At 40.7% G+C, this 231724-nt stretch overlaps 4 protein-coding genes and 1 long non-coding RNA gene across 15 annotated transcripts; 3 read left to right on the forward strand and 2 right to left on the reverse strand.

The window, feature by feature from the left end:
• The first annotated feature begins 2852 nt into the window (after positions 1–2852).
• On the forward strand, positions 2853–20085 carry LITAF (lipopolysaccharide induced TNF factor). Of its 2 annotated transcripts, XM_054212594.1 has the most exons (5): positions 2853–3009; positions 12603–12685; positions 16451–16633; positions 17039–17195; positions 17489–20085. In XM_054212594.1, the coding sequence occupies exons 3-5, from the start codon at positions 16456–16458 to the stop codon at positions 17595–17597; spliced, it is 444 nt and encodes a 147-aa protein (XP_054068569.1). In that variant the 5' UTR covers positions 2853–3009; positions 12603–12685; positions 16451–16455; the 3' UTR covers positions 17598–20085. The 2 variants fall into 2 exon arrangements, with proteins under 2 accessions (XP_054068569.1, XP_054068572.1); XM_054212597.1 differs by lacking the exon at positions 12603–12685 and having other exon boundaries at positions 2858–3009.
• Positions 20086–26821: 6736 nt separating this feature from the next.
• Positions 26822–131079, forward strand: LOC128913816 (uncharacterized). 10 transcript variants are annotated; one of them, XM_054212054.1, is made up of 73 exons: positions 26822–28155; positions 31294–31344; positions 32908–33068; positions 34603–34673; positions 36684–36849; positions 37821–37958; positions 38781–38970; positions 40031–40158; positions 46757–46860; positions 49390–49555; positions 51019–51201; positions 54233–54385; positions 55468–55612; positions 58552–58710; positions 59415–59533; positions 60623–60904; positions 61934–62089; positions 62537–62721; positions 63513–63695; positions 65100–65191; positions 65385–65554; positions 66794–66953; positions 68033–68112; positions 69321–69501; positions 70614–70769; positions 72691–72824; positions 73826–73984; positions 75037–75217; positions 76732–76943; positions 78680–78868; positions 79766–79905; positions 81295–81457; positions 81569–81655; positions 82179–82313; positions 82702–82821; positions 83602–83819; positions 85569–85762; positions 86453–86755; positions 87545–87774; positions 89579–89740; positions 90531–90608; positions 91916–92272; positions 92860–93216; positions 94266–94616; positions 96474–96605; positions 97540–97689; positions 98165–98281; positions 99978–100151; positions 100875–101082; positions 102309–102475; positions 103831–103943; positions 105060–105150; positions 105772–105909; positions 106647–106809; positions 108580–108701; positions 110120–110260; positions 111255–111368; positions 111765–111893; positions 112372–112533; positions 113612–113776; positions 114890–115055; positions 116342–116526; positions 117129–117221; positions 117502–117706; positions 118653–118840; positions 119538–119635; positions 120046–120230; positions 121302–121504; positions 122011–122200; positions 122882–122991; positions 125643–125762; positions 126178–126317; positions 129241–131078. In XM_054212054.1, the coding sequence occupies exons 1-73, from the start codon at positions 28095–28097 to the stop codon at positions 129254–129256; spliced, it is 11595 nt and encodes a 3864-aa protein (XP_054068029.1). In that variant the 5' UTR covers positions 26822–28094; the 3' UTR covers positions 129257–131078. The 10 variants fall into 10 exon arrangements, 8 of the variants coding, with proteins under 8 accessions (XP_054068029.1, XP_054068028.1, XP_054068030.1 ...); XM_054212053.1 differs by lacking the exon at positions 26822–28155 and having other exon boundaries at positions 28172–31344; XM_054212055.1 differs by lacking the exons at positions 26822–28155; positions 111765–111893 and having other exon boundaries at positions 28172–31344.
• LOC128913820 (uncharacterized) lies at positions 110122–115357 on the reverse strand. Its single transcript, XR_008468075.1, has 3 exons — positions 115064–115357; positions 114793–114961; positions 110122–111302 (listed from the first exon to the last, which is right to left on the reverse strand). It is a non-coding gene; the product is annotated as an uncharacterized LOC128913820 (long non-coding RNA).
• Positions 131080–137106: 6027 nt separating the features above from the next.
• RMI2 (RecQ mediated genome instability 2) lies at positions 137107–139898 on the reverse strand. The gene is made up of 2 exons (XM_054212067.1): positions 139449–139898; positions 137107–138374 (listed from the first exon to the last, which is right to left on the reverse strand). The coding sequence occupies exons 1-2, from the start codon at positions 139717–139719 to the stop codon at positions 138226–138228; spliced, it is 420 nt and encodes a 139-aa protein (XP_054068042.1). The 5' UTR covers positions 139720–139898; the 3' UTR covers positions 137107–138225.
• A 28231-nt stretch (positions 139899–168129) lies between these two features.
• Positions 168130–171330, forward strand: SOCS1 (suppressor of cytokine signaling 1). The gene is made up of 2 exons (XM_054212066.1): positions 168130–168377; positions 170353–171330. The coding sequence occupies exon 2, from the start codon at positions 170428–170430 to the stop codon at positions 171049–171051; it is 624 nt and encodes a 207-aa protein (XP_054068041.1). The 5' UTR covers positions 168130–168377; positions 170353–170427; the 3' UTR covers positions 171052–171330.
• Positions 171331–231724: the final 60394 nt, after the last annotated feature.

The following is a 231724-nucleotide window of genomic DNA, read 5'->3' on the forward strand; positions in this document are numbered from 1 at the left end:
GTAGCAGGGAATTATGCAGACATGATAATTTTGGAATTTTGGTTGGTTTGGTTTTGTTCATTACTTTAAACAGAAATCTTCCAAAATATTTGGAATTATTACTTCTCGATGGCACTGCTGTTTGTGGGTTTTTTTGCTTTTTTCTTTTTTTCTCAAACCCGTCAAGCTTACCTGTTTCTCTTTTAAAATATTTATATTGTGGAAGCAAAACTACCAGGCTTAAATTTTAGCTGTTACTGTAGGTCAGGAAATTGACTGGCAATTGCAATACCAGAATGACTGGCTGTATTTTGCTTGTACTAACTGTTCAAATTCTGTTGGAGTTCTTGTTCTGTTTGCTTTGCAACTTGAATCACCCATTGCAACAGTGGGGGGAAAAAACCCAAACATTCTTTCAGAGTATTTGACTTAATGTATCTACCTTGCTTTCTCTGCCTATCTATGCATATACATTGATTACTGGTCTGAAACTGCATTCTAGCACAACTCTCCTTAAGTATCTAGTGTTATTGATCAAAATAACATTATTGATCAATTGTAAGTGATCAAAACTCATAGAAATTCTTTTCTAGCCTCGGCAAACCAATATATGCAAAATGACCGGGGGGGGGGGGGGGGGGGGAAATGTATGTGTGCAAATCTTACTATCTCCAGGCAGGAGAAAAATAAGTTGACATTAAGGTTTACTTATTGAGGGCATATTACGGAAGTAAAATATGGCTAATAGGCTTTTAAATGTACATCAGCTTCTAAACTTCATTTTGTTTCTTTGGTGGAAACGTAACTGTGGTAAAAGCAAAAGCTAGTAAATCTAGCATGCGTTCGTTTTTGGGGCTAAACTGACATCTGCTGGTGTTGCATAATACAATACATGCAATTAGTGTGATGACAAAATACGCACAATATTCTGTGTATGTTTCCATTTGGGTGACGCTGTTAGCAGACCTGTCGATGACTCAGTAGGGTGGAGACAAGCGTAACAGCCAAACAGAGCTGGTGGGGCTGCCTGGCACATCATGCCACCGGACAGGGCATGGAGCACACTGCATTTGGAATCACTTCAACCTTCTGAAATTGCCATCTGGCCTTTTTTTCTTCTATTACAATTTAAAAAAAAAAAATATAATCTTCAGAACAAAAATATTCTAATAGGTACACAGCTCATGGCGGGGGGGTGTAGATAATAAAGATTTATCTTAATTTCTAGCATGCAGTGGGCTGGTGCTGCCCATGTGCCCACCCGTCACTTGGTCTATGGCAGGAAGAGAACTCCTGTGGTCACTCTAGGGACGCTGTGCGGGGTTTGCCCAGCCCAGGTGGGCCGGTGGGCTGCAGCTCGCGGGTGCTGCGGTGACCTGGGCACACACAGAATGGCTAAAGCTGATGCTGCCAGTGCCAGCCAGCAAAGGAATGGAAAGAGAGGAACTGGGGAATGGTGAGACAGGTGGGAAGGAGGAGGGGTAGTGAGAGGAACTATGCTCATGCACTGGTAAATGGATGCTGAGTGCCTGCTGTATTTGGACATTTGGTGGAAACAGTAGGAGGGCAAAAGCGAACAACGTTATTGGGGTACCCAAGAAGGAGTAAAAGCTGTAGCGCAAGCTAGCCTCTGAGTAGAAGTAACCAAAAAACACAGGAGAGCATGGCACTTGGAGTAAGAAGGCTTTCAGCTGAAGGTCATGCCTTATTTCACTCTGGGAGATGTGTTCAGTCGTGGCTTTTCTCTCTTGTGGTTTATAAGCTGCTCATAGCCATCTGGGGAAGGGGATTTAGTTACAAAGAGAACAATTATTCCAATTTTAGTTAAGCCAGGACACCAAAGCCAAAATTACTCATATTCTGCTACTGAGAAAAAGATCATAATACATAATATGATCTATTGATAATGATGAAAATGTATTCACCTCCAAGTCTAGTTCTGCTCTCAGGTACAAAAGATTTTTTTTTGTAGGAAGGACTGAATGATGATGAATCAACCCACCCACCCCAATCAGGGGACTGAGAGTATTCATGCTGCCAGAGCCCTCTATTCCAACACCTGATGCAAACCCTGAGAAGCTGTACCTGTGGGTGATTCAGTAGATGACTGTGACTGTAGAGCTCTGTGTTGGGCTTATTGTCACCAGGACTAAGAGCCCCTTTTGTCCTGTGAAACCTGAATCCTGGTTCTGGAATGGGTTTGAATTGAAGCTTTATACATGTTACTTAGGGCGAGATCCAAGAAAGGATTTAAACACAAAAATAGGCCTTTAACGGATTTTACATGCTTTCAGCCAAAAGGCCTAACACACAATCCCTGCTGAGCCCTCAGGGGTTATTGACTCCCTTCAATCTAAAGTAGATTAAAGCACTTAAATACTAGGTCTTGCTAACTGGTTTGCCTAAACTACAGTGGGTGAAGTCCCTGTTGAATCCCTGTCAGGGATCTGGCCAGTAATTCGTTTTTTGTTCTTATCTTTGAGCAGTTGCATTGGATAGAGGAAGGAGTGACATACTCTGTATTTTCCAAAGACTGAATGCAATTTAATTGCCTGTAAAGGCACTAGTTAAAATCGCTGTATCTGTTGAAGGTTTCTTTGATCATTTTACGTCTCCTCATATGCGGTGTTGTCTGAAGTAACTGATGTTGGTAACATCAGGGGTATTATGGAATTGAGGGTGTTTTCCTCTTGCGCTTCCTGGAGCGTGGCTACGCTGATTACGGGGAAGTTGCAGGTCGCTTGTTTTGTCAGTCTATGAGTAAGCCTCTTGGCCAGAGCCGCGCAGCCCCCGGCAGCCCTGGCCGCCCGTGGCGTGGGCGGGGGGCTGGCGGCGCCGCCGCGCGCCAGGCACTTCGCACTTCCACGGACTTTCTTTTCCCTCCCCCTTCCCTTTTCCTGCCCCCGGCTCGGCCGCGCCGCTCCCGGGGGAAGGGGCGGAGGAAGGCGAGGGTGGGGACGGGACAAGCCCTGCGGGACGGTGGCCGCACTCGAGCGGAGAGGAGGGCCGCCGGGCACCCGCTGCGGAGCGGTAAGGGCCGCGGGGCCGCGCCGGGCTCTGTTGCGCCGCCCGGAGCCTGGGCTGCGGACGGACGGACCCGCGGCCGGCGGGGCGGGGGGTTTGCTCCACTGCCGGGGCCGCTTGCGGGGGGACCGAGCTCTGCCCTGCCCGGCTCCTGGCGAGGCCGGTGAGCCCCCTCCCGCGGCGCCCAGGCAGGGCCGGACCCCCGCGGGTCGGTTCCGCCGCGCAGGAGCCCCCGGGGCGCTGGGGGAAGCTGGGGCTTGACGGGACGGCCGGGAGCGGCCGTGGGAGGCGGCCCTTGCCCGCGGGGGTGCGGGCGAGGCCGGAGCCGGAGCCGTGAGAGAAGCGAAACCCAACTGTTGGAGGGACGACCGGGCTCGGGCGGAGCGTCCCTTCCCTCGGGGAACGGGCTGGAGACGGCGCAGCGGCCGTTCGTTGCCCGGGCCCGGGGAGGACGTTTGCTGGCCTGGCCAGCACCGAGTGGAAGCCACTCACAGGATTCTTCCGAGGTCGTTGGTTACTTGGTAAAAGTAGCATACGAAACGTCTGTAATCTCTGCTGCTGGGGAGAACACGCTGCGTAGTAGCACCACTTCTGTTTTGCCGGTATAAAGTTCAGATTGACCTGAATGGCATTTGTTATCTGACTAAAATAATAATATATCTAAGTCTTTTTTTGTAATTATTACTGAATTTTATTCTCTCACGAGCACCTGGGAAATTTATTCAACTTTAAAATACTATTTCTCAGCAGGTTGGTAAACTAGGAGGTTGGTAAACTGCTGTCTGGAGTTCAGACAACCAAGATAGTGGCCCAAGCAAGTGCTGTGTTACGGCTTGCTGCGGTGCACTGCAAAAATCCCAAGTGCTCTGAGAAACCAGTATATCCTGCCTGATTGTTTAAAAAAAAGATTAGCCTTCAACCTGTTGCTGCTGATCAGCAGCTGTCTTAAACTGCTATGCAGGGAGCCCCTGTAATTACCTGTGGTGTTGGCGAGCAACTTGGGATTTCTAGTGAAGGGGACTGAGTAGGAATTGTTTAATTTAAGGCATTAAATCATGTCAAAATTTAGCAAGAGATAAAGAGTAAGGAAAGGGCAACAACATATTTCCTTGGCTAAGCTGGGTTAGGAAAGCTGTATTTGTAAGCAATTCTTTTCCGTTTGGGTTTTTTTTTTCCAACACCAAGCAGAGAGGTGGGTTTTTACCCTTTCTCTTGTCCCCTGGCTGAGCTTCAAGTAGTGCCCAGGATTGAGACACACATGTTTGCACTGGCTGTATGAAGTAATAGTTCAAATGTCTCATCAAAGTTGACATTTAAAGCAGAAGGGACATCATCAAAATTCAGTTGAAGAACTGAAGTTGTGGTTACCTCCACAAAACTCAGTATTTTGAAGAGATTGTTTTGTAGTCCTGATGTCATCTTGTTCTTTATTAGGAATTTCTGTTTTGATAGATCAATTAAAGGGACTGATACTTGGTTTTAATTTTATACCATTCACCGTAGTACTTGGTAAATGTTACCCGTGCTTCAGATTTGAAACTTTAACTTTGAAAAAAGAAAAGGAAGGCACAGGAGAGGTGTTGCCATACCAGGGATGTTGCCAAGTGCAGCAAAGACCTGAGACGTGTTTGCATCTGTCTTCAAGAAAGGGAGGAAAAGGAAAAAAAAAAGGTGAAAAGGCAAAAAAAGCATAGCAGTCATTTTTAAATTGAACCAGCTGTCCAAAACTAGTCAGTGGTAAGAAGTGAAAAATGCAACATCATTTAAAAATAAGTATTGAATGTTAAATATCAAGACTATAAACGTTCATGCTGGAAATTATGATCATGACCATTTTGAAATCTATGAAGGGGTGTTGACGTCTTAGAACTCCCTCCTCAGTAAAGCAGAGGTGAGGATGGTCTTTGGCTGCAGAGTGTCTGTGCAGCTGAAGTAGCTGTGAGTCGTGGTTTAACCCCAGCTGGCAACTAAGCACCACACAGCTGCTCACTCACCACCAACTGACTGATGCCCAGCCGGCCCGCGAGCAGCAGCCCCCCACCAACCTTCCCCCAGCGTTTATTGCGGAGCATGATGTCATACAGCATGGAATATCTCTTCAGCCAGTTGGGGTCAGCTGTCCCGGCTGTGTCTCCTCCCAACTTTTTGTGCACCCTCAGGCAAAACCAGCACGCTGTGACTGGGGGCAGTTGATCAGCATTCAGCTCTGTAGTTTAATCACGAGGGGAAACTTATTTTTCTAAAGAAATGAGTTCAGTGGTTTTTAAAAGTATAGCTGTGGAATATTTAATACTACAAATACCGTCACAAAAACTTACAGAGTTTAGTCATCTTTGACTGCTGTCTTCTTCCTTCTTCAGTCTGCCAAAGCTGTGGTGTGAATATGAGAAGGGTGTGAAAGAGCAATGCCTGTTCTCAGAATTATTGTTCTGTGTACACACTGTGCCTGTAGCCACGTCTGTCCTTCAGTACCAGCTCTGTGTTTGTCCGGGCTACGTGGCTACTGGAAAACCCACACTGGACTGAGTACACAATTCCCTTTCTAATAAACCTTTCCGCATTTCTGCTTAGTCTACTGGGAAGACCGTGTGACTACTGAAATGTATAAATGTTAGAAGTGTTTACTGATGTATTACCATGCCTCCAGTATAGCAGATTAGTCCTGTGTAACCTGGAAGAGTGAACAAAGTTGTGACAAGTTCTGTGTAGAAATGTGTATAGACTTCACTGAAATCCTAATGAAATCTGTGTCATGTAAGGAAGGCAATCAGCAGTATTCCAGAGACTTTTCTGCACTCCAGGAAAGCAGAGAGGTTTGTGTCATTTTTGAGAAGCTTGTGTGCTGGGTCTTATATGTACTTTGTGTGGATGGAGTGACGCCAGCCCTAATCGGATACTTAAGTGTGAAATTCTTTTCCTTTTTGTGTTGTCTTTTGTGCCTTCGAAGTTCTCTGTAGGCATCTTTCAGGTGTTGAAAGGGCTTTTTGACCTGAGAGACATGGTCAGAAAAAGTGTGAAGAAACTTTAAAGAATGACCATGGAAACATGTATGTGAATTGGCCTGGTTGGAGAAGAGCGGTAAGGGATTACAAATGAACTTGTTTATGTTGTTTAGAAATAAGGCTTTCTTTGAGGTTTGCAGTCTGGAGATATGTGTCCACAGAGTATCCTTGTAGTTGAAGGTTTAAGGGAGAGATTTTTGGATGGTAAGTGAAGAAAAGGCTGAGTAAGTAGCTTACCAGAGCAGGAACCAACAACAGTTTTAGATTTCTTTTTTTCTTTTTTGTATGTGGACAGGTGTGTAGGTGGTATATACGATAAGGAATTTAAGTGCCGGCTGCTGACTCATCAGGGGAGTTGGCCCACATGGCTACAGAGGCACCGAGGGTGACTGGCTCCATAACTGAACTCTGCACTTAACGCAGCTGGTGTGTGGTAGTAGTTGATTATTCCAAGGTACAGTGTGGAAAGGAGAAGATGGGTGATCCTGGAGGGCAGCAGTGTTGACATGGACAGTACAGACATGAGTGGTGAAGAGACAACATGGACATTGTAAGACCAGCAAAGGTTTACCAGGCAGGAGACAGTTGTTCAGAACTCTGGTTGAGAAGTTACATTAGTAGAAGTGTATGAGATAAACATTAGGATATATAACTGTTTAAAGGATGATGTAGCCACAAGAGAAGATGGTTATGAGTTAAGGCTAAAACTTACTACAAAGTTTGGAACCGTGATAGACTGGAGTTTTTAGAGCATCTCACAAAAAAAGCAAGAAAATCAAGCCCGTCTTAAAATGGTTTGAAATTCCTGTTTTCTCAAATAGGTGTATTTACATTATGTCTTATGAAGTAAGGAAAAAAGTCAGGTCTACTAATAAAGCCCAGCTTCCTTTTGACATCAAGATGCTGATCCAGAATCTGCATTCCATTAGGTGTACAATGGTACTTGGGGCAGAATGAGTATTTAATAGCCATATGGTTCCTATTGTTGCTGCCAGTCTCTGTACTTGGAATGAACTAGTACTTCTCTGACCTGATCCAAGCAATGGAGACAGCCCGGCAATTAAGGCAGTTTTCTGGAGAATTATCCTCGTTGAAGTCGTTAAAGCAAATTGATTTGTTTTGTTTACATAATGACTGGTATCTGTTGCATCAGTTTTGTCATAACTTAGTATTTAGTCTTTAGTGTATGGATAAAATGGAACTGGACCTTTGTAATCTTTTTCTAGTACACTAAGCTAACTTCTGTTTTCTGGGTTATTATAGGGTAATTTAGGTTGGACAAGGGATCTCTGGAGGTCATTTAGATCAGCGGCCTGCTTAGGGACCTACTTAGGTGAGGTTGTCGAAGGCCCTTTGACTTCATATTCTGTTACAGCTTTCTATTTCAAAGTGTGTTTCCTACTTCCGTTCTTGTTACGGAATTATTTACAGCCAGCTACAGTCCCAGTGGGGAAATTCTGCATTATTATCTGGCTAGTTTACCATACCTTTTGTTTGCTTCTAGTAAAAACTGTCCAGTCATACCTTCTGTTTCCTTTCAGTTGAGCCATTCTTTGGCCTTGTGTGTGTTGCCTACAGATTTTGCTGGTATTCCCAGTGGGTGTTTTCCTGACTTAAAAGATCAGGTATCACATTGTCTATAACCAGCAAGTTTCTGCTGTGTTTAACAGCAGAACCCAACAACAACCCAAGTCAGTCAAACCTGTTTTTTTTTCTTTTTAATTATTTTCTTAGTGCCTGAGACTTTTCCCCCACATGTTTCTCTCCCCACCCAGTGCAGGGTGTGCTGTACTCTGCGCTTTGGGGCCTACCTAGTTTAATGTCTTTGGGTAATGTCTTTCCAATTGAGGTGCGTAGCGTTTTGGAATAAGCTTGGGCAGTGGGGATATGTAAAGGATGTTATATCCAGGAGAAGGAGATTTGGTTGGGAATAGAGCAGCAGGAGTTGAGAGTGTGGCAGGAGTTTCTGAGACAAGCTGCAAGCTTTCGGGGTTGGATGGCAGTGACAGGGAAACAGTAGCTTGGCTCTCATGCTTCTGGCTACCACGTGCATCTTCTGGTTTTGTTCTGTGTGGTGTCTACTCCCTTGCTTAGCTGAAGCCCCTCACATGCCACGCTGTTTTTGCAGCCTTCCTCTGGCCCCATTTCTCCTGGCAACTCCTCTGCTGTGCTCCCAACAGCTGGTGCCCGCCATTGTGTCTTCATCCTGGGTAGAAGCTAGTGTGTCCCTGCTTGGGATCTGCTGTTTTGCCTGCAAGCGTGAATGATCAAATTTAAATCTGCCTTGTTTCTTTTCATCCAACATACACGCCATTCAATAAAAGTCCCCTCCAAATGAAAACTGTTAAGAAATCTAAGAAAATAATCACTTATTACACTTGTATAAGAAGTATGCTTTCTTGATGATATTGCCACCTTGTTCATCACTTGGATAGTCTGATGCAGACTTATTTTATTTTCTTGTCTTTGCCTTGTCTTGCATGGCATCTTTGCTAGTGTGTTGTAAAAATTCTCTAGAAAGCAATTTGAGGTAATATATTCAGATAAATTCCCATTCAGCAACATTTCCTTACAGTGGGAGATAAAAATAAACTATGTACTTCTTTTCTAAGTCATCGTAATAAATATGTGAAACAGAAGTGTCCCTCCTCTTGATGAGAGCGTGTATGTATTGATTCCGAGTTTTGGAATGATGCATTATGAAAGTGAAAACAGATGGTCTGAAATGTTGGGTCTGGTTTCACGACCTGCTTACGTTCTGTTGCATTAGTGTTGTTGCCATCTCCCCTTATAACTCCAGCGTTTATGCTATTGTGTGGCTGGTGAGACTAAGGAGCTGATGTGGCTGAAAACTTGCTACATAGTGGTAGGCAGCTGAAGTGGCAAATTGGATCTTTTTTTTTGGTAGAAACAGTCTTCGATTGATTTAGGACGCTTGCTGTTGCAATGCTTTAAGGCTATAAATTTCTTCTGATAAAAGCAGGAAAGTTGTAAATCGGTACCACACAATTGAAGTGTTCTTAGTTTAAACTTTCATGTACCTAACAATGCTTATCTTTTATAAAAATGTCTTATGATAGACATACACTCTGATAGAGACTAAAAATTGTATTTTCTTTATAGTAAAGTTTGTTTTGGAAGGACTTCAAGCAAACACAGACATAATTATTTAGTTTCAAGGGAGCCTATTTAAAAGCAAGCAGGGTATTTTTGGTCTGTACCTGAATAGCCAAGGAGGATTTCAGATAAAGAAAATTGTTCTGTAAGGTAGCATGTGTATTTGCTCTTCCATTCTTAGAAGAGCCGTACTTGCTATTGCATCAAAAGCAGGTGCCAGGCTCAGGTTTGGTTGGACAGGGGGAGAGGGATGACTCTACAGTTTCCTCCATCTTCTCCAGCCTCCCAGGAGCAACACTTCTGTGCCTAAGTTTCTCCTCGCGTGGTGTGTTAGTGTGGGAACTGCGCAGACCTCTTTTTATCCCCTCCTGGTAAGGGGCAGAGAGATTATCTACCCACAGTTACCCTTGAGGTGCTGTTGCTGTTACCTGTGTGCTGCTGCAGAGTCCATTTCTACTAGACTCCTGTGCAGACCAGGAAACCAACGGGGATTAAAAGAATTGTTGCTTAATGATTCATCTAATTGTTAGGTAGGGCATGAATGACTTGACTTACCTTTCTGCTGTTGACTTGTTCTCCTCCTCTTTTTTTTTCTGTTTGTCTTTCGGCTAAAGGTATTTTTCTGCATTCTTAGAATGCACATTTGCATCCTGTCTTCAGAAGAAGGATGCAGTTTTAAACTACGTAATGCTCATATACCAATCTGGGCAATATCAAAAATTCTCATAAGTTGGGAGATGCATCCTATGATCAGAAGATGGTAATAAATATGTGTTCTATTTTGGGTGTGGAGAGGACAATTTGCAGTTACGGTGATTTATCACTAGCTGAAGAAGCATGAAAGGCGTGTGAGCCAGACTCTGACCCTGACTGGTCTGCATCACGAATGGAGTGTGAGGAGAGAAGGGGAAGATGACTGCAACCCTGTAGCTTTGTTTGTCTCTGAATTTGGGAGTATGACACAGATAATGGTGCCCTAATGTTCTGAGAGTGAATCTGCCCCTTGGCAGGAAGGGACCCTTGAACACATTTCCCTTTCTAGAACAGGCAATGGCATAAGTTAATGTATGAATGTGTATTATCTGGCAGATGTAGCAGGTATAGGATATCACAGGGCAACCTGTTAAGTAAGATCTGTGTAGCTTCTGGACTGTGATAAACGTACACTCTTTCTTATTCTCCCTGTAATGCCGGTATGCATCTTGATGAAGAAGGTCAGAGTAAGAGTCTTCCTCATCTACACTAGGTTTTACAGTTTGATATTTCAGTTAGCCTTCTGAAGAAACTGCCCAGCATTTTACAAACCCTTGTTGTTGGAGAGTGTACTGAGGAATGCTGTGCAGCTGTTTTAAAAACCATGTAGGTCATAGTCTATAGTTTAATTAATTACATAGATGTTATTGGACAGTTGTTTTGTCTGATGAGATATAACCCTGCTGAATCCTTCTGCGGTGTGTTGCTCCTCTGAGCATACTGCTACTTTCAAGTCAAAGTTTTACCTTGGATGATTTCAGTCAGATACAAACCCTGAAGCCCGTGACAGAAGGCTGTAAGAATCTTGGCTTTATAATGAACGCTTGGTTAATAAGTTCTTCAGAGAAGTTACCTTAGAATTTCTAAATCAATTCACTTTCTCCAAGAGCAAGATAAAAAGAAGGTTAGCCAGGTGGTATGCTTTTTCTAAGGTATAGCCTGCAAATTCTTTTGCCGTGTTTAAATTGGCAGTTCTGGGTAGGGAGCAAATGCAGACCCTGCTTCTGGTTTCAGATTGCTGCATGGAGTTCGAGTTTAGGAATTAAAAAGGGGGGGAGTGTTTGAATTAGCTGAAATACAATTTTATAAAGTGCGAAACCCTGCAAAAACTGCTGCACAGCACTGATTTTTACTAAGTATTCAACAGTTTCAAAAGGCTTTCATTCCCCCAAATTTGTGTGGCTTTAGTGCAATTCTAAAAGTGACATAGAACTGTGCTGCACCCTTCATTGGAGAGAAGGGTATGATGCAGTAGCTGGTGATACAGTAGCCTTGAACAGCACAAAACGCTGGGGTGGAAGGCCCCTCGGGCCTTACTGATACTGAGTTAAAAAGAACATATGGTTCCCTCCTTACTGGAATGATGTAGGTAAGTTTGAAATGCTTTGTAAGCAGATGGGTTAGACATCTGCTAGGTTTAGTTGGATAAAAGGAAGTCTTGAGACATTGCTTCCTTGAGTAGAATAGATAGGGAGAGATGCTAGAATAAGCTAGTTCTGTGAGAACAGGAGTTGCAAACTAAGCCAAAAGACAAACTGAGTATGTGCGAAGATCGAGTTCAACCAGCGGACACCGTGAGGAAGACTATCGACAACCACCAGAGGACCCTGGAAGACCACCAATGGACATGGGTGCGCATGCGTCAAGGACGTTTGCGTGTATTAGTGAGTTCTAGGTGATAATATGAATATGTTAATCATTTCTGGGAAAGGTCATGAATATATATATTCTGATTGCTTATAACCTTTGTAGTTGAACAACTCAGCGCGCACACTGGGCGGAGTGATCCCCTGTGTGCCCAGCACTGCAATAAAGAATGCCTGCTTTCTAACATTCCAAAATTGAGTCTTAGAGAGTCCTTAATTGCCAGCTTACGGTATCAGGTATCCATGCAACATTCTCTTGGTAGTGTTTGTTACTTGTCTTCCTGGTCTCTCCAGTGAGCATAAGTAACTAATCTGGTTTCGTTTGAATAGAGTGGTTTGGGAATGCTTTGGCTTTTACCAGCCTTTTCCCTGCCTTTATGCCAACTTTCTTCTGTACGTAGAGCAATAGACCTCTGCAGAAAGGAATGAACTGGAAGGGTGCTTTGTTCCATGCTAATGGTGTTGCAGTGTGTGCTTGTGAAGCAAATTATTTGGGCTGAGAAGAGTGCTTGCAGCTCTAAGTACTTATTATTCTTTCTTTTGAGCAAATGAACAAAACAGAAAAATCTGGAGGAGGGAGCTGGTGCTTTTGCTGCTTTATTAGTTCTTCTCTGGAGTCTGACTCATCTGCCCAAAGTCAGAGTGCAGCTGGGCACAGTGAAGTCAATGTCCACCTTACCATTCTGCACCTGGAATAGAAGAGGGTTTTTTTATGAAGAGTAGAAGAATGATGTGGGATGGGTAGCTGAAGCCATTGGTCCTTGTCTGACCACATGCATTTCTAAAGACTCAAAGCAAAAAAGTAGTGAGAGTCTGGGAACAGAAGCTAGAATTTCTCAGTTCTTCTCTGCGCTTAGTGGCTTTTGGATCTGAAACTTCCAGATGTAAATGGAAACTTCTTGTGTATCAGTATAAAAGGCCTGGTATTGCCTTTAATGTGCTTGTTGGTCTTTCAGTGTTTGCATATTCTGGTTTGAGATAGCTTTAATGTTGCCTAATGGTTTGCATGTACGCTACCGAGACACCTTTTTGTGTATTTGACTTCCCTGTTACCCATCTTATCCTTTGTCTTTTCTTGCAGTCAGGTACCCATCACCGAGCAGTCTTCCCTTTTGAATTATTTGGGAGCAGTATTTGAGAGTCTGCTTTAAGAAGATAAAACCTGTGAGTTCATTTTCTGCTTCTGCCATCAGCTTGCTATTGTGTCTTTTTATCTCTCAGTTAGGAAATCGCTGCTATTTCCTAAGTAGCTGGGTACAGTTCAAGGTGTTAGAAATTCAAGCCTTCCCTATCCTATGTGGAGGCTTAAGATTCTGTATCACTTTTTATATGACCTGGGGTTGGTTTATAATATTAATTATGTGTTGTCTTTGTAATCAGGTATTATACATTAGTTGCTCTTCCCAAGCGTGTCTGTATCAGTGGTATTTTATATAAGAATGTGTCTGTAAAACATATGAGTAAAGTTATAAGCTGCTCTGTACCTATTTGCAGGGAGCAAAGTGCAAATGGAAACTATGGAAAGTCTATTAGTGCCCTAAGTAATTTCATAGGGAAGTATGACACACAGTTTAATTACTAACCCAGGCTGTCAGTGTTGCCTAAGCTAAAATAAAGTGCTGAAAATCCTTTCTAGAACGTCCCCCTCACCTTCATTTCCATTACTATTTAATTCTTGAATTAATGCTTGTCGCCATATCAATTCACTGCAGTTACTACCTTATTTGAAGCTTGAATAAGTTTGGTACTCAGAAACTCTTTATAATAATGATTGGTTTGTTAGTTGGTTTTCAGTTAGTTCTAGATCCAGTCTTGGAATGATCTCTAGGGGCAGGGGGTTGTTTGCAAGCAGTTTGTTCAGGATTGGACCTTACTTTCTTCAGAAGGTGTAGCATCTCCCCTCTGAAATAGCCTGCATAAAAGTAGGTGTTTAAAAGGCGTTCCATTTATTTTCAAAAGCGAGTGTTGAAATAATGGAAAATTAAGTTGGAAGGGATGTGAAGAAGTTCTCTAATCCACTTAGTGCTGAATGATGCATAATTTCTGACGTGTAACTATTCTTAAAACTTTCAGGAGGGAAGGCTCCACAACTCTCTTGATAATTTATCTAGTGCTTGAATAGTCTTATTAATAGGCATAGTGAAAAGCTTATTATTTTAAAGCTTTTCTTATAGTTTTCCTTAAAGTTTACACTCAGAGGAGTTTGTTTAGTTCTTTGTTGCTATGTGTTTGTCTTCATTATTCTTTCTAGTCTTTTGAAACTAAGGAAGGTCGATTTCTTTGGCTTTTTCTCAGAAGTCCTCTTTTCTAGCCTTTGATTATTCTTGGTGCTTTTCTTTGGAATCTGTTCACCCATTTGTTTCTTAGATACTGTACTCCCATGGGGGCTTTCCCAGAGCAGCAGAACTTTTTCAGCTGTCATACAGATACTGGCTTTGCTTACACATCTCTGCATGATGTGTGCCGTTTTCATGGCACTGTCAGCTTATATTCACCTTCTGGACTGGTAGATCTGCTGGATCCCTCTCTGCAGTCTAGCTGCTGAACTGATTGCATTCTTCATTTAGAAGAACTGGTACATTCATTGGGGGATAGGTGGAAAGACATGCATTTTAAACAATACAAAAAGCCAGATTTTAGGAGACCAAAGGAAAAAGGGGGTTTATTAGGCAGTTCTTTCATAGCTCACTAATAGTAGGACTCTACATGTTAATTTAGAAGTCTGTGATGCTTTGACTTCAGGGTGGCTGCTACACAAATGTGTTGAAATGGTGACGAGAAGATCCTTTTTCAGTGGAAAAGTTTTGTATCTGTGCACAGAATAGCTACGTTCTTTCCTGGGATGAATCTTGTTGATGCATTTGGTCATTAAACGGGTGCTTTTAAGCACTACAATATACTGAAAACATCAAATGAATTCTGGATTTTATCTGCACACATAAACAGAATAGAATGAGGTAATCTGGGAGAAGGTGGTTGTAGATGCATAGTTTCACAATAGTTATCTCTACTTTGGAATAGTAAATTCTCTGATAAAGTAATCATTCCAGCTTAAAAGGATTATTCAGGCCACTGTGGGGGTGCACTAGGTCATTGCACAAGAGTTGTAGGTTGGTTCTCCCCTGACTGTTGTTCCTCCACTGTCTGCTGTGTCTATGCATGATTTCAGTGTGAAAGAAATTCTGATCTTCCATTTACTCAGGAACTAAAGTTCCTCAAAGGCAATTTAACAATTTTAAGGATTAGTCATGTTTTTCAGGTTTTATGCTGAGATTCTTCCCCCGGCCCTTGTCTTCTGGGCCAGCAAGTCTTCACGGGCAATGTTACTCTCTTTGATTCTTCACTGTTCTTTTCCTTGTCTTTCTGTGTAGTGACTGCATATTGGGCAGCCAAGTTACAGCATACTTCCTGGATTGTAAAAATCCACAGTGTAGCTTGTGAGGAAAGGATTGTCTGCTGGTTGGCCTTGAGAGTTTAACCAGGCCTGAACTTTGATCTTTACTGTTCAGCTTTGAATCAGCTTGTGTCTGTACTTAACCACTCATCTCTCTGGAGGAGGTGACATTTTGGTATAAGGTAGAAAAGGAAGTTGGGCTGTGAACCTTGCAAATACCTTTCTGAAGTACGTGACTACCGAGTTAGCTAAGTTGTGTATGTTTAGGTCCTGTTACTACTGTGCAATGCAGTGGTGTCCCAAGATGTGATATGAACAATGAGGGGAATGGTTGAGCTTAGAATGCCTGGTGTCTCACACCACAAGCCACTACATATATCCAGCAAGCTGCTGTTTTCAAAGCAATAAGCTTTGAAAGTAATGCTATATTGTTGTGAGTAGTTTTACTTAGCATACTTTTTTTTCTCCTTTTTTGCCTCCTCATCCGTGCAATTTGTCTTACTCCTTTTATTCATACTAGTCCTATGGTTAATTATACATTCTATATTACGGTAAGAATATAGAATTAATGTTCCAAATACAGGTTGCCCTTCCCAAATAGTACTGAGTGAAAAGACTTGCATGTATACAGAGCGATCGAATGTGCAACAACAGAGAACGGAGTGTGGTTCTCGGAGAGCTGTCTGATGGTCCTTAGGAGGAAGAGAAAAAAGGAGATGCTTAATCAGCATTGATGCTGTGAGAGATGGTTCAACAAAGGAATTAGTGGGCAGCGTATCGGAAGTGCGTAGACAGGGAGAAAGAGAGGAAGTCTGCATTGAAATCACAATAATTTCTTTCCACTTTGGGAAGAGGTAATGGTTAGCATTCTTACACTCTGTTATGAAATAACAATTGGTGGAGGAAAGTCGTATTAACAAACTCATTAAAACTTTAGTAAGCAGCAAAAATGGCAACCTTAGAAATACTTGAGAGTCGTAAAAGCGTTGAGTTGAGTTGGATGTACTTAATTGTTTGTTTGCTTTTTTTCAATATAAACTTTTTTTTTTTTCAAATCACAGCAGAGATAAATAGTCGTCTTCTTAATATTTGAGCTTCATCACAAATCAGGCTCATGTTAGTAACTACCATGTGGCCTATCGTACTGTTTGATTTTGTTTTCAGGGGAATGAGAAGGATCTGAAATACTGTTCTTGGAGAACTGGGAGAAACTGCCAGATGGCTTAGTATACTAATAAAGATGCCTCATGTCCCTGTTGTAGGACTTTTTAATTTATAAAGGAAGAATTGGTAGTGGGGAAAAGTGTAAAAACTATCCTGTGAAAAGGAAGAGGGAGGGAAGCAAAACCAATGAAATCAAGATTAACATTTAATACTATCAGAAACAAATAACAGTCAATAAATTTTATGCTGGTAAAAGGTGCATTTTAATCTAGTTATCTTCTTGATTTCAGTCTGAATAGAGCCTAATTAGTTGTCACTTGCCCTCGATAAATAATGTCTTTTGTTATAATTTTCTCTCTATTATGTTTTAGATACAATGTCTACTCCGAGTGGTGTCCCTGTCCCATCTGCACCACCTTCTTATGAGGAAACAATAGGAATCAACGTGAGCTATCCTCATGCCTATCCTGTCCCAGAACATGGCCAGAAACCAGATGGGAAGGGAATGAACCCTCCCCCATACATGGGACAGCCTGCACCAGTGAATAACCCTGGTAAGCCTCAAAAACTCTGCTCTACCTCATGTTAAGGAGGTATCAAGTGGCTGTGTGTAGTGGGTGCTGTGCAGAAGATGAAAGATCGTGGTTCACAGGTGTTCCCCACCTTCCAGAAAATATTTTGAAGGGAATAAGGTGAATAGATTCTTGTGAATTGTTCAGTGTGAACTGATATCAATAACATCATTTGGCTTTCTGCGGTTTTTAATGCAGCCTTATTCTTAAGACGGTGTGTTTCTGCATTAGGAAATGCCAAGGTGATTTCTCTTTATCATTGTGCATTTCATTGCTCTGAGCCTCAAATATTTCAGAGTAATAGCTGGTTCTAGCTCAGAGCAAGTTGATTAACTATCCTTTTTTCCTTATTTACCCATTGAGTAAACAGCATATTTCTCTGCTCAGTTACAGTTCAGACAGTGTATGTGCAGCAACCAGTAGTATTTTATGACCGCCCGGTTCAGATGTGCTGCCCCTCCTGTAACCAGATGATAACGACACGTCTCTCGTATGACTCGGGAGCTTTGACTTGGCTGTCATGTGGTGGCCTCTGCCTGCTTGGGTAGGTTGATTTCAATTTGCACTTTATTTTTCTCTTCTTACATGATCTTTTATAGCTCTAAGCAATAACAAAGGTCTCAGCTTTGTTGCTTTCTCATTCTGTCTGGGACCTGACCCTTTATGGTTTGAATAGCCTGCATCTGCATTTAAGTCCTATAGGACCTTAAAGCAGCTCTAGAAGTTCTTCTTATAGCTTCATGGCACCAGCTTTACTGATGGCCTTTGCAGGAAATATATTTTTACCTTCTTGTGTATGTAACACAGATTGATTGTTTTTTTTTCTTTGCATTGCAGGTGTATAGCTGGCTGCTGCTTAATTCCCTTCTGCATCGATGCCCTGAAAGATGTGGATCACACCTGTCCGAAATGTGGTGCTCTTATTGGTTCTTACAAACGTTTGTAGGCAATGTTTAAACACTGATGATTAAATGATGAAGTTGGTTAGCACCTCTACAAGCCCTTTCTGAAGCTTCAAGGAGTCTTATGGTTGTTTCTATGCATTCTGTCACTGGAAACCAATCGAAAGTAATGTTTATTGCTAGATTGTTTGAATAAGAATTTGCTTGAGAGGATTCTGACTTAGGTCTGTAAAAAGCATATGTAATCTTTATGGGCCGCTCAGTCCAGCACCAGTTGTTAGCAACTGATCTTTTTCCCTTTCTGCTTTATGCAAAACAGGTTGGTGATGTTCTTCAGTTAATCTTGTCTCAATGATGTTGCACACTGGTGTGCTTGCTTACAGTCTGGGCACAAACCAGGAGGAGAACGTCTATGGAGACCTATATAGTCTCATGCTTGGTGGTGATGCTTTTGCAGCAGCACTGTTTACAAACTGGCAGGGAGCTGCTTGCCTCTGAGACAGGTGCCCTTCTTTGACAAAAGAATTGATTTGTTGGCATCTTTCAATAGCACTAAAATTCACTTTAAAACTCTCTTAGTTGAAAGAGAACCAAACCTAAAGGCTGTTTCCTTCATGGAGGCTGCTTTACCAAATGGACAACTCAGGTTATTGTGCATCAATGGTGATTCAGTCTAGTACCTGAATTTCCTTGCCAGTTTCCAGTCTAGTCCTAGACTGCAGTAAAGATGTTCATACAGGATTTTTTTAATAGATATTTGTTCAGTGGTTTTTGGTGGGTTGGGTTTTGTTTGGGTTTTTTTTTTTTACTGCTGATTTATAAGTCTGTGAAGTGTTCTCTTCTCTCCACCCCAGTGGAAATGCCCATAGAGCCTTGGTTATAGCATTGGAAAACTTCCTTGTACCTTTATGTAAATCAGCTGATAGATCATAAATATCTGTTGGCAGGTTTATCCAATCTTAAGGCTTGAATTCCACCTGCAAAACACAGATACAGGACCTGGGCTTTTAATCGTTGATCTGTTTGTTAATTACTGTTTCTTCATTAAGAAGGTAACATGTTTGTTAAGGAGTTTCTCTCATGATTATTTCGACTTTTGCTCTGATTTTTCTAAATGATTTTTCTAAATGAAAGAGAAGTTCTGTTTTCAGAAACTTAAGCTGGATGTGCTTATTTAAGATGATGATCACAAAAAATTAGAGAATGAGGCTCTGAAGGTTGAAGTATTTCACCACGTCATAAGGAGCAGGCTTAGTCCAAATAACATCTCGATGCATTTGAATGATACCTGTCTAGAAAAGGCAGACAGGTGTTTGAACAAGGCTATGATGCTAACACTGTATTAATCTCTGTAAAAGTAAAAAGCTAAAATAAATACAAATAAAAAATACTGCATTTACTGTTCTTGCTGAATGTGCCTTCTATAAATATTTGGTATAAGTTAACTTTTGAAAAGTCTTTCAGCACTTCAAATTTGAAATGCAGGAGTTTTGTGGACCACAAATACAACCTCTAAGCCTGATGTTAGTTAGTTTTTGCAAACTGCTGCTGCTTGTGGGTCTGTCTGCAAGTGGTTTAAGAGCATTATGCATTTGGAAAAGGTTTCTGATCATTTCTCCCTGTACCATAAGAATTTACATCAATAGCTACTAACTGGCAAGAGAATGATGGAGATAAAAAGTTGGTAATTTTGTAGCTTTCTGCTGTGATGATACTAGCTTGCGTTTTTTGTCTGCTGCTGCAGCACTGTAATGCTTTCCATGTTCTTTAAGGGCCTGGGTGGTGCTCCATTGAATTTTCTGTCTAATGACACAGGCAGTGGTTCTAACTTAATACGAGTCACATGTGCTACTGTCAAGGAGTATTTCCCCCCCCAGCACTGGATTTCACTGAAAACTTACTACTTGTCAGTTTATCGTCAGAGCAAGACAGGAAGAAGCAGTGAAGTGTGCACTGTTCCCAAACTTGATGTTTGCTTGCGTGGTGGGGAGGGTTTTTAGTACTTTTGGTACCCATGTCAGTCTGGTGTGGATAATCCTGCCATATATTCATTTGGTGAATCTTCAAATTGTTATTCCCTTAGCTCTCCTTTTCCCTACAAAATAATGGTTGGAAAATCTGAGGTTGTGGCACCAGAATGCAGAAGAACACTGACCGAAAAAACAATTATGTGGGGTTTTCTTTGTTTTGTTTTATGGGCACAGTCCATTGCATGTCTTTAAATTCCTCGTATGGATTGAGAATAGGAGACATAATGTTGGCAGCTATTCCATCTAATTAAGCATTCTGCAAAAGTTTCTGCTGCTCTTTCTGTACTTAAATTTCCTTAAATACAAAGCCTGTGTTTGTTCTCCTGTTGTTCTCTTGGCACATACAGAATGCGCCAAAGTAACTTGCTTTGTTAAACTTATTTTAGCCAGACAAATGCAGGATATAACTTGCTTTGTTTGAAAGTGCTTTGTGTTTGATTACATCGAAGTTACTGTTTGTTTTTAAAACTGATAATATTTAAAATAAAAACTTTGTCTTTCATATCTAGTGCTTGTAATTGGAAAACTGTAGCATTTGGAATGTTTCCAAACACATGGATGGCTGAAATGTTAAAATTAAGTCAAGAAATATAAATAGAGGGTGAGATTTTTTTCAGAATCTCATTTGGGCCAAGTCTCTGATAAATGGCATTCTCTGGCCTGCAAACCAACTGTTTACATACAGAGCCACATTTGAAAATGTGTTGTTTTCTTGCAACTTGGTCCCTTTAAATACTTTTTCAGTTAAAATTCCTTTGGGTAAAACTTTCACTTGCAGTACAACTAAACACACACACATAGATATGGCCACACTTCTATGTACCAGTGACCAGTAGGGAGAAAATAGATATCAAATATCATCACGTTCAGTTGGAAAGAATCCCTGTTAATCATGCGAGAATACCCTGCTTTTTTAATGTCTGATGCACTTTTTTCTGTCTTTTTTTTTTTTTCCCCTCCTCTTTTTCTGAGGCACAGAAAATACAGGAAGGCAAGATTAATACCTCAAATAATTTTGTTCTAATGCATTGATTTTTTTTTTTAAGCAACTTTTTGGTTAATTTGTTAATAAGCAAGTTGAGTCATAACAAATAGTATTTCCTCTTTTGATAGATACAGAAGTGGCATGCTGACTTCATGTGCTCATGTTGTTTCCACAAATAACTAAGGAAGGAGTGTGGGCCATCTGAAATCTTCCAGCCTCGCACGACAGTTTTAATGAAGGAGGGGGTAGGGGAAGGCTTCACCCAACTTTCCAGGATGACAGTGCTTTCTGTTACGCTTTGACAGTGTTATTTCCATTAGACTTCTGTTTTTAATTGACAGAAGTTGCACAATGTTCAAACTTAGTTAATTCTGATGAGGCTTGAGCCAGAAGGAAATAAAATTTGTTTTGTCATGCAAAGAGGATCCAAAATAAAAGCTGTTAAAACAAGTAAGAAGCAGCTGGTAGCCTTCAAGAGGGAGTTGTTAAGCAAGAGCAGAGGGGTTTCAGAAAGCTGCTATTTATTGTGGTGTTTTTAAAAGCACTTCTGGCAGTCTAACCACAAGTTCTTTTTTGAAGAAATGAGTTGTGATTTGTGTACTCAAACCCAGCTAATTTTTCTTCATAACGGAGCAGCAAAAGGTGAGTAATGGAGTATACACTGTCATACTGGGAATAAAAACTGAGAAGTGGAAGTACTGTGACAAAGGTGTGAAATGTTTATAGTTCAAGTCAATTTTATTTTAGAGCAAATTAACCATTGTGTTCCTGTTTTCTCTATAAGATCCTGCAACGTGATACAAATTCATTATCTTTAGGATGGCTTTTCATGTATTTTTGAGGTGAATAGCTTTGTGTATGATATGCTGTATGTGAATCCAGTATAGAAATAAATTATCAGATGAGTGTCTTACTACTTTTTCAAACGAGGACACAAAAAGGTGCATGGTGAAACCTGCTGATTTCAAAGAAAGTGCTTATTACCACTTATAATTGATGTTTTGTTAGGAATATTTTTTTGTTGTTGTTTAAGAATCTGAAAATCTAGTGTCTGTTTGAACAGGTGGCTGTGTGGTTTGGAGATGCTAAAAGTAGTCATGCTCAAGTCTAGAATAAACCAAGTAGGAGGCTTCTTGAAAGTCCTTTTGTGGCTGGATGTTTTGCTTCATGCAACATCCTGGTCTTTGTAACCAAAAAAAAAAAAGGCAAAAAAAAAAAAAAAAAAAAAAATCCCCAAACCACTTCAGTGAGCTCCAGAGGATTGTTGCGTTATTGCTAGAAAGGGCTGGAGTGCAAGTCTTACGAGGAGCAGCTGAGGGAGGTGGGGTTGTTCAGCCTGGAGAAAAGGAGGCTGAGGGGAGACCGATACCATAAGCCGGCAGTTAAGGACTCTCTGAGACTCTATTTTGGAGTGTTAGAAAGCAGGCATTCTTTATTGCAGCACTGGGTGCACAGGGGATCAGTTCCCCAGTGTGCGCGCTGAGTTGTTCAACTACAAAGGTTATAAGCAATCAGAATATACATATTCATATTATCATCTAGAACTCACTAATACATGCAGATGTCCTTGACGCATGCATGTCCATGTCCATTGGTGGTCTTCCAAGGTCCTCTGGTGGTCGTCAATAGTCTTCCTCATGGTGTCTGCTGGTTGAACTCGATCTTCGCACATACTCAGTTTGTCTTTTGGCTTAGTTTGCAACTCCTGTTCTCACAGAACTAGCTTATTCTAGCATCTCTCCCTATCTATTCTACTCAAGGAAGCAATGTCTCAAGACTTCCTTTTATCCAACTAAACCTAGCAGATGTCTAACCCATCCACTTTTACTGTATCAAGACGTTATCGTTCTCTACAACCACCTGAAAGGAGGTTGTGACTTGGGAGAAGAGAAAGAAGAACCTGAAGAAAGGAGGTTGTAGTGAAGTGGGGGTTTGTCTCTTCTCCCAAGTAACAGGCCATAGGACAAGAGGAAGTGGCTTCAAGTTGCGCCAGGGGAGGTTTAGATTGTATATTAGGAAAAATTTCTCCACTGGAAGGGTTATTAAGCACTGGAACAGGCTGCCTAGTGACATGGTGGAATCACCATTCCTGGAGCTACTTAAAAGATGGGTAGATGTGGCACTGAGGGACATGGTTTAGCAATGGAGTTGGCAGAGCTAGGGGGGTGGTTGGACTTGATGATCTTGAATGTCATATCCAAGCTCGGCAATTCTGTGATTAACGAGGTGTATGGCAGACACTGCTCCAGGATCTAAAGCTATGGGGCATTTGCACCTGACAACAGGGACTACACAGAAGCACTGCGGGGGGGGACGACAGACAAGCCCTGAGCAGTTTCCCCCTCCTGCCCCACGAAGCCTCTGAAGCCCTTTCTCCTCTCACGCTCCCCCGAGTCGCCTTGGTGGGAGGGGGATGGCAGCGCCTGCCCGGGCCGCTCTGTCTCTTGACAGCTCGTTGTACGAAAGTTCCCTGGTGGGCGAGATCCCCTTTTTTGGCGCTTTTCGGCGGCCGGTTCCGCGCGGCCGCAGCACCCCCCGCCCGTCCCAGCTGCTGTCCTGGGCGACGGCGGGGGCGCGCCGGGCCGGGCCGGGCCGGGCCGGGCCGGGCCGGGCCGGGCCGGGCCGCCTCGCCTCGCCTCGCCCCGCCCCGCCTCGCCTCAGCGCCGGGCGGCGTTCCCGCCTCCTTAGCACGGCGGGTCTCTCGGCTTCCCCGGCGCCAGGTGAGGGCCGCCATCGGGGCCGGCCCGCCGGGAGGCTGTGTGGAGTGGAGCCACCGCCGCGCACGCTGCCACAGCCCGGCTCAAGGCGGTTCGCCCCTTCGTCGCTTCGTTCCTCTTAGCAAGCGGCCTGAAAAATGTACGTGTCTCAAAGTGCTTCTCCGTTTTTGGGCCTTTCCCCCCCGCCTCCAGGGAAATAACGTATCCGGAACCCTTTCCCCGAAGCCTTGCCCTGGGGAACGATCCCTTCTGTGAGGGCCTCCCCTGGCCGCGGGCCTGCTCCGGCGGCGGTGGGTGCAGCGGGCTCGTTTTGGGGTGCAGAACTGGGAAAATCTGCCAAGACACCGAGCAGTTGTAAGAGCAGGTCTGGGGGCTGCAGCAGCCCCTGCTGCCATCTCGGGGGCGGCGGGCGCGCAGGTGTTGGCGTTTGGAGGCACCATTTTGGCCCATGGCCCAGGGAACCTTCCTCCTGCCGTTGGCTATTGAGGTTAAACGTGACTTTTAGAGTAATATTAATTTAAAAAAACTTGTGAGGCCTTTATAGAACGTACTTTATCGGTTTGTTAAAGCTTAGGTTTTCTTGGCAATACTAGTGTAGAGTTTTCAGGTGCCCATGAATATCCTTATTCTGTTGTGTGCTAGGTGGTATTTTTGGTTAAATTCATTTTGCAAACTTGAGTACAATGTCCATTAGAATGGGTGAATGCTTTTCTCAGACTTGCTGCCAGTGTCAGTCTCCTGTGTGTCATTAAACCAGTGTCTTTGCAGCATACGTGCCTGATTTTCTTCAATATTTTAATGCTATCTAGGGCAGCACCACAGTGGAAAGTTCTCTTTCGGAGGTTCTTTGTCTGCCTGTTTTGGGGGTGGTGGTTTGATTTTTTAGAAAAATCTAATTTTGGAAGAGGTAAGGGAAAAAATGCTTAAAAGATGTTGAGCTTATTTTTCAGTCTTGAACCGCATCCTGCCTTTACTAGCTCACTAAAATGAGTGAAGTTAGTCAAGTGCACAGGACACTAATGTTGATGCTGTGTTTTGTCTTAAAGATTTGGCTTCGTCATGCGTTTAGGAGTCTACTGCAAATCAGACATTTAATTCCTAGCATAGAAGTTTGAATGCAAAGTGCCCAAAATCTGTGATATACTGAAGAAAGCTATTTGAAATGTTTTTGACAAAAAAGCCAGGGAGTTTTGTTTGTGAATGTCTTTGTTCTTTGGTGTATGAAATTGTCAAGATTGAAGCAGGCTCAGATTTATAAATTCTTGAGTGTGCTTATACAGCTGTGGTAAGATTTTTTTTTTCATTTTTATTGATATAGTTTCTTCCCTAAGAAATGGGAAGCTGCAAAGTTAAAACTTGAAATTAAAATGCAAATTTGATTATTTTGGAAAGTGTGATTTACAGCTGTAACTGAAAAAGCAGAGCAAGACAATTTGAACAAAATAGAAATTTAGGTGTAGTTACCAGGTAACATTGAATTCTATTTTCTTTCTTCAAGCCAAAGCCCAAATCCTTGAGCTTCTCTGTTCCAGCAGTCCTTTCCATATATAACATACCTCAGGATCACAGCCTGAATCTGAGTTTGAACATGAGCCTGACCTATGAGTCTCTTAATATATTGACATGTAACTCATTCTGTAATTAATGTTTTTACATAGAAATTCACTGTATCTGTTATTTTACATGGATCTTCTATGTCAATATTCAGTCTGTGGCTCACAGTGTTATTACTGGCTGTTGATCCTCAGTTTGGTATGAGCAAGGGAGAGACTCAGCTACGCTCTGGTCATGGTGATGTCTGAAGCTGGACCTGTCCGGTTCTCAGACACTGGGATCACTGGTGACTTCTGATGGAAAGTTTTGAATAGCTGCTGCTCTGTTCTTACAGACATTTGAATTTCTCTTAACTCTGCTCAAGCATGTATTTTGCATCTGCGTTTATGTGATCCTTTACAGTTAACAAGATTGCTTGTGCTTAAAATTAAGTGTACATATAATAGCATTAATGTCCAATGTTGATAAATGAAAACTGTTGCTCCCTTTTGAATCTTTTCAGAAAGTTTGTTTCCTAGTGCTTGAAGAGAGCCTTCCCATGACATGCCAGCTGTTTCTGCATGAAAACATTGTTACTCTAGAAATTGTGATTGAAATGTTAATGTCTGTTGCTAAATATTTGTCTTAAAGCTATAAAACATGTCTCTTACTAAACACTGTCACCTTCTCAAAAAGCTCATCAGAGAGTCTAGTTTTCTGAGTGTGATGCCTGTTTTGTAACCTCTTAGAAAGATGCTCTCTCGCCACTTGGTAAGACATACATGCAGTGTTCTTGGTATGCACAAGTGCAGCAGTTCTGAGGCATCCCCAAATCTAGTGTGCTGCAGTCTTGTGAACAGATCTGACGTTTTTTGTCCATCTGGTTATACCCTGCTTTGTTTCAGGGACTTTGGGCACAGACTGTCTCTCAGCATAGTTCATAGAACCTTTCCAGGTCACCCTCTTTCTTAAAGCTCCTTCCTTGTGGGAAATGAGCTGCATGAATTATTCTGGGTGAAAATTAAAAATGTAACTGAAAGAGGATTATTTTTTTTTTAATGAGAAACCCACCCACAGAGCTCTAAGGAAAATATAGCTATTTAGAGACAGAAAGGTTTCTTAAGGAGCTTCTGGTGTTTGAGTAGGGGATGAAATGACTGATAAAACAGCCTTGTTTCAAGAAAGCATTTAGATTTGAGCACGTGCTTAATTTTTGGTGTGGGTTTATGCTTAAAATTAAGCACCTGTTTATGTACTCTGCTGGCTCCGGACACTGGTTCCATACATGAGGTTAACATAAACTAAGTGGAAAACTTCCTATAAATTCATTAGTATGTGGGTAGGGCTACAAATGCTCAGCACACAAACACTGCTTGTAACTAGTTGCTATTTGGTTACGTTCTTAGGAGAGCCACAATAAGGCAGAAATTCCCTCTAATTCCAATTTTGATATTTCCACTGAATACAGTGTAAGTTTTATGTCTTTATGTTATTTTGCAATAGCTATGTGAAATATGTTGAAAAATCTTACTATATAAACAGCTAAAAGTCAGACTACTATGGAGAACAGGCAATAGGAGTGATTCAAGAAAAGAAATGTCACAATATAGCAATTTTCCAGTAAATTCATCATGTTTTTATATTCATGCCCAGCTATTAACTTACCTGCTTCTATTGATACTGCTGATAGTAGATCAAGAGCTGAATGACTGCAGGGTAATGTATGGAGAACATGCTATGCCCAGGTGTGCTGTAATCTTAAAATGAATCATTAAAATGAATTCAAGACTGAGTAACTCAGCAGAGCAAAAATGGGAAACCCAGCAAGTCACAAGATTTCCATAATGAAATCTCTGAAGCAGTTTCAAAATTAGAATATTCTGAAAAACCACAGTGGAGATGGAAGAAGGCTTTCTGTTACCACTTTGGCTTGATCATAGGAAATCTGAGCTGCTGTATGAAATCCATAAGATGATTTTTTTTTTTTTTTTTTTAAAAATTCTGTTTCAGACCTCAGCTGCCCCGAGTTTGGCATTTGGTAGATCTGGGATTTTGATAGAGGGGCCCAGCATTTGTCATGGAGTATTTTATTAAGTCTTTAGACTTGACTTGTTCTCTCTCATTTTCTGTGGTCATTGATCCATGCAAAGCACAAGTGAGAAGTTGCTTTCCGTTTAGGTAAAATTGATAAGCATTTTGAACTGAGCAAATGTTACCTGATGGAGAAAGTAAGTTCAGGCAAGAGGCTGTGACAACACAAGCTTGGTGGGGGACAGTGGTACTGGTGGCTGGGATTGTTATCTATGATTTCTGTTTGTGAATCTGGTTTGAAGTAAACAGTAGCTTGGGGTAAACCAGAGAGGCTTATGCAGCGGGAGAAAATAAATCTTTGTCTGTCCACAGCAGGTTCCTTCAGAAGGTGTGCAAGCATAGCTGAGTTTTGACAGTGCCTCCGTGGTGTAAGTGATCATCGATCCTATTACATGTGGAGAGTAAACGTGGCCACAGGCTGCCAGGGAAGGCGTGTGATGAGAGCCCCCATTCTAGAAAAATGAGTCAGCAGAACAGGAGGTAGATGGTGACTCTCTCTCAAGCAGGAGTGGAAGGTCTTTATCACAAGTTTAGTGAACCCTGGAAGACCCACGTCTGATGTGTTGTAAAAACCTGATTGCCACCAGAAGGACGGTAGTTTAGTGGTTTTGTGTATTGTTTACACACGATTTCACCCATCTTCGGTTTGGGACTTTGGTTGAGGGGATGATCTGCCTCACATGAGTTTGCTTGCTCCCAATGGAAACACCTTCCCTTCAGCACCAAAGCTTTTGCTTTTGTTTTCATTCTGTGCACTTTTTGATTGAATAGTCATCAGAGAATGATTGCTAGGGTGATTTTTAAATTTATTTCTTTATTTTAAACTTACTGCGAGGATTGTTCTGAGCATTTGCTATGTTGTAATGCTGTATACTTAATATCTTTTCCTTGCAGTTTTGTGGAATTTCTAATAGGTTAGCTTCTCTCTCTGTTTTTTGCAAAAAGGCTGAAATGCTGTTAGAGACTGGATAAATATTTGTGTCTATCTCTCCCCTTACCACACACACACACCCGCCCCTCTGCAGGCTGCCCTGCCAGAGCCCCTCCTCTGGCTGGACGAAGGGAGTTGAAAGAGTGAGCTCCTGCTTTGTGAAGGAAATTTTCTTTTGCTGGCTTGCTCAGAGGTGCCTTTGAGAGGAGAACTGATGTGGTTTTGTTAACTTCTGGGCCGAGGAGGTGATTTCGATGGCCATGGGGCTGCACGCCATCATTTTACTCTGTGCTGTTGTGGCAGGAGCTTCAGAGAGTAAGTAGAACATACTTTTTCCTCTGCTAAGATTGATCTCTCAATGCAAAGTACTTCTGTTAAGGAGTGATCTCACTAGCAAAACTTCTGAGATGCTGTAAATTATTATAGCTTGTAGGTTTGCAGTAGCAGCTTTGTCTTGATTTTCAATACCATGTAGCGATTTGCTTTACTGAGCTCTCTGGGTGGTACTGGCCAGGTGGGAGGGCTCCCACCTATAAAGGAGTGCAGTTAAATAGCGCATCTTCCTTCAGCATTACTGGGGAAAGCAACAGAAACATTGAGATTGTGCCAGTCAATTCATTGTCTCACCTGAAAATAGCATGTTGGTACTGTCTCCTAAAATTGTGCTCACTGTGGTATTTGGCAGATGAAGGATCATGAATAGATCGTGAAATGTCAGTGATGTGGTCCTTTGTTACTCTTGTCAACTGGAAAGAAATAGGTGCATGCTGCTTCTAGAACCAAAATAAATTATGGAAGAAAATTTTAAATTTAAAAAGAACAAAGCAAAGAGCAGAAACTCTAAATTTAGGCACCTTAACAAAGTTAACAAAGTGCCTAATTGTCCAGGGTGCTCAGCCTACCGCACTGTCTGTGATAAACACGTTTAAAAATTCTGAGCACAGCATTTGGGTATCCACATGGGAGCTGAGAGTGCTCTTAAATCTGGTCCTGGAGAGGTGTACTCAGCATCTGAAAAATCTGATGCTACATAACAGATGAAGTTTGTCTTACCGTATTTATTTTAAAGTTCTTGAATAAGTTGTACTGATTTTTTCATTAAAAGCTATTAAATTAACACTACCTTTTTCCACTGTTCGAAAGAAAAGGGTGAGCTTGATAGCCCTTTTCTTACCTGATGCACTAGATCCTTAAGGATGATTTTTTTTCCCACAAAGAAACTGATAAGTGTATTTCTTTCTCTCCATGTGCAGTGTGTTTGGAATGTTAAAATTAATGCATATGTTTTAAGTATAGATAGGCATGTTTATAAAAATTAATAGTCGAGTGATAATTTTCAAGTTACGTAACCTGGTCTCTCTATGCTAGAAAGTACTCTAGTTTTGCAGATAGCCATAGCACTAGACCAAGTCTGCTTGAAAACAGCATGTTATTCATACTTTTTAAAGGTAAAATCTGAAGTTCCATACAGAGAATTAATTCTGCAAAATAAAAAGGAGCATTTGTTGGAAGGAAAATATAAATGTGGGGGTAAGATCTTTTAAAGAAAAATGTAATTCTACTCTCCAGAAAATTAAATTTTAACTTGGGAATAAAAATGTATATAAGCTTGAGTGAGTCCTGAAGAAACAAACACTTTCTTATTTTTGTTCCAAAGCTGTGAATTCCCTTCTTTCTTCCTACCAATAATTTTCACATTTTAAAAAAAGGCATAAAGAGAAGGGAAAATATGGTTCCAATAAATAATATTAATGGGGGTTTCTAAATGTTGTAGTTTGACAAGAGCATTTCCTTCAGGCATATAGCATATATAAAACATCCATAAGTACAGAATCAGAATAAAGAGTCTTTTAACTTCTGTCTCCAGTGGGAAACAAAGCTGAGCAACACAGAGATGTTAGTTAACGCTTAACAGGGAGGTTCTTTAGCATATAGCGTAGCATAGAGGTTGGGGACGATTATACTTAGTACTGAACTTCATAAGGGAGTTATTTTTAAGAAATATTTATCAATAATGGCAAGTTAGGGCTGAGTGCTTTTAGTACTAATTAAATCACGTAATACGTGATTTATTAATAAAGTAGGATTTTCTTTCACTGTGGTGCATACAAGTGCCTTATATTGAAGTGCAGCAGGATCACATATTTGATTTTGGGTGTTCCTCATCTATCACTGCAGTGTGTATGAGCAGCTGGGATCTGACTGATTTTGCCATTAGCAAGTTCCCATCAGTACCTAGGACTTGTTGAGTTGAGTGCTGGGGAGTGTTAGCAGTACAGAATGTGTTCATCATGGGGCTTCTCTCTCAAAACTCCTGTAAATTAAGCTCAAGTTTATCACAGAAGTTCTCAAGAAATTGGGGCCAGTAGGCCAGTCTTCAACATAGTACCTGTGTATTTACCAGAGGTGAAAGAAATCTGCAGTGTTTCATGTGCTGAAGCATGACTTCTATCAGTCTAGCCCTTTGAGCACCCAGTCATCATGCTTGTAGAGACAATCACAGTGATGCACAGGAAATAGATAAACTAAAATTTTCACTGTTGCTTAACTTCTCTATGAGACAGATTTTTTCTTCCAGTTCATCATGGACTTTTATGTTGTCTAGCAGTGCTTGCAATAACTGATGAATGTAATTCTGCCAGGCTTATTTAAGGTCATTCAGCATCAGAGCATTAGTGTGAGTCTTACTAGTTTACTGTGCAGATGTGCATGCACAGAGTGAAGAGAAGGAATGGAGGCTCTGTATGTAGCAGCCCAAGTGTTTTCCCTGTTCGTGCTGATGTGAATCTGAAGCAATTCCATCTGTGTGGTTTAAGTGTGTTCTGCATCCCCTTGAATTCACTGCCCTCACAGTCAAAGTCTGAATGAAAGTCATATTGGAGGACAGGCTCTCCAGTATTAAAGGATGTCTTAAGCAATTGCCACCTTTGAGTTGTGATGTTTAAGTGTTCCTTAGTGTGCTGGTGCTGGAAAAGTTTTGCTTGGGCAGTAAAGCTTGCTCTTGTTCTGCTTTAAATGATACTTAGGATTTCTTGAATGGCCACGTGCAATAAAAATCTTAGCTAAGTGGAAATTTTCCCTACTTGCAGTAAAGTTAAAAGCCTACGAATGTAAAAACGTGTGGTGTATAAAATGTGTATTTCTTTCTTGGATTAAGAACCTCTTTTTTAATTTGCTTGGCAATCCATGGTATTGTTGCATTTCCATACCTACCGCAATAAATACACTCAGGTATGTCATTCCTTTATGTATGTGCTTGTGTGGTACAGATGTGGAGAAAGGAGCAAGAGCAGTCTTGTTCCTTCATACCTGGTAGCAAAACTCTCACGTATTTTTTTTTTTTTTGAGGGCCATGTTTTGGTTTTAGTTATTTCATGGTAATTGAAAAGCAGGTCTGTCCTGAGCTGCACACAAATTTTCAGTGCTTTTCTATTATCTTACTTGTCATTGCAGGATCCTTGGAGAGTTTAAGTTACGCAGTTTCCTGTTTTGCGGAGTGTGTAGGTGAGTAAAACAAGACTGTATTCAGGCCTTGTATGTGATAAGGAAGGAGGGATTTGAAAAATTCCTTCTCTTCATCAAGGATGTTGTGTTCTCAGAAGAATGATACTTGTCTGGGTGATCAGCGTTCGTGGAAATAGCAGAGAAGTTCCCCTAAGCTTCACCAGACCCAGACCTGCCTGAAGTTTGCATTCTGTGAACTCAGAAAACTCATAGACATTAGAGCTAAGCGAACTACTAAACCCATGCAGGGCAAGACCCAGCCATATATGAGCGTCTTTTTTTTCCAGTACCCACTGTTAACTCCTTTAATACTGAAACAGGCCTTAAGAAAGACTTCTTCAGTAAGCAGGCACAAAGCTTACATTCTGTAAAGGAGAAATGGATGGGAAGACAGGATATTGAATTGACCTGGAAAGGTTTGGTTGGCTTGAAGTGTAGTTTGTAACTTACGCTTCCAATTTACATTGCCAGCAGGTACTTGAATGTGCAAAAGTGCTTTTCAGCGTAAGAGCAAGGGGAGCTCATGGACGCAAGGAGATCTTTCGCTGGTCTCTTGGCTACCTACTCAGACAGTGCAGCTTAGAGACCCTTCATTTGTTCAACATTGCTTCATTTCTGTGTGCCTTTGTCAGTGAAAGTGCTCGAGTGTTGTAGTGCCACTGTGAGGTAGAGAAAAAGAAGCTCTGTATTATGGGAGCTACAGAGGTCATTTTTTCCAGGTGGTATCATCTTCATCTGAGGGAAGGGAGAGTGTTTTCTTTGAATTTTCCCTCTTCTGCACTTCAGTGGTCCCAGTTGAGGTTGTACCATGTCGTCTTATCTTTTAGGGACACCGTATTTGTTACATCGTTCTCATCCTTTATAGTTAATTCTCATGACCTGGCCTAGAAGAGAATCTCCTTTGATTAGAGGAATACAGAGACCATGTAGCACATGATTGTATCTGACATTATATTCAGTAGAAGACAGTGCTACCCACGGACACTTGCCAGGTCGTAACAACGTCTTCATACAAATACAAATAATCATTGTCTTCCCATGCATTCTTTTCCTTAGCCTGGATCTTTTCAGGCAGGCTTTCAGAACCACAGTTCTTTACTTAAAAACCATGTCATTTAGTTTGTCTGCATGTGTGTAGCTCACAGCATGGGCATGAAAAGCACTGAATGCATCAGCAGGTCTTTTTCATCTTGCTGTTGCAAAAGTCCTGCTTTGCTGCTCTCTGAAAGGTGTCCAAAGACTATCACGCCATAAATGCATTGACTTCCTTTTCTGCTCTTGGAAATCAGATTCCTGCCTCGGTGGAAATTGTGAGGCCATCTGCATAGGAGAAAGCAGAATTCTTTTCACCATCCATACTGGAGCTGTCACTAGCATGCAGGGTGCTTTCAGAAACCCAGTTCTTCCAATTGCAAGTCCAAATGGGAAAGGAACGTTCTGAATGAATATCTGTCCCTTTGTTTAGCTGATTTCAGTGGCCAAAAGATTAAAAAGTAGGGAAAAAAATAGGGGTAGGGGTAAGCCTAATAGACTAAAAAAGCATTTTTTTGGTTTTTTTCCTAGGACACAGTGCATCGTACTTCCCCAAAAGAGCTAGGTACAGCTATAAGTATTCAGCCGTCACCAACACATTTCTGCAGGGAGGCATTTACAAAAGCAGTGGCATCTCTCTGGAGAGCACAGTGATCATTGAGGTATTGGGGAATTGCCAGATGGTTTTGAAAGTGAGTATTGTCATAATCGTCTGAGTGATTGGGATGAGCTGATGTGGAACTGTATCTTTCTTTAGGATTACTGCTACGTTTAAAACATTTGTTTTTCTTGTAATTAAAAGCCAGTTCAATTCTGAACCTTATAATTAGAGTTGCAGAATTGCTTTGATGTGACACGGCTTCAAATTAGGTATTCGCCCATTTTAACCGGCAGATTAAACAAATCATTGTTTTCTGTCCTAAGTGACATTACAGTTTCACAGTTTTTTCACATGAAGTGTGGAACTGGAGATTAAGCTAGTCCCTTTGAAAGGAATTTGGTTTATTTTTAAGCACTTTCATATCTGCAGCAGTAATTTAAAAATGGCAAGCATTTTAAAGAAAACTTGAGAAACTTGTATGATGTGCTGGATTGGTGCCATTCCTAGCCCAGTGTAAAATTCAGTCTTGTAACACTCCGTTGATCTCGACAGGAGATCTCTCTCTCAGTGACAAGAGCAACAGACTAGTTTCAAATTACAGACCTTTTCCTGGGATGAGCCCTGCGGTAGGCCAGTTTGAGAACTACAGTGCTTTAGCAGGGGGAGCATGAAAAATAAACTTCTCTCATCTGCGTTGTTTTTTCTTCAGGTTAACAGAGGGGATAATTCATGGGTTCTACGGGGGGTTGACATGTGTGTACTATATACACATATACATGAGGCCAACAAAGAATAGGATAGTTATCCCTGTCCTAACATGGCCATATGGATAAAATTAACTGGTCAGTGGTCCTGTGATTTTACATGAAAGATGAGAATTTGGGTACTGTCTTCTGCCTTGCAACATCAGTGGCTGGATTCCCCAACTTCTAGCTCTTTATCTTAATTTATGGCCTCCTAAAATAGGCAAAACAATGTGTAGTTGAATGCTTGTCTTTGTAAAAAAGTAGAAGATACTAAGAAAAAAAAAAAATCACTAACAGTTGCAGTCTATGCTGTACTTAAAATGGGACAGAGTGCCACTGTTTTTCATTTACCATTTGAGAACAGTGCTTCCTTACCACAGCCAGCCAAATTGCAAGTACTTTAGGAAATTTCATAATGAACTTAAGTATGCATTTTCTCCTCTGAATTCAGTAGAAGCAAGCTATAAAATGGCTACTGAATACTGAGAGCTTTACCTGGTATAGTCTCAAGAGTCAACTGAGACGGGTAGTCATTTTGCTTCTCAACTGGGTGTAGAAAGGACTTATGTTTATCCAGGCTCCTACTTTACCCCAGACTAGATGATTGCTTCTACTAGGGATATAGTAGATTGCTTCTACTAGGGATATAATAGTGCTGTATAAAATTATTTTAATAGTGAGTGAAACTTCTTTGTAGAAGAAATTTCTGTAAACCATCTCAGATGTGCAACCTGAAGATATGGCTATTCTGGTTGTGTTGCTTGCAGTGATGAGCCTTTTTTCATTGTCTGTGACATTCTATGTAGATATCCTTATGTGACAAAGTCCACAAGTTCCTGTTGACAGTGATATTTGTTGCTCTATAATCTTTGCTCCTAGGTGCAAGATGTACAGATTAAGAAAAATCTTGCATCCACAGAGGAGCCTCTGAAGGAAATGGACAGTCTAAGGTAGAAAAACTAATTTGGTCTAGTTCTTGGGTTTTTTTTGAAGCTATATGGCTTAGCAGCTGTTGACTGGACATTGTTCACTCTGTTTCATACTGTGTTTAGTATTAGTTGGGTTTGTTGGTGTGGGTTTTTTTTTTTTTTTTTTTTGAAAAAGCAAGGATCACAATAAGAGGACCATCAGCAAATTGAGAGGCATTTGGTCCAAAAAGGTTTTTTTTGAACCTAATTTTAATTCCTTTGTATATAAAAACATTTGGAGAGTAGACAATTAAACTTATTCTGGGTACAAATAACCAGGCCTCTAGCTGGCTAGCTCACTAGTTCTCTAAATTGCAGTTGTTACTTGTACAGACTCTTGAGTTTTGAAGTACATTTCAGAAGTTCTTGGTTTGGAGGATTCTCACCATGAAAAACATTGTGGGTTTTTTTTATTCCAGGATATTTAAACTGCATTTATTCGTCTAATGTCATTTTCTTCCTTTTATGTTTTTGTTTTTAGTAGGTCATTCATAACGTATGTCAGTGTGTTTCCCTCTGACTTGCAAAGGTATAGACTCTAGTGAAGATGCCTATACAAAAAGGTCTCTTCAAACTGTGGAGGCCTGGTATTTTCCCAGAGAGCTGATGCTTCTTGTGTTGTCAAAAAAACTCCGTTCTGTTGTCTGGTTAAGCTCAGCGTTGTAATCTATCTCTTTGTCCTGCCACTTGGATTCTCAGCCTTTAAATGGCACTGAGAACTGAGGTAATTGACTCAATTCAAAGGGTCAAAAAGAGCAAGTTTGGAGTAAATGCATCAATTTTTATATTCATCAGGAAGAGCTTTGTGTTCCACAGTACGGGTAGTGGTATGGGAGTTCAAACCAGAGTACAGGCACATCATCTTCTGTGAAGTTATTTGTAGGATTTTCGTAGGGGTAAAAGCAGTTGTGTCTTGTTCTTTGCAGAGAAGCCAAAAAAATAGAAGTAGTAAAGAAAGCATTCAGTGAAGCTTGGCTATTGAAAATAATTATTCAGACGAGTGAACCTTATTAGCATTTGCCTCAGCCTATTGTGAATATACAGTGGTCTAGCTTGTCCTCTGAACATGCATGTAATTTCCACAGATAGCAGCAAAAGCATCTGCAGTTGCCTAGCAGTTCAGAAAACCTTATCCCATGTGCACAGTCTCTTCTCCTGGAAAGACTTTATCCAGGTGTTGATGCATTAAAAGTTTTTCTCTTACGTTGTCTTTGTGACCCAGTTGATTAGACAAACAGTTAGTTCCAGAGTTAATGTGCAGATGAACTATGTATTGCCTTGTACGGGAGCTGACCATTGGACTACTGTAGAATTCTTCTTTTGGATGGCTCTTTTTTTCCCCATTTAGAGGGAAAATATATGATTCAAGTGCATTATATTTGGAGTGAAAATCAATGTTAAAAAGTAATCTGTTGGCAAAGTAGAAAACACTGTACTCTCAATCTTGGATAGCAAAAGAAATCAGGGAGTGGACTGACAACAGAGATGGGGGGATAACTTTGGGATAGCGCCCAAGTACGTACACCTAGTGGAGCAGGAAGATATAGGTTGATTGGAAAGCAGTTTTTCTTGTGTGTATCACAGCTGAAGAGGAATGATAAAGAGTACATGCAGTTACTTTGCAATTGAGATACTTACAAATGATAAAGGCACCCTGAATTGTAAAATGGAATTTCTGTTGTATATTAAACAAGAATCATTGCCACTAAGTAGAATTACTTGTAAAGAATGTACCAGGAGTTGGCTTTATTAAGCATTACAGTTATGTTGAAGATGCTGTGATTATCTTGATAGGGTTTTTGTTTTGTTTTAAGGGCTCTTAGCGTCAGGGTGAATTCATGAAGAATAGAGGCATGCTATAAAGAGTGGAGATACAGAATAAGACAGATCCATTGTGGAGGAACAGCTCTGTTCAAAAAATCTCAGTCTAATGTCAAAAACTGACTTGCAGCCACCATTTGAAAAAAGAAACTATAAACTATTTTATTGCAGGGAAGTACTAGAACAGCATCCTCTTCATTTTTCTTTCCATGATGGGAAAGTTCTGAAGCTCTGTCCTGTGAGGAATGAACAGACCTGGGCACTGAACATAAAGCGAGGCATTCTCAGTGTCCTGCAGACGTCGCAAGCATCCACTGCTAGTGCAGTCGTTGAAGAGGTGAGATGGTTGGTAGAGTAATGCTCTAGGGTGGCTGGTAGCCCTTGTACACATTGAGTCTATTTGTAAATAACTAAAGGCTTTTGCCACTTGTGGCTGGTGAGCGGCTGGTGGTGGTCATCTGATTGCTTTTTGTAGTGAATGTTATGTAATTATCTAAAATTTGCATTCTTGTTTAGGGTTGGAATCCACTGCTTGATTACCTGAGGTAAAGCTGTGTATGGCAGAGTTCTCTGAGCAGTTGTAACATCAGGACTTGTGCTTTACCAGTTTTCTGGGAAAAAATTCAATATTCGTTAATCATGATTATTCATCATGACTTGTTTCATTAATTTCAGGAGGCTTTAGGAACAGGCTTCTCAGAACTCTTTGCAATTTTTTTTTTAGTACTTGAGCTCGAGTTCTGCAGTGTTACACTGCAATAATATTCCAGAGTACCCCACTGTTGCCTGTGTGTTTGCATGAGTGCAGGTGAGATACCTCAATGGCTGCACGTCTTCTGTTGTGAAGAGCAGTCTCTAGACTGACCTTCAGCATGATGTGCACTACCCTCACTCTCGTGCTATTTCTACATATCAGTGCTTAAATAGATGTTCTGCAATAAGGCTTGGGACACCCGTATGTAATTACATTTCTTCTGAGTAGAAATGCTCTCTGAATGAATGCTTCCCTGCAAACCCACAAAATCTTAAATGAAAAAGCGTACGTCTGTAAATGATCTGATTCAGAATAACACCATGAAGTTAAACAAATCAACAAACCCTGGCTATTAATAAAGTTTGACCAAGGTCTTTAAAATGATTTGCCTTTCCGTGGCTTTTGTGGTGAAACCAGTGTCCTGCAAGGGAGATTTTAGGTCTCTGTTGCATTGTTATTACAACAAAGCAATTATTAAAATTAATTGTAGTAGCCCATAATACTGGCTTGTATATGTCTGTATGTGTGATTCAACACTGTACGTTTGTTACTAGGTGGATGTTCTGGGAATATGCCCAACCAGGTATCAGCGAAAAGGTCCTATTCTTATGAAGACAAGGGACTTAAACCTCTGCTCTCATCGGTATTCTGGCTTTACCTCTGTGCAGTCTGTTGTTCTTCCTCATGTGCCAGTAAGTGTTGGGAAATAACGCTGATTCTTCCACAGGACCTTTAATTTCTTTGAAGAGTCAAAATGTAAACATTTTTGAATAGTCATTTATGCTCAATTATATTTGTGTCTGCCCAAACTTGAATCCTTAGCAAAGAAATGATGAATATTGTTGTCCCTGTAATGCCTGTTATTCACAGAATTTGTTTTTAATGCAAATTTGCGTTGTAGTTGATGAACTTTGTATAAATGCAGGAGGTTGTTAGGCGCCTGGATTAAACTCTGTCATTAAAATATGTTATAGTGGTAAGCTGAAAGTAGAGAATGAAAGAGAGGAATAGAGATATGTGGATAAGAAAAATACATTATGCAAAGAAAGCTGTTATTTGCAGAAAATTTTGGAAAGATGGAAGCTTTTCTAAAAACCAGACGCACAGCTTTCTACTGTTCATGGCAAATACAGTCAATTTTTGTATCTTGTGCCATTTTTATTAGGTGCATATTACTTGTTTCTTGTATTGTACTAGGTAGTCGTAATTTACTGGCCTTTTGCTTTTCTCAACTCTGCTGACCAAAAATGTCTGCTTAACACTGATGTTTTGTGAACTGAAACGAATTGAGACCATTTGGCACTGAAAGTTAGCAGTTGCATTTCATTGATGGAAAAATTAGACTGGAAATAAAGAGCATATTAACCTCCACAGGCTGACCTCTGTCAAAGGTCTAGACAAGAGACTTCACACTGTATCACAGAACTGGAATTCTGTGTGAAGTTGGGAGAGAAAGGATTTGGCAGGCTGACATAGGTCATCAAGACTTTACCTGAAGTATCTGTTCTTCTCAGTCTGAGCAGCGGATCCTGTCCTCCAAACTGGAATGTGTTCAGAGCATTAAGGATGGAGTCCTGTCAGAGGCCAAATGTACTGAGTCCAACCTCGTTACACTGTTCTCTCAGAAGGGCAATGGGGCAAAGACACAGACACAGTCTTCGCTGAAACTCTTCCAAGTGGAAACAGAGACACTGGACAACAAAGGTAGCATGGATGTTTCTGCTAAAATAAATTTACTTTATTTCCTAGAAGAATCTTGGGACTGTGTCTTGCCTGTGAAAACTCTTTGCACCTGATATTTCCTTTAATATATTAAACTATGTGAAAGTGGATGTTTTTACAGGCAGGGCTACTGAGAGCTGTCACTTCTTTGGGACTTTAGGACCTGCTATAAGAAAGCTGGGTGGGTCTCCAAAAGTGATTTCCGTAATGGCCAAGTCCTTTTTACCTCCTTTATATACCTAGCCCCCTTGTACGCAGAGCATCAGCCTTCTGGTGTCTATGGACAATTCCTAGTGTGTGTACAAATGGAGCCTAAATAATTGCAAATCCTAATGGAACTAAGGACGTGCCATGTCAGAGAACGGTTTAAATTTTTGCTGCATCTTTGCTCTGTGGACTGTTCCTTAGGAGAATGATTTTACTGAAGTCAATGGGAGGCTTGCCTGAGGAAAGATTTTAAAGTTGACCTCTAAATGTTGAGAAACACTTTGTATTATTTTTTTTTTGTCTGCTTCTAAATAATGTTGTTTTTTTTAAAAGAAAAATCCAAATTTCCAGGACACTTTTTGTTTATAGTTATGCTGACATATGATGACAAGATTCTTCCTCAAGAACAGGTTAAGAGCTGAGACATTTATTTTTCTTGACACCTAGATGTTCTGTTGAGTTTTTGGGACGTTGAAGTGTGGGGCTGAATGAATGATTAGATGAAATTTGAAAGGGTGATGAATGTAAAGTAGCAGGGCCATTGTAAGAGGCATATTGATGGAAAGCATGACTTTTTTTATGCGTGTCGTCTTTGTTTTGTTTCTCTGACTCTTTATTTCAGGTCACACTAGTCTTTAGGCCTTTATTCTGTTGTGTTCTTAAATTCAACTTGACTGCAGGCATTCATATTCATCCCTTGGCTTTACTGAGTCTGGAGAGATTCTTACATGCAGAAATAAAGGGTCGGAGAGAAACTTTCCCCTAGCATTTTGGGTTAATCATAGCAAATGGCCAGCAACCACCAGATATCTGATTTTTCCTTATGTCTCTCCAGTGGACTCCGAGGATCTGTATGTGACCAGCATGCTCTATGAAAAGGAAAAAACTGAGAGGGAAGTAACTGGAGGGGAAGTGACTGAACTGGTGTGGAAGCTTTGCTTGGCACATAGTGCAAGTTTTGAGGTAAGCTTTTACAAAGAACCTCCATTTCCTTGTAAAGCCCTTTGTGGTCTGAGAGTTCTCCTACACAGATAAGAGGTGACTAGAAGGGCAGCAATTTTGAAATACTGAAGTCTTACATTGCTTTGGGAATTTTAGAATTATAGAATTATAGAAAGATAAAATGTTTTGAAGTGTCATTTTCCTATATAAGCAATAAATCAAACTGAAAAGAAGAGTCAAAATGTCATACGGCCCCTGAATATTTGGCAAGAGCAATTTTGAACTGTATTCTAAATGAACCTGAAAGAAAATGTTCCTAATGTTCTTTTGCCATGGAAAAATAAACAAAAAAAAGTGTCTGGTTTGGGTTATCGCTGATAGTTTTGATGCCTAATTCTAAAAACTCTTATCTACATCTTTAGTATGGGATACTACTCCTGGTAGTGCTGTTGTTTCCATGTTTGTTGGAGTTCCGCAGTCCTTCTCCTGTTCCCTCATCCCCTCAAAATAGTTTGCACAGGAAACCCTTGCCTCTGGATCTTAGCTAATTAGTTCCACATGCTTTTGATGAATTCTAGTAAAAACCATCATGTTTTCTGGGGATGCTGCTTGGGTCCAGAGGGGATCTCTTCTCACCTAAACCATTTTAATTGGTGGATGCTGCTAACATAGGCTGGAATATTCTGGTCATGTGGAACATGCAGTGGCTTAATTTTTTTCTATGATGACCATCATTGTAGGTGAGGGTCTGCCTGTCTTTGTAGCACACTCAAGTCTTGTAATTTTTGTTGTTACGGGCAGCAGCTGGATCAGTTAGCATTTGTCACTGTCTTTGAAATTAAGATCCCTATCTTCTGTGAAATTCAGAGATTATGAAGAACACCTGCTATATGCAATACAGAAGGATCAACAGATGATGGTGCATAATCATTGCTGACCTGAGATGAATTTAGGGCGGTGACCTAAAAGAGAGGGCACTTCATATCCCGTTATCCTTCAGATGCAGTGGTTCTTGCTAGTAATTAAGTTCCTATATGGGACAATGGGGAAAAAAATGTAAATTTGGAAATAGAATAACACACTTCTGTGTTCTAAGTCAGTCATGTCAGGATTTACTAGAAAACAAGTATGGGCTAATGGGGAAAGCACTAAACTGGACCTTGGTGCCTCCATCAATTTGCCACTGATGAGGTTAGTCAGATCATTCCTGATACAGTCCCTGTCCTCTGATGTTCTTGTCTTGTTAGATTGTTCATGCTTTGGAACAAGGCAATGGGGCTGTGATCCCTCCGGTAAATGCATGGAGGTACAAGTGATGTTAACAAAAAACTTCAGACCTAGCTTAGGAGAAGGCACTTGCCCTTCCTTTGTCCAGGTTAAGTCCCATGTCAAAGAACAAAAGGTCTGACTGTCTGTTCACTGGGGGGGAAACAGATACTGGGGGAGTACTTTATGGGGACTGGAGAAGTGCACAGCTGGATTACAGCTCTGCAGGGCCAGTGGTACCTCTTTAGAAATTAATATGCTATGTATATTCATGTTTCTCTTAGCTTTAGGTGTGATTAATGAGCACAAGTAGATGTTTGTGTAATGTGGTGTGAGACTTGAGGCAAAGGCACCGGGTGGAGAAGGATCACAGTCACAACTGAAGTGGGCAACTTCAGTCCACTAATATAAATCACAACCCTGGCAGTTACTCCCATCCTATTAAATGGTGATCATAGTCTGAACTGGTATCACAGCCTGCCAAAGACCTCAGCACAGGGCTGAGGAGAAAGCAGCAGGTGGTCTTTCTGAGTGGTGGTATATAGGATAGGTTTCTTTCTCAAAGTTAAAAGCAAGTCTGCTGTCTTTTTTAGCTGCACATTAGGGAGATTGGGGCTATAGAGAGCTAACAGAGCCATAAACATAATGGTTGTTGCTAATGTAAAATAAGAGCAGCCTCTTTGGTTATGATAACGCTTATTTCTATGTGGCTGTCATTGTAACAGCAGTATGCAATGGCATTTAGGAACAGACTAGAGAGCTACATACTGTTTGCAAAATGTTGAAAAAAGAAATTACTGCAGTGGACCTGAGAAACTTTCTCTAAATCCTACCTTCTTTTGAACATCCATAATTCAGTGTCTTTGAAAGAATGGTCGACGGTTTTTCCCAGTAACAGTGGGATGTCAGTTCAGTCTCTAAAGAGGCCCACTGGCTTCATGTGTGGGAAATTTGTTTTGTAAATTACTGAGATTAGCACAAGCGGCTGCTGTCCGCGCCACTGCCTAAAAAAGAGGTGAATTATTCATCATATGTCTATCCCAGCACAGGGTTCGATTGGTTGTCAGCCATTTTCACCGTTTCAGGGTGTTCCTTCTGTGTGACAAGACATTTCAAAGGGGATCTTTATTATCCCTCATTCCAACTGATAAAATGTCCTTTGGGCCAGGAAAGAAGTTATGGGAATGCCCACAGCGTTGCTTGGGAGACAGCCCCACTGTTACGCATGTATAGCTTGTTTGTCCCCTTATTGTTTGACTCTGAATGAGGTGAGATTATGCTTTTCTTTCAGGACACAAAACCAAGAATAAATGGAAGGGAAAATCCCCAGCTCCAGGAAAACAGTGGAGGGATGAGAAAGTGGGGGTGGAGACTGTGTCATTTCCAAGGAAGCAAAGTTGTTGTTTAATTTTTTAATGCTATTATGAGACAATATTGAATTTCAATGTGGATGTAGATCAGCTAATGGACCATTAAGTGAACAAGCTGCATACTGACAAAGAATGGGCAAAGGGATGGGGAAGAGGGAGCCTCGCTTGAGAGAGCCTTGAAGGAAGCCTGTCACACAGCTTCTGCTGGGGGCTGCATTTACATTTGGCTGTCTGGATTTTGATGCTGGATTGGTAGCTCTGGTGAATGTGTCTGTGTATGTATGTGTGCAGTGTGGGCAAGAGTTATGTCAGATTCACTCTGCCCAACTCCTGCACCCCAATCTGACCCAAAAGAGTTTACCTTTAGGGCATGGTCTCACCATTTTTTTTTTTTTCTCATAAGGCATTCTGATTGCTAGTTACTACCTAGTCGAGTGTTTGGATTTGTATTTTTCTAACTTGTGGGTGTAGGGAGTATAACAATATTTCCCACATAAGGAAGATGTTCTGATTATCAAGATGAGTGAAGACACTGTAGTTACATGGATGATTTTGTTTTTTGAAATTCAACTGTTCTTTTTCTGTATGACTATAAAAATAACAACTTTACTAGGAACAGAAGTCTTTGCTTTGAATTGGAAGGCCTTAGAAGATAGCATTGGGAATGGCCTGTTAGGTAACTTTAACCTGGTCCGTGACTAGGCACAATTACATCCTTCCTGAAATTGAGGTTGAAATAAGGTTCACTGTCAAGGTAGGAAACCAAATAAGAAAGAACTGATGAGGATCAGAAGGAAATTAAGTTATGCCATGGCAGGGAGAGAATAACCGCAGCTGTTCAACCAGTAGACTTTAGGGAGAAGAATATGTCACCTCCATCTGATTTCACGCTTGGCTTTCAATTTGAGGAAATCACTTGTTCTTTAACATAGGTATAGTTGAAAAAAGAAATCAGACAGCTGAAAACCGGAGGTTCCATACAGAAGAGACAGCTGCGTAATTCCAAAGACATATACTAAATTTACTGGAGAGGACTTTCATTGAGAACCTAAATTAGTAGGCAGCAACAAAAGTGTTCATTGAACACATTTTCAAAGCAACCTCCCCTGTGATGACATGGCTTATACTTGGCAGCAAATAAGGTGTCGAGCTTTCAAAGGGTGCTTGTATATATCATAAATAGAAACACTTTTATTGGGAAGCATTTTACTACTTTATCTTCCAATCTAAACTATACCATGTTTACACTTGCAGAGGATTTTTTTTTTTTTTAAATAGAGCTACAGTGTGTCTGCAGATGGAAGGAAAAGCAAACTTCTATGTAAAATAAAAGCCAGGCTTCCTTATGTTTCATTTAGGACTGGGAATGGGAGCCAAAGTTGCATGTAGTTTGTTATTACGATACAACAAATAGAGGCATTTACAGTGAGGTTATTGTTTATTTGACAGCTCAATTTCAATGCAACCTACTGTAAAAAATAAAAACAGCCCACCTGACCAGACAGTTCCTTCTAAAGCTTTATTATTAGGAAGTAAAAATAGCCGTTTCTCTGTGAAATTTTGCACTGAGTTATTAGACAGGAGCTTGTCTAGTCAGCAGGTGTGAAGTAGAATGAAGTCATTCTACAGTCTAAAATTATATCACCTGGAAATATATCAGTCTGGAAACTTTACCTTGAACTGTGCTGTGGCCTCCAGCTGATGAACCACCTGAGCTCATCAGACGTTGCACAGACAGCTCCTTGTGATAGTATCTGTGAGGCTCCCCAGCTCACCTAATCTGCTGCCCATAGTGTATTTGCTTGTGTAAAAATGTGGATAAGGCCTGCGTTTTACAAATCCTTTTGAAGAACTTCATTAAATACAGTTCTCTGAATATTTTATAGGCCATGAAATGTAATCTGTTTCACTAGCTCCATAGTCTTCAGTGGTATGGTATGGAACAGAATACATGTAGATCTAACTGAATTTTAGCTATGGAATTATAAATGTTATTGGAATTAATACCTAGATAGGGCTTCGTGTATGAGAATAAATTTCAATTTGATGAAATTAATATACCATGGCTAAAAAGAAAAGAAGCTACAAAAGAACAAAACCATAAATAATGTTTGTATTGGATCTAACAAATTATTCCCTCAGCCTATCAAACAACATGGTAAGAAATTACTCCATCTTCTTACTGAAAGCTTCTTTTACTGGAAATGTCTTGGCAATCTTGAATTAAAATCAAATGCTGGCACTGAGTTATTCCAATATTTCATTGCTTTTGGAAGCAGCTCCTGGAAGGAAGGTTAGGATGTCAAAGCAGGTCTCTCCCCAGACCTTTGGAAATGTTGTTTAGTGGAATTAGACTTTGTTTGTATGATTTCTACACAAAGAAAAATGTTTTCTTTGGAACCAGAGCAGTTGTCCTACGTCTAAGTCTTTCACCTCTGAAGTGAATAACAAATTGAAGTGAATCTGTATGACGTGGACCATGATTAAAACTTGTACATTATAGAGTTAGGTTAAAGTGAACATACAAACTACTGAATTTAACATTCTGTTAATTTTTCAAGTAATGAGACCTATCTCCCTTCTTGAACTTTGGAACAGGTCTCAGAGGAAGACATCTACAGGCTATTTATCCTTTAAAATATCATTTTCCAAAAAGCTTCTACTGAGGCCAAAATAACAATGTGATGAATAGTGTATGTGCAAATGAAAACAATATGAAAAAAGGTGAAAAGATCCTCCTCTCTTAGCAGAGAATAGCCTCGGTAGGTAATACAGGGCCTGGATTGAGTAAGGATGTCACTGGAAGCTTTGTACTCCATAAAAATAGAAAGGCTTCTGTCATCTTGGTAATGTGTTTAGCTCAATTCAATATTCGATTAATTTGACTTCCAGGATCACTTTTTAGAAAATAAAAATTAGTGCTGGTAATATAATACACATCCAAAAGTACCTCAAGACAGTAGTTCCTGAAAAATACTTGTTTCAGCTGATTAGAAACTGATACTGCCACGTAAGTTAAGTGAGGGGTGGGAGTGGTGTTTTTTTAAATGTAGTCTGCTACAGGTAGCTACTTCACTTAACAGAAAAGCATGGGTCTGCTCTGAATTGCTCTTAATTTCTTTCAGCCATGCACATGCAAATAAATTATTAAACAGAACTATTCAGCTTCAACTGTTCAACTAGACTGAAATACTTACGTTTTTTTAATGAAGTAACCCTAAAGTAGGTTTTCCAGTTTTGCCAACAAGAGCAAGGAGCAGCTTGTGAATGAAGTGCTAGAATTTATTTACACTGAAAAGTGTGTGTGATAATGTGCTGCAGGTAAAATAGCTACTGTATGTTGTAGCAATTCAGCTCAGCCAGGGAGAAGAGCTCTTCTGCTACTACACATTCCACTAAGCCCATGCTTCCTGCAGAGGTAAGAGCAGTTATGCTTGGGCTTTTCCCCAGTAAAATGCAATATTTTCACACAGCTCCAGAGGTACTCAAGCAAAACCTTTACGCATTGTCCAAACCTCAGTTAAATGATCTTTATCATAAACTTAAGACTAATATGAAGTTAGCTTGACTATTGTTGCATTTTGTGTTAAGGCTTTCCTGGCAGTTCTGGTCATAAATCAAGGTCTTGCTGTACAAACTCCGAGAGGATTATGGCCTTCTCTTCTGGATTGTAACCACAGTGCTGCATTTTGGTTGATTATTCATTTGTATGCTAGTGGTGTGCATAGTGGTCACTGAGCACAGTTGCTCGAGGAAGTGACTGACATCCCAAGTGAAACCCCTTCTCCTTACATGTTTGCAGCCTGAAGAGAAAAGCAAGGGAGGGAAGGAAGATAGGGGCACAGGGAAGAGAGGTTTTACTCTCAGGTTACATTTTAAATCTGTGGCAATGCTGGTATAACCCAAAGTCTCTTGTTGTGCTCTGTTATGTAAAACTGGTTTCTGCACAGCTGTAGTATTACATTTGTTATGCTCTCTTACAGACTGCAGACCTTTTCATGACTCTCGTGTTTGAGCTTCGACAACTTTCTCTTGAGGCCTTAAAAGCAGTATGGCAAAGATCTTCATTTAAATGCAGAGACAACTGGTAAGGTGCCTTTAGTAATTGCATTTAAAAAAAAAACGAAGGAAATCACAGAATCACAGAAACTTCAGAGTTGGAAGGGACCTCTAGAGATCATCTAGTCCAACTCCCCTGCTAAAGCAGGACTGCCTAGAGCACATTACTCAGGACTGCATCCAGGCGGGTCTTGAAAATCTCCAGAGAAGGGGACTCCACAACCTCCCTGGGCAGCCTGTTCCAGTGCTCTGTCACCCTCACTGTAAAGAAGTTTTTCCCGTGTATTTGAACGGAATTTCCTATGTTCTAACTTGTGCCCGTTGCCCCTCGTCCTGTCACTGGGAACCAATGAAAAGAGTCTGGCACCACCCTCCTTCAACCCACCCTTTAGATACTTGTATGCCATAATAAGGTCTCCCCTCAGCCTTCTCTTCTCCAGGCTAAAGAGTCCCAGCTCTCTCAGCCTTTCCTCGTAAGGGAGATGCTCCAGTCCCTCAATCATCTTAGTTGCCCTACGCTGGACTCGCTCCAGTAGTTCCCTGTCCCTCTTGAACTGGGGAGCCCAAAACTGGACACAGTACTCCAGTTGTGGCCTCACCAGTGCAGAGTAGTAAATGTAAAAAACATTTACAAATGTTTTGTAAATATTTAAAATAGATTAATGTTTTAAATTCATGCCCAAATGTTGGATTCAAATTTGGAGCACTTTAAAGGAAGAACGTGTATTGCAGATCTTATTTATGTGGCAGAAGGATGATATTCTCTTCTCACTGAATGAACTTTGTATACAAAAGAGACTTTCCTGTCCCATGCCTATTCCCACACACAGACTTCCTGTTTCAGGAACAATGTGAACAGGAAACTTGAGTCAAGGCTTAGGTGGAAATCAGTGCTGCTGGTTTTAAGCATCTACTGCCATTTGTTATGAAAAAGCTTGCCTGGATCTCTGTCTTCAGTGGCCTTAGTACTCTTCGGGGAGAGGAAACAAATGTTAGGCTGGGAGTGTGCATGTGGTGGAGCCACAACTTTCAATAGCAGCCTGATCTCAGGATGGTTTATACCCGTCATTGAACTGCAGCTTTAAAGATCAAGGCCCCCGCTCATTTGCAGTCAGGAATAGAATCATAGAATCATTCAAGTTGGAAAAGACCCTTGGGATCATCGAGTCCAACCATCAACCCCACTCTACAAAGTTCTCCCCTACACCATATCCCCAACACCACATCTAAATGACTCTTAATCACATTCAGGGATGGTGACTCAACCACCTCCTTGGGCAGCCTATTCCAGTGTCTGACCACTCTTTCTGTGAAATTTTTTTTCCTAATGGCCAGCCTAAACCTACCCTGTTGCAGCTTGAAGCCATTCCCTCTTGTTCTATTGCTAATTACCTGTGAGAAGAGACCAGCACCGACCTCTCTACAATGTCCTTTCAAGTAGTTGTAGAGAGTGATGAGGTCTCCCCTCAGCCTCCTCTTCCTCAAACTAAACAGTCCCAGCTCCTTCAATCGCTCCTCATAAGACTTATTCTCCAGGCCCTTCACCAGCTCCGTTGCCCTCCTCTGCACCTCAATATCTCTCTCGTATTGAGGTGCTCAAAACTGGATGCAATACTCAAGGTGTGGCCTCACCAGTGCTGAGTAAAGGGGGACAATCACCTCCCTCCTTCTGCTGGTCACACTATTTCTAATACAAGCCAGGATGGCATTGGCTTTCTTGGCCACCTGGGCACACTGCTGGCTCATGTTCAGCTGCTTGTCCATTAGAACCCCCAGGTCCTTTTCTGCCAGGCAGCTCTCCAGCCACGCTTCCCCAAGCCTGTAGCGATGCATGAGGTTGTTGTGGCCCAAGTGCAGGACCTGGCACTTGGCCTTGTTGAAGCACATTCCATTAGCATTGGCCCACCGATCCAATCTATCCAAGTCTCTCTATAGAGCCTCCCTATCCTCATGCAGATCAACACTCCCGCTTAGCTTGGTGTCATCTTCAAACTTGCTGATGATACACTCTATGTCCTTATCAAGGTCATCAATAAAGATGTTAAACAGAAATGGTCCCAACACTAAGCCCTGAGGAACACCAGGAATAGTTCTAGTCCAATGGTTTGAGACTTTCAGAAATACTAATCCAGTATTATTAAAATCAATACAATTTTTTTTTCCCTCTGAAATCAATATTCTGAAAAGTGAAAACAAAGAAACAAGGTTTTTACTTGATTTCAGTACAAAATGTCATCAGCCTGTTTGAAATCAATCTAATGCCAGGTTTTATGTTTGTAACAATATCTTAAACTTTCCTTCATGCAAAAGGGACAAATTTTGTTTTGGCTTAGGTTTATTCTCAGATTTTGACAAACAGTCAAGTGAATATTCTTAAATATTAGAAAATAATCTAAACTACTCTGCCTCTTTCTCTATTAACTTTAGACTAATTTTACTCAGGACAAGGTTATTAACTTTAGGAGCTAAAAAGAATCCCATGCAGACTATTCTCTTACTCTGATTGCAAGTCTTTTTACCCAGTTTAGTTTAATTGTACTTTTTTCTTGTGTTATAGGCAGCCGCTAATAGATGCTCTCCCATCTTGTGCTACAGAGGCGTGTGTCATCCTAATGAAAGAAATTATAGCTTCTGGAGAAGTCGAGGAAGACAAAGTGGAATATTTCTTCTGGTCATTTTCATTCATTCCTAAACCCACCTCAGGCATGATTGAATCTCTTGCTGTGAGTGGATGTTGTTTTTTCTTTTTTAATTATCATCAATCTATCTGACTCATAATTTTTATATTTTTATTAGTCTTTTTCACAGATTTGTACAAAACCACCTCTGTCCAGGTGATTTTGGTGGTGAAACTACTGGCTATTTTAATATTGATTCCAAAAGAGGATGCAGTCCTGTTTGGTCACAGGAGCTTGATTTGCATGTGTGGGCTAGAGACTTTTTTTTTTTTTTTTTTTTTTTTTTAAAAATGAAAAAAAAGTGTGAACTACCTTGTGGACTCCAGAGTCTGGTTTGTGCTAATTAGTTTTGGGGTTCGTGGTCAGGTCAGTGTGAGGAGAATGATGCCGTTGCCATTGCACCCTGCTTTGGATAGAGAGCTTTATTCTGCAGTTTGGTCCGTTACAAGCTTTGTATTTAGCACCTGGAGACTTTTCAGTCCTTTGTATATGCACTGCTATTGCAGCTTTTGACATTTTTCCTTCACTAAGTTAATTGTATACAGAGTAATACAGGCTCCATTTTGCAGTCATTTTCCTTTAAAGATCTGTTGTCCTACCGGGTTTGTACACTGTAATCTATCGTGGTCTTAGAGTCTGAAGTTGGACTTGCTGTGGTTTCTTTCGGGAAGCTGCAGTGTTCTGGTTAGTAAAATCATAGATAGTCTTGTAGCTTAACTAACTCATTATTTTTTTAATTAAGTAAAATGTTATGCCTGCTTGACTTGTGTGCTAATGAACCATTGATCAGCCATGGAGAATCTTGCGGAGTGTATCACAACTTGCTGTTACAAATCATACAGGTGCTGACCACCGTATGAAAAACAGCTCTCAGTGTTAGCAGGCTTTCCCCAACATTTGCATGAAATAATTCGTCTTGAGTTCATTTGGGCTTCACAAACATTGGTTGAAGTGGTGGGATTTTCAACAGTAACAGGCTTGCTTCAGAGGATACGGAAATTTGGAATTTGCAGGTTTATGGGACAGAAAAAACTCATTTTCATTCTAAAAATGGGTAAACTGCCCATGACTTACTGAACTGTCAGTGCTTTTTGCTAAGTACTGAGGTGGGACTGTGTTTTTTGCTAAGTATTGGGGGGAAACTGTGTACTGGTAAGGGTTTTACTATTTTAAGGGTCCTGGAAAATTGTTTAGATTTGTTTTCACACTCCTTCCTAGGCATGCAGGGCATGATTTCTCTGGAAAAGAACTGAGTTCTATATCATGTTGACACTAATTTAGCCTGTATGCTTACATATGAAGGCGGAAAAATTTTCCACTATATCTCTGCAAGATTGTCCTTTCTTGTTTATTTATTTAAATCCTTTAAGGGCTGTTTGAAAATAAGCATTGTTGAGATTTAATTTTAATATGTAAATATTTTGATACATTTATTTTCTATGGTGTGTTACATTAATTGTGAGAATGAGTTTTCTGAAACGCCCTGTTCTTTTTGTGCTTGTTTACAGCCTTTGCTGAAGTCACCGGGAGCAAGCCAGAGCTGCTTCTTAGGAGTAACTGCTCTCTTGCATAGGTTTTGTTCATCCTATAACTCCTGTGATGGTGTACCTGCTGTGCAGAGTGTGATGTGGACTCTTGGGAAATTTTTGGGAAGAAACTGTACTGTGCAAGATTCAGAACGACTCAGCGAGGTATCCGTCATACGGAAGCATGTGATATAATGCTTCACTTTTCTATTCCCTTTATGATCTAGAACTTGTTCGATTAAAATGGCATTCGGTGGATTTCCAGAAAGCCATGAATACAAGCTTTGTAAATGAATATTCTTTGGTAGGATGGGCAGATAAAACTTTGTAATCCAACAAGTACAACCTATCATCATGGGTTTTCTTGGCTATTTAAATAAGGAAAAGCCTTGGGTCTTTTGATGAAGCAAACTTCACTCTGTTCATCAGTGTGAAGAACACCCATCACTCCCCTGTAAAATGGTACATTGATGAAAGTTTCCTCTTCCTTTGTTGACTCAAATCCATGTACAGTTAGTGTTACTTGTGTTATTGCTGGCTAATAAGTTCTGCTGAGTCCCAGCATTACTGGCTGTAAGTCAGTCACGGTATTGGAGGGCTAACAGGAGAGGAAAATCGTTCTTAGTTGCTTTATGGGATCTTGAGTTAGGGGTAATCCTGTCACAGTTCTGGGGCTTTTTATCTTTAACTGACACTTGCTGCTGAAGAAATATCTTTATATCTTCTGTTTGATGATCTACCTAAACAATTGGTTCTTCTTTATCATGCTTAGAAAATGGAGATACTGGTGACAGTGTATCAGATAGCTGTAAGAGCCCAAGAGCTAAGTTTGTCTCAGGTATTTGTGTCTGTTTAATTTTCCAGTGTGCAAGATAAAGACATGGGATTTGCATTTTTCTTCATATAGTGTGAGCAATCCATTCACTTTTAATTATTAACCCATTTGTTGAAGGAATAACTTAAAACCCCAAGATTTTATGTATTGGGACCCTTGAACAAAATTTTGATAAAAAAACCCCAAAGAGATTCCATTGCTAAACTTCTTTGTCTTCCTGTTAGCCATAGAATCGTACTTTCTGTGTGTATTTTCAGTTTCTTACTATGTGCTGTGTGAAATTACCTAGTTCATTTTGGTAGAATTGGGACTTTACATGGTTTGGGGATACGTTACTCTCATTAGAAAAAAAATGGAAAAAATGATATATCTTTTGAAGTGTGGGCTCTCCGCTGGAAAGAGGCAACACTGCACTGATGGGTGGTCTCACTGGTCTCTACTGAGCTCTTAGAAAGAAGTACTTAAAAAAATCAAAACAGCCATTTAAATTGTCAATGATGGATGTGGAGTGGGATTTTGAAGAGAAGCTTTGATTTCAATGTTGCTAATCGACTGTCAGTGGGATTATTGTAGTCATCTGAGCATCTTCCTCTTGCCCCGCTTGCTGCCAGCTGGGCAAGGAGAGTGCCATACGGGTAGTTCCAAGCTAGGGTTGTGCTGCTAGACTGGATGCCAGTTTGCCAGCAGCTGACCAAATGAAGCAAATGTCTATTTGGTTTATATTGCAATCTTTCTCTGTGGGGAAGGGCACTAATTTCTCAGCTCTTCTGTGGTGGTTTAACCCTGGTAGGCAGTTAACCATCGTCCAGCTACTCACTTACTCCCCCTGCTGGGATGGGGGGACAGAATTGGAAGGGCAAAACTGAGAAAACTCATTGGTAGAGATAAAGACAATTTAGTAAGTGAAGGGAAAAATATCCAACCTCAAACCCCACAACAAACCTCAAAAAGTGATGCAAAAGCAGTCGCTCACCACCAGTAGACTGATGCCCAGCCTGTTCCTGAGCAGTGGATACCTTGGAACCACCCCCACTCCCTCCACACAGTTTTCTTTCTGAGAACGATGCCATACGGTTTAAATACTTCTTCAGTAAATTCAGATCAGCAGTCCTGGCTGTGTCCCCTCTCAGCCTCTTACCCACACCCAGCCTACTCGCTGGGCAGGTAGAGTAAGGAACAGAGAAAGCCTTGATGCTGTGCAAGTACCGCTCAGCAATAACTGAAACTTTGTTGTGTTACCTACAGTGTTTTGGTCACAGATCTAAAACACAGCACCATACAGGTTGCTATGAAGAAAATTAACTCCATCCCAACCAAAATCAGTACACCCACCCAACTGCATGTTTTCATAAAAACTTTTCTTTTTAAAACCTTTCTGTCTTTCAATAAATCTGATTTAAATTAGCCAAGAGATTAGTAAATCAGAAAATGGAATTGATGAAGACGGGCACGGTGAGAAAGACTGCCCAAGTCTCATTAACTTCTTGAAAATTGTTCTGTAGCTTAACACTGAAACACAGTTGTCTGATGAATGTGGAGCAGCCTCTTGAAGCTCAGCAGCAGGTGTAGGAGAGGTATCTTTGACTATGATAACTTTACTAAAGACGCAGAGCAGAATAGGTGAGACGTTCCACCTGATGTCTCAAATCAACAGTGAACGGGAGTCTTCGACCTACAGTTGTGGAAGGTTTTTGAACATTTTAACTGTGCTGGCTTCATTATAGTTGTTTCCAGGGGACTGTTGGTAAAAGGAAGATCAGGCACCATATTGCATTGAAGTCCCTGGTCTCTAAACTTTAATACAGAGCTTGTCATTAAAAATTCATTGATTCCCAGCAGTAATATGCTTTCTGGGTTCTGAAGTTGCACAGGTTTCCTGTATGTTTAGTGAAGTAAACTGGTAACATTATTGCATCTGTTGATAAATTATTATTTTCAATTTGTTGCTGTGTCCAGAACTCCACGTTGTATCACTAAAAGGTCAAAATGTCTATGATAAAAAGGGAAAAAAATATCAAAGTACTTGAAAAACCTTTACTGCATATCAAATCCATGACTTCTGCTTTTCCATTGCAATGCAGGCCTTTTTTTAAAATGCTTTTCTATTCCACCAGTTCTAAGCCAGATTTTACTTACAAGTGCTACATGGCATTAGAACAGCTGTCCATATTCATGTGAGTCTTGTTCTCACACTAAAGCCAGAGTATAGATGGTATAATAGGGGCTGCAGTAACCCTCCCAAATGATCAGCAATTATTTTAAACAGAGAATTTTGCACAGAAAGTGTTAATGCAATAAGATTTCATGTACAGCTGACAATATGTGGAGAACTTTTTATTCTACCTTACTTTGTATTTACAGGTGCAACTGGTGTTAAAAGCCATTGGAAATGCAGGACTGGCAGCAGCTTCGCTAGCTCCTGTTTTGAGCTTGTGTGCTTCCCTGAAAAGTAATCCAATTGAAATTCGTCTAGCTGCTATCCAGGCCTTCAGGCGCATTCCCTGTTCTGTCAGGGTAAGTGATTTATTGCCAGCAGGTGACTGATGTCTTCCTGGCACTATCCCAGAGTTTTGACTTTCTGGAATAGTTATGAAACATGCAAGTAAATAAGGAACAAGTGTAAACGTGTCTTCCAGCAGAGCTCCTCTGCTGTTGGAGAGGTTGGTAGGACAACCCTGATAAACAGACCTATAATATGTTTTGCTATAGTTGAGGTAACACATCCAGTGACTGAGGTAATGTTTATGACTTCTTAAAAAGTTACTTCAGTTGGGTGGCTTATGTTTCTGTGGGTTTTGGTAGCCCTGCTCCAGAAGAAGAAGGTCCACATGGAACTTGCACTTGGAGAAGCATTTTCTATGGCTTTTTAAAATCTAATTGCAGCATGGATTGGCATAATCTTCTTGTCCTGTAGTTATGAAGCTCAGTGTTGCTCCTTAGACCTGTTGAAAGTATGAAATCTATATGTTGTCGTACACCCCATCATTGTCTAGCAAATGAATGGCTAAACTGACACCCTGTGGGTGCACTGAAGGTGTTGAATGCTAATAGAAATGTTACTAGAATCAGTCACCAATGTCTTGATTCTTGGGAGTTCACCAAACAACTCGTATTTGTGGATACCTGGGAAGTATTGAACAGAATAAATTTGTTACAGGCCTACCCTTTGATTGAGACCAGAAGTAGTGATCTTAATAGCCTGTTAAGAAAAATGTAACCACTGTTGTCTGTGTATTAGCTGTGGCACATGTGTGGAATATAATAGAACTACTCTCCCTTGTGGTGGAAATAAAACCGTCATTAACTGTTGCGCTAGCAAGTGAGGCTCTGTGTTGCAGACAGTCTTGTATAAATTAGTCAGTAGAGGATTCAGGTCATAGCGACAGTTTGTTCTGGAAAGTTGTGTATAAGGTAGTGTAGAGAATATGTACATACATTTGTGTATGTTTTGCATGAAATGACTTTGTCGAGTATAAAGCAATAGCTATCTCTTTCAGAAAGAAAAACCTACTTGTACCTGAAAATGCATACATGAGGTGTTTTAGGAGAATAAATCGTAATTGTCTTTTGGTTATCTTTTTATCTTTTTCTTTTAGAATGCTGTATTAGTTCAGCTCTATCAAGCAAGCAGCGAAGATGTGGAAATAAGGATTGCTGCTTATTATATAGCAATGAAATGTCCGAATGAAGAGTTATTTAAACAAGTACAAAAGACTTTGCTGAAAGAAACATCCAGTCAAGGTTAGCCAAGGAACTGCTGAAGTCTTACTCCTTCCTAAATGATACTTCAGTGTAACATTTAGTTTACGGGTGTAATGGTACCAATCTGTATCAATTTTTATTTAATCTTAAAACTTCATAGGTTGTTTTTAAAAGATTGTTTGTATGATTGTTACATTTTGTGTTGGAATTGTGATACTGTTATTTTAGCAATAGTCAGTAAGGAGTGACTCTTCATAGAACGAGTTCCCTCTACTGGCAGCATTTCATTAGTTGTCTGCTCTTGAGAAAGAGCTGTGTGGAACTGTTTTAATGTTTAGTGCATTAGAAATACAAATGGATAACTGCGAATTACATTTTGTTAAGTCGAGAAAGAAGCAAGTGGCAGAAAAAAATACTGCAAGCTGCAGGTATAAAATTATTTACTATTTCTTAATTACCTTTTTAATGCTCCTAAATTCCACGTTTACTATACATTTACTTGATGTAATACAGTTATTTATTATAAGGACTCGCTACCATGGTCTTTCTTTGGTACTGTCCTCTTTTGCAGCTATTTTACATCAGTTTTGATATGGTTTTAATGTTGATCACAGTATTTTAAAGATAGCATTAGACAGAAACTAAACAGATCTGAAGACTGCAAAGAAAGGCCTGTTGATTTTCATTTAGATAATTGTAGGATACTTAGGAATTTTAAGGCTTCCTGCAGTTAGTATCAAAGCTTAGTGGGAGGTGCTTCATCACTGCGCCAGAGGTGATTCTGCAGGTCAACTGAAAGTCCTCTAAGGATCACAGTTCTCAATCTGTGGATCTAATGGCAAACAAATGACATCAAGAAACTGTTTATAACACAGGGAAAAGCAAAATGTGGGAACTGGGACATGTTGTGTTAGGAATGTTGTGAGAAGGACTTTGTGAGGGGTATTAGTCATATATCCAACTGTATAATAGCTGGCCAGCAGTGTAGCAGTCATTTGGGGAAAAGGTTAGCCTAAGTATAATTTCTTAATTATTTATAGTTTGTTTAAATTTTGCTTTCTGCTTCTGTGGTTCCATGATGAATTGTTACCTGAGCTATATTACTGACATGAGAGACTGAGTTGAGAACTGATGCTGAGTAGAAAATCTATACTGTGTTTAAAAATACTCGGTTTATTTAAGTAGCTTATCTGAAGGAGAAGCTATTTGGGCTAGTATGAACTGAAACCGTGCATTATATAAGAGAACACAGAATCCTGTCAGCTCTTTATTACCAAAGTACACAAATGTTTAAGTTGATCTCATATTTTGGGTGAAGGGATTTTTTTCTAAACGGTTTCACCACATTCAACAAAGAATACCTCTAGACAAATCCTTTGCTTTTAAATCTGTCAAGAAGGAGCAAACATGAAAGGGATATCTATAAGATTGTTTGCAGGCAGATGAAAGCAGACTCTGCACTCTGATGTATCTGGATCCTAGCCAGCTCTGAACTTCAAGCTGTGTATCCATTTTATCAGGATGTTATGTCCAGACCAGTATATCCTGCAGTGATTATGAGTTCAGGCTCAGCATTGTTTTCACCTATTGATGTGGCTTGTGGTTTGGAGGGGACTTGTTCCCCTCTTTTTAGAGTTCAGACAGAGAGAACTTGCATCAGTCTACATAACACTGTCAAGGTAGGTGTAACCTCAGTGACTCTCCTCCCTGTGGCTCTATGTGGAAAAAATAAACTGTCTGATTTATGAAGCACTCTACGAGTCCATCCAAAATGTTTTATGTTTTAAACAATTTAATGTACGACTCATTAATTTTGTTAATTTCCATCCTTTGTCTTTGGTTGATGTAACACCTAAATAATTCATGTAATAAGACTATTGAGTAACAAGTGCTTTTGAAGGTATAGAGCACATACTAGTTTTTAGTTGCTGCATTCAGAAAAAGCAATATGAAAAAAAGGATTTGTGTTGTGAAAAGTGCAGGGAACTGCAGAATATTCAGTGTCTGTGCACTGAACTACCAGCGAAGCCTGATATCTTTTATTGTCAGGAGGAAAAAAAGCCTCCATTTAAGAATCAGACTCCAGAACGCATGGACTACATTTGCCCCCCATAACGCATACATGGCCAAACCATGAATCAGCACAGTGTCATGCAGAAATACTAATTCTGAATCACAACTGTTTAGTTGTAAGATTCTTTCTATTGGAATGATCTGTTTGCTGTATGTAAAGAAACTATTGCCAGTTTTCTCTTACAAGTCCACGAGTGTTGCCAGTATTCGTGTAGGGTATCTGATTAATAGACCTCCCTATATTTGAAATTGCTTAATGCTTGCCTTTTAAAAGGCTTTGTTTATTTCTGTTTATAGTTTTTAACTTGTTTTAAGATTTTAGTGTGTTCGCTGTCTATCCCAGACTTTTTTTTTTTTTTTTGAATGTTTCAGTACACTGGGTCAGTGATTTTTCAAGAACAAAATGAATGATGCTGACAAATAAAAACATCTTTTAAATAATTCTGGCGCATCTGTTCTTTGAAGAAGGAACAGAAACAGTCCAATATTATTTGAGCTGCACAACCTGCCTCTAACGTCTGTATTAGAGTTGTACCTTGGGTTTTTTTTCATCATTCCTTTGAATTTAGTATAGAAGATCCTTTGCAAACAGCAAATAAGTAGGTTAACCTTACCTCCTTGCCTGCGTAGGTTAGCTGAGAGGCGTAAATGAAACTAGGGAGTGAATGGCCCCTCACATGCCATATTGTAAAGAATAAGACAGTATTTAAATAAGTTGACCATTGTAAAGGTAGGTGCATCAGAGCAATTTGAATGGTACTGAAAATGAATCAATTCTTTTGTGGTCAGGGGAATGGTTTAGGATTAATTCTGGTATAAATAAATAAAAAGATGCCCTGCTTCAGTTTTTAAAACTGTTTTAATTTTTCTCTAATTTCCAAATGCTTTTCTTTGTTTAATTTAAGTGGGCTCCTTTGTTTGGAGTCACCTCTCTCAGCTCCTGGAGACGGATGATCCATTGAAGGAGCATCTTCGAGATTCTATTCCTGATGAAATCCTTAGCAGAGATTTTGACCGGGAGACATGGAAATACTCTTCATATTCCGATGTCACATTCCATTCAGGTATGTGGAGTTTTAAGGGTTTGTAGCATATGGATTATTAAAATACCACATGGCTTTTCTGGTCTTTTATATCTTGCTCCACAGAATTTTAATTTTTATGGCTTAATGCAAATGTAGGCTTGATTATGCTCTGACCTTAATTGGTGTATGTCAAATGTAATTCCAGCAAGCCAGATACGACGCAACTTTACTTTTGTGGGAGAGGAGAATAAGAACCGATGAAGTTTTAGATTATTTTTGTGAAAAGCAACTTTTGATTTCTTCCTTAGTGAGCTTCCTTTGTAGCAACAGGGGATTGGGATGTATTTTTTTCTTCTGATTCATGTACTTTCCGTGGTATAAGAAAAGATTCAGACTCATTCCTTCCTGTTTTACTATCTGTTCATCATTTGTTTTTAGCAAAAATGCTAGATAATATTTTTCAGAGTAACATTTTGATTTTCTGTCTGTCTCTTCCAGTGCAATTGTGTATGATATGTATTGTAAATGCTCTTCTTTTAGTACTGGTCGCATACTAGGCTTTCAGTAATGTCCATTAAAGTCTTTGCTATACTAAAAAGTTAAATAATTTCACCTGTTGACTTAGTGTTTTATTCACCATCTTTTTAATGTGCAAAGTTGCAGTTTCCCAAAGAACAAGACTTGCAAAGTATATGCGAATAGCTGATCTCCCAATGACAGACAACTGGTATTTTATATTGCAGGTGGTGCAGGTGGAAATATGGAAGCATCAGTGGTCTTTTCTCCTGCATCCTTTCTGCCACGATCAGTCATGACAAATTTGACTGTTCACGTTATGGGGCAGGCTATAAATCTACTGGAGGCAAGTTTATGGGCTGCTTTTGTTTTTTAATCCCTCTTCTCAAGGGACACTTGGTATATCGAAGTAAAAAGAACTGTGTTCTATTTTCCCATTACAGTTCCTTTAGCAAGGTATGCTTTTCACTGCTACAGCAAAGTTGCCTCAGACTGATGACTCCTTTGTGTAATAGACTTAGTTGTAATAAAAGAACTTCAACTCTGATAGTAGCATACACTAGGCAAGTGAGTTATATTCAGCACTTGCTGTTGATTCAAATGAAAGATAAAAGTCTGTGCTTTCTGAGATACTGTTCTTGCTCCTGTTCAGGACAGTAAGATTCCCTCGGTTGATTTACAGTGGAAAATGGATTGGCTTGGGTACACTGTTCCTTTAATACAGGAGATAGAGTCACATATACCTAACTGAAGTCACTGTTTTAGTCCCATTGAGCATCCAATGCTTGGGACATTTAAATGGCTTGCCTGCAGCCTCATCATCTTTAGTTGTGCCTCTACTGTGCCTCCAGGAGAAAGCAATGTTTGGCATATGGACCCTTTACTGCAGGTAAAAATGTGTATGTGAAAGAAAGAATTTAATGTAGCCTTCACATCTCAAATTTAAGCTTGCAAGGGAACAAGATATTTTTTCAGTGTCATATCTTCTGGATTTATAAGTGTTAGTAATAGTATTTTAGTCAAACTTCCAAACAGAATCTTATTTCAGGAGCATTGAAAGGGTGCGTTATTGTTTTCCAACCAAAATACTGTTTGTAACATGCTAAGATAGCAGTAGCTTAAACTGTCCCATTATGTTGTAAATAAACCGGTACCTGAATAAAAAAGGATTTTTTATTTTGGACTGAGCTTCACACAATCAACAAACTAAAGAGTTTTTACTGGAAAGAGTTAATACTAAACTAACTGGTATTGGATGCTGCATGAGGTAGGATACTAAATTTTGTAGACCATTGTGATCTTGTATGGAAAATCTTTCTTGTAGAAAAACATAAAGGTTGCATCTGAATGTATATTTTTAATTTCTGTCTATAGAACTGAATATACCTTATGTATCTCATCGTCAGGCTTTTCAGTGACGTATGCTTTCCCCTAGGTTGGTGTACGATTAGAGAATGCTGAAGCTCTTGTGCAGAAGATTTTTGGGCAGAAGCCTGCTACTTTCAGTGACTATTTTTTTGCAAACAATAATGAAAGAAAAAATAAGTCAGAAAACCCAGTGGAAACAACAGGAAAAGTCAAGCAGAGGAAGCTGACTTTGAAGCGATACAGCCCTGCTGATCATCTTGTGACCAAGTCTGGCAAGCCAAAGTTGAGAAAAGCTAAGCAGAATTGTCCTGGTAGAAAGTACAGTAAGATGAGTGAGTTAGTCAAAAAGGTAACTGACTCTGCAGATCTTGGAAAAATTAATGATATTCCATGGTTAAACTTAAGGCCCCATCTAGCATTGGACAACTGCTCTGTGTTGCTGTGACTCCTTTGCATAAAGCTTATGTAGCTTGTTCCACTCACTTGCAGAGAACTTAACAGCTGCATAAAATACAAAGCAACAAAAAGCCAGATATTCAGTTTTTCAGGTTCTTTTATTGTCTCAAAACAATGACTCTCAGCCAGGGGAGTATGTTGCTTGTGTTTTGGGCTTCCTCTCAGCATTTTGAGCTCTGATCTTCTTTATGCTGATGTCCTTTTGTCTTTTGACTTCTGCAGCACTATACACAGCTGCTTGATGTTAAGTTCCTGAGTCATGCTGATTGCGATCTGACTTCCCAGACTGATGTCAGATGTTACATTGACCCTTTGTGAATTTACTCATGTTTGGAGAGAGTTATGTTCTATGTATATAACAGGAAGGCTTTGGGAATTGACTTCAACTGTTAATGTATTATCTGGAAAACTTGGGCCCATGATTTATTTAGTTTGTCTTAGACCGTCTGTCTCCTTGGGACTCATCTTCTTAGAGTTTCTTCTTACGGTGTAAGCTTATGTTCATGTTGTGTTGCTGTTGTATTGATTCATAAAGAGGGAAAATGTAAATTTTTTACTTCTTAGCAGTTTACTTGACAGTCATGGCATCCATAATGTTGTATTAATTGAGATTGTATTTTTTCAAAGCTTCATCTGTTTGTGGGTATGTATTGCTACGCTTCTTTTGCCCAGTCATCTTAGGACTAGACATTGCCTGTGTTCATAGTGAAAGTCAGCTTGTGTGGCATGGAGCTGAAATTTAGCTGGAAAGAACAGGTACTAATCTAAGGTCTTAAGTGGTCTTGAAATAATTTATAAAAGGGAGCCTAATGTCTATTTACTAATAACGTAGCCTTCACTGACAAGTTGTTTATTATGAGTTTGAAAGGAAATGAATACAAACATCATTCTCTTCCTGATTTATGTCTTTATTGCATGTCAGTTCACTGAGAGAACAGTGAGAAAGGAGCTGCTGAAATGTGAGCTAAGCATGAAAATCTTTGGAAATGAACTTAGCTTCTTGGATTGTGAAGATTTAAGAAAACAAATGAAACATTATTCTTTAAATCTGGCTGAGTTGGCTGTCAAGCTTCTGAAGGTAAAAGGAACCTTTTTTTCTATTTGAATGCAAATGCCTTGAGAAACTACTTTCTGACAGATATGTGAAAGATACAAAATATTACTTATTATTTCTCTAAATTGAACTCTAAAATAGACACCAGTATATATTGTGGGTAAACAGCGTTCAGTACATTAGGCAAGGATTTTTATGTTGTCTGATGGTTCTTATCTCTTGCTTTTCTCATTCAAATCCATCCATGCTTAAAGGAAAAATAATTATTTCTTGCACTGGGATATGACTAGTGTCTAACTCATGCCCTGGCCAGATGTAGGCTTTCGGCTTCTTTTGCCTTATTTACCAAATCACCTCAGTTAAAAACACCTTCACAGCAGAGAAATATAGAGGATAGTTATATCTTGAATGCGGACTTTATTATGCAAAATAAAATTCTGTTATTTGTTTGTTTGTGTTTTTTCATCATAGGGGCAAGAGGTCCAGTTTAATAAAAGGCTGAGTTTGGCCACTGAAGAATTGCAGTTTCCAGCAATTTCAGGCTTTCCTATTCAGCTGGCAGTCAATGCTTCAGCAGCAATCAACATAAAAATCAAAGGGAATGCGGACTTCAAACAACAGTCAAATTTTTTTCTAAATGGATATATCAAGCCAAGGTAATAACTGCTGCAAATCTGTCACTTTCCCATGTTCCTGATGTCAAGTAGCAATTCCTGATGTGAATGTCTGTTGTAATCAATTAGGAGATTCCTGAAGAACTCAAGCAGTCATCAGCCTTATATTGCTGAATGGCCGCTATGCTAGAAGGACAGCAGTCGTTTCCTATCCTGCCTGTCTGATTTTGAACTCTATTGCTGTGCTTTTCCAGTACTTTTTTAAGCTGACCATTCCTCCCTATCTGTAAATCAAATTCCAAAATGCTTGCATGCACATGATCTTTTGAATGCTTTACCTGTTACAGGGATTGCATTTTTGATTTTTCTTAGGATCAGACATGCAGTTACAGGTTACGGATCTACAAGCCAATGGATAATTTAACCCTGTGTTTCCTTACTTGGCTATTGTAGCTTTTTATACATGAATACATTCACTAAACTTCACTAAGTGCTGTATAAACAGAGATAAACTTACACCATGATACTCAAACCTAATCACTTTCCCTTTCCTGATATTTCATGCTGAAGTCTGAGTTCAAATCCGTTACATAGGAGATCTAGTAAAACTATACTTTAATTCATGTTAGAAAGTGTATGTCTGTGTACATATAATTTTTTCAGTGATTTCCTGAAACAAAATAGTTGTCATGATTTTAATGTTAGAATATACCACGTTACAGTATCAAAGGCTATATATTTATTGAAGAGGATGAGCAGCCTATGGTTTAAATTAAGGGCTCTAAAAAGAAAGCGCTTTTCATAAAAAAATACATATCTGAATCTTTCAACAGTGCATTTGTCCAGCTTTCTGCCCAAATGGGAACTGTGGGAACTCTGGGACAAGCTGGCCTAAGCTGGTTAGCAGGAATGAGGACGTCTACTAGTCTTGATGGGGGAATCCAGGTAAAAAAAGGGCAAGAGGTCAAAGTTTTTTTGAACACTCCAGAAGAATCTATGGAGATAATTAATTTCAGGTAAGATTAAGCAAGGAGATCTTCCTAAAATAGTAACTGTGATAACTTTCGTGCATCAGAACTTAACTGGCAGGCTCATTAATAAAGCAGAAATATATTTTGTCAAAAACCAAACTGTTTCAGTCTGACTCATAGTCCAAATCTGCTATTCAGAAGAACAGAAAGGGGAAATTATTCTGTGCATTTTACGTTGTTTTACCATAAGAACATACATTCAAATCAAAGCTTTATGATAAAAGAATGATAAAATTCCTGTAAATGATTTTTTGTACTCTCCTGTTTTTTCCTACTGAACATCAGTGCTGTTTCTGGAACTTTAGTGTCAAAAGAATCTAGTTCAGGGTATGAAAGCAGTGGAGGAAAAGCTTAGCAGTACTTCTACAGATGGTATTTAGCAAAACACTGGAGTAATTTGGAATATAGTACTAATGAAGTGCGCTCATACCCTTCTGGTGAGTTTTTAGTTAGGTTCTTTAATGTTAGGTAAAGGTAACATTGTAAAATACCACCTCAACAACTGTCAGATGTAAAGCAAATTAATTACCTGTGTTAATGCAAGCTAGGCTTTTTAGCTTTTTCTTTTTTCTGCTGGCTTTCTCTTTTCGTTGGACTTTTAGATTTGTTAGAAGTCCAAGTAGAAGGCATATACTGTAAATGGCATGTCAACTACATGCCTCTTAGAAATGACAACACGTGAATGAACTACTTACAGTATGTGGATTGTTGTTCCTTTGTTTCTCTTGATTTGTGACACTGCGGTACTGTAGGATATGCAGCTCAGAAAAGAGCTGGAAGGCTCTGGACTTTGCATTTAAACCATCCATTCCCTTAGGACTCTGGGAAACTCACTGATGTAATTCTGTTTCTACCAGCTAGGATGGATGACAGACCAGAGTGAAAGTCAAAATAATGACAAACCTGTATTGTGTATTATTTGAACAAAAGACTGACTGTAGAGTCTATTAGATATTGCATTAACTCTCTTGCTCCTATCAAGTGCAGAGACCATGATTCTTGTACAAGCAGTTTAGTGAAGTTCTGAAGTTCTGGAAGAACTTCAAGACTGGAATGAAACTGATGTCCATGCATAGCCTAAGGGTGGGGGGAAATGTCTAGAAGCCAGAAAGTGAGTGGGGTTGCAATAAGCTGACCTCAGAATTGCTCAGAATAGAGAAATCTAGTACTGACTGTGAAGAACTGCAGAAGAATCTCAAGATAGTGACATATTAAGCATGTAAAATGTGGTTAAAAATCAGTGCTAATTAGTAGAAGTGTAGACTGATCTTAGCAGAACTTCATCTTTCTTGTTTTTCCCATCTGGGAGAAGATACAACTGAGAATTCTGTATTGCTGTAACTTCAGCATAATTGTTTTTAAGTGACTCTCTGAAATTCTTTGTTGTAGCTCTAAACTCTACTTCACAGTGGTGGATGAGACAGAAGATGTAGATGTTTTCCAAGACCACACAGAAACCAGATCTTGCACTAGGAAGGAAGGTGAGTTTGTCTGTGCATCTATTGTGTTTGTCTTTGAAAGCTTGATCATTCTGAAATATCCCTAACAGATTGTTTTATTCAGTAGAATTTCTTTTTTACATATTAGTTCTAAAAGGTCTTCAGTGCAACGTTCATTTGCATGTTTTAATTGTTTGTTGTTCTAACTGGATGTTCAACTGTTGTCTTTCCCCAGTGTCTGAGGTTATTGGCTGGCAGCTGTGTTCTGAAATGTCGTATCCTGACCCAGCCGGTGGTTTGGTTTTCCCCCTTACTGGACCTTTGAGAGTGGCTGTCACGTTAACTAAGCAAGATAGAGGCCTGCAGCAGTACATTGTGGAAGCTGCATGTAACTATATTCCTCAGGTACCATTATGGCATGCTTTTCTTTGGCTTTAGTTTTAGTTTATTATGCTGATGAAAGAATAGTATATCTCAGTACTATATATTCAACTTAACTGGCTTTCAAAGGTCTACATTATTATTATTATTTCCGTTCCCATTATAGTGGGAAAATATGTTGAAAACAAATACGAATTACTGATGCGGATAGTAGGTACATACTATTTCCATATACAAGACAGAGCACACAAATCATTTGGTTAGACGGTTCTTTGGTTAGATAAGACTGATAGATCTGGAAGTAGAGACCAGGATTTTTGACTTGGTGCCCAGTACTAAACAACCTGACCTTACTTCAATGACTTTTTTCTCTTTGTGATAAAAAAAAACTCAAAACCCAAATCGTTAATTTACATTAACCACCTTGTTTAAAAGCAGAAGTTAGGCTCCAGTGAATCCACTCCAGAACACTGTCAGTTGTTTTAATATGTTTGTTTGGGCAAGCCCGTGAAAGGAATGATTTTCAGCTTCTGCAGGGGACAGTAAGAATTTATGACATTTTCTAAAATGATAGTATAGGTGTTTAACACGAGCAGTGGCTGACGTCTTCTATCACAGCCCAAGTATTCTTTTTACTGTGAGACAATTTGGGCTTTGGCTGTATTCATACAGTGCTTAGTATCTCTAAGACACTAAGGTAAGAACAATTAGCAGAGTAACTTTCTGTTCTTTATTTTGTTTTTCTGACTTTCTCTAATAAAAGCAGGAAAGGGAACAGGCGTTTTCCTCTGCCCCAGAATCTGGCATCTGTAGGCAGGGCAAGGCTGAAACTGTCAACTAAGGCACCCACTGTAGGTTCATGGTGCTGTGCATCCCACTGCTGACACTGCCACAGTGTAAGGGCTTAAGGCAGCCCTGTCAAATTCTAGTCACTTAAGCCTGAGCTTCAGAGCTTAAATTTATAACTGGAAGTGTGGTCTGATTTTCTGTAAGTTCTGGCAGGATTCAGCATAATTTCAAGAGAAGGTCAGTATGCTGTGAAATTCAAGGTGTTCAGAGAGCATTTCCCAAGACAAGAACTGGACAGGGAACAGAAAATACAGCCTGGGGAAAAAAGAAATTTCTTGCTGAAAATCTTGAAAAGCAGACACGTGAAAAATTATTGTGGCGGTGAAGGTGCCTATGATCATGCAACACAGTGGGATAGATTGTTTTGTAAATGCTGCACCGATTGCAAATGTGGTTATCCTTTGTTTCTTTCAGGAGAACTCATGGATCCCAAGTGAAGCTGTCCTTCACTTCTTTATTGGGACTCCGAAGTCAGATTTGAAAAGGGATATTGGTGTTGACCTAAATTTGAGTGTCCCACAGAAGAAATTCAGAATCCAATTTATACAACCTAAGAAAAAAATCGAGATTGATGGTAAGTTTTTCGACTAAGAACCAGATCATCAGTTAATGTCAGTTAGGAGAACTTTATTAGAATTAACAGAGAAATAGCAATATAGTTCAGTCAATAATCTAATGCTAAAACCACATTATTATGTGATAGCCATTCACTTACTGCTTTAGGTAACACCCGTTCCCAGTGGGTTTTGCAGCCTGGTTAAGACTATTTTGCACAGTCAGAAGTTCAGTACCCGATTCACAAACTCACGTTAAAGAGGAAAGCTGTTTCCAGTACAGATGAAGCTAAGGCTAAGGAACACAGTGGATTATTCTGAAATCTTTTATATATGCTGAACTGGCTTTACTATTCCTGAGTTTTAGTTTGATGTATTCTGTTAGTTATGACATGAAATTACTTGTTGCCAAATCAATGAAGTACTGACTATGATATTGCTGTGCATTATAATAAAAAGTAACATTTCAATCACAGTGTAACATAGAAAACAAAATCAACAAACACATTGATGAAATATAAACTGATAAATATATGGTCTATAATAATATAGACAATATATTTCATCTTCATGCCACGCATGACAAGGGATATTTTGTTTTGTATGGTAGAATACATCAAAGCCACATATTTAGAACTTGTCCCTCCATATTTTTATTTGTTTGTTTTTAATTCTGGTTATTTTCAAATGGATTGCATGGAAGATATACCTACACTGTGCAAAGCTTTCCATGCACAGTGCTCTGAGCTCATGAAACATCTCTACAGCACAACACAGCTTACAAGTTTTAGCACAGGCCTAAAAGAAGCGTATAAATCACTTCCAGAACTAAGCTAGTTTGTTGGAGACAGCTTCGTTGCCTCTTCTCAATTAGTATTCTCAGAATGTCCTTTCAAAATGAGATGTATATTCTGAGGACGCTTTGGTGCCTTTGCACATTCTGTTCCTACCTTTTTTCCTTTACTTTAATATTTATTATGTTTTAATTCTGTAAATATATTGTTCACAAAAATAGCAACTATCTTTTTGGGTACAGTTTTATGAAGCATCACTGAACAGTATACATCCAGAAAAGTAAAAAGTTTTATTTTTCTCCAAGGAAGAATTGAGTTTTCTAAAAATTCACGAATTGGACACCTGGAACTCGTAGTAGATGACAGAGATGTGTATTACATTAAGGTATGTTTTCAGGTCATGAGCTCTCATACTAGGATGCATACTTAAATAAAAACAGAAAAGAAAGGCAATGAAAAACACGCATATTGAAAAATAGTTTTGTGAGCAATCCGTTAGAGAAATTACCTGTTCTCTTTATTACATATTTTTGAGGTAGATCAGTGCTAAATCACTGTGTTTTAAAAGGTTTTAAGGCATGGCTTCCGCTAATCTAAAGCAATTTTTTCACATTTAGATGTGCTCAAAACTTTTGAGTTGCTCCCAGTGTTAAGTCAGTAGAGAAGATCCATGGACTCCTGTGGACTTTGGCTCATTATGTGCATATATAGTAATGGGTTTTCAGACCTGTATTCTGACCATGCGTAAAGACTCTGAGTAAGCCCAGGCTAATTTCTTCACTCCTGTGGACTCTATAAAGAGTCACTAAGATACTGTTCTTTATGTCACAAAAATTGTTGGTTTTTTACAGGACTGGGGAATAAGTAAGAGAATTCCAATGTTTGAACTCTGAAATGAAAAAGCAAAAAAAAATGCGGGGAGCAGTTTATCACTGAAACTCTACCGACATTTTTATTTATATTCCAGGATTTGGACAATTTTTTCATTACGCAGTTGATACCCATAGCAGATTGTCATGTCTTACGTGGGCCTCCAAAGCCAGTCAGTTTCAAACACTCTGCATTTTCCTACAGTGAGCACATTATTTTACAGATAATTTTTTTTTTCTGGAGTAATATTTCAGCAAAGACTTTTTGGATGTTTCCCACTAACCCAAATGCTAATTAGCGTTGCAGATTTTTGCGTTTGCATCTAGTCCAACGTGAATCTAGTTACCTCTGTGAGACTGCCAATATTTTCAGTAACACCATATTATTTTTTTGGCCCAGTATTGTAACATCCTTAGTGATTTCAGTCACTACTGAAGCCAGCAGGAAGTGAAGGAAATAGCATCTCACACCACTGTGATTTTTGTATAACTGGAAAAAACAAATCCATCTTTCCTTTCTATTATTTACTAACAGCAACTTTTATGGTTTGAGGGGTGGAAGGGCATTTGTTGGGTGTATAGAAAAAAATCTCTTTTCTTCCTCCTCTCATCTGACTTTTAAAATGCCCAAGTCTATACTATTCCTCTCTCAAAACTTAATCAGTTTTTACTGTTGAGTGGCCTGGGTTTGGGTTTTGGTGTTTTATTTGTTTGTTTATTCTAGGGAATGACAGATTTGCAGATGCTAAGTGGAGAGCAGAGGTACATGATCCAACTGGAGGTAAAGCTGATAAAGCAAAGCAGTCCTATCATTCTGTCAGGAAACATCACTAAACAACTTGGCAAGAAGATAGCTTGTTCAGTATCCCTGAATAATTTGTTGAAGGATGCTGCATTTCTTTCAGGTTAGAGGACAATAAGTATTTGCCATATAAATGTAAGTTCTGGAGCCCTTATCTATTAGGGTTGCCTGGTTTTGGATACATATTTCTGAAGTTCCTTTCAAATCAGTAAGACTGCTTTTTAAAATTATTATTCTTGATAAATTAGTACTAATATGTATTTCACAATAATAGGAATTATAAAATAAATTGTTTTCTAAGTCCGTTTTTTATTACTGTTTAATTACTGGTGCAGAAAGTAAGATGTAAGGGATCGTTTAACAAAAAAATGCCAAAACAATAACAGCTCTTAGAATATTTTCTGGTTTTCACTTTTCCTTGTACAAAACAGTGCAGAGAGACATATATGTAGCTAAATGTCTCTTAAGACCTGTTGTAAAGATCTTGAAATACTTCTTTTTCTCAAAAATACACTAACAGGAAAATAGAAAGTATCAGAAAGAGGGCTTTACGAGTTGTATGACATCAATTCGTTAAAAGGTAAATTAATACAGCGGAATAAACCAGTAATTTAAGTCTAAGGCTCTCGTTTTTTCCTTAATGTTTCTTACTGTAGTCTACCTGTGGCAAAGACATTGAAATGTCATAGGATTATGCAATGTTTTCAAATAAAACTAACTTTTAAGGAATGCAGAATGCCAATTTGGTGAAATCTCCATCCTTTCAGATGGATTGCCAGTGACTGCATCTAAATACAGTTCTGGTCTGATTTCAAACTCTTATTCCCTAAGAACTGGGCTGCACCAGTTCTTCTGTTGCAAAGCCACAACCATGCTGTGACTTAGTATGGAAGTAAATGTTCACATGTTATGTTCATGAAAAGATCAGTCTGTTAGAATTTATTTCTTTTTAGAAGCAGCTTAGGCTGGATTCATTTCTCTAAACTGTAAGCAGTATCTGAGAAATGTGGTCTACACACTGTAGATGTAGTCAGAGAAAGAGACTCAACATCCTGCTCTGTCTTTGCTTACTATACAAAGAGTACATCACGGGGTTCCTCAGTTACACAGGATGAAAATGAATGCATTCGTGTTTTTCCCACTGTAATATTCCTCTTAGTAGTTAAAGTAACATCATGTTCTACCACTGCATAATCACTTCTACTCTTTTTGTAGCATTTCTGGAGAAAAAGGTTGATGATAAGCTGAGACAATACTTATTGGAAGGGGAGACTTACCTTCCAGGTGTTCTTGGAGTTCACGTCGTGGGTCTTGTCCAGCAAAGTGAGGGCTTGTGGTCTCATGGTTTGAAGATAAAATATGGACTCCTAGGTACAGTGAAAAAGAGGGAAAGTAAAAACATTCTGTTTGTCTCATTTTTCTGCAAAGTACTTGCCTGTATGATTAGGACACTCTCTTAACAAGAAAGATTTCGGTTAAATTTTAAACTGTGATTTGAGACTGAGGATGAGTTTATCTTTTCAGTTTGATAAACTTTACTCTTTGAGTTTGCATTTAAAAACAGTTCATTTTTTTAATGTGCTTTTCACAAGCATGTTCAACATTTGATTAAAAATCCCTTTTTCAATGGGAATTGCTCCAAATTGGTTTGTGTTCTCAGGTGCTTATACAAAATGAATGGTTGCATACATACACTTAAAAATATGAGGGACTGTTTCCAGGAAATGGTTATCTGTGTTCTCCTGGCTGAAATGTATGAACTGTGCGTTAATTTTATTAGACAAAGCAGGTGAACATCAGACAATTATATCAAGGTATTGAATACTTGTAGTAGCTAATCATGAAATGCATTCAGGGTGGTTGTATATGTAAAGTATGTTGCACCTTCAGAGGCAGTACGTAGCAATATGAATAGTAAAGTTTTCTTAAACCTACACAGGTATGACCCCAAAATTTTGCTAAAAATGGTGTGCTGATCAGAGTATTTTATATACACAAACATACCTGAAACACGTATTAGATGATGTCTAGCTATAGCTATGTAATTATGAAGTTATATACTTAGAGCTTAAGTCGTATTTTGATATAAACCCAGTTTGGCAACTGTTCCACCTGAAGTGGTCAGCAAGTGATTACTTGTAGAAGTACTAGTTTAAAAAAATTTATAGAGAAAGAAAAGGAAGAAAGTAATCCTACTTATTATAATTATCAGATTAATTATTTTAAGCTTTTTCTCAGTGACCACAAGGGCTAGAAGTTCATTACTGTTTTTTGTTTAAGATGAAATGTCATGTCATGATGTTGGGAGCTGAGTGGTAACAGAAAAACATCAAATATTGCGAGACCCCAAGAAAACTGCAAAGGTTCATCATGATTAGTTTGTAGTGCTTTTACCTCACCCAGATAAAATTCCATTTAAGTAATAAACTTAGTGCCTGCTTTCAAAGAAAAAGTGAGTGAAAGAATGTGGAAATACGGAAAACAACTAAGGAGAGCCTTTGTTTTTCTTAAACAAAGTTTTCCTAAATCATTGGATCATTTCCATTCCATTCTTAATGTTTCCAATCATCTGAACATAAAAGCATCTTAAATTTTAATAAAGTAAACAAAGGCCCAAACTCTTACATGCAAAGCCTATAACATGACTGTTCCTAGGATTTTCATTTGTAGTACAGCTTGTGGGAAAAAAAAAAAAAATTTGCAATGCCTAATACATTTTTTCTGAAGTTTTACAGATTGTTTTGCATATACAGCATGTCTGTAGTCAGCAGTGCTGTTACATTGCACATACGTGTTGCAGGAACGTAAATTCAGGTGTTAGAAAGAGTGTTTTCACAAGACTGTAATCTGTAAAATGTGTCTAGATCTTGAGCAGATAGTGAAGATAATTCTTGAGCTGAACTTCATGCTAATGCAATTATACCAGTATTGGTTGCTACCAGTCTTCACAAACTTTGGTCATTACCTTTAGCCTGTAGAACATACTGCCAGATGTTTTACCTGAATTAAATATCTACTTGTCTTTTAATTTTTACCGTGGTAGTGTTTTCATTTTCATAGATTTAGATCACTTCTCTAGCAAATACAAACTCACTGTGCATTAAATGTGTGCTTTACTTTGGATTCATAGCATAAATCAACAAATATATATCTTTAAAAATAGACAAATCTCACTTTAATGTTTTTGAAAAACAGAAACCTTGAAGCCAGCACTAGATTTATACTATTAACATTTTGAAAGTTTACTTCTGATTAATGTGAATAGGTTAACTCTGTGATTTAACTTGAACAGGAGAGGCAAAAAATCTTCATCATGAATGCAGTACGCAGCAAAAGATTAAAGTGGAGACAGGTGCACATGGTGTGTACAAACTTGATATTGGGCATGAATTTCACTGTATGCAGACTCCGACCTATAATCACAAGGTAGAGATACTGACCAAAGCACTTGTGTACTGAGTACCCTTATGTCAATCCCATTCTCAGGGGCTTAAACAGAGCAATGCCCAGGATGTCATTTTTGGATCAGTCTTTTTCTTCTCAGCTTGTTTCTCTTTGCTTTCTGTGTAGACAAAGCTATCTAGTCAAATTGCTAATTTGTGCAGTCCATTACAGCTGTAAGTGATGGAACTGTCCGGTGATGTAATTTTTAATGTATTAATTCACAGAACTTCTGCAGAATGTTTGTTGTGAATATTTTTGTTATATATAAAACAATAGTATTAATAAGTTTATGATTTAGCTTGTTCTATCTTTCTTGTAAGTAAAAGTCAGGATCTCTCTTTGCTTATTCATCAGAAGTTGTATGTCTGGAAAATGAAGCATTTTACAGTGTTTTGTATTAATTTTCTCGTTCAGACTTGTATGCTTTCTTAGAAATTTCAGTGTGGGTGACCCTTTCATGCAGAAAAGCAAATCTGTTTAAAATTTCTTCCTTTACAGACTGCATGAAGACAAAAGTTAATTTAAAGGCAAATCACCATTAATACTGGGTGTTTGCTGCAGAACAGAGAGCTGGCTGAAAAATAAGCTGCTGAATTAAAGGGAAATTTTGTATCCTTTCGGATTTGATTTGGTCCAAGTTGGACTGAAGCCAAGAAGTGTTAGGATTTCCCATGAAGCAAGATCTTGGCAGGCTTTGCAGCTGCACAGTGAATCCATATGGGGCAGTCCATCAGGAGTACCTGAGTCCAGTTACCTTAGCTTTTGAGAAAAGCAATTTGACTAGCAACGCAAAAACTAAAAGTTTTGGGCTTTGTACACTGAATTTATATCTTCTAATGAAACGTGATTTTGCTTTGGCAAATTTGCAACTCTTTCTGCTTTAGTCTTCGTTGCTTCTTGGGAATATTTCTGCGGGCAGTTAACAGCAGTGAATAAAAGAGAAAGCATGGTTTACAGGAAAAAAGTACTTTTCTGTTCTTTAGGTTCACCTGAAACATGAAGCGAGTACATCTTGGCTTTCCTCCCAGATGGAAGTGAACTATGGGAAACACTGGGATGAAATAAACAACAAGAAGAAACTGCTGATCAGCCAAGCATTTAAGAATAGTTCCAGTTCATCTCTAGTCAACTATTTCATGGAGGTAATCGTGGTTGTTGAAGAGTAAGACCTTCCATTCAAACTAAGAAAAAATTTGGGATGAATTTATTTATTAAGACTTTTTTTTTCCTAACTGTGTTAGGTATTAGTAAGTCAGATATCCAGACCTAATAAGTTTGAGTTTGGTAGGGTCTTTACCCAGGCACATAGAGATCACTGACATTTAAAATGAACAAGAGAAAGAAAATAGATGGATTTTTTCAAATACTAAAAAAGTTTGAGTGTAAAGTGGTCTGAATTTTTTGCAGCAATTGTGCATATAAAACGATCAGAGAGATTTATGAAGGTTGTTTTGCTCACACAATGTGGAAGGACATAACTGAGAATATTTCAGCATTTAGGTGGAAGTTGGTATGGAATGCAGTAGCTGAACTAAGATCAGACCTGTTCTTTTTGTTTGTTTGTTGTTCTACCCTGGATCAATAAAAAGTTTTCCCATGTAGTAAAGTATAATTAAAAGCCTCAGAGGGGCTTTATGCCTTCGTTTGCAGCGCATTTTATGGGATACGAAAAGAAAGAAAATAATTATTTATATTGGCATACCCTGCTATCCTTTGTTTTATTTGTAAAAAGTTCTTATAGAAGCTACAGAAACTATTCCTATAAATTCTTGTGTTATTTCCTGGAAGTTGCAGGTCTTATCTGTTATTGTCTTAGAACAGGTAATAGTTTTCTGAAGTGAGTTGTAATTATTCTAATTCCAGTGGAAGTACCTCTAAGCATAGAATATCTGTGATCCCAGCATAGACTGACGTAGAATTGTGGGTTGTTGTTTTTTTTTTTTCCAACAAAGTAAATGGTCTAAAAATTAGTGGAAATTTTCAGTTTGAATCTTCAGTAGATTTAACAAATGCATATTAAAGAAACCCCAATCCGTAATTGGTCAGCAAGCATGAAAAGCTATAAAGTGAATGGCACATGTGCAGAGGAGAGGCACTAGCTGTGACCTTCCTGCTATTGTGTGTGTGTGTAAGCTTAGACAGCCCTGGAGATGGGATCCTGTTTTTATTTAAATTTGCTTCACTTGTTTTCCAGTTTACCATGCAAGTCCTGGAAAAACAGGTGAATTATAGAACCCAGCTGCAGCACTCGCACAACTCTCAGGTTTATTTGCAGAGCAGCACCAACTTTGAGGTGCAGTATAATGACCACGTGCCATTTGTGGCTGGGCTGCAGTGGAAAGACGCATCCAGAAATGGCCTGAAGAAGTGGGAAGGTGAAGTACCACAAACCATTTCCAGTCTGTGATTAGAAAAACAGGCATTGAAACTTGCTACTGGGATTTCGTGAGATAGTTTTGCGTGGGTGTAACAGAATCATAGAAATACAGGTTGGAAGAGACAGGCCCTGGAGGTTATCTAGACCAGTCCCCTGCTTAAATCCGGACTGTTCCTTACAGTAGATCACATCTGCTGTGGCTTTGTCTAGCTGAGTTTTCAAAACCTCCAACTTTCCACAGCCTAGCTGGCTAGCCTCTTCCAGCAATTCCTTAGTCTCTCAAAGTGCGATTTGTTGCCATTGTCCCATGTATTGTCTGCCTCTTTTGAAGGGGTTGTATTCCTCATCTTTGCCATTTCAAGTTAGCGGTAGGCAGCTATTAGATTCCCCTGTTCCTTTGCCAGACTAAACAAGCCCGGCTCCTTCTCTTCTTGTCACAGGTCTTGTCTAGGCCCTTTATCATCATAGCAGCCCTCTGCTGTAGCCTTTCTGGTTTCTCACCATCCACTTTGATCTGAGTGCTCCAAAACCAGATCCAGTGTTGCAGACATAACCTCTCCTGTGCTGTGCAGAGGGGGATAACTTTGTCTGATGGCCATGCTCTTAATGTAGACCTGTAATGTCCTGATAAGTTTTGACTGAGATAACTGACCAAGTGAATAATGTTTTAAAAAAATTCTTTACTCTAGGAAGTGATCAAGTTTGTTTTAAGAACATTAGAAAATGGGACACTTGAGCAGAATTTTAATGGTGTATTTTAAGCTATAAATTAAACACTTGTGTATATGTATGGATATTTTTTAGAAATCACATTTATCTTAGAGATGAAAAATCCTAAGGTTAGATTAATTCTGAAGTTTTAAAAATTTGGAGATTACTTTGCGACTGTCTGTCATAAAATAATTGTGAGTCACCGGGACTGTATCACAATGGGTGAATGGTATAATTTGATAAATAACCAGCAAAATTTCAACAGTCTGCTAGTGAAATTTCAGCAGCTCGTCAGATATAAATGTTCTGAGCTGTCTGTGAACTAGTTTTCAAAATAACCTACAAATCTGGTTCAAAATGTATGTATTGCAGAGTTGAATTTCTGTGTTGGCACATGTCAGAATAGCTTGTTTAGGGCCATTATTGTAATTATGTGAATAATGGTTACAGACTTACAGTTGAGGTAAAGATTTCACATTTTGTTGCAGATCACACAGCAGAACCCTTTCCTGGTGCCATTTAGGTACTGGACTTCATAAATTTCCATTTATTAGCAAACCTCCCTATGTGTTACGCTATGCCGTATGTTATACTAGTGAAGGGTATTCATTTCATTATGTAACATCCAGAGATTTTGGCAATTGGAAGAGAACAGGTTGATAGTAGCATTTGATAGTAGCATTGAGTAGCATTTTAGACTTGTTCCAAAATCCCAGCATCTTACCAGCTTTGTTGCAGAGTTAGAATCCAGGTAGCTTGAAATCTCACTTTTCTGCCGGTTTTAATGTATGTTCCTTCCAGGTGGATTAAAAGTAGACACTCCATGGCTATATCTGTACGCAGCTCACAAACTACATCAGCCTCAGCATTCTGTGTATTTATTGACTATGGAGCTGACAACTGGAAAAGCTCTCTCTGTTAAGAATCTTGTTCTGGAACTATTTTATAAAGATCAAGACGATGAAAAGGAAGGGAAAGTTAACATCTACACACCGGCTACCACATACCTGCAGGTTAGTAACATGACGCTTCCTATAGTTTACGGCTTTGATGATAGAGCTTTGTGATAGATACCCAACAGAACTGTTACCATACTGAAATAACACTTGTTCAGCACTCTATGTGAAGTAGCTTGTTTGAGAAAATCATGCAATGTGCGCCAGGTTATAAGAGAGGATCTTGAGATGCCTATGTTCATCTGTTTTCTGTGCTTGAATGATGAGCTGTTCTTCCTCTGGGCCAGCCAAATCACCACAGCCAGGGTCTCTTCGTTAGCTTTGAAAAAATGTTAGGGGTACCACCTCTGCTCTTCTTTGGAACGTGAGTCCATCACTCCATGCCCAAAACCCAAATACGTGATGGCAGGGTTCTGTCTGGGAGTGTACAAATAATAATTACTATTTTAAAGTTCTCTCTCTGTCTCTGCCATGAGCTAACAGTTTCAGGAAGTAGGAAAATTGGATCATCATGTAAAAAAAGTTTTAAACTTGTTCCTTAGTGATATGAAACAGCTGAGAGTGTCTTTCATTTAAAAAGTAGGAACAACAATAGACAACTTCTACATTAAGAGCCCAATGATTACAGCATTCACCTAAATTTGAGGCATTAGATTTAAAGGCATACTCTGCCTGAGAAGAATATAACCCACCTTTTCCTGGAGAGTGTCCTGCTCGTGTAGCTCATGGCACTGGCTGCCTTTTCAAATGGCAGCATTTGTAAAAATTCTCCATGGGTATTTGGAGCTCCATTAATACTAGAGTTCTGACTTTGCAGAACAAATTTGCTACTGAGGTGTTTTTGCTGCTACTCATAGAGTAGCATGTACTGTATCACTACAAAAGGAAGAAGTATCTCTCCAGGTAACTCTGCAATATTAACAGATTCAGTAGGAGAAAAGGTAAACTTTTTGCAGGCTAGAGTATTGGATAGTTGAGTGGTTTGGAACAATCATGAGAAATGAAAGGTTATTTCTTTTGTTGTGACTTAGAGTACGGCTCCAGCCTCTCACAAACCTGTGAGAAAACCTTCCATAGCAGGTTCTCAATGTGACAGTCTGCTGTCTTTTCTGCTGGAATTCTTTCACTTTCTGTATATTAAACAACCACTGGCTGGAATCAGTGTGCCCTGAGCCTATGGATTCTAAGCTTCCTCCTAATTTATTTTAGACTGTACTGCAATCCAGGTTTAAACCTGCAATACAGGTTTAAAACTGATTTCATTACAGTTGCTGTGCGTTAAGCAATATGATAAACCTCTGTCACTATGCAAAGTGTAGATTTGTCTTGGAGAAGCTTACCTTCTTATCTGCCTCTGTACAAATGAGATGAGAGCCTGGAATTTTTGCCTTTTTCTTTAGAATCACTGCAATTGTCTAAATCTTTAACTTAGGTTTATGTTTAAGGTGTTCCTTTATTCCGAATTGCAGCTTTCCCTTGTTGTATCACTGCTGGTTCTGGCACAGTGTAGGGGATTGTGAGAAACAGTCTTGAATGAAAAGAAAATGTTTGTCAACTATTTTCAACCATTGAGCTTTTTCTCTCTCCCTTGCTTAGCAGGGATAAAATAAACTTTGAGATCTTTATGCGAATTCAGAATATTTTGATAATGGAAAAGCTGTCACATTATTTCTAATAGTTCTTGTAATGATTGTCTCCAAGAAAATGTGTTCTTTTCACTTCTGTGCTCTACCGCTGGCACAATAGCATTCTGTCTGTGATAACTCAGCCAGACTAATGTCTTTGTTTTTCAGGCATCCACATTTAATCATCTTGGGAGGAATGTTCTGCATAGCTATAGTGAAATGAAATCTCTGTGGAATCCGCTTGTGAAGAATGAGATTCATTTGGAGAATAATGAACGAGCCAAATATCTCTGCTTTAAGATAAAGAGTACAAATCAGGAATTTAACGTCACAGCCAGCTATCAGAATCTGCCAATGGTAAGAAAAAAATAAAATACAATTTCTTTGACTCTGCATTGTGTTTTTCAGGTCTGCCGCCTTCCTGAGGGTTGCTAGTGTTGAAACTTAAACACTTCTACTGCTGCTTCTATTTCTGTCTATTTTGACAACCTGCAACATAAAAATAGGTTCTAAAAGAAAACAAAAACTTGTGTGGTGTCGTTTGAGTGCTCGCCTAGTTGGGAGGCCAACTACAGACAGAAAGTCAGGGAGGAGAGGACACAGAAGAGACTACATGGCTAGAAGGAGAGCTGTAGATGTGATTACTTACATTTTGATGCAGTTGTATGGCAGATGTGGAAGACTACTGCCTTGGAGAATCAAAATATCTTGCCTGCTAGTGAGCATATAGTAACAGTCTGGGTTTATATGCTGTTTTAGCCTCTACATCCCTTCCAACCTTAAAACCATTTTTGCTTTGCTTGATGTCTGTAGCACAGGAAGTGTAATCAGTGGTTTGTTGTCCAGAGAGACTCTTTGATCAGTTACTTTGGTCAGCTCCTTGCAGGACTTCTTAAAACAAAGTGTTTTTTTAGTCGTAGCATTCCTTGCTTTGAAAATCCAATCAATGTTTGTATGTAACTGTACTGGTACCAGAGATAAAGCTTGCTCATATTGCAAACAGGTTACACTCAAGTGATACATTTTAGGGCATTTGTCTTCTGCTGAAATCAGTTTTGTACTAATGTCACTTTTAATCTTATGTAAATGGAGATCAGGATTTAAACTGAAGCAGAAAGGGGTTGATCTGTGAAATGACAGCCTCGCTGCAGCCTGTTGAATTATGCGATTTCTATATTGACGTTCCTGAATTACGAATGCAGTAAATCTGATGCAATTGTCCTTTCCTTTTCTGGTCTCATGATCTGAGTACAGCCTAAAAAGACAAACTTTTCTGTGAGCAGTGTATGGAAAGATTGTAAAAGTCTGCCTGTCACGCTGCAGTTTGAAGGTCAGATAGAAGAGCTGAAGAAGGAGAAGATGCTCTATCAAAAACGTGGAACCCTTCATTTCAGGTTCAGTAGTCTTATTATTTCTCTCTCTGAAGAATGTTTTGGCCTAAATTTAGTGTGTATCTTGATGCTCTTGGGAAATGCTCTGGGGTTTAAAAAGTGGAAGCGCCACATGCACAAACCCTGTGCTTCCTCCCATCTAGCTCTCTGAACTTGCTTGAGCACACCGACTTCATGGGCTGGTTATTTGCACCTGTTAGCTTTTGCCCTCTTTGTTGAAATGACAGTGAGCAAAGTTGTCAAAGGCAACAGGCCGTATGTGCTGTGGCATTGTGTTTGTTGGCAACTCTGTTGGGCGTATAGCCTCCTTTCATGAAAACAGCAGGATTTATGGTGTGTCCAAACTTTGAAGTGGTGAGAAAGTTCCAAAATCCAGATCTGATCCTCTGTGCCATCCAGGTGCCTTTTTTCCTAGTCCTTCGGAATAATATATCCATTCTAAAGCCAAAGATATCTCTTTTAAAACACATAACAAATGGTCTTGTTTATATTTTGGAATATGTTTCCATTTCCTGATGAGAATGAGCGTGCTGCTTCTAGATATTGGCTGTCTCTGAAATTTCTCTCTTCATTACCCATTATCAAAACACAGCTTGAAGGCCTTGGTAAAAATGTATGTTCAGACTTTGAGACATCTGGATCATCTCTGAGGACATCTCAGCTTTCTTAAGACACAGTAGAGTCAACAGGAGTGCACAGGCTCCCTTAGGAGCCACTGTGCATCTTGAAGATAGCTAAAAAAACTGAAAGATGCCTTTTCAGTAATGGAAAAAAGACGTAAATGAAGAACAAAGAGCTGTACCAGAGAGCCTAATATGTATAAAGACAGTCCAATGCCTGTTTATAAAAGTTAATGCATTTTTCCAAGCTAAGTAAATGTGCAGAAATATTTAATAAAGTGCATAAAACATTACCCTGAGTAGTAAACTACTCTGAGAACTATGTAGTGGGTGAACATCTGTTGCACAGGATTCTTGGCATTCAGATATTGTTTCTACAGAGAGCATAAAATGTGGTTGATAGATGAGATTTTCAAAGCTGCCATAATCTTTTGGACATTGTCCCTATTTGAAATTAAATCTTGGCCATGCAGGTATATAAAGTATATGTACTGGTTATGCACGTCTCCTGTGCTCTTCTGAGCCTTTCCTGAATTCAGGATGGAAACTCTGTACCAGAATTTCTGGTAAATGTGTGTAGTTTGTATGAAGTTGTAATTATGCTCTAGGAATTTCTTAGAGGTCCTGGTCCTATGTGTTTTGCTTCTGAATGTGACACTCTGATGGCATCTGCAACTGAAAATTGTGGAGTTCAAGTTGAAGTCTGCATGATTTCTTTTTGTAGTTGTCTATTAGATCTTTTACACTTTGCTTATTCCTTGTTTTGTTCCAGGCATCCTTTTAAAGTGCCCAATCTGCAGAGCTTCCTTCTGCAGGAGACGTTTATTGTTGACAAAAAGCAAAAGCACTATTTATTGGAAACAAAAGCTTTGATAAATGGGGTGGAGGAAACAGTTCAAACTCTTACACTTGGTTACCAACCTGAAAACCCCTATGTGAGTTATACAAGAATATACTTTATTCTGGCATACCAAAAAAGCCAGCAAATAAGTGATTTACTAGTATGTATCTTGTGTTCCTTGCATTTCCTCTCAAACTTTTTTTAGATTTGTGCTGGCTTGACTCATCCTTATAACCACAGTTTGTTCCCCAAAGATGTTGAAATATGCATTTTAACTCAAAGTCACCAAAACGTGAGTAAATTTCCTATTAAATTCAGTTAGAAGGAGAGATTCATTACCTGATTATTTCCACTTTATTGTCTTTTCAGACCTAACTTGCTATAGGTCTTTAGTTCCTCACCATGTAAATGCTGCAACCAAAAAGTTCAGAAGGCAATGATGTGCTTGGTGTGTCCCTAATACAATGTTTTGTGTAATAATATCTAATAATATGTTTTATGGTAATATAGGATAATAATACATAATATATGATAATAATACATAATATATTATTTTAAAAAATTATTATGCATGAATATTAACAAGTACTGGGAGGAATAGATTCAGGGTTCTTATCCTTATCTAGGTGTATCTATTCATCTTTCTTACCAAATGCAGTTGTTTTCTTCCTGCTTTGTTCATTTTTCATTCTGAGCCACAGTGTAATAGCTTGCAACTCTTTCATTTTTCATAATATGTAGGGATGACTTTTCTTGTCTTTCATAATATACAGGGTTAATACTCAGTGCAATTCTCTTACATTCTTAACACATAGGTGAAGCATGGGCTTGAGGCTACTTTGAAGGTCAATAAGGAAGATGTTCTCAGCTTTCTAGGGAGGTATCAGGACAAATCCAGTGAGGCAAATTTTAGACATCTTTTGCAAATGGATGTGACACATTCATTCCAGGTATCGATGGTTTTAATTTGTGGTGTTTTATTTTTTCATGTCTTGGTGGCTGTTTTACTGCATTGTCTTAAAATTATAGTTGTTTTATGCTTATAAACTTCCTAGTTCAATAAAGTTCTGGCCCTGACAAAGACCTTAGGTATCTCAGCAGATCAAATCATAATTTGTGTCAATAATCTCATGTAAGAAACAGACTGTCCTCTTGTTTTCACTTTTTTTAACTGAATTTGGCTTCATTTTCAGTGTCTTTGGGTAAAATTGGTAGAATTTTCTACACACATTTGCTTATACATATCCTCCACTTCATGCTGAAAGTTCAGACATCAAATCACCTGAGGCAATTAATGGGAATGCAGTGATTATGTTTACATTTTACCTTGTCAAATAGCTTGAGTTTCCACAAGCAATGGGACTAAGCGGGGAGCTGTTTTCCAGGCAGACTAAGCTGGAACACTTTGACTACAGTGTGAGTGTAGAAGTCGTCATCAACAAGAATGTATCTTCACAGGTCAGTTCCCTGATTATTGCAGTCTCGTTGCTTGAACTTCTGGCTTTTGCCATTCATACACTAAGACCTGTGTTGAGTCTTTTGCTTGTGTCATGCATTAGGAATACATGTCAACCGGGGAGCTGTTTAACCTTGTGCTATAAATTGCTTTGCAACTACTTTCAAGCATGGGAACGTACAAAGTTGGTCAACTCGTATGGAATTTGATGAGGGTAGTGAAGAGGGGTGAATAGTTAGGGAAACAGTTAACTTTTTATGGTTAGAGTTTGTTCTGGCTAGATGGCTATGTGCAGTTGGAATAGGTGGCTTGTGTTTTGGCTGAAATTCAGAAAACTCTGAAAATATAGTTAAATTGTCCTTAAAATTCAACGTAGTTCATAATATTTTGTTGAAAGCTCTAGCCTGGTGACAGGCTTATATGCAAAATAAGGTGTCATCTGCAGCTTTTGTTATCAGTTCAATAGGTTCTGTCTCTAGGATTAACTTTATCCTGTGTGGTGGTTGAGATAAAGACAGGGAGATCACTTACCCATTACCTTCACAGAAGAAATGGACTCAACTTGGGCAAAATTAATTTAATTTATTGCCAAATAAAAATGGAATTAGATGGTGGTGAGAAACAATGATGAAAAATGAAAACACCTTTTCTGCTCCGCTTCCCCTCCCCTTTTCCCCAGGCCCAACTTGTTATCTGCAGTCTTATTCCTCGAATTGATGTTTCAGTATTATGTATTATGATTTGAGATCCTTAATGTCCTGTTCTTCTTTTTCTATGTGTAGGCCCAGGCGGCCCTAAAAAGTTATGGTGAGAGTAATTCCAATGGCTCTCTTTACCTTCGTTCCAATGGAAGGGACATGCTGATGCTGGAGGTTGATATGAACAATGAAAACAGGAAGAATGCCAGAGCTGTCGAATTGAGGGCTTTTCTCCATCAGACAATTCTGACAAACCCAGAATCAATACAGTTCCAGCTCATGGCCGAAATATTTCCGTCAAGGTAGAGGAATCAGAATCTTGGTTAATGGAAGAGCTGAACAGTGTTCTGTGATACATATTTAAATGTAACTACTTTCATATAGCTACAGCAGGAGCCACTGAGCAAATGCCATTTCATGCATTATCCCTGTTACTGATATACTTTTGCTCTTTGTTTAATAGTTTGGTATAATAGGTTATGTTAACGTGTTCTAGTTGCTTTCCTAGGACTTTGTATACAGATAACTTGAATGAATGGATGGTACTGTTCTATTGGTTTTAGATCAGCAGTTGGTTTTTTCCCCCCTGTTGTTTGTCCTCTCAGAAGTAAGGGACTAATATTTACAAACTATGACAGTGGAAGAGGGCACTTCCCAATGTTTATTAGAAAGTTTTATTAAGTATTGTGGAAAGCTCTGAGGTGGCAAGGGTGCGAAATACAAATTTGGCCCTCCCAAGTTTCAGCTGTCTTTCATCTGACTTTTCAAATTTCACAGATACAAAGTGTGCAGTGAAGAAGTTGATGTTTTTGTAGAGGTCCCAGTGCTTAGCAGTTTAGGAGTTGGATGGGATAAGGAGAATGAGGAGACAGAATTAAAGAAATCAGAAGTTATTACAATTTAGTTGAAGCTCATTAGATTTACTAATAAAAGAAAAAATAAGAGAAAAGAATCAAGAAAGACACTTCATGTGTTTCTGCAGCTTACTTGCAGTTCTGGGCTTCCAATAGTAAATTAATTTGTTTAAATACCAGGCTAGGCTGTAACAGAGCAATTTATTGCAGCTCACTTCACAAGAAGTAAAATAGAACATTTAAAATTTCTGGAATGACAATTTAGCTGGGATTTATTTTACAAGGAGAGAAGGGAGAAAAATAAAAGATTGAGTATTTGAGGGAATTGCTAAAAAGATGCAGTCTGTACAGACTTGAGTTGCTGACTGATGAAATGAATCTTATTTTCCTGAATTACGTAGTTCATTTCTTCCCATCTAGTGGATTTTCCCTGGGGTTTTACTCATTATCAGTCTTTCAGGAGTGTTCCAATTTCTAGGAGGGATGTCTAACAATATGAAAATATGATTGCCTCACTTCTAGGTATTTTATGTAGTATACTTGAGTCTAGAAAGTGAGATGTTTCAATGGATAGTTTGTTGAAGGCAGTGTGAAAATTGTGTCTCGGTCTTATACTCAAAACACTGAAAATTGAGTTTCTTGTTGCTCCGGCAGTTTTCTCTAAAAAGCTGTGCTGTGTTCCTCCAACACTGTTCAACTTAGGGCCAGGATACAAAGAAATAATTGTTGGTTCATTTACCAAATTCAAATGGTGGTGGCATTTGAAATTATTGTTTAAACTGAATTCTCAATGCTGCTTTTAAATCAACACCGAAGAGAGATTTCATATTGCGATAGAGATGAGTTTATTCCAACTCTATCCAACTCTGTCCAACTCTATCTTTTTCTTTTATTTAGGGATTATACCAAAAACATCCGAGAAATTTGAAGACAAATCAGTCTATCGGTCTGTGAGGCTTTACTGAGTAGTTTTATAAACATCTGGTGAATAGCATGTACTTACTGCAAGGCATCTTATTCACTGATTCGCAACACTGGAACAAGTGCCCAGAAAGTCTGTGGAGTCTCCATACTTGGAGTCTCCATACTGCATACTCAAAACCTGACCACACACGCTCCTGGGCGGGTTGTCTTGACAATCATGAATTAAGCTTAATAATAAGATCTTACTAGCAATTTTTATCTCTGTCTGTTTAGACTTTTGATATCTTCTGAAATGAAACTTAATGAAGACAGGCTTCATGTGCATTTCATGGAAGCCAGGGAGCAGAAAGTTGGTTTGGTTTTGTCCCTAAATGGAAGAGTCCGACACACATTTGCTGGATTAAAGGCCATACCTCATCTGCTTTCTCTGAATGGATTACTGAAGTGCAAAAACAACATTCATGATGGTACTTCTTTACTTTGTGTTTTGCTCCTAAGTCTGCAGCTATCTAAGGAAGCTTCTTAATGTGTTCCTTACTGAACTGCATAAAATGCAGAAGAGATTATTTAGCATGCAAAGTGAACCATTGGTCAGTGGGTTGAAACTACTTTTTAGTGAACTAACATACTTTGATAATTTTCATATTTTCATTGACTGAAGGAAATAGTGGGTGGCATCTTTCCTATGCAGGTCTTCTTAATTGTCGGGGTGTGTGGTGGGGGGCTGTTTTGAGGCCCTTAATCTTCTGAATGTCTCCATGGTTGGAGTAGGTCACTGCAGAGCTCGGAGGGATTGTTCAGCCTGGAGTTACACAAGTAATAGGTCATAGTCCTTCTGTAGTTTCCTTCAGAAGGCAGTGCAGTGTAGCCCATGGCCTAAAGGCACAAGCTTGGTTAATAAAAAAAACCAACTGCCAGAAATACTATTATGTAATTTGTTTTAAACACAGATACTTCTACTAGTGGAGAAACTCTCTCTCTCAACAATAATCTGATTTATTCTGTAGATTAGGCTAAATTATTTATTATAATAAATGGAAATTATTTTCCTATCTCCTAGTATTAAATTAATGGTTAATTTATATGTTGCTTATAAAATTCTGATTATTTCTGTCCCAAGGGACTGTCTCTACAGTAATCGTTTCTGCCTGTTACAGGTAACATCAATGTGATGGTCAACAAAACACTGTATGGACTCCGTCTCAGGAACAGAAATGTGTTTGGGAATAGCACCGTACACAATGTCACTTTTGCTGTGTTTCAGAATGGCAGTCAGGCAATCCCAATGGAGGCAAAACTGAAAGGACACCTGGAGCTGAGTAAAGAGATGAAAAGGGGGCTAGCTAGCTTCCAGGTGGATGAGGAGGCCCTTTCTGTAGATTTTTCCAATATCATGAGTCCTGGGCACAGCAGAGTCAGTGGGACTTTCACACATAATATCAGCTTTTTAAAAAGTGCAGGTATGAAGAAAACTCCGACTTGATGGTGTGGTATAACAAGGTGTCAAGGTGAATCTACCTAAATGAGTGCAGACCATTGGAAATAGATGAGTTGCACTTGCTCACACCAGAACAGAATGTGATCCAATCTTAGAACATTCTTTTTAATATTGTTGAGAAAATACAATAAAATGGATACAAAACTATTTAAAAACTCTTTGAATTACTTCAGAGTAAATTATTTCTTTCTTGTACATCTGTATTCCTGCATGCTGATCAGTTCCTCTAAGCATAGTTTTGTGCCTGTTTTGATTTGGGACAGAATTGAAACATTGAAAGTCATTGAATAAATCACACTGTAGACTAAAATGTGCCAAGTATTTCCTAAGCAAAACCAAGAGTTTTCATGAAATGAAGTTACCAATAATTTTGAATGGGTAAATTGCCTTTGTTGCTTTGGACTGAAGAAACTTTGTTTTTAAACTTTCTAACAGCTGACCACTGGAGTTGGATAAAATACCCATTGATAGATATCCTTTATTCAGAAGAGAAAACGTCCTTGACTTCCAAAGTGCATGCCACATTTTAATTTAACAATTGTTTTTAAATATGACTTTCTTTTGGTAGGTAATGTCCTTTCTTACTATAAGTATCAGTAAGTGCAGCTAACTGGATGATCACACTTTAAAAAAAAGATCTGTCTTACAAAAAATATAGAAGGCTTGTCTTAATGTGTAATACATCTTTTCTATATTTTACAATGACAACCCAGAAGTATTGCATTGATTTTGTTTCTTTCCCTGTCAATAGGATTGCCCTTGGATGGCATTCTTACAGCCATGTGTGACCATGGCACAAGAAATCACACCATCACTATAGCCCTACAGAGTGGCAGTGAAAGGATTACCGCTGTGTTTGGAGGTCACAGACTGTCTGCTGAGACTCCTAAATCCCAGCTATCTGTGAGTTTAAAGCACAACATCTCAAAGATAAAGAAACAAGGCATCCCTTTTATTGTGGAAGCTGCTGGCTATTACGAGGTAAGAAGAGTTCTGCCTGTGATTATTTAATTTCTGGCAGAACCATTTCTAATAACTGTAGGTTATTCCTGTGCACTTTATTCCAAAAGCATCTGCATTTCTGATATGTACTAAATTACTATGTGACAGAAAGGTGTTTTCTGGCTTCTTGTCATACTGAGTAGCTGTCACCTGAAGTCTTGGAGCTGAATCTAGACTAAATGCGATGCTACATTCAGTTCTCATTTGAGTGAAGTGCTTTGCTGTGTAGGAACAGGAGTCTTGTCCAGTTTTATTTCCCGCTATAAATGGGAAGTGGACAGGCAGGCCTACTGTATGTAGCCATCAGGTAATTGTCAGTGAGCCTAGGTACTGTGTTGCATCTGATACTGGATCTAACTAGTTCTGAGGTCATCCTTTGCATGTATGCTAAAGTGCGGAAGACTGTTCAGCATGGCTTTCCATTTGAAAATCTCTACCCACAGAAGCATCATGGATCATGTTTCCTGGTACAGTGTTGCTTGGCCCCTCTTCTCTCTATCTGCATTTCTGTTATAGATCTGTGAACAACGTATAGCTCTTTTGCATCTCAAATTATCCTTCCATAAAAGAAGGTTCAAATATTTTCCTTGTTCTAACATATGCTGGAAGGCTCAAGTCATAGAATCATAGAATCGCTGAGGTTGGAAGGGACCTTTAAGATCATCGAGTCCAACCTTTAACCTACCCTGACAAAAGCCACTTCTAAACCATGTCCCTAAGTGCCCCATCTACCCTTTTTTTAAACACCTTCAGGGATGGTGAATCCACCACCTCCCTGGGCAGCCTATTCCAATGTTTAATAACCCTTTCAGTGAAAAAATGTTTCCTAATATCCAGTCTAAACCTCCCCTGATGTAACTTGAACCCGTTTCCTCTCGTCCTATCACTTGTCACCAGGGAGAAGAGGTCAGCCCCCATCTCTCTACAACCTCCTTTCAGGTAGTTGGAGAGGGTGATAAGGTCTCCCCGCAGCCTCCTCTTCTCCAAGCTAAACAACCCCAGCTCCCTCAGTCGTTCTTCACAAGGTTTGTCCTCCAGACCCCTCACCAGCTTTGTAGCCCTTCTCTGGACACGCTCCAACACCTCAATGTCCCTCTTGTAGCGAGGGGCCCAAAACTGAACGCAGTACTCGAGGTGGGGCCTCACCAGTGCCGAGTACAGGGGGATGATCACTCCCCTAGTCCGGCTCACCACACTGTTCCTGATACAGGCTAGGATGCTGTTGGCCTTCTTGGCCACCTGGGCACACTGCTGGCTCATATTCAGCCGGCCGTCAACCAACACCCCCAGGTCCTTTTCTGCCGGGCTGCTTTCAAGCCACTCTGCCCCAATCCTGTAGCGCTGCATGGGGTTGTTAAGTCGCTAATATACTAACATTTGTGGTGTGTTCAGCCACTGTGGTACATCGAGACACAGAGCTGTGCAGAAGAACAACTCTATACAGCTCCCCTTACCCTGCTTACCAGTAGTTTCTAGTTACAGTAGTTTCACTTTTATCATGTATGCCTTAGGACTTGGATCCTCCAGTGTACTGAATGCTCTTAATGTGTTTTGGAGCCCGAAGGAATTATTGGTACACAGCATTCAGAAGGTCTAGCATAACAGGAAAATCTCTATTAGAAATGAAGCCACTTTGGTGAATTTGCACTTTTATTTTACCTGTGCTGCTGCCCTGACACAGGCTGTGACATTTGCGCATAGTGAAACAGACTGTGCCTTTGACAGTTGTTGCTGGGATATTGTTATTTGTTTCTTTCCATGATTTGGTTTCTTTTGTGCGTAGAATTTCACCAAAAAGACTGCTGCAGGGATAATAACGACAGTGGAGATGGAACAGCTGAAAATTGAAATAGAGAAGAAAACCACTGGCAGTGCTATCGAAATTTCTCTTTCACTTCACCATGATGTGGGAGGACTGATCGACATTATTCCATGTGTACTTGAGGTTAGCAGAAGTTCTGCTATTTGCTGTAGCTTTCTGCTGCGCATTCTCAACTGTTGAGATTTACCGCTTGAGAGCAAGCTAGCATGTCAGAAGGGAGAGAGATTTTTGTCAAACAAGGCTAGTACAGAAAGCCTAAAAATGGTTTGCTTAGCAATAAAAAGCAGGTTTTCAAGATGTGATGGGTAACAAAACATTTATGTCATGAAGCTGGAGTGGGTGCTTGCTCAGGCACAATAACATGCAGTCCCAGCTTTTCCATCTTGCTAAAGCAGGGGTTGCAGGTGGGTGGCGTGGCTGTTTGTGGGTGCAGTGGTACTGACGGCAGAGCGAATAATAAAGGCAGTAGTTTTCATACAGCTGACAGCACTCCCCAAGGACTTCACTTTCTGCAACGGGGGACACAGTTTGAAACGCTGATTGTCTACTTGTAACAGTGGTATTTTCCGTGCCACACATAAGAAACACCACTATCTCCTGTCAAAATCAAAAGCCAGAGTATCAAAAATAGTTCCCTCTGGCAAGTAACAGTTTCCTGCTGTTTAAAGATACTCTTCTATCTTCATCTATGCTGATAATATTTTGGTATGATAATGCAAGATTAGAGACATGATTTAGTGTTAGATCTACTAAACTTTATCTTTTTGAAACTCACCTCTAATCTTTAATCTTAAAGCTATGTTTTAGTATCTTCATGCTTTTTATCCTGAAGGTAGCCTTTTAGCTTGGTGCTTTGTATTTTAGTCCCCTCTGCTTTTGCTCATGCTCTGTGCTTTGTTGATAATGCCAACAGGTTGCTTGCAGTGGAGAAACTGCTCACAAACAACTTTCTGGCCTTTGCAATGGAGCAATTGCATTTCATCATTTTGAGGTACTGGCTTAATTTATAAACTATACTGTCAACAACGTACTGTCTTAACTACCACTAAGGGAATCTAAGTACTGAAAGGTGTCAGAGATGTAGAAAGGGATTTGGGTTAGCTGGAAGATTTGCACACAGTTTCAGATATATTTTCACTCCCTTGATATTTTCACGGATTCAAACAGATAGATTACTTCTCCATCAGAAACTGTACAAGTCTGTGGCGAAGGTTGTACTCAGTTTGACCATCATGCAGTGGATTGTTTATTCTGAATCATAATTGTCAACAAACTTGCATTCAAGTGATACAGATTTACATTTTTCGTGCACAGCTGTGCACCAAGCGCAGCTAAGTGCAGATGAGTGTACCGAGTGCAGATAAGGGATGTTTATGGGCCCAACAGGTGCAATTTTAAAGGCGATATTTCTGTGTCCTACAGCAGACAATCAAGTCGTGCATCTTTAGAGCTCAGTGCAAGAGCCTGCACTGAGCAGAAAAACAATATCAGGAGATAGGAAGGGTGCACCAGGCAAAAGGCAAGAGTCACATTAATGTTTCTAACTGAAGTCTCCAAACTGTATCTTCTGCCAATTAGAACTGAACTCAGTATTAATGGTCTTGTCTTGTAATTGAGCAGCCAACTTGATGTGAACTGGACAAGGGAGCATAGGAGGCACAAGCTGAGAATTTCAGTTTACTACTTCTTACTCTATTTTCTGCTCCTTCTAGCTAACCATTTGTTTGTCACAGTCCCTGTGGCTCTTGAACTGTTGGAGAAAGATACACCTTGTAATCTGACGTATTCTTAAGAACGTGTTAAAAACATCTCCTGTGAGTGACATTACTGAAGATTACGTTTGTCTCTAGAAAGACAGTAAACACAGTGACTCTGATCCCATGTGTTTTCTAATAACAAAGAAGACATGCATTTCAGTTCTCCCCTCATGTAAGATGGGTAGAAAATGCATAACACTTATCACTCCTGCTGAGGTCTGGGGGACTTCAACACAGTCTCACAGTTCTAGAGCTCTATTTACTTACAGTAAAAGCAGAATTGATGATAGTAAAAGCAATAGCAGTTGATTTTTCTGGTATTAGTAATTGCTTTAACTTAACAGAATTGTGGAGTTGGGTTTTTTTCTGTTATTTTTATTAAAATAAAGATTTGTAGGCATTTATAAATATGTAGGATGAATACAAAAAGGTGTCACGGTAGTAGGGAAATAGTTCTCTTTTAGTACGTGAGCATTTAAAAACAGTATGTGGCCTGACAGGAAAACAAACTTGACAACAGTTTTTTCCTGTAATTTTTCAGACTCCAGCAAGAGTTTCACTGAATGGGTCAATGTTTACCAGCAACTTGACTGTCATCTTCTTTGGACGTGTTTCTTTTCATGACATGTTTGCCTACCTGCAACTCCATGCCACCACTAACATCCAGCCTCATTTAGAAGTTGATTTCCAGCATTCTTTGCCTTTCCTTCAGTCTCTGGGAATTGCCAGGGAGAACCAAGTGAAGGTGTCAGCCGTGAGAAGTGACAAGTATAAGGGTGTGCTTAGTATTGTCCTTGGGCCCTGCAGTTTAAAAGCTGATGGAGAAGTGAGCCTGGCAAGCAATGAAACAGATACAGAATGGGTACTTACTTTTAGGAACAAGTGCATCAGTTTAGAGGTAAGCCTAGATTGTTTTCTGTATGGCATTATAGTTTGTGTATTTCGGATCATTATGACTCACAGAGAACTATCTCCTGACACGGTTATTTATGGAAAGGACAGTTTTGGTTGTTAAAGTTCTTCTGGCAGAGCAATGAGTCAGAGCACTTGCAGAGGGAATGTATTTGAAGATGAGAATGTGGACTAACACAATAGTGGTTGTTACTGCCATTGCCGTAAAATAGTTGTTTAATAATAGCTTTTTAATTAAAATAAACTTTTGTCCTAGAATCTAATGAAAAGCATGTCCTTTCTGTTTGAAATTTTGGAGGTTTTCTTTGGGGTTATGAACTTTTTCTTCACAGTACTTACAAAAAGGTTGTTGTAGGATTTTTTTTTTCCCCGTACCATTTATTTTTCATTTCTTTTTCTTGTGTTTCACAGATAAATATCTGATTTCTCTGTGAAACAAGCTGTCTTGTATGGTCCTTCACAAAAGCATATTGGTTCAGAAAGCAGAAATGCTTTCTCATTAATTAGAAACAAATTAGGAACACAGTTGCATTACCTTGTGTGCTTTAAATAGTATAATCTTTTCTGTTGCAGAGGATGGGATTGCCTCATGCTGTAGCCTTTGGGGGCTCATTTCAACAGAACATCTGCAATGTTGGCTTGTTAATGAACCTCCAGTGTGATGGCAGAACAGTTGATGTGCAGATAGACACTTCCTGCGAACACGAATATACACTCCAAGGGATGCTCAGGCATTCAGTTCACTGGCTGAGTCAGCTTGGGCTGCCTTTTGAAAACTCTGTCCTGTTATCTGCAGCCACAGACTCCACAACTGAGGGTGTTTTGTTGCTGCAGGCTGGAAAATGCAAACTTAAGGCTAGAGGAGATCTCTGTATTCAGAATAAAGCTGAATGGACACTGGAAACAGAAGCAGAATGTCAGCTTCTGCAGGTAGCTCTTGGAGGCTTTTAAAGAGAGATTTGGGATCAAATGCGGGCCATATAGGGTTTTAACTTAAAATAACAATGTTTAGGTGTTGGAAAGGCACTCTAAAGACACACCTGTCTCACAGCATTAGGCAAAGAAAGTGTCTAATGTATCCTGTTCATAGATGTTCTCTGTAGACTGAGATTAGTTCAGTCTTTGCAGCTCATTGCCTTCGCAGACTGAGACTGCCCTCTAAGGCTGAACAGCAGTTTTAGTTTGAACTGTTTGTTGAAAAATACATTTTCTGGTCTGTCTTTTTTATCAAAGTAGAAGTTGTGAAATTTCCTTGGTGTTTCCATCTAGTCTCACTGACTGCATTAGAAAGAATGACTATTGCGAATTTAGGGGTTATTTCCAGATGTTCATAGGCATTTATGTTTTGCTTGCAACTCCTCTGTTTTAACTTCTTCAACTGCAGTAGCAATATAAAACAAAAATGACAGGAAAGTGTGTGTCATCCATAGTGAAAAGGGAATGAAAACCACTTAAAATACTAAAAATAGCAGAATTGTCAGTGTTTTTTACATCTACTTTGACAGAATGAGAGGAAACATTTCATTTGTGATATTGCACACGACAAGCTTGAAGCTTTAGTATTAAAAAAAATAATCCTCATAACATGCAAGAATGTCTGTTAGGCCTGTTATTTTTTGGGGTTTGTTTGAAAATTGAGATTGATCTGGTCTGAGTAAAGCAGAGGATGTTCAGTAAACTTTGCCATGCTGAAGAAATAGGCATTTTGTATTTTTGTAAATGTAAAACATCATAGAGATACAGAAGTTGTAAGTTCTGCAAGGCAGTCCTAAAATCTTCCCTCAAAACTTATTCAGGCAAAATTGTTATCTTACTGTTGGGAGGGAGAAATATGGCAATGCAGAGATTGTAGGTTTTGTCTCTGATACTGTGACATACAATCTCCTTTCTCGTATGTTAAAGGGAAAAGAAGTAAGACTCAATACTTGTCTTAAAGTATCTGTATAATCCAAAGGATTTTTTTTTTTTAATCTTGATAGGATCTCAGTATTCCAACTCAGTTACGGCTCACAGGGTCTATTCAGAAAGACAAGTGCCAAGTGGAACTTCTCTGTGTCCTTGAAACAGAAGGCAAGACTGCACATCTTGAAGTGAGAGCAGAGTGCAAGCCAAAGATTACACTGGAAATTCAATTCAGGCATGACCTCCCTCAACTGAAGGAAATTCCAAGGGAAAATAAGCTGTCCATCACGGCACGAAAGCAGTTAAAATACCATATCGGAATAGGAATGCAATTGGGTGCTTGTGAGCTTCAAATGAATGGGGACTTTGAGCCTGAAAAGAAGCTTCGGTGGAAAATGTTTATAGAAAACAAATGCCAAACAATTCAGGTATTGGAAGGAATTCTTTTGCTTTACTTTTGAATTTATACATCTAAACCAGCATCTTTGAACCTACTAAAATAAAAAGAATATAGTCTAACGATTTCAATGGTAGCAGAGAAACAAGAAAAACATTAATCAGTACCTACATTTAATGGACTTGCTTGTGCTACCTCTGATGTATTTTTTTTAAAAGCATGGTTGAGAAACCTGCTTTTAATCTTCAGAAATAATGACTATTTAACGTTGTCTTTGGCTTTATCAGCAATTACAGTTTCTCAGCAGTTTGACAACCAGACTCTGAAATAGTTTAAAAATATATAAAGTAAATAGATAATCTTCAGGTCAGAAAATTTTCACTGAGTTTTACAGAAAACTGAAATTGCTAGCAAACTGGTATGTAATGTATGAGGACTGTTGTGGAGAACGCAGTGAAAAAGACAGTGTTAAACAGTAGTTGTGATTTCCTGTAAGAACTCAGTTGAGAAATATTTTGGCAAATTTAGTTGAAAAACAAACAGTGACATTTGAACAAGCTGCTTCAGACTGCCCTGGTGAGATATTTCTCTGCTAGTTATTGCAAATGCTGGGCCATGTAATTGTCCCCGAGCTTGAACCTTACCATTTACATTGCCTGATCGAACACCACCAAATCACACTTCCTGTTTCATTAATGAGATTTAACTTCTGGGTTTGGTGGGAATCTCACTATAGACTCTGAGCCTGACCAGCAACTAGTGGGATAAGAAAAAAGCAGTTTGTTGAAAAGATTTAGCCAGTAGAAAAATACAGTGAAAACTGGCGTTCTGTGGAAGATCACTCCATCTCAAACGAATGCGCCATCATTTGTGGTATGGTCTCATTTCTGTAGAAAGCACAGGAAGTGAAGCCCTGGCTCTGGGACAGGTGACCCGGTTGGCATCAGAGATGTCCTGGGAGTCTCCGTCTCCGAAGGAGTCCACAGTGTTGTTGCCTGGGCGGAGCTGTGTGAGCTGGGGCAGCAAGGCGGCTTTCAGAGCTTCCCAAGTAAAGAAAGGCAGTGTGCCGTGACCTCTCTCAGCTAGTTAGTATGACACGCTGAGCTCCTTTTACCTTTTGATGGAGGAGTGAAAAATGGCACTTTTCCCCTCAATTCTTGCCCAGTAGTTTACTTTCTGAGGCTAGACTGTTGTAAGTACGTGAAGGGGGAGAAATTCTGCAGCAGGATTTCCTGAAGTAGCAGCTCTAAATTTAGCTGGACTGTGCACTGACTTTTCTTACTGAAAATTTGTATTGCTATTGGAAATTCTGATATCGCGGTACTGATATCTCACAGATCCCACCAGTCAGTGCTATATAAGCAGGAATGGAAAAGAGAGGAGAAGTGTATGGAGAGTTTGAGAGAGATGTTATCACAGAATCATCTGTGGATTCAGTATCCAAGTCAGAGTAAATCTGAATATACAAAGATGAGATTGACCTGCCCTCTTCCAAAAACAGAGCTGCTGTAATAAACCTATGTATACTGTCTGATTTCACTGGATTTATGGATGCTTTGGGCCACTGGAGCAATGCCAAGCATAGAAAATTAATTGACTTTTTCACTTCTTCAGGAAGAGCTGCGACGTTGTCCTGTGTTCTGTTTATGCTGGCTCACTTATCAAAAATATGTCAGACATATTCAAAATAAAAGAGACAAAATGTATAAAAGGTAATAAAAAGCTGTCAAGATTCTGGAAACATCCTATGGATGTGCTGCCTGATATACAGCTAGCTGCTATTAGAGCTACTTAGGAATAAAAAGTTTCAGGTGTATAGTATATCTGTGGGTAAGGGTAAAAGTGGTGAATTTTTAAATTTTGTATTAATTTTTTTTTGCTTGTACAGGATCTTGGAGCACCAGTAAAAATTGACAGTTCAGGCTATGTTTTGATGGATAAAATGAACCTAGATTCACAGATGTTGATCACTGTTGATGAAAATAAATTACAAGGACTCCTTATTCTAAAAGTCACTGATGTAAGTGTGCCGCAGACTGTTAGACTGCAAGTACAAAGAGTGACATACTCTAAACTATTTTACTGGGAACAAACAGTCAAGCTTTAGTAATAAATGCCAGAATAAACATAAAATCTTCGAAAATCTGGCACCTGTAATGTGCAGTGAAACAGATGTTATAGTATAATGGCATATAGCTGTGGCGCTTCCTGAATCACTTCCTTGTTATGCTCTTTGTGTCTATATATATGTATTTTTTATATTGTACTATTTGATGTTCCTTATATTATGTGGCAAATATGATAAGACATGCAAACCCACAAATGCTGATCTCACTCCAGATATACAACAGGTACTCCAATGTAACATTCTTCATTCATCATGAAAGTATACTGCAATGCATGAGAAGAAGAAAGATTGCAATTTATAGAGTCATCACTGTGATTTACGTTGCAAATAATAGGCAGTGATTAACTGAGACACTGCTGTTAGTTTCTTCAGTAAGACAACAGCACAAGAAAGGCTGTGAATCTCTTGCTTTCCTGTTGACAATTACAAGTTTGACTTCTCTTGTCACGTCATCAGTGCAGGAGAGTAGAGTATGCACAGGGAGAAGTATCTTCCTCCTTGTGATCATTCACTTTCTTGCCATAACTGGGAATTTCTGCGTATTTCTGTGGTGTAGAGAAACAGATAGCTAGTGGGAGTTCTTTGCCACCAAACATTTACAACTTTTTCCTCTCTTAGCTGAAAGATCTGATAGGATTTTTTTTATCCTATCTGTTTGGCTTTATTATTTTTCCCAGTGTAACTTCCCTAAGTTCAATGCAAGTAGGTTTCATTAGTATTAAATATAGGACAGTGAGATTTGTTAAACATCTGTTTTGGGCTTTGTATCGCAGTAGGCTTTGGGTTCTAGACATCCTTTACTATATATGCTGTCAAATATTAACAGGAAAGACAAGAATTGGATGTGGTGCTAACCCATAACATTCAAGGAGCTGCTGACATTGGCATTCCTATGAGGATATTAGTTGATGTGATATCAGAAAAAAGCAGTGACTTCTATAAAAGACTTATTCACTTCTGTGTGAACAGCAAGCAAGTAAGTGTCTCCTCCATATTAGTAAGATGTGAAATAGAGGTTAAAGTGAATTAATTGATTTGGTAAATACTGTTTCTCCATTTGAAGTAGCTGTGCAAGAGGCCCGTACAGGAATACTCTGCAGGGGCTGGCTTGGTTTTAAAGACCTTAATTAAATGAAGATTTTATCTTTCAGCCACTCCTTCTGTGCAATCGCTTCTAGCAACAAATTTGACATCAGCAATGAACCGTGACTCCCATTCGCAAACTGCATCAAACCTTTCTTATCAATCAAGTGTCTTCCCTTGGTGCAGCATATTCCCTATTACAGTACAAATTTGTGACAATTAGACAATTCTTCACCATAAATTTTTCATAGTTTTCATAATTTTACTCTAAGGTGTAATTAGTACAGTAATTACAACTAATCAGAGTAGTCTCAATAACAGAAATGTGCCACAGTTAACTTTTGTGATATTTTTTTTGGACTGAACAGATTACAGAAGAACTGAGCTTTGTCCAGAAGTTGTATGTTGTGTCTCTCAACTACAAACTTACTCATAACATAGAGGCACTGAAGACTTTACAAATCAAAGACAGGATTGAGTTGCAAGTAAGTGATCAGTCAATGTCAGGGGAGACAAGAATCCACCCTGGAATTGTGCTATAGAAGTCAGATGGCAAAGAGCAGAGGGTGTAGATGTGACTTTGTGCATTTGCTATTTAGGTAATTTTTTTGTGTATCTGTCAGTGAGGGTAGAATTTTACTCATTCAGTTGTTAACTTTGGCATCTTTATCATGTTTTCTATTCTGTTATGCCGTCTTGCCTAAGATCATAGCACAGATCTCAAAGTTGCTTCATAATACTGCTTCACTTAAAAGTCAAGATTTATACAGGAGAAAAAGCTTATTGCTACAAAATACAGCCCAAGTGGAGCAAACCACTACCATAAAAAACCTACCTAACGTCTCGGGTACAAGTGGGAAAGATTGCTCTCAACTTTTTAAAATACAATCTAACCTCCAATTAAATATCCTTCTGAATTAAGATGTCTGTGTTGTCACACCATCTCAGCTTTCGTTCTCATTTATAATTATTTCTAGACCCAGTGCTCTTCTTTACCTATACTCTACTTAAGTTCGGCCTTCCTTACCAGGAGAGCAGCAGTGTCTTCTGTCCTTCAGTATATAATTAGATGTATAGTGGAGTATTCATCATGGAAGTGTGTTGCAGGACATGTGAACTGTATACTTTTGTGCAAGCTGAATGGTCTGTGACATTTGAAGTCTGTACCTGTGCATACAAGGACTATCTTGGAAAGAGCTGGGATAAGATGAGGCAGAGAAGTGTGGTGGTGGTAAAATGAAATGTCACTCTGTAACAGACAGATAAAAAATCAGTCACTTTCTTGCCATGCAGATTGTATTCCTGAGTTCTGTAACCCATCGGAAGTGAAAGGAAGTTGGGGAAGGTGCTGTCTGTCTAGGTGGAGCTGGAGATGGAAAAGAACATTGCCTATGCTCCTGATGGAATAAGATTTTCCTGAATTTTGGGTGTTGTCCCAAAATACATAGGTCATACTGCCTGCTTTTGTTGTAAAGACATTTATATTTTGTTTTTCTCCCTCCTCCCTCTACTTCCTGCTCTCTTTCTCTCTGCCTTTTGTTTTCCTTAAAGTTCCGGGTGGAGGGGAGTCCAGATGCACGCTTTGTTCTTGAGGGGAGTCCAGAACCTCAGTTTGTTCTCAGGGATTGGGAGAGTAGCTTGCTGGACCAGAACTTTTCATAGGAATAAGAGGTTGGAGGTTGGCTCCCAATGTGTGAACAGCCCAAGCCACAGCTGAGCTTGCAGCATGCACTGCACGAGGGCAATGCACTTTAGCTCATATGCCTAGTCTGTCTGATAGATCTGCAGTGTACCTTGTATAGTCTAGACAGAGGTGAGTACTGGCACCATTTCACGGTTTACATTCCAAATGGTATTTTCCTCCCAGACGCTGATTACCTGGCATGTTTTTTTTTTCCAATCTGAGATACACAAGTCTACAGCACAACACTTATACTTTATCAATCATGTAGCTGCTTGAATATGGTTAAGGCATGGCCATACTGGAGAATATGTGTTAAACTGTTGAATTTATAAATAAAAGGGAGATCTGTAACTATGTTGTGTTATGAAATTATAGGAGATTAATTTTTTGGACACACTTTGAGATGATACTGCCTGAACAGAAGAAAGAATCCTGACTAACAGGAGCTTTGCCTTTTACAAAGCTCCTTTTTCACAATTTACCTTTGCTGCATACAGGCTATCTTGAACCTGGAAGTGATCAAGAGCTTTAGTATGAAAGTGCATTATGGTGCCCACCTAACAGTTGTCGAAGGACAAATCCAGCAGTTTGAAACAAGTACCAATGTAACTGGGAATTTCCATCATACTTGGCCATGGCTGATACAAGCCAGAGTCCCATCATCTCTACAGGTAGTTGTTTTGTTTTGTTTTTTTTTCTTCATTAAAATTATTGTCCTTTATTATAATGTAATAGCCCATGGCTTGAATGAAAGCTACTGTTTTGTAAGGTACAGGATGGAAGCTGAGATTTTCTGATATTTAAAAACTACGGATGGCTAAAACCTGAAATACTGAAATAGAAAATTTCTTTTTGACTGCTTTCTGGACAAGATTATTCCATTCTTACCAGTGTTGGTACAGTGTGTATTGTTGATATTGTAACTCTACAGAATAGTTTCAGCACATTGCATCAGGAATTGGAATATTGCTCCTATGTTCTTTAGTGGGAATTTTATACTTGAAGTAATTTTTTAAGTGCTGTTTTCAGGGAAGTATTGGAGTACCTACTGTCTGGTAAATATCAGCAGTATGCATGGATCAAGGATCCTTCATATAAAGGGAGTCATGTTTTTGTAGGATAAAAGAGAATCTAATGAGTATTTAACATAAATCAGTGATGCTGGTGTAGTTTGAAATTCATTCAATTGAATGGACTTTATACTGGAAAGTCATAGATGGTTAATGAAAGGCTAAGATTTTTTTGGTTTATAAATAGATTTTTGACATAAGTACAGACTAGAGAGAACTTTCTTTCATTTGTCTTCTGTTTCAAAATTAAATAGTACCTGTTTTAAAATTAAATAGTATTTAAACGTTTTTTCAAGAACTTATATCTACATGTCATTTTTTTAGATAGATATGGTTTTTCAAGGGAGAAACACTACTCAAGAAAGATATATGCACATTGCAGCTGGAGAAACATCAATCACATACATAATAAACTCCTATTATGTTGCTCAGCAAGTGGATGTCTTTTGCCAAAGTGTACATAGTAGTGAGGCACTACAGGCAGCTGGCTACCCTAAGGCAATCAACTTGATTCTCAGTTTACAGAAATCAGGTAGGTACCTGCCGTTCCTTGCAGGCTTTTGTTATACTATAGCTCTTTGAGGGTGTTTCAACTATTCCTTCAACAGCTACAAACTGACTTAAGATTTACTGGTAGTACTTAAAAAGGGGCTTTTTGCTGTATGTAAGTAAAATTGCCATTCTTAAACTGCATCTGTTATTAGTTACATTACATTTGTTTTTCTAATTCCAGGAAAGATCTCATGTGGTACAACACCTGGTAAAACAGATGATCCCCAAGATACTTAGCTGCATAAAATAAGATTCCAATATCACACAAAACCCCCTTGTTACAGAGCACAAAAAAACGTGAATTCTAGTGTAAAGTGGGCTTTGAAAATAATGCTAAATGGCTTTTGTTTTTTGAACTGTGGAGGGGAGACAGACCCATCCTGAATACTCCAGTCTATCCTCAAAACTTGCCCTGACAGAAATTCTATCTGCATATCCCTCAACTGCTGATTTACATGGTGATCAAGTACCTTCAATACCCACATGGGTGTATATTCGTGTTGAAAAAAACCAGCTGTGAGAGCACCAGAGAGTAGGAATTATTGAGGTTAGCAGGCACTGAATCCATACTGATGTTAGTGGCACCATCTCCTCTCACCGACTCTGAAAAAATCAACAGGACAACAAGTGGCTTTCAGGACAGCTGCCAGAGTGTGACTGCATATATGTCTGTGATTTTGTCTTCTCCATAAAGAGTTTTGGGGTTTCACATCTCTCATCACATTTTTATCTCTTCGCAGTCTGTATTTTCTCTCTTAAATATGACAAGCTGGTAGGAAAGTGGGGGAAAGGTCTTCAAGTTGTGTTGTTGAGCAGTGTTAGTCTGGAATTGAAGTAACTGGAACTGAAGGAGCCACTAGAGGTCAAAACAGCTCAGAGCTCTTCTCTAGAAGAAGTGGCCACTACTTGCCGAGTACTACAGCTGGCTGTAGAAAGCTAGTCAGCTCTAGCTGCAAAAACACATTGCTGTTGGGAACTGACTTGTCACTTAACACTTGTACCATGGGTACACAAGCTGTGTTAACTCACGACTTCATATGTTAAAGGACATCCAAAAAACTCTGCAGTCAAACCACAGGCCATTCTGACTTTGTCATGATGAATGTCTTAACCCAAAAGTTGTCTGGATTCATTTTATGCATGCAGTACTGAAATTCCTTGAAAATGAGCCCTTCAAAATGTCACTTTTTTGTTCTTGCTATTTAGAAAGCAAAGCCAAGACTATCTGTGAAATCCAGTATGACGACAAAGATATAACTGTGACTATGGATGTTGACACAGACTTTCAACTCTATGGTACGTTTGAATTCATGGCAGAGGTGAAGCATTCGATATCACTTCTCCATCATCTGGGACTTCCCTTCTTTCTTAAGGTAATAAGCCATATATCTTTTGTTGTGCTTTGATTAGAGCTGTCATCGGCATTACACTACCATGAATCCAGAGCGCTTCCAGTGGCCTCAGTGAAATTAGTCAAGGTTTATACAAGTGCAGATGAGAGGTGACACAGCCCAGTTTATGTGAATTCTAGTTTAACTTAAGTACACAGCTAATGGTCTGTTTCCAAGGAAACTCAGCATGTACCTGAAATCCCCAATTTCAGGATTAATCATTTCAGGAAGGCACTCATTTACTGGCAGTTCCTCGCTGATATGGCTTACTGAAGTAGAAAGTACTTTTGGTAGAAAACAGCTGGCCTTCATGCCTAGAGGATTCCTTGGCTTGGTTAAACCATTTGTAGCATAGATACCTAAAATGTTTCAGTGTTGAATAAACAGAAATAGACTTGTATTCCAAACTACTTGATAGGATCAACAAAGGCTATGCCTGTTCATCCCTTGGGAGAAAGAAGTATTAGTTGAAATGTCTCCTTCTCTTTTGGAGGGTAGTACACAGAACAGCACATCCAAGTCATCTGTCACCTTCTCTTCAAATAACAGGATATGTAGCTAGGATACAAGATTAAAGGTAGACTTTTCTGAAAATAAACATTAGCTCAATATTAAACCTGTACATTAAATGTCAGTGTTTCAAGTTTCAAGCATTTTATTAAAAGGTATTAGATACGTCCCCTGCTTCTCCCCCCTTTATCTTTGGTGAAATGTCTTTTATCCTCTAAATATTTAAGTGAAAAAAAGAAAAACAGATGCTAATTCTTTAGGTGCTTTATTCATGTAAGGTAGGAGTGTAATCATGGGTCTTCAGAAATTACTGTTCCCACAGACTTTGGCAAACACAACATGTGTTGATATTTAAGTGTGACAGTGCTCATCTTCCCCAGAGGGATTCTTTAGCAATTTCAGGAAAAGCTGTAGAGGAGCCAGCAGCTGTGGGAGGAAGAAAATACCCTGCAGTAAAAGATATGTGGAGCTCCATCCGTTTCATCAAAAAAAAGAAGTAAAAGCACTTTACAGTATATGAAAAAGAAGAGTGGAGGATACATAAACAAGAACATAAACAAGAACCAGTGGCTCTAGACTTAAACCAGATAAGGGTGCATTGAAAGTAAGGCTAACACTTGTCAGTAATGCAAATTAGTAGGAAGGACAAGGAAGACATCTCTTGATGCTTTTGGTTTAGGTCCAGAAAGCATCTAGAAGGCCTGTCTGAAAGATGAACTTCAGTCAAGATGATGGTTTTTAGTCAGTCAAGAGATTGTACTCAGTTTAGGTGAAATGCTGGGTAGAAGCTATGGTGTATGATTAGTTTATTTTTTTTCTCCCCACAGATAACAATTCAAGAAGTTATGACTGAAAACGAAATTGAAGGGGCTCTGAGGCTGATCTGTGAACAAAACACCAACTTCTCCTTTACCATCAGTAGGAAAAAAGACCAGCAAGGGTAAAAGAGTCATTCTGAGCACTGTAAAAATGTTTTAGGCCACTGTGATTCCATGGAAAAAGTTATTGTTATAGTCACCAAAGCACTGGTGAAATGGATAATAAATCTTTGATAAAGTGAATAATAACACCAAACAGTCTGTATACCTCAGGAAGTTTATCAAGGGCTGCAGAGAGATCATCCCTTGGGAGAAAGAAGTGTTAGTTGAAATGTCTCATTCTGCTCCTCACAGCTTGGGGCACGCTTGTCTTTTTGCCTGCCCCCACAGCATCGAAGTAGCAGACAGTGAAATAATCCAGAAAACTCTAGGTCTGAGCCAGACAAGTATTTACTAATATACCTTAACCTGATATAACTGTTTAATTCTTACTAAACAGTTTTGGCACACTCGAACCTTGTAAAATTCCAGACACTCACTCAGTTTTCTAAGTTGGTATCAGTATGGCTGTATCTGCTGTGCTAATTTCCCAATTTTTTATTTTTTTTGTCTTCTAAAATTTTTCGAAGTCTTTAAAGATAAATGAAGAATGAATAGAATAATTCTTCAATTCAAAAGTGTCTGATAATCAGCATCTAAACAGAAATATTTGGTATAGCGTATAAAGAAAACTGTAGGCTTTTGAGGGTGTTTAACAGGTATAGTATTTTGAGTCTTGGGGTATTTCAAATATTTCTTAAGTTCTAGCAAAAGACCTTTGCACTGAAATTCTTCTAAGTTCTGTTAAACTCTCTAATAATTGTGAATTTTAAGTCTGGAAGCCATGACAATGCTTGCAAAGTCAGATTCCAAAATACCTATATCATTTTTAAAAAGCTAATGCATTTACTATAGCTAGTAAATTACTAGCCAAAGTAATTTCTGACACCGTGGGCTGTGTTCTGTCCCTGGGATGCATTTTTCACTGAGGTCAGAGATGGAATTGCTGTTTGGTCTCCTTTGCCTTTGTATGAATGCATCAAAAAACATGAGCTGGGTAAGTGTTCAGTGGAAGGTACTGTCATTTGTAACTCTAAAAGCCGTGGCAGACTTCAGTGATTACTCAGATGAACTTGTGCTGTCAGTGAGAGTGGACTTTCTGAAACATCGTTGAACAAAAGTACATTTCTTCCCTTTAGTGAGGAGTTGAATATAAAAGCACTCCAGATTCATCCCTTCCGGATGAAGTCTTTACAGTACATCCCCAGTGCAGCAGAACTGTCTTCTAAGGTAACTACCTGCAAGTTAACTGCCATGTACATCACTACAAATTAGACTTGTGTAATACTTTAGGAGTCAAGCTGCATTATTTCTAGTACTAGTATCTCTGACGTTTTTGCTGTTGTTGAGGATGTTCATGTTTTCAAAGATGCTAAAAATCTCACCCTACTGGAAAGGATTTATTCCATTTGACTCTGCTTCCTTGCATCTGCATTAATTATGACTTCTGGTAGACTCCTCTCAGGAACATTTTTAATTATTCTGGCTACTAAGAAGAGAGAGACTGGGCAAAAAGCAGTTCTGCATATTGGCTGTTTGCAGTGCAGAAATACACAATGACAAGGATAGGTGAGGAAGATGAATGGGGTTATTTGTCAGTCAATGCAGCACAGTTACTCCTCACACAAGAATTAATTTCTTATGCATGTTATTCAGTTTACACTATTTTGTAGCTTGCTTTCTAGAATGTGAACATAAGAGAAAATGACAAATCCGATCTCTCTTAGGTCCAGAGGACCATAATATAACATACTGTGCAAAGAATGCAAGAAAAATTTTTAAGTTTCTTTTCTTTCTCTCTCTCACTGTTTCTTTCTTCCTTTTTTTTTAATTCAATGGGAACTTGAAAAGGTAAATTATGACATGAGTGAAGCAAAAGGCAATCTCTACCTCAGGATGGAAAAAGAGGATTTCAATGTTACAACTAAGCTAACTTTCACTGGAACCAGCTACACTAGTGTCATTGAAATAATACAGACAATGTCCCAGGTTGGTATCAACAGCGCAGACGTCAAAAGGCACACTGTCACTGCCCTGTTTTCTGTGTCTGGCATTCAGGATGCTGGCTGCCAAACAGTGAAGGTCAGACGCAGCTCCAGCTGCTGTGGGATGTTTTGCCCTTGATTTCTCCAGTAGCATGAGCAAACATTTGACTGTAGATTAGTTGCGTGTCCAATGGTTTAAAATGTTATTTGATTTTATATTTGTTTCTTCCTATAAACAGAGCACTTACATAGGATATAGAGATAATAAAAAAATAATATATTACAGACTGACCAATTGCCAATTTTTATTATGAAGGTACCACACATATTTCATTTTCTAAATAAGGAAGAAAAGATGTCAAATAGATATTATTGTTTGTGATGTCTGCTGGATTTATTCTGTAATAGTGGGGCTCTTGATGTTGTAAGAATTATTCAGTGAGATAAGAGAGAGAAATTCAAAATATATAATAAGCAGAGAGCATTGTAAAGGGGATACTCGTTGTTTATGTATGTTCCATTATGTAAGGAGATGACTCACTGTAGAAAGGAAGTCAGGTAGAAATGGACAACTGCTTATATGAAACCATTTTTTTTTAAGGCATCCTTTTACTAGACCTTTTATGAACACATTTCTAAAGCTAAATTTCATTGGAATTTACAGTGTCAAAATCATACACTTATGTTTTTAACTTTTCAGAGAACTTGGGATTTTATATGTTTCCCCTCTTTTATTTTTAGTTAAAAATTCTTCCAAGGCAGCTTGCATTTATGATGGTTTACCAAAAAGACAAGAGAACACATCTGCTGAGGCACATCGCTCTGTGGGATGGTAAAGAGATAAAGGTAACAGCCACTTACACTGGACTCTTCCCAAAGTTGCCTGGAGGTCACGACATTCAGGGTAGGTTTCTCAAGTCTTTTGCCAGTGTTGATAGCAGACTATAAAATAAACTAAACCACATAAATCTGATTTAAAAATGCGTAATAAAATGGTTTCAATCCAGGCCTTCTAAGATCTTATTTACTTTAAATTCATGGTAAGTCTGGCTGTTGGAAACATCCACTTCAGAACACTACATATGGAATGTAAAGCTTAAATAAACTTCAGTAGTGCCAGGGGGGAAAAGTTTGGCTGAGTGAAAAGTCATCAACAAATTAAAATGTCTATTGTTATTTTACAACAAATTTCAGAAGTGTTCTGGATTAAATGAAACATTTGGGTTTATTTGTATATTTGCTTTTGAATGTTTTAAATATTTAATGAAAAGCAAAGGAAACGTAGTTTTGGACTAGATACCATTCGTAAACAGAGAAGAGTTAAAGTATTGCAGCCACTTTCATTCCAGCCAGGGTGTTGGAATATGTTGCTGGGAGGTGGCTGACTGGGGTTCACATCTGCATTTGGTTTCATGCAGAGAAGTGATTTGAATGAGAAATCCCAATCTACGGCGCTTTCCCTCTCTTCTTCCTCATGGTTCCATTTAAAATAAAATAGTTCCATAGTTCTGTGCCAGTGAATGTTTTATTTTTTTCACAGACACAGACAACTTTTGTAGGAGAGAGGGGAGAATACGTGTAATATTTGCATGGAATACACTCTGCAGTGTAGATCAGGGTCTTGGTTCTGGATTCAGGTGGAAAGTACTCTCTGCAGGAGGAGTCAAGGTGCTGAGGAAGAGCTTTATAGGATCTGTATCTTACTGCGCTGTGAGGTTGCCACACGTGTGAGGTGCACACCTGGATTTGCTAGCCAGAAATGCTCCCAGCTCCACAAATGCACATGTAGCTTGAGGAACATTCAGCTCAAATACCCAGTAATCCAGTGCTGAGGGTCGCTCACTATAAAGTGGGTGCCTAAATGCAAATCCTTCCCAGGTGAGAGAAGGAAAGGGTTTTGAGGCAACCCACATCTCAGATTTGTCCTTCAGTCACTGTACTAGAGGTATAGAGAGACACATCCCACAGATAACATTTTTTCTGAATGTTGCCTAAGTATCACCTTGAATTTGGAGTGTAAAACCATTTCATTTTAAGTTCATTTTTGTTTATTTTTCTGTTTTCTTCTTCCTTTGTATGTTTATCTCCCTCCTGGAAATAATTTTATTTTTTGTTATTTTATGGTCACCCATTTCTGAGGGTTTTTTTCAGAAACTGTATTAAATTCTGTTACTCTACTGCACCAGGTACTGCAGGAGAGCACTGGTCATGCTGGCCATTACCTCGAGGTGCTAAACCCTTATGTTGAGGCTAAGTTATCTGAAAACAGAGAAAATCATTGCACTTCCTTGTTTGAGAGCTGTAAGCTGCTCCTCTTCAAGTGTAAGGTCATCTGAGCTTCGTAAAGATTGCTTTCCTGGCTGTTCTTGGTGGAGGTTGCTTTATGTGTAGGTATCAATCTTTTGATTATTGAAGGTTATTACTGGTTTGCTGGTAAATAAAGGACTCCTGTTTTCCCTTAATTTCTTCATGTTCAGCAGGAATCAGCACACTAAAGTCTATGTGACTGTTGGGTAGGTGTGCGTGTGTGTATGAACAAAGGCCGTGATTTCTCTGGGAACCAATTGTTACCCTGCTCCCTGTGGGAGAACATGTCCTGTGCCATTTCCTTTATAAGAAAATGAACACTCCTGACTTGTGGTGGGGAAAACTTACTTGCTTTTTTCCCTTGTAGTGGAACTTTTCCATCCTCTATCCATCCCTTTCCCATGGCATGCCAAGGTCAACTTATATGTGAAGCATTCGTTACGCAGTCACCGGGATGATCTTACTGTTATTTGGAATGAGAAGGACCAGGTACAGCAGCCCAGAGCCAATAAATGTCAGGAGAATTACAAGAATATGAAGTGGTTTGTTTGTGGGTTTTGGTTTTTTTTTTTAAATAAGAAGGCATTAAGCAAGCCAGGGAATACAACTGGGAGGCAAACTATCCTCCTTTTGGCTGTGTCTATGAAAGATGAGCCACCAATGTTCTTGTTGGAAGCATTTTCAGGCCGTACTATATATTTTGTTTGCAGTAACCCCACAGCTTGCTGCATAACCAAAGGCAGTGAAATGCACATGGTTCAAAGGAGTGAGAAAGGCCATTCCCAGCACTCTCAAAGGCTCTAGGACAGCTTTGGAGAGTAGATGAAAAGAATAGCACAAATGTCATGTTTAGAGCAGCTTAGGGGGAAAGAAAGAAAAATCTAAGACAAATGAGTAAGTGTGAGCATTAGTGTGAGGTTGAAAAGGATGAAGAACTTCCCTGCTGCATGGATATATGCTGTGTTTTCCCACATAGAAGTGTGACACATACCTGTGCTTAGCATTTTCAGCATTACTGATGCAATTGAAGCTCTCTTATATTTCATTCTTTCATTCTTCTCTTTATTAGTGAGAATGACAACTTTGGCACAGTTTAAATCAGTTTTTATTTTCGTAAAGTAAGTCAGCATTATCTTTTAGAAATATAAATAGTAAAAAAGACAGAAATAGGAGAACTTTAGTTAAGTTGATTTCCAAATGTGGTTAAATGGGGAAGCATACTGACTTGTAACCAACTATGCTATCTTTATACGTGCATCTGAAATGCGGCATCTTGGCTGACTATTACATTATTTTTCTTAATAAAGAAAAGACAAAAGACAACATGTAAAATATGTTACCATACAGAAACATAAATGTGCCTTCAAAAAGAATTAGGATTTCACAGTGTCTTTAAGAAGCACTAAAATTCCAAAAATTACTTTAGAAGTTGCATAGAATGTATTTCTGTACTACTACTTAAAATACCACAACTATTTAAATACCACCACTATTTAAATTGCCACAAAAATACTTGGCTCCCAGCAACATTAGAGAATTTAGTTCCTGATTCTGCAAATGTTTTTTCTTGTGCTTCAACTTTGCAAGCTGTGTCTAAGCACTCTGCAGCAGTGGAGCTCACAGTGCCTGAAGATGAGACGAAACTTAAGCCTCATCGATCTTAAGCATGGTTCAGTAAAATACAGAGAATAGTTTTACTTTCAGCTGTGCCATGTAGGAAATTCAAGTAGCCAAAATATCCTCATTTGAACATTAATTTGCCTCACTACTTCAAATAGGACTATACTACGCGCAGAATTCATCTGAGGAAAAGGTACAGGGAAATCTCACTGGGTATACGTTTGAGGTCAGTATGTGAGAGGTGTTTTATTTCACAAACTCCTTTTATATCTGTTGATATGGAACAGGTATCAGTGTCATCTTCTCTGAAGTTTGGAAGAGACCGTACGAACTACAGAGCCACCATTGCCCACCCATTTAATTACACTCTGAAGCAACTGGAGGTCCATTCCCTGTCAGAAAGAAGAGGCAGAAAGTACAACCAGCAGGTGAGATCACGAGAAAGGGCTGCAAAATACAAAGCTGTAATTCTTTATTTACTGATTAGCGTATCTTTCATCTCAAAGAATTGCAGACCAGATACCATTCTCAAAGATGTAAAGAGCACCAAGTGCTGTTATCTCCTTGTGGCCAAACCACCAGAGTTGGTTCCTTTTCCTAGGCATAACTGTTGCTAGCTGACAGTATTTGTCTTGCAATTTTAGAATTGACCCATTTCAATGGGTCAATGGTAGTAAGAAGCCAGAAGTGCACAGGAGGTAGCCAAGGGATGAAGACCCTCCTATTCCACACCAAAAAAAAAGCTAGAAATCCTTTGATACCCATGTAGAACAAACCCAAATTTTTGGACTGTATAGGAAATTGCAACACAAGTGTGAAAATATGCAAGGCTAGAAAAGCTTTGAAATACAATTTTGACGTGCACTTGCAAAGCATATATGGGGAAAATGAGGAAGAACTCCAGAAATCATCCTTCGAGATCAAAGACTACAGGATATTTTGTCTGAAAATGCACTGCATGGACTAGGACACTCCAGTTGCTGCGCAAACTGTGCAGTGTTCTGTTTGTTCATCTGGAGTCTTTTTGGTACTCACAGTGGTGCCACAGAGTGCTCTCGGGTTGTTTTCACTAAGCAGTCAATATGTCTCAAGCGTTGTATTCAGAGGAATAAATACTCTTGTAGTGTCATTTTTCCACTGGTGTCATTACTTGCTGTGCATGATAGACCCAGTGCAGCTTCCAGAGAAGACAATAGGAAGACTCCTGTTGCCACAGTTGTAAAAGTGCAGTTTGTCTAAGGCCCTGAGCCTCCAGGCCACGTGGATTTCAATGGATTTTTAACATTGTTCTGTCGCAGTTTTAATTGTGGGGTTTTTTTTCTCTGCTGGGTGGAGAGCATTCTGCTAGATCACCCTGCACGGCTCTTCTGCTAGTTCTTGCAGTCTTGCTTCGCTGGACAAATCCTTCTGTTCTGGTTTCAGCTGCAGCTCAGAGGGAATGGTGGGCAGCCTGCTGACATCCAACTGGCCCTGGAGGATAAATCAAAGATGAACATCACTGCCTGGCATGGCTGTATGACACTCTCTTCAGGTCAGGTATGAGTCTTTGAGTTTAAGAAGGGCTGGGTGTAGCTAGATTTCTGGGTTTGAGTCTCACAGAAAGAATTTTTTCTGCACTTGTTACCATAAGAAAACCTTTTACTTGAAGTCAACTGTTTCATGTTGCAGAGGAAGAAAAATAAACCCTCTGAAGAATTGTGTTTCATGTTGTCAGATGTGTTTGTATTTGGGATGCAACTTTCCCTCAGGACAGAATCGTCATCCCTTAGGTTTCTTGGTAGAGATTGAAGCAGTCTTTTTACGGGTACAGACCATTCAGGTATTCTCACAGGGGTGTACTTTTGCCCAGAAAGCATACTCCTCTAGTATATACTGAACACATTTTTTAGAAAATTACTAGTATGTATGTCATAATTTTTTTCCCTCTTCCAGCTTCAGAGAGTATTAAGTATGGAACACCTGCATGCATGTGGGTCTCTAGAGCAAAGATCAGCATTGTTTAATGAATATCTAGATCTAAACTGGGATGACAAAAAATTCAAACACAATTTAACGTATGAGGTAAGAGAAGGCAGTTGTATCTGTTAACTCACCTTTTTTTTAGGGAAGTTGTAATAGACGGGAATTTACTTAGGTTTTATATGTAATTTTGAGTGGATTTTAAAAAAGCTTCTGTAGAGGACCACTTTCTGTGAAATACCATTATTTCATTTTACTTTTCACATATTTCTCTACAGAGGAAGAAAGCTAAATGTAGCAGAATTAAGAAAAAGTGAGCTCTTACAAATTAGAGGCCTCATTTGTGCCCTAGTTTTGCAAAACTGTTGAGTTAATTCTGCAGGATGGGGACTGGTAACTGTGCGGACAAGCCAAAACATTGTCAAATGGAAATGTTACATTTTGGAAACGTTACATTAAAACCTTGAAGCTACTAGAATAAAAAAAGTCAGCACAGGGACAGGATGGGAGGAATGGACACAGAGTAGTGTCTAAGATTGTAGTGTCATTATTTTAACTTCGTTTTCTTTGTTCATTGCAGAGAAATCAGTTCTTGTATCCTGATAAATTTCAGTTGGAAGCTGTTCTGGAAAATATTTTCCTGACCTCATGCACCAAACAGAAGATCCTGGGTAAAATAGAAACAAACTACTCATCTTGCCTGGACTATTATATGAGCTTTGAGCTCTGTGACCTTCCAAATGTAAGTCTCACACAAACATATTGAACCTACATCACTTTACATGTAATCACTGCTTCGAAGACTCAGTTTTGCTCAGCTGCAACTTTTCATGAGAATTGCCATACTTTTGTAACTTAACAAACCATAAATAGTGTCTTTTGATGGGCTGAGGCAGAAATATTGTGTTTGCCACTGTAGCGTACACTGTAGGTCCTGTTACAGTTGTAAGTGTTCCCACTTCCACTCTGTGTGCTTTCTTTCCTATTCCTCTCTCAAAGGTCTCTTTTTTTCATGTTTCTGGAGCGTATCAAAACAGGCTCATAAGTGATCAAAAAGGAAACTAGAGAGAAATAAAAGTGCCTTCCTCCCCCTGTAGGTAAAAGTTTACTGGTTTTTATGGCTGCTTTGCTGGTAGTGATGGATGTTTGGACCTTATATTTGTCATTTATTTTTATATTACACACATAAACCGAAGACCCATCCATGATCTTCCTTAGGTGCACATTAAACCCCAGAGTTGCCTATATTCACAACAAACACAAAACTTCAAACTTGTAATAAATGTGATCTCTTTCCAGTTCCCAGTGGCTAAAACGCATCTCAGTTGGTTTACTTGTTTATTGTCAGAGCAATGGGAAAGAGCAGACGAATTTTGATGCCCGTGAAAACTTTCTTCAAGACCAAGATGTGTTAGAGCCTGTTAATAATGCAAAAAATGTTTATCCATGTCACTTCAAACTCTCTATTCTTTTGGATCCTTTTCTCAAAGACATCAAAATACCTAGCTAGAGTAGTTGAGAAGTATAAGAACAAAAAAAGGGGACTTGTTTCAATAAAATAGTTATATTCCAGCTGTTCATCTTGTCTTAGGCTCTTATCACTGAACATGCCGTGTTACACCACAGAAACTGAAGATGTAATAAAATAAGACAGTGCTGTGAGAAGGAGGATGTGCTGGTTTCTGAAACTACAAGTTTTGTTCATCACTTCATTGTGTAATTTCATGAGAATGCTAACATTGTACAACCTCTTAATACTCTCTGCAGAGCCCATTTCTTTGGAAGAATTAAGCTTTAACACCTTTTTTGTTCATATATAGGTAATTGTTTTCTCTGGAAAACACCAGCTCAACAAAGATGACATTGTTTTGCAATCAGAGGGCAGATTCCACCTTGGTGATCATGAGGGAAATGAGGGGATGATTGGAGTATTCTTAAAAAATCAGAGTACAGCTGATGTGAAGAACTATTCTTTGGAAATTGAAGTGAGTTTTTATTTTATTTTAGTGGCACTGGGGTTTGGGTTTTGGTTTTTAAAGGCCTACTGCCATCTGTCTTCCAAACTGATCAGGTGCAGCCGGTGGCATTAAAACAGCAGGCAAGTACAGGCAACGTAAAATACCCCTGTTTTTTTTAGTTCTGTTTTTAAACAGAAACAGTTCATGCAATGTACATGCAGTATGATCAAGACAGAAAGGCAGGCACCACTAGTTATCTGCAGAGCTCAGGGACAAATATACTAAGTGTATATCAGCTGGAGTATGTAAAGGTTTTAAGAGGCTGTGTGTTGTTATAGCTCACCTTCTTCAGCATGACTGGTCTCTTTGGTGAGGCATGGTTTTTTGCACCACAGGGAAAAAAATAAAGAGGGAACAAAATGTGAGACTCATACAAAGCATCATTTGCCAGAAAAAAGAACTGGCCTCAAGGAAAGTACAGAACAACCAATACGATGCTCATCCTGAGGCAAATATTTTCCTTTTTCTCTCCCCCTCTATTTTGCATTTGCTTTTTATTTTCTGTGAAATTAATAAAGTGGAGAAGCTGATTTTGGTAACAGAGTGAAGCAGAAAAGTAATGTGGTCAGCACCATCCAAATTCTTCACTAGAAGGGATATGAGTAGTCAGTCATAATTAACTGAGACAATGGGCCACCCTTTAACAAAATAATGATGATTTAATACCTAACAGGCTAAGACAAATAAATACTAAATTATTTTTCCCTCTCTCTTTGGAAAGAAGGGAGATGAAAGAAGTATCAGCTGCTCTAATTTGGTTTTCTCTGTTCTTTGTTTTCGAATAAATGGCACAAATTAGCAGCTTCACAGGGAATTGACTGTTACTGTGTTTACTTTCATTGCTACCATTGAAATTTTGTCCAAGAGCCTTGTGTTATCCAGTCATTCAGCTCGAGCCGATCATCCTAGTGCTTGTGCCTCTCTTAAGAGTGTAACTCCTGTGCAGTGCACAAGCCTAGGGAAACACTTCCCTCACCACTTACCCTTCTGTGGGAAGCACTCGTATTTCAGCATCATCTCTGAACATTCCTTAATTCTGTGTGGTGGCTTTGAATAAATGTTTTTCCTTTATGGCTGCAGTTAAGAGCCTTTGAAGATATTTGGCTAGGCCTGACAGGAACTGCTGCTTCCTCATCCGTTCAGAGCCAAATCCTGGTGGAGGGGATTATTGATCAGAAAGAGAAAGTAAAAGTTGCTGCTTCTAAAGGAAAGGAGTGTTTTCAGTGCTACGTGGGGTATTTGAAAGGTACGTACCTTCATGGACAATGCTCTTAGTCATTTGATTTGATTTTAGGTAGTCAAGCAAGGAGCAGGTAGTTGGACGTGATGATCCTTATGGGTCCCTTCTGACTTGAGGTATTCTATGATTCTGTGCTTCACAGCTGTCGTTGGTCTGAAGAGGCAGGAAGAAAGGCTGTGTCTCTCTAGTGCCAAGCTAGCTCAGTTCCATGGCAATTCAAGCTATGGTCTTTCAGATGGTGAAAAGCTGAAGCTTAAAACTTGTTATACAAAGGCTAGTTTGGGAGACATTTGTATGATTACTAGCCAGGGGAGGATTGTAATAGATGGTGATCAAGATAGGATTCATTTCATCTGGATTTAGCCACCTTAAAGTTGTACACCTTGTTTAAGATAATCATTACATTCCAATTCCAATGAAGAGAAAGGGACCTCCAGAGGCTGACTCTATCCCATGCTGGAACAGATGTATGAAATCACCCTCTGCAGCAGTCAGTTCTGGCTGACAACCGAGAGCACACTGGGCTGCTGGTTCAGACCGTGCCTAACTTTTAGAAGACTAAACTTAGACGGAATGAGACCCGCTGCAAGTGCTTTCTGTTGTGACTTATCCACCTTTCAGCTACATCGGATTTGTGTCCAAACCAGGTGGATTTGGTGGTATGACAGTTGTCTCGGACTCCTGTTGCTGATGGTACCAGTCCTAGTTTCAGTTATGGATTTGCTATTCTACTCTTCTGCAGTGGTTCATGGCCTCACTCGTAACCACTGTGATGTACTTGAGATTAAGACCATTATTTTGTGAATTACTGAAGTCAGAAGTTTGTAGAAATTATTTAATTAAACTCTCTTAACCCAGATTCTGTGTGCACTTTGGCAACCATATCTGCTTATGTCATCAGTACTAGGGCAGAAACAACTTACGTGTGTGATGGGTGGATGAGTGACCGACATATTTATGGTCTAAACAATTTTGAAACATCAGCAACAAGGGACAGTTTAAGACTAAAGTAGAAAAAAGCCTGTAAATCACTGTGACTGTGAGAATTATTTAGATGTATATTAGTCCAGTGCTTTCTTTGCAGTAGCAAATCTGTAGCTGTAAATCATTCACAAGCCACACAGAAGACAAAAATCAAACAGTGACACTGATCTAATTTTCTCCTGTTTATCTTGTTTTTTTCCACAAACACCTAACATGCTCAAACACCTAAGTAATTAAAAAGCTGACTTTGAAACAATGTCTGTCAGCGTTGTTCCTGTAAACAAATCTCGCTCTTTTCATTCTTTAAGGTGATTTGGAAGAAGGAATGGAAGTCAGTGCTTGTACTGATGGGCAACAGGCGGCTACCGTTAATGCCTATCTCAACATTAATGGTGAACGGCAAGAAAACGTGGGACGAATGACTCTAGCAGCTGTTAATGGAAGCTTGAGTTTTCTGGCTCATGGATGTGGGGATCCAGTTCTTAAGGCTGAGGTGAGACCCTTCAGCCACAGTTAACTGCAGCGTGATTTTTCCAGACTATTGCTCAATCTTGTCATTTTGATGACAAGCTGGAGCATCTTCCAGGTAGGCTTCAGGTGTGAATTTTGGTGAGTAGCCAGGCAAAAAAATGCAGTTTTTAAACTTATAATGACTTTATTTTTCACTTGGGTGTGAAAAGATACCATGGTGAGAATTAAAAAGTTCAGCCATACCTAGAAAGCATAGAAAATACAGGACCCTCCCCTAAAGGGTGTATCCTCTGAGGAGGGTAAGTAAATAAAGTGAGAGCCGCAGTAATGTGCCAGTGCTGCTCAGCATGTTGGTTACAAAAGTCAGATTAGAATTCCTAATGTGCTGTTACTTCTAATAGGGTTTCACGTACTTTCTGCTTGGAGGAGGCTTTTTGTTTTTTTCATCCTTAGACTCTTCTATTCCCATTTCTAACCATTGAATAGTGCAAAAGTTATTTCCCCTGAGAAATGGGAGGCCACTGTGGATCATTACTGGCATTTAAACTACTACAAACGTTGAGTGATGTGGACCCAGCACAAGCATTCTAAATCATAAATTCAAGGTTTTTCATCTTCCTACAGAACAAACTTAATGAAATCAGGAGCCTTCTGAAAGCCAAACTGATGGAGAAGTTGAAGGAGTTTGACGCATATATGTCGAGATTGAGGAGATCAGTAAGTATCTGTACATCATCTGTGACAGCACCATGAAATGTTCATGCGGTGTTAATTAAAAATCATACTGCATGCAGTTGTTTTGTTTTGCTTAAACATTTAAATGGTTAATCCTGTGCTAACCTGCAATTCATACCTAGACAAAAAGCCTGTTTCACGGTAAAGATCCTATAGCTCTGCACCAACACTGAGGAGCTCAGAATTGCCTTGGAGTGGAGTCAAAGCTTTGCTGTGATCACTATGTATTTTGATGTTTCTTCTTTTTTGGGAACCACTGTAGGTGCAGCAAGTCGATTTTCTGTCTGAAGCAGCCGTCTGGCCTTCAATAGCCTTGCAAAAGGTAGCAGGATTCCTCCACAGTGTGCATAGAGCTGTCACCCAGGTGTGGAAGCAAAGTGGAATCAGGCAGATACTGAGAAGCAAGCTCCCGCTTTACCTGGATAAAATTCAAGACATCGTCCAGCAAATGCAGAATGAATTGCAAAGTAAGCAAAACCGTGCAAAGCAAGGAGAATAAGGACAATGTCAGTGCAGGGCAAAACAAACTTGAGTATAAACATGCTGAACAGCACAAAAGCTTCTAGCTTGATCTAGCAAAAAGTGCTGACCTTGACTCTTCGTTTACAGAGTGGGAGCCTTGATGCAATAAGCTCTAAGTAACCTCAGTGTGACCACCTTCCTAATGAAATCATCGAAGAAGCATTCTCTTGGACGCAGGAGCCCGGGTTCAATCGGATGAGAACAGAGCCCTAATTCCTAAGCTGAAGCATTTCTGCTAACAGTTCCCTGGCAAGCATTTCCTCCCAAAGGGCTGTTCATATCCATCCTTGAGTTTTGAATGCTTGTACTAATCGGATGTTACTTCATCTGTGTTTTCCAAGTCTATCCAATAGCCTCAAATTCACTGTTCAGCTGGACTATGGCCCATATCAAAGCCATTGTGAAATGCGGTCAGCTGTAATTAGCTGAGAGAACCTTCAGTTCTCACAAGATTAAAACCTCACTTTGGGCTAATTACCTCTAGACTCTTTGCACTCAAAAGTGGGGTTTAGTTGATATACTGTGTTTCAATTAGTTGAGACCAAACTGTCCTGTTATTCCTTGAGCAGGTGCAGGCTGAGCTGTACGGCTCTGCTGGTGGCATATATTGCAAAGCATTCCTTACATTTATTTTGGAAAGCAGCAATGTATTTATAAGGCGTACGAGTGGATCAGGGTTATCGCTCAATGCCTCTTTCAGTTTTTCATAACACTGTGTCCACACGCAGAGCTGTGAAATGTGCCTAACTGCCATGAAAACAAAGCTGCCTTTTCCTGTTTTCTGTGTCCCTCCTCTTATGCTGGAAGCTGTGGGGAAACAAACAAACAAACTAACAGCCACTTTCTGACATACTTAGCTAAGGTTTGTTTCATGTAATGTGTTTGCTTCAGAGCCATTAGCAACTTTGAAGGATGCCTACTACGATGTAACCTTGAAGCCACTGGATGAAGTTTGGCAAGAGAAGACAGAAGAGTACATGAAGAAAATTCAGGCTGTTTTACCCAAGATTGTAAAAGATGTGTGGCTAATGGAACCAATCCAAGTGGCGTTAAAGGTTGTGAAAACAGGCTTGGATATGGTTAGTATAACTCAATTCTCCATTTTTAATGGTTTGTAAGACAAGACCTACAAATTTAAGTCTCAGCTTTGAACTATAGGTACACAAAAATAGTTAAATGTTTTTGTTTATAGAAATAGTGCAGTTATCTTTCCACATAACAAGCTTGTGCGCAGCTAATATACTGTTCTTGAAATATTTGACCTGCTTTGAAAACAGTACTTTTTCAGCTAGAGGAGGGGCTGTTTTTCTGGTTTTGGTTGAAATCACAGCAGCAGTAAACTGTCATTTGTGTAGCTTTTGCTTTTCTTCTGTAGAGAGAAGGGATTGTGATTCCAACAAATAATGTACAAATCGGTTTGGGCTCCTCTAGTTTAAATGCAGAGCATAAAGGATATGTCACGATGCCAATTTATATTAACAATGTTATCAATCCTTTGCAAGCTACTGAAGCACATTAACTCAGCGAAGTATTGGTATACTTCAAGTAATGTTATTTTAGGAAGGATACATTTCTGTCCATTTTTTGTTGCTGTAGTGACCAGTGTCTGTTGTCTGGATATTAACCTCTAAATGACAAGATGCTGTCAGGCAAGTGACAAATGCAAGAGAGACTAAAGTGCTATTTCACCGACTATTGATTTTAAACTCATTATCAAGTGCTGACCTGCCCTGAAGCCATACAGTTTTGTAATCTCCTTTTCTGGCTCTCCAACAGACTACACAGCAGATGCTCAGATGGGCAGAGGCCGTGTTTTCTAGAGCTGTGAGCAAGATCCGGAAGCCCTTACTCAACCTTTACAGTTTTTCAGCCAGGTAACTGCTGTTTTTTGCAGGATCCCTGCTGCCAGGTAGTGTTCTAAATGGATACGTGCATAGTTAGTCTTTATATCGGTTTGTATGCTGAGGGCTGCAGACAACCACCCAACCATTCTTTGCTCTGGGCACGTGGCGTAACTCCATAACATTCATTTTTGCTGGCTACTGGGACAGGCTGCATTTCAAAAGGAACTACTCAGCAGCAAACAGAATAGCAGCAACTATGATAACTGGCCTTATACGGTGTGGTGTGTTGCAGGTCTTAGCCATAGTATAGCTTTGTTTTGCCATTCTAACCAGACTACAGTTCTTACGAATATTTCACTTCCACGTTTCTAATAATAAAGCAGCTGCATTTCATCAGCTTGGCAGATAAGGGCACATGCTGTTTTGTTTGTATTCTACAGGAACTGTTCATTGGCAGTAAAACTGCCAGTACTTCCTAAAGCAGACCGCTCCCTGGATCTGGCAAATATTACTAATTATCTCATTGAAGAAAAGCTAATGAGGCCTCTCCAAGACCTCTACAATATCAACATAGTTGCAGAGTATTATAGATTCAAACGGAGGATGATGGAGAGTCCCTTTGAATGTAAGACCTTTCAAAGTGCTGCTTTGTTTTGTAACTGGGTCTATTTACGCTTAGTTCTAATTTTTACAAATTGTATTTGAAATACTACTTTACATAGAGATGGTTGCTAATTAATAATTTTCCTATAAACTTTATATATAGTTTTTCTTGTAATACAATACTTTTATGTATAATATCAGCACTTTGGGTAAAGTTGACATGCAATAAACATTCCTCTACTTAATATTCACGAAAATTTTGCAACTCTTTACGCTTCCTACTGTTGAGACTAGAAAGCAGCAGGTGGCATTTATCTGTCTTAGGGATGTGCTCGAGTTGATACAATGGTTCAATGCCAGTCATACCTGTTGGCCCTGGGTCTTGCCACGGAGGCTTTCTGCGTACTTTGAAACGGGTGACATCACTTCTGTTGATTCTAGGATGAAAAAGCTCAGCCCTATCAGAACTCCAGAGACTTTCAGGCATGACCTGAAAAAGCATTGCTAAATGCTAAAAGGCTGCGTTTACAGTCCCAGGTGTCCCTTATAGATAATGGCCTTTCCAGAAAGAGCCGTTTTAATGGCTTCCTCTCAGTAGGCAGGTATAACAGAGGGCGCTGAAAGTAGGTCCTAGTGACCAAATAGCCAAAGTGATCTATCAATCAGCAGGGTCTCCTGGGCTGCGACCCTGATGCTCTGGTTTGCCAGGGTATTTTTTTGAGACAGTTAATATTCTTGCTGGTTTCTGCATAGGAATGTGTAATGTGTATATGGGGGAGGGCTTACCAATATGACTATCAAGTAGCATGAGTATAAATCAAGATGAGCTTTGAATCCTAATTCTTGTTTCTCAAAGTTTTAGAACACTCAGCTGGATCCATAATGAAAAAGAAATTATTAGATTGTTTCCTTTCTAGAGAATTTTTTGTTGCAGAGCAACTTGTAACTAATTAAAATGTAATAAGAGCTTGAGAAATTATTTTAAGAGCATGCTGGCCAGAAGCTGTTTGTGTTGCAGCATGCAAGTAGTAGCACAGCGCTTTCTGCTCTGTGGAAAACTCACTGATGTTTCTTCTGGAATGTTGTTCTCTAGATCATGCTATGTTAATGGGGACCAAGCATCTTATGACTTTTGATGGAAGAATTTATGATTTGGCATCAAAGTGCAGTGTGCTTCTTGCCAAGGATTTTGTTCACAATACTTTCACTGTAATACTAAACGAGGAAACTAGTAACTCAAGATCACTATATGTGGAGATGAACCAGACCGTGATCAGTATCCATCCAAGACTGAAGGTAGGAGGGGAAAGTCAAACATTCTTCCTTTCCAGGCCAGAAATTATCTCCAACCAACCAACAAAAAGGAAAAAAAAAACCAAACTTCCAAAATATTAATGCTCAAAACATAGATCAGAACAGCTCTCAGGCCTAAGTGCTAGAAAGTAACCACTTTTTAATCATGAAATAAAACTCAAAACCAAGTTTTAATTCAAGGGCTGCCTCTTTGCTTGCTGGGTACTTAAGAGAGGCTCGATGAACTTTTCAGCATTCTTCTTACATGGTCTAAGAGAACGGCAGTCAGAGCAGTCTGGAGAGCAGACTGGGCCCGTAGCCTCCGTGCACCTGGGAGGCTTTTGTGCTTTCCTGCTCTTTCACAGGTTTAACACAACCCCGTTCTTACTCCCCAACTCTGGTCTGTCAAGCAAAGTTGACCTCATCCCACCTGCAAAGCCAGACTGAGCTTGCCCAGCACTGAACCTTCATTGTGACATATTTGAAATTGCATTTTCATTTTAAAACAGATATCCAAGATGTACAACTTTTCCTTTATGGAAGAGAACTGCCAAGTACTGAATCAATCCCTTGAAAAGAATAACACTAATTCAAGGAGAGAAACCAATAAAGTAGAAGTGTCTAATCAGAAAGGAGTTTCTGTCTCTTGTGACTTTCAGTATGATCTCTGTACTGTCACTCTGGCTGGCTGGCACCATGGTGAGTATCCATCACACAGCTTTTGTCAGCTGCTAGTCATTTTTTCTGTATCTCTGAATTGTCATCACCTGTAGTACCCGCATGTGGGTTGCCTTTCACTTGCTTTTCCCCCTCTTCATTTATATACACCCTGGAAATGGCCCTAGGCGTTCCCGGTTATTGCCCAAGACAGCATGGTATGTAACATTCCAGTGAGGACAGCAAGTGTTTACCTAGGTTACTGTCGTTCCAGTGCAATAAAGCAGACAGAAATGGGGGGTGGATGTGATGCAGTCAGCCCAAGCCCAAACCCTGCTTGAGAATCACCACTCCATAGCAGGCTTATCTTGCCAAACCTGCAACAGCACAAAAGGGAGGCCTAAAAGCTTCCAAGGTTTTGGTATACTTGGAATGCTTTCCTGTCCCTGTCTCCACACTATTCTAAATCGCAGACCCCTGAGCTTAGCAGAGAATGGATACGATGCCTTGATCTGGTCAGGAGAAGCAAATGAAGAGCTAACAAATGAGATGGCAGTGCCCTCTGAGAAAGATCCGTAATGGATACCTGGACATATTTTCCCTTGTCCGCCTTCCAGCTGAGCTCTGCTGCACAGAATAATCAAAGCACAGAAACAGCTTCTAAAATTTTCCCTTGTCTACTTGCGACAACTACTGTCTTACACTGTTTCAAATTCATTCCAGGTATTTCAGCCGGGCTTTTGGGTACCAATGATAACGAAGCTGGAAATGAATGGATGCTTCCTAATCGTTCGTTCACTGACAACCTGCAGGAATTCACACAGAGCTGGCAGGTAAGGAGCTGCAGGGCCAGTGAAAACAGCAGCATACTGTATATAATTTATTTTCCTGTGTTTAAGAGGGAAAGGGTGCACGTACTTGCTAAAAACCACAGAAGAATTCCCCCTGTCGATGGGCGTTGAGCATTTTTGGCATAAGGAGTAAGGTAGCCATGGAGGCTACTTCTGCTATTAGAAGAAACTGGTGTTGGAACCAAGTGTCCCTGACGCTTTCCTACTTAGAGCACCTCTTTCTGGAATGCAGAGCCATGCGGTACTGGGCCTGGGACAAATCCACCTGCTCATCAGTCAAGCCACAGTTTGTGCCAGGGAGATTTCCCTCTTGAAGTTTTCTTTAGAGCTGTTTGTTGTAGCTGGGAATGTTGAGCCTCTTCACTTTTTTTGTTCTTCTGCTTTTAATTTTTATCAAGAAACAAAACTTTAGAAACCAGTAACTAGGAAAGTTGCCCTCCATCCCCACAGCACTAAGTGCTGAAACTTTTTTGGAGGGTTAGCTGATACTGATTCACTTATTAACTTCCATAAACGGGGTTCCTATAACTATCATAAATAAGTGTGGTAACTCTGTACTAGTAGCATTATACCTCTTTGCTTCAAAGAGACTTAATTCATGTAATTTATCATCAGCTGAAAATAATCTAAATATGAAAACATGCAGGTGTACATAGCCATTTGTGAATGCAACTGACCAAAACCAAGAAAAATAGCTTTACAGTGCTCTCAAGCCATGTTGACAGGATCCTCTAAATCCCTTCAAGCCTAATTTTTAGAATCTGTTAGAATAAAAAAGAAACCAGCATCTTATTACTACTAAGATCTGGTGACTCTTCCTTTTACCTTCTCTTGCCAGAAGATGTCCAAGTTCTGGGCACAGAAATCCTACTATTTTCAGCTTTATGTCAGTACTTTTTTTTTTTTTTTAAAAAGAGAATTGCTTCAAGAATCTTGCTGTTGGGGAGAGATACCTAATGAGTTTGCAGCCTACATTTATGTTAATAATGGGGCGAGATCATGACATGACTGACTTTATAATTTTCTTAATTGCTACAAATATTAACTTCTACTGTATTCATAAAAAACCCAACCATCTAATGCAAAACTACCCAGTGACGTTGAACTAAAAATAATAATCAATTAAAAGCAATAAATTTAGTGTCATAAACAAGCTGGGAAGTCATGAATGCCCTTTAAGTGGCACAATGGCTGCGCTTACGCTATTGATTGGTCTGTTTTATTTGTAAGCCATGGCATCTTGCAGTGCTGTCTACCGCCACAAAGAATTAAAGATGCTTTAGCTGAACTCTCAGCTGTTTGCAGTCACATTGCAATCAGAAAAAAAGTAATAAAAAGACTGACCTGCCAATATGTACTGCTGTCACACATCGTTAAAACAATGGCCAGAGTCAGGAGTTCATGCAAAGTCTTACAAACTTTGCTGAAGTGGTAGGAAGAGACGAAATGGCAGAAATACCCAGTTGAGGCAGGCAGTGTATTCAGCTGAGCTGATAAAATGGAGCTCACAAAAATCCTCCCTGAGCAGAAGTTTTAGCACAACTATACGCGATACAGAAAGCAAAAGCATAATCAGGTTAAATCTGTCCAGGTATTTGAGCCCGAAATAAAGCAGTCAGTCACTCTGCACTGCTGGAGTCAGCTCCCATCCACCCCGGGACTGGCAACTTGCTACCAGGAGCGTTATTCCAAGCCTTCACCTTACACTGTCCCTGCACAGTCAGTGAGGTTCTGGGGTTACACGACCAGCTGCTGTAGAATCTGAGGAGATTAATGAGGAGACTGCAAATGTCCGACTCCTGCAGAATATGGGTTATCTGAGAGATTAAACTGGCAGCTAATTTTTCTTAGTAATTAATGTAACTTGAGTTCACACTTGCTTAAGAACTTCTAAACTCAAAGATTTGTCAGGAAATTACTGATCAAAAAAATATTAAGTTGCTGAGCTGCTACAGATATAGTAGCAGTGTTTACGCTACTAAAACAGTGTTCAAGTCAAACCAAATCCTAAGAAACTTCAGCAAATGCTGCTCATCACTAGTTCTGTTAATATTTGGTATCATCAGCTTTTAACTGGTGTGCTAAGGGACCTTCCCTGAACCATGAACAATAAAAATCCATTTGCTTTTTCTTGTCCAAAAATGCTTGTAACTGTAGGGACCTCCAGTTTCTTTTTTTTTTGTTTTGTTTTTTTAAAGCCTTCTTGTTGTTTATTATTGATAAATAACCCAGCAAAGATATGAAGATTTTTTTTCTCCAACAAAAAGAGCTAGTAAAAGCACAACTCTGATCTGTCATATATAATGAAAGTTAAGACAATTAGCCAACTACTTATTGCATCAGCAACCACACACCAAAATCCTTTCGTGAATAAGAAAATCAACAGAAAGATGAAACAATATCTGTAATATTTATGAGACATACATTTTTTGTTTACAAAGAGTGCAAGGTACTTCTCAACATTACTGAACAATAGATGTTAATCAGAGCAGTGTACTGAGCTGCCTGTATCTTCCTTCAAACCACCTCACACTGGAAGCTGGAAGAATTCATGCAACACTGATGTTTAAAAAGAGCAAACAAACAAACAAACCACCACCACCCTCCCAACCTGAGTAACTCTGTTTTCCCAGGTGAACACGTGCAGTCTTGTACAGAGGACAGTGAAGCCATGTCCAATTACAGCTAAGCAAAAAGTCTGTAAAGTGTTTTTTGAAGAATCACATTCACTTCTTAGGAAATGCTTCAAAGTTGTAAGTATAACTTCAGCCACCAAAGGACTATGTCAATACCCAAATGTCATGCTTCAACTGAGTACACGTAACTGTTGCAAGGATATAGAAGTTCAGTTGCAGATAACTTCAGAAGTAATCAGAACAACAATCCAGACAGGGAAAAGAAGGTGCTCTATCACAAAAAATATAAATTGAAGATCCTTGACATCCACAAAATAGTGCCATGAGTTTGCACCAGTCTTTAGCATACAGGTGTCTAGAATTTGGAAATACAAATAAACCCCTCAATGTTAGGAAGAGAGTGAAAGGTTTGTGAAGGAGGGCTGGGGGGGAAGGAGGCACAAATCTTTGTTTTCAGTTCAGCTGCGGCTGTATTGCCAGAGTGCCATCTGCAGGAGCACTCTGCTCCTCTAACCAATGCCCTTTGTTACAGGTGGACCCTGAACCCTTCTACAGCATGTGCACCTCCGACACCTGCCGCTCCCAGGAGCTGAAGGCTGCCTGCAGTTTAGCAGCAGCTTTTGTTCATTTGTGCAACCGAAATTTTGTCCCTGTGGAAATTCCTCCTCAGTGGTAAGTTTCGTTTCTTTCCATGCGGACTATTCTGACTATTACTCCAGTAGTTACATGCCTGTTATTCAAGAGCACATGAGAAAATAAAACTATGGGCATGAGCAAGTGATCCTACTCCTTCTTGCGCCTTGTCTCTCTCGCCCTTTCTGCTGTTCACGCAGAGGCCCACCATAACCCACACCATTCATAACTCTAATGGCTTTCCTATTTCCTCCCAGTTTGCTGTGTAGCAGGAGGTAGAAGGATACTTGCAGAACATGGTGTGATTGTCCCCAGGAGTTCCACTTCTCAGATACTATTTTTGTTTCAAACCTTTTTTTGACTCGATAACGCATTTGGATTCATTTTAACAGTAATACATATTCTGTAGACACACTGAACATACTCAGCGAACTATTTTTGTACTTTTCAGTCTCTTCTAATGAAATTTATTTATCTTCTTTAAGCTTAACCTAGAATTTCAGATTATCAATACTTGTATTTTAATGCAGCTGTCATCCGGAGAGCTGTCTTCCGGGAATCTGTTTAAAAATGCAAAGAAAGCTGAAAAGTCTGAAAAGAACAGTAGTGATGGCTTGAAGTTTTTGGCATTACAATCCACGCCCGTTTCTGTTGTTCTTGTGCAAATTTTTTAAGGACCCTGACATTTTTTTGGTGAAGATGTGCACACTGCTGCATTGCGCATTGCTGCAGAAACTAGATTAGGACAGTTATTGCTCTAAAAGCGACTGGAGTCGTGTTCTGCTAACTGTATCTGCATGACCTGGGAAGGAATTTTAAGGAAAGAATTCCTGTGTGCAGAAAAAACCTGTGTAAGTCTACAGCCCCAACATACTTGTTAGTAATAAAATTTAGTCTCCTTTTTATTTATTTTCTTCAGAGTTACTGCACAGTTCAGCCGTCCAGTTGCCTTACCTTACTCCAGTCCAAGTTAGCTACCGCAAAGGAAGAAACGGCTGGCTGTGCTGGGGAACTGGAGTAATCTGAAACACCAGTTAAGGATGATAGAGGCTGTATATTTCAGCATTTTCTGTACTATCTATATTCACTAATTTGCACTATAGATCTTTTCTACAGGTTTTTTATTAAACTCTGTCTCCATTGGATACTCTGCGTACAGCACCTTCTTTGAACCATGATAGTTATTGACTACAAATTGCTACATAAATAACGATAACTTGTACCACTTAAGTAATAATGACTATTCACATAGTGCTGTCTTAAGAGAGATGACCGAGAACATCCCCAAAACTTATTCTTTTATTCATCTGCATTACGTTATTCCTTAGTTTAGACAACAAAACCCAAACAACAAAGCCTTCTCTGAAATTTGCTATATGCTTCTCTTTTCATTGAATGAGAGCATTAAAGGAAACACACATACAAATTATTGTCATACTCATTACTGATACACTTGCCCAAGTAATAACTTAAGATATAATATTTTTACAAGACTGCAATGGAAACATTTACTGTAAGCAAATAATGTGATCATGCAGAAGAGACAATTATGCTTTTGCTTGAAATGAAGCACTTGGGTTTACACTCCTAACTTTTATGCTCCGTGCTTTGCTAAGGCTTCCTAATGAGAAAACAGTGTGGGTTTTTAAATATATGCAATGAAATGTTATTAATATGCATTTGTAAACTCACTACCACGCCAAAAGAGTGATATGGTGACTACAAACATCTTTGTGGTATGCTTAAAAAAAAATATTTACAAGTATTTGCTGAATTCTCACTCACTAAGGAAGGGAATAGCTGTCAAGTATTTGTATATGCTTGTGTTGGCCATAAAATAAAAACATAAGAAAAGAACACTCCATATACACATATATATACATATATATATATGTGTAAGTGCATCCCATGCGTACATGCCCATCTGCGGCATAATGCCACATGTCATTATCTCTCTTATGTATTCAGTTCAGCCAGTGTGTAAGCAGGAGGTGGCCATGGAATTTCTGAGTCAGTAGGCAGTAAGTGGGTTTAGCTGCAATGGTTCATATAAACTCCTCAACATATGGATATGAAATATAGAAGCAAATTCCGCTAAATCTGAGCCTGAATATTCAATTGAAAACAGAGTTTTAGAATGGCTCGGTAGCCAAAAGACTGAAGTCTGCTAGTGCTGATAGGAATGACAGTGGATCACAAGCTCAGTTAACTACAATAACATACGATTAAAGCATGCCATTAAACAAGCTAAGTATACTGGGGATGTACAGATAATAAACATATTTAAGACAAGAAATAATTCTTTTGTAGTCAGCTTATTTTATGCATCCAGTTTTGGACACCATGTTGTAGTTAAGTTTGAACCAGCAGAGTGAAGTCCAGAGATGTCTCTGTGGGGAAGAAAATTGAAGGGCCTAGGGCAGACATGAGTGAAGTCTTTTAAATACGTAAACACACTGAAGAGAAGGAAGTGTGACAGCCCAAACTGCAGTAAGGGAGAACTAGGTTTGATACCGTGAAAGAGTTTGTAACGGCCAGGCTAGTCACGCATTGTAACCTTTAGCCATCCAAGGTCATGAGAACAAGCGAACGTTTCAGTCAGTAACAGCTACCTCTGCACTCCTTTCTAGAAATTCATTCTTGTTGAGGCTCTTCCATTGGATAGCTGAACTGTCCAAAGCCCATAAACTTTTGTAATATTGCCATACTTTTCCTCCGAAATGTGAATTTATCATCAAACAAGATAGAAAGAACCTTGTATCTAAGATAAAACTGTATCTAAAATGCTAGAATACTTTTTCCCTACAGCTTTTTGATAATGTCATATTTGATGCTGTTTTTCCCTTCATAGATTTCTTGTAATTTAGCGTAACAGCAGCTTGTATTACATGTCACTTTTTATTTTGAATTCTTTAAGGACTTACTAACCACTTACCTGGATTCCATCGCTTCTTCATTTCAGCTTGAGACAGTTCTGAATGGCAGATACCAGCCCTGAAGATGGAAGAACCCTTTCAGTACACAAACTAAAACAGCTGTTTTAGGTAGACGAGCTAGAACCAATAGTAAGGAGAACAGTAAAAGTGTGAATGAATTTGCTTTAGGACTACGAATATAAGCTTTTCACCCAGAAACACCTGAGGGTAAGAGGAATGATTTCAGTACAGTGACAAGAAACTATAAGCAACCAGAAGAAACTGGACTAAGTATCAGTAACTTTAAAAAATTTTCTCCTGTTCAGTGGCAAAATAGCGTCTCCACAAGCCTTCAAGCCATAGCATAAACACATTTAAAAGATGACAAAAGGTCTTTTCCAGCTCAGATTAGTACAAGTAGGCTGCTTTGTGAAAGCAGTGTATGAGCTTTGAACCTGCACAGAGATGCTGGCTTCTTTTTTCTCCAGAATTGAAACTGAGCTCTTCAGTAAATTCTGGAGAAAGTGCCCTTTTTCCTGGGAAGTGACCCAACATGCAAGAGGGCTAAGATAGAAATAGGATGGTTACGTAATTGAAAGCATTTAATCATTTTCTCATTTTTATGGTGGTTGATTTTTCCCTTATTAATGTGTACATTGTAAAATAAGAATCAGCCTTCTTGGTATTTGTCCTGCAGTTTCACATTCTCCCTTTGTGTCTTTAGAACCCCCTTCTCAGAAATCAGTTTACATGTTAGAAAAGATGACTGATACCCATCCTATCCATAAAGTAGTCCTACGGTGTCATAGATACTGTTTTGCGAGTGTCTCAACTGTTAAATTACTTTATATATTGTAGGTCTGTTGATTAAAAAAATGCATTACATTTCTCCTCAGAGTACGAGGAATGCAATTATGCCTTCGTAAAAGGTAACACTGCAAAATCCTTCACATGTCTTTGCATATCATGCAAACATGGAAATAATGGTGTTCTGAACTATGAATTAATGTTAATAAACATTTGACTTGCTTATTTTTATGATGGAGTACATTTTTACTGATTATTTGTAAGAATAAAGTTGTACTGATCTACAGAGTTGGAACTGGCTGGGTTTAAATGGCTACTGCAGTTCACAGAGACAAAGATAGCACGTGGCCTCGGCTATCTTCTGTATGCTGCGTTAGGCTACGCTTGCTTTCTGAACGCTTACACTGCAGTTTTCCACAAATTCTAAGTAAAACATGATTCTCATACTAGTCAGAGAAAATGCCTGCAATCGCTAGGATTTCCACACACGTGAAAGGTTGCTATATAAAACATGCTAGAAATCAAGTCTTCCTGTGTAATAATTTTATAACTGCTTACCTACAGAGGTGTTTTATAACAAAGTATAAAGTACTTCTGACAGTTAAAGAATATTTATACCAGTTATTGATTAAAAAGAATGCATAATCTTCTCCCTAGACACTTAATGCATGCTAAGCACACCAAACACCTTTCAAAAAGCACTGAGGTGACAGTTGCAGGAACAAAGTAAGATGTCAGCAAGTAGAGCAAAAGGTTCAGAAGAGCTGCTTTACTTTTCAGCTAGTTGCAGCGCAGGCCGGGATACAGAAGAGTTTAACTGTATGCTACCTGTAGACAGCAACACAGATATGGATGCAGATACTGGGTCTCCTAGAAGCTACATATAACATAACACAGGCTATAAAGAAGCCATTTAAACACCAATAAACATTTTAAACTACCACCATTGTGCTAGGCCCATTTAAAGATGTCTGGAGATGGTCCCGGTTTATGCAAATGCATGGTTTGTGTCTAGATATTCATTACAGAGGCAGGAACTCTGTAGTAGGAACTCTGGAGAACAGGCCCTCCGAACCACACCTGAAGCCCGTGAAGTTCAGCAGGAGCCCGGGTCAGCATGGGCACAGGTTGCTTCATGCTTGTGTGACTCAGTGAGGAGGAGGGGGAGACAGAACCTAAGCCAACAGGAACCTCAACCCCTCCTGCCCTGCTGTTACAAACACCCAACTGACCACAGAGACAATAAATATCGCATCAGACCAGTAATAAAAGTCTGTACAAAGCACCGTTTCTACAGAATAGGACACACAGAATAATGATCTGGGGGGAAGATGAGAAAAAACAAAAACCAAACCATACTTCACTTTTCAATACCTTGTTCATAATTTGAGTTTAAATTTGAGCATTGATTTATAGCTTTCATGAATAAAGTCAAATTCCATTTTTTCATATTGGCAGCTATGCCTTTTCTATGTGCCGGACAGACTGCTGGTGTTAGTGGAAAGGCAATCTCTTTTTCATGCCTGGTCATTAAGTAACTAGCAATAAATGTGCAGTAGCTTGTCACAGGTCAAGAGGTTCTTCAAATGGACTTTGTAAAACCTTTACTGAACCAAGGAAACCATCCATCCCAAAGACTTTTACGTATGTCTTGATCACACTGCATGGTAATGTCTCATCTTGGGAATTAAAAAATGGAAATAATACACCACCCTCCCTGCCTAACAGAAGAAAGATGTCAGCTACCTTGTAAGGCAGCTTGTATTAGCAAACAAGCCATTAACTAGGACAGTGACAGAGGCTGACGTGGGGAGGCACATTCCAGCAGTCCCCAACAGCTGGATAGCAGCCGCCCTCCTGCCGACCCGCTCTTGCAGGGGAGTCTGCCAAGATGAGGTGTGACTCAGCGCAAAAAGCATCCCTCAAAAGACAACTAAAATATGTGTGTGATTCCTCATGGATGTGATCCTCCAGGAAGGATCCCCTTGGCAGGATTTTACTGAATCATTGCTCACGCCAATAACTTCAGTTTCAGTATTTCAAAATGGTCTTTTTCTGTGCACTACCCCTGACTTTATCAGGACTAAACTTTTAGTATACAACTACTGATGATACTGTACATTTTAGAACACCTTGACTGAAGTAATCTGAAACGTTTATGCTTCAGAGGAACATAATGCAGTAGAGAAGACTATGTTGTCCCATGGAAAATGCATAAAACCCACTGAATAGACACAAGGAGTAGTGATAATTTGGTAACTACAGTAGTGTCCGAGAATGATCAGGTGCAAATCAGGGCCTGTCCCCCCAAGAAAGTGGTAGGACAATTAACCCAACTGAAGTGCATCTACACTAATGCACGCAGCATGGGGAATAAGCAGGACGAGCTGGAGGCCATCGTGCAGCAGGGAAACTATGATGTGGTTGCCATCACGGAAACGTGGTGGGAGGACACACACAAGTGGAGTGCTGTAATTGATGGCTACCAGCTTTTCAGAAGGGATAGGCAAGGGAAGAGAGGTGGTGGGGTGGCCCTCTATGTTAGGGGCGGTTTTGAATGTCTGGAACTCAACACTGTGAATGACAGTGTTGAGTGTGTATGGATAAAAATCAAGGGGAAGGCCAACAAGGCAGATATCGTGATGGGAGTTTGTTATAGACAATCAGGATGTAGAAACCGATGAAGTATTCTATAAGCGGCTGGCAGAGGTCTCGCGATCATCTGCCCTTGTTCTTGTGGGGGACTTCAACTTCCCAGACGTCCGCTGGAAATACAACACAGCAGAGAGGGAACAGTCCCGGAGGTTCCTGGAGTGTGTGGAAGACAACTTCCTAACACAGCTGGTGAAGGAACCTACTAGGGGAAGTGCCCTACTGGACCTACTGTTTGTTAACAGAGAAGGTCTTGTGGGGGATGTAAAGGTTGGAGGTCATCTTGGGCAGAGTGACCATGAAATGATAGAGTTTTCAATTCTTGGTGAAGGGAGGCGGGGAGCCAGCAAAACTGCCACCTTGGATTTCCGAAGGGCAGACTTTAGCCTGTTTAGGAGCATGGTTGAGAGTGTCCCTTGGGAGGCAGTTTTGAAGAGCAAAGGTGCCCAGGAAGGCTGGTCATACTTCAAGCAGGTGCTCTTAGAAGCACAGAAGAAGGCCATCCCCATGTCTCGAAAGACGAGCCGACGGGGAAGAAGGCCAGCCTGGCTAAATAGAGAGCTTTGGCTGAACCTCAGGAAAAAAAGGAAGGCTTACATTCTCTGGAAAAAGGGATTGGCAACTTATGAGGATTATCAAGATATAACAAAGCTATGCAGGGGGAAGATTAGAAGGGCCAAAGCTCAATCAGAACTCAGCTTGGCCACTGCAGTTAAAGACAATAAGAAGAGATTTTTCCAGTATATCAATAGAAAAAGGAAGACTAGGGAAAATGTAGGTCCACTGATGAATGAGACGGGTGCCCTAGTGGTGGAAGACACAGAGAAGGCAGAGCTACTGAATGCCTTCTTTTCTTCGGTCTTCACTGATAAAGCCGTCCCTCACACATCCCATACCCTGGAGGCAAGGGGGAAGGTCTGGAGAGAGGAAGATTTTCCCTTAGTTGAGGAGGACAGGGTCAGAGACCACTTGGCCAAGCTGGACATTCATAAATCCATGGGCCCTGACGGGATGCACCCGCGAGTGCTGAGAGAGCTGGCAGATGTTATCGCTAGACCACTCTCCATCATCATCCCCATCATGGGGAACAGGAGAGGTGCCTGAGGACTGGAGGAAGGCTGACATCACTCCAATCTTCAAAAAAGGCAAGAAGGAGGACCCAGGGAACTACAGGCCGGTTAGTCTCACCTCTGTCCCTGGGAAGGTAATGGAGCGACTCATTCTGGATGTTGTCTCCAAACACATAGAGGAACAGGAAGTTATTGGAAGTGGTCAGCATGGATTTACCAAGGGCAAATCATGCCTGACCAATCTGATAGCTTTCTATGATGTTATAACGGGTTGGCTGGATGAGGGGAGAGCCGTAGATGTCATCTACCTTGACCTTAGCAAGGCTTTTGACACTGTCTCCCATAACATCCTCTTTAGGAAGCTGAGGAAGTATGGGCTAGACGAGGTGACAGTGAGGTGGATCGAGAGCTGGCTGAGTGACAGAACCCAGAGGGTTGTGATCAGCGGCATAGAGTCTAGTTAGAGGCCTGTAACGAATGGTGTCCCTCAGGGGTCAATACTTGGACCAATTTTGTTCAATATATTCATTAATGACCTAGATGAGGGGACAGAGTGTATCCTCAGCAAGTTTGCTGATGATACCAAGCTGGGAGGGGTGGCCGACACTCCGGAGGGCCGTGCTGCCATCCAGCGTGACCTGGACAGGCTGGAGAGCTGGGCAGAGAAGAACCTAATGAGGTTCAACAAAAGCAACTGTAGGGTCCTGCACCTGGGAAGGAAGAATGCCAAACACCAGTATATGTTAGGGGCGGACATGCTGGGAAGCAGCTCTGAGGAGAAGGACCTGGGGGTCCTGGTAGACAGCAAATTATCCATGAGCCAGCAGTGTGCCCTTGTCGCCAAGAAGGCCAATGGAATCCTGGGCTGCACAGGGAAGACTGTGGCCAGTAGGTCGAGGGAGGTCATTCTCCCCCTCTACTCTGCACTGGTGAGGCCACAACTGGAGTACTGTGTCCAGTTCTGGGCTCCCCAGTTCAAGAGGGACAGGGAACTACTGGAGCGAGTCCAGCGAAGGGCAACCAAGATGATTATGGGACTGGAGCACCTCCCTTATGAGGAAAGGCTGAAAGAGCTGGGACTCTTTAGCCTGGAGAAGAGAAGGTTGAGGGGGGACCTGATTAATGTTTACAAGTATCTAAAGGGTGGGTTTAAGGAGGACGGAGCCAGGCTCTTTTCAATGGTTCCCAGCGACAGGACAAGGGGCAATGGGCACAAGCTAGAACATAGGAAGTTCCGTTCAAATACACGGAAAAACTTCTTTACGGTGAGGGTGACAGAGCACTGGAACAGGCTGCCCAGGGAGGTTGTGGAGTCCCCTTCTCTGAAGACTTTCAAGACCCGCCTGGATGCAGTCCTGAGTAATGTGCTTTAGGCAATCCTGCTCTAGCAGGGGAGTTGGACTAGATGATCTCTAGAGGTCCCTTCCAACTCTGAAGATTCTGCGATTCCGTGAATAGCTATACATCATGCAATACAAATGTCTCTGACCTTGCCGCCTGGCTCACTGGAGGCCAGAACTCCCGCATCTGTAACTCATGCTGATCAGAGCACTTTAAACACAACCCCCCACACCCAGCTGTGGTTAAGTCAGTGTTCCAAGTGTTAGTATTTTTAGTGTGTACAACCTTCAACATGTCCTTTATATAGGTCATAAACAGAAACTCCAGCTCTACAAAGTTCACAGGCATTTATGCATACCATGCGAACTCTTATGCCTCAAAAACTTAGCAGCAAAGTTGAGGTTTTGAGGCTCTATCACAGGCTGAGAAACTTTGAAGTTCACAGAGCCTGTTTCTGCCAGTTGAGCTCCCCAGATGCTAGTATGTATCCAGAGTTGTTCCAGTTACGACAGAGCTAACAGTGCACAGAAGCCTTCCTGCAGTCTACAGCCATTCTCCTGCCCTCTTCAAGGTCTAAACACCAGCTTGCTTAGAACAAGATCCCAGCTTTGACCTCCCCCTCCACAAGACAGGGCTAGAGAAGCCCCTCATCCTGTAACTTGTTACATGCTCTGCTGTAGAACAGGAACAAAAACCACAGGCAAACCCACATGCTACTGTAGAACTTGAGACATGAGTTACGATGTGGAAAAGGGAGCATTCCCACTACCCCGTAGAGCCCTACAGTGCCAATCTCTGGAAACCCAGAGACCAGGCCCTTCAGCCCACCCCTTAAACCAGGGTGGCATAGAAGCCACCAACAGCCATAAGCAGCATCAGTCACTCATTAGGTGAAGCACAGCTAAACTCCAAGCCAACGCAATCACTAGAAGTCTTGATTAGAAGCTTGTTGTTCAACTTTGCTAAGAGTGTCTTTTGCTTCGAATTCCTAGGAAAGCACTTTTTAATGTGAACTTCCATAAAAGCACCCAGTCTTGGATTTAAAACCCTTAAAAGTTACTGTTCTACTAATATAATTGCAGGCCCTTCTGAAGCACTACTTCAGGTCAGCAGCAGACAGCCTTCCAACCAACCGCCAAGCAACATTCACAGCTTTGTACTGATCAAATACCTGAAACTTGCCAGGGGGCTGGAACCAGAGTTTACATCTGGGTTTTTAGTGAGGTCAAGTGTACAGTACAGAGGCAGATAGATACTGAAACACCCTAAATCAAGCAATGATGAGATCTAGATCTTGTTTTGCTTGGAACTGACTGCTAACAAGTGAGCAAAGAAACCCAATGCTTTGTCTCACGAGCCCCTGGATGGGAGAAGGCGGTGAAAGATGCAAAGAAATCCTCTACAAATCCAGTCCAGTCTTATATAAATCCAGTCCAGTATAAATACAACTTTTCAGATGCATTCAGTGAATTAGCAGTAGTTTCACTCTTGATAGCCTCTACATTGTGCACCCACCAACTATGAATGCAGGGGCTACAAGCTGTATTTAATTCTGCTGTAAATTTACTGCCACTAGCAAGGATGCAGCAGACCTCCTAGCTCTTTATTTCCAGGGTGTTACTGCCTAGTTAGAAAGCATGGCAAGGTGAACTTACTTGGAAGGAGCTTTGGGTTCCTGGCATAGTAAGAATTCAGATGGAAAAGTTATCTATCACCAGATAAAAACAGCTGTCAGCCAATATGCTGACCACGTGGATCATTTCTGAAAGGCTGCAGCATTCCACAAGTGGTTTTCTTTGCAGCATTAAAATCACTAAACAAACTCAGACTGCCAAAATTCTGTATATATGTGTTTTGGCATTTCATCAGCAGGGGCTCACAACACAGGACTCCCATTATACAACTGCCTCTGATGTGGTCTGGTTTGGAATACTAAACTCAAGGCTGGAATCGCACTGTGAAATCCAGTCCTTAATCTGTGAAGGCAACATTTAAAGATCTACTTAAGACAGTATTTAATTTCTATACGCTTTGAAAACATAATCCCATAATTTTAAAATTTAATTACCACCACTTGATTGTTGTCTTAAATTGCACAGAGTACAATCATTGAGTACATCATCTTCCCTTCCTATAGGCATTCTTAATTAACACAACTGCATTGCTGGACAATACAGACCCAAACTACAAAGCCATACCACATGGATAACGCAACGCTTTCTGTGGGACTCCAGTTCTCTTTAGACAAGAGGGGAAATAAAAAGTAGCAACAGTTCTTTTTAAAGATTTTTTTGATTTGATTTCATAGTTTGGGGTTTTTTTTCCACAGGCAAACGAAAGAAAGATTAAAATAAAATATATTTAAGAATGATCTGAACAACTAAAAATAGCATACATTGGAACAAGAAAGGAAACCTTCAAAAAGAAAAACACACTTAGGCACAGCAGATTTGTTTCATGAGGTGGCAGAAGTATGGAGAACCTATTCCAAGGAATCCTGCATCGAATCTGTTTAGTTAATTTCACTTCACTGAACACAGGGGCCATTAGGATACCAATTTCAGCATTTCAGAAACACAGAAACCAGAGAGGTATTTAAGTACAAGACTCTGCTTACAGTTAGAAAGAGACATTTGTCTTACGAGTTTACTGACACAGTTATTACTGAAAGAGAAAACACAGGCAAAGATGTTATTTCCAACCACAATCTAAATGGACTGAAACACATTTTGCCTTCATTCCATGTATCGAGTTCACGCTGGTAACATGAGTTCTGTGCAGCCCTTTCTGCCAAGAGTACACTGCTATAGGAATGGCTATCTAAACACATGTTCCTAGAAACAGCAACTAACATATGTAGAAACATGTAGTATTTATTCTTGATAGCACAGACATGTTACTCAGAAAGCACCAAATAAGTGTTTCTCAAATCTGTTGGTATAAAAAGAGACTGTGAAAGAGACGAACATTGTGTTTATTATCAGATATGCACTGATCCCTCCACTTAACTGAGCCTGACTTCTCTCTTTGGTTTACTCCAAGAGTAACCGGTGGTTGTTTGAAACCACAAATGCACAGAACGGCCCAATCTTCTGCACCAAAAAAAAAAAGAAGAAAAAGAAAAAGTACATTTCCAGTTATTTTAGGCAGAAAAAGAAGTATCTAGGGAATGACTCTGTGCAAATCCTCCACTTCAAGGCTCCACATATTCTTATGCACAGGGTTTTCAGAAAGATCTGTCATCTTTATTGCTCGAAGAACAGGCTCAGGACTGCAGGACCGCACCACACCCATCACCATTACATAGTTCCCTAAAAAAAAAAAACCAACAAGCAAGCATAAAATATAATTAACCTTTGTATTTTCATTTTAATTCAGAAAGCAAAATATTTATAACCAAGTAATTAAAACAGTTTGAATTAAAGCTGCCCGTACTTGCAAGAAGACTCAAGCAACTACGATTGCGTAAAACTAAATTTCAGAAAAAGGCTTCACTATCCGTACATCCATTTTTACAGTAGATTTTACTAGATTTTCCCATACAGTAAGAGCCAAACTAGCACACAATTCCTCCTTATGCTGGACAAGTGGAGGGAGGACAATTCAGAAGACTAAAGATTAAGCAATGTGACTATTTTGTACCACAATACCAAAATGCTGCAGTCCAGCACTTCTCCAGTTGAATTAATAATATTGGTGAAGAAAAGAAGAAAAAAAAGGAAAATCCCCATGCTTGTTCCTAGACTCACAGCCTTTCTCTGCAGTACCCCTGTTTGATCAAACATTTCCTGTAACTGTGGAGAACTACAACAGGCCCTATCCCTATTGGGACTCGTATGGGAAGCCAGCGTTCAGTCTTCGTACTGACAGCCACACACTCCCCTGCTGCAGCACACGCTGTTCCTTCTGTGGCTGCTCCAGCAGCACAGCTTTTTCAGGATGCCTCTTTTAGGAGTGGTGCATGTGAAAGCACGCCTTCCGCGCAGTTCAGCGTGGCCCCCGCCACACACAATTTGGCACGAACCGTTCTGAACACCCCAAGTAGCCGGGGGCCCGCAGGCCTGTGCAAGAGCCTCCGGCCTGCCGACGCGGGGCCAGACAACCCCAGCAGGAAGCACCCTGACATTAGCGGGCATGAGCGGCCCCCAGTACGGGGCCCAGGGGAGCCGCTTGAGGCCCATGGTGCGAGAGAGGACGCCCCGGGCCTCTGCAGCCACCGCTCCTGCGTGTCCCTGTCTCACCCGGGGAGTGACACCCTGGGCCCTGGAGGGAACCTACTGAATTACTTTAAAACACATACGGGGAGGGAAAGCGGCCCGCAAGTCCCGGGGGGAGCCCCCGCCCCTGGGGGCCACTCACCGCCCGCCCCCGCCGCCGGTCGGTACCTGCGCTGAGGCAGGGCCGCCCTTTGGGCACCGCCTCCACCCCCAGCACGGTGAAGGGACCGCTGCCGTCCTGCAGCCGGGCCGAACCGCCGCGGGCGCCGCCGAGCTCCACCTCCATCACGGTGCCCTGCATCCACACCACCCGCAGGCGCAGCGGCGCCCGGCCCGCCTCCGCCCGGCCCAACTCCCACGTCCCGCCGGCGCCCCGCACCGCCCTCCGCAGCTGGGCGGCCAGCACCTTCACCGGCGGCCCCGGCGCGGCCTCGGCCATGCTGTGGTGCCGGCAGCCCGCCGCCGCCAAGGGCGGCCTGAGGCGGGCGAGGGGAGGCCGGTGCCTGCGGCCGCTGAGGGAGGGAGGGAGGCAGGGGAAGGGCGGGAAGCAGCGCGCGGCCGCCCCGGCCCGGCGGCGGCCGTTGGCAGCGCCTGAACAGCCGCCACCTGAGGGGAGAGAGGGGGCGGGGAGCCATGGCGCCGCCCGGGAGGGGCCGGGGGAAGGCGGGGAGCGGCTGCGTTACCTCAGAACAACGACAGGGAGTAGCAGCGCCCGGAGAGCGGCGTGAGCAGGAACCCGTCGGCGCCCGTTCCCCCCCGCAGCCCCCTCAGCGGCACACGGCGCGGAGGGCGGGGGGAGCGCGGACAGCCTCTTCCCCAGGACCGGGCACACCGCCCCGCTCAGCTGGTGCCGCCTTCCCTGCGTGAAAAAAACGGCTTCTGTGGAAAATGAAGTACTTAGCGCAGGTGTGCTGGTTTGGATGCAGATTGCAAACAAGTTATTCCCGGGTGGTTTACCCGGCACCAAGAAGCCACCCGCGCGCAGCTGGTCTGTAATTTGTGACTTGCTGAAAAAGGTGTGCAATTCACCAGCCAGCTCTGGGCCAGCACACGCCTTCTAAAGAGCCTCACCACAGTTCTAGGCCAGATGGTTCTCGCTTCACCTGAATTCCGTTTAGGATCGAGTCCTTTACGTGGAAAAACTAGTGTAAAATCTGATCCAGTGGTTTGGTTTGAGCAGGAAATGCTGTGTCTCAACCTCATCTGAGGAGAGCGGCCCTGCAGCCTGGTTTCTGCTCTGTGCCCCTGCCCCAGGGTTACACTAGTGTAAGAGTTGCCAGACGTCTCCTCCCAGGCTGCTGGAGCCATCCCAGTTATTTTTCCATGGTATTTCTTAACTACTTAGCAAGAAACAATCCCTTAATAATTACTGTTTAGCTGAAGATCCTCCAGTTTCATGAGAAAAAAAAGAAAATACATATGCTTATTTTCTTAGGGATGTTTTCAGGATATCGTTTTATTGTATATACTTATCTGGAAATCTGGAGCATAATGCAGTGAAACCATTGGCAGCTTTAAGCTGGGAGACTTTAATTCCAAGGTCTTTAAGAATTTTTTTGCTGTCTGTTTATATTACAGACAGGCTAATTTGTTTTGCTGCAATCTGAAATCCTTGAAATGTGGTTTCCTTTGGGTGGGTGGGTTGACATTTAATTTAGAAAATAAGCCAAGAAATAAGCTAATGGAAAAAACAGAAGGATGGACCAAAGAAAAAGAAAAGTATCAGGAAAACCAAGGGGATGGATTCCTCAATTTCACAAGTTCTGTAACCTGCAGAAGTCCAAAATGGGCAAAAACGCACAGAGAACTGACTCCCCTGCAATCATTTTTCTTTAAAGCAGATTTTTTTCTCCATTAAAATAGCCAGTTCCTTTATTTTAAAAATCCAGTTTTGTTTTGAGTAGCAAAGTACATCAAAGGACTTTTTTTCTACTCACCCATCATGTTATGAATTATTTATTCAGCGTATCTTTTTTTTCCACATATATTTTCTGTTCAGAGACATTTTGTAAATGGGACTTTATTCCTTTTATAGTGTAAGGAAGCAGTTAACTTTTTGTTACCATTTACAGTAAGAATAAAAGATAATATTGGTAATAACAATAAAAACACTGTCCTCTAAGCACAATACAGAATCATGTAATCTGGCAATCAAATCATATGGCTTACAGGAACAGAAAGACATTAGATAGTTACTGTATATGAATGCAAAATTTGAGCGAGGCTCACAGGAGAAGAATATTTGTAATTTATGCCCCTAAGCTGCAGTCACTTGACAGCATCAATATTTAGTTTAACATAAAAAAAATTAATTGTGCCAAATATTGATAAAAGTATTGTATTCCTATTTGTTTCTGTATAATAGGAGGGTCTAATGCTTATTAAGCCATTAACTCTACAGATGAAGGCAAGACCCCTACAAGAGTGCAATCTCCAGGAGAGACTAAAAGGTCCCTTTTAAAACATTTTGCTTGAAAAAACTGTGTTATGAGAAGAAGGGTAGAAGCACTGACAATCTGCACCAAGAAATTGATTTGTTTTCCTAGACCGGAAAATCCTTATCTTTCAGTAAAATGCAAAGTTACACTGAGCTATCTGCAAAGGTCTTATCAAAGAACTGGCTCAGCTCAGCATGGAGACACATTCTGCAGCAGCAGGAACAATGTCTGATGCCTCAACAGACTTTGTTTTCTGGAGGTGATCCCACAGCCATTATCCTCTGGTCTAAGGGCAGCAGAGGAAGCTCAGTGCACAGTTGGAAAAGGCAATGACTTGCTGGCTGACAGGCTGTAAATGACACTGGGTTACACTTTAGCCCGTTTTCTGAGAGCATGCTGGATGAGACGGAGTTTTGCTTTGCGTGGATTAAGAAGAAGGAATCAATCTTCTTCTGCCTGCTACTACCATAAGTGCCTTTCTTCAAAGCAGGCTTCAAGGACATTATTCCTCACGCTGACATGCATGTGAGATGCTGTTGCAGTATAGGTAAAAAAAGGTCAGACTACACATAGATAAAATAGTCCAGAGCATAGCAGGAGCCAGATCTCCCTCAATTACTCTGGCACGGCTTTGTTGGCATGGTGTCAAGAGAACTTAGAAAAGAATTTGACCCTAGATCTCCATGAAAAGAGATTTCCAAAGAAGCAGCAACTTGAAATTTTCTGTCCAGCTCAGATCTTTTCACACCCTCACTGAAAGTACTACTTAAAATGGAAGCAATTCTCTCCTCTCCTCTCTAATTTTGGTAAAAGGCTGATATTAGAAGATCAGAAAAATCTTTCTTTCCCTTGGCCAGAAATTCTGATATTTTACAGTCTTTCATCCTACCCAAAAGAGTTTTAAAAAAGATCTCTGTCCCAGTCCATTGGTTAATGTGTACAGAAAAGGTTCTTCAGTTTTCTTTCTGTTTCTCTTTCCTAATACTGAGAAGACACAAACTAGATTTCAGAACAGTTTTGTTTTGTTGTAATTATTTTTTTAAAGATTTAGAATCCAAGCAATCGAGATTATTTTTTTTTAATATTTTCTAAGTACTTGTTTTAGAAACAGGGCTACCTGGGAGCTCCACGGATGAATGGAAGAAAAGTCATGAAGAGTGGAGCTGATAAACACATGGATCATAATGGTAATGGCTGAATAGCCAAAAATGTCCATAAAACAGATACTATAGAAAAACTTCTCTGTGGCAGCCGAGAAGCTTAGGGGACTCAAGTGTGACAGGGACAGGACAACGGCAGCTCTCCACCTGCTCTGTCCTGCAACCTGCTGGCAGGTGCTGCTCTGTGTTAGGATCTGTTGCAGACATTGACTGCCCACATTCACAGAGTAAACTGCAAAGTGATATGATTGTGTCTTTTCAGTAAAAGGAAGCAGCATACAGGAGCTAAGCATGACAGAAGCAAGATAAGAAAACAACGCTTTGTGAAAATGCATTACTCTGTGAGGAAGAAGAGGGATCTGAGACAAACTGTCTTCCTTTCCCTGATATTCATACGAAACTTCACTGAAGGACAACTTTTAGCACAGACAAGAACTGTCAAGTTTCACTTTTAAGAGATCCACCCTAGTTTATGCTTATTTTTTTGTACTGCACACAGAACTATATGAAACAATCACAAGAATATGAAATTCATTTTTTTTCCTGGTGTTTGTTTTATACTGCATAAAAGATGCAATGTGGACATGCCCACATGCTGGATGAAGTCTGGAAAACCATCCTCATCCTTCACTGAATTTAATTAATGATTTGAAATTAATGGATCAATGGGTTGGAATTAATGGCTTGGAAGTCAGTCATATTTGCATCCCTAACCTGAACTTCAGCTGCTTGTAATTTATGCTTTGGGACCGACCAGTCTGGCATACGGATGCTAAATTATGTTTGACAGTCAGTTTCAAAAGACCTGGAGCCAGGCAAGTCATCTGCTGACACAGGAAAACTCCAGGTGCAATCGACCAAAGTTTGAGTTAGCAGGTAGCTCCAAATAAGTGACATTTTAAAAGTGACTTGGACAAGGCAGGTAAATGCGAGCAACAGACATCATACTGCTACAACTACTAACAAGAAGAAGAGTCTGGCCTCTCCCATAGTGTTGTCCTGCCAAAAGTGCATGGGAGTTACTCTAAGATAAGAGGAACAAACTTTTGTGGCAAATGCTATCATTAGCAAGGCACCCTCTCATGCTCTTTTTTCTTGAGAAGCTAATACAGATGCTATACATTGCATGTCAGCATATGCTCAGTGGAATCGGTAGAGGATTATGCTGAGAGTCTTCCTGCAGCTGCCAGGAGCTGCCAGCCACAGTGTGTGGCAGAGGAAAAACAGCATCTGGCTCAGGCACCTCCTCAGAGAGGGTGGAAACCTTAGTTTGTGCAGCCAGCATTAACATGAGACGTTATTTCATTGCTGTCACTGTCACGCAAACTTAACCAGTTCCTGTCACTCATCACACATCCCTAGTCACGGTAGCCTACAGGCTATGAAAACAGTGCAGTGCTCTCCAGCTTAGCTGACTCATTTAATTTACACAGAATACTTAGAGGAAATGCTTAGAGAGGTCCAGTTGCATTCTGCAGAAGTGGGTGTCACCTGTTTATTCCTATCCATGCTATAAATATGCTGGTATGTAACTGAAATAAATCAGCATGCTGTGGAATAGAACTATGACACGATGAAAAGAAAAAAAAAAGGAATTAATCATAGGTTTTACTTTACCAGTATTCCTTGCTGCTCTGGAAATAGTCTGCAAATCTGGCTTCCAGATGAGTTTATTCAAACTCCTGCACCAAGAAAAAAAGAATTATTTTTATACAGGAAATATGAATGGCATCCAAAGAGTTAGATCTTCCTCCTGACTGAAGTGAAGCCAATAGCTAGGAGACTTCAGTGGTTCAGCCTTTCTGACTTCATTTCACTTCATAAAAGAATTGGATGCTTAACAGGACTGGAGAGCCCCTGTAACCAGTGTAGGGGAATACAAACCACGGTGTCCTCCCTTGACAACTGCCAGCATTGCATAAATGTGCTCTAATTAGCATCATCAGCATCCAGTTCATACAGTGGAATGAGAGCAGAATAATTTTCCTAAAGAAAAGTAACCACAAGAGTGGCATTTTATTTTTGAAAACTTAAAATCTGAGATGTCAAATATTAGAAATATATAGAGAGGCCAGTAAGGCTGACAAGTTAAAGCCCTTCCAGAGCATACATCGGCACGTTCTGCAATATTCAAGGCCTATTGAAAGATTCATGAAATAAATTTCTGGTGCTTAGTAGGGAGGAGCTTTTACTAATAGTCGAATTTTCAAGCAGGCAAGATTTTTCTCAGGTCCAATTGAAGACACCATCTTTCCCTAGGAGCCTTATCTTGAGCTACACCACCACCAGTCAAGGTAATTGGAAGTTAACAAAATGTTAGAATGGGATTAAAAGGAGTTCAGAGGTTTAATGTAATGACTCGGAACTTTATACCAATCTCACACTCAGCACATACCTGCATTCATTCAGAATAAGATTAACATCAAGCTACTTGAAGAGGAAAGTTTGAGGTGAGCCTCCAAGGGTTCATAGGGAGCCAGAGAGGAGAAAGTCCACATCTCTGTTGCTGTGTGAAGTAGTACTTTGCAGAGTCTTCAGGAGACAGACATTTGATAGCAGGTTTGGTGGCAGCTGGAGGTCACAGAGCCAAGCAGACCAGTCAGCTGTTTTCTAGTCACGGAAAATTTGTACGAAAAGTAAATACTGCTCACTGTTCCCTATGCTTTAGCTAATGTTTTTTACTTGGCATACCACTAAATCACAGATGTGGTGACTGTCCTTAACTAACCAAACTTTGCTCTGAGATCAGAAAATCTCCATGTAAAATGGCTGCATTTATTGTCTCTGCAGCTGTGACTACAGCATTGCCTATGTGATTGCCCAGGGATGCTGGACGAAAAGGATCCTGGACTGGACACAGGGCACTAGCAGCAGCGGCATCTTCTTTAGAAACTGCTTGCGAGCAACTGGTTTGACTCTCCTGGTGCTGGCAGTAATACTGGGCTGAAGGGCAGAAATGGCCTTGAACGGGAAGAACGCTGCTAAGTGCTGAGCAGGAAGGCACCGGTATTGGTGCGTCAGAAAGCTAAAATCATAGCTGAAGGAACAGCTGGCCTTGTGCTTCTCTGCAGCATTAATTCAGAACAAACAGCTGTATGACTGAAAAAGCAAAAATAAGAGGAAATCGACAGCAGTGAAACTTGTTTAAAGCTCCTCAATAATAACCCTTATACGTTTTTATGTACTTAGATGGACTGGGGCCTAAATAAGCTTGATTTTTCTATTTCTTACATTATGGCGTGCATTTGATAAAGCAAGGTTCAAAAATAGAAGTAGTTACAAATCCAGACGTAGACTGCATTTATTGCCATACCATCTGCAAATAGCAGCTCACTCCCCCAACTACTGGCATGAATGATGCATGTACAATAGCGTTAATTTCCAATGAAAGTCACATTAGTGTATGGGCTATACAAGGCCTATTATCTCTTAATAGGTCTAAGAGAAGATATAAAACGGTAAGTAAAATCACAGAATTCTTCCTAAATGAGGACATTCAATGTAATATGTTTTCACATTCTTAGGCTTCTTTAATTTATTAAAAAATCAAAAGACACAAGATTGCATGAGCCAACTGGGAGACATCTCATCAGTTCAGCTTAGAAAGATCTCTACGACTCGTAGGGAAATGTCACATTTTAAAATATAATTTGAAATTAAAATGTCACAAACTGCCTCCACCTTTTGATTTAAGTGATTTTAATCACAGGTTCTAGTTTGTAGTCTATACAGCACCTTATATTAAACACTATATTGAAACTCTCTAATTAAGACTCATCTCTTTCCACTAAACCCAGAATATGCAGGGTCAAGTATGAATTTGATGAAATGAAGATCAGACTTGTATTGCTGACATTTGAAGTCTTGAACAACTGTCACTGACAACTGATCCATAAATACCTCATGCTACTCAGTTTCTGCTAAGGTAAATAATCTACAGGTGCTAAAAGACTTTCATCATCTCATTCCAGTGAGACTCTAGACCTCGTGTTATGAACTAAACAGGAAAACCAAATGAACCAGAGGAACATACAAAGAAATTGTGAAAAGGACCCACTTCAAGGGAAAATATTAAAATCACTTATGTACAGGGAACCTGACCTTTCTACTGAACTAGTGGTTGTGATGAAGACTGCAGTGAGGCAACTATACAAACATTTATTTATCTGAATAAATGTAAGTAATTATTAATGAATGATGTTAAAAATATATTTATTTGGCTTTTTGTAGGTGGCTAAAACTTACACAGTTGTGCAACACAAGGGTTGTTTCTAAATGTAGCTCTATATAGAGCAGTCCTCCAAACTAAACAACAAAACTTGGACTTGGAATTCAAATACAACCAAAGTGTGCCTCTTTAGGCATTCAAATATATTAAAGCCAAAAATTTAGCAAGCTTTCAGCTTGTCATGAAAAGCAGCAATAAATGATAAATGCAAAACCAGTATGTCTTATTTTCAAAACCTGGCAAGCCCACAAAACCAGACTTGCAGTAGTGCACTCTATTGCAAAAGCCAACACTGCTTGTTTATTCAAAATAGAAACTGTCAATACTTTAAAAGCCAACTAGGAGACATCAGTTCAGTGTAGATGTGTCTAAGATTCATGCAAATGTCACATAGCATAAAATGGCTGTGCAGAGCAGGCATGACAATGTGTGCATGTTTTTGCTTGTAGCTTTGTAGTTTTGACGTTCCAAACATCAAGCACTTACACTGAAATAATTTCAAATTTTGTACAGGAGCATTTGAAGATCTGTAGCTTTGCTACAACTTGAGCTGATATGGATTTCAGGCAATAGACACTTTAGAATGGAAAAGGATGGCATGACCTCGCATTTGCAAGGCAAAGCTCATCAGGAGTACTCGGCTCGGTTGCCGGTTACAGCCTCATTTACAAGAAACTGTGCAGGGTGAAAGTGAAAGGCACAAGGAGTTTCTTTTTCTAATCTACAGATCTCTCTATTCCAACTATACGTTATCTAGACTCTTTTAAAAGATAATACAGTGATTACTAATAAACAATTCTAACAGATGTGGGTTAGGTATTTTCATTTCAATTGTTTTCATAGATTTTAAGGCAGAGGGAGAATTCAATAGTTGAACCTACTGTTTGACAAAGTCCACTGATTTATTTGCATTTGTGCCTTTCTCTCTTGCTTTGCTGAGAACTCAGTGGTGTTTCTGTCCACCCCAGACCCACAAGAGCCCCCAGCACTCACCAGTGGAGCTAAGGAGGCTGAAGCACAGTCAGGATTGTGTTCATGTTGTCATTTGATGCAGTCCCTTTTACATTAACTTCTGCCAAATCAAGTACTTGGGTAAACATCTGAGCAATGGCAAATATTCTCCAGGCCCCATTTTTTTCCTCCATCCAGGCTGGTTAACCATATTGATGAAGGAATTCATTGCTTAGGGCAGACATTTCTCAAAGGCAACTGTGCTGGCCCCAATCACTCCCTAGTTCCATTGCTCTGCCCCGCCTGGTAAAATTGAGCGTTCAGGTACATAGGTTAAATTCAGCATATATAATGTGGATAGAGTTCATAAAATACTTTGTCTGGCCCAGTTAAATTACAGTGTATGCTGTCTATAAAACCAGCACTGCTTGGTATCAATCTACTGATTCTTCTGACTTGGGCCCTGTTCTGAAAGGTATGTCGCACCTTCTGAGACACGCTACATACTTTAAGCCTTCCTTGTTATCAGCCCGAGTAACAGTTGTAAGTGACTTGCAAAATCACTTTGGGAGGAAGAGTCATTATTAATAAAATCCCTAAAGTTCACAGTCTCGGGAGTGTTAATTTAAATAGTGCCACATTTTACTCAAAGGTGGCAGTACTCAGTGAATGTCCCTTTTGCTTATGGCTGCTTTCCTTTCTGTTTCTTATAAATGTCATTTTACTACCCTGGATTCTTGTCTGGACACATGATCATCTGGGGAAAACAGAAATTCCAACCAAAGGAAACAGAACTGAAAGTAATTAGAGAATCTTTTTCATTCATCCTCTGATCTGTAAAATAGATAGACGCGTTTCCTTCTAAAGGCTGCATTTCCCAGCTGTAAAACAATAGCGCTCCCCCCACCAGTACTTCTGCAATCTTCGTCACACAGCTGTGGAGTGTTGCAAACTATTAACATTTGTAAAGAGTACTTGTCATGACAGCAGCAGTGCCAAGTTCTTGCTCCAAAATTGTGGGGAAAGTTTCAGTTTCTGCTCTTGAGTTCAAAGCAGTTTGCATGTTTTGCAATGATAATATAGTTTACGGTCTCTAGTCTTGCATTAAGCCCCCTTAAATTCCTGGTACGCGAGTAGGAAAGGCTGTTCTGTTGGTCTGCTGTTTCATCAGTAAAGTCACAGACATATGCTTTTGTCTTTCCTGGTAGCCATTTCTCACGCAGGCACGTACTGAAGAACAAGTTTCTATCATGGTTTTCATTTCGCTGGTTTTCATTCACACTTTTGTATTATCTGTAAACGTCTGAATATACAGCACCTCAACTTAATAGCTCTAAAGTTGTGTCTTCTTGTTGCAGCTCTGTATAAATGAGCAGACTGTGCATTTCAGAAGGTAAGAAATGAACGGGCTGTGCGTGAAAAGGCCTCTGGAAAGTGGCAAGTCACATCCTGGGTCAGCCCTGCTCCTCCGTCCCACTCAGGTAGGAGGGAGCTTCTGCCTCCTGACCCTAGCTTTTACCTAGTGCTACAGCTTGGGTGTCCACAGTTTGGCCCCTGTGGAAGCAGGTTAGCTCTGATCATAGAAGAAGAAGATTCCAGTGAAGGTGGGATGAGATGTCTAGACTGCAGACCTAGAAAATGCTGAGGTTTATCTAAGCTTGGCCAAATGCTTCAGGAGGAAGGAGTGCTCCCCTGGTTGCAGAACTCTCTCTGATTACCCACTGCTTGGGACCGAACTACTTCCTGCTTCCCTTTTTCCCCCCCCCCTTCCTCTCTTCTTCCTTCAGTGTGCACAGACCCTGCAATAAAACCTTCTCATTCAGAAGGAAAGGGGACCCTTTATTGTGCTGCAATTATATAGCACCCGGTGACTTAAACCTGAGAAGCAAGGCAGCTGCACTTCGGCAGACAGGAAATGTTGCACAGTCCCAAAAACTGAGACTACTTGTATTTAACTCTCTGCCTTGTGAGTGAAGAGGTTGGGCATACATTCCAAATGAAGGGTCGGTTTTCTAACTTCCCTAGAATTCAGGGCTATTTAGACTTATTTCTCCTCCAAACCTGTTGTTAATTTTAGCATTTATTGGCTACTACAGCTAAGACTGAATACTCATTTGTATTTGTAGCACCAGGATACATGCTATATTTACAGTATATTCTAGGAAATTTTAATTAGTTAACATTTTCATCTGAAATCCAATTACATAAAAAAGTATTTTTTTAACATAAACACCAATTCAGTATGTTTTTCCTTTCCTCAGTTTTGCTACAGTTTGATTTTTGTGGGACAATTGTCACTATTTTTCAAACTGAATGAAATAACAGAGCTTTGAAATAGTTCTCATCCCTTTGCAGACTTCATTAGAGACACTTTCTTTAAAGGAGTACCATCATCTTTTCAACCTTATCAGTTTTATCCAACAGTTTACCAGTGAGATCATTTGTGGGAATGTGGGCATTTCAGGCTTAAATGTGGGAAATTCAGGCTCAAAACCCTTCCTGGCACAGAGAGACTCAAGGACATGCTTGTCAAGCTCATTTCGAAATGATGACCTCACCACAAGCCTATGGAAGGAAACATTCTCTGGTCTTCCAGTGAACTTGCTTTAGTTCACAGAAGGGTATTCAAGAGCCATTGACCTACAGAAAGAATGGGACTTGCCTTTAAGCCTGCAGACTGGGGCATTGATTTGAGAGAGGTGAGCCACTGAATTCTGGCTCAGCTTCAAATACCACTTATGTAGGTTATCTAATAACTGCTTAATGTACAATATGTAACAGCACTCAGAGGAGGCACCAGAATCTAGTGTTTCCCACTCACAGGTGAGTGCTCTAGCTGTTACGCTCCAAGCCTCTCTTGGCTAACAAATACTCCTCCTTCCTTTTCAATGAGAAGAGATCTCTACTTAGTAGTTAGGACACCTTCCAGAAAAGGGAGGAACCAAAGTTTGACTGCCCTCTTGCTGAGCAGGGACACAAATCTCCCTTTTCCACATACTGAAGAGGTCTTCTAAGTACTCATCAGCTGCCCCTGCAACACTCCTTCAGCTTGCTCCATTTTTAAAGGACTGCCATTCTTCAATGACCAACTTTTTAACAAGTTCAAGATGGGGAAAAACTTCAGACTCACTCCTGTTAGCAATAGTTCCTTACTGGCTGCTTGCATGGCATACTGGCTGCTTTGGATCTCCTCTCAAAGAAACTCAGCTCTCAATGTGCTCCACAGAAGCTCCACAGCTTCCACAAAATGTGCTCAGAAAGTTCAAAATTTTATTGGGCAATGCTTAATGTTGTGGCACATGTCTTTTTTGGCTTTTAGGCTAATTAATTAGTGGAAGGTCACCAGGCAGTTTGTTTCAGAGCAGGGCTTAAATCCATGTCCTATTTTGGTGCTCAAGCTAATTGATTGTCCTTCCTTGCTGGGCCTATTTCCTGATCTGTAAATATAAAGCTGGTTGCTGCAAAAGGCTTTGTCATACACAAAGGACAAGCATGGTTTAAACAGCACATAGTATTGTCTTTCACCTAGTGAACGACCCATGCCACACTTTAAGGACAAGCAAAGCAGATCTTTGCAGTTTGAATTGCCCTGGAAAAGCACGTGTGCTTCTTGGATTCAGATTATTATTTCCTGTATAGACATTTTATGCAAGTATAATCTAAATGTGTGCAATGAGATCACGGACAAAAGATGTAAATAATAGAGATACAATGGGGGTGAAGAGGGTGGACACTACTGAAAATAACTTGCATGATAAAATAATCAGATGACAGGATGAATTTTCAACAGACTGACTGAATACTCAATCAAATGGAGGGATTTGAACACATTTGCAGTGATCATCCTGACTCTTCTCTAAAGCTCAACTCATGACAGATAGTGATGGATAACAATAGAAAGATAGTAATGATCTTGTGAACTCTGAGCCTCTAATTACTTGAGCAGTAATAAACTGGAATGCTTTTACTAGATGTCTTCAGCATGCAGGGATGAAAACATGATTTTTCTGTCCAGCAGAGGGGGCTTGGCAGTAAGTTTTCTAAAAAAACCAAATGATTTCTTTGGAAATTGAGCAGTACTAAAATAAAACTGACTTTTATAGGAACTTGCATAGTATTATAGATAAAGCCATAACTTCCTATAAACAAGAGATTCAAATATAAACAGACACAATTCAAATTGAGCGTTGTCCTGGCTATCTTTGTTTCCCTTACTTCTCAGTGTGGCTTTTCTATTTCAGCAGAAAGCCCTTGCAGTTATACCTGACAGGCACAGTGTACAAGTGAAAAAGGTTTTGCTCCTAATTCCTTTGAAAAGCTGAGTCTGAGTTCCTATTAAACCTGTCCCTGTAAACTACTTCAGTACGTGTAACAAGAAAAAAACAGGGACGACAGAGAGGTAAACTCCTGGTGGAAAGTTTTCCAAGTCACCATAAAGCTATGTATTTGAAGGCAGGACATGTCATCTGAGTGGTCCAGGAGTTCACAGCACAGTTATCTAATTATTTGAGGCCACTTTGTAGTTTTAAACAGTAGACATAGATCTGGGTGGCCACAAGAGCCAACCAAGGCAACCTCACAATATGGGTGAGACCAAAAACATGGATGTAATCCAAGGTGGTGGTGTACAGAAGCACATTTAAAGCTAATGCTTAGTGTTAAGTTGCACACAGTGTTATGTCAAGACAAAAGAATGACACAAATTTCTCTTGAAATTAAAATTGGCTGGCTAGTCTTCTGGTAAAATTCTTCTTTTTCACGGTTAATTGGATTTGTCCCCCAAATACTGTTTCCTTGCTCAGTTTCCACTCACATAGAAGAAAACTGCAGGCAGGTGCATTTGAATACCTGGGAATTATATTCACTTGATTACTTCTGATGAATAGAGTTCTACTCCATGCGTGAGCACTTGAATGGCACTGTTCAGTGCTGTTCAAAATCTGATTCTTTTATTTCTAGTGAGAACTAGCTGCCAGTTTTAATTACAGATTCGATTCTGGTAAATGCAATTATTTTCACCTCTGTGGCTCCAGCTTCTGGTGAAGGAAAGATTGAAAATAATGATGCACCAGAGTAACTTAAAATGAAATTCATGCCAGATGTAGCCGAAGGTGCAAATGACTCACCATGCCCAGTAAGGGTGCAACACTTTCCCTCGCCAACGAGAGCAGGGGCTGTCCTGTTCCGCACCAGCAGCAGCCGCCTTGCAGGGGTGCCGATGGGTGCAGCACTCCGCAGCAGCCTGGGCTCTGCCTCCTCACTGGCCTCGCTGGTCATTCTGGTGAGCTCTTCTCAGAAGGCAGGATCTCAGCGTCCTGTGTTTGTGGGGTCACCACCCACCTAGCCCATTTTTAACTTAACTACTAATATTCTTCAAAAAGCGGGTACATGGGGGAGGAGGGGAATGAGAATTCTGGTCACCTGGTGAAATAAAATTATAATTTACTGTGGATATCAGATTGTCTGTTAAACCTTCTATCTGGAAGTAGATATACTATATACTGACAGACTATACACCACCATATTTCTGATAGAAGAAAAAAATGGGCTGTGAAGGTTACAGCAGTCCCTTGGGAGGAAGGGGGAATGCAGTAGGCCATTATGTGTCCTCAGTCCCCAAACCAGGATCCCAGTTAATGGCACCGGCTCTGCTAGATGGTGATCCCCAGCCATATCCCTGGCCCTTTGTATGTATATATATACCTTTGAGTCCCCTCATCCGTACCACATCTGCAACGGTTCCACCCATTGCTCTCAGTTCCCCCGTTCTTTGGACCTGGTGTCCTCCATATCCTTTACCCCACTTCTCCAAACCCATCTCAAAACCTCTCCCTTCTCTATAGAGCTGCCTTTCTTACAAAATAAAAATATCCAGCCTTCCATAACAGAGTATCTCTTCCCTGACCCAAAAATGTGTGGGCTACACATCCTTCCTGGACCTTCCCTTTCTGCCTGCCTGGAATCACCCCAGAGCTGCTTTCTTGTAACCCTCAGGCACTCCCAGTGCTGCCTTTTGGCCCATTGCCAGGTCCCCCGGTGCCAGCCACCCCCCGGGTCCCTTTGGCCTCTGAAATAATCTGAGCCCTTTCCTGGCACCAGCTCCTTTTGTATCCCCTCCTCGGGTGCGCTTTGTGAAAACCTTGACTCTTGCTCAAAACATACCAAATCCTCCACCATTTACAGCTGTGAGAGCAGCAGAAAAAGACTTGTCTGAGGGAAAGCAACTGGGTGTCAGCTTTCATAAAGCAATGCCTCGCATAGCACTGCTGTATCTGGTACTGGTGTGGACTGAGGGAGAGAAAAGAGAAGAAAGGTGGGCAGTTATGGGAATTTGCAAGAAAAAAAAGAATCTACCTTGATGTTTATGACCTGAGTCAAAATACAAGGAGGCTGAACTTCCCAGAAAGGAAGTTCACTAACAAGGAACCACAGATAACCTTCAGATGCTAAACTGAAAACTCTGGAGGAGAGGGTAGGCTTAATTCTCAGAAAAAAACCTGTACGAATTATACTTAATATCAGAGAGAGAAAGAAAGCAAAAGACAGAGAGCATCTTGAAACTAAAAGAGGTATTAAACAGAAATTACAGGAAGAAATTAGAAAACATCAGGCTGGAAAGCAGAAAAAAGCAGAGCGGACTACATTTTAAATCTGGGACACTGGGATCTGTTCACACAGAGAAAGGTCAGATGGGGACAAACTTCCAGCAGTATTACGGAAGAAGCCAAGACAGAGTTAGCTGGGACTAGCACAGAGGGAGTACAATAAATTTAAAAAAAAAAAGGAAAAGGACTGTGAATTGGAGGAGAGGAAACAGGGTAGAAATGAAAGAGGAAAGAAAGAAGCAACAAAATAAATATTGTATAGGATACAGAGGGAAAAAGAACAGAACAGCCCATTCTATCTCAGCTCACGGGAACCTGCAAATCTCCCAAATCTGCTTTATTAATTGCCAAGGCCAAGTTGAAAGCTGTGTGGGTACAGAACTTTTCACATGGAGAGACAACTATCTCTGCAGGTTCAAAATGGACGAGGGAAAGCATTATCTTAATGACAAAGGAGGTACAAAAACTATGAGCCCAGAGGAGTAAGATGACATCTGACAGCTTCAAACATAAAATATTCTAGGGCAAGCAAGACTCTAGATGCTGCTCACCTAAAAGCTACTGGACATTACTACTGCTGTTATTTTTAACAAGGGCATAGCTTCTTCCAGCTCAGTTCATCTTTCCAAAGATGTTGATTTGTTGAAGGAACAGTAGGTACATTAGAAAATGTATTATAAGCAAATATGTAATTGCCTCCCTTCCATTCAGCATATTTACACATATACTGTTTAAAATTAAAAAAGCAGTCATTCCTGAGTCGTCTTGTACATGAAATGAAAGCAACAACAATTCAATTTTTAGGCCATCAAGAGATGCAGGTAAGAGCCCTGTTAAACTATGTTAATGTAAGTCCCAAGAACGTTCATGTGAAGGTCTAACAAAGTTCCAAGCAGACAGACCGTTTTGCAGGCATGGGTCTTTGATAACCAGACAGCTTAACAAGAAGTCCAAACAGTCTTGTTGGTCTACTGTAAGATCATTACCTTAAGACAACAAAAAATAATGGGTCATATTGTCAATTCGGTTCCTCCAGGGATGAATGGAGCCCCTCTTAATATGGTGCAAAAGAGAAGTAAAAATACCCAACTAGAAAAGGGTGTCTGCGTTGAGTTCCCAGTGACTGCAACGGCTGAGTCACAGTGGGTTCTTGGACACGCAGGGGAGTTTTAGCAGGAAACCGCCCACCACTTTATTTACAGCTCCACTTCAACTATGCCATTCGACTCAGCTCAGTAGATGATTTTTATCACTCTAGATGTTGTGGATGCATTTGCACAGAGACACTTTCCAAAAGGCCACATGTGTTTAGCGTCGGTTTTTCATGAGGTTTCTATGTATTCACTTCAGATGGAAGAAATACTGCCCCTTCTACCCTTCTACCTCCAGTACGAAAGTACCTTTTCTCCATCCACTCTGATTTGTTTGAGTCATACCTGACCTGCAGGCATGCTTTGCATTGCTGAACTGCATCTGTTTAGAAACTAGCATGCTGTCATTGTAAACCTTACGAGCACAGGCAGCTACAGTAGCACAAAAGCACTCACCTTCAAAATTTGGACAATTCTGGTGTCTCATCATTAGTCTTAAGTAAGGTGGGAGTTCAAAGATCCAGAAAAGATGGATCCACAGTTCTGCCAGCTTGTCCTGCCTCAGCTTAGCGATCTCTACATTCAGCACCTGGAGACAGAGTCCTGCTCTCCCACATACAGCACATTATCTTTCTGGCAGTTAGCATAACTAAAACAACAATAAGTTTGTATCAAAAAACCACTCTGGAATGCTAGCAAAGTTTCTTTTTATACCTTTCCTCTTTGTAAAATATAGAATTATCTACAGAAAACTACGTTAAAAAAATGTAATTGTTTGCAAATCCCAACCCTTAAAATTTATACAGGGCCTTCCTTGTCTTTTCCTGCAAATTCTGTCCTAGTTTTGTGAAAGAGTTAAGATTGCGCATTTCACCAGCACCCCTGCGTCCCTCGGTGCACAGATGTGTGAGTGTGCAGATTTCAGGTGGCATGTGCAAATGTAAATCTGATATTGCCCAGTTTTTCAGTTCTTGGCTTTGTAAACCACATAACATCAGCGCAGTGCGCTCGCCAGCGTGCAAGACGGGAGGAAGGCTGTGGTATGTGCTGTACTCAAGCGTAAACTGCTAGTTAGGAGAACAGAAGAGGAAATGGGGTAATGATTCTCTGGAACAGTGATGGGGTCTCTGGACAGCCTCGTGACTGCACCAAAATTCTGATTTCAGCAGGGAATGGCTGCTGAATTCCCGGTGATGAGGACTTGTCTCCATTCATGGAGTGCTCCTTGGCATAGTACAGCCAGCAGAGTACAACGCCACGACACAGACCCTCACAAATCTGCTTCCTCCTGCCATCCTATTTCCCCAGCCCTGAAAAGGGGGCTGGGAGGCGATAAGGGAAGAGACATAAAGACAAGAAAATAGTTCAGTTGGATCCGTTTATCTCTGCATATACCAGTATACAGAAAGGTTTATGCAAATAAGAATCAGTCACAGGACTTCTGGGAAGTTGCCAGTGACTCTCAGTGTATGAGTGAAATTAAGAGAGGGAAGTCTCTTAAAGCTCTTTCTGAATAGCTAGTAAAAACATCCAGTTCCATCCAGCAGCAATTGCTTTGGCAGTCTGAGTTGGCAGCTTTGGATGCTCAGGATCACTTTTTCATGTTGCACAAAACTCTGCTTGTGGCTCATTTTTTAAAACCAGATTCAGCTTTAGCCCTGCCTTTCAAGTACAGAGATCACCATACACAGAGCAGAGAAAGGATGCTGAATGAATCACAAGAGAGGATCTATTTGCCAAAGATTCGCAGGCTGTACCATTCTTAGTATTTTTTGCAGCGGGTCTGTCACATGAAGAGGATTCATATGTGATCTGAAACAACTCAATGAGTGCAACAACGTAAAAACCAATGGGTTTACCTTCCCAGTCTGAAGTTGTGTTTCCCTCTACCCCCCAGATCACACCCCTCCTACCCTTCTACCACCACCACAACCACATGTTGGCACAAAATGAACAGAAAATAACCACACTCAGATCTGCCTGCCACCCGCTAGTGGAAACTGGGAATTCACTGGAATTCAGGGAACTGGAGGCAGGTCACATGCATTGCACCCTTTATACCGCAATTTATCTGCACAGTTGATATTTTAGTTTCATGTATGTAATTCAGTTTCCCTGAAATTAACCTTTTAAAAAAAAAAAAAAGAAAAGAAGAAAAACCCACAGTCTTTCAGGGGGATCAGAAACCAATTTCAGGAAACACTACCAACTTTGATGGTAAACGCAGACACTGAGAGTAAACGTATACGTGTGTGTGTGTGCGCGTGTGTGTATTGGACTAGTTTTTTATCGAGTTTCCTATAGAAAGGAGGAAAAGTATAGAACGCTACGCAACTCACTGCTGGAACCACATTGCTATATATTGCAGACTTATCAGTGGTGAGCTATTTTTAGTATGGCCCATGAGCAAGCAAGCAATGAGGATGTGTATTTTTTCCAGTGCTTGAACCAGGCAAGCCACTTTTTCCAGCCCTGACTCCTGGAATCCTCCAGTGCAGGGATGCCGCAGCATTGCTCCACCGGCACGGCGCACAGTGTCGCCCTGGGCTTCCCCGGTCTGTGGCCCAAGCATCAACAACTGTGCAGGGGAAAACGGGATGCTGAGAAAGTAAGGGTAAAATAAGCAAGGAATAAAAAGCCAGAATGAAGGGAGGAAAATGGAGAGATCTTGGCGGTATCCTTTCAGATAATTAAAAAATTTGTAACACAAACGTATCCAGAAGTGAGTTTCAAACGTCTTTGTTTTTCATCTCTTCAAAAATAAGGTATCTTTAGCAGTAAAGTTAAGGTCTGGACCCCACTGCTCTATTCTGGGTGCAAGTCTGCTTTTCCATTTTGCTAAAAAAATCTGCTTGCAGATCTTTGCCCAGCTGCCGCTAGCAGCATCAGGTCTAATGTGAAGTCACGTTTGCATCCTTCCATAGCCACAGCATATCCATCACGCTCCTATCAAAGAACCAGCACATTCTACAGAACAAAATGTTCACCTTGCTCAATAAAAAAAAAAAGTTCCTGAGAAATATCCTAAGATCACAGACATTGTACTATTGTTACTGTGTTTATATATTACTATAACTGGAAATCTTCCGAAGGGCTTTGATGAAGCTCCTGCCAAGCCTTTAGTAAAGAAATCTGAACTCAGAAAAGATTTGCTGCTGACCAAAGCATATACTGCAAGTAGGGACTTGGGAAGATACTGGAGCATTTTTAATGTAACCAGAGCTTCTGGGTCTCTGGCCAGCCTCTGAAGCCAGGCAAACCTCTCAGGATGTGCCGGCCCTTGTCTGAAAGTGCTCCACCTTCGCCACGTGTAAGCCATGGCACTGTATGAGCATTAGAAAGGGACAGAGGTCTCACGGACTAACTGGAAAATCTACACTCCCTGCCGGTATTTTAATCTTTCCTTATAGACTCGGGGAGAGAGGATGGAAACCTATTTATATGGGAAATCATTAGAGAGAACACAGGATATAAATTCACATTCATCTGTTTATCGGTATTTCTTGCTATTATTGTAGTAGGTGCTTAATTGCATTAGTTTGCCTATAAAAGTTCTTGAAGGAAAAAGCCCCAACACTTGACATTTGAATAATTATATCTGCCTTTTCTTGACAAGCTAGCACCCAGCTAAATCTGAATTTTTAAACTGGTGATTAGAGAAATCTAATTATGGAACCTCATCTTAGATAAATACTAAAATAGTCATCACCTGAAGGCTGCATCAATTTATGTTGGATGGGGCTGTAATATCAGGAATATACAGATCATTCTGTTTAGAATTAAACCCAGAAAGTCATGGACGTAGTTTTGGTACTGCTGCAGAAACTGAGAGGTTACTCAGGCCATGCTCCAAGTCATGGTATAAGACAGAGCCAGAACAGGACAGCTGGAGCAAAGAACTAAAGAGAAGCACAAATTTAAACTACGCACATAAAAATAGCTCCAGACACCTTATCAAAAGGTTTTTCTGTGAATAAAGTTGTATTAGAATGATTTGTGGTTTGAGGTCATCAGATGTCACTATTCTTATGTTCAGTAAGTTTTTGAAGGTTACCTTATCAAACTCAGTTCAATTTGTGTATGTGACTAGGTCTAACGCTTCCTCTAGACTCATCAGACATTTTGCCAGTATTTTGATATTACAATGAACTGAAATAGATCTGCAATTGAAATACAGCATAGTTGTTTTTTTCATTTAAGTTTCTTTTGTTTAAGATAACTGATAACAAGATTTCTCACAGTGTCAGAGAACAGAGCTGCCCTTAAAAAGTGAGTCACCACAGACGTCAAACCTCCTGACGAGCAATTCAGTGAGATGTCTCCAGAACTCCAGGAGGAAATCCTCTGGGCTTGGCACTCTTCCCATTTTCATATTCTCAATTGCCTAATTTATTGATAGGGGACAACAAGGCCTGCATGCTAAGCTACACTAATTTTACATAAGGTAATATTTCTTCTTAATTAATCCAAAAGTGTGTGTGGTGAGGTCTGTATCTAACTAATATAGATCTTTCTAAAATTAGAGAATGCTTCATTAATATCTTTGGATGATGTTTCTAATTTACCACTTTAACAACAGATGACAAAAATTCTACACTTAACGGACTTTTGTCGTGTGTCAGAAATTGCCAGCTTATTCTCCTGATTCTTAGAAATTCTGCTGGAGTTGGAATATGGTGAAGCTAATCTATTCTGAATACAGCTTGTTGAGTTCACATGTAAAATGTAAATGTAAATGTAAAATTGTCAATGTAAAATTGGTCGAGGTTTGCAATAAATCTGGGGAGGGAGAATGTCTGAAGAAAAAAAATCCAATTCTTTTTCCACAAGAGCAATTATGGTTGTTTTTTTTTCCTTCTCTTGGCAAACGAGGAATTAATATTTGTATACTGAAGTAGGCTGCTGAGTCACCTATCAAAACCTATCCTTTCTTCAGGGACAAGGGAAGAACATAAATCTGGCTAATTTCTCAATACTTTGAAAACTGAGAAATTAAAATGCATATTAGTTATTTCTTGCCTAGATCTTTGCAGATGTATGTTACATAACTAGCCAAGGCCATAAGACAATAATAAAATCTATATAGGATCTATCTGTACAGCAGAGTAAAGGATGAACATTGGCTAGTTTCTATTGGGTGGGTATAGGAGTTATTAGGTACTGCAGGATCCTAATATTTCATCATCATAAGAGTTTGGGTGGTTTATGATTTCGAGATTAGACTGCAAGTGTAAAAAAGATCTGTCAAGATAGATTACAGTAATCACAGTAGGAATATGGAGGTCAGAATATCATGCAGTAGGAAACCCCCCAAAATACGTTTTCTCAAGGCTGAGTATTAATAGCAATTTATTCAGATCCAGGCTTGATGATTTCAGATACTACAAATACAAATAAGTCATCTGAAAGTGTCTGAGTGCACTGTGAAAGAAATACGATTGTCCACCTGGATGTGGATGAGAAGCTGCAAGATGCTGCTATGCCATCACCTGATTTCTCTATGTGCTACTTCTGTAACAGCACTGTATCAGTCTTTGTTCACTTTGACAAGACCACTTTTTTCTTTTTAATTTGTACTATTGAGTCTCTCTGCATTCAAGAAAATAGAAATGAATCCTTTGACCATTTTAAGAATGAATTTTAATCAGTTTCTGTGGACTGAAAACCAAAGGTGAGGGAACATTTGAGTCATTTGCTCCACCTCACCCCAACCATAAAAATGTCCTCGTATGTGGATTGTGCTCGTGAATGAAATGCATCAGAAACTGATTCCACAACCTTCAAATTACTTCAGCAGAAGCTCAGCATTTGCATGTGGTTTGGATAGACGGAATCATGGGAGCACCACAAAGGGCATCAACAGTGTTCACCTTCAGCAGCAAATGCAAATTCATAATCATGTAAACCATACAGGACAGTCTAAATAGGCATTGAAAACAAAGAGAAGTGGTAGAAAATGCCTGCAAGAATGGGAATCTATAAGAGCAGAGGGTAAAGATACCATTAAAATAGTAATATAGAGACACTGGAGGCCTTTTGAGCTTATAAATTGATGTTTTGCTTGGTGTCCTCAAGGTTCCCACTCAAAAATAGATTTTCCCCAAAGCTTATCACCTGTGCTTTCTTTAGAGTCAGCACGCCCTTCCCATATTACATGGATATATAATTGCAAGGACTCTAACAGCATGTACAAACAGTTACCTTGGCTCCAAAACCCACAGCACAGTTCAGTGCCATGGCTTATATTCCTGTGCCGTGTTACCGCTCTCCTTTCATGGGCCTGGGATCTGAAAAGACACGAGAACAGGGAACTGGAGAAACAAAGAAAGTGGCTACAACAGCAGGGGAGAGAGCTGCCAGAGCAGTGAAGGAGGCAATGGGAAGGGAGCAGAGGTCTGTGATGGCTTAGTTTGGAGAGGATCACTCGGGTATTGCAGTAGCCAGACTGAAGTAAAATTAGCAACTGGCTTTGAAATTCAAGGTCTACGTTCCTCCAGCCAGCACTGAAACCTCTGTAGTCTAGTAAGTGTATCTGGAAGCCAAACTACCTTCATATGGTTCTCCTTTAAACTATATAGTTCAGTATTTATAGCAGCAGTCCCCCTGTATGAATGACAGCTGCTACCTCTGCAATTAGCACCAACATTATTATTAGGGATCCAGAGTTCCTCCATCAGTTGTGGAGTATGCACATACATACACACACACACACACACACACACCCCCCCAGGAAACACAGATCTCTCATTCATGTGAAAAAGCCACCAGAAAGCAGGCTGCCCTTTCACAATGCTTTTACCAACAATCTGAAGCTTTCCTTTTTTTTTTTTTTTCCACGCAACTAATTACCAAGCAGGATGTCTAAGCTACCGAAATGTAGAAAACCCAAACCACATTTTTGTATGGCTTAACTGTTCAGCATTTGAATTCATGAGACTAATGCAAATCTTGATTTGACTTAGTTAACATCAACAGAAGAACTTCCACTGAACATCAGACAGAATCCATTTAGTCTGGGCTCAAGGAAACCAGCATTAATTGCCCTAGAAGAAGGAACGAACATAATTTAAAATAAACAGTTCCAGAATAGCCAGCTTAGAAAGAAACTTTCCTCATAGCCTTGGACACTTAGTTTATTACTAATTTGAAGTATAACAGTTTATATCACTTACAGAGATATATTTTGGACAGTCTGGACTATTCAAAAGAACTTACAGGAGGGAGAGGCTCAACTCTTACTCAGTTTGCTGAACTTACAAAAAACACAGCTTTTCATCCTAGCCAGTAGACATGTGCACCTTCTCACAACTAATACTCACAGCGATCCTTTTTAGAAGACAAACCCACAAATTTCTACCATCCATCCTAGCTGGATGGGATCTGACTTGTACATTATCTGCACAACAACTGTGATTCTGTGATTCTGCGAATTCTAGTTCAGGCGCGAATTATTAATTCTGTACCGATTAGGTAGCCCTTGTCTGGGTGTAGGCATGATGCTTATCAAGGCTTGATAACAAATTGGTGACATCTCAAAATGTATTTTGTTCTTGGCATAATGACTTGTGTATGCTGTGACAACACATCATTCTTTAGTGATATCTAGCATGATAATTAATATCAGTGTAAAGTGAGTCATTTTTAGAGTCATTTTACCTGGAAGTACATGACTAAAAGGATAACAGGATGAGCTGTATTCATCAGGCCCATAATTACTTTCTCTTAACTTTGAAAATGGTAGTATGGATAGTATGGAAATGGAGATATGTGCGGAAATGTCTAGTCACAACAGTTACATCTTTTGGGCATGTCCCATTTAAATACATCAAACTCTGACCTTAATACCTAGTTACAGTGGGTGACGGAGGTTCACACTTCTCTCAGTGCTGCTGGTTTCACTGCATCTGAAAGCAGACTTAGAAACAGTGTGGTGTCTAATTTACTTGCAAAATCAAAGAATTCCGATTTCTGGGGTTTTGTTTAAATGAAAACTCAGATTCCGGAGAAGAAAACAAAACCCACTAAAACAGGAAGGATGGTATTGTGGTTAAGTTTCTAGTATGGGGCTCTGAAGACCTGAATTATGTTCCATTCCTAGCCCTTCTGCAGACTGTCTTGCTCTGTGACTTTAAGCAAATCACTGAATCTCTTAGTGCTTCAGTTCCCCTTTTCTAAAGATGATGTTGCTGATTTGGTCAGTTTAGATAATGAGCGCTTTCACGTAAGAGCTACCATTTACAATATCAGCACAAGAGAGGCTCTAACCTCAAAACGCTAATAGTAAAATATGTGACCCTATTTACTTGAATTGTTCTTACAAGAAAATAGCAATTTATTAGACTTGGAAAAATATTTTGATTACTCATTGACAAGTGTCTTCATAACAATAACACAACTGAGCTGATTTAACATTCCCATATTAATTCCCACGCTGATCACCGACTTACTATACCAAATTCTAATTGGCAGGCACATTGGCCTGCCAATTAATCCAGCTTTAAACAGAATCAGTGTCTGCTTCTATTCTCAATAATTAGGAACAAAGCTGAAATGGGGAGTGCCTGCTGATTTTCTAAGCCTTTCAAGTTTTTTGATTTTTTTTTTTTCCAGAGGACTGTCCCTGCAGGGGGGATGAATTCAGCAGGGTGTGGAGTGCCCCATAAGGGAATTTATACTGGGGAATACCATACATGGTATCACAACCTCCTCCCTCTTGGTGGTTTCACAGGGTGAGGAAAGGCTTGGGGCTTAAATAAAGAAGCTCTGCCTGGATTGCACTGCTCCGTAGGGCTAAGAGTGTGGTTTTTGAAAAACAAACTAACAGGCAAATGTCTTGTGTATCTCCAACAGATACAGTACTCTCCTACCTTCAAAACCATCTTCAGAACCACGGGTTTTTTTCCTTGCTGCCTCCTGGCAGACTGTATCGGCCTGGCATCTGTATTCCCTGTGCCTTCTGAACAGATTCCCTCTCCCTTTTTTATTCCTGTTTCTAGCCAGTAAACCATGCTCCTCCTGCTCAATTGCCTTGTGATTCCTCTGAATTTTCTGTCATTTTCCAAGCCAATGTTTACAAAATAGGGGTAAGGACTTCTGTTTTTAACAAAAACTGAGTTTGTTCTTTATCCCAGCCTTTGAAGATTTACTTCCCTTCAGATGACCCTTCAGATCAAAAGCGTTTACTTTCCTGCCCCAAGAAACAAGGGAGAAGGGGGTATGGGATAATGTCTCCCGATCATTTTCTTTCTCCCCAGACTTTGCCTGTCTTTTCTGAGACCATCAGCAGGGAAGAAACGGAACACAATTTGTTTCTCCATATGAAACGGTACTTTGTGAAGAGGAGAAAAAAACGCATTTCACAAGGAAGGCTTTACTTACCAAACAGACTCTAAGTCCAATTCACCTTGCAGTAAGTGCTTGTTAAGCTGAGCGACAGGGCACAGATCAGAATCACCTGAACCGGCAGCAGAGCTTTCAGCTTCAGTGGTATCTCAAGACCCTCTTTCCACGCATGCCGTGCCCAGCAGCTCTGCACAGGCTCCACATTGATGCGCTGCCCTCTGCTGGGTACAGCAACCTCATTTGATCCAACCCTGCTGGCATGGAGCTCTTTCCAAGGCCCCCATTATGGGGATTTTAAGTAGATGGAGAGGAGGTAAGGAAGGAAACAGAAGGATGGGTATGAGGGGCTGCAAAAAGAAACATGAGTGGGCAAAATGGAAGATATCCCAAGAAAGCTCAACTTGTGGGACCCTCAAGTCTAAAACCCCAGGTCTTCCTATCAGAAGATTTCACTCACTGTACAAGTCTCCACATAGTACGATTGATGCCCACTTCTCCTGGGCAAGCCTTTTTAAGGCTTGTGGAGCACCCCGGACCACTCATCACGATTCACATGGAGATGGTATGAAACTCTGCAAGCAGCAGCCTGACGTGCTTGGCTGCTGGTGTCCGAGCTGGCAGGCTCACTCCATCGCTCTCTTCAGCCACTGGGAGTTCACCTACCCATTCGAGCCCTGCCAAACTCTGAAACTTTGCAACTAAATATTCTTACACATTCCTGCTCAATGAGGAAGACTTTCTGGACAGACGCTTTGTCAGCTGCGCTACTCAGTACACAGCAGACAGACTGCACGTGCACCTGGAGGATCTTTCTTTCCCCTGTGATCTTACAAAATTAAAAATTACATGAGAGTGGAACAGCTTTCCTGGCACGCCTACAGCAACCTGCAGCCAACCTCCATCTCATCTGAGAAGCACTCATACCACTGTGCTGCATTACAGCCATGCCGCGCTTCGCTCCCTAAAACCACAGTGATGGCAGGAGCCAAGAGTGCAGCAGCAGGCAGGTAGCCCGGCCAGGCGCCTTGGGGGCTAGGTGAGGAGTTAGAGGATCTTTTGGCTCTGATTTACCTTTTTGTGACACAGTTAAGCACTTCAACCCTCTTTTCTTTGGTGGAGAGGACGTCTCGTCTCGTCTAAGTAGGCTTTAAGCTGTGAAGGGCAAGGCCTGGTTGTACTACCTGTCTGAACATGAGCGGTGCCTTAAACAAAACAGCCATTGAATCTGCTTGCTGCATGGAGCGTGCTACACCAAAGCAAATAGTAGCAAAACATTTCCCACTATCGCATGTTCAAATTCTAAAGTAAGTTTCAGTTCCACCATTCCTCCATGCTTTTGTTTTACACAGAAAAGCAGCTGAGCTTCCCTCTCTCTGCTCTTTATGCCAAACCTTAGCTTAAGCTCAGTTGCTCAAAAATTGTTTGAAAGAGGATTCTGAGCACAAAATGAATTCTCCGTGCCAGGTCTTAAAATTAATGATGAGCTCTGTTTCTCCAAATTCATGACAACTATACTCTCGCATGACAGAACATAAGCAGTAAATTTTGGTGGCTAAAGCATCCTCAGAAATTTCCAGGTTCACCTATTGTACACGGGCTGCACATCACTGTAGGGCACAGTGTTGCCACCAGGTTAATTCAGTCTGTGACCACACTGGATTTTGAAAAGAATATTCTGTCTCCAAGCAGGAAATACATTCCCTCAACTTCATCCCAAAGGACAACTCACAAGTCCTTGCCAGCCTCTGTCCCCTTAATCATCTGACAGAAACATTTCCTTTTCATTATCACAAAACATCGTGTTGACTGCAAGGGGAAAAACATCCTCTCTCTGCTCCTGATGTAAAGAAGCACTCTGGCTGCAAAACTCCCATACTGCATGCCCCAACCGCACATGCTCTGCAAGCAACACATTCGTGTATTGATTCCAGATTCAAGAGTCAGTGGAATTCTTCACAAGTTTTCTGTATTTTTGCACAGGCCTACACAGATGAATTACTGCACAAGGTATATATTAGGGCACTTGGCTTCTAAAAAGACAAGGAATAATCAGAAGAAAGACTTCTTGTCCTTTTAAACAGGTGTTGGTTACTACTTTAACACACATTCTCTTTGGAAGAAAACACACTTTCCTGGGGCCTGCTTAAAGGAGCACGTAAGACACTGGTTTGGTACTGGAGGTTTCAAATCTCTCTCTGGGTGAGCAGAACAGCCTACCAAGTCTCCTGCACTGAGGTTATAAATACAGATAAGGATTTGAACAGTTACTTTTAAATCTGATTACCCTGTAGAAAACCCCAGGGAAATTCTGTTTTGAGAACTCAAAACCCAGTGTAGCGTCTGCACAGTCCTCTCACTGGAAGGATCATAGATTTCTCTGAATGTTTTTCTCACTTTAAAATTATTATTGGTCTAAACGTGCGCTCCTTCTTGGGCATTTAAGTTATACATTATGTCCTCTCACCTCTTCTGTCCACGCTGACCTGTGAGCTTTGAAGAGGAGCTATCTTCACGTTAAAACTTCCCACGTTGGTTGCTTGTTTGCTTTTCTTGCCATTTTCCCCCACGTCCTGAGCCTGCTGCCAGGTCAGAACCGTGTTTATCACCTACCTCTAGTGTCCCCTCGCCTGCCCTTGCCCTCAGCGCACTCCTGTGCCCGGCCTGTCCCGGCCAGCACCTCCTGCGGGGCCAGCCTGACCCTGCACCGCGCCGCTACCCAGGGGCACCTTCTGCACCACCGCTTCGCTGGGGCTGTCCAAAAAAAGAGGAAAAAAAGAGAAAAACCAGATTTAAACGGGTAGAAGCAACAGGGTCACCCAAGGCTGGAGACCACCGCCAGCGGGGCGGGGAGCCCGCGGGGGCGTCGGGGGCTAGCAGCCGGTCCCCCCCGGGAGCTGCCTCGGCGGGGAGCCCGGGCACGGCGCGGCTCGGCCGGGCTCCGCCGTGACTCATTCGGAAAGTGAAAGTGAAGCGGCACCACGTGTTTTCGGAGAAGGCAGGGGAGGAGCCGCCGAGCAGAAAATCGCCGCCGCGTTAAATAGAAAGCAGAGGCGATGAGCAGGGCCAGAGCGCTGGAGGTGTTGCTCGCCCGCCCCGCGGGAGCCCCGGCTCGCTGCGGCGCCAGGCGGGGCCCCCGCCCGGAGGATGCTCAGCCGGCCGCCGGGGCCAGCACTAGCCGCCGGGGCCAGGACTAGCCGCCGGAGCCGGCCCCTCTCCTCTCCGCAGCCCGCGCGTATGTTGCGCGCTCCGGGGACGGCCCCCGCCGCGGCGCCCCGGGCGAAGGTAAGGGAGGGTCTCGGTCCCGCGGGGTCCTCGCGAACCGCATGGGAACGCTCCTGCGCCGCACCTAGAAGAGGTCAGCTTTCGGAGGCACGACAAGGGAGCCCTGCCCGCTGGGCAAGAGAGTGGTGGCTTTGGGGGTTTTTGCCTTTTTTTTTTTCATGGTGTTCTCTTTTTTTTTTTTTTCTCCTGCCTTTTTGGCTCACTGTCCACGCTCAAGACGGAGTTCTTGTGCCCGGTATAAAGTACCGGGAATAAACAATAAAGGGAACACGCAGCGGTTTTTGCACGGCACCGCTCACCTCGCAGGACCCGCACCCTCGCCCGGCGGCGGAACCGGAGCAGCCCCGGCCGGGGCGCGCCGGCGGGAGGAGCCGGGCCCCGCCGGACGCTCTGCTCTGCCGGGGGCGAGGAACACCGGTACCGGACGCCAGTTCTGGCTTTCAGGCTGTGAGGGCTGGCGTGCCCCCCTGTTTGCTCTGTGCCCTTTTGAAAAGGTACCACAAACTCTCTCGGGGCAATGGACGGCTTCTGCTATGGAGCCCTACGATTTTTAGGTCTCGGGCTTAGTGGTTATTTCTCACCAGCGTGCCCTGAAATTTAATTTTTGTTGACTTTAAATACTGAGCGATAATCCTGGCCCAATAATGGGAAAAACTGACATCAGTTTCCTTCTGCTGTGTAAAGAAAGCCCAGTGCTACTTTCAGCGTCTTAAGTTATTTGCCAGCATAAGGATTTTACAACTCTCTTTGCTCTTTCAGGAGGTAATGTGACCTAAATGAAACCAAACATCAAGTTGTTAAATTAGCACAGACAGGAATCCAGCTGTGTACTTTCTTTGAAATCCTCATTAGCATGTTACCCTGAACTGTAAGACAGCTGAGGGATTCATTTCTGAGAATACTTCAAGGTTTCTCAACAAGCCGCTGCTGCAGATCTATATCTGACTACAGGGATAAATCCTAAAATCTATGCTTGCCAGTAAGGTCAAGGCAGCCGGCGGAGATGTATCGAACCACACTGTCAGAGGTAGACGTTTCAGGCCAAACTCATTCCTGGTGCAGCAATGCTAATTCCTTTGAAGTAACACGAGGGATGAATTTAGTCCCTCATGCTGAAAGATATATCAATAGGAAGCAATTTAGATTGGGCCACTTAAAGTGCATGTAATACAAAAAAGAGAGAGAGAGACTGAGGAGTAATGCTTTAAGGGTTCATGGAGGTTGATTTGTGTAAGCTAGTGAGGTTGTAGCATTGCTGTCCCAAGGGAAAGTTGGGAGAATGGGAAATTGCCTTTTATGGCTGAGCCTCAGGTTAACAGGAGGGAGGAAAGTAGTTTTAGGATTACTGTGTAAATTGGCAGACTGACAGGCTGCCCTTCCAAGTTACACTTCAGTCGCACAATGGCATCTATTCACCTCACCCTCTTCCCCAATTATCCGGAGACATGCCCAGCTGCAGAGTTTACATTTCCTTCACCCTCTTTCTTTTTTGCACAGTGCACTAAATAATGATGATAGATGTCTGAGTTCCAACATCTCTATTATGATTGGGGAAGGAAAAGAGGGAGGTGCAGAGAAATTGGTAACTCAGTTGTAAAACCTTGTTGCTTTGTTCTCTAAAACTTGAGAATCTGATGGAGTGCACACAAGATAACCTCTCATTGAGAGGGTCCTGGCATTTGACTCGCTTTAGGTCCCGATACACTTCTGTGGGCTCGTATCAGGGAAACTGCATTATCCTCTGTAGCTGGACGTGATCCTTGCTAAATATTTTTGGAGCTTTGGGCTTTGCCATAGCAATAGACTGCTAATCTTGTCAGAAAGCGAGCAGTTGTTTGCCCAGTGTAAATTGGCAAATGAATATTTTATTATTTTATAATGGGTGGGAGGCATGTGAATGGAAGACTTGGTCATTCAGAGATTGCAGCCGCTTTTCTCTGGGGATCTCACATTGTGTCTCTCTTTGGCATTTCAGAATAGCTGCTGGAAAGCTGCCCTGCCGTAGCTGCTGACGCTATGGAAGACCGCATCCGCTGGTCTAGGCTGTAGGATGGTAGCGCACAGCAAGGTGTCAGCAGATAATGCAGTTGCAGCAGACCCAAGACGTCTACTTGACCCTCCGGCACGGGATCGTTCACAGGCCCGAGGCTACCACGGCCCCGGCCGGCCCAGCACTGTGCAGGCACACAGCAACACACACTTCCGAACTTTTCGCTCACAAGCGGATTTTAGTAGCATCACTCGAGCAAGCAGCCTGCTGGATGCCTGTGGCTTCTACTGGGGACCTCTGACTGTCAGTGCTGCCCATGAGAAGCTGAAGTCTGAGCCTGAGGGCACCTTCCTCATCAGGGACAGCACACAAAAGAATTGCTTCTTTGCCATCAGTGTTAAGACTGCGACTGGGCCCACCAGCATCCGGATAAACTTTCAGACTGGGCGCTTTAGCCTGGATGGCAGCAAAGAGACTTTTGACTGTCTTTTTAAGCTGCTGGAACATTACCTAAGCTCCCCGAGGAAGGTACTGGTTACCCCTCTGCGCAAAGTCCGTGTGCAGCCCCTGCAGGAGCTCTGCCGGAAGAGCATTGTGAAGACTTTTGGAAGGGAGAACTTAAACCAGATCCCCCTCAATCCTGTTTTAAAGGACTATCTGAAATCCTTCCCGTTTCAGATATAAGTACAGCATTAACTGTGTATGGACGATGTGTAAAGAAATCCAGCTTCCTGGGTTTTTAAACATGTTTGACAGTGAGCAAACTTATTTTTGTAGCAATTTACTGTATTTTGGGATCGAACTTGAACACTTGACTTTTTATGTTTACAAAAACTGTTTGCACAAACCTGGGGTTTTAAAACCCTGGCATAATTTTTCTGCCAAGCAGAATATTTTATTATTTTATAATATTTTTAATGATATTAACATAATAAACTTTATTGTGAAAGTTTTTAAAAAAAATAGCATCTCTGTTTTTAGTTTTAAAGGCTATAGTATGTATCCTGCTGCCAAACTTTAACTGCTAATTAAGTTTGTAAGTGCAGACAACAGACAGGTCTCCATGTCCTGCTCTAGCCTGTTTTAGTGCTAGTCCAGCAGAGAGAGGATTCCTGCCCCAGAAACCCTAAAATAGAATGATGCAAGTGAGTAGAAAATGTACGCAGGACGAATCTGCCCAGGAATCTAGCTCTTCTCTAAATCCCTGAGAGCAGGAACAGTGTGTTAAGGCTACAGCGGTGCATAGTTCTTGAAAGAGTGAATGGAACCCTTGGCTGAGTTAATTGCACCAACTCTGGCTTGCCTTTTTTCTATTAAAAGCTACAAAGCTCTAAGCAAGAAGAGGTTACTGTCTGACATAACCAAACCATGTGAATGTCAGTGGGGAAAGATAAAACTGTCCAGAAATGCCATTCACACACTTTAAAAGGCCGTGAACACTGTATCATTATGATGCATTGGGGGAAGGATAGCTTAGTTCCTGCTTTAAATTGGCATATGCAAAACAGCAGAGGTACAGACATCTTTAGACTTAAAAAAAGATTTTTCTTGCCTTAAATTCCTGGTGGTCTACAGAGCACAGACTTGATATTTTAAAAGAATCTATGACTTAGTTCTATGACAGGATCCAGAGAGCGTAAGCATATAGTTTTGCAGCTGTAATTTCTAGTGGCTAAACTGCATTCAGAAAAAGTTAAAATACATTAGATTGTTTTGTAATACCATTCGTAGGAAATTAGTGAAGGCACCATTGGGTTTCTATCTGCTCATAAAATGCAAAATCAATGCCCCACAGGGCAGTAACTGTGAATGACTTGAGATGCCTGATTTGGCAAAACGTCACCTGCATTATGATAAAGTGATTCTCCCCTCCCCCAAGCATTTCCTGAAATCCATGAAAAGCTGACTTAGAAAACCAGCTGAACCAAATCACTTCAAAGAAGGCACAGAGTCTTTCACAGAAATGTACTCTATCAGCACAGATCTTACAGTAACTGCAAGCAGTAAATGAAGTCATCTTCAGAGTTTGGAAGATAAAAGGTCCCTCCCTCGACTGTAATTCACATTCCTTTCAAAGCTAAAGCCACTTTTAGGAAACAGTGAGTATGTGTTATATAGTGTTCCTTACTGAATAATTTGTTTAATATCATTTACTCTACAAACTCAGCTCTTAGATCATTGAAGTTTCTTTGGAATAAATAGGTTTCCTCCTCAAACATGACTAAGGATCACTCACAGGGCACTGGACGTTGTGAAAAAGGGAAAAAGAAAGAACATACAGGCACTATCATGTGACCCTTTACTCTGCTGCTTCCCTAAAAATGTTCTTTGGATGGGCCCTGCCTAGCAGTCTTCCATTCCCTTGTCAGCCATCCCTGGCTGAGATTAGCAGACAGCATTTCTGCTTAATTCTGAGGCTGGAATTAGTTGCTGAATGATGCATTTTCCCACAGCAGCTGCAAGGATATAAACCGGGGAAGTAGCTAATGCTGTGCTATGCAGCAGATAGGAGACCAGATAAAAAGATTGCCTGAATGTGAACAGCTTTAGGAAGTTAAATTGGGAAAAAAAACAAACCAGAAGTCTTCGTGGGGTGAAGACTGCCAAACTGGTTTGCTGTCAGCAGAGATTGTTATCCCTTTCCCTGTCCTCTTTTCCCAGCCCCTCACTGTAGTATCTTTTAACCCTTCAGGCCCCAAACTAATGACTCTCGCCCTGCCATATAAATGAGTGCCCACATGGCAGCATTAGTGGTAGAACAATCAAAGTAGCTGAGAAGGTTCTCCACTACCCCTGAAAAACCAACCAAAACTAGACCTAGATATACGGTTAGGGCCTTCCCACTGAGAGGCATGAAATGAAAAGCCTAGGGATTGAGCCCATTTCATTTTCTTCCTGGCAGAAATAAACCTACTTTTTCTCTCTCTCCCTTTTATTGCTTTAGTGTAAGTTTAGCAAAAATGATCCATATCCTCCCACATGACGTGTCTAAATTCCTTCATTTTGTCTTTAATATGAAATGCAAATGTGGGATAACTCAGAAAAAATATAATCAAAACTAAGGACAAGAAAGTCAGAACTGTATAAAAGGTCTCTTATGGAAAGAGGAGACAAAGCTGGCTTGTGTAAGACCTAATGAAAGGCTTTCTAAAATGTCTGCTTACCTGTGTGCACTGATTTAAGGACTCTGTCGCATACATCTAAGGGGCATAGCAGGAGTCTCCTGAAGATTTCTGTAGTAATTCCAGCTGTCAAATCTCTCATCCTCTGTTTAATGATGTACGAGCAAGGTCATATAGGGAATTTGCTGTATTCTGCACCTAAAACAATGGAAAAACATAACAGTGCAATGATTTTAATCCTGCCTGCTAAATAGCACATGAAGAGCGGTGTTTCCAGTCCCTCCCGCTCTTGCCCAGCTCTTTCCTCTGACCTTTTCACTCGTGGCTGTGGCTGGAAAGTGAAGTAAACAGTCAATCTGGTAAAGGACTACAGAAGAATTTGAGCCGTGCTCAGGAGCAGAGCAAAGCCACATTTTCTGAAGAGACCGCAATAGTTATAGTTAGTGGGGAAGGGACAGTTTTACAGTAATACCATTTGCTGTGTGGCTGTGTGACTCATGAGGACCCTGGGGGTCTCTGTCCCACCAAGAGCAGCAGGATGGGAGCTGTGCAGCAGGATCCTGCTGGGACACCACCCAGCCCTGCTCCACTGCAATGCTCCTCTGTACTGGCAGCAAGACTAAGGCTTCTTTGCTTTTTGAAGACGGAAACATACATTTGCTTTCAGAGTAGGTTACTTTACATACCATGCTGCAGCTGTAAAACACTTGCTAACAAATAAAGCTAATTAATAGAACTGTAGGTGTGCAGAGAACCTGGTTAATTGAGCCACAAAGAGTTACTGAATGCTCAATAGGAGCCTCTTGAATGACAAGCATAACCTTACCCACTGTGAAGCTGTGGTCGCACTAATTCTGTTATGATTGAAGTCATTTACAAGAAGTGAGGCTTCAGCTGCAGTCAGCACTGATGCTATTTTCAACAGTCAAGACAAAAGTGTCCCCTAGGGCAGCACACTGACTGTATCTAGCCATCAATACTCTTCACCCAGCTTGTACTTAATCCTCTATTGAACAGTGTATCCACCTCTTGAACCTTCTCCTTCAGATCCAGTGTCAGCCCTTTCTGTTGTGCTGGGCTGTCATTCAGTCCCTGGCTCTCTTTCCACCCCTCCATTCACGGTGCTGACAGCTGCATAAGCAATACGTTTATTCATTAATTTCAGCTTTGAGACAAAGGCTGTGTAACAGTGACTTAATTCGGACCCTACATTGCTTTCTGTGCAAAGTGTAAGCTAACAACTGCATGTGCAGGAGGTTCCCAGGATATTTCTCCCAATTGCAAAGAAGCGCTGTTCAAGATTTCATCGCCACTGACTTGTCTGTTGTCACGCTTCTGCATAGTACTCAGATCCTGTCACTATATCTGACTTGTCCTCCACAGCTGTTTTCCAACATAGCAGTCAAACTTGCTACACCTGGGTCCAATTTGCTCTGTGTCACCATGGAATAGCAGAAACACAGGCCAGCAGGGAGCATAAAGAAAAGCCCAACTGCTCCCACCCCCTCTAACACGTAACCACTGCTCAAGCACAGCAAAGCAGCGAAGGCTGAAAAGCCAGAATACAAACTCCTGACTGCCAGATGGGTGAGTTAGCCACACGCCAAAAGTATTTCCCCTCTGGTCCTTGGTAACATGCTTTGGATGTCGTTACTGAAGACAAGAATAATAGACTCTGCTTGTGCATAGCAAAGCAATCACCCCATGGTCTTCAGCTATGAGAGGAGCAGATATTGTGAGGATGGAATAGCAGCAGAGTAAAGCAAATAGCTGGCCATGCCACACGCCACATTTGGTCTGCTTCCTTCATTCTGCTCCTCTTGGTAAAATTAGCAAGGCAAAGTAAGATCACCTTTCAGTTGTCATTTTAATCTCAGTTATAGGTATATTTTTTTGTAGCTCCCAGCCATGTAGAAGAATGACAAATCCAGTCATCACTCTTCAAGAGTTCTGTCTCCCATGAATCACTACTGCCTGCCCTGCTTCTGCTTGTGAGCACAAAGGTTTATCTTCACTAACAGAGTTTTGAGGTTTTTTTGTTCTCTGCTGCTAACTGAAATAAAGCAACTGTGAAGATTTGGTCTTTTTTTGCTGAATAAGATCCATTGGCCACTGCGCTGTGTTTGTAGGTGTGCATAATCCCTCCAGACATGGCCGTGGAAGCGAAGTTCTGAGTGGTAAAAAAGGGGAACTTTCTTGACATGATTAGTGTGTTTCGTTATCAGAGGCTTCTTATACACTTATCTACTGCCAAAAACTTATCGCTTCTTTCTCATTAAATGCCTCTTTCTTCCCAAAGTAATTAATTCCTTTTTTAGTTCTGTTCTTGTTACAGGAAAAGGTTATTTGGTTTAATCTTAACAGTATCCTTGTTTACACGATTCTGAATTCTACAGCCTGTAGTTGTCTATACTGAACACAGTGGGCCAAAACATGCTCAGATTTACACTGAGATATTCCATGGGCAGATCCAGAATGGTGCTGGGATCCCCAAGAGGACACTCTGACCCAGACACCTCTGCACTCCCAGTATAACGTGGGCTCAGGATGTATACAGTGGTGTTAGCTTAATGCAACTTGTGGATCAGATCTAGTTATCATCGGTGGGACATTAGTTCCACAAAGTCCCTTTATTTATATTTTACAGCACCTTTGCATGCCATAAAGATTTGAAGGCTAGAAGATACCCATACATTCATCTAGTTTGACTTTCTTTAGATGAAAAAAGGCCTCAGAAGTTTCACCAGGAATTTTCTGTAGTGCAGAAGTTATTCCTGCAAAGCACATAGTCATGCCTGCTGCGTAAGTGAACATTGTCAAAGGCAGTTATGTGTAACTAAACTTAGTAAGACATCCAATCCCAACTGAAGAATGTTAAGCACTAAAGAATTTACTGTGTTCTTCCATGTGCTCTTCCATCAGTTAACACACCATCTGCATTACAATGCAATTTAGCATTTCCAATCATCAGCATGTCCAGCCAGTCACAGTTCTCCTTCCATTTAGGATTACAATAGCAGCATAGCCGTGACTGCAGGTGGAGAAGGAATAAAGCCCTAAAGCAGATGGTGGCACATTTTTTCTCCTTACCTGACAGAATAGGACTGGGCTGGCTTCTTTTATGTAAGGTGGGCTAGTTGCCACCTAGGCAGGCTTACTGAGCTTGGTAACAAGAGAAAAGAGGAAAGTCTTGATCATCAGTCTTAGTTGAGCACACTGGGAAAGGAGAGGAATCTGAAGTTGTTGTAAATCAAGTTTGTCCCCCTCTCAGGCAATTGAAATGCAGATAGTGAAGAAACTTTAACTAGTATACTAAAATAAGATGTGCAGGCCACACAGACAAAAGACCTGGAATGATGCACCCAGCAGGCTAGGTAAGTAGGATAAGTAATTTAGGCCTTTACTTTTACATCTTTACTTAGATGCCGTCAAATCTCTTGGAATTTCTGTGCTCTGTTTTAGTTGCTTTTCATAGTATAAATGGACATCCTGTCTCTGTTAAAAAAGAAAACAACTATTTAGCCCTTCCTTATTCTACCACTAACTGGCCTCCTGATACTCTACTGCGGACTTGGAGTAGAAGAAATGAGATCAGTGGTTTCAATAGTCAAGACACATAATATGTACACAGGTGAACACATTAATGATGAGAAAGGAGAATAATGAACTTAGTAGCAAATAGGAAAAATAATTAGCAAATTTTCAGAGGAGATAGTAGTGAAGTGTGGCTTTACTGGGATGAATGCTGGGACATTTAGTAGTGGTATCAGTAGAAGCAGAGAATAGGGGAGATAGCTTTAGAAGGAAGGCACAAGTGGGATCAAATCTCAAAGTCTGTACTTTTGATGTAGCTATTAAAGCCATCCTTTAATTTGGTTACAATGGCCCCAGGTTAAGTCAGGATAGAGTGAAAAGTTACCAGTGTATTGGCAGATGAACACATAGTCACTGTAAAGGAAGCCTCTGAATTCAGTTACCTTTATCTTACACTGAAGGTCTTAGATAATTTCACCAATCACTCCCATCTTTCACGAAGTTTAAACTGAAAATAAGGTGCTTTACTATACTGGTCTAATAGGCACCCTAGAGGTAGCATTAGCACAGGACAGCCAGCAGCTGCATGAAGTCACGGGAATGCAGGAGTTCCCAGCACTGTAGTGTTCCCACAGATCGTGAACTGAAGGACACTTTGCAAGACACAGAGAGGACATGTTTCTCTTGGTAAATCTTCTGTAGTCACAACATTTACACATGTTGTGGGAAAAATAAAAATTTAGCCATATTCAATCACAGGTTTATCACATCAGAACATAAAATCATCTGGAGTGAAATCTAAGCCCCAGTGAAATCCATTTCCAGGGAAGATCAACTTTTCTATAGATAATATTATTCAATAATAGTATGTATCTTTAAAAAATTAAATCTAAGAGCTATGGTTGCATCACAAAGATCCCATACTTGATAGAGCCCCAGCTAAATCATAGGCTGAAGGTGATGCGAAACCATACCTATGCTGTTCAGTTTTGATACTGAAAGTGTGTATACAAGACTGTGTTCAATTTGCTGTCCCCATTCCTTTCAGGTCTGCAGAGTATTTGCAAGTCTCCCCTGTGCCCTTCAAACTGAAAATGAGAACTATGTTACATGTTCACCCTAACCAAACTTTCCCCAAATCAACTTCCCTACAACTAATTATTATTGGAATTTAAGACAGATTGAACTTTTAGACTGAGATTTTAGGTATCCTCTCTGGGATTTGAACAAGTTCTGGTTCCCAGATAGAGCACTGAAAACCAAAGTAAGCATAAATTATTCTCCCAAAGATGTTACAACGCAGACTTGACTAAGGCTTACAGATTCTGTAACACTCAGTGAAATAGTCTCATTTGGTTATTTCTTGACCTGCCTGTACACCATTGCTGTTCAGGCAATCTAGAGAGATCTGGAGATGGAGTTGGTATATCCTACAGACTCTTGACACAGAAGTAGTTTTGATAAATACTTCAGAGATTATTTTAGGCTTTCTGTCCCCGTAACACTCCTATGTGCTCTCACCAGGTGAGTTCACATCAGCTACTTTCAACAGCTGACAGGTGCAAACCAAAAGCTTTCAGAGGCAGATGCCTAACTGCCAGGAGGCAATTAGATCTGTAAATTAGGTGCCTAAACAACATGCATAGAATCATAGAACCGTAGGGTTGGAAGGGACCTCTGGAGATCATCTAGTCCAACCCCCTGCCAGAGCAGGGTCACCTAGAGCAGGCTGCACAGGAACGCGTCCAGGCGGGTTTGAATGTCTCCAGAGACGGAGACTCCACCACCTCTCTGGGCAGCCTGTGCCAGGGCTCTGCCACCCTCAAAGGAAAGAAGTTCCTCCTCATGTTTAGGTGGAACCTCCTATGCTCAAGTTTGTGCTCGTTACCTCTTGTCCTGTCCCCTGGCACCACTGACAAGAGCCTGGCACCATCCTCCTGACACCCACCCTTTAAGTATTTATAAGCATTGATAAGGTCCCCCCGCAGCTGTCTTTTTTCCAGACTGAAGAGACCCAAATCCTTCAGCTTTTCATTATGTGAACATTGCCCAGGACATTATGTGAACGCTTCCCCAGGTTTCTCACTAGTTCACAATAAAGAGAGCTATACAAAGTAAAATGAAGTGAGCCGTGAAAGCTGTACAAGGTATTACATAGCAATTCTTTTTGTTTAAAACCAGCCGAAACTACAGTTCAGTACCACAAACCTTTTTCAGACATGAAATAGGGATTTGCCTTTTCAAGTGGAGGGATCTTCTTTATCTAATCTCATAGTTAATAATTATGTGATTAAAGGTAAATCCATCACTGTCCTGTGACTAAACGTACCATGTGTAAGTTACTACCTTAGGCAAACATAGGTCTTTTTGTTTTGGAAAGACAGGAAGAAGGGAAAAGCAGGAAGAATTATGGTTTTGTAGGAAGAGGAGAAAATACTTGTCAGAGTGTCTGTAAAACTGGCAGCCAACAGAAGCTTTTTGCAGACAAGGCAGAATAACAGCACAGTAGTCCAGAGCACAAGCTCCATTCTTGTAGTCCACAGCTCTGCAACGTATCATGTAGCAATCCCCTATATGTAGTATTTGGCATGTACCATATTTGTGTGCAAAGTAGATGGTGCCTTTCTTAACGATAATCATTTCAGTTCCAGTATTCTCAGCCCAGCACGTTTGGTAACGTAACTTCCATTTTCATACAAGAATTTCTGGCTGATGCAAATTTTCTCATTACTGTTGTTGCAGAGAAAAAGCTAGTGACTGGCTGAGCTGTGTTAATAGAGCATATGATCAACCTGCTTGTTCAGTGGAACTTCGCTATAGTTTTGCTCTCTGTGGACGTTAATTACAAAGGTCTAGGTGTACAATGGCATTTGAAGCCAATATTGTTGTTATAATTTGTCAGTTGTGCCAGTGATTCCTCTTTCTAAGTTTTCCATTGAGTCAAAAAAGAGAAAAAGTAGGCGGCTGCCAGAAAAGAAATCTTAGACCTTACAGGGGATTCATTACTGGCCCAGAGGGCAGAGCTGTCTAAACCATCTCAAGCCTTATGCACAAACTGTTTTATAGGATTCAGTATGCTGTTGTACACTGGGTTTGTATACACTTCCAATAACAGGTGTGTGTACATCTGTTGCGGTAATTCATCAGCTCACTGTAAAAAGTTAGCTCCTTTCTGGAGTGGATAGCTGAAGCAGCAGAAGTCTAGAAGGCGGCTCAGAGATGATAGGAGTGTTTGCACGCAGGGACAGAGATTCCTGGATTTCTCTGGCTTTCTCTAAAGCCTGAGAGGCCAGACACAGTAAGTATCTCATGGGGTGGTAGGGATGACTTTCTCGGCCAGCCTGTTTGTCTTTAGGGCCAGACTGACCGTCATAACAGGAGTCCAGGTTAGATTGGTAATTAAGGGATGTTGTTAAGGGATGGCTTTTTCAACAGGCTGCAGTGTCATTTGTCCTTGGGAATTAAATAAGAATATCTCACCTAATTTGCGTGTTGCAGTTGTAAAGGTCTCAAGCACTGGTAAGATTTTAAATGTCTTCAGCTTTCTGCCAGGGACTGAGGCCTTTAGCACAGAACACACGAGGAACACTTGATATCTTCTAACATGCAAAGTCAAATCAGTGGCCCACATTCCACACTCACCTTGACTTTTATGAATACAACCGTTGTACATACTGGTCAGAGGGATTTTCTCTGGAGTCTAAATGCAACTAAAGGAGGACAGTTTTTGTTTTAGGAGCAGAGAGTGAGGAGTGTGAAATAGTAGGGCCTACCAAAGCTGTAAGGCACAAAGGATGCTCCAGTTAGTGACAGAAGTACTTGGGATAGGAAAAGAAAATAGGAAGGAACTGACATTCAGCCTTTGGGTGAAATGCTGCTGAAATGAGGCGTAGGACTCTGAACTCCAAACAAGGAAACTATCTCCTGCCCTGTGATTCTGGAATCTTGCATTATATAGTTTGTACAAAATATCTATTTGTAAATAGTTTGAGTGAAGCATTATAGTTCAGACTCATGAACAGAACCCTTTCCAAGACATCAGGAACCCTTAGTTTCGTTCTGGTCTCTGCCAAAAAATTATTGTATATATCATACTACTTTACCTTGTAATCTCCCCTTAGCTTTTAACTGTATGGATAATTTCGACTGATTTTTCACAGCACATAACAGAATATGTATCATCTTTTTTTGACCATTAGGCAACCCTGCCAGGGTTTCAGTAACCATACTTAGCAAAGAGAGGTTTGGCTTTTCTTAGTTCGTTATGGTCTATTGTCTCTAACCACAACAAATTTCACATCTTTCTGACAGTAGGATAAAAGTCTCTTGATCCAAACTCTGAGTCTATAAACCTCCCCATGCCTTCATTCCCTTAACCATGCAATGGGTATCATGCTCTAGTCCTGGAAGATTTACAGTAATACACACATGTATTTAGGAAGGGCCTTTAACTCTGGGGAATAAAAGTACAAAGGCCTAGGTATCAACAAGTATTTGCTGATTATTTTCTCATATGTCTAAGTATTATTTTATATCTACTTTTTAAACAAATATGCCTAATGAGGAAGTAGTTGTCCATGTGAACTGCACAATCTGTGATCTGTATGTTTTTATTATGCTTCGGAACTAATAAAACCTAGGTAATCTTTTCCTCATAAGTGTAATTTATGCACTGTATGCAAAACCATACACAAGCTCTTTGCCAAGGTGAATATAATGACAATTTCAGTCACAGATACTGAAATAGATTAGGACTTCCAAATCTGCACTAAAAGACGCAAGTGAAGAGTACAGGTAAAGCTATGTCTGTATACTAAGTATAAAGTGAGGACTACACAGTCCAGGGCTGCCTTTCTCAGCCATCCATATTATTTTCTCCTTGCTCTCCTACATATCTCATTTGCTTTGTGATTTCAATACTGTTTTAAGAAAATGGTGATTTAAAAATGCAGCACATTTCACATCAGTCCAAATTATGTTTTGGGACTGGAAGCCCAGATAGAGCAGTTTTGGCAGTGACATTTCTACTGGGGAAGAATAATCTCTTCTGACTCCTTAAAGTTTAAAATACCACAGTTCATCTGCCAGACCTGAACTTCTGATCCAAGTGAAAGGAAAAGCTGACTGCTGCATACAGTCTGCTGTAGTTACACTGTATACAAACCATTATCTGTTAATGTTGTATACAAACCCATGTGAAGCCCATAGGCAACTGCATATAAAACCTAAACACAACCCACAGACATATTTCCAAGCTGGTATAAATAGGCTTTGAGTGAATTTATGACTGCATGTGTAATTCCACCAGCTTGAATACTGGCCATTGGTGGAACAAAAAAAAAAAAAAAAAAAAAAGTCACTGCAGGGCCAGCTTCAAGCAAATCCCTGGTTTAACTAATGGCCAGTGGTCTTCAGGGTTCCTTACAGGACCTAATTCAATTTCTAGTGAAGTCAACAGAAACCAAACTGAGCTAAAAAGTAACCTTGAGAGATTTTTTTTTTTCTCTAAAGGAAAATCCTGTGTGAAATCTGGGAAGGCTGTAGCACGTCAGAGGAGATTGGAAAGCATCCTAGAAGGCTGTGAAATTTTGGAAGGAAGTAACACACTCGAGAGAGCGAGAGAAAATATTTGCTTGGTTTTGAAAGTGCACAGAGGGAATAACAGCTGTGAGGGCATACAGGTGGTTCTCACAAGTTCTCTTGCCAGCTGTAATCTGTTACAAAAAAGGAGTCCCAAGTGTAGAACAATTATACAGCTAGTTTGGAGCTTTTTACTCTAACATTCAGACATGTTACATAATCCAGCACAGTCCCAAAACTGCTCAGTTTCCACTGACAACAGTGAAGGCCTGAGCCCTTATTGAGGATGTGGAAAAGCCACTTAATTAATCGCCATACAAATTATGCTACTGTTGGTCCAAGTTTTTAAAGCTTGAACTTATTGCAGGTCAGTTTTAACAGCCTCTAGTGCTTGAGCTGAAATGAATGCATTCTCTTTTATTCAAGCTTAATCTACATTAAGTGCACAATTTTGCAATTAAGATAATGTGCTGATTGTAGAGGGAAAAAAAAGGAAGGGGAAGAGACATCTACTAAATACCTTCATAAGGCAGTGTCTTTTTGAATAACCATGAGCAAAGTATTTATGAAACTCTGAGTCTCTGAGTCATAAAGTCTTTATGTAGAAGGCAGATTATGAAAGTAGCTTGGCCTCACCAGTTATAAAACATACAGAAGTGGCTAGATTTTAAATACTCTCTATTGAATGAGGCGGTCATTATGTGTTTAGATTAGGACAGCTTTGACCAAAATGCAGTTCGGGAAGTTCCATGAAATAGCGCCTTGCAAATTTGTTCCAGAATCTAGAGGCTTGACCTGTGGAGACCACGTGTCACCATGTCAAAACAGATTAAGGGAAAAGAAACTCAACTCAAAATAAGAATAACTACAGTCTACTCACTTTTACTTTAATATTTTGCAGGTCTTCCTTTTGCTTAGTTGCATAATGAGAAGCAGAGACTGTACAGTATGTCACTCTAGCTCAACAGCCACTGGCATCCAAACACAAGAAAAACAAATCCCTTCCTTTTAATTCAAGTCCTGCTGCTTCCCATGATTTCCTGTCCTCCAGCGCAGTTCAGTTCCTAGGAAGAGTTGCACAATACAAATATACTGTTGCCTGTGCTAACAAAATAGTTGGCCTGCCATGAAAAAGCTGGCATAAATATTATCTCCTCTTGGTAACTACTAAACAGCTAAATTGCATGTGGTAATGCTGTTTGCTATTAATGTAATTTTAAAGAGACATAATGCTTACAAATTTAAACAGACCAGCCAGTGGCCTGTTCCATGCAGAGTGTACAACAAACAGCACATTTTACTGTAAAACAACTACACCAAAACCACTGCAGATAACAAACATATTTCACAGTCACAGTCCTCTAAATTTGCTGGTCAGATACAATCCCGCAGAAAATTAAAGGCTGAGAGAGGGAAAAGAGCGTCATCAAACAATACTTACTAATATTATTGATGATGGAGGAGGGGAACAATCAGCTTTTCATTGAACTCAGTTTCTGCTTTACAAATCAATTCCGGTTTTCTTCTCTGTATGGTTCAATATTAAGAGGTTTGAGGAGGATGAGCTAGTCAATATTCCAAATCTGGTCCAGTTTTATTAATTCTAATGTAAGCTTAAATGAAAGAAATATCCTCATGTTATCAAGCTGGAGCTCAGACTTGCAAACATTGGCCCTGCTTTGGAAATACCCCAGTCTGTGACCTCTGCTTCAGCCACTTTAGGAGGCGGCACTGATAACCAAGGAGCAAGTCCAGGCAAAGGAATTAAGCATCTGGAGGCTTATGTGTACGTAGGAGAAGGAATAAGGATTTAACTGTGAATAACTAAAATCCAGAAATAATTCTGGAGCAATGACTAAATCACAGGATTTCTCAGGTGCAGGGAGCAATCAAAGCAGCAGGTTGCAGACCTCCCCTGCTCAGCCCGGAGACATGCGCTGCTCTTTGTACAGCCTCCACAGACCAAAGTGCTTCCCCCTCCTCCACAGACTCCTCCATAGTGCAGGACCTTCGCCTCTGAGGGAGGCAACCAGGACTCGAACCAAATCCTCTCCCAACACTGAATCTGTTTGGAAGCAAGTTCTCTGGCCACTGGACTACTGGGGGGGAAAAAAATACAATGTTTCTTTGCACATACAACTACCACCTGGGGTAGGACTCTCATGTTTGATGGTGGAACACTGCAAAAGGGCAAGACCATCCATATACCTAAGACAACCATCTCCCAAGAGCAAGAGTATGAAAAGGAGAACTTTTCAAGAACTAAATACTCCCATGAATCTCTCCTGAAGTTGGGGGAGTTTTGCTATTGATGTAGAGGCAGCAAAAGCAGGAAACAGAAACTCTCCTTCCTAGGACTAGTCAAGAGCCTTGATTTCAGTAGAAAGGCTTACTCACTGTAGAATCATCCATCAAATAACACCACCTGGCCTGTGCTAATCAGATCTGCCTGTAAAGTGCCTGCATGGCTCTGACAGTAACAGAAACAGGACGTCGGTAGTTGACAGGAAGTTCAGGTGTTAGAGTACAAGAAAGTCAGAAATGCTTCCCTGCCAACTCTTGGGCTTGCACACAGACAGAAAGTGTATGACCTCATTTAGGAGAATCAGACTGCAGATCAGGATATTAGTCTTCTATCTGCCACCTCATCAACGATAAACTTGAATCTGGTTGCTCTTATACTTCAGCAGCTTGCCAGCGCTCAGATATTTAGAATCTCTGTTCTGCTTTTTAGCACGTGATATGAGTAACACTGAGATTTCATTTCAGGATTTTGCTTTTTCCTTTGTTTTATTTTGAAAATCCCAAAGGACACGGCTGAATGCCATAGTCATATCTGGTTCAGGATTTTCACATCTGATTATTAACTCACTTGGAAAGATGATTAGCCTAGGAATAGTACTGTTTGAACATGCTTTTGTTAGTGTTATCGAGGGTTTTTCCTTCCCTTCTTCTGTTTCTCTATTTCACAGAAGGCTCTTTATAATCCTTTAATTCTTCAGTTCATATATGCCTTCCCTAATGCACAAGGAACTTCAGGGTTAGGTATGGTCATTTGAACAACTGCTTTGCCATATGACTTAAGAAAGAGCTGTTAAGCCTCCCATGCTGAGGATAAGGCCCCTTCTGTGAAGTTCATGTTAGTTGGTCCCCACAGAAATACATCATAGATTTATGCTGTTCCATGTTGACATATTTCTGTTCTGTGGCCTCATACATTGTGCAATCAATCTGATCTGCTGGGGGCTGTGTGTCATGGAGATGTGCTCCCAACAGTGAAACACCTTCTTCTCTCCAGCTAGCACACAGTAGCCTTGTGTCAAGACACTTCCTCGATGCCAGAATTTGGTGTACTGGGAGGACACCTTTTCCCATGAAGGCCACTGCTCTCTCTTGTCAATGCTGGAAGAGGAAATCAGAGAGAAACTTATGTATTATATTCCACTAATAGTCTATAATTCTAATAGCTCTATTTTTGAACAATACCTAGCTACCAGTTCCTATGGCAAGGGGCTCAATTGATCTACACGAACAAACAAGACTTTGTAGAGAACCTTCTACAGAGGCAACATGGGGAAATCATGTCACAAACCCGTTCTCTCTTCTTCTCCACTCTTTGCCTTCTCCCCACCCCAATGACACTTAAGAAGTTTATATGCATTCACACACAGTCTGTGGGATGGGAATCCCCTTTAAAAAAAAACCTTGCTGGCTTCAGAAGTCTTGTAAAACTGCTGCATTGCATCCAGGCTGCAAGCAAGCAAAGCAGAGAAAGGACAGAGTGACAAGGGTGACCATCCTGGCTCCCTCACCCTCAAAAAGCTGGAAAATCTGGAGGTGAAGGGGTCACGCCCTCACCTGTAAGTAAGGACTAGGGGATTTCCCCCTTCTTCCCAAGGAGAAATCTATGAGGAAGCTATTGTGGCATTTTCCTATCTGTGTGTCTCCTCCTGTGGGATTTCCAAAATTGTTGTTACAAAGGTTGTGAAGTGTGCCCTGTCCTTTCAGAGGGGGAGCGGGCAAGTACGGACTTGCTGGAGCTGGATGACAGCAAAGGATAGAGGTAGGTAGACTTCCTCCTCATGTGTCTATACTGGCACCTGTAAGAAGCTACATAGTACAGGAGGAGCTGGCTCTGAGCCAGCCTACTCTGGCTCTCAGCAGGCCTTAGTCATTTTGCTTGATAATGGTCTAAATACAGCCACCTAGCTACCGATTGGCAAGCTTGAATCTGCCTGCCACGGACATAACTTCTGATAGCAGGAGTCCCAGGCACCCATATCAGCTGAAACATATGCTGCCAGTGACTGGGGGAAAACAAAAGAGAGGATGTCAGTGTGGTGTAGGATAGGCACACACAGACGTGTGATGGAATGATGACTCTTCCCACATCTGGTGAGGCAATGGGAATATACTCAGGTAAGTGAGAGCCAAACCAGAAATTGCTGGAGCTGTTTGAAAGTAATGAGGGAAACATTTAGCATTGGGAAGGTGGTGCCCATTCGCTCATTATGATGTTCCTATGTGAAATTTCCATGATTTTCCTTAAAATGGTGATTTCACACACTTTGAAGTCCTTACTTGGTAAGGCAAATGCATTTACCCATTGGAAGTGAAAAAGGGTCTCATTTTATCCAAGGAGCTATAAGGTAATTCCCTTAACCATTCATACATGGCAGATCCTGCTCCTCTTTCTACCCATACTAGATAATTCTTTCCACTTCCCTCCTGGAGTTATACAAACACTACAGTGCCTGCAGTACATTCCTGTAACACACATATTGCGCTCCAAACTGGAACCGATAAGCAGGTAAAAGACACTCTCTGAAAAAGCAGGCTCATCCATACCATTTACGTAGCCCCCACACTGAAGTGTTAAAGGTAACCTGAAGGACTTAGTCCAACTAGCTTGACCCTCAACAGTGTGGCCAGTATAACCTGTCTTTGAGTTGCTCTAAATCAAAATCTCTCAGTACATTGTTCAAGCCTGGTAAGTAAAACCAGTCCCAAGCTATATTTTGCATTCCTGAAAGTGAAATTTTTCTCAATAATTTTAGCTCTTTCCTGTGAGCCAGTAACTAGAAGGCTGCCGGCTGTATGTTTCACGTGATAGAAACAATGTAGGCAGGGTGTTTTTTAAACAACTCAAGAGTGTGGTGTCACAGACAGCTGAGACAGTCCAGCAACTTACCCCCACAACTTGGCCTTTCTCTTTCTCCACCCTGCTCCTGAGCCATGGAATCCCACCTCATCCTCTATGGTGGTTCTCGAACCCTTCCAGAGCCAGGACAACTTGCTAACTTGGGAAAAAAAAAATTTCAGTCATACCACACCAAGGAGCTAAAATGGCTTTAAAAAGCATCCAAGAAATGCCTGCAACTGTGCAAAACAGCAGCAGGAGTATGTAGCTGGGATAGATTAGAATTTTTCAGATTTTAGGATTACTGGTTTTTCTGTTATGTGTGTTAACCTCCACGTTGTTGTAGTTAAGAAACACCCTTGTGTATTACAGAACAGGGATGTACCTGTTCAGGGTGTACCAGCTGCAGTTTGCTTACCAGATCCGGCAAATCAGTCATAGAGAAGGTCAATGACAGACAAACTTCTCAAACTAGACCAGAGCCACTGAACAGCTATTGCAGGAGCCTGCTGTTGAGCTTGGCAGGATCATACTGGAAATAAAATGCTGAACTGAAAGCATGTACCCAATAGCTAAAAGAAACAGTCATTCAGGGTCTGTTAATAATGTGGCAGGTAGGATCCAAACAAACATGGAGAGTGATTGCCTTTGCTACTTCTGGCACAAAAAGGGAATGGCCTTACTGATGCAAAAAGCCTGCTGAAGAAGAGTTGAGTGCAAAACTTTCTCTCCGTCAATTCTCCAGGAAGGATAAGTTAAAAAATTTAAGTGCTAAATTTAGATTTCATGGGGAAAAAAAAATCAAAAATACACCAGCCCAAACCTAAACCAAAATAGCTGTAATTAAAGCTGAATATTTATGGAGTAAAATAAAAGACTGACCAAGAGAAAAAAAAACCATGCCACTGACTAATCCAAGATCATTTCAGATTTACAGTGAACTGCATTAGCAAGCAATTCCGAATTAAGACCTCAGCTTTCCTCAGACTTTTTTAGGCAAAATTCCCATTGAAGTTGCTGAAGAAAGTTGACAGTGATTGCAAAACTGAATTCAAAAGAGAACTCAAAAGGATCTGAGTTTTTGCTAAAACATAAAAATTCCCTTTTGCACAAAAAGTAATTGAGGGGCTGGAGAAAAACAGCCTGTTTTATTTGCCTAGTTATATCTCCTGCCTCAGGTCAGATTTACTTTGTGATTTCATGGGGAGGGCCATCATATGTTAGTTTTCCAGAAGCTAAGTTCTCCTCAGGGGAAGGGCTGCAGCTGCGCAAGAGCCTGAGCATCTGATCCAAAGGCCACTGGCAATGGAGAGAAAGTTTCCAGTGATCTGCAGAGACTTACGCCTCAGAACAGGAAGGAACAGCAGAGTCTGTTCTGAGCATATGAAGAATCGAAGCCTTTTGTCCAACAGCAGGCACATGCAGAGACTACCAGAAGGCTTCGTTCAGATAACTTGTACATACAGACCATCAAAGCAAGCATACAACACAATACCGAGTTCTTGGGAAAATGGGAAGAAGGAGGAAAAAAGGAGGGGGGAAAAACCAACAGCAACTTTTTTTACTTACTGGAATCCACGATCATCTTCACAGAAAACGTGGTTGGTTCCTATAATTTGGAAAATGGTTGTTGTAATCTGCCTATTGGTAATTCCCTGAAAAGAAAGAGCAGGCTTTAGGCCAGTACGCTTTTATTTGCACAGGAGCTGTTAGGTTCTTTCATCTTGCTGCAGGATACTTTTTTAAAACTTTGTCTTTCTCAGTGTTTGGAACGTACCTGAGGTAAGAGAGTAGCATCTGCGAGGAACCTCTCAGGGCAGTAGTTAGTATCTCACTGGAGGACGTTCTTCCCCAAGTAGGGAAGCACCGGGGAGGTGTGGGCTGAGGCTGGGTGCCCCAGTCTGCTGTGCTTCAGTTACTCCTTCTGGTTGAAGAAGGTAGCATAGATTTAATGAGGGCCAGAGCAGGAACAAATGGGCTATAGCCCAGTCCCCCTGTTAGCTCTAATTGAGCAAAGCAACTGCTCTGTCACAATATGGGCTATACCTCATCTCAGTGCAACTGAACCAGCCCTTGTAGGGCTGGGGCACGGCAAATGAACTTTTTCACTGTTGGGCTGAGTAGCACTTCTGTGACACAAAGATCCCTGCTAGGACCACAGATGTGCCTCTGTGTTTCTGCTTGCGGCAGAACTTCATATACCTGGGCTTTCCAAAGGTGCTCCAGATGTAGTGCACCCAGCAACAAACAACTCAGCACCGATGGGATACAAGACAGGGATTTATTTGTGCCCATACACTTGCAAAAAATGACAGCTTAATCTGTACTAGAAGCAAGTAGTGACCCACAAATCGAAAATGAAATAGGGTACACTGGTACATCAGCAAAATGTTCCAGGCACAGTTCTGGAGAAATGACTACTCAGCTAGTGAAAATATTTTAACTGGATTTGCATAGCTGTTGTCAAAGATGCCCAAAAATGTTTGAAGGGAAACATGCAACATGGCACGTGCATGTTGATGTCAGTTCCAGTGACATGCTCTCTGCAGGCTTGAATTGTCCTGAAAATACTGTAACAGCAAAGGCTGCTAAAATAGTTGTTTTTAGAAGAGGTACCTGAGGTCAGCTCAACATGAGAGATGACTGTAACTTTCAGGAAAGCACCCATTCAGTGAACTGAGCCTGGGATGTGTTGTGCTTTTGTAGTTCAAAGTGAGCGTCTCTCTGTGCGCATTTGGCTTTTAACACCATCCCTCCATGTGATTAAAGAAAGCCACAAGAAAGAGGTTTCTACATTATTATCTCTTCCTGGAAAACAAACCTGACTGTTTCCCCGAAGTTTGCTGGTACAGAATTATGCAGCTTTAAAGGCAGCCAGACATTTTGGCTGCCCATCCACTTGCCTTCCTTGCAGTTGTCATTATCTCTGTTTTACTTTACCTGGAACTTAACAATCCCTCACTCCTTTTCCTCCTAGGTTTCAATAACTCTTCAAAATGAAAATCAATAAGCGTTCCTTTTACTCCAAGGCACAGCCTTTCAGGTAATCACGTCATACAGTGCAGCAGCTGTGTGGAGCCTATGTAGCAGAAATAGCCCTTGGATGAAGAGTTTCCAGTAAAGTAGCTGCCTTCTTCTAGCATTTCACTGTTTACTTGTAATATTGGTTTAGATCAACATTGGATTTTTATAAAGTGATTTAAGTGATACGTTAGTGGCATGGCTAAGAAAACTCAGAAAGGTTATTTTTTTTAAATTACTTTACATTGCAGACTCTAAATAAATAAAGATCTTATGAGTCAGTGGATTTCATTCCTGTCAAACAGACATTTGAATTAAAGCAAAATAACCTCAAACCTCTCATTAGCAGAACTGCATGTGTAATTTCAGTTTCTGTTTTGCTATTAACAGGCGTGTAAGTGGGTTATAGCAATCCTACTTCTTTTTTAAGAAACTCATCGCCACGACAGATACATGAGAGGCCTCAGGAAACCCCCCTCCTTCTTCCCCCAGAAATGTTGGGTTTGCAAGGAAGAGTTGGCATTGCAAAAGTCTGGACATAATTTAACAAATTTTCTCAGTAGATAGGGCCAGAGCCTCACCCCACTGAAGATTCAAGGCAGTCTCCTTGATGCAACTGGAGCTGTGCAGATGGGTGGCCTGATCTTTCCCTGGAAATACATAGCATGAACTCAAAGAACCGAGCGCTGAAAGTGAATGTGCTGTGGCTGATAGTTCTCATAATCCAAATTATCTGAAATATCAAATACCTCAGAGACAAGACAGGTTTCTATTGGTACTGCGAAGTTGATTTATGTATAAAACTTCTAAGGAGTTCACAGTATAAGTGACACGTGGAAAAGCTGAAAGTGGCATATTCTTAGAAATACAGCGACAGGGCTGGGGGAAGGGGGTTGCGGGCAAAGGACTGCAGCAAGGCAAATTGCATTGTTGCATTGGTTTGTCTTGGGTCTTTTTTCAAAAAAAAAAATTTAGCTCATCTGCTTTTTGAAATATTACTTATATAGTTATGCTACAAATAGGGTGAGGGCTTTATGGTGTATTGTGGTACTGTAATATAAATGTAACTAGTTGCCCCTCTGCTCTGTCCATGTAAGACATACATGGGCATAACTGCCCCCCTGCTCTGTCTTTAAGGTAAAAGTCACCCTGCTAAACATTTCTTTTTCCTCGCCATCAGCAAATGTGAACTGTTTCCTTCAATTTTACTTGCTTCATCTGTTGTAATCACAGCGTGAACTGTCACGAGCAGAAATAGCAGCTGAAGACAGGAGTTTTAATCATATTAGAAATGTAAAAGATCCAAAGCTTTCCTTTGAGAGACTCATCTCTTTTAGTAAGAATAATTGAATTTTAACACTGCCACAACACAGTTTGTGATTAAGCTATTTTGGTTTATCTTGAAAGATTTCTAACAGGAAATTGTTGTAACTTTCCTTTTCCCTCACAGGCTTCTGCTGTCTTGTAGAGGAAACCTGGGTTTATAAGCAGAGACCTAAACCAATAAAGAGCAAAATCGGTCAAAATTTACAAAAGTGTGCAGTTTGGCCAAGAGGCTGCCTTCCATACTGACAGACACCCCCAAATCTTCACCATCATTCCCAAGCTAAAGAATGCTCTCATTTAAGAAACTGTACTGTGAGGAGTCTTGAAGACAACTTTGTGTATACAAGTAGGGTCCCAAACTCCAGCAAAACTTGTCCTTATTGGGAAATTTCAGGACTGCACAAACGGATTCACATAATATCAATGAAACCAAGGCCTGGTGAGGCCTTGGTTGCAGATTTTAGACACAGCATGCTCTCTGACAGGTCCGTAGGGTCGATAAGTAAGGGAAAACCACAAATTTATCTTGATCAGAGAAGTGGTTCATACGCTTTCTTTTCCCTTTAGAGCACAGTTGTGTTCTATAGGAATGGTCCAACTGAGGATGTCTGAAATCTTTGCTGCAGCGGAGTAGTTATAACCTCTTTATAGCCTACAAGAAGGATCAGTCAGCAGCTGTGTCACTCAGCTTGAATTTTAAGATTTCTTCCTCCACCCGCCCCCAGCCTTGTCTCTCCCCATTCCAGAGATCTACAACTGGCTTTGTCCCAACTCCTTCCTGCTTGCAGCTCCTTCCTGCGCAAGCAGATACCCTCATCATGTTGGCACTGCTGCTGGGAGGTGCCAACTCTCAAACAGCAGCAGCTATGACTACACTACCTGGACTACATTTCCTTCCTTCCTTCCCTTCCTCCATCCTTCCCTTTGGCCGTCACAAGCACCCTGGATCTCTGTTTATGTCCTATTATGGTGCTGCTTGGCTGCCTAGGTAATACCTGCTATTTTGTTGGGCTTTCGATGCCTTCTATGGGAAGAAATGACAGACCAGAATCAAGTGTCCTGCAGGCTAAATCTGACTTACAAGTGCCTTTACTATTGTAGTAATATTTCTGTAAATCTAGAGAAACAAGGCTGTATTCCAGATGTGGTGTAGGCATTCCAGATATAGTATAGCCACTTCAACTCATCTTTGCAGAGCAGATGGCAGAGGGTTCAGACAATAGGCTTGAGAACAAGAGAAAGGAACAGCAAACTTCTCTTTAGCCTACACATAGGCTGATTGCACAATCTGCTGCTGGAAATACACAAAATACACATAAAGCTAGCAATATGTAGCAATAAGTCACTTAGTTGGGTGTCAGTTCATTCAAACCAGAATTACTCTACAATACCCACAATCCATTAGAGACAGAGTAGCTTAATTGAAAACAATCTAGTGAGAGAATGATTTAGCCCAGAAGTATGTGGCTGATGATCAGGAGTTCCAGGTCCCAAAATAGCTCCATTACAGCTCAGTAAACTAAGCGAGCATCTCTCTCAGTGTCGATTTCTGCAAAACATAGGACTCCAAAGGCACCTCAGCTGCCAGCTTCCTAGAACTGTGACGATCATTGGGAGCACTGATAGATACAAAAACTGTTCTTCCTTAAAATCCAGGGGGATTAAAGCACCTCCACACATAGGAAACTTTCCTTTAAGCAATAATCTTATTGGAAAGTACTGACTGCTGAGAATTACCCCCCATTCAGGAGATAAATGCAACATAGAAAGTAACAAAATGTATCCCAGTATTCTGCAGCCTAGCTTGACCAGGGCAGAGCTGAAATGCTTTTTGGTGGAAGCTTTTAAGGTACAGATTCTAAGCTGAAGTCTTTAACCAGGACTTGAGTCCAGCTTTCTCCGGCCCACATCCAAAATTCATACCTCATTGAATGATCCTATCCAGTGTGCTCGAAAGTCCAAGCATTCTGAATAAGTGCCACCTTCACTAATGTTAGAAAGTAGTTTATATATTTGACTTGTATCTCCAGTTAACCATTACCCACTCCTGGAGATCTATACGTTCACCAGTTGGACAGAAGAAACTCTGGACTTAATCTCCAGAAGTGGTCAGTAACGGAACAAGGGTTTGTTTTGTGACCAAAAAAAGCTAGCGTGGGAAAAATGTATCCTCTGTGGTACTGACTCGGTGTGATGCAAAGTGGCAGAAGATAGTATTGGTCTTCTTAGGTCGTTCCCTGACAGGCTACTTCAATGCTGCAAATAGAAATGACAGAAATTGGCAGTGCCTAGAGACACAATCCGCTTCTTAGCAACAGATAACAAGGTTCAAAGGTGGACTACACGCTTTATGTTGATTGAGTATAGGAAGAAGGAAATTATTCATTGTTAGAGGACAGAGCATTTCCTTCAAGCCCTGTTACCAGGAATATTCAGAAATGTATTGCTGCAATGCCTTTGTGCGAAGCCCATCAGAACTCATGCCGCTCACCTATTCTGGAACAGGAAGTTATTTACCTCAGATTATACCCCATGCACAAACATCCTGTCTCCTGTGTAAGTTCTTCAGCCAGAGGGACACTTAAACCATGCAGTAGCCATTCAGCCAAACCAGCTTGTTGGCAAGATGTGCAGAGTAAGCTAAGTGGTGCTAATTCTGGTTGGCTGCTCGTTCAGGTGTGCATCTACCAGTTGTGGGTTGAAACTCCTCTTGACTACAGAGGCCCTTCCTCTCCTGAACACATCCTCCTGATGTAATAAACACTAACCAATAATCAGGATGAACGGTCTGGAGGAGAGATTAAAGAGCAACAGAAGACTAAGCAAAGAAGAATTCAGAAGCGCCAAAGGAAAAAATAACTCAATAGCACTGAGCTTAACTAGTTTGGGAAAATGTCCCAGAGGAATAACCCTTATCTGGTAGTTAAAATTATTGGAAAAAGCAGCAGGAAGCATGCTGGAGAGAAGGAGAAGTCTTGCTGCTATGCCATAGACAAGTTGAGAATAATTTCTGTTTTCACTCTAGGTTGCACTCTGTGCCACTCACTCCTACTGACCAAAACACAGATAATTTCAATTAGTATCAAGACCACATTCAGCAGAAAACCTGCACAAAGTCTAGCTCGAGTAAATCACAAACTGAAATGACTTACATGGTAAATACTCCTATTCAGAGCTTCCTGAGTATGTTTAATATAGGTGGATATTTATACTTATATCTGACAGATCTGAATTCTTAGCCTTTTTATACTTCCTTTGGAAAAACCTATATTTATAATAGCTTTTTATAGAACATAGTCAATGAAACTAATATACAGTACTTTTAGCTAACTTATATCTAAAAGGACACCGCTTTAATATTTTAAGAGCAGGGGAAATGCACATAGGTCCGGAGAAGCAACAAAGAAATGTTTGAAGAGACTGATGATATGGTACATCTGAGTTTGGAGTGTCTGCAGTGAACACCAGAACAAGAAGTTAGAGGTGACTGAAAGAGAATATCATCCAGATATGGTCCAAATAGGGGTGAAAAGGAAATAAGAGAGAAGGTGCAGAAAAAATTAAAGTATACAGGCAAGGAAAAAGTGGCTTCCAGGAACACAGCCATTGTAAAGCTATTATCCCTACTTTACTTTGGCCTTTTTACTAGGTACGGTTTGGTCTGAAATGAGAAGGAACTTGATATTAATTTGAAAATACTCAGTAAGATGTCCTATCTATGAACCCTACAAGGACTCCCATTCTTCTGCATTCATTTTAGTATAAACATTTTCTTATTTTATTATTCTAAAAGTGTTCTTTATTTGTTTTGGGATAAAAGAAGAATGTATGCTGCAGAGTCCTGGAAGAAGGTTAACATAACAGAACTTTTCTGTCACTGGGGCCCAAACTTATAAGGGCACAGGCACTCGAACAGCCTTAAACTTGGGCTGGGTATTAGGTAAGTGACACTTGAAAGATTCTGGTGGAGAAAATATTATTGAATATCAGAATGCAATTAAATGAATTTCTGGAATGCTACATTGGGTTGCTCTGAACTATATCAGAAGACAATATGTATACATCTAGCAGGACTTTAAAGCACAATTTCACACAATAGCCTGCTGAGGTAAACTCAGGGACATTTGCTGAACATGCTCTGCAATTAAACATGCAAAAGGTTGCCAAGAGTCATATAGGTAGCAAAACATTTTCTTCTCCTTAAAGATATTTTTTACAAGAGCCAACATTCAAAATTGGGTGTGGAGAGGGGGCTCTGAGCTCCAGCTCTAAGCGTAAAAAAGATTTTGGCACAATTCTGATCATATGCTAGAAACAACTTGGGGCTCCAAATCCAGTTCCTAGATCGCTGCTAGGGAGAGCAGAACACTGCAGAGCTCATGTACAAGTGCAAACCATGAACCGTTTCCACAGCAGCTGCAGACTGGCATGGCTCTTGGCTTCATCATAGTATCCACTACTTAGGGTTGCCACCTGCTTTATCTGCATTTGAGTGGAACAGATTGGCTACAGACCTGCTAGTTGACATCAGAAACAGGATCAATTAGCACACACACAGCAGCTGTTTGATTTGGGGACACATAGCTTTATGTGTCAATGAAAAGAATCCTATGTGTGACAGCAGCAGATCTTCAGGAGCGAAATGCTAAGGGCTATTGTTTTAGGCTAAACCTTATGACACTAGCAAACAATCCACTGTTAATAAAGCTTATACTCTTTTGTTGATGTTAGGTGTGGAGAGCATGCGTTAGCCCTCCCGCCCTGAGATCGAACTTGTTATGAAAGGCTTCATCTATCTTAGGATCTTAAGTCTTATCCTCAAGCCAAACTGCTCCTTTAATCACAAGACTGCCAACTAGCAAAGGGCAAGCCAGAGATTTGGTTGTGGGTGAAAAGAGAAAGACTTCAGCACAAATTTGTCATTCAGCTGGGCCACTCCTTTTTCTTCAGCTGACTGCTCTCAGCCTTGCCTCCTAACAGCTTCGTATCTCATTCCTTTCCCATGGCTTTAACCTGGGCCTAACACAGCAACAAACCAAAATCCACCCTGTGCCTTGAAAGGAAAAATAGCAAGAAAACATGTAAACCATTTTAGTTGTCTCAAAGATAAAAGTATATTAAAAGTCTATGTACATTAAAAATAGATTAAGTTCTTCCTGTCTTCTAAGCCTTTGACTTTCAGCCTTATAAACCATACGAGGTGACAATTCAGAAAGACAAGGGTGCAGCAACTGTGAGCTGAAGCACAAACTGTTCTACAAGGTTAGCCACCACTAATGAATTTCCACACTAACTTTTGGCCTAATCAAGCCTGGCTTTATACTGATACTATTACTTGGTCATAATAATTCCAGCAGTATATGCCCCAATATGGAGTTCACTCTCCGTTCCAGTCCGAATTAACTGTTCCAGCCTAAGGCACCTCCAGCTCGGTGCATTTATAATCATCTGATGCTGCTGAACTCCCTTCGTTATAACCCTGCAGTCATGAACAAGGAGTTCTGCCTTTAGATGGACACTGGTCTTTATTCTAGAACAAGATGTAGAAACAAAAAGGGGTAACAGCTTCATACTTCTTATAAATACCTCCTCTTATGCAAGTATGCTTCTGCTTGAGAACAGTTTCTTCCTTTTAACTTTTGCTACCAACTTGTTTAAACTACAGAGCAAGGGCTTTATACATGCACAATTAAAGACGAGATATTATCTTTGGGAGAAAAACAAAAAAACCCCACATGTATTTTCCCACATCCTGGGCAGCTGCAAGATCACTTACATGTTATTAATGACCTTTCTATTTACTTAACTTTCAGACTCAACCGTTCTGGGAGAATAGCTTGTTTTAATTGTCTATTATCAACCTGAACCCCCAAATTTTCTCAATGCTTCTCAGTCCTGTGTCCCAGTCCTAACTGTGGCAGGGACTCTCATTCAGAGAACATTTTCTTCACACCTGCAGGGCTGTATGTCTGCATCAGTGTGGAAACGATCTTTCTCTTAAAGGCACATGGTACCAATTCAAAGCTGTTTGCACATCCATTTACAACAGTGTTCCATATGTCTTCTTTCAAGGTGATCCAGAAAATCTCAGAAACTAAAAAGCACTGGGTAGCCACCAGCTCTCCTAGTGTTTTCCAGTGCATAAGGGCCTTTGTGGCACATGCAGCAAATATGACCTACAGGGAACCCAGATTGCTCCCAAGTGACATAGAGCTCGGCTGGTACTAGCAGGAACTTCAGCCAGAAGAGTACACTCTGTGCAGGCAACAGCAGCTTACTAGATGTTACAGTACTCTTAAGAGATAAGGTTAAAGATATTATATGTGCTGTGTGCTAAGCGATTTAGTCAAATAGCTTGCAGGAAATTGTTGATGTATTCTCTTCCAGGAATGTTTCCCGGGAAAAACAGCTGGCGATTCAGAACAGAACGCTTCAAGGCTGCCTCCATATGCCAGCTGCAGCTTTGCTAATAGCATAGAGAGTAGGAGTTAACTTATATTCATATTTAGAGTGTGTTTCCACATAATTAAAGAACTCTACAGACGAAAGGCATTTGTGAGTAGGAGCAGAGTAAATTCTGCAAGCAGGGCTAACTTTTAGGAGTTAAAGCTGAACCCACAAGCTCAACTGTAACTGGAGAAAGCACTGTAACAGACACAGCCTGTCCTGGTGCCCACTCCCAAATGATACAAGGAAAACTCAGTCACTTTGCAACCTCAAATTTAGGCAGTCCTTGCTGGTTTCAGACTACGTCCTCTTCTCTCAATGTATTTTTAGTGTGTGCAACTGCCAAAAAATCTGAGGATATGGAAAGCATCAGCTTCTCCTGTATCTTGAACCAGTAGGAAGAAATGAACTAGTCAGCTGAGCTAGAACTATAAGCAGCTTCTCTGCACTACACTTGCTTTTGTGGTCCTTGCTGTTCTGTGTTTGCTTTTTTCTCAGGTGATGGGAAGGAAGTGAAAGGAGAGAAAATGTAACTGAAGGGGTTTGCATTGAGAAGATGCTTTCTCATACTTTTTTTTTTCCCCACACCATCACAGCATGAGATTTTTCCAGCAGCGCACTTTGAAAATTGTAAATCTTTAGTGCAACAAGTATTAAAGTTTCTGCAGACCGAACTGACAAGGTTAGAAATGCTATCCCGCAGTACACTGCACAACGCCAGAACCATCGTGTCTTGTATTTAAATACTGATGCCCTGACAGGTGCAGGCCATTTTCATGCCTGTGGTCTAACATACATGAGCTAGATTGCACATTGCTAAAACAGCACAGCGCCTGCTAACTGTGGGCACTGAACTATGCAGCTCTCTTGCCTTTCAGGGAGAGGTGAAAGAGCCTATGTATGAAGCTGTCACCATAACGATGACTGAGCAGGATCTTTACATCCTGTACCAAAAGTCAGAATTGGGTAAGAAAACTAATAACCAGATATCCTGTTATTTCATCTGTTAAGTGTTTAGACACATCAAGGTCACTCCATCATATTTTCGCTCTCACTCCTTGCTTTATCCCATTTTTAATTGCATCTCAAATCTGAGGTCACATGATGCTGCTGTGCTTGCTTTTGCACAATCAATGAACTGCAGATTAGCATAATTTAAACCATTTTGCTATTTTCATCCATGCTGACTTTTACCCAACGACATTTATATTCTCAATTTTTTCATCCCACAGCTTTACCAAATTCTTCTTTTGCCATGCAGTTTTCTGCTGGGTTGGATTCTACCATGCATGGTTTTCCCACAGGAACTTCCTGACTTATAGAGGGAAGGACGCTTCATCTTTCACTTCAGTGACTGATTGGGTTTACAGCCTTTGTAAGTTGAGGTGCTGGTAATGTTCAGCTCCATGCACAACAGATGAAATAACAGGATATCTGGTTATTAGTTTTCTTACCCAATTCTGACTTTTGGTACAGGATGTAAAGATCCTGCTCAGTCATCGTTATGGTGACAGCTTCATACATAGGCTCTTTCACCTCTCCCTGAAAGGCAAGAGAGCTGCATAGTTCAGTGCCCACAGTTAGCAGGCGCTGTGCTGTTTTAGCAATGTGCAATCTAGCTCATGTATGTTAGACCACAGGCATGAAAATGGCCTGCACCTGTCAGGGCATCAGTATTTAAACACAAGACACGATGGTTCTGGCGTTGTGCAGTGTACTGCGGGATAGCATTTCTAACCTTGTCAGTTCGGTCTGCAGAAACTTTAATACTTGTTGCACTAAAGATTTACAATAACGAAACTGAGAGACCTGGTAACATTGCCCAAGCCACTGCACGAGGCAGGTTTTCTGCTGAGCCTTGTGCTTTGTCCAAGTTCAGGTACTTTTGCCCAGCTGCAGTGCTCTGGGCACTATGTGACCTGTTGATGCCTCCAGCTGACCTACCCTCAGCTTCCCTCAAGGAGACAAGAACCAAGGGGCAAACCCTGGCCAGTTTGCTGCCTACCGCCTCTCCCACCTTCCACAGCTTGGAGAGTTGTTTTCATACTGTGAACCTTTCTAGTGTCCTCATATCGCGAAGATAGGAAACTGCTGGTAAGCAAAGAGGAGAGCACTCTACATGCTCTGTCACTCTTCCCCAAAACAGCAGCAGCCCTCTGGGAAGAGAGGGGTTAGCTGCTCTCTGGACGTAGGAAGCTGTGGCCTGTAAAGAGAGGGGTCTTAAACTCCAACTCTGATCCCTGTGACTGCAGATGTTGGACCAGCCCTTGCCAATTAAAGAAATGACACAACTTCCTATTGCAAAAGAGTCCAAAGGTTAAAAAAGAAGGCAAAGGTAACATAGGCAAACAGCACTGCGCGAAGCCAAATCCAGCTGTAGCCAAAGTAAAACTTAACCAAGTTCTAGTCTTTAGTAAAATCACATTATTCCACACTACAGCTTGTTAAGTGACTTGCCCGAGTCATCCACTAGGTCAGTAGTAGACTGAAAGAGTGAGGTATTGATTAAATCCTGACCGTGATTGTTCTGGACATTCCTCAACCTAAAGCATAATCTAACAGACTTTGGGGCATTTGTGCCCACAAAATGCTTATTTCTCTCCACTGACTATAAAGGGAGCTTAGGGTACACACATCCATGTTGCAAGTAGCTAACGGCCAGGGAGGGGAATCCCACCTCTACTCTCCTGCATCCCAGTGTCCAGTGGTCTCTCCTACCTCAGAAGCAGGCACTGTGTGATGGTGCCAGCTCTTTCAGCTGCACTTCTTGAGAAGGAAAGAAAGGGGGTAAAAAAATATGGGGGTAGGAAGAGGGAGGCAGTTTCCAAGAATAAAACAAAGAAATAATTCAATTGAAGGAAAAAGCAAAGAAAAAGTAGCCTGGGGAAAACTTGGCCTCTGAAAAACAATGGACCAAGATGAAGAAGGAAAACATGGGTAGGAAAGGCATATGGTTTACTTCAGTTTTTGTGTTTTCAGAATCACAGAGCATGCGATTTATAGGAATTTGAATTCCCTTTCAAGGGAAACTGCTATTCGTAACACTGCCCTCCTCTGCTGAGAAGTCTTCTGAGCTTATGGCAAAGATGTGCCAGCATCCTGCTTGTTAGATGGCTCCAGATATTGATGAGCCCTTGTTTTCTTTGGAAAGCCATTAACAGGTATACACAGAACCGCCTGCTCTCTGCTGCAGCTGGTCCACACAAACATCCCTTCAGGTGATCTGATCAGCTCCTGGCTTAACGTATTACCTGGCAGATCCTCAGCAGCTAGTCTTTGTAGTTTGGGGAGGAGGGAAGAATATTCTGTTTCTGCAGCAATTAAAACTAAAGTCTGGAAAGAGAAATTCGGTTCCCTTTCTCTTAGACCTTGAGGTCTTAGTCGTGCATTAGTTATGACACTGGGCTCCAGGAGGAGACCTAGAAATAAGCCACAACTGAGCAGCAGCAGCACAACTGATACACCAGCACAGCTGTTAGTGCACTGCAAGGAAATCTTCCCTGAACACTGCTGGAACACAGTTAGCAAAACATGGTATGTGTGACTCAGGGGCCTCCCACAACTGGCACTCTGTCAGCAAAGGACACCATTTTGATAATTAGCTGAAAGCAATTTTATTATTGCCATGTAGCATGCTGCTGTGGGTGTCTCCTTAGAGTCACAAGTTACCTGTACTGATCACGTGTATAGGCAGGCTTAAGCAAGACTGAGAGGATGTTGTAAACCTCCTATTCCATGACTCCTTTTCAAACTTGTGCTCTGTTCTATCCTGCTCTCTACTCCATGTCCCCGGCACTCCTGCTTTCATTGTTATCACTAATTTAGTGTTTGCAGTGTAAGTTATCTCTTAATTTCTACCCTTTATTTAATTGGAAAAGGAAATAAGCAAAAAAAAAAAAAGAAAAAGGACTGATGCGCAGACAGCCCTTGAAATGCTGTGCATGAACTGAGCTTATGGAGCTTTGTAACTGTTCCAGCTCACATGACTGGGATGCAAGAAATGTACTGCAAATCAACACCCTTATGCGTCACACCTCCTGGGCGCGACACAAAACATACACACAAACCCTGCCTCAGCCTCTTCCTCTCAAGAGAAGGGTAATGCCTTAGCAACCTCCAGCACAGTTGTATGACACATGTAACTGATTTTATGAATGTTATTCATAAAAGGCTCAGAGTCCCTGTGCCCTTAAATTATGATTTCAGGGTGGAGATATTATTTCATTAGAAGATAAATCACATGTTCTAACTTGATGGCAGTTTTTAAAAAGAAACTGCCCTACAGCAGTTGGACCAGCCGATTAGATAGTTTCCTCCTGAGCTTACAGGCTGGCCCCAGAAATGAAGCTGCTGAGCAGAACTGAGCCTGTGCCAAGTCATTGTTATGCCAGGACAAACACTGAGTTCTCCTTGCTCTTGACATAATACATCCCTGCACAAACATGACTGCTTTGCAAGTCCCTTCCCACCCAAGAGAAAATCCTGAAACAGCTGGGATCTCTATCACCAGGGCATCAAGCCTATTTCATTCACGTGACAGGAGATTTCTGCCTGTATTACAGGGTAGGGAGAGTTCAAGCCCCTCCTTTCCCCTGCAAGAAAGGTTTGTTTAGCTGACTACTACAGCATACTTAGAAATCTAAAAAAAATCTGTTTTTTCAGATGAAGTCATTTATGCTCACACCACCTGAATTTAAGCTGACGCTGTTTTCATTGTTGTGGATGAGGTCTGGAGCACATAAATATGCTTGTTAAAAATAAGAAGAGGCCACAGTCTTTTGTGACTGAGTATCACAGAGGACCATTGGTGCATTGTTCCTACGGCTATTTGTGGTCAGAATTCTTCCTTTGCTGGGCTTGGATTCAGAAAAAAAACTGGAGCTGGACTTTTTAATTTGAAACAGGAGGAGGGAGTTTTTCATCTTTTCCGCATCTGCCACAAACGAACCATTCCCTGCAGATTGCAGCCAAGACCATCCTCTGTGCCCTGCTCCAGGTGCTGCTCGGCAGGAATTGCAACTGCCATGTGCCTGGCAGTCAAGACCAGTGCTTTCCTTAATCAGAATAGGGGTCAAAGCTTTGAACCAGTGAGACGAGTACAGAGTTGGTGTGGTAGATTTGTAAGTGCCTAATAGTAAGAAGAAAAATGACTCATAGCATTATGTGTACACCCCTCAAAACTAAAGCTTTAACTTGTGAAGCGTAGAGGAAGAGAAGCTTCATTAATCCTAGCAGTCTTTGATCCGCTGTGTCTGGGAAAAGGCTCACTATCTGCCTGATAACATGGAGCAAAAAGACACTGCTTCCCAATCTTCCCTCCTTCTCACACCTCCCTATTCCCCCATCCTCAAACCTGATGTTCCAGCTCTGCCGGGTATACTGCTGTTGCACTCGTCCTTGAATAACTCCAGTAAATTCAAGCATATCAGAGCAGGCATAAATCTAACTCACTGGCCTGGAACAGCAATATAGCTCCAGCATTCGTGCTCGGATGAGGTTCCCAGATGGGAGCAGCAAGGCTAGGCGCTGGCTTGACACAATTTTCCTCACAAACAATCCCAGCTCCCAGGAGAGGGGCTGAGTCAGTGCTGGTCCCCCGTCACAGGACGGGAGGGGGCCCACAGCCCTTGCACAGCTGCTTTCCTCAGGAACAAGTCATCTTTTACTCTGACCTCCATTTGCAGCTAGGTTTTTGAGAGAAACAGCACAAAAATCAAAGGACTTGCCATGTAATCTTTGTTTAACCTGTCACTCATGCTCTGCAGCTTCTCTTAACGAGACTGACATTGGCTTTTTTTCTGCTGAAGGGAAGGCAGGAGGGAGGAGATGAATGCACTCTTTCCCACTACATCTCAAGTAACTGTTATATTGCAAGCCAAAGACACTCCAGGCCAGTCAGTAAATTTGATGAATCATCAGATTCATTCATCATTTGTTCTTCAGGACTGTTCACTCTACCAGTCACAGGGGTAACTCACAATTAAAGCCCCAGATTTGTCCTTCGTTCAGCCTTTTTATTCAGAGCTTCTGCTCACCATCCCCAGGATTTCATCTTTACCAGCATGTTTAATTTCTCAATTAAGCTGTCACATATCCCTTGTTTCTGGAGGTGGAAGGCTCGGTCATAGGCCATCAGTAACTTTTGATTCCGACACACAGACATCATGGCTCATCTTACACATACCACAATAAACCACTAGTCACTGCGGATAGTTCTAAATGTCTTGGAAAAGTCCTATGTAAATACCAATAAAATCCAAGTAAGTATTTTATGTTTTGGACTGGTATATCTCTTTTCAGCATTGGAGATAGCACCTGCTAATCAAATCCTCTAATAATCCCATGAAGTACCACATCTGATCATAGGCAGGGATCTGGCAGCACTTCAGAAAAACTCTTAGAGGCTCAGACTTCCCTGGAAACTGAGGGCACTGTCACAAAGCCAGTTTCCAGCCCCTGGAAAGGTCTCCCCTGCCTGCATGCCCACATCTGCCCTTCCTCTTCCTAATACCCACCATATGCTTAGTGTAGCATCATCAGACAGCTTCAGAGAAAGTGAGGCAAATATCCTTCCTCTGACTCTTGCTGTCCTCCTCACTGCTGGGTCTGCCCAGCACTGCTTCTCCCTCCAGACGCCAGGGAAGCCCCCCCCCCCCGCCCCGACAAACTCTTGTTCATGCAAAGCATATTTTTCTGTCCCATCAGTCCACTGCTTCAGATAATTGTTGGTCTGTGCCTGAAGAGGCCCTTGTGAAGGTCAACACTTCTGGCTAGGTACGTAAGACACTAAGAAACAAAGAGATCCTTCCAAAAGCCAGTGTTGGTGGTTAGGGCCATAACAGAAACCTAAGGGCCCTTATGTTCAGCTGTCTTTAACGCTACCTTTCTTCTGTTACCATCAGCATTTCCCTGGTCCCCAGACTTCTGTAATCTGACCTCCCTCTGGTTATCTTCCCCTGTCTCTTTGAAATCATGCTGCTTTAATTTTCCAGCTGCAAGCCAAGTTCTTTTCAGGTGAAGCCCTTGCACAGAAACATTACATTGTATAACAGTTTTCACTACATAATCCACTGATGTGCTGAAGAACTTGCTTCTGAATTTGCTTACAAGCAAAATTATTTAACTTGGGAGAGCACTGTGTCACCATGCCTCCTGTTTCTCTACACATTGCTGTATAACCCACCCTTAGATACAGAGAACTTATTAGCTTTTGGGAGTAGGATGTTAAAAAAGTTCTCCAGTGAATTCTTGTCCTTTCCTTCAGAAAGTTTAATTCATAAAACAAATGTTTCAGGTTACACATTTGAGCTGCTGTAAAGTAAACCATAGCATGGAGCCTTGTAAAATGCAACTGCTTGTTTTGTGCGGTGCAACTGGATACAGCATGCTCTTCCCACAGCTATGCAATGCTCTGTCCTTACATCCCCTGCATGGCCACGGTGGCTGCACTGATGCTGCAGCACATCAGTAAACGATTCCACTGAAGGCCTTTCTGTAATTCAGTCTCATTTCCGAGAAGTGATCAGAATTTTCTATGGTTCCTTCAAGTACTTCTTAAAAACCAACAATGGCTTTAATAGAAATGTGGTCTTCTTACTAATATTCGACTGAGGTAGAAGCTCTCTGACGTGATGAGCAAGCAGTGGGGAAAGGAGAAGTGGAAGATGATGACACCAGGGTGAAGGAGTGCACTGTGGCTGTGCAGGTGGCACCGTGGCAGGCATCAAAGGTCATCAGTGATTGCTAATGCAGAAAAGCTAAGGACACAAAATATTTCGCCTGTTGCTGCACTGGGAGGAGAAAAATGCTGCCTCCTGCAGGAAAGCCAGTCAAAGGCGCTCTGATTTCCATAGGTTTTTAAACAATTTGAGTCTTTGTTTTCTCAGTTTGAGGATACAGCCGTAAAATCCCTTTTTTCTTTAGAGACCACAACCCTTTTTGGACGCCAGCAACTAGTGGTGTACCCCAGGCATCAATACCAATGGCTTTGGCAGTGTTAGGTTAATGGTTGGTCTCAATGACCTTAAAGGTCCCTTCCAATCTAGACGATTCTATGATACTATCACTGAGTCCAGTCCTGTTTAACAGCTTCACTAATGATCTGGGTGACGGTGCAGAATGCACCCTCAGCAAGTGTGTGGATGGCACAAACCATGAAGAGCAGCTGATATGCCAGAGGGTTGTGCTGCCAATCAGAAGGACCTCAAAAGGCTAGAGAATTGGTCTGACAGCAACCTCATGCAGTTCAACAATAAGAGAAGTGCAGAGTCTTGCCCCTGGGGAGGGACAACCCCATGCACCAATATATGCTGGGGCTGCCCAGCTGGAAAGCAGCTTTGCAGAAAAGGACCTGAGGGTCCTGGTGAACACTACATTGAACATGACCAAGCAATGTGCCCCTGTGGCAAAGGTGGTGAATGGTCTCCCGGGCTGCATTAGGGAAAGCATTGCCAGCAGGTCTAGAGAGGTGATCCTTCCCCTCTGCTCAGTAATGGAGGCCACCCCTGGAGCACTGTGTCCAGTTCTGACCTCCCCAGTACAAGACAGACATGGACATACTGGAGAGGCCCCGGCGAAGGGCCACAAAGCTGGTTAAGGAACTGGAGCATCTCTCCTGTGAGGAAAGGCTGAGAGAGCTGGGACTGTTCAGCTTGGAGAAGAGAAGGCTCAGTGGATCTTATTAATGTATATAAATACCTGAAGGGAGGGCGCAAAGATGAAAGAGCCAGACTCTTCTTAGTGGTGCCCAGTGACAGGACCAAAGGCCATGGGCGCCAACTGAAACACAAGAGGTTCTGTCTGAACATCAGGAAACACTTTTTCACTGTGAGGGTGACTGAGCACTGGCACAGGTTGCCCAGAGAAGCAGTGGAGTCTCCATTCTTGGAGATATTCAAAAGCCATATGGACACAGTCTTGGGCAACTGGCTCTAAGTGTCCCTGCTTGAGCAGGTGGCTTGAACCAGATAATCTCAAAGGTCCCTTCCAACCTCAACCAGTCTGATTATGTGGTAACAATATCACCCAGTAAGTATCACTAGCACAAACATTCCTATGCCTACTCTGCTTATCAGCAGTTGTAAGCCTAACTAAGAGCCACATTTGAGCATATTCTAAGAAAATAATTATTTCATTGAAATTCCATCAAGTCTGAACAAATTTCTGTCTTAGCTGGAACCAGGTAGTGGAACTATATCTCCATGAACATAAAAAGCTAGTTTTCATCTACAAGTAGAAGTCTGTAAACAAAAGAACAGCAATTTAAGCTCTGTTTTCAATTCAGTATTTAAACACTTCATTCATGGCAAGGGCAGAATCCAAAAGCACAAAGTAATAATAACTGAAACTAATTTCCCATTCACTTGTAAACAACTTTTTTTATATATGTATTTACTTTGTCAACTATAACAATAACCTTTCTATATAGCACAGCATCAAACCATCCTAAAGACAAAGCAGCACAGAAAATTTGCCATGGCTGGGACTAGAGGATTTTTTAATTCTCATTGCAACAGACTGTTTTACAGCCAGAAACTCCTATGTTGTGTGACTTCCATTAGAACGGGATGAAGGCAGAATTCAGAAAGGCAACCGATTTAACAAGATGGCAGCATCCAGTAGGCACTCAGGAGATATAAAAAACCTAGTCAGTCATGTTTCACACCACTTAGAGTGCAATATGTAACAAGAAACACACTTACTGGTTGAAGTCTCTTGGGTTGGTAGGAAATGGCACCTCTGAATCTGCCGTATACTACTATGTCACGAAGATGTCTGAATTGCAGTGAAATTTCTTCTTTCCAGCGGATGAGAACTCATTTCAGTGATATGATGAACTGTAAAATGGTAAGAAAGATGTTAAGAATGAAAAAAGCTTGCCTGAAACAAAGTTACTTTGAGAAAGTCAGTAAAGGTGGATCTAATAGAAAGTGCTGAGCATGCTATACACCTCCAGACTTGCTATAGGTAGAGTTCTCTCTTATCAGAGACAGACAGAGATACTGTGAAGAACCAATTAATCGTGGACTGCTTTAATTTCCCAGATAACTGCTATATAATAAGTGTTTCCAGCACTGACACACCCCAAATATTTTTGTATGGTACAGTTAATATTTCTGTCAACTATTAGTCAATGAAGTTTTGGATTTGTTTTGGTAACTATGAATCTTCTGCCATTACTCTCAATCTGATATTGCTGGGCATCCTGTACCCTGGGGGTGATTCCACACAGTTATTTTTTCAGCAACAGCTTATTGTTTGTCTTATGAGGATTTTAAAATTTTTTTAAAAAAAAAACCCTCCAGCTTTCACACACCTTTTCCTCTCCCTGATCTTGCTTCCTGCAGAATTTTAGCTTTGGGTCCTGAGAGCTGTATCACACCCACTCTGCTTCTCTATTCTGTTCTATAGCATCCACGGCAGGCTGTCTGGTAGCATACCCTGCTCTGCAATGTACCAGGATAAATATGACATAACACTGCTAATTCCAAGAAAAAGCACCTGTAAATAGCCTGATCTGGGCAGTATTTGATCAGGATAGTAACACCTATACAACACAATCCCACCAGAGTAGCTGTCTCTAAGTATTGATACACACCATAATTAGACCACAAAGTGTTTTATATCCTGATTGTATGTACACTGGTGCCAAACTTTTTATCAGGCTTCTCAGAAAACTGATCTACTCCCAACAAAAGCCTAGAGAGCCAAAAAATGTAATCACCTGTAGAATTAACTTAATTTAAAATATATATGGGTGCTGCCTGGGCTGAGAAAACAAAAATATGCAAATAGAGATATCTGAAAGATATCTAGAAAAGTTTGGATAACAAGTCTGAGCTAGCTTCCGGGGGAATTTTATCCAGCTGCTAATATCTTTAATGGGGAAATATCTCTGCAATAAAAATAGGTCCTTGGGAATGGAGAGACCCCTTGCAGCAGGCTGTGCAGGAGCAGGAAGCCGTGAGGCAGCAGCTGGCTAAGGACACAGCATCTACTTGTCTCCTTGGGACACTTTCTGATCAAAGTGCTGCATGATCAGCACTTTATTAACAAAGGCTTTCTGCAGTTGTCTGAACAGTCTGCTAGTTTTTTAATCAATGACTTAACAAAGGACTAAATGCAGAAAGATGGCCACAGACAGACTGATTTTGAGGCAAGTTAATAGACTAGCCATAGTATAGGAGGATCATATCAAGCTACTGTGCAGTAGAGAAAGAGCCTCATGAGCCTTAGGTTGGGCTAATTTACAGTGCAGTGTGCAGCACCCAGACACCAGCGCAGGCTCTGCAGTGTTCAGCTGTGTGGTGAGGCACTATGGTCAGTGCAGATAATTTCAAACCACATAAACCTTAGCTTAGCATGAACTACACAGTTTGCGCTGATTTTTTTAACAAGATACTGTAGCTCCGACTAAGTCAGGAGGAAGTAACTCCTGTTGTTTTCTCAGGACTTCCCTCTGATACCGTAACAGTGTTTAGCATAATTGAAATTAAAGCTAGGTGGGAATTTTCCTGTGGACTTTAACAGAAGCTCTGCTGCCACACTGAAAGGCTCCTTCCTGGTAATGCAACATAGAATATCAAGTTTACGACAAGATACAGTCTGCAACAAGTTGCCCCTTGACTTTGCTTAGTAGTTTATATCCGCCAGTTTCTCCTCAAGAGATTATTAGAAGCAGGTTAATTTTTTTAATTTTTTCAGTGAATCTACTGAGGAAAGAAGGTTAAGGAGAGTAACACTGTCCTAGGTGAGAGTCAAATAATTTTTTAACAGTTTTGACTGACAACTTTCTACTCTGTGCTTGCCTGAACCAAAGCTATCCAGCTCTTAGGACACTATATAAACCTTACACATTGTATGAGGGAGAAAAATATGCTTACGTAACGGACTGCACACACATACAAAGAGTTTTATAAGATTTTCTCCAAGTGATGTTGTCATGCCTCTTGCAGACTCCAGTCTTACTCATTATTTATCCCCAAAATATTGGTCTGGGGATGCACTTCAAATTTAAATCCATTGAGACAGTATTTGGTTACTGTTTCCTCATTGGTGTTTCACTGCACAGCACAGAGCTCAGCTAGACTGTGGTACGCTGGAGGAGGCAGGGAAGCCTTTGAGAAGTTACGGGAAATCCTCTCTGAGCCTTTCTCAGTAGCTTTCCAAGCTTCTTGGTCGCCTGATCATTCTGCCCCATCCTACCACCTTCTGACTTCTTGCTGCCATCTGTCTTCTTGCAGAAGTTTCCCTCTGGTCAGCTTTTGCTAAAATGCTTTGTTGAAAAAAAGAGAGATGTGCACATATACGTATCCCATATTTATATAGGCTGAACTGGCTTGCGTGCTCTGCTCTCCAGCAGACTTTCTGGCACAGTTTCTCTCTCTCCTAAAAAGCAATTTGAGAAACGTCCTTTGCATTACTATCTGTGATTTCTGTTGGCTTACTTCCAATACCCAAAATAATCAGAAAAAAATAGAAGAAAATTGGCCCTGCCTCAGAACTCATCTCCTCTTCTCTCCCCACCTACCAATTACATCTGGAAGTACAATTATAGCTCGTGTGCATCTGCGTGGCCTCTAAAGGGCAGTCGGAGACCAGGGAACGCTCACACAGTGGGAGGAAGATTCATCCCCCAACAGACACAGAAGCTTATCAGAGCCAGGAGGATTCTGAGGGAGACTGTAACATACAAAGAGCACTTTATTTTATTTTGTGAAGAACAGGAATCTTTCTCCTCCCCCAGTCATAATACTTACACTCAAGCTCAGCCTCAAAAGTGAGCAGGTAAATCTCTCTCTCTCTGGACAGGGACTGTGATAGCATTGAAGAGAATGCACCTATCTTAGCATTGCTTTACACAAAGGAAAATTTCTGTTACGGGTTTTATTCTACAGACTTGCTGGGAAGTTACAGAAAATGTGTCTTATTTTTGTTCCTTTCCTTATTATAATCAAGTGTTGGTCCTAGCTTACGATTTCCATTTAACAGCCAGGGCTTTGTATTTCTAAAATGTAATTGTATGTCTCAGCATTGTCCTTGCAGCATCACGCACCATTACAAAATGCTGAGCTGTACCAGCTTTAACAAAGAAATCTATTTCCTTATCACTCCAGGAAAAGACTGTCTAAAACTGCAGCTATTCCCTAGCCTTGCCATGTTTGCTTATCATGGACTGGGGATTTGGTTACAAAGCCTATACAGTCACATTTTATTACCTAACAGCAATTAAGAAAAGCAAATTTCACCTTCTGATGAATCAGATACTACTTCAGTGTTTCCAAATGCTTCAGTTGAGCAAGTAATTACCTGCTAATTTCATAGAATGAAAACAAATAGCAGAAACAGAAAGCGGATAGTCCCTCTTTCGGAAACATTACCTAGGAAATTTTGGTGATATTAACCAGAAAGGAGGAAGCAGCAGCAATGAATTAACTTGAAAATCATGAAAAACTCTGTATTTTCATGTTAACAAAGTCTCTGCTGAATATATTCCTTACCGTTAAGGCCATGCACACCAGACAGCCATCAATACTGTAAGTCCTCTTCAATTACACTGACGCTGTAAACCTCTAGCTCAAACGCCAAGTAGCAGCCCAAGACGCCCCCTCAAAATTGTTTACCTTTGGGATACGAGGGTGAGCCTACCTTTTCCCAGACACTTCTCATTCCAGTCTTTTTTCCTTCTTCCAGCTCACCCGAGTTCTGATCCTCTTCATCCTAGTACAAATCAGAAGCACCTTGGGAAAATACAGTGTAAGAGAACCTGAGGTACATCTTACTGCTGTGTTTTCAGAGTATGAATAGCTTTGGTACAGTCAAAAGATGATATGAATGGGAGAAAATGGGTGGTAGCTCATACAGCTCTGGCTAGCCAGGATCACCCTCTAGTCAACTCTAAATATAACCACACACATAGGCCCTTTTGTTGTATGGATTATATAGTCTCAAGAAGTCAAACTCATTAACTTAGGATGTAAACTATGGCTGTTTGAGTGCTAATACCATTGCATTATATCTAGGCAGAGGGAAAAAAAAGTAAAATCCAGCTGACTAAAAAGTAATTAACTTCGGTACTTCATCATTTAACATTTTAAGGCCATTTTCACAAAGTGATTGTGACCATTTCACTCTAATTAGGAGTTTCCGAATTCAAGAATCTTTAAAAATGCTATTTTTATGATCCTAACATCACACATTTTAGAAAAATAGCATGAACACAACTAAGAAAACAACAGGACAAGATGTGGGAAAAGTAGCTAGTGGGTTTTGGATGCCTAGTTTGCTGGAACAGATTATTGCGCAACTTCAGTTCCTAGGCATGGGCAAGTAAAAACACCTAGTGGCACTAAGCTGATCCGTGATGTTTTCAACCATTAAATCAACACTCATTTATACTTTGTGGCCTGCACATAGACACACAAATTTTCTGCTGTATTATTTTTGAGCACAGAGGCAATTACAATAGCATGAAAGACATACACTACAGCTACAGTTAAACGTCACAAACCTCTTTGGCCTACTGGGCTTCTCATTTTAACTGCAGTGTTGCAGCTGAAGCACAGAGTGAACAGAGACGTAGGCTTAGACTCACGCATATGCAGAGTACTGACAAGTTTATACTCCCACCACTTGGAGCTCACTGCACAGGCAAAACCTAGAACCGCTCTTTGTGCTTCGGCTGCCAGTTTGCTTGGCTCTCGTCTGTCTGCCATTGAGTACCATCCACAGCTCTACAGAATCGCCAGTGATAAAAGGGACTGAGAAGTGCTTTCAGCTGCAGCATTAAAGTCTGGCCATGCCTGCTTATACAGGAAGATAAAAAGTCTCTGTTCCTTTCCCTTTAAAAAGCAAACAGAAGACAGTGAGATTTTGTGTTTTTTTGTTGTTGTTGGTTTCCTTTTTTTTTTTTTAAACTAACATTAGACTTTCATTTTCTGAGGGACGCTCAGCACTGACTTACAGCCAATAGGGCCTTACTGGGTAGCTGCCAGATGACAATATCACCTCTCAAATAAGGTTTCCCTTTCTAGCTATCTCTGTGTTATTTATAGGCAAAAAGCAATGGATACAAAAAAGTCAGGGGAAAAGGGAGGGACAGCATCAAGCAGCTTGGGACTTTATTCAGTTACTGCCTGACAGAGAAATATTTGCCAAGGTCTCTCTGAGTAGGTTTAAAAAAAAGTTTCTAGTACAGGGGAAAAAGTCCATTATTCACAGATCTGGCAGCCTGGTGATAAGAGGCTTTAATTTTTAAACAAAAGGACACTTGGTATTAAAACCACCTGCAACATAGTCAGTTCTAGAAAACTATGAGGGAGGGTTTGTTTGTCACCCCCCTTTTTTTCTTGGGGGGGGGGGGGGCGATGTCAGGCAGGGAAGTGTTAGCTTACTTTAGAAAGAAAATAACAGCTGGAGGAGAAATATAGTTTAGGACAAAATGTGGTTCCATGGGACAGCCAGGAAATTTCAGTGGAACTGCTCCCTTGCTTTAAATTAGGTGGTTGCTTATGCACATAGCAGAATTTTGCCAAAGTGCATTGCTTCTTTGTCTTGATTTTCTGAGAGAATGAAGCGCTGCCTCTTCCGCCTCCTATTCCTGCCATGAAGGCTTTAATAGGTTGGCCAATTCCAATCCAGTTTGCTACAAAGCCTGAAATACCAGTTATCCACTGCCTCCAGCCCTTGGAAGACCCACAGCTGTGAAGAGAGGGGAAACTACTCTATTCTTTTCTACCCACCTAATCCCAGAGGAAAAAGTACAAACAGCTCAACTTAGATTTATTTTTTTTAGGATGGCCCACCTCATATTTCAGAGGCAACAGCCAGCATCTACTTAGCTTTTAACCAGCCATAGACATGCTGCTCCCTGCCCTGTGAGCAAGCTAAAGAAAGGTAGGTGAAGATGGTGGAGAGTGCTGAGGGTGTGCGTTTGGGTGGCTTTTTTGGCACACACATTGTGTGTGCACATGTGCATGACAACAATAGGAGGCTAGGCCACTACATACTGAGACAGGAAGGGAGCCAAAAGTACATCTATGTAGGAGTTTACACAAGACTTGAGGTGGAGCTCAGAAACGCAGGGCAAATTCATAGGAATATGCAGTTTTGTAAGGTCTGCTGTTAATGGCATAGCTGCTCTCCAACTGCACTCATTGCCCAAGAGGCAGACAGCCCTTTCTCTTTCTCAGTTAGCCCTGGAAAATTAATGATCTGTCACTTTAACTTGCTGTATTACAACTTCTGTTGATAAACAATATATTAACCACCCAGGGAGTAGCACCAATAGCAACAGACTTACTTCAGCAATCATAAAAAAAGCCACCAAACCCCAACAAGCTAGCACTCCAGGGAGGTTCAGCGAGGAACACCTGAACATGCATACCCATTTAAGGAGCCCATGTGCTCCTAGTTTGCTATCACAGGCAATTAGTCTATCAGTAGAAACATTAAACTAGCTACACTTGATGGAAAGCCTAGGATCTACTGACTTTCCCTATAGTGCTAGATGTAAATTCCTATGCTTTTACAACATTATAAGACAGAAATGAAAAGCAAACATCAGAAACAAGGCTATTGAGCAATCAATGACATTTCTGATAAAGGCACTGAAGTTCAAGAGAAGTAAAATTTCAACATTTTGCCATTTGAATGTACTCAAGTCTTGATTTAGCCAGTTATCCAGAACACAATTAATATATTATCATTGTATATGGCCTTTTCACAACAACATGTAGCTCAGTTATCTTGCTTTGCAAATACAGAGGAAAAGTGGCAAGGCAGATCTAAAATGGGGCAATTAACATTGGATTTGCAGGTTAAACACTCCCAACCCCAGTAAACAAGGCCTGCTACCATTTTTAATTTGAGCACTGAAGCTCTTGGCTCATTAAACTCCTTGTAGTGTTAATTTAACCAGTACAACGTCAACTCTTGAATAAAAGTAGGCAATTTCTGTATTTATACAAGTCTGGCATTCTTTCAGCTGAAGGTAGAAAACCTACCACTACAGCCCATCCTCCTGGCTGTTTTGCTTAATCTTCTAGAGTAAGTAGGTAGGAGCAACCCGCTGCCCTCCCCAAACATTTCACTGCAGCGACTTACTGATCATTCAGCTCTCCAGAGAGATAAACTGTCCTCTCTCCAGAAGCTCTGATGGACAGTAAAGGTGATCAGGTCCACCCAGATTTTGCCAGCAATTGAACTGAATAAAGCCTTTCCCCAGCCAGCTCTTTGGTAAGTCAGGCCTAGACCCCTGGTGACATCTTAAGTGTATTGAATTTAAATCTTATTGAGATTTTTGTATATTATTTATGAGAATGGATTGATTTTTCTTTTCTGTGAGGGAATAATACAGCATGTATCCCTCCCTCCCCCATCTGTACTTCTGGGAAAATAAGTCCTACATAAATACTGATGCATCACTGCCAGAAGCATTGTACGGTTTTAAAAGACTGCCTCATTTTGTAGTTCCCTTCTTTACCAGGGATTCACAGGGAATTTATGGAGAGGAAAGCACCAAAATACAAAGAAAATTCACAATTACCTTTCCTGCTTGCTGTTGACAGTGCATTACAGTATAAGGTTTAGTTCTCTAGCTACTTGCTTGCTGTCCTTCACTCACAACTATATGTTACACAGATATTTATTTCATCTTGTTCCAAAGCACATTAAAATTGAGAAGAACTGAAGCATGGAGACAGGTAGTAATAGTATCTTCCTCTCACCATAGATTATGCATATTTGTTCTTTCCTAGCTTACGGTTGATAAATCAGAAAGACTATACAACTTATGTTTTTCTTTCACAGCATGAGGTTTCCATTCTCCTAAGACATTTTAAATTAACAGCATGTAAGGCAGGAAATATAGGTGAGATCACGGCAGAATTTGGGTTCCTAAATTCAAAACTGTGATCATGAATGTGCAATACTGCTGAACAATTCTTGGGCTCTGAAGATGCTCTTAATGCTAGATGTCACTTCTGGCTTTACTTCTACAGATTGTAAATACTGTGTGTTGAGTTGAGCAGCCTTTCAGACAGCATGCTAGGTTTGGATTTGATTCTAAGGGTGGGATTATAACAGAGTTCTGAATTATCACTAATGCTATCACTGTAGCAGAGGTAGAACGTTTAGTTAGGCACCGGTGCGTTTATTTCTCTGGAGCATTTGGTCTCATGTGATCCACCCTTCATCAACCATTTTCCAGAACAAGGTTGTCCCTATTCAAATAAGCCTTTACCCCTTAACCTACATGATTGTTTTTGCTTCATTATTTATCCCAGAGCTTGTCTATGGCTTTCTCTTACTGAAGTTGTCCCTGCTTCTGCCCTTGTTTTCTCCCCCTGCTTTTTCCCACAACTATGAAGACATTAGTATTTCCATCCACTCCCTCAAGGAGAATGAATCAGGCTATACATATAAGCAGCAAAGAGGAAGACAAGGAGATGGGCCTAGCACAAAAGAAGGTTTGCTCAGAAATTGCCGATTGGGAAATAAAAGGCTACAAAAGTTTGCTTAAATTGTGAGTCAATTACAAAATGTCACAGCAGTAGATATTTCTAAGTGCCTTTTTTTTTTTCTAATGCATGTTGAAATCAGAAGAGGTCCATCTTTTTATTTCATTAAAGCAAGTTTTTAGTTATTTAAACTAAACAGAAAGATTTAAGATTACCACTTCTATTTCAAAACTCAAGAAGAAAAGTTATGTTTAAATAAGTGCCCTACTATTCACGGCATCAGGGAAATGCAATAAATCCAAGAACCTGAAAGTGAAAATTACAGTCTCGTAGAAAGCTAACTGACTCCACTGAGCTACAGCATCTCAAGAACTGATGAACAGAAACCAAGGCATTTACTAGAACACTGTCATACCAGTTTTCAACAGCCAAACATGTACAAACAGCTGCAAAAGAACTCACATGGCTTCCCACCCCCAAAGCTGCTATAGGATAGTTCAGTGGTGACACAGAGGAACACCTGAAATCAATCAGTGGGTAAGCAAGAAATCACTCAGTGGAAAAATAACTCTTCTCTCAGTTTTGGGAAAAGCTTCTGCATAGAAGCAGCCTTCCTTGATGCTGAGGGGAAAGGGGGCAAAATTTGGAGGAACAAGTTCAGCTACACCAACGTCAGTCTTGCAAGTGTACATTGATACGGTTAATACCGAGACTGCAGAAAAGGAGGTTTATCACTAGAGCTGCAGTGCCACCCCCTTGACATGGCTGTTGGTTATATCAACATTAAAGTAGTATAGCTACAAGCTTGGCAAGGAAAATGAATAAGCCTAGTTTTCTGCTGGCTTAATCAGACCCAGGCTACAGCACTGGCCAGTACTGAAATTACCCTGCTAAAAAACCCTGCAATTCTTTTTTGTCCAACACTGCCTTCCCATTGAGTGTGCCAATCTCCCACAAGTCCTGGAAATAAAACAGCACTACAAATCACAGCAGGGCTTGCTCTGTAGGAAGTTACTCTGACATCTACAACTGGGCCAAATACTTACCAGGGAGAAGAGCTTCACCCCATTTGCAACAAAAAAAGCACTAAGTGCAGTTTATGGGCACCATGATAAAAGCCTGGTCTGTAATCATATGAACCTGTATTACTCTGATAGAGTTGTACTCAGTCCACGTTGCCATTCCTGCATTTAAAGTTTTTCAAAATATTCATATGGCCTGCCAGACATCTCCAGCACTCATTCCAATTTATTTGCTGCTGCTGCTGTGGCAGCATAACGTGGGGGTGCTCCGTACCTCAGCATTCTTCAAATGCACTGGGCCTGGACCCTGTGGCCAATGCACAGATGGAGACGCTATCCAGACTTCAGAGGGAAAAGCCCAAATGCACAGCCCAGTCCTTCCCTGTTGCATTAGTGCATAAATGAGAATTCGAGAAATGATAATTTTTGCACTTGGAACTGAGCCCCTGGACCATACCCTGTGTCTGCTGAGCCAGTATCTTCCCTCTCTAGACCATCCCTCATGCTCCAAAGAACAAACCGAACCAAAACAAAAAGCAGAAGAGTATAGACTCTCCTGGCTCTGATGTTGGATAGTGTGACTCAAAAATAAGGCATTCTGCTGTCTCCCTTCCCCCCTCTTCTAGGCATTTAGAAGAAATCCATTTCATATGATGAGCCCTTGTTTTAAATGGGAAGGATGCTGCCATCACACACTAAGGACTGCTTGCAAGTACAGTTTTGGTCCCTATCCAGTGCAAATCCCACAGATCCGCTCAGCACCTTTCAATCAATGCTTCAGACTAAGAACAGAAATAATCCTGTTCCTTTGCATGATAGATAAAAACAAAAGGAGGCTGCTACAGCCCACAGTACTGCTACACATACTACGTCCTCTCAAGGACTAAATCATAGCTCTGAAGGGCTTCCTTTAAACTGGATACCGATGCAGTAGTCACAAAATGAATTATAGGTTCCATTATAGACATAAGAGGCAACAGAAAACAACAGCAGTTGTAGTAAAGACTGTAATTCAGAGAAAGCATGTGCCTGGCACCCAGGGCCTGGGACATGCTGAGAGTTTTGAGTAAGATTTCACAGAGGTTTAAGTGAATCTCAGCCAAGACACTGTGGTCCTGTGCCTGTCCCTCCCTCCTGTTTCTCTCTTGTGCCAGCAGTAAAGTTCATGTGGCTCTATAACAAAAAGATCTGGCAAAGTAAGAAGAAATAAATTATTTTTGTTTTTTTTTCTTCCAGCTAGAGTTCAGGCAGATTAGCTCCCCCACCACTGTCATAGGAGAAATATTATAAAGGCAAAGGTGAGGAGAGGCAGGGCTGTACAGCAGACACCAGGGAGAAAGGGCTGCCAGGACCCCCAGAAGACCAGCTGAAGCTGATGTGGGATCATGCTGCTGTCACTTGATTCTTTATTCATAGAATGGAGATACTGAACCTCTTTGCCAGTAAACAAGTTCACAGACAAAGTCTCTTTGCAGTTCTTTGCACCCTTCTAGAAAAAGTATAAAATAAACCAAATCTCAAACACTGACAACCCACTTGGCTCAACAGGGGTAGCATTGCCTTAATGGATGGAATCACTGGAGCCCTCTGTCTTCAGATTGTCCAAGTTGAGTGCAGAAAAGTTTTTTATCTGAGCTGTACAGGCTAGCTCTCAATACCAAATGGACAGTGATGTGAGGGGAGAAGAATTTCTGCTATGGGAAGATGACATTTAGCCAGAGAATGTCACAAGCTTGGAAGCCAGTTCTTAGGAAACAGGCTGTGAGACATAGAAGATACCAAAGCAAGCTTGTCAAATGCATGCCAAGAGAGTGGAAAAACAAAAACATGGTTGACAGAAAGTGGCCATGTCTTGATATGCCATGCCTGAGAGCAGAAAGTAGCTGACGGCTTGCCAGAAAGATCCTAGATCATCAGACAAAAAAAAAAAATGAAGGAGATTCCTACTTTATAAATGGTGAGACTGAGTGTAAATCTGCACAGCCACACCTAGAGAACGCATTCTTCAAGCCTACGTCTGCTTCCCCTCCCAACAACGTGACTGTGTCCTCAATATCAAATTATTTCAAGATTATAAAAATGTAAGTGCACCTCTTGCCAAAACACAAAAAGCTTTCTGAACAGGACAGGAATAAGTGGTACAGGCAAGATGGTACAGTAATGCTTGTAAAACACAAGCAAGGTAGGGGGAGAAAATACCGTTCTCTGCAAGGTCTTCAGGCACTGAGTGTCAAACTCTGGAAAGAGTCAGGATTGCTGCAAGATACTCCACAGTAAATCCAAACACTGCATACTGCCTCCTTCAATTTGGTATTCTTCACTTTCCATTTTGTTGTCTCCCTGGGATTATCAGCTGGAAACGGACACACTTGATGGTTTCCGAGACCTCAGATTCCATTATTCTGCCACAACACTTACTAATTATAAATCCTTTGCCAAATATCTGATGTTTTCACTGGCTGAAAGCCCATGCTTAATGGGCTGATAAAGAACAAGTGCTGTCAGAGAATGGCATGTGATTGGTTACATGGGTCAGCTGAAACTGTGCCCTCAGGAGGTGCCTGCCTGAGCAAACAGCATACACGAACATTTCCTGGGTGAGAAGCTGAATGAATTCTACACTGAGAAGAGAACTTCATACCTTTAACTATTCCCAGTGCTACTAAAGCTTCCCCTTCTCTCCTGAAAGTTGAGCATCCAATGCACGTTACTCTCCCAAGAATGCCATGACCTATCTTCAGTGACTGTAAGACAAGATATCAAACAATCTGAGTGAGTTGAGCTCAAAGATGAATCTGTGTTTGGCATAAATACCTGTTTCTCCCTTTTCTGGGCACACTGAACATGTAGGAAGATGCTTCCAACACTAATCTGCATATTCTGGCTGCTGTACCTTAGTAAGACGTTGCCCTTTTTCTCCTACTGTTCTGCATCTTCTCGTTTGCCCTGAAGTCCACAGTTCCCTCACTCTGTCCTCTCCCTTTCCTGCATTACTGCTCCACACCATCATCAATTCACACCCACAAATCTGCAAGAAAAAGTGAAATGAAAGTTTCAGTCTTCTCCACTCCATCCTACCCCCTCCCACCCGATCACTCGGAGCACCGTTTCTTAGAGAAGATATGAGACCCAAAAGCCAACATGGGTCACTGTTGGGTCAATGTAAAAGTACATTAGCTAAACAACGGGTCGGAGTGAGAAAGCAGAAGACCAAACAGCTCAAGTAAGATGGTGATCAGCAAGAAAGCTTCAGAAAGCAACTCAAGGATGTCAGTGGCATCAAAGGGTTGTCTTCCAAAAATCTTCAATAGCTGTTTGTCTGGCTTCAGACTTTAATTGGCTTCCTTCGCTTTGCGGTTTCATTTTTCAAAAAGCCTTGTGCTGCTGGGAAGGGGAAGTTACTGAATGAATGTTAGTGTATCTGGCTCCTAGTTTCCTCAGACCTTTGTCATCTAAGCTTTCTCAACAGCTAAAAGTGCCTTTCTCTCAGCTTCCAGATGTTACAGTGATGACATGTCTTTAATCTGACTTATCAGCTGAGTGCATGGTCATGCAGTAATCTGATAGCAGGCATTTCTAGGAAAATTTCCAGAAAAAAACCAAATAATTAAAAGAATTTTAAAACATCACGCATTTCTTAAACTTTCTTCCATTAAGTCTTTGCTTCTATTACACCAAATTCAGGAAGTTAGCACTGTGGAGATGGGCTGGGGGGAAAACAAAGCAGAAAACCCCCACAACCTGTCCTGTCACACAGACTTGTCAGAGGCTTTGAGGACGTGTGCGGGGGAACTGCAGGGAACTACAAGAGAAGCAGTGGCACAGGTCTGCAGAACGCTCTCAAAATGGATAAACCCCATGGCTGGCTTCCTAGACACAGTCAGGAAGCTGTGTCTGATTATGCCCCTTACACCTTTCCAGTTATTTATCACTCTTTTTACTTGCCATCTCACTCATATTCTTTTGTAGTGCTGTCTTAGAAATATATTCAGTGGTTTATTCAGTTCTGTCAGGGGAGAGAAGGGGAACAGAAGTCACCGCCACCTGGAAGCTGAGTAATTAATCTCTCTAAGGTATTTGTAAGATGACAGACCTGGGTTTTACAGACACCTTTGTAGGACTGTCTTTCTGTTAGATGCAACATTATCAACTCAATTATGTTTATGATACTAAGGCTTAATTCCATAACCTGTGTTGAGCGAATATTTTGGTATCACCACATCAGCATGTAATGTCATATAAAGGTGAAAGTAACTTCTGTGAAGGCTGCAAGGCAGGGGAAATTAGGCCATTTAGTAGCATCAGTCAAAGTTAGCATCAGCACAACCCATCCAGGCTCAAAGCTAGCTAACATAGAAGATCTCTATCTAGTTTGTTGGGAATTCAAACACCACATTAAAAGGAATACATATATGTTTTAATACATTTTCACAGGTGGTTTAATAAAAAGCAACTTTGAACCGAAATAACTTTGAAATGACATACCTATTTCAGTGGCGGACATGCTACAGCACAGTCTGCAGAGAGGCTTTTCACCACCTGTCGAATCCTGTGTTTTGAGTTATTAGCTGCTGTAGCTGCATCAGCAGGAAGCTAGAAGGTGGATGAGCAGAATAACAATTTGTAGGAGTTGAGCTAGCTCTGAGTTCAAACTCAGGTAAAACTTCAAATTGCTGTTTATTAGTGACTTTGCTGAAACCCCTGAAAAGTGACAATGATAGTTTCACTTTTCATTATCTTCTTGTGCTGGTCACTGAGGGAGGAGCTCAGTTTCTATTTCTCAGCAATAGCGTCTTCACCCTTAGGTTTCCTGCACTCTGACGAGGAATGTTTCCAAACTGAAGGATTCTTAAACATTTCCACAATCATTACCACGTTCCTCGTGAAAGGCAAGGACATTGACCACCCACATCTATTCTTGTTTGCAATGGAGTACCAGGTGCAAGGCCATTACTTTACAGCAATTCCCAGGGCAGTGGGTCAGTTTTAAATGTCTTTATACACATTCTATGCTTTGCTGAAACAGCCCAAAACATTTATTTCATGATGGGAACCAGCAAACTTCCATGACATAAGCACTGTGTCTCACTGGCAGGGATTTTTGTTCTGGACAGTGTTCCATTTATTTAAGCTAAATTTGTGTCTGGTGTTTCATTTGTTGTCACTGATGGACCAAGTATGACAAAAATTACTCCTACCAACAATTCCACATGAGCTACTTCCACTTTTTTTTTTCCCCCCATCTAGTATATTTTACGTTTTTGTACTTTCAAATCCAACTCATTTAATCAAAATTGGTTGTAACACACACAACCCCAAAAGAATTGCATCAATATATACAAGGGCATCGAAACTTGCAATAAAAAGGCAGGAGCAAATGACTTCTTAAACCATTTTCTGCAAGGAAAAGTATATTGAAATGACACACTCCTGAGTGCAATTTAAATTTAAGCTTCTGCATGACTAACTTGATGTTACAAGTCCACCTCTGGAACACAAATAGTGCAACAGTCTCCCATAGGGGGAACTTGGGGCATAGTTTGTTTCATGAATGGACAAAAAAGGATGATTAGATACTTTTTCTATTTAAAAAATGGTTTGGCGGTTCTTAACTGATTTATTTTGGCAGGACAAGGAGTCTGTAATGGGTATTACTGTCTTGATGCTTTGAAGAACACACTTTTTGGTTTTTTTTTCTCATATTCCCACAGAAAATCATTTGAAGGACCAAAAAATCCCTTTGCCTTTTTATGTAACAAATGGCTATGGCTAAACCAGTAAAAGAACTTAAAATTAGTGCTTCTAATGTGACCACTGAGACATTTCAGACTTAATAACATCTGAAGCAGACTTAACAACTCATTTCTCTCCAATTTCACACAAGTAATAATTGCCCCTGTAGCCGCACTGCAACATTGTAGAATTAACCACATCCTAGAGGAGCTGGAAAAGAAAAAAGGGAAACAAAACAGACTTCTGTATCTGTCCCAGCAGAACAGGCTCATTGATCGGTCCAGCAGGTCTCCCTTCTGCAGCAAGAATTAGAACCGTTCCATGGAAATCAGTGTTGTTCTGGACCAAACACCTAAAGCAGGTAATAGTAATAGTCTACTTCCTCACTTGGCTTTCTACTTTAGCTCTCGTTGACTTACATGATGTCAGAGATACAAAGAGAACATTCCTGAGCCTGTAAGTACTTATGTATGTACACAGGTACTTACAATCATCCTTATTAATCTACATCATAAAAAACCCAGTATTTTTACTTTAAGAAGCTCTGCAGATTTTACTGCGAGCTGTAATTTTGTGCACCAGATGATACACTACCCCATGGAAAAAAAAAATGTTACTAGTGCACTAATATAAACACAAGTAAATAACCTCTATTAACAAAAATGTTGACATTAATGTCCACACATAAATCTTACACCTGGATCTTACATTAGAGGCCAGCAACCATACCATGGAAGCTGGAATGGGGTTCTGCAGTTTCAGTATGGCTGGACCACTCCAAGCATGCTCCTCTGTGACAGGCAACAAATCCTCAGTGAATGAAAGAGAGAGCAAAATACTTTTTACACACTTAGGTCCTGTGAATGAAAGAGACGGCAAAATACTTACACACAGATCCTGTAATCAGTGAGGCTATCCACAAGCTTATCTGTTATCCACACAGCTAGGATACTCAGCAGATTCAAAGCCTAAGGAGGTAGCAGAAAAGTCCAGGAATTTCCTGGCACAATAAATAGTACAGTTCAGGATGCCTCTGCCTTGCAGTGCTGCTCAGCACTATGATACCCTTGCACAGGGATATAATCCCCTCTCATCTTCCAAACCATCTCCACTACGTACTGTTCAGGGTGTACAGCTTCCCACCATGTGTTCCAGACTGACTCTGGAAGCAGCATGGAGCAATAGGCTGCTTTGTTTGCTCCAAGATTGCAAAGTTCATTGAGGGCCATGCACTTATTTTATACCTTGTACATACAGGTTTTGTTTTTCTGTCTTGGCTCAAGCAGATTGAATTACAGATTCCCACTTTATTCTGTTTCTTCACTGCCTGCTTTAATATAAAGAACAGGATTTCACATTGCACATTGAGCTGAAGATCCATCCTCCCAGCTCTCCTGGAATGGAGAAGGAAAGCTACCAAAACAAGTTGCAGCTGCTCCTTCTTGCCTGCCAGGTTAGAGTTTGCTAGAGATCCTCTTGGTTCACTACACAGAAGTGATTATTGGATCTGCCCCCTAGAAATAAACAAAAACATTCTACAGGAACATGTTACTGTGCAGATAGATTTGGAATTGCTCCAAAACGAACCCTCCACACTGCAAGCCAAACGCACCTGAAAGGCTGACTTTCTCTCACAGTCAAAGGAGTGTCTGAGTGAAGAGGTACAAATTTACTTCTCTGGGCGGACTGAAGCTGGATACAGCTGCTGATCTAAATCCCAAAGCAAGTACACAAGTGTATCTTTACAAAGGCGCAGCTCAGAGCTTGTGGAAGTATGTCCCAGCTTTCCGGTTTCAGTTGGGGTGGATTATGTTTTTCATTTTTCTTTCTTACACTGAAACGAAAATAAATAAATAATAATAAAAAAAATCACAACAGTAAACTAATAACTGACCTAAGCTCAGGCTTGAGTTCTATCTCAAGCACTGACAAAGGCAGTATATTTTGCTGTTTGTACTGCAATGTCTGAAAATTCCCCATTTGCAGAACTAACTATACTTTAATTCTCAGAGTTGACAAATACTGTGCTTTTCTTTCCTATTGTTTCCCTAATCTAGAAGCAGTTCAGAGACATGACAGCTCCATGTGTAACACCGAATAACAAGAACTAACACTGACATGTCTCTAGCCAGAACTAAATCTGTCTGTATGTCTGCCTGCCTCTTCCACCCCCCAACATGGCTCATTTCAGAGGAAAAGTGTATCCTACTGAACTCTGAAATACACCTCATGCCTTTGGTCTGGTTGGATAGAAGAGCTAACTTCTTGCAAGATTTCTGGTAGAGTAATTTTGGCTAAGGAAGGCTTGCATGAAAGTTGCTTAATATATTTTGTATGGAATACTGTATCATTAAAAAGATTTAAATATCCATTTCCTCCATCAAAAAGCTTGAAATTGTAGATTTTGTTCATTTAGTGTCCCCTAAAATTTATTGTTTAGATTCTCCACATGTAACCCAACCATGTTTGAAGCTTACCTATAGCCCCCTGTAGGCACAGCACTTTTCCCTGCTTGTAACATACTGCATGGCATGAAATACATAGCCTGCACAGGAAAGAAGAGACTGAAAAGAGAGTAAAGGTATGAAGACTTCTCAGCTACTATTCCCATAAGGCTCTGCAGAAGTGTAGTTGGACTAAATAGGTAGGGATCATCACTTTAATATTAGTATTTTCTGAACTTTGCAGATTACAGAGGAGATGGGAAACTGTTCTTCAGTCAACTCTTGTTGGCAGCTGAGGCAATGTTCCAGATGATCCTCATCCAGACTGGCTGAACAATCATACTGGGTTTGTCCTATTACTTTTCTCAAAACATCTATTTACTCATCACAGCATGCTATTCTAAGAAATTGCATTACATGGAAAAGTTTCCTCATACGTACTAGAAAAAAAAAATCTTGTCTAGAAGATGTATTTTAACATCAGATACTACATATAACCTCTTTTACCACTGGAAACACAAAGCAGTCATCAGTAAAGGCAGCTGCTTTGGGTTCAGTTCTTGAGTCATCTACATATTTTATGTCATTTTGAGCAATCAGTCTGTGACATGCTTTCCTCATCTTTAAAACAGAAATGATACCACTACCTTACACTCAAGTCACACACCCTACCCTACACAGAAGTCATCGGTGCAGACTGTAAACTCTTTGTAACAAGGTTTGACTCAGGATTCATGTCTGTACAGCACCTAGTACAACACAATTTCAGTTTCGGTGTGATCAGGGACATCTGTGCAATACAGCAGTGGAGAATGAGAAGTTCTGGAATCAATTTCTGGTCACCCAGCACAGAGTCAGTAAGGCATTAAGAAAGACTACAGCATTAAGTGTTTCGGGGCTTGAACTATGCATACCATTCTATGATTCTATGATTAATAAGGTTTGTCATGGATCTATCCAGAAATTTCAACTACCAGAATGAATGGTACATTATCAGGAAGCTGAGGAAATCCTGACAACAGACAGGGGTACATTGTAACACCAGGTCATGGTGACTTCTGCATTTGTTTTCTTGAAAATACTGAAAAATCAACAGACTAGTTTCCTTTAGATACATTCATTTCATTCACTCAGGATAATGTTTAAATTATCATTCTAAAAAATACATAACGAGTGACTCTTGGTTAAGTCTCATTGCTAATTGTGCCTTATAGGAGCTGGACCAGCCACGTCTCGTTCTTCATTTTGAAGTATCTAAAAAAAGCTTTACAAGGAATTCTCCATTTCTTTCTGTGAACAGACTTTCTATTCCCATTCCAGTTGTTCTCTGCTGCTTCCTGAGAAATCTTTTTCTAAAAAACAAGGCTCCACATGAAAAACTGTACAGAAACCAAGCCTTCCATGCAATAGACTGATCAAGTGAGACTGTTCAGAGTTATTCTGATGAACAATTACATAGTGTATTTGAAATTTGTTGTGGGTTCTTATGCTCACGGATGCCACATTTTCAGTACTGTTACTGATCAAGCTCAAGCAGTTAAAGATTTCTTCATGCTTACCAAAAGTTAACACTTTCCTCCTCCGCCCTATTAGAGGGAAGTTTGTCACAGTCCCAGCTCAGAGACTGCCAAAGGGAATGTCTGAGAGCTGCTCACCTACACCAACCCTTCCACATTGTTTCAAAATACATTTCCCGTCACCTTCAGCTAAGATATCTGACTGCCACTGAAGCAGATGAAAAGCATTCACATGTTTTCTAGTGACTCTGATTTTGTATTGTAGTGTCTTAAACTGTGCCATTTTTACAATTTTTTTTTTCTGAAATAATTGTGCAACTAATACCTGAGGCTTTTGCAGAGATGGCCTGTACATCATACTGCTATGGCTGAATTTAAGGCAAGCTTTTCACAGTATTTTGCTGTTCTTATGAATGTTTTTTTCTTTCTTAAGTTGCACACTTCTTTTAGCCTTGTTTCAACATTCTAAGATGGACTCACGCATTCAGTTTGGATTTTTAGGGGATAAATAATTTTCTTACTATCATCAGTATGAAGCAGGAAGGACGGAAAAGATTCTAGAAATACTGATGTTTTTGGGGAGGGTGGGGATGGGGGTGTGTGTGTCGTCTTTTCTAAAATCAAAAAGAAACCAGGCTTCTTTTCAAACTTCAAAACTATTACCAGGAACTAATCAGAGTGAACAATAGTGAACCATTGCAAATTATGACCAGAACTTAAATAAAAAAATCCTAGAAGCTAGGAGGAAGACTTTTTTTCTTAACATTTGGGAGTTATTCAGATGACCCAAGAGTTATGGCGCAAATGAAAAAACAAGGTTTTTTGCAGTGACTTTCAAAGTTACAGGTACTCACCAGGAACTACATTACCTGGTGCAAGTGATAAGACTGGAATCATAATTTTATCAACATTCCTTTATGACAAATTAAAAAGATTAATGAGTTAAACATTAGTGAGTTAAAAAGATTAATGCTTGGCATCAATGTCAAAGTGCTTTACAAACATGACCTAAGCTTCCCAAGTGCACTATTAATTGCTTGATATATTTGAAAAGGGTGAACTAAGGAACAGAGAGGCTGATGACCTGTCCAAAGTCCTATTAAGCTATAGCAAAGGCGAAGCCTGCTGATGCCAGGAGAACACACACTGTACACTCAAAGTGTACTAATTTAAATGCAGCTATAGAAAAGTCAGGTCTGATTTCCCCTAACAAGTCTGGTTTTCAGATTCAAAGAAAAAACAGAGGAAGCTTAGCTCCAAGACTGTGGTTCAAAGATATCTGTGGTTTTAAAGAATTTGACAAAGTTTCCCTCCCCCACAAAACATCTAATAGGGAAGATCTGTTCAGAAACTCACAAAGAAGCTTGCAAGACCTATTAGCCGAGTCATACAAGACTATTTCCCTTCAAAGCATTTTGGCAGCTATGTAAGAATTACAGGTTATCTAGTAGACAGTGGTTGCAAACAACACTTTTGCAGGAAGGCCTTGAAGCTGATAAACTGTGATAAGCAAATTCAAGTGAACTGCACGATGGAGAAGCATCAAAGCAAAGCCGCTCACATCTTGTTCCCAAGAACTTTGGAATGAAGTTGCACCCTTTTCACATAAGCAACAGGGTTTGCACAGGATAATATGTATGTGGTGTAGAAAGGGTATGATTTAAATTCAAGTGTGGCTGTGGACAGTTAAATCTGATATTCTTACAGATGACATGTTTTTTATAGCATCAGTTAAACAACTGATATCCTGCATAGAGGTCAAGATTACATATAAAATGCTATATACTGATGTTTCTTTTCTCTTGGACTGTCTTTTCAAAATAGCTATTATTTTCATTCTTTGTATGACTTCTCTCTAAAAGCTTCAAAACTTTAATACCTGAACCAAGACCTAGTTACATAAAGGTTAACAAAGGACTTCTAATTTCTTATCAGAGAGAAGCCAAAATGAAACAGCAAAGTCACCACTTAGACAAAGCAAAGGGGCTTTATCTAGAGCTTAAGGTATGACTTACTATGAAATACGCATGCCTACGCGTTCTGGAAAAAATGGCTCTGGTTTGAGAGATGCACACAGTCCTAAACATTCAAAAGGTTGTAAACACATAAACAACATTTTACGTCTGTCTTGTTAAAGATTCTGGAAACTACTGTATGGTTTTGGGACATGAGCTTTTCTTTTCTTTTTAAAGATAAGAAACTTTTTGAACCCTCCTCCACTAGAAATGTATGTAAAAATCTACCTGAGCTGGTTATACAGAAAAGACCCCAAAATACTAACTTCAAATTCTGCATCAGACTCTTCTGTTTTACCAAAATTATACATCAAGTAGCGAAGATTTTTGGTATAAATTCTTGAAATCACTCTGAAACACTTAAATGGCTCTTAACATGTATTACTATCAAGAATGAATCAGTAGGCACAGAGCACTGTAAGAACCATTTAGGCCTTAGGTAAAGTATCTCTGCTCTGCCATCTTTAGGGAGAGTGCAGAAAGGAGATGCCAGAGCTACCAGGAGGCAGGAAGAGAACAACAACAACACAGAGCGAACTTCAGAAACTTGTTCCTTTCCATCCTTGTTTCTGAGCAAGACATGTTCATTTCTCAGGTTACTGTCTCTCCCATCTAACAATTCCCATTTTGCTTGCTGGGACCTTTTGAAGAAACAGGAATAATGGATAGAAAAAGGCAGAGTTCATTCTCCTATTCACGATCTCTCGTTTTCCATGTGGCCACTACAAAAAGAGGTAGAAACAAGCCAGTTCTGCATTGAGCCAACTCTCTGTCCTAAGGTGTTGTAATCCTTACCAGCAGTTACTACTTCCAATGCCCTTGGCTGAACTAGCTGGGGAGGGATGTGTTACCCGACGAGCAGCAGGTAAACCTCACATTCAAAGACAACCCCACTGTAACACGCTGATTTCATTTAACTTTAGAATTTGGACAGAAATCCCAAGATGTGCATAGAAAGTATTCCCAAATTGTAATATATCTCAAACTGTATTTATATAGATTAACAGGTCTATCAAATAGGGTAACAAGTACTGGAAATACAAAGATAGACGAATACTGGCCAGCTAGATTTCTTATGATGCTTTGCTTTCAGTTATTTTTATGTAATTTGTTCCATCTGCACATGGATGTCAATAGATAAAAATAAATTAAAATCTAATTACTGTCTTACTTGAAAATCCTCCCCTGAATAGGGCATTAAAGTTTATTTTAAACTATGCATGATTGCTTTGATGCTTTGTAAACTCTTACAAGGGCAAGACACATCAAGCTGCAAACAGCTTCTGCAGTGCCTGGATGCAGTGGGTCCTATTACACCACTCAATGACAGCAGATTTGTGCAGTAACCTAAAGCTTTTCAAACTCAAGTAGAAAACACTGCTGACAGAAATGTCTAGTCTCTCTTTAGGAGAATAACTCCACTAGCTTTCTGAAATAATTTATATCACAAAGCACTTCAAGGCTCTCTGTAAACACATGGGCAGGTTAGAGAGGGAACTACTACTTTATCTGACCCTAAGCCTCCCCTTAGGGCTAGAAAGCCAGCAATCTCACCAAATCTGAAATATCCGGGTGGTAGAGCAGCACAATTTTCAATCTACTTTTTAGGCTTTTTATTCCTGTTTTTGTTCTTACTCGTTGGCAACCTCCCCTCACCAGATGTGCTACAACCACCACTTGTGCAATTTCTCCTGTCCCACAATGGAGGCAGACCTCAAAGACAGTTAACTCGCTCCATTGAAGGTCGCCAGCCAAGGTGCACCTTTATACAGGTAACAATACAGGTAACCTACATTTGTCATGCTGCACTCTCAGTCCCCAGAAAAAGAGAATAAAGATCTTAAATAGAAACCAATAACAAAAGAAAAATGCCAAATCATTTCACACGCTGAATCAACAGTGAGTCACAACACTCAGACTCTGAGTAACAGACCAGAGAATGAAGCAACATTGCAAAACAACAGTGGCTTTTTTGTTCAAAGATAACTGCATTGGTGA

This window comes from Rissa tridactyla, chromosome 8 (genome assembly GCF_028500815.1).
Source record: "Rissa tridactyla isolate bRisTri1 chromosome 8, bRisTri1.patW.cur.20221130, whole genome shotgun sequence".
Lineage (NCBI taxonomy): Eukaryota > Metazoa > Chordata > Aves > Charadriiformes > Laridae > Rissa > Rissa tridactyla.

Coding starts and splice junctions, on each gene's coding strand:
- SOCS1 (XM_054212066.1), top strand. CDS start 170,428: ATGGTAGCGCACAGCAAGGTGTCAGCAGATAATGCAGTTGCAGCAGAC.
- LOC128913816 (XM_054212053.1), top strand. CDS start 31,215: ATGGTAATTGAAAAGCAGGTCTGTCCTGAGCTGCACACAAATTTTCAG. Junction 40,159..46,756: donor CACATAGTGCAAGTTTTGAG/GTAAGCTTTTAC, acceptor GCTCTCTTACAG/ACTGCAGACCTTTTCATGAC. Junction 73,985..75,036: donor TAGTCAACTATTTCATGGAG/GTAATCGTGGTT, acceptor CTTGTTTTCCAG/TTTACCATGCAAGTCCTGGA.
- LITAF (XM_054212594.1), top strand. CDS start 16,456: ATGTCTACTCCGAGTGGTGTCCCTGTCCCATCTGCACCACCTTCTTAT. Junction 16,634..17,038: donor TGCACCAGTGAATAACCCTG/GTAAGCCTCAAA, acceptor TTCTCTGCTCAG/TTACAGTTCAGACAGTGTAT. Junction 17,196..17,488: donor GGTGGCCTCTGCCTGCTTGG/GTAGGTTGATTT, acceptor TTTGCATTGCAG/GTGTATAGCTGGCTGCTGCT.
- RMI2 (XM_054212067.1), bottom strand. CDS start 139,719: ATGGCCGAGGCCGCGCCGGGGCCGCCGGTGAAGGTGCTGGCCGCCCAG. Junction 138,375..139,448: donor GCGGCCCTGCCTCAGCGCAG/GTACCGACCGGC, acceptor TTTTTTTTTTAG/GGAACTATGTAATGGTGATG.